The sequence below is a fragment of the Rissa tridactyla genome, chromosome 3, assembly GCF_028500815.1.
Source record: "Rissa tridactyla isolate bRisTri1 chromosome 3, bRisTri1.patW.cur.20221130, whole genome shotgun sequence".
Classification (NCBI taxonomy): Eukaryota; Metazoa; Chordata; class Aves; order Charadriiformes; family Laridae; genus Rissa; species Rissa tridactyla.
The window spans coordinates 109,980,403-110,268,760 of record NC_071468.1 but is presented as its reverse complement, the minus strand read 5'-3'; the positions used below and the strand labels follow the sequence as shown (position 1 = coordinate 110,268,760).

Sequence of the window (288,358 nt, the reverse complement as noted above, 5' to 3'; positions counted from 1 at the left end):
ATTTAGCCCGCGCCATCCTGCGCAGGCACCGCGGCTCATCCTCAGCCAAAACCCAAGGCTGGAAGGAGACTTTCCAGACAGGTGAGCAACCCGTATAAACGGGGTATATTCTTCAAACCAGAAAACGGGCATTTTCCTTTTCCCTGCTCCGAGCAGAAGGCATCCCTGCAAGGAGCCCCATCGCTCCGCTCCCCTCCGGGGCTGCTCAGCCCCGTGCCCACAGGCAGGTCCCCTCCGGTCCCTGCTCTGCTTTTGTAATCAGAAAAGCTCATGTTAATCCGCTTGATTTCTCTCTGCTACGTCCAGGTAGCCTAGTGCCTTCATTAGGTCCTTGTCTGCAGCTGGTTTAAATACGTTAAGGCACTTGGCTGCTCTTTCTGCTGGCTTGGACCCATTGCTGCCTTAATGAGACGTGCAATTTTATGGACCCCCCCAGTGATGCCCGTTAACACTTGAAGAGTAGTAACCGTGCACACACACACTCACACATCTTTTTGGAAAAAAAAAAGAATTCCTGAAAATACGGAATGTACACGTAAAATTGCCATGCCTCCTGAGAAAAAGTGTTTATTTTCACATATTAAATGGGTTTACTAACCAATAACATTTTGCAGAATCTTTTCTTATATTTGAGTTTAGCAAAGTTTTCTACACATTTTCATAGATGTAGAAATATTTTAATGAAGTAGAAATATTTTAATGAACTAGAAATAGTTGTCCAGCTAAGAAGTCGTGCCTTTCTTTTTTCCTAGCTTCTTTGCAACACCCTATTTGCCTTTTTTACACTTCACGCCTAAGGAGGCTCAACTGTGACTTTAGCCAAGGAGGGCCTGGGGTTTTTATCCAAATCAGAGCTGTTGTATGGTGCTGACTTTTCCTTGGAAAGGAAACCTCCCTTCCACCTCAGAGACTTATTTTGTTTTATAGGACTAGAAAAACACTGCAAGATGCTCGGCTGCTCTTGATGCCGCAGGACCTCACACGCCACAGGTCGTGTCCTCCTTGGCACGCTGGCTGGTGTAGAGGGCATCATCTGGGGACATCACTGGAGGGTCCGGGGTTCAGGGCAGCATCCTGCAAATCCACATAGGAGAGCCTACCCACATCCCAGGCTTTTGGGGTGGTACCTGCCATACCAAAAGCTGGCTGGGATGCTCCAGCGAGCTGAGTCTCCTGCCTGCCTACATGTGGGTAAATATAAAAATTAACTGTCAGGAAAGAGAATTGCCCGAGGTGTGTAAAGGAAGCAGCAATAACAGGCAATAAGCTGTCTCTTATTAGGTCTGCCCCCATCCTGGAGTTGTGATTAAGTCATGGATAAGTCAAAACCACCTCCTCATGAGATGTAATATCAGGCTTCATCTGTGGATTCATTTTTCACCTGCACAGGCATTGATCCCCTTGACTGGGGAGGTCCACGTCCAGGCTGGAGAGAGCTGGGGAGAAGTCCCGCAGCGGGGGCTGGTTGGGAACACCATGGGAGGCTTCCAACTCAAAAAAACAGAAATTTCATGGCAGCATCCAGGGTTTGAGCAACCACCCCAGATTATGAGACACTCTTCAAGAAAAGAGCAGCAGCTTTATCATTTCAATGATGACAAAGATATCCCCCACTTTCCTCTTCCCTAAACCCCCATAAATCCCCCCAGCTCTTTTCCACCTGCCCCAAAATACTCACACAGCCATTCGCTCTCTACCCAGCGCCAGTCACAGCCCTGCGGGCACACGTCTGTGATTTCCAGAGCTGAACATTTTTAACGGTCTCCCTAGAGCTTCCCCAGCTTTTCCCTTCCTCTTGGAAATTGTGGAAAAGGAAGCAAAACAAAGAAACTTGCCATTAGCGTTGCTAAAAAAAAAATACCCAAACAAGGATCACCAGCTGGAGAAAGAGATGCTTCCCGCACCAATAGCTGCAGACTGCCGGGGAGTGCAATCTTTCTATCAGTCTTCTCAACGGTACATGATGCCAGTCCTCAGTCGGTGCGGGCCGAGGTGCAGGCTCTCCCTGCCCCGAGACCTGCTGGAGCCTGTGGCCATGGGATGCCCCACAGCCTCTTCTCCCCAAAGGCAGACAGCTGCAAACCCTATCCACCAGATGATAACCACACGAGAAAAAGCAAGGAGAGATCCCTCTTTCAGAAGGTTTGCCCAAAGGGGAAACCACAGGTGAGTGTAGGGAGAGTGTTTCTAACCAGCCTTGGTGTGATCTTTCCTGCGCTGGCAAAAGGCGGGAGAAAAAAAATCTCTTTCTCGCTGTTTCAAGAAGTTCTGCGTTTGGTTACTTTGTGATGGTCCTCCTCCCATCCAGACTCCATCTTTTGCTGAAACAAGGTAGGTATAAATAGCTCTTTCGTAGCTGAGACTTTACAGTGACACTCAGGGATGGTCTAACCTTGCCCAGACTGAGAAAGGCAGATCTGGGCTTGTCTACACGAGGAACCATGCTGCCTTAACCACATCAGTGCTGTGAAAAACATCCATCCTCCAAGCATAGACATGCTTCCCTGAGTGCAAAGGTGCTCGAATATCAGGAGAAGATGCAGAATGGAGAATAACTCTGCTAAAATGAATTATGTCTGTGTTTTATGCCTTGGGTGAGTAGAGGAGCCCTCAGCAGCTGCGATAGCTGGAAAACTTGCCAATGCAAAGTGGAACAGAGACCTGGACCAGCTCACTGTGACATCCCCACCACCTGCATCCCTTAGCTCATCTCTGCTTTTGAGCCATCACCAGTGGTGGGGAATCACAGAATCCCAGAATGGTAGGGGTGGGAAGGGACCTCTGGAGATCATCTTGTCCAACCCCCCTGCCAGAGCAGGGTCACCCAGAGCAGGGGAATGCAGAGCCACTGGGGCTGCGCTCAGGCTGCACCCCGTCCTGGCAAGGGGAGGCTGCGTTTCACATTCGTCTTGCTCTGGTGTCAGCCCTCCTTTGCCTTCATCATCTGGGACCACAGGTAGGGGGGAAGCAGACGACATAGGTCTTCAGGGTCAAGTAAATGACTTAGGAGATGCCGGAGTAGCAGCTGACCAAGGCTGCAAGGTTCAGAGAGCGACCTTGCAAACTAAGGCATGATGATGGGTCAAAATTTCCAGTAAAGAAAGTGCTTCCTAAGTTTGTTTTTTTGGGTTTTTTTGTTTGTTTGTTTGGTTTTTTTTTTTCTGGATGTGTAAATTCTGCCTAAGAAATGTAGAAGGTCTAGGGCAGAGCACTCACACGTTGTCAGCCAAATCACACAATAAAACCTGCCACAGCGCAGCCAGAATAACCATTTATGGAGTGAGCCGATGCTGAAAAAAATTGTTGTTTACAGCTTAGCATCTCCTCTGTCTGCAAATCACACAAAGAGAGAAAGGAACTGGGAGAGGAGTCATTTGGTGATTTAATGTTTAAATAAGAGCGTGAAATGGGTATTTCTGTCTCAAGAGGATTCGGGATTTGATTCCTCCGACTCCCTGCAGCCACTGCTGGGGGATAAGCAGGTGGGCTGCACCGTGCCCTGGGTATCTCCTGAAATGGGTGCCAGCAAATGGGAAAAAGCCCATGGGAATGGGGTGCCGTCACACTTATAGTGGTAGTGGAGAGGGGGAGAGGGAAAACCACACTTTTAATGAGTTATTTTAGCAGGACCATTTTATGAGCGACTAGATAAGGGATGTGAGTCCATCCTGTCAATGGCTTTAGGAGGAATGGGCATTGTGGAAGGAGCAGATCCCGGTTTTCAACTCCATTCCCAGCCCTCTGTAAATCCATGGACTCCTGGTCTGCGGTAGGATGGCAGCAAGGTCGCACCCGTGCAGCCACACAGCTCTGGTGGCACTAACGTGCTGCCAGCCTGGATTTTACCTGTATTTTATAGGTGGCAATTCTGAGCCTCCTCTAATTTAATCCCTGCAAAATGATGAGCTAAATCAATAGTCAAAAAAATCATCTCCTGTTTATTATGGTTAGTTGAAAGAAATTGGTACCTTCTTTCAATTACTAGAGCTAATGATACCTAGCTCCTATGTGAAGAAACATTCCCCATTTCCCAAATAAATTGCACGTTCAGGCTAATTAACCCTCGCATCGCCTTTGCAAGGTAAATAATTATGATCACTGCAGAATAACAGGGAGCACTTAAAGGCAAAAAAAATTATAATTAGGAATCACAGTTGTTGAAATGAAACTGTTGGGGTTCCCTATGCCATCCGCAGCACCGTGCCCTTCACGGAAAAATCCCATATATGTGCCCAACTCTGCTTTACTTGTATCTGACCAAGTGTGAATGCTTGTTCCTCAGCAAACTTTTACCATTTAATGTGCTTGTGTGCATCCCTGAGGTTGCATCTACACCAGGACACCGGCAGCCCCATGGACCGGTGGCCCCAGGAGGAATTAGCGCCGTTGCAAAAGGCATGGAGGACCACGCCATCCCTCAGCGCAGCAGTGCCCTAAAATATTTGGCCATGCTGAGCCCAACGTTTGCCTGTCCCACCACAGTGTAGCAGCCTGCACAATGTAAAATGAAATATCGTTGCTCTGATTAGCATACACTTTCCACTTCTTTTAGACTGATGACAATCTGGCCCTGGATTTATCTGCTTTGCTATTTATTGTGCAGCCTGCTGTGTAACTTCCCTCCCATGCTAGGGTGGCTGGAATATATTATTTCAAAAGTATTTTTCCTTAAAGTGCTATTTTCAATGTCACAGGCAAGAGCAAGAGCAAGCACGGTCTTGGGAACTTTCAGCCACAGCGTCTGCTCTAACACATGGCATGGCTGCTGAAATGCCACCCTCTGACCTGGAAGCATTACAGCCACTCAAGCAATTTCACCTAAGAAATGTGGTAAGGTTGTTATGGACCGAGTACAGCCTGTGTCTACCATCTCCTATTCCCCATATCGATGCCACTAGATGTCTGAGTCCATTTTCCCCATCCTGCTGACTCCTGGCCCGTATGTGGCACATTGCAAAGACTGCTGCTTGCTGAAGGAGATGGCAAAAAGGGGACATAGCACGTCATCAGCCATCACTTTCTGTCCTCCCTGCTGTTCCCCTCCTCGCCCTCCCTTTATGCCTCCAGCACCAGGCTGGAGGATGTACACGGTCCTCGGCACCAGGGCAGGGTTGTTCTGGGCACCTCCTGAGACCATTTTCTACAAAGATCAGCACCAACACCGAAACCTGCCCAACTTTTTCCCATCTTCCTCAGGACAGAGCAGTGTTACTCAAATAAGCTTATTCCAGAAGCCTGCAGAAGGGCAATACTGGCATCACAATACTAGCATTTCTGTGTGGGAAAGTACCAACATAATGATGGAAGCTCTCTGAGATGCCCCACAGGATTCTTCAGTAGGGATTTTTATTTTTTGTTAACTTTCTAAAGACTTTCCTATGGGGGACATCAGCAGGATGTTTTGCTGGATCGTTATGCCAGGACGTAACAAAAATAACGAGAAGCAATCCAACACAACCCACGCAGGGCTGAGTGCAGAACTGGGCATGATCCAGACCTCCGTAATGGGACGGCACGGCTGTCCCATTAGCAGCAGTGGCACCTGGGTGGCATAAGAACATACCTGGGGCAGCACAGATCAGGAAGAGGTTAAACAATGCGTGGGAGGAGATGACCCGAAGACTAGAGGACATGTTTTTGCTCTGGGGCATGGGTAGAAGCACTTCCAACAGAAACCTTTTGATGTGGTACAAGACAGGAGCAGACCTAGGTCTCCTTCCATTTCTGCTGAGGAGAGGTTAAGTTAGTCATCAAACAGAAGAATTTCGGTTAATTAATTCCAAAAAGTTAATTAACACTATGGCTTCCTTGGAGCTTTCTTGGAGCAACAAAGCAGCCACATGCTCCCTGCCATGCCACCGTTTTTCCCTGGCAAGATGACCTTTGCTGGCAGCAGCAGACTTCGCATCCACCAATGGCTTTGTCCTCAGAGATGCTTCCTGAGCTCAGAAAAGCATTGGCTGATGTGGGCTTCAGGAGGGGATCTCCCAGACTACGGATGCTGCATTGAGATGGAGGCACAAGCCTTCCCCATCCAGTCATGGATGGATTCCCAGCGAGCATCCGCAACGTCATCTCTCCTACGAGTGAGATAGACAGTTCTGAGCATGATTGCTTTCAAAAGCCCTGTGCACGTCTGATTGCAAGGACCAGCCTGCTAGCAGCTCTGGAGAGGGTGATTTATGAAACCCCCATAGGGACAGAGAGTATTTGAGAACCAGAAAGCTAATAGCCATTATCAGTAATGCCTTTACTTAGAAGGCAGTTTCCCTTCTTCCGATGCTATTAGCTTGCAGGTAACGCTGGGGGAATGAGACCCCTTTTCACATGGGGTAATTAATCAGAATAACCAAATAAGAATGTGAAAGCACACAAAGCCTGAGAAAATAAAATAACCCCTTGTCCACACGCACCCTTCTTTTCTCCTTGCCCAGGAAGAAATGCCACCTTGGGTCAGAGAGCAGATTAGGTAGTTATATCCAGATGTCTTTTCTTCATGGGTAAACTAATTTTTTTTCTGCCTCTGTTTTTATCTTTCTGGCTTCCTCTGCATTAGCGCAGAAACTACCTTTGCTTGCCTTTTGTTGGCAAGACGTACCATGTGATGTGTAGGAACAGCCTGGAATTGTCTAGTCTGGGGGGGAGGGAGACATAATATTTGACTTAAAATTAATGGAGATGAGTAAGTGACTAAAAGGAGCAGCCGGCGTTGTAGCAGCTGTTAGTGGAGCATTTTGAGCCCTGACTGAGGAGAGAGCAGCATCCTTCTCTTCAGCCTTCGGTCTCCCCAGTGAGTTCACCAGCGGCAAACTTCTCTTAGGACACCCGACCCCAACAAAATGCATGCAGCCAGAGTAAAAGCAGCTTTCCCTCAAAAGACCTAAATGTTTTACTCTGGAGTTTCCACAAGTGTTTTCCTGTGGCTGTATTCACGTGTCCTCTGCCGGGTCCACAGTTCACCCGTGGGGAATTGTTTGCAGTGGCGAGGTGTCCAGGCACGGTTCTGCGCCATCCCTCCCCCAGGGCATGGGGCTTGGACGCAGGTTGTGTCACACATGGCCATGGCCACGGCCACGTCGCACAGGGCCATGCTTTTTGTCCCAGGCAACAAATCCTAAAGCGCAAGTAACCCCTGTGAGACAAATAAAAACTCATTGCAGGAAGATAGATAATTCACTAACCAGAGCGGTGGTGGGTTTACATTAATAAGTAATAGCACATTAGCTGGTGGAGGAACTCTCTTGTACTTTAATGGAATAATATTGGTGCTTTAATAGGTAGAAAGCCCCACTTGCCCAGGGAGGCTGCAGATGGAGGCTCCAGCTCCTTGCTCTCCCTCGGCTCGGAGGTCAGTTATCCCTGAGCTCCTGGGAAGACGCCACAACAGCATGAAAACACCAACACTGCTGAGATTGCACCCAGGAACTTGCACAGCCTTTTGCTGATCCCGTAGCTGTAGTTTATTGAAAGACAGAGTGGCACCATGTTGGGGGTGGGGGTGGGGGTGTCAAGAGGATGCCAGAACCTCACTGGCACACTTTAAGGCTGTAATTGGAAAAGCGTGAGGGAAGTGCAAGCCAGCATCATCTGACACCAGCAGTCCTGGCTAGAAAGCTGGATTTGACACGTAGCCTTGCCAAAGCACTTGCAAGCACCATTTGGCATCCTCAGAAGCAGCACTGAACATTTCTGGGGGATGTCTGGCCAAAATTGTAAATGGAAGGAGTTTTCCACAGCACGTTATCTGGGCTGGACAAAAGCCCCGGGTAGCCCAGTTGTCCACACCACTCTCTGTGGGGTTTGTGTTTCTGCCTACAAGTTTCTGGGCAGTGGCACCCAATGGGACACGTGTGAGGACACACACCAGACACCAACCTCACCATCTCAGCCCACAGAAACCACTAATAAAATAAAATAAATCTTAAATGGCTACCCGAGCCCTAATTTGTAAGAGGAAAAATGCCCCTTTTCAGGCTAAAGGGCTTGGAAAATGAGAGTGGATTTATCAAGGTGATCCTTTTCCGTGAGGCTCTGAGGATAATTATAATGATCTGAATTCTTGATTCATATTTTAATAATCAGTATTTGTTGATCACTGGGAGCAAAAGACTAGCTGAAAATCGTATGAATTGTGGCTGAAAAGTTATGGTACACGGCTGAATAATCTGGTTCTACTGACTTGCACTTTTTCCTGGGAGGGCAGTAAATACTAACATAAAAACCTGGTGGTTTAATTCAATTTTGTGTCTCAGACCAGACGACTAATTTTAATATCTACATTTATAAAGATCGTATCCCCTAAACCAAATGTCTAAAAATAAAGGAAGAGAAGGCTAGTGGAAATTTAGTAAAACCGAAGATTTTAGGGGAAGTTACATTTTTTGAATGCTAAAATGTGTTACTGATGTTTTACCCACTGCTGGAAGAAGCTACGAAGGGGAGGCAGGAGGGAGCTGCTGCTTCCCCAGTTTACCCCTGTGGCGTAACGGGGGTTTGCCAACGGCAGACCTCACTTACACAGACACACTTTTGTAATTCGTATAATGCACAATGGAAAAGGAAAAACGCAGAGCTGCTTCGTAAGCTGAGATTTATGCTCCCCTTTGAACATTTCGCGTAGCTCACAGGTACAGCAGCACTCCTGTGGTTGCTGTGCTGTGCGGTGCAGGGAGGACGGGCAGAGCCTGCAGCGGAGGAATATTATTAAAAATACATCTGACTTGCAATCTCTGCATCCAGAACTGCATCCAAACTCGCCAAAAGTTCAAGGATGCTCAGAGCAAAGGTTTTGGTTCAGGCACGTCCCTGGAGACCTCAGAAACGTGTTTACGCTGCGAAGAGAAAAACAGGAAGCAGAGCCCATGTCAGCCCCCGGGGCCTTTCCTCCAGCTGAGCTGGCATGGTCCGGGAGAGATTATTTTGGTTGCAGGCACAAGCAGTTGGAACTTTCCTCCGCTGTTCAGTTACGGCTTTGTCCGTGGAGTATTAACCCCCTGACGGGAGTCGGCGCCTGTGAGCAGGCTGTTTCCCAGACAAGATGTGGAAACCAAGGGGCTGGATCAATGGAGTCTTGGGCTCATTGGCACTGGGAGGTAGCTTGCTTGGAGCATCCTTTCTGCACTGAGCTCATCACCTGTGCTAAGCAAATGACTGATCAGTTTTTAAGAGGAGAACTGAGTCTTGGTTTGCCCTATCGTTGGCTCTTGTGTCTTGGCTTCCATGTTCCAAAGGTGGCTTTCATGTTCAGGTGGCTGGGGCTTATCAGCAGGAAAACTCACAAAATAGGACAGAAAAATGCTTTTCAAAAACGAATTTGTAAAAACCATACATTTGTCATAATTGCATGTGAAGTCTGGAAACCATAGCACGCAACTTGGGTAGCTAATCAGCAAAGCTGTAATTGCAAACCCTTGCATCAGGCAGCTGAGTCATGAGATAAAGTGGAAGAATTGGGGATGAACAGCAAGAAAATCCACATTCTTGGCTTGGAGAGACGCAGAGCATTTCTGGTTCCCTCCCTGGCTGCTGTCAAGGCTTTGCAAGTAAATAATCAGCGTGAATAATCTATGCATGTCATGAACGCTACTCACGTAGAGTAGTTTTAATGTGGAGAGGGTTTAAGGGATTTTGAGAAAAAACTGCTCAGAGCAGTTTCAAACAATTGCTAGGTATTAATGTCACATTTGCAAGTCCCGGTGTCTCCCTGATTTTAGCAGAACAACGTTTTCTGCTTATTAAGGGTTTATCTTTTTGTTTTAGCTGTAAAAATACCAGGGACAGATGCTAAATTGCAGTTAAATATGCTGCTGTGCTAGGGAATGGCCCTCTACCAGACATAACTGAGGCAAACACTTTGGAAAACCAGGAGGCTAAAACTTTGTCATTCATTCAATCTGCTTAACCAAGGTCGACGAATACAATTAAGGAAAATCAGAGCTGATTCACAGGCTGTACACTGACCACAAGAGAAGTAAATACTTGCTGAATAAATTTTATCATAAGTAGTTCAACCAAGTCTAATTTCAGAATTGTTCACACCGTGGTGGTGTGCTTTTGTTCTTGCTCTGCTTTCAAAATATCAAGCAGGGGATTTAGTTCTTCTTCCACCCTCTCCAGATAATACTCCAGGCAGTTCTCACAATAACACATCTGCTCCATTTCCAGTGTGAACATCCCCACGTATGCAGAGCCCTGCGTGTCTCACAGTTTCACAATATCAGGATTGCATGTTTCCGAGAAGCCTTTTCCAAACGTGCAATTTGAAGTGATGGTTTTAACCATTATTCTGTGTGGCTGAGCTGGTGGCCTGCACTTTCCTGACAAACGGGGAAACAACCTACTCAAAGAAAATGAAAACCTTGGTAGGGAGAGGAAACTAAATCCTCTTTGAAGAGCTTCAGAGAGTGGTTTCCCAGGGTAAGTCCAGAATAACTTCAGGCTGTGATTCGGTAAGCTGTGTAAGAGAAGCACGGATTTAACTCCCACTTGTGTTTTCATTAGCACTACTACGCTGAATCAGTGTAATCAAGGATTGTAGCCCCTCCAAAAGGCTTTTTGTAGATCACCTGGCTTTATGGCAGGAGGTGGAGAGCACCTCTCTCCGATGCTCTCCAGAAACCAGCGAGAGAACAGTCAGGGTTAAATGCAGCAACAAACCACCCCACAACAAGCCAAAATTGCAAGTTTAGAGAAGTTTGGCAAATGGCCTTTGAGACACAGCTTCACAACATCCTTCCACCTTTGTCAATTTGAAAGGTCTCTTCTGTCTTCTGCTAGCAACGCTTGAGTCCGTGATGCTGCTGTGCCGTGAAAGTCAAAGAAAGAAGGTGTTTATCATGACTAAGAGGATCAATGGGCAGCATCAGAAGGAAGCTCAGCCTGCTCTGGCCCTCATCACCTCCAGGTGTCTGCACGCACACTCCCATGTCCCAGGCAAGGGGTGGCATCATGAGCCGTGAGTGCAAAGCAAGCACCGCAGCCACCTCCTGGAGAACAGTAGGGCCCAAAGGGTGTTCCCCACCAAAACCAACCACTGCTGTGATTCTCTGATGTTTCATATGAGAGAAGTCTGCATCATGGCCTCTTCCTCATGGTGGGTATTCACTCCCTTTTAGCTGCATTGTTTTTTTCCAAGGTATCAAATCTAGCAAAAGCATGTCGAACTGGTAGTCACCAGGAAGATCCCAACAGATCACAGCTGTCAGTGCATGATGAGGTTTTAAGGTAGACTACCCCAGATCAGTGGTATCTCCTCTGCAAACCATCCGACCCCAGAATTTTTATCTGGGAATGTGGCCTCACCCCTTTCGGGCTTATATGCCAGGAATTCCCAAGAAAGGGCTGTGTTGCTGCCACATGCCTGGAAAATCCCATACTTGTTCATATTAGGAAATCAATCACTAAAGCATGGAAAACCAAACCCAGGCTAGAAGCGATTTTATAGTACACTTAACAACTTTTATTTGGAGAAGCAGCACAGCAGGCTCTTTACGTGACCCTTCCACCCCGCACCTCAAGAATTTCTGATTATGGAACAGTTCTTTTTTTCATTTTACGGGGGGTTTAAACTGCAAACCTCTTTCATTACTGAATGGACTGTGGTCTCCTGCAGGGCTTGGATCCAAGAACTTTCCAGAGCAATTATGGAGACTTTGCAATAGGCCTGTCAGTAGAATAATAGCCCAGACAAACTTTCCAATACAGACTTTCAGACTGGCTTCCCAGGGAATAGCCCAGGCTAGCTTTTACTGTCACTTTAGAGACAGGTTCTTTCTAATTTTTTCTCATTGCACTTGAATTCTGTGTGAACGGTTCGATTTAACCTCACAGTAAAAGAGCTGTGCATGGTGCCCTCAGCTTCAGCAGATTACTGTGATTTTCACCACAGAAAGATCTGCCTTTGATTGTTGCTGTCCCTGTTTGCCGCCTGAGAAGTGATTTGTCCCTGCCCGTGTGCTCTGACCTACGACTTCAAGGTCCTGAGAGCTTATGGGTGGAGGTTACCTTAATATCCACAGATGTCCAGATAATTTCTGCATGAAGATCCCAGTTCATGTTTGTTCTTAAAAATGCAGCGTGCTAATTTGCTGAAACGTCATGGGTTTAAACCAGTGTAGGTCTATTGAAATCAGTGGTGTTACCTGGATTCACAACATGAGGGCTGGCTCCATCCTTCATTGGTCTATAAAACTACCCAGTTCAAGCAATGGGGCTTCCTCAGTTTTATTGTCTTGGAGCCAAATTTTTTTGGAACAGGTTGCCCAGAGAGGTGGTGGAGGCCCCACCCCTGGAGACATTCAAGGCCAGGCTTGATGAGGCTCTGAGCAATCCGATCTACTTAAAGATGTCCCTGCTTACTGCAGGGGGGTTGGACTAGACGACCTTTCAAGGTCCCTTCCAACCCAACCCATCCTATGTTTCTATGATTCAATATATTAAGGAGTTACCTTAGCATGAAAGGCAGGAGTGAACTAATGACATTACAAACAAAGCAGTGCCTGCCCAACAGAGGGACCGGTTGTCCTACAGGCGTCTAGACTCAAGGAAGAACTCTGGGGAGCTCCGGGGAGGAAAACCTGGCCGATGTGAGGAAACTAAGTTTGATTTAGCCTAGTAAATTGGGGAAGAGTGGCAATGGTAGTGATCTCCGTTAGTGCAGCACACATTAGGGACAAGGATGATCACTAAGCTTGGGGACGGCAGGGCTGGTGTTGGCAGTTGTGCTGCTGCAAGCGCAAATGGGCTGCTCTGCTCTGGAATGGCTTTGGACTGAAAAGGAAAAGGTGATTCTGGACCATTAGAGCAGGGAGGGTCAGGAAAGGCTCCCTGCGGGATCAGAGTGAGGAAAAAACACCTGTGAGTGAAGAAGGGACTGGATTTGACTGTGAGAGGGTGGGAGGGAGAGGGTGAGTGGCAGTGAGGTCCCTGCCCATCCTCTGCACCTCACATGGCCCCTTGCACCCACCTGTCAGGGGCTGCACTGCCCACGGGGCACTCACAGCCCTTTCCACGGGGCATTCAACTCCGACAACAAAAATCCGGTCCATTCTGCTGTTGGTTGGGCATTTAAACACTCACTCACCGGCCACTGGGCTGGACTGAGGAACCGCATGCAGCACAAACTGGTTTCAGACCAGTAGTGTTCAGACCAGAGTGAGCAGCCGTGTCGTGGTGCCAGTGCCCCGCATCATCCAGCTCCCACAAATCCACCTCCTTTTTTGTTAGTGTGGACCTAGGTTGGTATAGTTTTTGCATGAACAACCTCTTTTTTTCCTCTAGGCATACTACCTTTTCATTTACTACTATTAACTAATAAAAAATCCAGAGCTATGTATTAAACAGGTATGCATCTAACTGAGCCAGCAACAACAAATTATTTTTATTTTTTTCTTTCTTTAAATGAGAAAAGCCTCTTGTCAATCCCTCCTAGAGCATAGGGAAGATAAGCTAAATAAAATTTAAATCAATGTCAAGAAAGCAAGCCTACAGATAATGGAGCCCATAAAGGGGTCCTGCAGAGAGAGCAGCACTTATCTCATAGGTCAGGTAGCGCTCGTGTTTCAACATTAAACTCTTAGCTGTATCAAAACCAACCCTTGATTCCACTGAAGTCATCACTAGCTATTCCCAATTGATAAATACCTTATTAAAAGGGGATGCTACTAAAAGTATCTGCAGCAAAGCTCAAAGCACACAGATTTTCACTCAACAAATGCCTGGAAATATTTAGCATGTGTTTTTCTCTGCTTAACTACTTATAAAATTTGGATGTGCTACGAAGCATGTTTACACTTAAAGCGATGACAGTATCATCAGATACACTACTTCTCTAAATGGACATGTGCAATAGACTGGGCAATCACTGTGATGAGACATTAGATGAGCAATAGCAGCTCATAAGCAACTACACGATGTAAATCCATCAGGTTCAGGTTGGGCTGAACCGACTACTGTGGTTTGATGGATAAGGTACCCATGCCGTGTTCTTACTAGCAGTATTACTGAGCATTACATGGCCATGTCAAGGAGGAAAAAGACTTATTTCAACATATATTTTAAGTTCAAAAGCAAGTGGAATTGCTTTAAATTTGGTCTTGATGTAGGAAATCTGGTTTGTAACTGAAAACACGCGAGCACAGAGATGCTGACCAGTACAGCAGTGCTCCTGGTATATCACTCTGACATTATCCAGGATGAGGAGGAGAGTTGACGCAACCTGGAGAAGGCCCTGTTTCCTTCTGAGCCTAATTTTTGGAGTCAGCTGAGACAGGACTTCTTCCTGGCCTCTCATGCCTTCCCTCCCTACAGTACACAGGACCAGACTCCAGCCTGGCCAAAAATGTCATGGCCCCAGCTCATGTCTCCTGCCATTTGTATAAGTTGGACCATGCTGTTGTGGCACAAGAAGCTGTGACTCCCTGGGAGCTCCTCCTGGTCTCTGGGAGGAGGCTGGGAGGAGGCTGGCACATGTCCTGCTCCCTGGGAAGATGCTGGAAGGAGGGTGGCATGGCCAGCAAACCGTCCGGCTCCCTGCAGACCAGCAGCTGCATGAGGGTTCAGGTGACGAGTCTCACAGGCGAGACAGGTGCTGCTTTGCCTGAAGATCTTCTCCTTCCTTCTCCTCTCCCTTCCCGAGACAGACAAAAGTAGGTAAAATCCCTGGGCCTGTTCTCTGCTTGGGGGATCATTTCTGACTCACTTCTGCTTCCAGACTCACGTGTAAGCGACAGTGCTGGGTACTACCATTCATTTCATATAGGGTAATTTGACTGCCAGCTTTTTAATATGAAGATCTTGTTATCCTGATCTACAGAAAAAAGTCTGGATTGTAAAGGGATCCGTTTCTCTACTTAACAACTGCACACAACAGATAAGATTTTGCTTTAAACGTGCTAGGTGTTAATCATTCAGGATAATAGTTCTGTTATGCCCAACACCACTTACAGAGTCACAGAGGATGAGGAAGCCCTTCAGCAGCAATGCCACTGTAAGAAAACTAAAGGACAGATGCTTGTTAGCGGCATAATCCAAAGAGTAACACAGACCAGAATATCCTGAGTTTGGAATAATCAGCCTAAACACAGGAGAGCGATTACTGAGAACTACATGAACCTGAACACAAATGCACGCTAGTCAACCTGCCTTCAAAAAATGTAAGGAAACAGAAATTAACCCTTGGGAATCAGTTCCTTCCTCAGGGTCACTTTGAATTGCCTGTGGACCCAGAGATGAATGTGACCAGGGTATTTTTTCAAAGGCCAGATTAGCATGGGCTCCAAAAATACAAACAGGCCAGGTGGCAGATGAGAAACCTGCTTGATGAATAAAGAGAAGAAAGTCACAGATGAGACCAAACGTCTTCCTCAGGTGGACGATGCTCTCAGCACACAATGATGTGTCCCTGTTTTCTGGCACTGTTATTTTTGGATGCAGCCACCCTTCTCCCCTGGAACTGACTCACCTCTGCAGGAAAGCCTCTTCCCCCCCGTGCGGTTGTCTGCCTTTTCCTTCCACGGCTCTTGATTTCCTTCTAGGGGTTTGCATCAAACCTCTCACACAAACAGTTTTAGAGGATGACCACTGCAACTGTTTTTACAGGGAGAAACCCAAGCCAAAGAAAACAATAAATGCTTGAACTCTGTCCTACTAATCAGATCTCAAAGCATGATTATAATGAATCTCGTAAACCCCAACAAATTAATTTCTCCAATGCTCACTTTGCATGCATGGAAGGTCAAGCATGGACAATTCAAATTATTTTCCCCAAATTCATTCTGTATGGCAGGGCCAGGAACACATTTTAGATCTAGAGATTCGTAGGCAGCCTGAGCTGGAAAAGATGAGTTTTCAATCAACATCAGGTCAGAAGCTGGTCTGAGATGTCCCTTCTCAGGGCCAATGCTTAGATTGTACCAGGAGATAAAGCAGGGCAGGAACACTCTGAGCAGAGAGAAGACACAAACCTTTCAGAAACACCATAGTTACTCCTTCTCTGATTAAAAACTCTTCTTTCATGTAGAAAATGAAACAGGATGATTCAGGAAGCAAGCAGGCACCATGTTGTACAGCCCACTGCGACCCTAAAACAGAGCCCAGTCGGAAGCACGAGAGACCTTTCGCAGAAGATCCTTGTGGTAAATCTTTCCTTCAAATTCCCACAGAAACTGGTCTTAAAAATAACAGGCAACTGAAAAAAGCAAGCATCTTAGTAATCATTTCAAGCCTTTAAAAAATATGGGGAGGGTGAAAGTGTCTCACTAGAGCTCAGCAGTCGGGTGGGCCTGTGGGTGCCCAGGGTGTGGTGGCAAACCCTGCTGGGAACAGGAGATGCGGTTGTGCCCTGTCCTGGATTTTTTGGGGGTGTTTCTTTGTCTCTTTGCCTTCCTGTTGAGTGTCCTCTCAGGTGAACTGATATAATGATGGGATCTTCTTGTCCCTTGCAAAGATTTACAGTGAACTGCCTGTTGATATGTGTTTCATTTTAGCATATCCATCTCCCCCAGCCCTGGGCACGCTGTAGCATCCAAGAGGAAGGCCGAGTGCTCAGCAGCCTTCCTCCCTGAGCGGTACCACCAGGTATCAGCCTACCATGTCCAGAAAAGCCTTCCCTATTTGATCAAAAAACCATAACAGCAATGAAAACTACAATTTCCTGGCTAAAATTCTGGTATGAAATTTGCAGGTAGGCAAGGCCTTACAGGGTCATCTTATGCTCTGGGCTGATCATGTTCCTCTGCCCACTCTTTCTCATCTGAAGTTTTTAATGGCTTAAATATGTAAGTGTTTTGGAGCAGTCACAGTTTGTATCCATGTTTTAGAATAAATAGGAAGTGAGAAGACTTGAGCAGCAGCGAAGTTGCCATAGCAATTGTTTGATGGAGAAGAGAAATTGCAACAAGAAGACCCTGGAGAACATGTCACTGTGCCTCTACCTTTTGCATCACGCCCGTCTGGACTTCAGAGAGGACAGGCTGCATGGGAGAAGGGAGCTGCCTTGGCCTCCCCGCTGCTCTTCAGATGACGTTTCAGGGAACTTGCCTAGGGGCATGGCCAAGGCGGTGAACTCATCCGTTCAGCCTGGAATTTCGCTGAGTGACACACATGGGAACTTCGCACACACGTTAAATCACGCCTGAGTCATCAAGCGATCCCATCATTATATCGGTGCGAGTGCTTACTTATAAATCATAGGTGAATCATAAGGCATTAGTTTGGCCCTTTAAACCATGGAGTATCAATCATATGTTTTGTCTCAGGTTAAAGCCTGCATTCACTTTGAAAACAAGCTGATCTCTGGTGTAGGAAGGTTATCTGCAGGGTGCTCTTGTGCTACTCAGCTGAGCGTTGATGGGCCACTAGCCGGAGAAGCAGCTAAATGGAAAATAAATCCATGTGCAATTTGGGAGATTTACTTTCACTTCCATGAGAATATCTCTGAGAACCAAACACCAGATACATCAGCACAGCAATACTTGTACCGCTGTTATCTGAGCAATGCAATGATAAGTTGACAGCATTTGTAGAGAGTTTTTCACTTGTGGCTTTACATTTGGTGCTTTATGTATTTCATTTGCTTACACCTGGCACCAGCCTTTAATGGCTGACAGGCACTATTATTCTCATCTTACAAAGGGAGGGACATGAACAGAATCTAAATAGGGGCCAAGGTGAGATAGACACAGCAGAGCTGGAAATAGATCTTGTTTCCAGGCTCTGTTTGACACGGACCTTGCCTAATAGTATCAACTCACGGACATTTTGCTGCCATTACAGCAGATGCTGCTGGAACCTCCTAGATGCAAGGGTCACACCACGTCTGAGCGTCAGTGTTTTCAGTGACAACGTTCAGAGTCACCCGCGGGACATTTATAGTCACATGTCAACATCACTGGCCCAGGAAATAATGTTTGCATAAATAGGTTAAAACTGCTGCCTCGAAAATCTTAACCATCATAGGACACCCTTCTCTAAATCCAACAGCAAAGTGACCGCTGTGCCTTAGGAAGAGGTGGCAGCGCATTATCTCGCCGGTCACTGGACCAGCAGCTGGCTGCACTGGGCATCAAAGAGCTCTCGCAGAAGGCCTCTGACCTTTTCACCCACAGGCAGGACATCTCAGACCAGCACGGTGCTTCTAGAGGAAGAAATTAAAAGGTCGCTGCATGACCGTGTCTGTGCTAGGCTATACTGAAGCATGAATGCCTAAGCTGTACTCACAAAATATACATGGGTGATGGCGTATCCAAAACAGGTCTGGTTACTTTATAGAGCATATTTGGCCCCAAATGATCTTTTCTCTTGAAATATTTGCCAGCATTTTGTCAGGCAGAGCTGATGCTGTCTTGGAGCAGAAAGCATCCTGAGATCCCTTCCATCTTGGTATTTCTTGTCGTCCTTGTTCTGAACAAGATCAAATCCGTAGCATCATTTTTGATCCCTGCTTTGAACTATTAGAGTTTATGAAGCAGAACAAACTGCTCTGATACTTCTTCAAAACAGGGAATTGCCAGACACCCAGTTGTGTGAGATGTTCACCAAAAGCTGTGGAAGAACACCAAAACTGCTTTCCTACAACAAACCAATGAGCCGCACAATCTAGAAGCTGGTGTCCAACAGCGGTCAGTTATGCTGAAGTCAGAGGGAGATGCAAAGTAGCACTTGGCATAAATTCATTCCCAGCATATCACACAGTGTTGACCATGAGTTAATAACATTTTACTTTGAGAGAAAAAAAAAAAAAGGCAGCTGTAGGATAATTCACACCCACTTGCCCTGTAGCTTTATGGTGAACGTAGCTTCCTCAGAACTGCCAGGTATTGGTAGCTGCCGAGCAAATTTTTCACACACAAAGATCTTCTTGCTGTTTAAAATAAAAAACAGCTTCTCATAAAGAAATGAAAATCTGGGACCTTTTAGATATTCCCAAGGCAGTTTCCAAGACAGGATATGAAAAGCTAAGGCTGCACTTAAAATCCCGCATTAACTGAATGCTTGCGTTAGTGAAGGTTGGAGAGGGAATAGCCACCTTGCCCTCAGAAAAGACAGGAGAAAGTTTTGAGGTGGGAATTCATTTCATCTGCTTGGACCAGCTCGTGAGAAAGCCTCCCCATCTTGGGGAGGGCTTAGCCCTGGCGCCTTCCCCGAGGCTGCTCCTTGGCACGGTGTCTGTGGCGTTCTCCCCGTAGGGAAAAACAGTCCACCGAAATAAGCCTTCATGGTTGCCAGGTGCACCCAAGAAGTGAAGGTCAGCGCAATAAATCCTACATGTTTGCCACCATTTGGAAACAACACACCTCTCAGTCCGCAGAACGCATTTCTGTGCAGCATTCCTGCTGCAGCTTGAAAACGTTATGTATGCTGCGCGTCTTGCTACCTCGGTACCGTAACAGCATCACCAGACGAAGCTACCTCCCTTGGAACGTGTACTGAATACTGAATACCAAGGAACACAAACCATCCCACATCAGGAGATTTAGTTTGCTTTAAACGAGCTCAGCTACCAAATCCAAATTCTTTTTGCTGTAGACACGTTCGATAAAAAATATTTATATAATGTTATCCTTTGGAGGGTTTGAACTGCAGGTTCGGCTCTTGCTGACTGTGTTTCAACACACAGATGAAAGCTTTTTATTTCTCCGCGTTCCTGCTTTTTAGCTCGGTCAAAGATCACTGCGCTCACCTGACAGCACATCTTCTGAAGCCCAAGTCAGAGCTCATGTTTGCTGACAGAGCTGGCACTGAAGCCCCTGGTTTCAGAGATGTAAATACTGACTCGATATCAACCAAGCACCATTTCTAAAGCAGTTTCCAAATCTTCTGTGCTAAGGAGCTACTACTGTCTTATGAAAAGCTTTACCAAGCAGGGACGGGTCTCCTCACGGGTCAGTTCCCTCCTCTTTGTTTTATTGCAGATATTTACCTGAAAATAAGATGCTTTGTTCATGAAAGATCGTCTATTCCTTGATCCATTCCACCACTAAAATCCAGGTTGGCTCCATACCATATGCAGAATTAGCAGGCTACATTAACAGCATCAGAAAAAAATACTTCATTTTTTGGAAGTCTTTGTTACAGCAAGCCAAGAGTGGGGAGAAGCATAAGTTTATACTGTCTCAGCAGAGCTATTTTCTACTGGAAAGCTTTTAGGTTTGTCAGCAGAAGATTACAAAATTCATTTCATTTCTTAGCATCCCTCTTCAAGGTTATACATCCACTGGGACTCTTAAAAATTACATTTTTTCCCTACCCTTGGCAGAAAGACTACCAGTGACCAAAACAAACTCCTGACCAGCCCCAGCCCTCTCCCAGATAGCAACCAGGCAGCACCAGAGAGAGAAACTAGGACAAAATCTGTGCAACATATGGTCCGTGAGGCGACTTGCTCGGCCCCGCAGCTGCTGAGGGGGAGTGGGAGCCACGCAGCCCCTCCAGAGGCCATGAGGAGCAGCCAAGTGGCCCATCATCCTGCAGGGACCCGAGGTCAGGCTCTTGGCCGGTGACAACGCGCGTACCATTTGGCTGGCCAAGTGGCACATATGTACTACTGGCTAGCAGCCAATCTGTCTCCATTTTGTTTTGCCCATCCCAAGGGGCAAACAAGTGGGAAGCTGGATGTTGTCTTGGCTGGAGAGTGATGGAGGGTGGCTACCACAGTGATGGGGGGTCGGGGACATCGAAGGCTCCAGGGATGCAAATTCAGGGTCAAGTAAAAGATGTGGGAGGTGTTGCATTGTAGAAATCTTAAGGTATTACAGACAGCAGACGTAAGGAACGAGGAAGGACCTGTCATCTTGTGGAGAAGAGGGAGAGGAAACTGGGGGATAAATATTGTGGGTGCAGGGAGTTGTGGCCCAGTAGTGATGTTTGGTGGTCTCTAAAAGACAACACGACCACATGAGCTGGGTTGCTCTGGGCTGTCTCTGCAGGCTTCAGGAAGCCAGCTTCACCTCAGGGAGTACGTTGGCTGTTTGCATTTGTAAACACCAGACCCACTGCACAGCAGGGCGTGGAGCCGCGCAGCCTGCACAGCTCACTTGTATCCTGCTCAGGTCGGGCAGCATTTATGCCTTCCTTTTTTTTTTTTTTTTTTTTTTTCTTTTTTAATGAGTGAGTTTTCTATTCCTCACAGTTGCAGGCAGAATTTTCCAAATTGGGATCAGGTATTACAAGGGCCACACAACTACATAGCCTCCGAGTTCTCATTTCACCACAGAGTGTAATTAAAAGTGAAACCCTTCTCTTCCTTATGAGCGCTCAGTTCTCGTGAGCCACGCTGGGTAGGAGTTTATTTTCCCGAACACATTTGAGCAGGGCTATAGAAGGAAAGTGCTGGTGATGCTGATCTCTGCAGCACCTCCCTTAGCTCTGGCTGTGCTTGGGCTCCAGTTCTGCATTCACAGATCAGGGCTGGAGCAGAAAGCCCCTGACTCCAGCGAGACGCGGCACAGCCCTGCGCACCCACCAGATCAAACTGCCGGAGCAGGGGCTTATTCATTGAGTTGCAGTCTCAGTGAGCTAAGGACAATAACCCAATACTCACCACAGGAACAAAAGTCCTACAGGTCATCACCAAATGAAGCATTTAGTATTCACTGCGCTATTATATTCTTTAAAATAATATTATTATTACAGGAAAATATCATGACCGCTTTCTCTTAGCAATGATTGTTTTATTTCCACATTAGTGCTCGTTAGCAAATTTCTTATATCAGAATGCGATGCTGGCTGGAACATAAAGTCTCGTATAGACAAATAGGATTTCATAAGCAAGTATGATTCATTACCACCGTCAGATAATGGAATTACCTATTCAAAGACCTCTGAACTATTCACAATTCACTGAAGGTGAACTATTATGTTTATTAACAAGAGGTATTTGTATGAGACAGCCTCTCCACATTCTCAAGAGGGCATTAAGGCACTACGGTGTGTGTCAGCCTGTGTAGAGAAAATTAGACGCATCAAAAGAAAATTAAGGGACTTAACCTCTCCAATTTTGGCTCCAAAGGGAAACACAGTGAAAACTTGCTCTTCTCTCTACTGCCACTAGAAAGTCCAGAGGGTAAGGTGCACCAGCACCCAGGCTCCTGGGATGGGAGTCATCCTGGGCGGATGCACGCTCTTCGCTCAGCCCCAAGCAGCCATGGAGAAAAAACCAGGAGCCTTGGCAATAAGCGCTCCTGCGACTGTGAGTTAATGTTGCCTCACATCATTGCTGGCACATCTCAGGAAGGGCATGGGTTCAGGTGGCACCGCCTGTTTCCCTTGCTCTCCTGGAAGCACCTCCAAGGTCCCCACAGTAGACCCGTAACCCAGCACCATCTTCAACCTCTCCTGAGGAAATTTTCCCCTTCTCGTTGCAAAAACTGCGTGCTGTGCAGCACTGCCAGCAGTGGAAACATCCGCGTCCCAGCAATTTCCCAGGCACCTGGCCCTTCGTTGGTCAAATGCACGCTCAGGAATCAGACTGCAAGATTTTAATGTACATTCAAATCTTCTGCCAGGTGTCCTTAGATTAGAACAGTATTTCAAGAATGGGGCCAGAAGAGCCCCAACAAGCAGGCGCAAGCATCTTATGGTTATCCCTTTTTGTTCAAACAGTTAAATGCCAAATCTTTTGAGGTCTCTGGCTTTGTACGCTTTGCTATTTCATCCCATGGTGATGTTCTGCTACAGGAAGCATGGCCTGTGTAAGGCATGAGTAATATCCCATGTAGCTGATCTATTTGTGTTCTCCTGTGGAGAGCAGATAAGGTGCATTTTGTCCCATTCCCACTAACAATCCTCGCTCTCCCTGGGTAAGCCTGCAAGTTAGTTTCCTCATAAACTTCCTGAAAAGGAAGGGCCTTGCATGAGCACATCACCCTTAAAAGACATAAAAACCAAGGTAGGAATAGGCAGGCAGTATTCTCAGAGGTGGATGATTACCAGTGAAGTCCCACAGGGATCTATTCCTGGGCTTAGATCATACGAATCATATGGATCATATGACAACACCTTCATAAAGGATCTGGAAAAGTGAGGAACAGAGATTGCTGGTGATATGAACTGATTCAAAGCAATAAAACAGAAAGCTGACTGCGCAGAGTTGTAGGGCACTCTTGCAATAGTAAGTGGCTGGATGATAAAAAGCCAGGTGAAATGTGATCTTGGTCAATGTGGAATAATGCATACTGGAAAGACAATTGCAACTCCATGTATGCAGTGATGGGATCTGACCTGGTTGTTACCACTCAGGAAAGACATCTTAAATAGGTCTGTTTGTTAAACTGTCTACTTGAAGTTCAGGAGCAGTTGTAAAAGGCTGATTTTAATATTAATGTTAGGAAATGTTAGAAAAGAAATGGAGAACTAACCAGAAAATATTATAATGGTGGTATGCCTGCGTCTTACCATACATCTCTACAGTATATAGCACTGGCATCTCTTTCCAAAGCGACATAGTAGTAGTAGAAAAAGCACAAAGACATGACTCAAGGGTGATCTTCCTATATGGAGAACAATCTGACAGAAGTGAGAAATCTTCAACCCAAGGAAGAAAGGACCATGAGGAATGTATGGTAGGGTTTATAAAATCTTGAGGCTCATAGGGAAGAATAAGAGGGTATAATGACTCAAATTCTCATAATTTAAAAAAAAAAAAAAAAAAAAACTAGGGGATCTCACCTAAAACTTTCTAGTGGCAGATTTGAAAACAAGAGGTGTGCACGGCGTGTTGTTAAACCAGGGAACTCGCTGACACATGACACTGGTGGATGTCACAGCTCTATGTGTTCAAACAGTGAATGGAAAAAAATGATGGAAGAGAGAATAAATATATCAAGGATTATTAATCACAAAGATATCATACTTGACTCAGGAGTTCCTTGGCAAATTCTCCCGCGGAAGTTCTCCTACACCTTTCATACTTCTGTGCCTTTCCCTAAGCATTCACTATCAGTCACCTTATTTTTCCTGTGCTTTAACTTCTTCATGGTTCTAAAGATTGTCCTGTAGTCCTGTGAGAGGTGTGAGGATGCAGCAGTGAAACCTAGTAGAAATATAAGTCAAGCTTACAGGGGACTAAATGACACCGGAGTGTGCTAACCCAGGTCACAGAAGGAACAGGCGCTTCTTAAAACAGAGGATTTCTATGGCGACAGTGAAAAATTATTATCTGCTTGCTTGTCTTGACATCTTTTGATCTGCAGGAACCTATGGCCTGCGCAATTTTTATCCCTCCTTCCAGACATGGGCAGAGACAACCTGCTGACCAACCAACCATCCAGTCGCAGCAGTGCAGAGCTGGTCCTGATGCTTCCCGGCTGGCAGGGACCTCAGTAAAAAAGTTTGTATTGCGTAGTGTCTGTAGTGTGCTTAATGCAATGGGTGATTGAGTGAACAAAATCGTACAAAAAGGAACAGTACAAATTATTAATTGTGAAGATAATAATAACAAGACAAGGTTTGTTTGTTAAGTGTTGGAAAACAAAAAAAAAATGGTGCTTTTTTGGTACTTCAGCTTGTGACTTTGCAGCTTTCTCCTGTACATTCCTTCTCACTCTCAGCCAAATTGCCACATGCCAGCCTCTGTGAGGTTGGAGATAACTGGAAAAATTCCTGCTGAGGGCAACTGTGCAAGCACCTTTTCACAGGATTCCTTTACGTCGTGATGCCCAGACTGGTGCAAAAGTGAGCTACAAGCCACAGTTCAATTCCACTTGCCAGGGTTGGTCTGCGAGGTGCGCAACACACATTTCTACAGAGGAAGGGCAGTCGCTCAGACCTCTCAGGGTCTGGGAAAAGAGACAGGCAGCCTTTACTTTCTGCAAATAAAGCACACACTCCATCCTCACCATGGGCGTGCTGAGCACCCGCTAGCACTGGAAGGCAGTTGGCAGTATAGACACTTCACATAGAAACGAGACATTTCTTATTCTGCATTGTGGAGAAACTGAACTGCTGCTGGCTCATCTGAGGATGGGTGAGCAGGTGTCAGGCGTGATGTTGGAGCGCCTGCAGTGTGCGACTGCAGCTATGCGTTGCGTAAGGTTACTAACTTTAAATGGAAGTGATCAGCTAAGTGTGGACCGGCTCTGAGCAGAAACACGTTGAGTTTGGCTGTTAACCTGGGGGAGCTGTGCTCGGGGGAGTCGTACCTGGATGAACGAGCCAAAACAAGGTTGTACCTTCAACAACTTTGAGAAACATTGACTTGGATGGACCCCAGTGATGGTAAAACCAGTGTGAGCAGGGTCAGGTGTGCTGTGATGGTGTGGGGCTGTGCAGTGTCCCCAAGGACACCATCCTGTCCCATGAGTGCTAGTGCCAACACTGTGTGACTACACGGGCACAGCTGAAATGCCCTTTAAATGTCAGTAAACAGTGTAAGGAAGACATCAATTAGATGTTTCCCCTGCTCTATTTTATGCTTTCTGTGGTACAAAATCCAGTGTTATAAAACATAGGAAATTTATAAAGAAAGCAAAATACCTAGAAGAAAGGTCACAGCTGGCAGGGCAGGTGACAATAAAAAACCAGGATGTCCACTTTGCTGGTGCTAACTGTTGGATAAACCTCAGCTTGCTGAGCAGGTCGTGAAGTCTCGGAGAGGGCTGCTGTTGTAGTAGCAAATTCAAAAATAGCAGGTTAGCACGCCTCAACAACTGAAGGGCACTGAGGTGTGGTCTTAGACAAAAAAATAAAAAAAAGCTGATGAAGGACAAGACTAGAAATATAATTATGGAAGATAAGACCTGCCAAAGAGACGATTTAATTCTTTGAGGAGATTATGTGTTTGATTTATAACTGCAAAGACATAATAGATTTCTGCAAGGTATTTTTTTCTGAGCGCCATATTGGCATTCTGAATAGAAATTATCAATATAGAATATTAATAAAGCATTAAGTGGGTTAAGAAGTGACTAATAAACAGCTCAAAAAGTATTTTGTTCATCAAACAGATTTGTTATCATGGGATTTTAGGAAGATCAGCAGGAGCTTGGTACCTCTCCAAAATTTTTATCTGTTATCCGTAAGACACAAAATCACTGTTGGTAAAATTTCAAATGCAGCACATGTTGGGGAGGGCAGAAAAATCTGGATTATGTAGCCAACTGAGACTTTTCAAAAGCAGGGCATTTAAAGGCAGTCAAATTCAAAGTTGGTCTGATCCAAGCAAGGTAGACCAGCCCTAAGAACTGCATCTTAGACTCTGGAGCAACCAGTGCAATGCACTCAATGTGGTCAAAAAAGGCAAAAGAGGTGTCTAGTGGGCAGAGAGGCAGTAAAAATAATGCACTGTGTTAAGGAAAGCACAGAGAAGCTGAATATGTTTGTCTCAGCCCCTTCTAATGCCTCCAAACCCACAGAAACCATCAGCAGCCCTTGCTCTGTGCTGGGCACTGCGGCTCTTCCCCACACTCCCCCCACCGAAGCCTGCATCCCTCTTACTCGATGCTGCTGCTTTCCTTGGGTTTTAATTTCCTGTTATTTAAAACCAGAGTTTGCCCAATCTCTTGGGAAGCAGCCACCTTGACAGGGATACAAGCAACTCTAGAGAACGTGGGCCTGAAAACAAGGATTCTCCTGGCAGCTGATAAAATCAGAGAGAGGATGGGACCAGCAATGGTCATGCCACCTCCAAGGAAGCACCAGTGGTCGAGGGTGCTTCTGCTGGGGCATGCAAAAGAAACTGCATTGCTTTGTCAAAGGGCTTCATTTCTCAGTGGTTTTGGACTACTTATGCGGTACACATGTCACTTTCTAATTTATTTTTGGCTAATGAAATTTCTGAGAAGCAAATCAGATTGCTATTGACACTGAATCTAATGCAGGTCCTTCTTTGTCACAGTCACTTTCTGAAATGAAGTTATAACAGTGCTGTAAAAAATACTTGATGTGACAGGCCTGGAAGATGAAATGGTTTGTTGATGTCAGTCTGTGGTAATAGAAGCTGAGCCGAATTGCTCAAAAGCAACAAATTATATACATTTAGGGCACAGAACAATTTCAGCTACATCGCCTTAATGTCCTTTTTAATGGAAACAAATTGCCTTGTGCTATGTAAAGTGGTGCCAGTGGGAGCCAGAAAGTTCAAAATGACACAAGGGCATTGGCTGGATCCTCATCCAGTTCAACAGAAGCATTGCAGAGTGAAAAATTAGGAAGGAACTAAGAATTTGGTCCCCAACACATACTCTGGAGCCTTTGTTTAGAACCTGTACTAAGCCAAACATGAACAGATATTCTTGTTTTATTCATAATAATAACTGCTTATCATTTGACTTCATCAAAGTACTCATCAAACTTCATTTAAATTTGCAACAGCTCTGAAGCTTGGCCTAAGTTTCAAAGTGTTTAGTCATTTTAACTACGGTGATATAATTACAGCAGGAAAAAGCTAAAATAAGCAGCCGTACCAAGGAGCTGTTATCTCATTGCAGTTTATTTAAACTGTGCAAAGCAACATAAGCAGTGAGTGATCGTTATTTGTATAGTGTGGCACCTCGTGCTCCCAGCGACACACCCGCATCACCCTGTACTAGGTGCTAGATGAATATACAAATCTTAAGCCAATATTTTTGTACCAGGCTTTCGATATCCCCAATACATTTGCAAAAGATCACATCTTTAATTGACATAGTGCAACCATATCTTCATTTTAAAGAGGAAAACTGAAGTCAGTTGAATTCTTTCTATCACCAAGGTGGAAATGGAGAGATTGCCCAGAGAGGTGGTGGAGGCCCCATCCCTGGAGACATTCAAGGCCAGGCTTGATGAGGCTCTGAGCAACCTGATCTAGTTGAAGATGTCCCTGCTTACTGCAGGGGGGTTGGACTAGATGACCTTTAAAGGTCCCTTCCAACCCAACACATTCTATGATTCTATGACTCTAAATCTACAGATTTCCACAGAAAAGGCTTGTCAGGACACCTTTGCCTGCAAAGATATTGGATTGCTTATTCCAGGTCATATAATGAAGTGGGACTGAGTCCTTTCCTCCTTCCTTACCCTGACCACAGAGAAGCACTATCCTTCTTCTTTTGGAGATGACTACATTTTAGTGCCAGTCTTCTGTACTGTAACACCAATATTTTTCAGGAATAAACCTTCTCCTTTGTACGCATAAGTTCACAAATGCCTTGAGGCTAGTCTTGAAATACAAATAGTCTTACTAGGTACAGATATTATCTATCATCTTCTCTACTGGAAAAAAAATGTTGGAATAAATATTAAAGTCATTATACCTGTACTGTTATAAGGGGCCCCCGAAAAGACTGATTTTGGTCAGGTTGGCCAGCCTGATGGAAGAGGTGTGGTGGTGTTCAACAGACAACACAGCTGTGCTGGGGCTCTGCTGTGCCAGAGCTCTGGGGCTGCCCCAGTAGGACTGAGCTTGGGGTAACCACACAGTCACTGATGCTTTGTTTTGCAGTAAAAGAAAGCTCGTACAGATTTGACAGGTATATAATGCTTAGATCTTATCCCACTTCCACCTTTTGATGCTTAGATGACACACAAAACACTTTGTTCACTTTCAATTAATGTTTCTACAAACTAACTTTTTGCTAACGCATCCATAGGAAAAGCATCATAAATTGCTGCTTTGCCAAACTGAAATGCATGAATGAGTTGGCAGTCGGATGCTCAGAAAGCAAAAATTACATTGTATGAGCGGGGTGACTTTTCCCGCAGCATGAACAATAGATTATCTTGGGGAACATGAGCAAATTCTAGGAGAAAATGTACTTACTCAATCACTGGCCAAATAATTTGAATAGTAAGTATATTTTTAAAAGATCAAAGTCTATTGAAGGATAACTAAAATGGGCTAGTGTGATGAAGGACATGGCCAGAGAAAAAAAAGTCTCTGCTCTATGCTCCATCAAAATTATACAGGTTTCCAAAATGGCCTCCAATTCTTTCACACATTATTAGGGATTTGATTATTTGCATACAGATGTGCAGTCAACAAAACCATGAAGTCTCTATGTGAACCTGCATATCCCACTGCTGCCATTACCCAGATACCTTTCCACTCCCATGGAGAAGTTAAATTTAAGCCTAAAATGGCCTTGCCTGTGAAATAATTTCTTTCAGAAATTACTGCATTGCGTGATGGCTTTTTTATAATTTGGTAGGATGTAGAGCATCTGTGAGGCCAAAAAAATCCCCTACAGGCTGTTACAGAAACTGGAAGCTGAGAGTCTCTCCAGTACAAGGGAGACATGGACATACTGGAGCAAGCCCAGTGATGACCACAAGGGTGATGAAGGGGCTGGAGCACCCACCCTACGAGGGGAGGCTGAGAGACTGTTCAGCCTGGAGAAGGCTCAGTGGGATCCTTCAATATCTTTAAATCCCTGCTGGGGAGGGAGTAAAGACGATGGAGCTGGACACTTCTCTGTGGTGCCCAGTGACACAGGCAATGAGCACAGACTGAAACACAGGAAATTCTGTTTAAACATAAGAAAAAGACTTTTTTTTACTGTAAGGATGTTTGAACACTGGAACAGGTTGCTTAGAGGGCTTGTGGAGTGTCCATCCTTGGAGATACTCAGAACTCAACAGGACAGAGTCCTTGGTGACCCTGCCCAACTATTTGCCCTGCAGAGGTCCCTACCGCTGGTACCACAGCATCCTTGAAGGCCTGGTAGAAATTGTTCTTGCAGTTTGCATTTCATGAATTAGTTTCCTTCTGCCCTTCCATCTCTTTCTTCTCATACCCTTAATTTGTTTCTGATGAGTCTTTCTGACCTTTGAATGGCAGTTTGATGAGCCAGCTGGCTGAGCTTTGCTGTGACTGGACTGTGTCTTCAGTGCCTAATGTTTCTAATTGGGTTAAAAGAATTGGAAACGTTACAGTGGGACTGAGCTGGACAACCCTCACGTTGGAGTCACCCTGTGTCAGGCTGCCAGAGGGAATGCCACCACCCTTGCATCAAACACTTTGGCAAGAACTAACAATTCAGCTTTAAACTAGATCACAGTGACGTGGCTGTATTTAGTCTTACTTTAGGGTAGCTGTTATAACAGCAATAACAGTAAGGACTCCGAGCAGAATTCTTTAGATGATTGATGGGATTGTGGGATTGTCTTGTCTTATGGAATGTCTTGTGGGATGGGAGAGGTAAGACCAGGCTTCGTCTACACAGTCAAGTTGGTAAGGTCCTGACTTTGCTGTCCCTCCCATGTGCCCCACGATGCTTGAGAGCTACTGCCATGGCCAGAGCAGGGGCAGTCTGCAGGGCTGTAAACACCCATGGCACTGGTGAGCCTGGGTATAGGGACTTGGGTCACTGTCCCATCCCCCAGCAGGGCTGCCTTCCTGACCAGTCTCCTGCTGCCACGTGCCTGCAAATAAAGCATGTATGGGCCACAAGTATTGCTAACCATTACTCTTCACAAACAATGACATTAAAAATAAAAAAAACCCTCACACCCTCCTTTTTTAATCAATATTATCATGTGACTTTTAACCCACACTGGTGTTCCAGCTCTCTCCCTGCCACAAAGCACCTACAACAAGGGAGGTAAGTCCTCCCTTTCCAGCAGGGACCACCTTGTCGTGATAAGGGCTATCCTGGTACCAATGACATCTCCTTTATGAGAGCAACTCCTGGTCTTCTGTCTTAAAAAATGAAGGAAGATGAATAATGTGCAAATCTGGCATGCTAAAATCAGTCACCTCAATACAACGAATTTTGAGCCTCACCTCTTAACGTCCTGAGGAAGAAACCTTTTCTCTAAGGCTGTTCCGGAGAAGACAAAAATCAGAAAAATTCTAAAAAAGTAAATTTGAGTGTTGTAGCGTTCCTAGTTTTACATGGATACATACATAGGAGCAGTTTACAGTGCAGTTGTGGTACTAATACCTTGGCTCCCTTTGTGTGACAACAAGGATAGTATATTGAGGTAGGAAATAGAAATGAAGGGGACATTCATAAAGATGTCAGCAAGCACAGTAAATCCTCAGGATCCAGGCAGGACAGGACACTCAGGAACACACCGTTGTCCCTGGCAGCCCTTCGCCAGGGGTCTGTCGCCGATCAGACAGCTCTTGGCCTGGGAGACTATCGCGCCTTCCCTGCGCGCACACGGGATGATAACTGGTTGGCTGGGGTGGGAAAAGAGAGAATTTTCATTAAATCTGCTACCTGGGCAGGCAGCCTGCTGCCTGCTGAAACCTGACATATGCGACTGGCTCAGCCTCACAAGAGGCAGAGATGGAGGAAATCCAGGGTAAGGGATAACTCTTACTACAAACAGACACGAAAAAAAAAAAAGGGAAAAGAAAGAAAAAAGATTACTTAGGTGCAAACTCCTGCTAGGTATAAGACAGATGGTTTCCCAGGGCCAAGAGCCAAGATTTTTTTTAATATTGGCCAGCAATTACATGAAATTTTATTTGTTTATTTAGTTAGTTAGTTAGTCTCCAATTGAAAATACCATAGAAATAAATCTGACAGTATTCAAATTCAGTTTGCTCCAGCCTTATCATTTCATCCACCGGTGGGTTCAATTTCTTTTTGATCTTTGCCTTCAGGATGGCGAAGCACAAAAACTGCTATATCAAATTTTTACGAGGGCTGCTGACATTTCCACTCTGCGTCAGCGCTCCCGAGACTTGCCGGCAGCAAACTCGCTTGGGCGGGTACGGCGCGAGCAAAGCCTCGCTCCTCTTTCCCCTCCACGTCAGTGACTCTCCCGGAAGATGATGTCATGGTGATTGCAATGACATCACCTGCACGCAAGGAGGAAAAAAACAGTCCCGAATATCTCAGACCAGGGCAAATGGAAGGGGAAACCGAAGTCTCTGTGCAAGGCAGGGTGGGTGGCGGCTTCCCACACGGCACCATCACAGCCTGGGAGCCTACCTGCTGCAGAGACTGTGCCCCTCCTCCGCACAGCCACGTCACTCACCTTGGCGGAGGACCAAGCCCTCTGCCAGAACATGCTACATGGAGGTTGCAATTGCGTTTCTGCAACTGCATGGCACCGGACTCTCAGCAGAGGTTCGCAGAATGGTTGAGGCTGGAAGGGGCTCTGGGTGTCATCTGGTCCAAAAGTAGTTGTCTGCACTTGTGCGGTTATTATTTGTGTTATACACTCTCTCCACATATGCAAGGTATGCTGAGACGCTCAAGTCTAGCTTTGCTTACTAGATTCTTAGGAAAAAATGGGGTATGAAATGTACTCATCTCTTTCGGTTACATTTTTTCAAAGCGCTGCCATGTGCATTTTGAAGGAATGATCTGGCACAGCATCATATCCCAGCCAGGTTTTGCTGAAGGTGAGGATTGTCTGGGAGTAAGGTGGTGAGACAAACAAGCTGACAGCAGAATCGTGCTTGGGGCGATAATGCAGAGTATGAGACTGACCTGGTCTGTGGGATGGGGTCTCCTACCTGCAATACAGGCAGCGCTGAGGACTGTTACAGACGGTCTAACCTCACCTGAGATACCGAGGAAAAATATCAAGCAAACACAAGACAGAGAGGAATAACCTACAGGAATGCCAAACTCCGTGATGACAAGACCAAAGGAGAAGATGTCGTGGCCATTGGGCAAGGGGCCAGGAGCAAGGAAGGCACAGAGCTGCCAGGCTTGGAGAACTTCCACCTCTGCCCCTATCAGCCACCGACTACAACAGAACCAGGCGGGGAAGGGGACGGGAAGAACCTCACGGCGCTGATGGGATGTGACAGACGTGGTCTGGGAAAAAACCCAACGCATTAGGTCAGCCTTCATCTCAGGGCTGGCTCTGAGATACCAGCAAACAAGAAGAGTTTGTATCACATAATTACTTTTAAAAACAAATGTGATGTGGTTTTTCTTTTTTTTAAGTAAGAAAGGTCTGGTTATGTGATCCGGCTGGGTTTTTATTTAAAATCCTCTCCCCTGGCTTCATGTCATAACATTTCCTCAAAGCAAACCACCCAAGGACTGAATTAGGATAAGTCAGAGTGTTAAATCTGTTAGTTCACATGGTTTTAATTTTCTGTTTGTTTAATTTAGTGAAAGTTCTTTTATAACACCCTAAAAGTGTTATTTAAGAGAAAAAGGATTTTAGCAGTTAGAAACTGGAGACAAGGTGTTGGGGCTTATGAATCAGATCATAAAGGGCAAAGCAATGAAGCTCTACTGATTTCCACGAAGTTAAAGCCTTTTTTACACCACCTGAGTGTCTGGTCTTTCAGCTTCAACTGGTCTCCACTGCCAAATAACTGTTGTGATAACGTCCTTCAAAGGAGGACATTCATTAAAGAAAAAAAACAACAAAACAACATGATTTTTCTTCCCTTGCTGCTGTTACAAAGATAATTACACCTAGAGAGTCTCAAGAAAGGTTGTCTTTGCTTTCAGTTTTGTAAATGGACGTTATTTTGCAGTGTCAGACACAAGATTTAATCACAGTTTGCACCTCCTTAGATACCAGTGCTAGTCACCCTGGCACACTAACACGGAGGGAATTCAGCCCCTTGAGCACCACCGTGCAGACTCGCATGTGTCCTGCCTTCCTTGGAACTGATGGGGGAAGCTGCAGAGCGAAGGGTTTTGCACCACTGCAGAGGAAAGCATGGCCCTTCAGAAGAGCTGCACAGAGAATTGATGAATGCTTTATGAGTCCTGTCTAGAGGTCAGACCACTTGTAAGGGTCTCTCTGTGGATTTACTCCACCATTTACTCAAAAGATACTCCCAGATTTGCAGCCTGCAAGTGACCCAAACCAGAGTATCTTTGCTCTTGGATGCATTTCACCAGAAGTCCCAGGGTCTGAGCAGAGGCAGGACCCAGCTGTCCCCACGCCTGGCGTTCCTGTGCTGGTTCACAACTACTCGTAAGCCTTTTTCAGAGTCTGCTTGGAGTAGGGTGAAAGCTGGTGATCTAACGCTTGCTTGTAAGTGTGCAGTCTGCAGGACACGACCCATTACGGACTGAATGTGCCATAGGAGAGATCTTCACAACCCGGGGAGCGGAACCTTTTCTTTAGTCTAGACCACAATCAGCTTTAGGCTTAATAAATTTCCTTTTCTAGGTAACAAGCTTCACTTTAGAAAGAGTAACACAGCGCATAGCAAGGACCTGAACATCCCAGCGTGGTGCAAACAAGCCTGAGAACCTGCAGATCAGCCGCTCCGACCCCAGCACATTCAGTTGGCGTTAACAATCTTTCCAGTCCACTGCCTGTGCAATAGACCTGGGTGAGATGAGCCTCTGAGGAGCCCCGCACTCTTTACAAGTAACTCGGCCTCATACTTCAAAGGCAGTGATCCTGCTGGCCAGGGATGAGGCAGGCTGCCAGCAGGGCACAGGGAAGGTTTTTGCTGATCATTCCCTGAAGCAGGAGCAATAACTTCAGTCACCAGGGCTGCCTTTCAGCAGCACAAAATTCATATTGTTTTTAAAGACGGTTTATGGCTCTTAGCAAGTCGGTTGCAAGTAAGCAAATGAGGTTTTTAAAAAATTTGCATGAAAGAACATGCCTTGAAACCACATGAAACTGCACAATGGTCCATTTGTATAGGTCTCAGACCTGCTGTGTGATGCCTGCCAAGGATGCCCACGTCCTTAGGGTGGCATCCCTGGAGTGCTGGCAGGGGTCCTTTGCCTGCCCCAGCCCTCCGCACCATCACACTGCCGATATCCGTCCCTCCGGGGAGAGATGTCCACTGCTATCGCAGATCTCCCAACTCAACCCAGAAGTTCCCAAGTACTGCCTGGAAGTGCAAACGGCAACAGATTCATGGACCTGAGGGTTGGGGTGAGTCCAGAGGGGCGCCACAAAAATTACCAGAGGGCTGGAGCACCTCTCCTATGAAGACAGGCTGAGAGAGTTGGGACTGTTCAGCCTGGAGAAGACAAGACTCTGAGGAGACCTTATAGTGGCCTTCCAGTACCTGAAGGGGGCCTATAAGAAAGCTGGGGAGGGGCTGTTTGCAAGGGCATGTAGCGATAGGACGAGGGGTAATGGCTTCAAACAGGAAGAGATTAGATTTAGATTAGATATCAGGAAGAAATTTTTCACTATGAGGGTGGTGAGGCACTGGAACAGGTTGCCCAGGGGAGCTGTGGATGCCCCATCCCTGGAAGTGTTCAAGGCCAGGCTGGATGGGGCTTTGAGCAGCCTGGTCTAGTGGGAGGTGTCCCTGCCCATGGCAGGGGGGTGGAACTAGATGGTCTTTAAGGTCCCTTCCAACCCGAACCATTCTGTGATTCTATGATCATGATCCCCATCCACAGTGAGAGATCATCAGCAGAACAGTTTGGGGTATCGATCCAGAGGGCAGCTCCAGCACCAAACCAAGCTGTAGGGTCGGGACTGCCTTGCAAAGTGCTGCATTTTGCAGCGAAAAGCCTGGCTCACCCTACACAGAGGAAAAAGCTCTGCATTTCACGGGGTTTGGATTAGATCCCCCACCTTTAATATAAAATCATGTTCTCTTGTTTTATTTTTCTTTCCGTTATTTAAAAACAACTGCAAACACCTGGTAAAAGAACTGTTATTTGAACCTACAAGATAAGTCCCCCCAAATCCTTATCCTCTTGCATTCCAGGACATCTGTGCATATTAAGCAAAAAGAACTATTATCTGCTACAAGGCAGGTGTTTCAGCTGTACTGGGAGTTAAAAATGAGTCTCGCTAAAAACTAATTCGATTCAATGGGAAGTTCTTTAATTTAACACACAAATTGATTTTTTTTGGTTGATCAGTAGTGATAAAAATAGAAAGACATGCTTTGAAATAATTAAAGAAACATTTGACTGGAATAAATTGTAGACTACAAATGCCTTCTGAATGAGTATAATTCTGACTTCTGTTTTCTGAGAAGAGATTTGGAGCTGACAATGATCTAGACCAGTTTTCTAATGTTGGGGTCCCTGGCTGGTTGGTTGGGTTCTCTCCTGTTGTAGACTACTGAAGCCAGGTGCTACATTTAAGCGTAACCATCTGACTTCAGGACATGGCACTTAAACTGGTGCCACCATTTTTCAGCTGCCCCTACTTGCATGTGTTCTTCAAATCCTTTTTCAGCAATTCAATGCTCTAAAAATGAACAATACACGGTAGGAAAAATCATGGCTCTTAGTTTCTGTAGTTCCTTCTCATTTATTCCCTCCCTGAACTTCTCAGAAGCGGTAAACATCCAGATAACTGCAGCAGCATCCCCTTCTAAAAAGTGTTACTTAGTGTTTTGCACTATAATAAAGAAAATGTGACATTATATTCTTCATCTCTGCAAAAAGTAAAGCATGACTTCTTCGTTCAGGACTTCTTGTTCTAAACTGATGGCTAACTTGGGGCAATTAATATGAGATGAAAACTAATAAATTTCCTAAGAAAAACTGGTTTAGGCAACATCCAGAAAGCTAGTATCTGGCCTATCGGGGTGAAAAGTTTGTAGTGAGAATCAAAGCAAAGATGCTGGATGCTTTTGTTTTTAAAAAAAAAAAGTTCATAAGCTCAGCAGACCTGGCGCACTCCTCAACAGGCATTTGCGTCATTTCCACTGGAGAAGTTATCAAAAAATATTAATAAAAATAATTCAATAATATTTGCCAAGAAAAGGCACTAGAAGGTGTTTTTGGTTTATTTTTGCACCCACAAAGACAAACCTGTAAGAGATCCTTATGTTCAAGCAATAGCGTGCAGTGGGCTCTGCTGATGTATACGGACATCCTTCATATAGGTTTGGTCTTGTATTACAGTAGTTTGTGTGATTTTGTACATTGGAATTACATCAAGGACTAGTTTTTTCAATAGTTTGAAAAAGCTGTGCAGAAGAAATAACTTGGACAACGCCCCTGTATTTTTCACGTGTTACAATTCTCAAGGGATATTGTTGTATGGAGTAAATGTCTAAGCAATCACGATTGCAGTGGGAGACCAAGCAATGGAGCTGGTACATGGGCTGAGCATGGGACTGGGAAGCAGGACTGGCCTCCAGGGTTTTCCTCCTCCTTGTGCCACTGACCTGCAGGGTCATATTCTGCCAGATTTTCTGTAATACTCAGCATCCTTGAGGTACTTAACATTTAGGGTGCTTGGCCACCTCTGAAATCGTGCTCCTCAGAGCGTGATGGGTTCAGGAGTGATGAGCACCCTCAGGTTTGGCTGAAGTCAATGAGTGTCAACATACCTTGCAGCACACATATCCGAACAGTTACGTTAAAACGGAAAATCCCTGGGAGGAAAGATCAAGGTCACATTTACTTCTGTGTAGCTGGAGAAGGCCATTCCCACCACCAGCTTCCAGCAGGGATTTCCTTTCATTAACTACCTCAGGGTGGGTACAACCCTGTTTGATCGCCATTAGGATTTTACACACAGGTAGGCAGCTTCAATTCACTGTGCAAAGTAAGACCATTTTCTATTTTTATTATTGGGTAAAGACAGTCTAAAAGTCAGGACATTACACTCGTACTCAGTGTTTGCAAGGTGCCCTACAACCCTGGGATTGCAACCGTACGCTGTGCAAGAGGCAAATATTGTCGTAACCACTGAGAGCAAAGGGTGATGGCTCTTTTTCACACCACCTATATTTTTCTAATTGCGCTCTCTAGTAAATCGTTTATAAATAGAAGCATTGTTCAGTTAATGTAGTCGCTGAATGAAATGTAAGCTCATGCTAGACACCTATACTAAGAAGGGAATAGAAATAACATTGTTGAATCTTCCGATTGAAGAAGAAAAGCTGCAGAAAGATCGCAGACTGTGCCAAGAAAGTCTCTGCCTGTATGAATGCAAGCACTTTAATCTGCATGACAAAGACTTCTCTCCCCTTGGCCAAACTGCTATTTCTTTCTGCTTTGTGAAACCATGAGAAATAACGTGGCGTTCGCTATTCACTTCATGCAGTCTCCATGCTGCACTGTGGAAAAAAGAGGCTGGACCCATGCGGGCAGTGCCATGAGTACGTTTTGGGAGACATAGAACATTAAATTCTCATCAAAATGTGTATTCAATCCCTTGCCCCTGTGCAGGGCAGGACTGCGCTCTGTGTTTCCTTTGGGCAGCAGTCAGTCCCTTCGCTACACCAGAGATTTTTGCAAGCCTGACTCTAAATTACATTGCAGAGGTTCGATTACTCATTCCGATAAAATTCTGCATGGTAATAAGATGTCCCTTAGATGCAACCGCTGTGCTGGGTTTGACACAACAGAAACAGCGCAGAAACAAAGGATGGAGCGTGAATCACCAAAATCCACAGCAAAGCGAGTCTCCAGTCTGAAACGCGGGTTGCCTGATGATACTGACTTTTTGGGGGGACAACCAGCGAGACTCTCCTGAGACCCGCAGGGTAGGGGATCCCATCAGGCCATCTACTGGCTGGTGCCAGCCTCCAGACACAGGAGCCTGCCCGGGGATGGTGGCCGGGGACGGTGGCAGGGCCAGGGCAGGGCAGGTCCCCAGCTGCCCGCTGGGTAAGCACACAGAGCCCTTCGAACCTCCTGCCTCCCCACATGATGCCAGCACTTGGCAGGGACCCTGAACCAGGGGGATTTCTTTAATTAGGTGTCACTTTTAACTCAGGTGTGCTCCTGCTCCCCAGACGCACCAATTCAGCTACTCCGTCTACTTACTGTAAACTTAAACCGGACTGGAAACCCTCGAGTGCTGAGCTGTGCTCTGAGCTGCATGGTGAAAGCTGAATTAACTCCAGTGAAGACAAAGCTTCACACAGAGTAAATAAGCAGACGTTGGCCTTTTTTCCATTTACCACTGACTTCTTGCATTTCGTTCTAGCCAAATCTCTCCCGTGTTTTTGGCAGGATCCTCGCGCTCCGATCAGACAAAGGTCCTGATAAAGACAAGACGGATTTTGGTCAGAGCAGGATCCTGCCAAAGGAGAGAATTGTTCAGATCAGGATTATTATTTTTTTTATTTTGATCAAGTGGCAACTGGTAGAAGAAAACAACAGATTTAAGGACCAATTTTTTTTAAAAAGCATCTATCTGCCCTGCAGATCTGTGCCCAAAAAGATCGTGGGCATACTGATGGTTCAGTAGGTTGGGACTGCAGAAACTTCTTATCACGGGGCACAGAGACGCTGTGCCAGATTCTGATCTCAACTGCACGTGGTGTAATTTACCTTATGTTCAAATTTCACTAGAATAACTGAGATGGAAACGTGCTTCACCCTTCCCATCTTTTGCCTTTGGAGTTGAAGCGAAGGGAAGCTTTCCTTCAAAATGTAGGAACAGTGAAATGATTAACAAAAGCTAAATAGGGCAGTTTCAGGCTGAAAAATGCATGATTCACAGCAACTTGTTCAGACATATTCCTAAGTCATATACATTATGGCAACTTAATTATGTAATAGAAGGGATCATGTACTGTTGCGTGCCCACAGTTCCCACTCATCCGGCTGAATGCAGATGGGCTCGCGCTACACAGAAAGTAACACACAAAAGACAGGGAGAGAGAGAGAGAGAAAAGGGATGCTGGGACTTAAGAGAAAAGCAAGTAGCAAAAAATAATACCCAAATGGCAAGCTTTGCATACCACAAAGTATTCATTTGTTCAACTATAGCAAAAGGCTGGGCAGAAGAAGAGCGTCTCAGCAACAAGCCACGGCAATCCCGGCGTAGGATTAATGCCATTAAGTGGAAGGGAAATGTCACAGCATGCATAAGAAAGTTGAAGACTTCAGACAAGCAAGTACCACTGCTCTCCAGTGAATGTGGGTGTTTCTATTATAAAGCTAGATGTGGAATGTCACAGGCTTTCCAGTACGCTTCTCCACTTAGATCAAGAGGTTTAAAGGCTATCGAGTGTTGCTTCAGCTTCTTTAGCATTCTGATAAAATCTAGCAGGTGATTTCTGAATGGTTTGGGGAGGATGCATGTATTTGTAGACCACTTGCACCCCATGACTGCCTTTTCCATGAGCCCACAACACTATTTATTTCATTCAAAGAGGCACCCTCTTCAAAAAACTCCTGTCTTGTTTATGCGCTGGAAGACTTATGTCTATTGGAATATGCATTTTCACAAATTTGTATCATATCAATCTCTTTTGAAAGTAGTGGTGGCAAACAGCAGCTGAACATGAGGGATGCAATGGTGGCAGTGCTCACAGAGATAAACTGCTGCTCACAGAGATGTAAACTTCTGAAAAACCCGTTCAGCCCCCTGAGGTGCCAAAAGTGACATCCTTCCCTTGGTTGACCTTCATATTGCAGAACAGCGCTGGCACAATCTCCTGCAGCCATCAGACCTGGTGAAGACCATTTCTTCATGAGAACTTGTGTCTGCAGTTATGCGATTTGTCAGCATCAGATTTGTGCAATGAGAGATAAACCGCTGGTGTGTATACAATCTAGATCAGACACCAACACGTAATTACATTTATATAGAATTTGTAGGATCTGATAATGCCGAGTTTATGCTCGCTTTATGCCTGCTTTTGTCAGCTTTGGGAGAGCAGATAAGGACTGATTGTCCATGAGGTCCCCGGTGTGCTCTGCAGTCCCTGGGACAGGGGCATCCCCCCGCAGATCCTGCCGATGGTGACAGAGAGGATTGTGCCCAGCCAGAGGGCAGGAGAGCTGGGAGCAATATGAAATATAAATGTATTTCATAAAATATATAATATAATACAAAATATACATTTAAAAATAAATAACACTTAATGCTTCGGTGGTCTGTCTGAGCACCTGGGCATGCTCCCCAGATGCACGCTCTCCGTGCCAGCTCCAGCAGGGCTGTAAGTACGCTCCTGCGCTGGAGGAAAACCCGCCTGTTCCAGGTGAACGGCGCTTGAGCCAGGGGCAGCGTAATTAAAAAAAAATGTACAGGGGTGCGCAGCACGAACAGCCTCTGAGCAAGCAGAGCGGGCAGAGCCTCCAGCAAGCCTTGTTTCGTCAGATTCGGCTGCTTCCCGGTGGGAGGAGCGGGAGGAGTGAGGGGCTGCTTGCTGGCCCGACACCTCACTCTGGCCACCCAGGTGTGCAGGGGGACACCGAGGGATGCAGAGAGAAGCAGAGGGATGCAGAGGGATAAAGGCAGGAAGAGGCAGGTGCTTGCAGGAAGCAGAGGCAACGTGGGCACCCCTGAGGGAAAAGGGACACCTTGCTGACATGGAGCAATGTGAGACGTGGAGCTGCCACTGGTGAAGGCTTGCTCCTAGTGCCTGGTGGGAACTTACACCCTGCGGAGAAGGCAGGGAGGACCTGTCGCACAGGGGAGATGCTCACACACAGTGTAAGAAGAAAACGTTGATTTATTAATCTGTGCCCCCATTAACCAGCAAGAGCTAGCGCAGCACTTGCCTGCAGGACGTACAGGGAAGAAAAGATAAAGAAACCCTGAAGAAATGGGGTTAATCAACTTAATGAAGAATAGGGAAGTGTAGTAGCCTCCTGCAGGCGTGAGGGACAGCCCCCCGCGGTCAGCCACCCCGTCTCTGGGTCACCACTCCTACCGGGGAGAGCCGCTGCCGCCACCCCAGCAGGCGAGGAAGCCGTGAGCAGCATTGCCTCATCCCGCGGCGGTGACTCAGATCAGCAGTATCACCGCTGCATGCCAAACGCACCAGGTCAATAAAATTATTTAAAAGTATTGAGGAAGCAGGTCTAGTATGTAAGAATCCCTCAAGGGAAAAGGAATGACACAGACTGTAGGGAAAGGCGCGTTATTGCAAATTCCTGTACATCGTCCATCCATGTAGTAACACGCAGAGGTGATCGACATCCGTCAGCTGTGATGCTCTTCTTTCTCTTCAGGAAGAGCGCAGCGTATTCATGCTTCAGGTGTGTACCTTCCCCATCCCTGCTGCGCACTGTTGTCAGTGAAGGCAGGGTCAAAGAAGCTCATCTGAGTTTGGAGCAGAAAGGGACATACTCCTAAGGGCTTGTAGAGCTGGTTGCACAATGGTGAGCCAGTCCCTGAAAAATCGCAGCTAAAGGAAGATCCCATTTACAGATCAGCTCTCGCGCAGCAAGGCCTTTGGGGTCTATCTGCAGAGTTAGGGGGTTTTAAGCTTGCTGGAGGCTGAGGAAGAGGAGCAAGTCTGATCACAGAAACCCTTCTGGTCTGGATGCAAGCTGGAATGGTATCGTCTTGTACGGGACATAAGAAATGTGGAGCTGGGCTTTGAGAGTGATGCAAGGAATATGCTCCAGCTTGCCTCACAGCTTCAAGCGAGAGAAAGCTGTGTCAGGAGAGGGACAAAACCCACCCCTGACCTCGTATGTCAGTGCCCCACTGAGCTCTGATCCATGCGTATGGCACTGTTGCTAAGCTGGAGTCATCCCAGCGCAGGTACCGTGTGTTGTCCTCCACCGAAGAAAGCAGAAGAGGATTTCTGTGCACTTCCTTATGGAGAAAGCAGGATCCAGGTTTTAACACCTTTTACATATAATAAGGCACTGGCCAAAACTGGTTCAGTGACAGTATAATTTAACACACTTTTCCTTAAAAAAAAGTAATACAGCTCTCCTCTTCAATGATGGGCACCATCTTATCTCCGATTTAAACCCACCAGAACCTTAGGATGCAGGAAGCCGATTTCTGACCATAGATTTCAGCTGTTGAACCTTCACATAACCACCTTGGGAGGCAGAAGCTATTTCTTCGTTCATCTTTACTCACAGAGTTTTCAGCGGCTTTAAAAGACATTTTGCACTTCTTTCTAACCTAGGTTTTCAAAGGTTTGCATACCCTAAAGAAAAACCACAGGATTTCTTTTCCTTGACAGAATAAAACCAGGAACATGTATATGTAATAAACACATGAAGAGTACCCATTTTATTTCAGTTTTCCCTTAAACAGAATAAAAAGGCATTGACTCACCCGAAAGGCAAGTGCTACCAACAGCCGACAGCGGGCTTTCGGCACCGCTCTGTCCCCGGGGCAGGTCACCGCCAGTGGCATGGTGTGCCGCGTCCTGCCAGCCAAGGGGGATCTGCTGAAGAACAAACAGCCCTTCTGGCACCGAGACTGCTGACTGTAATATTTGCCAATACGGTATCTTTTTTTGCCAATCAGATTGAGAAATGGCAGGGGGATCATTCTGGTTTCTAAGGTGTAGCAGGTCGTGACAAACAACCGGGAGAAATGGCCCTGGGGCTAAAAATCAGTCCTTATTGCCAGCCCGAGCTCAGCCTTCGTGCAGAGGCTTGAGCAAGTTTCTGTGCATACGGTTACATCCCGTCGGAGCTGATAAAGCTAACCCGTCTCAGGGGGGAAGATTTACTGAATTCACTAATTCTTTTAAAAGAAAACCTTTGCTGGATGGAGTGAGCCCAGGGCTGGGAACTGAGACAAAGGTAATTCCTGGAGAACTGCTCTGTGGTCTCTAGGCAAGAACCTGTCCTGCTCCCATCCTCTCTGATTTCTGCCATTGGCATCAGTGGGGCCAAGATTTCATCTTTTTTGTACCAAGCACAAATAAAAAGGGATGCAAAACTGGGAACAGTAATGTTGACTGGACACTGGCCGCTGCTTTGAGGTCTGAGGGAGATGATTGCACCAGCGACTTCTGTCTTTGCCCAGCTGCGGTGCAGCAGCAGAAAGACCTTCCTGTTAAAATGTCAGAAATAAGGTTCCCTGTTTGAACGGCTCATTAGCAGCAGAATCCCAACAGAAGTTTAAAAAGGCTGTGAGAAGGATTAACACTGCCTTGAACCTGACACTAACCATGGATAAGGGGAATTACACCAGTATAAAGGAAGGTGTGAATTTAATTAATCATGCTGGCAACATAATTCCCCATGTGAGCATTTCTCTTCCAATATGAACCACGGCCATTTTCAACACAATTGATGTTTTTAAGAGGTAGTTTAAACTAAGCTGAAAAAAAGTCACTCTTTATCCTGTAATAAGAGGATCCACATGGGAGATTATACGGCATAACTGCAGCAATATATCTATAATTACAGTGGTTTGGCTTCCCATGCAGATGGTAGAGGTATTGATTTGTGCTGCTGCGTGTGAGAGGGGAACAAGCCCATTGAGTCTGAATTATCCTCTCTGTGTGGCCAAGAAGGAGGACAACAATTCTTGGTAAAGAAGAAAGAACAGAAATTTCCTTTCTCCCCTTTTTGTTTCACAGCTTCCAACAAACAAAACTATTTGATGTCAAACCACTTACTCTGTAGGACTCTAATCCTCCCAAAATACCATTAGATCGATATCTCAAGCAGAATAGAGAAACAGATGTTTTGGGGTTTTTTTTATTTCTCATTTTATCAGTCACTAATGCAGTCGTTTTAGATACTAAATCATGGGAGAAGAGAGAACGTGTCCCCACCTTTTCCCCTGCAGCCAAAGGTGAGAGGAGCTGGCACTGCAGGCTGAGGCTGCTTTCATGACATCTTCTCCAACAGCTCATTTTCACTCCCTAATTCGGCTGTCCCTGCTCACAGGTACATTGCATCAGACCTGCAAGCTCACTGGCAATTTATCAGACTACAAAGAGCATACTGTATTCCTACACGCTGTTCTCTATGTAAATAGCATAACGTAAGTCATATGTAAGTGTCTAAACACAGCCCAAACCACCATTAACTTCCACGTAGACATATCAAATGCAGGCACAATGAAGTCAATGTATCAAACCCAGTTTACCCCAGATGAGAATCTAACCCCAAATGTTTGTGGAGTTCAGCACTGCCTTTGGCAGGGCCAGGTGTCATTCCACATGCAGGGGACAGTCCGTATGGCAACTTTTAATTATTCGCATAAAAATTTGGCCTGGATATTAATATTAATGGCACAACTTTTGCAAAATAGTGCCATGCACAATCTTTAAAGTCTGCAGGCTCTGGTCTTTCATCAGGCCACTGATATAAAAGTCAATTTATGAACTAGTTTCACTACTCTTCTGATCAGGTTCATGGCCAAGTAAATGTAATGACTTGGGCTGGGAGACATTTTGTCTTGGCATAAGAATATCACGTTTTCCCTCAAGCAACACTTTTCACCTAAGCTATCGCATGAAACCAGGAGTGCCTGTTAAAACAATTTCCCTGATGAAATATTTAATACATTTGTTAATTAACAACATACATCCTCCTTATCTTTAAAAATAAAATAAAACATTCTTCTCTGCACAATGAATGAAAATGAGAAAAGGCCAATGGTGAAGGATCTCAGTAATGTTTATGAACGGAAAACACCTCACTCTTAAGATATTTAAGAACAGGGCTTCCACTTTCTGCACGAGGTGGAAATGCCTGGCCAAGGACTGCACCCTGGCAACACAAGGCACTGTCTTTGGAGAAAAATCTTTTCTCCCTGTCCGGCCTTACATATGGGTCACACAGAGCATCCACGGCAAGCAACGGGCAACTGGCAAAACCTGGGCCAGCTGTGTGAATGAATCCTATTTCCACAGGCATCGTACATCTGCCCCACGACATGGACAGAGACCTGAACACTAGACGACCACGACGATGGCCTGCCCTGGAGTAGAAAACACTATTAAGGGGAGGAGAGATCCGAGGGCGAGAGCACAGGAGGACTGAAACTCAACAGCAAAACACTGTTGGAACGAGCAAGAAGAGCCAGGACAACTGGCATGCTGTGTGGATCACCTGGGCCATGTTAGTACACGAAGACACAGGCAAACCCAGGCAGAACTGTGGGAGATGAACGTCAGCAGTGTGACTTACTGAAGAGGGAACTCCACTCCTGCCATGGCAGGGGGCACCCATGAAAAGGAGAATCTTGAGACGTTTCTTTCTCCTTGTTTGATCCCCTCAGGTGTCACCTGGGGAGGGTATTCCTCTCTCTCTTGTTTGAGCGGGGTACATTCCTGAAAGGAAAGGGCGATCTGTACCTGTGATGGTGGTGGGAAGGCGCAGCAGCCCTGCAGGCTCTCCCTGTGCACAGGAGAGCACAGGCTGTGCCCAGAGGTGCCTCGGGTCAGGCGGAGGCACAGACCCCTCGGTGTACTCACTTTGCATGGGCAGTTGTGTCAGTGACACGAACCAGGTCTGCGACGTGAGCCGCTCCACTGCCCTCCAAGGACCTCCCTCCAGGGCCTCCTGCGAGCCAAGGCAGGGATGACTCTGATGTGTTTGTGTGATTTTTGAGCTGCAGACCAACAACAGTAAGCAATAAATGAGAATCTGGTCCTGTTGTGACTGCTGGGCCACAGACAGTGTCCCCCTCCTGCAGTCTCAGCAGGGATGCTCAGTGCGCAGAGGGGCTCGCGTCCCTCCTTTCCTGGGGGGTTTGCCAAGGCTCACACTAAGCTGTGACCAACTACAGCTATTTCAGCTCCCCTAGAAAAAGGTTTTCTTTCTGCCAGTCGATTGCTATGAATCTGCAACTTCCCCCCAAGAAACCCGTTTTATTCATCCCCACCGAAAATCGAAGGGACACATAGGCAAGGTATAACCCCCCAGGCACGCACATGCTTCTCCCAGCATATTCCCTTACCTACAGGTATCCTCTCTGTTCTCAGCCCAGACAAGTCCCGTTTGCTCATCCTCGGGAGTCGCAGGAGCAGCCGGCATCACTCGCAGGCGGCTGCCTCTGTCTCCAGCTTCCCGCCGACACACCCCAGCAGCCCCCGGCTCCCTCCCTTGCTGCCGGGCTCCTACGCTCGCCGTTCGGCTCGCCCGCCTCTCACCAGCCTTCCCAAAGCAGCCCCCCAGCCAGGGGCTAGAGCTCAGGGATCCCTCTTCATCCCTCTCAGCCTGGTTATCCATTTTCTGTCCGGGGTAATGGTTTTTATCCAAGCCATTGTTTTCTCTTTCCTGCCTGGCTTCTTTAGTAACTCCAGTACTGCCTCCTTTAACTCTGCATTTCCAGTTAGCAACACAGAACTGAGCTGGGAAAGCAAGTCATATAAGCGATAATCACTAAAAAAAGAAAAACAACCAAAAAACACTTTGGGTGCTTTTCCCCTGTTCCAAAAAACTATGCAGAAATGGGTGTGCATAAAACGGCAGGGATGTTCTGCGGAGGAGCTGAAGCCCCGCGGGGAGAGCGGGGAGGCTCCAGCACTGAGTGACGCCGGCAGGCAGGGCGCTGGGGACGGCAGCCTGCCCTTGGGTCCAGGCTTTTCTCTGTTTTCCGAATAATCAGACATGTTGAATCCCACAAAGGGGTTAAGTTCAAACCTTAAGTCAGTAGGCTCCGGTGGGAATGAGTTGTGGGGTGTTTCACCATCCCTCTGCTCCTCCCTCCCAGCGAACTGGCAGAGTGTTCCGGTTTTTCCCTGCAAACTGCCAAACCACTATTAAGCCTTAAACTCATGCCGCTGGAGAAAGGAAACTATTTATAGAATAAAAAATTGAATGAGTTTGCTGGACCTAGTTCATATTTGGTGACTTCAACAAGTTATATAAGGGCAGATTTCAAAACCACCACCTTCGGAGAGCCCTTCTCAGGCTTTTCCCAGTTTTTCCTGTTGTTTTGCTTGCCTCTGCTGATTAGAGCTGGGCACCATTCTGCAAGTGATTTCAACTGGAATATTTTTCATGGTTTTTTTAGGTGAGGGTCCTATTGCCGTGGCCTGGCCTGGCCTGAGCACCTCACCCAGAGCCTGCAGGGAGTGGGATGCGGCAGCCTCCAGGAGTCCGGGTGTAGGGTTCCCCCGTAGTCTACTCGTAAGCCTGACAGGGTGGCAATGATGTTGGAAAGGACGGAAGATGTTTCCTTCCTTCAAATTGTTTAGCATTTGTCAAAAGCAAGTTCTGAATAAAATATTAGGTGTAAAAAGCACTGCAACTTAACTTGACCTTTTGTTAACAAAAGAGCTTTATTAAAAAATATTTCATGGCTTGCATAACAAATGCAGGATGAATATTATAGTTAAATTCATAAATTGAAACTCAGAACTGAGCTGCCAGAAGCCCAGGAATCATGGATGTTCATCTGAAATACCAGTCGTCCTCAAAATTGAGATACAGATGCAGATGCAGATGCAGATACAATTATGTTGATAAAATACTGACCTTCTCAGTAACAAAACTTTGAACATGGAGACCAACCTAAAGACAGAATTTATAAAACAGAGGAACAGAGAGACCTGCTGTCCCACTGAAAACTGCTCCTGCCAACTTCTGAGAACCCCTCACAAGATGATATCAGCCCCAGTTGCCACCAAAGCCAAAGTGCTTTAAGGGCTCGTGCAGCATCTCCACGAAGTGGAGATCTAGTTTGCACCTGGTGGGAAACAATACACATTATAAACAGGGCAGCGTATCCATGGCAGCGTGCAGCACCACTTTCAACTCGTCAGGAAGGATTGCTTTTCTTATTTCATGACATTTTATAGCAATACGTGACCTTTGGATCACACAAGGGGCCTGGTGGCATCTTCAAAAGCATTGCGTTGCTTTTTCACATCTCAGTGTCTGGGAGCTCCCATGCATTAAAAAATGCTGCAGTTTTACAAGACAGAGCAGCAGCCTAGGGATGGTTTTGGCGTCTCTGCCTACCTCAGGTCCGTGTGGCACGTTAGAAAGCAGTTTCTCAGGTCACATGGAAGGTGTGTCTTATTTCCTCCGCTTAACAGAGACAGGGAAGTGCCCCCTGGGGACTGTGTTTCAGTTGTAATATTTCCTTTGTTGTAAACAACAAGTTGTGCCCTAGGAAAGGACCTGCTAAAAGGATCTGGAGGGTGAAATGTACTTCGCTTGTGGCTTGGCTTGGCTTGGCTTGCCTTTCCCTCCTGGCATCAGAATCCATCAGCCAGTGCACCTGAGTGCCCGGCTCCTACAGACTTTAATGATGCTTTTGAGGTATTTAACAAGGAATTAAGAGTCTAAACTGCACGACATCTGTTAACACAATCTCCATTTTTTTCATAAACTGAGGCAGTTGTAACATTTAGGAACTTCAGATCTGTGGGTGAAAGCTGAACTTCTGAAGTTCGAAAAGGAGCTGAGCAGTGTTTCAGGCCTAAGGCTCAACCAGTGCTTCAGGGTTCCTACTGATTTCAGCTAAAATGATGTTATAAATCAGTCCTTGGCTTGCAGATTAAATATTTTAAATATCTGTCACATAGCAATCTCAATCATTTAAATATCGTGTGGGCATATGCCAAAAAGACGGGCGAGGCAGTGGACTTTAAACAAAAGCAAGATGCTGCATTAAGTGCAGAAGGAAAGAAGTTAAATGATGTGTTGGAATGTAATGTAGATGTTTAATGTTCAGTTTCAACAAGCTCTCAAGCAGTGCTTGAAGCAGGGGTTAAATTTAATTCGTGAATCAGACAAAGCTTGAAAAACTCCATGAGAGAAATGTGATACTTCGTAGGGCCAGAGGTCATTAGCAGCACATAAGTGACATCCCTGCAGTGGAAGTCGATGAGTGCAGGGGCTGTGTCCAACAGCCTCCTGTATCTGCAGCTACTGGGAGTGAGCAAAGCTTTCCTGCATGCACAAATGCAGCTGTATTGTGCCCCAAACTCTTCTTCATTAGGAAGATCCTAATGTCCTCCACAGCTTCTGTAACTCTGGAAAGGACTGAGGTGGAGGCATGGAAGGGACTACATAAACAAATACAGCAGTAATCGCATACCCACAGGGATACTCCCTCTGATGCGCTGAGTACAGTCACGATGACAAAGTGATAGGAGCTTCCCGAAGATACTGTGGGCAGGGCATCACTGCCTGTTGCACAGCAATGCTTGAAAACACATGACTCCGCCTCACATTATTGCCTTTAAACTGCTTACGGTCTCTTGCCAGCTAACTGACACATCTGGGTGAGGCAGGCAGACTTTCTCCACTGGACTCTGAGTTTTAACGTGGGCTCAGCCTCCCTCATGATGCAGAATGAAGACAGAAGTAAAATCACCAGGGTACTGTGTGGCAAGGGCAGCGCGAATTAGCGTGCAAGTTCTGTTACCAGGATTATAATGCCTTCAACAGGCATGATGCACATCCTTGAAATGCTTTGACAGAGATTAGATTTCAGCTATAAAGTCCGGATTACTTGATGTCCTTCATTTTTCTATTCAATTAAGTTGATACAAAAGGCTGTGAGGCTTCTGTTTCACTTTGCTTTCTTTGAGGGGGATAAAACCATCATTTCCAGCTTTATTTTCCCTAACAGTGGGATGCAGTGTTTTGGCCATATTCCTCCTTTCAGCTCAGAAGCTGTCTTGGAGCAGGTTGCTGTGATTTCTCAAGCTGTCCTTTGCTGGGCATACCAAAGGAAGTGTCTCCTTTGGACAAATGCTTCAAAGGACAAACACCTGGAGAAAGCAAACATAATTCAGAGCAGATCCATCCTGGCAGATGTATACCTGCATTACCATAGGAGCTAAGCTACTCCCAAATATTTGGCAGTGAAAGCTCGCAACCGAAATGGGAGTGAGCCCATTACTGTACATACAAGGCATACTGCCTGCAGTGTACCTTAAAATGTGTGTCACTTCCTCCTGGAAGTGTGCTAGGAAGCTTCTGACCAGATTTGGGGGAACACAAATGGTAAAATTCACATGGGAAGGTAGGCAATATGATGTCCTGAGTTCAGGGACCAAATCTACTGCTGGTCCTGCCTTTTTCACTGGGGAGAGGGAACTTTCCTCTCCCTATCATCGAAAGGGACTATTCCTTTTTGAAGAGAAGATATTTGTCTCTCCTTTGCAGACACAGATCCCTACTCCTTCATTTGTGAGAGGGAGATGCTCCACAAGGCACACTCCCCCTTCTCCTGCAGGTGAATATTCACTAAGGTTCATCCTTGTGCCTCAGGCCAGTGGCTTTGCAGAAGGCTCATGGTCTGGCTGGTTCTCGCTCCACACCCGGCCCTGACTGTAAAAGAATGTAAAGAATGTGGGGAAATGGAACAAAAGAGATCTCCCGGAGCAAGGGATGAGCCAGGAGAAGGCTTTTTGTCTTTCGGTTTCAACACCTAGGTCCAGCTGGATGGATATGAGAGAGATAGGAGTTATCTACAGTGCATTTCACAAGCTTGCTCTGAGTTTACCAGCATTGAGGCAAACACTCGATACACAATAAACAATAATAACCGTGTCCAGCTGGGAATGGCAATTCCTTCTCCAGTGCACTCAGAGCTGCTTAAGCCTAAGGACTGGTGCAACAGTGGAACTACAGCTTAAACACTAATACAGGAATGACAAAGGGCAATACTGCACATTCAGATGTGGCTCAAGACAAGGAGAGACAAGCTTTTCCACCTCCTTCCTTTGGCCTTCTGAACCAAGAGGGAGATCTGCCAGCTACCTGGTTTTGGCTGCAGCCATTACCTGCCTTCTTGCGCTCTGGCAAACAGCCCAGTGCTGGTCGTTGGTAGCCTAGCTAGTGGCAAGCTGATTTACCATTGCAATCCTGTACTGAAGGCTGGAGCTGATGACCCTTTGAGAAGGATGCCTCTTGGCAACATCACTAGCAAGTGCCTAGTGCAGGAAAAAAACAGATGAGGGCTAGTTAGGACCCCCATTGTGATAAAAATAAAGGAAATAAAGTTAGGCTGCAGGAATGGTACCAGGGCATCAAGAAAAGGTAAGATGGCTTACTGCTGCATAGTATTACTGAAGACCTAACTGCTCCGGTTCTCTCCGAATCCCTGCTGGAGCATCACTCTACCTCATAGATTGGGGAAGGGACCACTCCAAAGGATATCGGATGGTACATTACACTGCACATGTTCCGAGGCGATAAAAATACGTCCCTTCAAAATAAATAAGATCCTACACAACAAGAAATCTGCTGCATCCCCCCAGAATGCCCTTCCATGTCCATCACAAAGCTGGTTACCTCCTTCTCCACTGAGCTGCTTGCCCAGATGATAGGGCATTACATCAGTCAAAGAAATCCACAGCTAAAGGAAAACCACATCAGTTGGAAGGAAAAGTTATTCTATTCTAACAGTGCTTAGTGAACAAGGGGGAAAAACTGCTAGAGACATGTTGCCGACTTACAATTTAATTAATGCCCTCAGCTTTGAGCCAGCATAAATTATTATTATGAGGGAAATCGCTGAGCTCAGGCTATGCAGACACTTGCCAAAGTAAAGCAATTCTGACAGTTGCTATAGGGAATTCTCTGCAGCTTTCCTGTCATTTTGCGGTGTACTTCATGCTGACCTGCTGGACTCAAATGAACTTATGCCAAAAGTAGTGCCCTCCCTTAGCGTGGAGCCTTAGCGTGCATCAACACAGGTCTCTGGTGGTGCTCATACTGAGAGGGAGTGTGCTTGTGTCTAGGCTGGGGACAGCATTCTAGAGGAATAGGATGCATTTTTCCTCCTCTGTCCTTACCCTCATTTAATAAAATCTGATTTTGTCTGCTGGCAGCAAGCTTGACAGTAATCTCCTTCAAAGTGAGGACAGCCCTCCAGGTGCCCACTTACTGATTTGCCTCTTGTGCACTTTGCTACCCCATACCAAAAGCAGCCATGGACTCTCCTAACAGATTCACGCACGCCCCCTGAAGCCTCTCTCCAGTTAATAGCCTTCTATGCTCCTGCTCCTTCCCTGGATATCTAAAAATCCATGCTGTGTTTAATAAACTTGTCCCTGCATTACCAGAAAAGCACTGCCTTTATATAACAGGCTCAGGGGACCAGCAAAAATTTGGGAAAATGAAATCCTTGTAACTTCAGATTTGTTTAGGTCTGGAAAGAGTTTGTGAGGATGAAGACCCAAACCTGAGGAAAAGAAAAAGGACATCTGCAGTGGGTTAATGCCTGCAAGTTGGAAACTAACTTCTTGTTCTTCTTTGTATTTCCGCAGAGCTTCAGTATAATAAAGAGAAGACAGACAGAAAAGGGCAGGAAAAGGTCTGATATGCTACAGCACAACCGCTCTTGGGGGTGACAGAGGGGCAGATAACCCTCCTGGAGCCCACAGGTTTTAATACTCTTAACTGCTTTTCGGATGCTTAATAGTGTGGGTTTTTTTGCTCAATGTTTAGCTCTATATACTCCTTGCTATTTATTTAAAAAATCATTGAAATTATCTTCCCATTCCACAGAAAGCGCAATTAAGTCTGTACATAAAATAAGGTAAAAGGTACGCATGAATCATGGTAATAGTATTCCATACACCAGAAGACATGCAATAAGCTTGACTAATGCTTTAAACAAAGACATATCTGTTTTTCACAAGTGGCTGTTTGAGTCACGCCAGGAGCACAATGCATTTCTGACTCTATGCCCCCCGAGAACGTACAGCATTTCTGTGAGGCTCCTTATCTGGCTATTCAGGGCATTCGGCTCATGTATCCACCGCCTCTCCCCACATCTGCACAAGACCCTCTCGCTTTTTTTTTTTTTCCTTACAAAGTTGCTGCAAAATGCACTCAGCAGTAAGACACTAGGATTTCTGTCCTGCCTCTACCTCAACATCAGTGTTATCCATACAACTATGCTTCTTCCAAATCAGATTTCATTGTCCATATAAAGCTGCTCAGGCCATAGAACAAGGGACCGTTTTGCTATCAGTGTGCAGGACAAAAGACTGAAATGAAACAGCATCCTCTGAATAACCAGAATAACTCTACAGAAGTCAGCGGGATTAGGCTGATTTGCTCCCATGAGGATCTGTGCTGTGTCCTTTGTTTATCTACAAAATGTACCCTGCACAACCAATTAAGGCTTCTTCAAGCTTGGGACCTTGGAACTGATCTTATTTAATACTTTCATTAACGACCTTGGCACAAGAAAATGAAAACATGCTAATGAAACCAGAACATATCACAAGATTCAAAGACTGTGTCAGCACAGAGGAAGATTAGGGTATTATACAGGTGGGCTAAGAGTAAAACAGGCAGGATAAAAGTGAAGATCATGGAGTATAAAGTCATGTATTTAGGGATTAACACCAGAGTTTCTGCTATAAACTTAAAAGCCCATAATTTAGCAGCAAAATAGGAGCACCCGTTATTTCTAGCCAAATACAATCTGACAATCCCTTGCTAATGTGATGCAGGGCTGAGAAACCAAAGCGTGATGCCAAGAGGTATAAGGAGATTCATTTTCACCAGTAATAAAGAGAATGTGTTAGCACTGCAAGTCCTACGGGGATCTCGCTTGGATGCTCTAGGACACTGGGCCTTTTAATTTGAACAACAAATAATTCAGGCTCAAGAGGTGCAGCTTTGGTGGATGGAGGGAAGGAGGGAGCTGCAAAGGGGCTAGCATACAGGCAGTATGGGTGAATTGTAAGGTAGGACTGCAGCATTTGAGGCAGAGGCAGCCAACCAGGCACGCTCCTGCCTTGAAACGTGCACAGAATTTGCTCTTGTGCTTCAGTGAACAAGCACAGAGCCTTCCAGCATCCCTCGTATTGCCTCCCCAAAGGTACCCCCAGCATACTTCTACTGCTCATAATTAAAGACAAACCTGAGAGGGGAGACAGGCCTGCAGGAATGACTCCCTCAGAAGCTGCCCTAGCAAACTGTTGAAAAGTAAGTGGATCTTCCTTGCCAAATTGGACTAGACATAACCATCTCATTCCAACTAATGAAACACTTCTTTTTGTTCATATTTCTCAGCTGGGACTCCTATCCTGGTGTTTTGATATCTGATCCTATTTCTCCCCATCTGCTCACACATTCTCTCCCCCCACACCCCGACCCATTCCCTCCGCAAGCTGCCTACATGCGTCTGAGGGGTGAGAAGAACTACAGAAGGGAAAGTCTCACATCGGGCTCTTGTACTTAAACATGGGCATTAAGTAGCTCTTTTGCAATGAAGCAGCATCAATATTTCAGCAGCACGAGAAGAGTGGAAAGCCCATAGCTGACTAGGAGCCAGGCAATCATTTGGGAATGTAAAAGATGCCAGGACTTAGTCATCCTATGTTGAAGTTGTGGGAATATAACATAGCAAAGAGAGCAGAGTTTCCAGGGATTGTGGACTTTCATACTACCCCATGCTTGTTGAACGAGCCGCAGTGATGACAAGCTATGTGCAGAAATACCCCTTTCTAATAATGACTAGAAAGACTGATGGAAGAAAGAGAAAAAAAGGTACAGAGAGCCTTACCCTGATCCCAGTGCAATTGAATCTGCTGTGTACGATCTCCGGTGCACCAGCCAGGCTTATGCATACAGTAGAGAGAAGGACACGCACCCATCACCTTAGCTCTCGCTGCACTTTCCATCCAAGCGGTCAGCTGTCAACCAGTGGCGGTCTGGGGTGGTTAGATTCCAGATAACAAGCACATGTCTCTGTACGCCGCAGCAAACACTCATCCACGGGCTCCACTCCTGCAACTCCAACAGGTTTCTTGGAACCATCCCAAGATTATGATGCCACCACGGCTGCTCACAGCATAATTTTTTATCCAAACTGGTTCAAACTTCAACCGATGCTAAAGTCTACAGGGACAAGATTTTTTTAGCCACTTTCTCAGCTGCCTCAGGTTCTGCTGTTGTCACTGATGCAAGCAAAAAAAGTGGGAATACAGGTTTTACGTTTCACTCAGGCCAAAGATTAACTGCACAGTGCTTAAAGATGCAGGCATGCAGGCTACTGCTCCGTGTCTTGACTAATGATCTGGAAAAGAGAATGAGCAGGGCAAGTTTACAAGTGACACAATGTTATTTGACAGTCAAAACAGTAGCCTGAGATAAGGTTGACAAAAAACTGCATACAGACCTAACAGATGCTGGTTGAATGGACAACAAAACAGAGGAAACTCCACGTTATCGAGTATAGTCTTGAAAGAAACCATTGAAGTATTGATATGGTCAGCAAAATGAGAACATTTGCACAATGTTCAGCATCACTCCAAAAAGCTGACAGAATATGAGGAAGTACTGGACTGAGGAAGCACTGGAGTGAGAAAAGTCCTGAAAGCACTAAACCACTGTCTAAATCAATATAGCCTCACCTTGCAAGCAGTGTTCAGTTCCAAGCCTCCCATCACAAAGATATACAAGAAACAGAAAGTGTCCACAGAGGTATAATAGAAGAATTTCAGAAGCAAGGATGGACTAAATGAGATTGTACAAATCCCACAATGGGCTTACAAGAAAAATCTTCAAGCAATTAATTAAATACAAAAGACACACATTCACAACAGGCAGCATTTTTCTCTGATTTACACCAGACAAAAACATGGCCTTATCCTTTTAATGTGAATCAAAGGGAACTTGTGCTCTGTGAAAGTAAAGCACTAAATGACTCTTAACGACAATCATACTACTTATCAGGCCCTGCAACTACTGTTCGTTCAAACCAATTAAATGGCTGTGTGCCAAGAATAACAATAAAACCGATTGCATCAGCAATACAGAATATTCTTCTCCACCTGAAAAAAATGTATAACTTTGAATTAAAGTATACAAGTATAATATCAAAGAGGGAAATCTAGAGTATTCAGCCCCTTAACAAATAACACTTAACAGTATGAAATTTAGCCCTACGTACAGACCTGATGACTGCTTATGTGCCTCCTGAGTGAACAAAACCTACACATAATTAGTATATAGTCTTTCTATTGGTCCATTAGGAGTAAACTTCAGCCATTATGAATATTCATCAAATTGCTCTCATATTTGTAGACTTTGGCTTATGTTCAACCTATTTCATTTTATTGAGTTGCTTAAGGATCTGGAAAGAGACACCTCCAGAGGCCCAGTGGGATGGGAAGAATTGTCCCCTGGAAATGCTTTTCACAGGCTACAGAGAGATGTGAGGGCTACTGTGCTCAAAAATTCATCAATTTGGAATTAAGCCTACAAGAGAGAAATCTGTGTCTGTCTGTCTGTCTGTGGAGTGTCCTAACGAAGTCTTGGGAAAACGACTTGACATTTCCAGGATACACTCTTCTGTTAATCTATATGGGAGCCCTTATTGTAGCCTTTCAATATGGCTTATAAGATCAAGAAGGACTTTTTACCAGGGGCTGTAGTGACAGGACAAGGGGCAATGGTTTTAAACTGAAAGAGGGTCGATTTACATTTGACATAAGGAAGAAACTTTTTATGATGAGGGTGGTGAGACACCAGAACAGGTTGCCCAGGGAAGTTGTGGACGCCCCATCCCTGGAGGTGTTCAAGGTCAGGTTGGATGGGCCTCTGAGCAACCTGATCTAGTGGAAGGTGTCCCTGCCCATGGCAGGAGGCAGGAGGACCAGGTGATCTTTAAGATCCCTTCCAACCCGACCCATTCTATGGTTGTATGATTCCATAGGAATAAATACATATTCACTAAATAGCCAACGAAATAGTTTTAATTATTCAAATTGTTTCATAAGACTCCAAAAGGGGTTCTTGATTCCCCTGTATACTTATGATAAAGCTGGAGAGCTAATTATTTCTCAAATGATTGCTCGTTGTAGAAAGTCTTTGTTATTTCACATCACTACTATACAGACGATGTTTGTCGCTGCCATACCTAAATCTTACCTGTGCAGCTACCTAGCCAAGAACACATCAGTTACAATACTCTCCAATGGACACAACCTTTTTTGTTTAAGATTCTTCCACCCTCAGTAATGATTACCTGCCAATTCTAAAGAATCTCCAAGCCAAGCACCTTTACCAAAGCACCATTTTCTTACAAACATATTCGGAAGCAAGACAAGATGTTTGAAATGGTAGAACTATATTACAGTTCGAAAACCTCAAAACAACACAGTGCTGGTCTAAAGAGAAAGTTGGCCTATTATGATACCAACTCTGAAGCACAGCGCTTTGTGTGATGTCGCACTAACATCATTTAAAGCAGAAAATTCAGGCTTGAGAGGTATAGCTGATGGCCACTTTCTACCTAAAAAAATTTTAAAAAGAAGAGAGAGAGAAGGGTGGCAGAAATTGACTTTCATGAAACAAGATCTGATGCATTTGACACACTGGACAAAATATATCATATTTGGGGAAACAACGTGCCAAGCCAGAGATTTTGATGGTTCCTAAGAAGGAGGCATTGACTGCTGCTTTCAGAAGGATGGATTTTATTAGTTTGTTCATAGAAAGTTTGCTTCTGATAAGTTCTAGGAAAATGTCTTTCCAGGTTCTCTTCTCATGTAGAATTTTTTATGATTCTGATACAGATTCCAGTATGGGATAGTACAATAGCCACAATAACAGCCACAACATATTTTTTAAATAATGCACGCTAAGAAGGAAAACCTACTTACAATTAATATCAACAGCTTAGCTTTCTGCATCATATTACATAGCCAGATGTTTCTTTGATATTATGCACATTGATTCCATAGTATGGAAAGGATGGAGATTTTATGTATTTATTTTCAGGGGAAATTTTGGACTGAAGGCAGGAAATAACAGCCGGTCCTGGTCCAGAGTTATCTGCCGAAACATGAGGAGGGGCTGCTGGAAAATTAATAGTCAATAAAACCTCACTTTGAAAAGTTTCTTGTGCTGGAGATAAGGAAAAGACAGAAGAGATTACTCTGCATTTAAAATAACCCAATGAAATAAAAAATGGCAAAATGGGAACATGAAAAGAGATCTCGCACACCAGGTGAGTGCTTTCATTCATATTGTAGAAACATGTTTTCTTTTTTTCAAGAGAAAAGCTCTACAACCTTCTTCTGCAGGGTAAGAAGTCTGCGTTTCTGAAGAGTTTGACAGAGTAGGACGTTAATTTCCTACCCAGCTCTGACGACAGTGGCACGGGAACAATAAAACAAACTGGCCAACTGGTAACCCTCCAATATGACACCTAGGAAAGTAAGACAACCTCTCTTCAGGAAAACATTTGAATAAAATAGCTAAGAAAGGTGGTAATCTGAGATGCCAGAAAAACAGATTTATGAAATATTTGATACATTTAACATAACATTTTATATTAAAGCTTCCCGTTTCATTATCTTATGATTTTAATGATCCATGCATAGCTTTTCAGCACAGGCAAAGATTTATAGAAATGTTGTATTTAAATTTACATAAATTAGATCAATCCACAGAATTGGCTGTTCTCAAGAAGGGGAGCAATGCTAACTACTTAACAATAACATTCAACCTTTCAAAAACACTTTACTGAAGCTTATACAAACAAGAATAATTTGAGAAGAACAGGAACCATTTAGCTGCCCTGGGAGGAATCCCATAAACATGCAGAATGAAATAAATACTGGGATTTAATTACAGCTTTTCTGTGTTCTATTTGAAAGTCTCCAGTGTTCAAATACATGGAAATTAGATCTGAAAACTCCTCACAGCACCACTGTTTAACATCTAGCACCTTCAGACCAAACTCCTCATGTACCCACCTGTGGATCGGGACCACATGTGAATCTCTCTATTCAGAAGTATCTCCCACTGCAAAAATGGCATTACAGAGCAACACAGCAAATGGCAGTGTGTTGTTGTGCTCTTTTTTTGGGCTATTTGTTGTAAGCGTAGCTCTTTTACCTTAACAGAAAGCTCTATTCTCTCATTAGCAGCAGATCATGAAAAGAGGGAAAGGGGAGATGTCTCTCATTTATGTTTCCCCATAAGGCAAAACCTCCCATTAGTAAGCTCACCCACTAATGTAGGAGGCAACCCATTGCCTAGATACCTCTTTCACTAGTCTGAAGCTTTTTTTTTTCTTGCTTGTAGCTCCATGGACGCTCATCCTGTGTATCTGAGGCTTCCTACAACATTAACGCAAGTAATTAAATGATACAATTTGCATTAGCACAGGCCATCATTAGGCAGCTTGCTTATAGTAATGGCAGATAAGTACAACAGTGATAAAATATTTCAGTAAAGCAGAGATGCAGTAAATTAACTTCCAAAATGAATTCAGTTACTAAAGATGCATGTATAGTGTCCTGTTCTTGGCTTGTCAAATAGCGTTTCATCCTAAAATATGTATAAATGTATGTATGTATGTATATATGTATGTATATGCATATGCCATCCCCTTCTTCCACAGAAGGGTTATTTCATTCTATATATAAATCATCATTAATGGTGTACCAGGTACGTAATCATAACTAGCTAAAGACCTAACATGCACTTTCCATAGTCCTCAGATTTCTGATCTTTGTACAAGGAAGACAGTACTGAGCCCTAATTAAACGCATAAGCAAGAACCTCGTCATTACAAATTGTAAGGAAAAATTCAATACATACACATCCTACTGCCACGTTCAGCTGACGGAAGAGCAAGAACTCTTCAAAACTGAGCTTGAAAAAATGTTTTACCTAAAAACAAACTTCTGAGGGTTACTGCAAGTTTTATTTTAGCCTATAAAATTCACATGAGAAAGGATAGTTATATCACATCTTCCCACAGGTATCTCTGGTTAGCTGCTTGACTACCTTCTTCCCATCTCTCTTTTTTCTGTCCTCTCCCTTTCCTTGGCTTGTCTACACTGGAAATAATCTGATAATTAAGGTTTGTTGCTATTGCTCCCTTAGCTGGCACTGTATTTCAGAATAAAAGTGTCTTGCGTTCTAGAGTGGAGTTTCCATGTGGGAAATTACCCCAGCTTACCTACAGTGTAGAGGTATAATTATTCAGGATTCCTTTACCAGTCAGTTTCCCCCTACGGACAAACACTTGACCTTCAAATATCCATCAGCCTTGATATTATATGGCACAGAACAAAAAAAAGTCTGCTTAGATTATATAGAGAAACTACATTGGGTGCTTTCAGATCAAATGCTTGTTTATTTTTCCAAATGTAAATTAATCTAGTAAGAGATATTGCCTCTCTGCACCAGCTTCGCCTGCTGACACCCCTAGCCCATCACAGCTACACCAGTTTAGATAACCAAACTAACAAGAGTGGCCTGCAGCGACCTGCCTGCAGGACCTAAGGCTTTCTCACAACCTCGTCATGCTCCTAACCACACCTCCAATGCCCCTTCTCCAGCCCCTGCTGGGTAATCTGCTTGACCGAGGTCTCTTCTTCTGTGTGGATAACATGCTCGTACAGCAGCTGTAGGGGAAGGAGAAGAAGATAGAGATAAAAAGCAACAAGTGCAGAGATCAAAGGCATAACAGACAGAGCTCTCCCTGAATTTACTAAACCACTGATGAAGCCTTTCCAAGTACCAGTGCACATTTACGCCTTTCGATCTTGTTCCCTAGTGCCCCCTTCCTCTCCAATACTTCGAATTCCCTTAAAGACAAAGGTAAATGTGTGCAGGCTTTATGCTCTCTGCCCTCTGCATTTCATTTTCGCCTTGCACATCCATTCCCGCTACCTGCTTTCTCATTTGTCATCACCATTGGCAAAACAGGAGAAGAGCCAAAAATCTATACGTATGTATTGCAATATAGACATTTTCTGAAACCAGCAATCTCATAGAATCACAATAAACTGTTCATGGATGAGTGACTTTAATGGTCCACTCCCATAAATTGGGTAATTTTTCTTGGATAAAAGCAAGCTATATAATTAGAAAAGGGAACTAGTTACTTGTAATGAAAGAATAATCAAATCACCATTAAAAGGAAATTAGCTGCATTTATCTTAATTCTAGGGGCCCTACTGTTGCCTCCTGCTACCATAAGCTTCAGGAGGATAAAATTTACTTGACAATCTCCCTGACTTTTGCCACTCCTGTTTGTTCATGCAAAAGGGGGCCCTTTATCATGTTTTGTCAGAGCAAGTTGCATTTAACTGAACAAAAGCCATTAAAACGCTATTTGTTTTATTTCCATAAAAAAAGACACACCTCAGCTTTCAGGGATGCCATTGAGGTCCAGCTGGCTCCTCTGTCCTCCCACTTGCAAGTCACAATTGCTGCGACGAGCCAGGGAAAACAAGAGAGAGGCCCCAGGGAGATCTGCAAAAGCTTTGTGTCCAACTGGACAGGTGTGGTGCAGGGTATTCCTGGAGAGGTATATCCCATGGGACTCCTCCACTAGTGGCTCTGGGCAGTTGCAGTACAGTGAGGCCCCAGGGCTTTGGAGCCACATGGTTCTGTTTAGCCGGTGTCCTCCCTGCTTCACAGGGTAACAGCCTTTTCCAGTCTTCAGTGACACATGCCACTGAAGGAAAGGATGCCGAGAAACACTGTTACATGCAATAACGTGATACATATTGCACCCCCAGAAAGAAAAGTGGAATTTAACATTGAGTACTGCAGTGGCAGGCAGGAAGAAAAAGTGTCAGACAACGGCTGAGATGTTACTACCAACCATTATCAGTAGCTGCTTCGGTGTATCAGACGATAGCAGCATTTACCCCGCAGCAGATATCAATATTCATCAATATCATTCTTCATCAGCAAAGACCAAAGTACTCCCAGCATGGAGACACACTTGTCCTGCAGCCAGTTTAAACAGACAAATGGTGCTCAGCAGCAAACCTGAGGTTCGGTACCACCCTCCCACACTGACAGTCACCTTCCTAACCCAAATATTCCTTGACTCCTCTTCTCCCAGCAGAAGAAAACGGTTTGCATAAAACAGCACCCACCATTAGCTACACACTCAACAACTTCCTTCAGAGGCTTGTCCTCCCTGAAGTGATTAGTTTATCCTAGTAATGAAAGAGCCATGCAAGCATTTTGAATATTTAAGGAGTCCTGTGGCCTTCCTCACAGCAGAATGCAGATACAATAGAGAATCAGGCTAAATAATGTTTAAAGAGCTTGATCCCACTAGCTTGCATTTATTTGTTACTTACTGGACACTGGTGATGCTTTAGCCTCTACATGGGTCACTTTTTATTTTTAACGCAAGTTTTTATTGAAGAACTCCAACACGTACGACCACCAGTGTGGCTCCTTTAAACAAGTCAAGAGTTGGACAGTTGGAAGTTCAATCTTTTGCTGGTTTCATGGAAAACTACCCAAGCATGGAAAACCTAATGAGAAAACTCAATTTTGGTATGCTTAGTTGACATCTTAAAATTTGCTAGCAGACTTTTCTTCAGACTCCAGCTCACACGTAAGACTGTTAAACGTCCAGTCCTGCTAAACAAGTCCTCTTCTCTGCTCAGAAGTCTTACAAGAAGTTGGAACAAGAAAAGAAGGGCAGAGGGTACAACCACAGAAAGAATGACAGCAAGGAGAACAAGATGGGGAGCATATGGGCAGGAGCTGAGCAGAAGGCAGGAATCAGGAGGGAGGAGATCAGATAGCAATGTAAATTAGGGGTAGATAACAAGGCAAAGAAGATGACGGGAAGAAGCACGGGAGCAAAAGAGAAAAGTCCTTCACCACCAGAACACAGGGCCTTTATAGACATGAAATACATTCTCTTGCCATTAAGCAAACAGACATGAGACTAGTTGTAAAGAATCTTCATCCCACTCAAGGCAGGACACAAAATGAGTAAGTTTTTCTACTACTACCCACGGCAGGGCTATTTCGGATAATACAGGAGTATGCTGCAGATCCAAAGAGCTCAGTCATAATGATGTTCGGCAGCAGCCCGTGTAAATCCCATGACAGAAGTCCACTTTTTGGGGTTCTTCATTTGTGTGTTTACCTTAATTCACTGTGCTATATATTTGCCTTGTGAGATACTACCTTCGCCTGCCATGTACCTGTTGTACAGAGTGCGGAGAAGGAAGCTGCTGTCTGTGTCATCTCTAACTCATTTGCTACAGAGATGAAAAAGCATGTGATGGAGGGGGCTGGTTCTGCTGGGAAAAATAAAGGAGAGTCTTATAGTTATGGCAAATAACTGAGCCTGTAGAAAACTGGATTCTAACTCTTGTAAAGTTCACATGTAAGTCTAAGGAATTTGCATTATATATATTCCTCATTTTTCTCCCACACCCCAACTGAGTAATTTGTGGTGTGAGCTGCTAAGATGCTGAGTGTGAGTAGGTGCATCTGAAGTCAGTGGGAGGTGGACTTTCAGTACATGCCGAGCAGCATAAAGCATTTACCACCCTGGAAATCAAGATCTTTGATTTAGTATTTACCACTCTGGAAATTAAGGTCTTGTATTTCTCCACATAGGTATCCAGAAGTGTTGATATTTTTCATTTCCTGGACATAAGAAAAGATAATGCCAACCATTTCATACTGGTGTGACAAGGGTAAAGTCATTAATGGTTAGTAGGATGATAGCAGTCCTGAAATGCTCTAAAGGCAATTAATTTTTTTTATTATTCAATGAAGGATAGTGCTATGCAGTAAACTGTACGTTAAAGTATCCATGGAGTGAGCAATAAAAGAAACATTAAATAGAAACACAGAATTGGAAAGCTTCTGGAGTTTAGTCTCCTGCTATCTCAAGGAACTACATCACATAAGCACTTTTATAAATTGATCAGGCTCCACTTTCAAAGCAGATGGGCTTCCTGCCTCAGCACAGGGAAGTAGTTCCACAACCTTATTGCTCTGAAAATTCCAAATCTTCTAATTCACAGCCTAAATTCATTAATGTCCATTTTAAACACATTTGTCTTCCATTTAAATTACAATTCTACATCCATGTAGGATGTACTGTCCCTTTGACACATCAAATCTCCTCTTAACCTTTATTTTGCTAAACTAAACACAACAAATTCTTTGAGCCTCCTCTCATAAAAGCTCCCCAAAGAACATCATTCCTACTTAGCAATAGGGTTCCTCTGGGGAAATGAGCTTATGGCTATGTGATTAAAACCCGTATCATAGTGCAGTCTTAAGGCACATGAGCCCGCAGGACCCAAACCTGAAAAGCAACCAGCTGCAGCACACTGTAGGTCTGAAGCCAGACACACAGGCCACACAGCTGCTCTGCATGTATGTATCAGGCTTTACATCACACGTGCAGTTAAGTCTGGATTCATCTCATTTCCCAACTTTTAAGATAGTTCTGCATTTCTTAATGCAACCTCTCAATAGATGGGAGAGAGACATGAACTAAACTGTATGAGGCTAATTCTAATATATTCCACATTTTTGAGGGGAATCAGTGAAGGAGGTAGCCTTGATTAGGTCAGCTGTCCTTCCTCAAATAAAACCCACTCACCCATGCCGCATAGGTGAAATGGTTAATCTCTGATGGAGACATGAAATTAATCAAAAAAGGTTTAGTTGCAAAATTGGTCGGTTTTGGTCTTTACTTCATGCGTAAATGGAGATAATCATTAGGGACTTTGGTGAAAATGAGAGCACATCCTACTGACAATGGAGAATAAAAAGGCAACCTAGAATGGTAGCAAGTTGCCAGGACGGTAGTTTCTGAGGTAGAGTAATACATTTCCATAACGCTTTCTGAAAGAGTTTCATTAACTTTGAAACAGGTATGGTCGATAGGTCCTTTTTTACAACAGAAATGCTTCCCAAACTCAAATGACAAAAAGAGTGCTTGTTTACAGCACAGATCCAATTTCCACGTACATAATCCCAGTTCCAGTCCAAACACAGATGAAGAGCTTTACGAGTTGAGACAATAACATCCTGGGGTTGATTCAGAGAATTCATCATCCCATCTGGATGCTGAAGTTCCTCAGCATGACTATATTTGGTGATGCTGAAACTGAAGGTGAGAAATCTCACCACTTCACGCAGAGACTCGGTACTGCATGAAGACATAGGTGAACCTGACAGGCCGGATGCGTCCGATCCACACCGTGGACTTTGTATGCTGAATGCCGGGACAAACAGCACAAACCCACTGTGTCCTTATCGCATCCTCTGAGACTCAGGAAGCACGAGCGCAGACAAAATCATGCATCCATTCAGACAGCATTTCCGACGTACGTACGGCAATAGGTGCCTCATTTATCATTCATAGCTGGGTAACATTTATTCATATGTCATAGCATGGACCTAAAATTCCAGTCTCTGTCCTTTGTACCTTTGACCTCAAGAATCTGAAATCAGGAAGGGGAAAAAAAGTAATATATTGATTGTTGCTTATGTGAAATTCTCGCCTCCCCCCGCATGGGGCCTCCGGAATAGGAACTCTTCAGCAACACCTTCCTGTCACCCGGCTCCCAGGGGCAGAGCGCAGCCACCCTCACTTGAAAATGGCGTTTGAGGACCTGCCATTGGGAAAAACAAAAAAAAAAAAAACACCAAAAAATACGTGTCAGGAGCAGAGTCTCTATGAAACCCCCGCCGCCCCCACCCTAGGCTGGGGCACGGGCAGGGAGGGGCGGCAAGCCGCGCCGAGCCCCCCTCCTCCCCGGCTGCGGGAAGGCGGACTTTGCCCAGCAGGCCCTCGCCGGCCATACCTGCCCCGCCCGGGCCACCTCAGGGGCAGCCGGGCCGTGCCGGGCCGTGCCCGCTGCCCTGCTCCTGCTGGAGCTCCCGCCCGCCGGCGGCTGAGGGGAGAGGCGGGCCGAGGGCGGCAGCATCACCATGGCGACAGTGACGTCATCTCACCCTGGATCTAATTGGAGGAAACCCCGTGGCCCCAGCCGCAGCCCACGGGCCAACCGAGCTTGCGCCCTGCCCGCGCTCGCCCCCGCGGCGGCGCGCTCTGCTGTGATTGGCCGTTGGGGTGCGGAGGGGCGGGGCCCGGCCGGCAGGCGCGGTTGCGATTGGCCGCGTGGGCGCGGACTGAGCAGCGGGTAGGCTTGCCTGTGCCAACGCCCTTTAGCGCTGGCTCTCGCCGGAGACGGGAGCGGCTCTTTCTCTCCGCCACAGCCCCGAGCCAGGCAGCCGATCGGGTGGCGCCCGCGGCCCGGCCTAGCGCAGCGGACTCAGGTGAGCGCCGTACCGCCGCCCGCTGGGGGTCCCGGGCCCGCGCCCCTTCTCCTGCCTGCACGCCCGCCCGCCCGCCATTTTGTGATCGCGGCGTGGAGCAGCTCGAGCGGCCCCGGGGAGCGGGAGGCGCAGCCAGCCCAGCGCCGCCATTTCGCACCCCGGCGGGGCCGCCGGCTTCCTCTTTCCGTCTTGGCCGCCGCGGGCGGTAGCGGCGGCCGCCCTCCCTCCGTCCCCGCCGACCTCCCACCCCTCACACTCCCCCCTCCGCTCACGCCGCTCTCCCTGGGGACGTCGGGGCCGAGCCCCCACCCGCTGCCGTGCTACCGCGCTCCCTCACCGGCGGTGCGGGGCCGCCATCCTGGGGCCGGAGCCGGGGCCACTCCCGCCCAGGGGGAGGCGGGGAGGCCCGGGCCCCGCCGGGCTCTACCGAGCGCGGCGGGGCCCGGGCCTCCCCGCCTCCCCCCGCCCGCCGCCATGAGGCGAAGCCCGTTGGGGTTTAACCCCTTCCTTGCCTCGTCGTCTCGGTCCTTTATAATTTATTTTTCCCTGGTTTCGGCATCTTCAGCTCTCGCCTGCAGGGTTTGTGGTGCACGGCGGAAGGGGCTTTGGGCCAGGCCCCCCCAGGCTGGCTGGTCTCTTTAGGTATCCTTCTCCAGGCCCCTGTTAGGCGGCGTTATTAATATGCTCGCATGAGGATGGAGAGCGGGGTGAGGACAGAAAGTCAGCTTTGATGGAAAGATAGCAGTTTCCTGAGGCTGCTGTGCCTTGGCCGCTGCTGAGCGCGCCTTCCCCAGTTGGGTTTCTAGGTCGCGGTTTCCCTAGGGATGGACCCTTGAGACGAGTCGTCTCCCCATAGCCCTGTGTGGAAGGACAGGATGCTGCAGTCCATCATCTCCAAGAAGCTCCTGGAGATGGGGATGGGGAGGCGAGGCTCAGCGTGATCCTTGTTTTCTGGTGGGTTGCGAGGGATGGTGTAAGATCGTGCTCTGTAGTGTTTTATCCTAGTGTCATCATTACTGTCTTTTTTCTGGCAGGTTTTGAGGTGCATTCTCGTGTCGATAGCGCAACATCCCCAGCTTCTCCTGCTTTTGCTACTATACTGCTCTTGCCCCACTGCCAGCCACCATGGATAAGACCGAGTTGATCCAGAAAGCCAAGCTGGCTGAACAAGCTGAGCGCTATGATGATATGGCCACCTGCATGAAGGCAGTAACTGAGCAAGGTGCCGAGCTGTCCAACGAGGAGCGCAACCTGCTCTCGGTGGCCTACAAGAACGTAGTGGGGGGGCGGCGCTCTGCCTGGAGGGTCATCTCTAGCATCGAGCAGAAGACAGACACCAGTGACAAGAAGATGCAGCTTATCAAGGACTATCGGGAGAAGGTGGAGTCTGAGCTCAGGTCCATCTGCACCACTGTGCTGGTGAGTGGGGATTTTCTTTTTGCTTCTGTTTTTTTTTTTTTTTTAAGAGAAAGAAATACAGTATTCCTGTATGCCGCTGTACTGGGGAATAAGACTGGGAACTTGTCTGGGGAGTATCATCTGAAGTACTATGCTGGGGTAGGTGAAGTCAGTGCAGTAACTTCTGCAACCGTTATGTGGGTTGCTCTGAGGAAGAAGATCATCTGCACTCTGCTATGGGCCCCGTATATGTAGAGATATTTGAGATACACTCAATTTTGAGTGTATTTGAAGTATGTTTTTGGATGGAGTGATCCATATGCAATATTGCACTAGGTAATTGCAGAGATGCAGAGAATTTAACCTCATGCCTGTTTGTGCTGTGATTAGTAAGCCTATCTATTCATACGATAAACTGAAAAGAAAATGAGAAAACCCCGTTATTTTTTGAGATCAGAGCTTATAGCCTTTTAAAAGCATTTAAAGTAACTGGATGTGCATTTGGTTTACATCTTATGAAGAAAAATACTCTCAAGGGGTCTTTAAGAGACATTTTGAGGATTTTTTTTTTGAAATATAAAATATGATTTTATGAAGTAAGGCATCTATATTGAAGATAGGAAATAAAGATATGTAGAAATTGACTTTGTCAGATTCAAGCTGACTTCTTGGGGGAATCTTTAAGATGAATTTTCATTAATTCTGGCATAACGTGAAACTGAGGTTTGAGGACTGGCATGACACCCTGAGTATGCATCGAAGCCCAGGAATACATTTCTGTACGATAAGCAGAATTCCAGATGCCATCAATAGTGAAACTGTACTGCACTGTAGTGGGAGCTGAAGAGACGCTTGTCAGCAGCATGGAGGCTGCTGGACCCTATTCTCTGTGACCAGGGAGAGGTGGCTGCACGAAGCTGTATGTGGGTAATGCAGTAGTAATTGTGTGGCAGATAATCTTCAGAGGTTTATTTGCTCCTCTTCGTTACGGTTTGGGTTTTTTTTGGTGTCTAGTATTGTGAACATGAGAACAGGAAGAAGCAAGTCTATAGGAAACAAACAATTTTTGAGGTAACTGTATCCTAGGTTGGTTTAGGAGACCTGAGTTTAAAGCTGACTGGTTTGGAAGTAACTGAATTTGCTTCTTGATTAAGTGTTCTGGCTTGTGTACAAGGGAGTACTTCTTTGGGTTGTGCTGACAATATCTATATGCCTCCATGCATGCTGCCACCTAGATTTTTGGGGTGTTTTTTTTTTCTTTTTTTAAATCAGTCAAAATTAGTTGCCTTTGCTTGAAAATCATTTGGAAATTTATTAACTTAACGAATCACTTAATTCCTTAACTCATTTAAGAGTCCATGTCTTCCAAAGAAGCTGTTTTTACAGTTACAGGCGTAGTTAAGTTGTAAAACTTCCACCTTTGTGAAAATATGACTTGTGTAGGGCACCGATTCCTGCTTCCTGTGATGCGAGTTTCACTAGAACCTGGGTGATGGGGTGCCAGCATTGGTGCTGTTGTCACTCCTCTCAGCACCCCACTTCAGAACTAACTTCTTGGGACCTCAACATAAAGCTCACTCTTCAGACTTCTTAATCTCCTTCTGTCCTTCTACCAAACCTAGTTCCTAAGAGAAGGTTATGCATAAAATCGCATAGTGGTTGCTGTGCCATCTTAACAAGGAGCTTGTGCTTCCACAGGGAGATGGAATGTCTTTGACAAAGGTAGTGAGCCATTTCACGCAGTGTCTATACTCAAATTATTCCAGTTGCATCAAATGGTGGACAGCAGGTAGTCTGGTAGCCATGCTAACACAAACCTCTGATGTAGGGAAAGCAAACTCTTCCTGTGCTAGCTGAGTTTCTCCCTGTATTTTAGTCTTTCTCTGTTCTCAGTGATGCTCTGGTTGGCAACTCTTTCCTTTCCTTCTCGCCTGGAAGGCAGCAGGAAGTAGTGAAGACCGAAACCCTTTCCTGTTCTGCCCTGCTGGCAAAGGTGTTCCTTCCTTTGGTAGGGGGAGATGTCAGCAATCTACTGCAAGCCTTCCGATTTTTAGTATTCCTTTGAGGGCCATATGCAGTTATGTTCGGTTCAGCTTCTCCCCCTTTCCTCCTCCATCTACCACTCCTATGATCCATGAGTCAGCATCCGAGAGGTTGGAATTCACAATGTGAAGGCACTACAAAGGACAGGTTTCCTAAAGCTGAGCCACAAAGTGGTTTTGACTCCTCCTCCTTTGAATGATAATTTATTTTTTTTACTAGTACTATAGTAACTGCTTGTAGCTTTTTTTGGATCTCTTAAGTCGAATCTCAGAGGTGCTTTTTTAATTCTGGGGAGGCAGCTAAACTGAAACAACTGCTGGCAAGTAGTATGGAAAGGTTGCTTGTCATCTGGAGTATTTGGATTTAGCAAGGGTGGATGTGTTGGGTGGAGTGTGACTGCTGTTAGTCATACTACTAGCAGTTTTTTCAAAAGGCTTTTTTTTATTATTTCATTCCTGGTATGGCACAGCTTTTCAAAATGAAGTATCTCTGCTGTTGTAGAAACCTTCACTTAGAAATACTTGTACTAGCATTACAAAATACTGCTAAGTTGTTATTAAAAAGGCAGCAACACTGAGTCTGCAATTACTTTTTTTTTTTTTTCCTGTAAAGAGTGCCTCAAGCCAATTAGATGAGGCATTATTTTAGGGCATGGTTTGGTAAGGAACTTAAATTCCATCACCACTAGAATACAAACATCCAAAATTGTGTTGAGATACCTAAATATAGATAGACAATTAGTAAAAGTTTTATTTATATAATTAATTTATAACCACCTACAGTGGTCACGGTAAGATATTCCATCTCATGCCAAGCAGTGAAGACATTGCTTTAACTGTCTATTTTGCAAGTAGGAGTAGATGTGATCTGAACCCTTTTTAACTGTTAATCTTATGACTGGTCTTTCAGGTGAGAGTGGCTCTTTAATGAAGAAATGGCATTACTTTGTCAAACAACTTGCACGAATGTTTTATTTGAAAAGTACACTAGCAGGTTTTATTGAAGTCCCTATATTGATTGACTAATTCTTTGGTTATGTAGAGAATTAATGTTGAATCATCTCTTATGAATCATAGCTGAAACTGCTCTTGAAACTCCTGTCCCTGAAAAAAGAAACAGGTTGGCAACTTTATTTTTTCAAGATAAAGTTGAACTATATTGTTGCATATAGTCTCTGAGCACAAAGTTCACGTTTCTTTATATTCTCTGAGTGATTTCAAGGCAGAGATACTAGATAATGTAGAAGGGATGGGTGCAGCAGCAACTTACACATAGTTAGTGATATAACATGTGAAACTTTGAAGATGGAATGTATGATAAAAGACTAATGCTTTATTGTATATACACCCTGCCATTTAGTGACTTGAGGTTTTCAAAAAGGGTAACTTTTGAACTGGAACTTCTCTGGGGGAGCAGATCAAACCACTGGGTTTGCTGGGAACCTCAGTCCCTTTGCATAGTGATAACCCACGTTGCATTCAAGCTCCTTCGTTCTTTAGAGAGAACTAGTGTAAAGGAAGGAAGGACATCAACCCTTGCCTGCAAGGAGTTCACTCTCCACCTGGAACTTGAGTGTGTTTTTCATGTGTAGTGCTCTGCATGTGTTCAGTTTCTAAGTCCTGATGTTGGAGCTCTTTGCAGAGCGATAGAGATGACATTTGATGACTACTTGCCCACAGTTTAAAACTTGTTGAAGATGCAATGGCTAAAGTCATTAAAGCTTGGAAGCAACTGTATCTTGATGGTTACTTACTCCTCTGTCTCTAGCTGAAACTTAAAAAGTTTATTTTAATATGCTTTTAAATTTTTTTTCATAGAAAAGTTACTTATGAGGCATTTCAGTTGTTTGCAAACATCTATTTTTACGGTGTTCTCTGTAAACAGTTTTACATTGCACTGTGTCAGGTCCATGTTGGCCATTTTGTCTAGAAATCAGCAAGGGCATTGTGAACTTTTAAAAATGGACCAACAGTAACATTACTAGTGCTGTTGATTAGTTTCTGTACCCTGCGGCACTGCCTGCAATGAGACCGTCTTGAGCTGTAAGGTGTAGCTTATTTCAATTTTTACTGTCTTAAGGTTGAGAGGATGCTTGTAAATGTTTGATCTTCTGGGAGATATCAGTGTTAATTGTTGAAAGCATGTATTAGTGTGTTGCTCTTGCCAGCTCCCCTTTCCTTCCTTCCTTCCTCCCTCCCCCCCCTCAAGGTTGCAGTGTTGTTACTAACTTCTGCTTTGTGTAATCAAGAAGCAATAAATGCTAATAAAAACAAGGGTGAAAAATCTATGTCTGCTTCTGATTTTTACCCATTTTGTATATCTAGTTCTAAAGTTAATCACTTAAAAATAAAACAAAAATCCCCATACTAAAAGGTAATGTTCAAAGCAGTTTTTTCAACAACACAAGTTCAGAGCTTCATTGAAAATGAAGTTGGTATTTTCTTGCGGCAGCAAAATGATTTCTCATGTCAGCTAAAATATCTGATGTCAGATGATGAGTAAGCTTTGACCATAACCCTCTTTTTCCACTACTGTTACCTCTGGCCTACAGAAAAGTGAAATCTTCTTATTTTTATTATACGTGCAGAAATCTGATAGATTCAGCAAGTATGAGCTTGATGCTGCTATATAAACAGTTTACTAGAGTTTCATGTCTTGTGATCCTTTTTCTCTGCTTTCCTATTTTCAGTGAACTGGCAGAGTTTATACAGAAATACATAATGTTGTAGAGGTGAAATGCTTGAATCCAAGTAAAAGGATATTATAGTCTTTTGACAATGGGAACTATGTAGGGTGCAGTTTTATTCTGAAGGTTGGGCATACTAATCACTTAATACTACTTTTGAACTTGAATTATCTGTCCCAATAGCTGTTGGAAGAGTATTTCAAGCATTACTTTTTGCCTTTTGTAAATTAAAGCAAATGCTATTGACTCATCCTTTTTAAGTAACTGACTAAAAGGATGAGCTACTTCATGACTCAAAGCCAGACCATAAGTTGGGAATGTTACTTGGCAAATCCAGAATTGTCAAGTGAATGTTTTAATTTGGAATAACAGTCGTCTTTTTTGATGAAAGATCATATGTGGGGAGAGAGTTGATTCTCTCTTGTGTTTGTAGCACAACTTCTAGCAAACACCGGATTTATGATAAGAATTGTGTAGCTTAATGCATTAATCTCTTCTAGTTCAGTATGCTTGAAATTTAAATGTGTGATTTGACCTTGACTTATTCATAGTTATACCTTGTTTTACGTCAGTTTTTGCCCTTCGTTAGAATCTGCTGCTCGAGTACTACACTTTTGTGCAGGGAGAACCGAATCCTTTTCTAAGAAAGGACTGACACTTGCAGAAACAAAGCCTAGAATGCCCTGAGGTTCTTGAAGCAACTGAAAACTGTTAAAACCCAACTAAATACCATTGAAGGAATTCTGATGGTAGCTGAGGCCTCCATCCCTTGCAGTCATTGCTTGCTGACCCCTACCCTTGCCACCAGATACTGAATTTCTAAAACATGCAAGCAAGCTAGTGAAGGATACAAGGTAAATGGCAGCAAGGTATTTTGTCTGAGGTTCTGCAAACTTGTGCCATTATGTTATTTGTGTGTGCACTGCCATTTCCTTTTTCAGAAGCTTCTGGGGTGAGTTTAGATCACTTATTTGATTTGCATGGATATCTTCATCTTGAGGTATGTCTGTTGAAAGTAGAAAAACCTGAAGATCAGTGGCTTGTCTGTTCTTAAAAGTTTAAGAAATGACCCCCAAAGAGTTCCACTTCTGCAAAGTAACAGCTCCTGACAGCCCTGAAAAGCCTGTCCTGAATGTTAACATCCTGTGAGAAGCAGGATGTGGAGTAATTGAAAATAGGAAATAGTAATACTGATGCAGGTGACCAGCTGTTGGGAACGGGGCAGCCAAAGCCTTATCCATCTCCACTGTCAAAATCATTTTTAAATGAGGTTAAGCCATAGATTAACTAGCCTGGTTGTAGTCAGGACTATTAAAGCTTTGTCTATATTATACCTCAGTCCACTTGTACTACTTGTACAGGAGGTCCATGAAGACAATCAGAGGGCTGGAGCACCTCTCCTATGAAGACAGGCTGAGAGGGTTGGGGCTGTTCAGCCTGGAGAAGAGAAGGCTCCAGGGAGACCTTATTGCAGCCTTCCGGTACCTGAAGGGAGCCTACAGAAAAGATGGCGAGGGGCTCTTTATCAGGGAGTGGAGCAGTAGGACAAGGGGTAACAGTTTTAAACTGAGAGAGGGGAGATTTAGATTAGGTATTATGAAGAAATTCTTTACTGTGAGGGTGGTGAGACACTGGAACAGGTTGCCCAGAGAAGTTGTGGATGCCCCATCCCTGGAAATGTTTAAGGCCAGGCTGGATGGGGCTTTGAAAAACCTGGTCTAGTGGGAGGTGTCTCTGCCCGTGGCAGGAGGGTTGATCTTTAAGGTCCCTTCCAACCCAAACCATTCTATGATCTAGAGTTATTAAATTTCCTAGAGGACATTTACTGATTTGGTGACCTTGAGAAGGTAGGATGCACTCACTAGGTAGAACTGGACAACAAAGACAAAAATTCTATATCTCTAATAATGCAGTGAGGCTTTTAGCAGATCTTGTAAATCACTGTCGTACTTACCTGACAGACAGTTGTCTAGTAGGCATTTCTGCTATGTTAGGTACTAATATGATAGATGTCGTTTTGGAGTAAAATGTAGAAGGCTATGTATCAGAGAGACGGAACTTGATGAGGAAAGAACACACTTGAGTTTGAAGGTTGTTAGTGGTTCATTTCTTTATGAAGGTACAAATTGGGGTTGTTTCACACATTATCAAAACAGTAGATTGTACCAATTTCTTTATGGGCACAGAAGCTTGGTATTCTGTTTTCAGTAATATGGGACACCTGGTTTTCAGAGGAAGGTAGTGAGGAAAATGGGTGGGGAGTGCTGGTAAAAGTGCATGGATATACTTCACTTTGTAAGTGAAGGTGTGTCATTAATCAATGTTTTCTTACTTGTGTAGATCTTGGCCCTTTTTTAGTTTTATGTTCTTGGTCTTTGAGAATGATGGTCCTAGTGCCCCTAGATGTTACTTGCTGTTTGTGTTGAAGTGCTTTTGTACTTAACCATAAACTTGAAGCTAATTTTATCACAGACTAACTAGATAAGGTAGGTAAGACTTCTTGAACACGACCTTTGTGGCACTCTACTCCATATAGCTCTACTGAGGTCATTGGCCTGATGTTTACAGGTTCCTTCTCATCGTTTCTGCTTCCCAAGATGCCAGAACCAATATCAGAATGCTCCCGCTGAGCATTACAGCCGACTTGGAGGCTTGTAATGTGCTAGTTCACTCTGTACATCTGAATAACAGCTCATGTGAACTGGGCACTTAAATTCTTTTTACTGCCCACTATGTCTAAGTGATGAGTTTCACATCTTGTGGTTCTCTGGACCCAACAAAACATACAGATGTGAAGACCTATGAACTAGGAAGTCCTGAATTAGCTGTGATTTTTACTTGTGCCTTTCTCTTGTTAAATGAATCAAGTGTTTACCAGTGATTTACCAGTTTCTGACATTGATAAAGGTTTATTCCTTGCTCTAGAAATCTTTATTCTGTCCTTTAATTATACTGAAGGAGTTGGATATAGGAGTCATGTTAGGCTCTGGAAACAGAGAATTTTCCATTTGCTCTGATAATAAATTTTCTAAATACGCTATATACACTCTTATCAGACTGACAGCCTCATATTTCCTGGATAAAACTTCTTCAGGAAGTTCTGTTCTGAAGTTGAATACATTTTGCAAAACTCTTGTAAGCAGAAATTGTTATAAATGGAAGTAGGTAGGCAGGGCCTTAGCAAGAAAGTCAAGGTTCACTTGCTATGAGAAATTGCTGTAACAAGGTTATCTGAAACGTTGGCGTCTAGTTTTTGTGATTTTAAAGGTTAGACTTCATTGGTGTAGGTTGTCTCATTTGGGGAATAACAAATTACTGGCACACTCCTAATACACTGGATGAAATAATACATTGTTGGGTTTTCTTCAAGGTGAAATTGGACAATGCAAAAGGCGCTTCCAGCTGCACTAAACAATAGGAAGAAAGTGCATCTGTTTCATTGTCTTTCTGGATTTCAGTGATCACAAACCTCTGATCTAGGACTTACAAACACAGAGCAGAACTGAGGCAAGTAAAACTTTTAGGCCATCCGGAGTTTATTTATTAGCATGAAAGGCTGACTTTAAAATCAGTTATCTGCACAAGGGCAACATACCTGAAACCCGTGTAACTCCCACATGTTCATTTTGACTATTGTTAGTCTAGATGCATCTCAGTCAATCATTTTGTCATACCTTCAGGGCTTCTGTAGCTGCAGAGCATAGAAATATTTTTAAATGCAAATTTAGGCTTTTATATTTGATTGTATCATATTGTAGAAGATCACAAAGGGGGGATGCTGGAATAAACTTTTAGGTAGTCAGGATTCTGAAAGGAAGATTTTTATGTCAGTAATACGTGTTTACTAAGGGGAAAATAACACTTGAAGTATTTTGAGGAATTAGAAATATGGAAAATGCAATCACAAAAGAATGTTAGAATCAATTTGAGATAAATCTGTCTGATACTAAGCAAATTTTACTGAAAGCTTTTGGCTGTGTTGTATGGCCATTACTTCAGCAAAAATTTATAATTATTGAAAAGGAATGGCATTTTTTTTGAAGACTTATTTCTACATTTGGCAGGGGGAAACTGGAAAAGTTTAGACTCTTCCATAAAAACTGGAATAATTCTTTGACTTTCACTGGATTGTTGGTTTTGTCTGATGAAAATCTGTAGAAAGGAGAACTTGCATTTACACACGCTTCTAGTTCCTGGCTTACGTAGTTCTTTGGAGACTACAGGACTTTCTAACTTCTTGTTTTAGGAGAAATGTAAGCAGTGAATGTAAATTCTAGATGAAATTAATCTCAACCCCAGGTGGGAATAGTGTGGGCAGACATGCTACAGCTCATTCTTCCAGTGCCTCTGTTAAGTGGGATTCCAGATACTTCATTTAGGGCCAATCCTAAATATTGACTGCCAGTTTTAAAAACTATGTAGGCAAAGACTCAGAAACAAGTGGAAAAGACAAATTAGGTCACACTCTCCGTTTCCATGCCAGGTACGTTTGTCATTGCTTTTGACGGTGCTTTGCAGGTCATCTTAAGGCCATGCCATTACTGGAAAGGCATACACATATTTTCCTCAATATATAAACTGAAATACTAACGGTTTTCGGAGGTCTGTATGAAAACTATTTAATGTTCTCCCAAAAGGAGGTGATGCATAGAGCTTGAATCCAGAAGGATGAAGAGCTTACTTATGCTGAATTACACTTTTGAAAGTAAAGTGATCTTACTGTTGCAGCAGGGGACTCTCCCTTTCCTGTCAAGAAAACAACCGCTGAATGTTAAAACACACCTAGGTTGCAGTGAGTCATAGTGTGGACTTTGGAATGACTGATTATACTTGAAATAGTTGAGAAGTCATAATACCAATTTACTAGACGATTAAAACAGGCAGTCATTTGTGAGTACAAGCCTTATTGAAAGGTCTGAGTCTACACCAATCATCTGTGCTGTCAAACACTTTGGAACATTTAATGTGTTTAAATTTGCACTTAACAGTTATATTAGGTGAATATATTGGTCTGAGCTGTCTCACCAACTTCTTAGCTTTTACTTTTTGACTGCAGTTAGAGTGGAAACCATTTCCCTCTGTGCTGCCTGTAGGTGGTTTTCTCATATTGGAGCTGGATGGACCTTCAGAAATACTTGAGACTGAAGAAATTTTCCAACTATTTTGCACACTACAGCCCTGACTGAATTTATGTAGCATCACACACTTCGCATAGTGTGCCTTTTGGATGCAAGCTGCTCATCTTCTAGATGGGACTGTGGTGTTGAATCCATGTTCAGGATGGTGAGTTAACTTGCTAAAAAAAGTGGTGTTGACGTGCACTCTGTGCATGTGCATTATTTTTAACAAACCTTGTCTCAAAATAGGTTTATTTCAAAACAGTTTCTTCGCTTGCATGTAACCATTTGGTTGTGAGGTTTGGCCAGTAAGTATATGCTGGTATAGGCAGGTACAATGTTAAGTAAGCAGTTACCTGCTGTCACCTATGTAGTATCTGTTCTGATGGCTAGCTTCAATACTCCTTTAAAAAAAAAAAAAGGGCACTTAAAATACAGAGGAACATTCAGTGTTGGCTCAGGAAGGGAAGGAACACCTAGGAAACAGCAATAAAACTCAATCTAGTCTCTGTAAGACCTGTGAAAGTTGGTACATTGCAGAATGGCAGCACCTCCTCTGTTGGCAGGTCTGATGAGCGCTGGGACAGCAGAGAGCTGCTGAGCAGTTGATCTGAAGTTCAAGCTGGTCTTTTTTTTTCCATATCATTGAACTTTTCCCATCATGGGGCGAGGAGGGATATAAGGGTTTTTTTTTTTTTTTTATATTATATGCATTGATGTTGATTGGCTTATTCTTCTGTCAAAACCCAGTAATACTATTGAATTTTCTTTTCTATAGATGCTTTTCAAAATGCCGTATGAGTTAAAGCCCAGCAGAGGACTTTGTCTTGAATTACTAAAGTGTGCAAATCCAAATCACTTCCCACAAACAGTTATGAAGTTGGCATTTAAAGAATAGCATTTAAAATCATATACCCAACAGGTGAAGATGGTGTTGGAATAAAGTATTTGAAACAACTTAAAGATATATGGGCCTTTGGCTCAAGAATATTGCTGAAACAGTCTGACTTGAAAATCAAACTTTATATAGACTTTATTCACAAAACTCTATGCCAGCAATTTTGAACATTGGCACAGTCCTTCTTACTGAAGGTTGTGCAGCAAATTAACCACTTTGTATTTATAGGGGTAAACTTTTGGAGACCATTGCTGCTTATGATAGTTGTGTTTACATCGACTTTTTTCCTTGGTGGAGCAAAAGGAATGATATACTGTACTAAGTCAGTAAAAAATGCAAATGGCAATGTAGATCAGGCTTTTAATAGCACAACATTAAATAACTTGGTGCTGGTGATGTGACCCAAACATGTCGTAGGTGTTGACATCTGAGTGATGGTGGCATTGTAAATATTTTGAGTTACTTCAGTTTACCACATTGAGAACTTCTGTCAGTACTTAGGCACATGATACCTTTAGCTTGCTTTGAAAATTGACCTTAAACTACTTGTGATCAGTAGATAATCTCTGGAGCTGACCTGGTTCATGTTCATCCTCTGGTATTGGACAGATAAGTGTGAAGAACATATCTATTAGCTAATGCTATTGGAATATATGCAGAGACTTATGTATTTGCTTTTCTTATTGAAGTCCAATTCTAAATGGTGCAAGTGCTGAAGGCAGCTCAAAGGTCAATTTAGTATTCAAGATTATTATTTTTTTTTAATTCCTCTTTGCTGTCAAGATTCTTTATAGCTGACTATGTGGGAAGAGAGAACAGCGCAGATCAGATAGTGGTGGTATTTTTCTGCCACTTGAACCTGCCACATAGTTAAATTGTACAGAAAGTATTTATTGTACGCTGTGGTTGAACTTGATGTTTCAGTCTTTTTAAAATAGGCTCGGATGGGGGGAGGTTGGTGGGACTTTCTGTTCTGATGCCAGCTTTTAAAAGAAGGGGTTGTCCTGAAAACAGGTAACAGGAAGCATATGTGAGGTGGGACTGGAGCATGAATTGCAGGGGATGTGTGCGTGGTGTATGTAAGGAGAGACTGGCTGTGTGCTTACACAACAAATAATTATGAAGGAGCTGTGTCTTCAGGGAAGCTTCTCCGTCTGTATCAGGCACTTCAAGTAAAAATAAGGCTGGTGTATTCTTTCAGGGCTTGTTTTTTATAAAGCTGAAATAATGGGCAAGTGATGAGCAAGTGAATTAAGCTTAGTATTTCTGGCTCGGGTTAATTGCAGTGGTCCGATAGTACAACTACATGTTCAACCCTTGTTCCTGCTTAAGCAGAGGGGAAAAGAGACTAACAAAGGATGGTTACTCAGCTGGGAAAGAACAAAAGTAGAACTAGAGAAGAATCCGAAAAGGCAATTGAAATGTAACTTTCTCTTGGCATGTAAAGGAGTAATTTTGCCAATGGAGAGAAAAATAAATTTTAGCTTTAAAGGGGGAAGAAGTGTATTGCTGGTGTTGCTGCCAGGCTTCTAGCCTGCTCTCCATGGCTACTGCAGGTTTGTTCCAGGGACCCGTAGCCCTTTGTTGCTGGCATCTTTTTAATAGATAAATAAGTAAGCCTGACTTCTGTAGGAGGGGAAAAGAATATCATATATGACAATATGATGCTATTAGGATGGCAAGAGCATTAGCATGCTGTGAAGGTAGAAAAAAAATTGAGATGGATGAGCATCGCTAATGAGAAATGGCTTGGGAAATCCTGTCACGGTACAGGAGGATAATGCATCAGTGTGGGCGAAGTAGCGGACGTCAGCCACAGGCAGTCACAGCGCAAACCTGTTCTAATGCGACTACACCAGGACATGATGGGTCTGGCTCAAGGACAGAGTTTTGATTCCTGTGTCCTCGTACTGCTCGTGGCTCTGAGAGTTATCCGCCAACAGGGCGGGCTGACGGCTCGAACCTCACATGGCTTTTCTTTGGCGGCGTCTGAGGCATGTTTGACATTGTAGAGCACATAACTGCTGGTTGTTCAGGTCGTGGTTTAGAAGGTGATAAGACCGGTCGCAGTTCTTTACGATGGTGACAACTGTGTTTTGATATATAACTCTCTCTGACTAAAAAAAAAGTGATGGGCATATTTTGTTGTATGTGAACATGGATGGCAGTCGATTGTATTGGCTAACTTCATCACAGAATCATACCTGTGGCAGTGCCTGTCTCTCTTTACCTAAATTTAAAATAAATTTTGAGGTAGGCTGAGGTCTGCTTCGTTGCTTAGGCTGCCTGTATTCATTTTGCTTACTATAAACTGATGTTTAAATTGAGGATTCCTGGCTGACTACTTTCTGATGGAGAGGTAGAAAAGCCCAAGTGGGGAAAGATAAGACAACAGATGTAGGAAATCTTGAGTTTTCCTGGCTATTACTGACTCACAACAGTATAAAGTAAATCATTGAACTTATTGTGCTGTCTGCGTTTACTGCCCCACCAACATTTTATCTGTTAGAGGGAGGGTAAGATGCCTTCCAAGAAATAATGATAATGTCCTGAGATGAATGGCTCACTAAGTGTACCAAATACATTATTGATTTGAAAGATAGCGTCTGGATAGATAGATAAATAATTAGCTATACTCAAAGTCTGTTTGTATTCTGTTCTATCCCACATGATTCATAAATGAGATCTTGTTCCATTTAAAGCTATTAAAAACCCAAAATGGGATATGTGAAGTCCAGAATGAGGATGTACCACTCTAGCTGATAGAGGCATGTATCTCTCACTTACCATGTGCTGTGGTAAGGATTAGGACCTCGAGATACCTTGAGATGAACTGGGAGTGGGAGCTGCTGACTGGGCAGCCCAGCTCTTCCAACAGAGGAGTGCCTAGGAAATAAAGCAGTGTATGTAACCCATTCTGCTGTCTGAAAAACTAGGGTTCACTCCCAGTATCTGCCCTTTTTTTCTTGTTTTTTTTGTTTGTTTTGTTTTTAAAAAATCTGCACAGAACCGCTGGTTTTCAAACCTGCATAGTGGAGGCAGCACATTTAGGATTCACTGACGCGCTGGCTGCTTGTGGTAGGGCTGGGGCCATGGCAAAATCCTTTTGTGCTCCTGGAACAAGGGTGTGGCCTACCCCATCTGAAAAAAAATTAAAGTGGACATTAGTGCTCTAGGGAATGTAGTTTGGAGGATCACCTTAAATTAGACAAGCTAAAGCTCTCCTGTAAACATTATTTAGTGTACACTAGATTCCGGGATGTTAGTAACCAAGCCATGAGAGTTACACACAGTACTCCACTGCTAGAGCTATCTCCAAAGGTGGAATTTTGTAATAAGATCAGTAATATCTTTTATGTGCTAGGTTTGCAAGAGCTACAAGTCTTATGAGGAGCAGCTGAGGGAGCTGGGGTTGTTCGGCCTGGAGAAAAGGAGGCTGAGGGGAGACCTTCTCGCTCTCTACAACTCCCTGAAAGGAGGCTGTAGAGAGGTGGGGGTCGGTCTCTTCTCCCACATAACCAGTAATAGGACAAGAGGAAACAGCCTGAAGTTGCCCCAGGGGAGGTTTAGACTGGATATTAGGAAAATTTTCTTCACCAAAAGGGTTTTCAAGCATTGGAATAGGCTGCCCGGGGAAGTGGTTGAGGCACCATCCCTGGAGTATTTAAAGGATGTGCAGTTGTGGTGCTTAGGGACACAGTTTCGTGGTGGGCTTGGCAGTGCTAGGCTGCTAGGTTAACGATCGGACTTGGTGGTGATCTTAAAGGTCTTTTCCAACCTCTATGATTCTACAAGAAATCATTAGGTTTTGGAAGACATAAAAGAAAAAATGACTGTTTAATCCCTTTTTGTTGTACTTGTAACATCTTGAAAAGTTTTATTTCAGCATTTAAAAGAAAAATAACATATATGGCTTTGTCAAATATCTAGTTTAAAATCCCTTACAACATGCCATTCTTGATTGTCTAGTCAGTGGCACAATTTTTCTTACATCTAATCTGTTAGGAGAACGTGGGTAAATCACATCTCTGCTGCTCAGTGCAGTCCTGACCTGAGAATGGCCTTTAGAGGCTGCTGGTTACTCTTTGATCATGACTGATTTAAGGAACCTTTCTAAGCGTAGGTGTGTTATGTGTCAGCTTTCTTGATTCTGGGCAGTTTCTTGTAAAATCAAACTTCTGTGTTAAATTTGAGGTTATTGCGTTGTTGTCTCCGAGACACTGAAACCGCTTTATGGAGTGTTGTGTTTTTATGGCTGGCGTTGACATCTGTCATAGGAGAAAAGCATCAGGAAAACACAGAACCAAATGTGAAGTTTTTCCTCATTGCAGAAACCTGTAGAGCGGGAATAACTCATTCTAATAGGGGAATGACTCTTGAAAAAAGTAACAGTATTAATATGGGGTTGTATTACCCATCTGCCTACTATGTCTTAACTGTTGTTTTGAAGCATACCTAAGGTTTTGCTGCTTTTTCCGTAACACCAGTGAGGTGTCCTGTTGGAGAAGCTTGCTCAAGCCCTTGCATGCTTCACTGTGTTAAGCTGTTATACAAGTTCCCCACTTGTCCCTATGCTGTACTAGCCCGTGTCTAGTCTTTGTCAGTGGTTTTCTAGCCTTACAGAAAGTCCTAAAAATGTCTGTTTCTGATTTGGTAAGTGGAAGGGTATGTCAGGCTCAGTATCATCTTACCCTCCTGCTGTTTTCTCTGAGGTGTTAATAAGAGCGCTTGTAACTCTTTACTGTTTCTTAATGCCTCGGTAGGGATATCTCCGAAGGGAGCTTGTCTGTGGAGATATACGCAATATTACATCCATGGTAAGCACACTGCAGGGATGCAAAAATGCTTTTTTCACTCAATTGGAAGTACCCTGCTACAAGTGTTGGTTTAAAATAATTGCCAGCACCTCAAGTGGACTTGGAATGAGTAAACGCTTTCAGCTGGATTGCTCTGCTGCCGTTGATTATTAAAGGAAGTAATAATGGTATGGTGGTATGCATAGGGAGTAGGTTTGTGTCTAAAATTAGCTCATTTAATTATAGTGATAGAGTTGTTAATTAAAATGCTAAGGATTTTTGCCCTGGAAGCTTACAGTTCCTCAAACATTTTCTTTGTAGCTGCTTCATGAATTTGGATACATGTTCCTGTAACAAAAATCTTACCTAACTAGCCACAGTTCGCAAGCTTTGTGGAAACTTCCTGATGCCTTTATGACCTGTTAATTTTCCAAGTAACTGAATGCAGATCTTTATTACTTAAATTCTTAGTGTAAAGTTGCTCTGCATATTGTGGAGTTTCCTTGAGTCTATTGGAACTTATTCACATCTTTTTGTCAACTCCAGAGGGGGTGGGTCAGTTGTGGTAATGAGTTGGGTAAAATTGCTGGGGCCCAGGGATGAGGAGGTCAGCCAGAAGCTGCTGCTCTCCTTGGCAGTTCTCTGAGGTACCCCCTTTGGGGGAAAATCCTGTGCCTCTTCTCTCCTTCGCCTTTGCCCTTATCTTGGAAGGGCTAGGAGGCCATGCAGCTTTGGAGAGAGACTTACCTCCTCTTCCTGGAAGCTTGTAAACCTTTCCCTGTCCCTCTGGTTATCAGGTAGGAGAGCTGAGAGCGAGGGGAGCGATGCTAGCAGAGCTCAGGGTGTGCTGGAGAGCACTGTATAGCTCTTCCCGTTCCTGGGAGCGGTGGGGCGGACATGAAGGATGCCTGCTACACTGGAGTGGGTGTTACTTTACAGCCTTGCAAAGAGCTGGTAGGGTTTGGTGAGGCTGGATCCCAACTAGATGGGTTTGAATCCTTGGTGCTCTCTGGTAGGTGGGCTGGAGATTCCTTATCACAAGTTTAATGAATGCAATTTATATAAAAAACAGAAGAGTTGTTTTTTCTAGCTTTTTTTTCCTGTGAAGTGGGGATAAGTTCTTACTTATAAATAGCTTTGAAACTTTCTGCATGGTGTTTCATTTTTCCAGTAAAAGCTTACTCATTTGCAACAACATTTTTGAAATGAGAAGTGTGTATCCTGAAACTACACCTAGTCCTGAAACTATACAGCAGTAAACCTTTTCTTGTTACTTTTCCTGCAGTCTGATCAGATGGCTGACTGATCATCTTAATGTAGTCTCTAGCTTTGTGCCTTTACACAGCTTGTTTAATTAAGTGTGCATTTATCTAAAATGCCCTTAAAACTCCTTTTTTTTTTTTTTTCCTTGTAGCAAACATTTGAGTTCATACAAACTTCTGGAAAGAAGAAAAATAGATTAAACTTCTTTGCAATGATTTGTGTAATATGCCAATGTCTTTTGTTGTTGTTTCAGGAGCTGTTGGACAAATATTTAATAGCTAATGCAACTAATCCAGAGAGCAAGGTATTCTACCTGAAGATGAAGGGAGACTACTTCCGATACCTTGCTGAAGTTGCCTGTGGTGATGACAGAAAACGTAAGTACCTTGTGGTCTTCAGGTCTTTAATAGCTAATGAACTTCAGTTTGGGGCCATAGGGGAGGGAGCAGTAAATGACGTACACGTGCAGAGTATCTTACTCTGTGAGTTTGAGTGGGAACAACTACATTTCAGTTGGAAGTGTCCAGTGTTCATACAGTTGGAAAGTAAAATTCTGAATAGACCTTAAGCATAGTATGCCAGGTAATTTCAGCTGCAGTTCTTGTCACCTACCCTGAATTTCTGGATAGTTGTTCCATAATGCTTATTCGGACCTTCTGGAAAATAATTTAGGTGAAGGTCTGCTAACCTATTTAATGTTGGTTGTTTGTATTTCTTTACTAAAATAAAGTTGGCGAGGAAGAGAAGACAGATCTCTGCAACATTTTTTTTTTTTTTTATTCCATGATGGAGTCCAGGTGATCTCTTAAGTTTTAACCATTTCAGTGTGAAGCAGACTTCATTGTAGTCACCCAAGTTTATAAAGAAGCAACAAAATTACTAGGTCAGTAAGCTATCCAAAGAAGTGTGAGCTGCACTCTGAAATGGTTGATGTTCACGGGGATAATACTGTCCCTGTAATTTTAGTTTGCCCTTTTGAGTCCAGCAGAAAAGGCCTGGAAAACTTCACAGCTGGTACTGTCACTTGATACTGGGCACGCTGAGAATGTAGAACATTCGTAGAAGTTAGAACATGTGCAAAGGTGGTTGTAAGTACCTCAGGAAGCTTTTCAGGGAAGGATTTTAATTCTGTTCAGAGGATGTATTGAAGTAAGTATTAGAACTGTCTTTCAAGGTGCCCAGATACTGTTGTGTTGTTAAAAACTCTTGGTATGGCATAAGCTAGTGATGCACTTCTACATAACAAACTAAAATTAGTCCTGGAGTGATGCCATGACACAGAAAGGAGATGGACAGTTGGAGCGGGCAGAGTGCTGAAGTGACTGTCCCCTTGGGTTGGGTGTGGTAGGCATCTGACAGCGTTGGCTAGTTTAAACCGATTAAATTGTGAAGTGGGAGGACAGAGCTGATGTCACTTAAAAAAGGCTTTGTTAGTCTCCTTGTGTTGTAAGATCGTTTAAGTCGAAAGATGAAAATATGCAAAATGGTGTAAAAGTCCATGAGTTGCATGCAGAAAACTCTTTAACCCTTCACCTGATTCAAATGACAACAGTAGGTCCAAGTGTAGCAGAGACAACTTGTCTCTGGCTTTCACAAAGATAATCTGATATGTATTTTGTCTCAAGCAACAGTTACAAATCTGTGGGCTTGTCTGAGCAGAGAAATACCAGCTTATCTTGGCTAAAAAGACTGCATTTAAAGTGATACGCATGCTGGTATGGGTGCTTACCGTAGAAGAGGGACTGGTTGATAATCTTATTAGCAGATCTTGGTGTTTTACGGTGGGAGGTTACAGCTTATGAGTATCACTGTGCATATATCTTGTGCTTGGCTTCTTGCAAACTTCTAGGGGTTTTACTTGAAGCTTTTTTTGATGTTCCACCTCTAAACACCTGTTTATTTTCTTAGCTTCAAATATATTTTATGTACTTAGAAGATAATCTGTTTCCTGCATTTGCTAGGGTTTTTGCATTTTTCCCCTGTACTCAACAAATTAATAGTCCATTAGCACTCATTACAGTATGAATACTGAAAAACCCAAGTCTGCGTTGTGACTTGAATACATAACAGATTTTACTTACCAAACTTTTTTTTTTTCTTGTCTTCCCACAGCACTTTCTAGAGCAATTATGGTGTTAGCTCCCTCAGAGAGCTGTATTCTGAGCTCTGACAATGGCTCTTCTTTTCCTGCAGTCTCCTTCCATTCTGCAGGCATGTTTAGGGTGGCTGTTGGCCCTTTGGTTGTCTATCGGAAGAGAACCTGGAATAGACCATAGCACTCTTAAAGTACTTGCTCTGGCCTGGTAACCTCCTTTCTCTGTGGTATTTCTCCCAGTTATTTTGGGCGCGACCTTGGTTTTTTTATCTTGACCTGCCTACACCCAGTTTTTGGAGGCAGACTTTAAGTTTTTCAGGAACGTGCAGTACATGCCTTCCAAACTTTCTCAAGAAGTAGGGCTGTGCAGACAGGATCCGCCTTTACTCTGCACACCCGACTGATGCCAGCATGTCCATCCTGAGCAAGGAATGAAGCAGGAGTTCTGTAGGAAAAAGTAATGCACAATTTATTATTTTTTTTTTGTACCTAAAGTATCAAAGGCCATTGAGGTAATAGAGTAATCTTGGATGTTAGTATTTATTAACTTCTGTGTGTTTATCTGTCTTGAATTCCTTTGCTCTGTAGTAGCTTAATTTGTTCCCTGTATTTTGTCAGCGTGGCAGCTGTACTTAAAATGGGTTTAAAATCATTACCTTGATTAAAGTGAATGCAGTGTTTTGCTAAGAGCGGGCTTAAACAGAGGACTGTTCAGTCTCCTACTAATGGAGTACTTTAAATAGTCATGTATTTAAAAAAAAAAAAATGACAACCAACCAAAAAAACCCCTTAATGTTTCTCATTCTTTTAACAGAAACAATAGAAAACTCACAGGGAGCTTATCAGGAGGCATTTGATATCAGCAAGAAGGAGATGCAGCCAACACATCCAATTCGCTTGGGTCTAGCTCTTAACTTCTCTGTATTTTATTATGAGATTCTCAACAATCCTGAGCTTGCCTGCACGCTGGCAAAGACAGTAAGTTACTTTTTTCATCTGTTTGCCTGCAGGGACAGTGGAAGAGAGCTTGTGCTTAAAATAATATGAATGATTATTTCCTGGAGTTTATGCAGGAAATGATCCTATTTAATGTATCTGGTTTCCAAACTCATATTGTTAGTGGGATTAAAGGGCTACAAGCAGGCTGTATTTACAATGTGACTTAAATTTGCAGCAACATGGCAAGCTTTTATTACGCCTTTATTATGCTTCCGTTTCAGATAGAGCCATTAAGGTCATTAACTTCTAATGTTGCCTTTTTTTTAAGCTACTCTTACTGATAGGTTTAGCTTCTGGTTATTTAATGATCAGTTAATAGAAAGACTAAAGGTGGTTTAATTATTCTAGGCGTTTGATGAGGCTATTGCAGAACTTGATACACTGAACGAAGACTCATACAAAGACAGTACTCTCATCATGCAGTTGCTTAGAGACAACCTAACAGTAAGTTGCCATTTTATGTGCTATCTGGTTCTGTAACTGTGTATTTGCTTAGTTAAACTGAATTTCTGATGAACCAAAACCCTTATTTTTGCTCTAGTCCAAAACATAGCACTGATTTGGGCTGTTTACCTAACGATACTTTTTCATAACTTAGTTTGAACATCGTGTAAGTTGATGTCAGCAACTTCATGCTGTGTCATCTAGAATAACAGCTTGGACCGCTCAAATTCTTCATTGTTTGCTGGCCTTTCCAGTGGAGGGGGAGAAGGTGCATTCAGCTGACTTAACATACAAGATAGGGCAAGGAGTCAAAAAATAATAGTTCATGATCTGTCAGGGATTCTTACTCAAACTTTTTGATGACTACCTTGCAAACAAAATGTCCTTCCTGTTGTACATCCAGTGCAGCTTGTATTATTCATTTTCCTGATTTTTCATTTGAAAGAAAAGATTCAGAATTTTCAATGTGTTAAGAATAAAATCAGTTGATGTTTGAGTATGTATTATAATGACTAACTGTTTAAGGAAAGTGCCTAATGGAACGACTAGGTTCTATTAAAATATGTAACTAAGGCAATTTTTTAGGGAGTGTTCTCTCTGGATATTCACTGCATTTAAAATTACAGCAACATTTTATTATTTTGCAATACTCCTTCTTCAGTACAAATGTCTTTTATTACCACTATAAAATTCTTAGCTTCAGTAATCAAAATAGTGATCTTTGTTTCAGGATTCAGAAATTGCTGCTTTTGAAATTGACATTCCTCGTGAAGCTACCGTTCAGACTTGTTGAATGATCTAGGATGGATGACATAGCTTGCTATTAAGCCCAAAAGTCTGGACCTGTTTAGAACGCTGTCTGCTCTGCCTTCAATACCGGAGGTGCAGAGCTGGTTGTGCCCTGTGCATGGGGAGCTATCCCCAATTACCTCTCTCCAAGCAAGTACTGGAAGCCAGGGTTGTAAAGCTCCGGTGCACTGGTACTTTGTAGCCATCCTTAAGTCTAATTTATTATCACTTCTATACAGTCTATAGTTGTCGCTTTTTGGAAGTAAAGCTGCGCTTCCGAAAGCTGAAACTGTTTCTCTTTTCTTTCTAGTTATGGACATCAGACAGCGCAGGAGAAGAATGTGATGCTGCAGAAGGTGCAGAAAACTAAACTGCGTGTGGGGCGTCATTCTCCCTTTCCTTCTCAAGAAACCTTTTTACACGTCTCCATTCCTTATAGCTCCACTTGGATTTCCTATAGCAAAGAAAACCCATCCATGTGTATGGAAATCAATTTATAGTCTTTTCACACTGCAGCTTTGGGAAAACTCCATTCCTTGATTTGTGTTTGTCCTGGCCTTCCTGGTGTGCGGTTACTGCTGTAGAAAAGTATTAATAGCTTCATTTCATATAAACATAAGTAACTTCCAAACACTTATGTAGCGGACTAAAGTGTACCTGGTATTTAAAAACAAATCTGAACCAGTTCCTGCCAGTTGACTGTGTTTTGTATTACAGTAAGATGAAAATGTAGTTAATTGCAACTAAAGAGTGTTCCACATAGCTTTTAATTCTCCACATTCCCTTCTTATTCTGCAGGGTTTCCTTTCCATAATTGACTTTCACATGCTACTGTGTATTCTTTTCAGTAGGAATATGGAAGTATTGGGCCAGATCAAGTTGAGCATTTCTAGTTTGGAAAATGACAAATTGAGTTGCTTCCTGTATCATGTAATACAGAAGCTTGTGTGTCCGAAAACAGGGGCTTCTCTTACTCTTCAGTTGCTGCTGTTTAAGTTGATATCCCTTCCCAATAAAAGTTCACTTACACTCCCGCCTTTGTAGTTCTGGTATTCACTTTACTATGTATTAGAAGCAGCATGTTACTGCCGGAGTACAGGCAGTGCTTTTTGGCAGACTAAAGTGCATGTCATTTCTTAATACACTGGAATGGGAAAACCAATTGAAGTTCACATGTCCAAGTATAAAATTTAGTACTTTTCCATGCAGGTTTGTGCACATGTGAGAAGGTGTCAAGTTTGTCCAGTGATTGTTATTTAGAGAGTTTGGACCACTATTGTGTGTTGCTAATCATTGATTGTAGTCCCAAAAAAGCCTTGTGAAAATGTTATGCCCTCTGTAACAGCAAAGTAACATTAAATAAAATTACATTTTATAAACCACTTACTGTTGACTTGTAACAATTCCATGTAATCGCTTAAGGGCTAACCGTAAATGTAAGTATCTTGTGCTAGAAGTGTCTTTCTCAAATCTAGTGCATACTTCTTAAAAGTCTGCTCTTAAATGAACTCACTTCATATTTGAACAATGTGCATTTTACAAAAATATCTGCATAACTTTTCACGGTTAACCTGACATGTGGACTTCTTAATAACTAAATCTACTTGAGCTAATGGCTTCACCTTAATAATGACCTAAGAAAAAATAGCCAATTTCTTGATATCTTCCACGGCTCGCAAATCTTCTCATCTAAATTATACGGTTTTTTTGTAATCTCTTGAAATTCTCCAGTCTGTCCTCCTGTTGTCTTTTTTTCACTGCTGGTCATCGTTATTATTACAGTATTCCAGTTACACTTTTAGAAATGCAGAGGAATTTGTACTGCGCTAGAACATTAGTTTGTGTGCTGCCACATCATAATCTGCTTTCTGTTGTTCTTAGACTGCTTTTAGTATTACTGTTTCCCCCAGTTTTTTGGGAGCCTTTTGTAGTAATACATTGCTTTGCTTTTCCTTTCCCCCCCTCCCCTTCCCTTCCCCCTAGATCACTTAAGAGTTTTTTCCTAAACCTCTACCTCTTAGTTTCCAACATTGGTGGGTTTTTGAAAAATATTTAACTTCTCTTAGTGTCCTGGCTAGACAGGATATGACATTATGAAAAAGGACACACTACTAGTCCGTGCAGGCTTCTGATGGTACATCTTCCACTTTCCATGTTTTTGTTCATTCTTTGAGTGTGCACAATGAGTGTTCCGACAATAAAACTGTTCAGATTATGTGCTTCAATTGACATGCATTGCTTTTTTAAGAAAAAAAAAATTGTATCAATTCCATTTTCTTCATGCAGTCACTTTGAATTGCTGTCAAAGTATTGTGTGGCAGGATTCTACATAAACTCATATGCTTCTTAATCAGTGTTTTGGTTTCATAATTTCTTCCCCTCCCCCATGCATTTCTTACTGATCCTTTATTTGTTTCGTAAAGGTTTTTAACTTCCAAGTGCTGTCGTTCTCTAGTAAAGATGTTTGGGTACTGGCGTGTTAGCAGTCAGCTTTACCTGCTCGTTGGAGAGCTTGCGTTCTCTGCTGGCTTCTGGAGTACCGTCTTAGCTTGCACTGCATTGTCAGCAAACACTCTTCTCGTTTCCTTCCTTTTGCAACTTGTCGAGAGAGTTGTTAGTTTGCCTTACAGGAATGGTATCTGGGCCTCGTATCTAGAGTATAGCTTAATTTATTAAATGCCCTTTCTGATGTCTGTCAAGCTGGGCAAATTCTCACTGTCTCTTGCCCACTGCATCTACGTTTTGTGCAAACAAATGAGTCTTGAAACTGCAACATCAGCCCTTGAACTTTAATAATAATGAGTGCAGCATCACCTTTCCTGATACTGATACTTCCAGAATTTGGCCAAATAGATGTATTGTTGTGGAGAGGGGAGGGAATGAAAGGTGTAGGGGAATAGGATGGTGGTACAAAAAAGGAATAGACTGTTACTCCCTAAATTATTTTGCCTCGTGTGCCGTCCGTCCATCCCCACATGGGTAAATTCCATTATTAGTACAATACCCAGACTAATTAGGTGTATTCATGTGGTGTTACGGTTTGCAGCTCCAGGAGACAATTTGCCCTTGTGTGCTGCCCCACCTCACGTAAGAGGACCTGCCCCACAGCTTAGGAAACACTGACAGAGCAACACCTCAAATCCTGAACCATCCTTATTCTGTGCAAGCCAGACATACAATGGACAATGCAATCTAAGGCGCCGTAGTGAAACAATAGTGTCTTGTTAGTTTAAGGATGGGATTTTCGTATGCAGAATATGGTTGTCTACAGTAAATCCTGTGGGGCAGAGTTCTTGCCGTAACCTCTACAACGAATTTCACATTAATCACTTCAACTTCTTTCTTACTATTTTCAGAATATTAAGAAAAAAGAGGTCTCACTTTTCTGGCAGAAGGGTGGTATTTCACACTAAGCCACTTTGCTTTTGAGGTATTTGTGTTATAACTCAGTTCAGCAGCAGAACATAGTTTTGTACTTAATTTCTGAGGATCTCTGTTAAAATGAGTAATGTCAACAAACACGCTGTCGTCTTTTCCTCCTCTCGAAGTCTAGTCGCGGTATTCTGGGTGTGACACCAGGCTACCTACAGCAGGAGACAAATTCTTTTATGATTCTGTAAAACAAATAGAGCCCTTGCTACTTTGCACCTGACTTTCTTTAGTGCAGTACAAAGCGGTGTAGGGAGATGAGAGTAAGTTAGGGTTTGTGGGGGTGCTTTGGTTTTTTGTTTGGGGGTGGACGTTTGAAGGGTTTTGACTTAAATACACACAAAAAAAAACCCCAAACCAAACAAAAAACAAAACAAAACAAAACAAAAAAAAAAAACACAAAACCAAAAAGCCAGTAGAAATGTTGATTTGGATAACCGGAATTTACATGAGCATGCAAAATATACTAATGTTTTAAATGTTAGTGTGGTTTTCAAAGTAATAGTAACGCCCTAAGTCTGAGAGGTGGTCTGATGTCACCCAAAATGATCTGGCATATCAAACTAAGAGGGGTAAATTGGGCAATAAATCATCATATGTAAGAGAAGGACAAACTTTGACAGTTATTCCCAACGTTAGCGGAAGACTACAACCTTGACATCCCAATTCTACAACTGCTATCCCAGACTTCTGTAACAAGAACTAACTGCCCTCTTTTGTGCAAGCGTAGCTAGATGACGCGGCTGCTGAAAGCTCCAGCAATTACAGCTTGGCCAGCTTTCAGATGAATAAAATACCAGTGTGGGAAGGGTGAAATGTTAGTACCAGCTTTGGATTACTGCCATGATATTTTCCACTACGCTGCGAAGACTCCAGCTCGCTAGAGGAATGCCTTCGTCGTCTTCTGCCAGAATCCTTAAATCGATAAACAGGCACGAGTACATCTCCGGTTATAAAGCGTAGCCTCGAACTATGTGATCAAGTATTTTAAAATTTAAATTTCTGTATATGCAAACTTGTTTAAGGGAAGTTTGTCTGTAGTGCAGGCTTTGTGAGTTGACATCAGTGTAAGAATCCCTGCGCTGAGATTCTGTAAATGCCATTAGAAGTGGCTCAGAAGCTCTTTTATTGCAAATTATATTCTCGGTTGCCCAATCTCTTTGCTTAGTTAAATCCTCATTCCTGCCGTGGTGATCGATCCTCATAATGGCCAAACCCCTCTACTTCTGGAAACAAAAGGACAGGTTGTAAAACCTGTTTGGGGGGAGAAGGGTGGGGTTTTTTTGGGCCTTGGCTTCAAATGACGTATGGCTGCTGGTCTTGTTACTGCTCAGCAGTGTCCCTGTAAGACAGGGAGGAAAAGGAGAAGGAGAAGAGATGTTTGTTTGTATGCTCTAAATTACTTAAATTGCCCTCTCCAAGGAAAACTCCTGATGCGTTACGGCCAGGGAGTGATAAAGTTTGGTCTCAGCAGTGGCAGCCGTAACAAAGCTGTGCATTAGAACATTCTTCACATACCTCAAGTTTTCCAAAGAGATTTTGTGCGTGTGTTACAGACACGGCAGCCCCCGTCGTACAGGATGCGTGAATCAGCCCAGTTAAGTTTAGATCAGAAAATACTTGAGTTTCTACTCACAGAAAAAAATGATGCCAACGTGAGCTGGGAGGCAGCAGAATGCTTTGGGGCTATTTCATAAAACGGCACAATCGAGGTTTTTTCTGCTCTCTCATCCCTTCTGAAAAATCCGGACTGCCTTAAAAAGCTACCTTTGCTCTGTTAGCGTAATTCCCATTGGTAGTTTAAATTCCATTTATACCGCTAATTTGATCGGAATAAATGGTCTGAACAAGATCTTGCTATCTGATTTAAAAGGTTTCAGTAGTTGGTGAACCTTATTCGTCACTTAATTCACGTTTAATGTTAGAATTAGTCTGTTTAAATACAGTACTTTGAGAATATAACTCAATTTTCATAGATCAGGTCTTCAGGAGGATTTTATGCAAACAGTATTAGCATTAGTTTTAGATGTACCCATGCAAAAATCTATTTTTATTTTGAGGCTTCAAAGTATTTGTTAGTATGTAGCCATGCCAAAATGCATAAAATAAATGTTAGTGCCCAGTAAATACTGGGTCAAGTGGAAACTGTTGCTCTCATGCCGGTTTGTTGCTGCTAAGCTTTGTGCTTGGGAGATGGCTTAGGGTTTTATCAGGGGGAGGAACAGGAGGAACTTCTCAAGCGGTACCTAAGCATCGCTAGAGAAGTTTGTGCGTGCTACTAGTACAGCTGGAGGCAGCTTAATTGACTCCATGTTTTTGCTGTTCCACCTTGTCTCTTCCTGCAATTTTTATCCCATCTGTGACAGCTTCAGTATTACTCAGGGGGAGACAAAATGATGGCTTTTGCTAGGCCCGCTCTTTACTTACTTACCAACTGAGTTCAGAACTACTGCTCCATAAAACTTCTGTTCCTACAAATGTGTTTCTAATGTTCTTGTCACTCTCCTGCTCTGCTCCGCTCCAGCTGTCCTTGGCCTTGCTCTTCATTTCTACCCTGTCCCTCTACGGATCTGGAGTGAGGGCTGGGCACGCTGCATGGCTGGGGAAGAGATGCGGTTCTTGAAGGCACAAATGGTTCTAATATCTTGCACCTTGAAAATACTTACAGGAGGGGATGGTCTCTGCACCCAGATGCAAGGTGTGTAGGACCCTGGAGGGGAGACGATACAGATGGATGATTGCACTGTAAGGCAATAGAATAAAAAAAGGAAGAGAGCCCATAGATCAGCGTAGTACTGAATGTGAACACTACTGTCTACTAGTCTCCACTACCTCTAAAGTGGAAAGAACTCGAAATATCTTGTTGCTTTAAACACACACTGGTGCATGGACGTGCAGAGGCGTGAAGGTCTCTTCCGTGGTCAAGGCTGAAACGATGTTTACAGCCCCGTGTACGTGGTGCTCCGTTCTTCTGCACGCAATGAGACAATACATTTATGTGCTGTCCTGTATCAAGAGTGCACAGATACCTCTGCGGAGGCTGTAGAATGTGGTTCAAAACCAGCAGCTTTGATAAATAACAAAAAATATGATTTTATAGTAATAATAATATAAATGGTTCCTATGGAGAAGAAAGCCTTATGTGTGCCAACGTAACCAATTAGAGAATTTTGCCTCAAAGTGGGACAACGTATGCCATGGTTTATGTACTTAAAATAAGAGTGGAGGAGACCCCCTAGATCATCACATCCCACTCAGTCCCATCACAGTCACCACACAGCATGTTTATCGAGCCTTATATTTAGTTCCTTTTCTTCCTTTGCTACTGGAAGCCTGTTCCAGGTTCTCACCCTGATGATAGCTCGAAAACCAAATAAAAAGCTTACTCTTAGCCAGCTTATACCCACTTGTTTTTGTGTCAGTGCTGCTTGTTGGCTAAAACCCAGCAAGCATTCAGCTGTCAGGAGGGATGCACAGAGAGAAATCTTGAATCAATAGATCCGAGTGCTCCAGGAACGTTTTGGGGTGTGCTGGGATGGTAGGAATTGCAGAGCTTCAATGTAACAGTAACTGGTTTTCAGAGGCAGGTCCTGATGCTGCACACCCTTTTGCTCAAAGTTGTGCTGATTTTTCCTGGGGATTTCATTCATGGAGGGTCTGCAATAGTTAGATTTGTATTTTGTCAATGATTATTTGATAGGCAAGGAGGGCATTTTGTTTTGGGGTGTGTGTGCACAGAATCTAGACTGCAAAGGGAAAAAAAAGCTGAGGAAAGAGGAATCTCTGAATTGTCATTTTGATTGCCTAATAGAACGATCTTTAAAAGCATGAGCATTGACATTCGAAAGAAATAAACATTTTATATTCTATTTCCAAATTGCAGCTCTTTATAAAGGCAGCTCTCTTGTTACTTCGCTGCCATAAGAGATAAAAGTCGTTAGTTATTGACAGGAAATGTTACTTATCTGTCTCTCTCGATCGATGGGTCAAATGCAAATGCTGTCTTTATCCAACTAGAACCAGAGAAGAAAGGGTGGATCGTTCTTGTCAAAGGAGCTTCAATTTTTTAAAAGATGCTAGACCCTTCTAAATGTAACATAGCAAACTTTTTTTCCAGGCAGATGCAAATATAAGATCGATATCAGCATCCTGGAACTTCGTACTTTATTCCTTGACTCTCTAAATGTCACTTGTCAAGACAACGAGACAGGCCTCATTACTGACTAATGAATCACTAGAATTAAACAGTGCAGTAGGAAAAAATAATGGGAAATAAAAGAAGTTGACTGTTCAGTGGGTTTGTAATACTGGAATGGTTTTGGGTTTTCTCTTACAGTGTGAAATTGCTACACCCACAAAAGCATTGCAATTTAGTGTGTTGTCCTGTTAGTAATCACACCTTGCCTCATCGAGTGGAGTCTAGAAACCTCTTGCTTCAAGAAAACCAACAAAATTGATCACATCAGAGTGGATCTAATAATTATTTTTATTACGGTAAAGCTTCACAGCCTTGCCGTGAAGACCATCCAGAAAAGTCATGTCCCAAGGAGCCCATATGTGAAATGCTAACCCCACTTTCATGACTGATGACTTTTTGACAGCCTTTTGCTAATTGACCTTGTGCTTCAAAAGCTACCTGAAAACACGTGGAAAAGCCATAAACCCCTTTTAAATTAACACAAGGTCAAGCATTATTTATGTAAAAGAATGAAACACAGAGTGCTGTCATGCGCTTTAAAAGATAAGTAGCATAAGAATTTGACAATGACTTCTGGGTTTATAGTACAGATGGAATAACCTTGTCATCTGTTTGTAGTCTGGAGTCTAATTTGCTGGAGACAAAAGGAAAAGTTTATGTGGATTAATTTGTAGATTCAATAAGGCAGCTGTAGAGAATAACCTGTTCAATTCCTGAACTCAGAAGCACCTGAGAAGAGACCACTTTTCTTCCTCTGTTGGAGAAGGAAAAAAGGTGTCTGTCTCACTAAGAAAACCTTATGGTTCCTCCAGTGGGACATAACAGCCAACCACATGCACTTGTATTTGAGGTTGCAGTGGTTATGATCTTTTCAGAGAAGTGCTAGAGAAGAAATTACTCATTCTGTCATGATGAGCTTGTTTCTGAACTGCTGGATTTCTATTGAAGTTCCTTAGAATGCTCGTGTCCTCCCCAGTGAAAATGTTGCTGCAGGGTGCAGCGCTAACAAAATTATCCAATAAAGGCTGACGGTCTGAAAACTATAAGAACTGATGCAGATAAGCCTGTGAAGGCAGAGAAGGCTGAGAATTTGGTGGCAAAGCTAAGTTTGGAGAATCCCTGCCTAATTTAGGAAAGTGAAACTTTAAACCAAACAACGTGGTGGCACCTCATGGTAACACCACGCAAACACATCCTTTGGGAAAGGAGATCAACCCATAGGGAAATACTTGGACGGCGACTTACTGATCCAAACCATAGGACTTACTCGATGAGCGCGGTGATGTAGTCAAGGGGTAAAAGATGGGGTTATTCAGATTTGCAGGCAGCGTGGAAGTTAGTCACACGAAAGCTGCTGAAAGAGAAGTAGTTTGCCATTTCCTTACATGTAAGTTCTATCACTGTTTTTTCCATTTGTGTTCGTTCATTTTTTTTCCCCTTAATAAACCGATCTTGCTCTGTACAGTCTGAGTGTTTGCACATGGAGATGTTCTGCTGCAGGAGGGGGATCCAAGCACTTAAAGGAATTTATCAAGGCAACCTCAAATACCTACAGCCAGCTAGCACTAGTGCCGAGTCTCCTGATGAGAGCCTGCTCAGAGCATCACGAGCACGGCCTGCTTCCTAAACTACTTACTGAACTAGCTCTTTGATTCTTTAGCAGGAAAACTATTGTTTAATTTGTAGAACTGAGTCACAGAAACTATTTCCGGTCTGAATAAAAACAGTGTCCCTGATTATCCCAAATATTGCACCATTTCTCTATTAAAAAGTTTTTACTGAGAATCACATTCTGAGATTTGCTTTTTTTCTTTTTTCCCTTTGAAATGTATTTAAAATTGTTAGCTCTGAGTCTCTCATTAAGCATTTTTGTCCAAATAAAAAGTCCTCAAAAGCTCCGGTAGTGATAGCCAAATGGGACCCTGAATTGCTTTTCCATCTTATGAAAGACAGTTGGAAAGATAACTGTGTGGGAAGTGATACACTGCAGGGAACAGTCATGCCCTGGCAGTGAGGATGGACCAGATGACCTAATTTCTCTTTTCCATTAGAGCTGTCTCCGATTCCCCAGCTAGTCATGCGAGCACATGACTGACAATAAGGATAAAAAAATATGGAAAACATATCTCCCAGTGTAACAAAGAAAGCCTGCTGTTCTTGATTCCATCACCTTGCAAGCACTGATCAATTGAACGCCATACAGTCTTCTGTCTTTATGCTGGTCTTTTAGATGAAACCTTCAGAACTGACTTGCCATCTGCTCTGCCTGGAATTCAGAACTGCTTTCTCCGCTGCATGAGACAGCTGCTTGATGCAGCTGATGGGTGAATATAAGCAAGATTCGAGAAGAATAGCTCAAAGAAGTCGCAGGGGTAATACACTCTATGCCTTGATTTAATAATATCCCACACAACTCATCCACAACGTGATTTCGGAAGCGCAGCACTGTGCTGGCCACTCCCACCCTACCATGCCTTGTACACAAACGACACGGGCTCACTGTGCCAACTCACACAAGGTGTGAAGTCACTGCCTGCCCAGTTGGTTAAACTGGTGTTAAGATGGCTTTTTGCTGCTGTTCATAAATTGGCCATGACCTGGCTGTTGTGATCCAAAGGATTTTCTTTCAATTCTTTTTTTTTTTTTTTTTTTGTTGGCAAGTAAAATCTTCCCTGACCATTTGCCAAATTTTCCTTTCCCATCACTTCGTCAGTCAGCTTCTTGCTGACCGACTGCTCTCCCTCAGCCAGGGAGCCTGTGGTCTTGCAGTGTCAGATCTTATCTGGGGCTTTAAGAATTTTGGAATCAGAGTTTAGATAACGCACAACACTATCATTGTACATGTCTTTGAAATATATGTTATTAACATACCCTCATGCTGCAGAGTCTGTACATGAAATTTTATTCCCACCTCATGTATTCCATCCATATCATTCTCCACTAACACTATTCATGTCATACCTACAAACAAAATCACCTACCAAAGGCCAAAGAATCCTGAATGTAGCATTAAGACAATAATGGATTACAAGAATGAATGTAGAAAGAACCTGCATCTTGGTGCAGAGAGGTGAGGATGTACAAGATAAAGAACTTTAAAAAGCAGAATACACTGACAAAACACCATTGTTGTTTTGATGGAAAACTATACAAACCCACTCTGTCATCTGAAAGTGGATGTTTGCCCTTGAGATCCTCACAATCTGATCTGCAAATACTAGATGGATGCTGATTAGGCCAACTGAGACCCAGGAGGAATTTGCCTCTCAGATACATTTTGCTGTGCTGCTGTAAGTTTTATTTCCTTCTCTGTAAGAGATACTGGAGTAGAGTGCATCTTGCTGGAACTTTATATTATATGCTTTCTACGACTGCAGAAACCTAAGGTCTCTGCGGTGCCCAATCTCTCCTGACCTCTTACTGTGGCTTTTTCTTTTTTTTTTTTTTTAATAGTTGTGCCTTTCAGCCTTTTTCTGTAGGTATTTTGTGTTACAGGACGTTGAAAACCTGTTCTGTAGCCCAGATTTATGGACTAAATGCTTTGTGGAGCCTTTTGAAGTAGATGTCTACCACACTCTTACTTGGATGTAAAAAGTTGGCCCAGCCCTGTGGTGTTTCGACACTGGTAATCACCTCTTTGCTCCTCACGTGGGCCAAAGGAAGAGCTCTCTCCACCCTGCCGCCTGTGGAGCCGAAGACAAGGACAAGATACAGGGATGTTGACTGTTTTCCATGCCCCGCATTCCTCTTCCTATTTTCCCGTGTAGAGCAATCCCAATTTCGAACAGAGACAATGAGAAAAAACCCTTCAATATAAATAAATACATGTGGATTATGAAAATCTTACTGGTTAATAACAAAAGTACTCTGATAATGAAGAAAGTTTAACTTTAGCATTTAGAAACAAGGAATGTCTGACTACTGAGGGCCCTTTGTGGAAGAAATTACCAAAAATTCAAAATCCTACATTTAACAGCATATTTCCTGTCTGTCTCTACTTGTTTTTTCCCTTGACTTGTGAAGTTTTTCCATGTTTTCCTTTTCCAAATGCAATAGAGAGATTGTTGCTGTTCAGGGCAACTGCCTGAGAGACCTACCTAATCGAAACGAAAGTAACTAGTAGATGTAGTTTGATGTATTTCTCCTTGGTTTTTTTCCTTGTCACTCAGCTTTCAGATTCACTTTCATCCACCCACTCCCAAAACTGCTAATTGCTATTAGTAATTTGTTTATTTGTTTTCATAGAGTGGTTAGAGTTGGAAGAGATCTTAAGAATCATCTAGTTTCTACCCCCCTGTATTCTCCTCCCAGCCTGTATTTGTGGTTGGGATTGCCCTGGCCCAGGTGCAGGACCTTGCACTTGGTCTGGTTGAACTTCATGAGGTCTGTATGGACCTACCTCTCAGGCCTGTCCAGGTCCCTCTGGATGGCATGCTTTCCCTCCAGCAGGTCGACCTCACCACACAGCTTGGTGTTGTTGCCAAACTTGCTGAGGGTACACTCAACCCTGCTGTCCATGTCGCCAACAAAGATGTTAAACAGCACCGGTCCCAGTTCTGACCCCTGAAGAGTGCCACTCATCACCGATTGCCACTAGGACATCAAGCTGTTGACCACAACTCTTTGAGTGCAGCCATCCAGCCAATTCCTTATCTATGTCATCTATCAAATCCATGTCTCTCCAATTTAGAGGCAAGGATATCGTGTGGGACAGTGCCAAATGCTTTGCACAAGTCCAAGTAGATGATGTCAGTTGCTCTTCATCTATTCACCAACACCACAATGCTGTCGTAGAAGGCCACCAAATTTGTCAGGCACAATTTGCCCTTAGTGAAGCCATGTTGGCTGTCACCAATCACCTCCTTATTTTCTGTGTGCATGGTTTCCAGGAGGATCAGGCTACCCATCCTTGCTTTCAGCCTTCTGTAGGTTTCCTTGTTCTGTTTGAGATTGTCCAGGAGCTCCTTGTTCATCCATGCAGGCCTCCTGGTGTTTTTGCCTGACTTCCTCTTTGTTGGGTTGCATCACTCCTGAGCTCGGAGGAGGTGATCCTTGAATATTAACCAGCTTTCTTGGGCCCCTCTTCCCTCCAGAATTTTATCCCATGGTACTCTACCAAGCAGATCCCTGAAGAGGCCAAAGTCTGCTCTCCTGAAGTCCAGGGTAGTGAGCTTGCTGTGCGACCTCCTCGCTGCGCTAATTATCTTGAACTCCACCATGTCATGGTCACTATAGCCAAGGCTGCCCTTCAGCTTCACACTCCCCACCAGACCCTCCTTGTTGGTGAGAACAAGGTCTAGCATGGCACTTCTCCTCGGCTCCTCTAACACTTGGAGAAGGAAGTTACCATCAACGCATTCCAGGAACCTCCTGGGTTGCTTATACCCTGCTGTGTTGTCCCTCCAACATACATCAGAGTGGTTGAAGTCCCCTGTGAGGAGCAGGGCTTGTGAATGTGAGGCTGCTCCTATTTGTCTGTTTTCTTATTTCAAAGATCCCTGGCTTAAAAACACTATACATTGCTCTTAAACAATGTTGTAGGATGAAATGTATCAGTTTGAGCCTTATAAATCAGAGCAACCCAAAAGCTATGTCAATCTATACTTGCTGCCGATGGTGTCTGAGGACTGTTTCATGAAATGGGAATTGCTGTTGTACAAAGCTCCAGTGGCAGCCTGTCCTCCTGAGCTAGGCCTCCCATGCTAGCAACCAGTTTCTGCACTGGATATATGCTTTGGAGGCTCCCTCTGAGGCCACAGTTATGTGGTCAGTTTAGTCCAACATAAATCCATACTGCCTCTGAAACCTTCTGCTGTCTCATCTCTACTTGTCCCAAGCGTCCCCTTTAGGCTGGCATCAGGCAGCGTGAATTCAAAGCCGAATACGAGGACAGACACCTTTCACTTATCACTTCCCCAACCGTGTGCTGACCCACACACAGCCTGGTTCTGCAGTGAGAAATGCGCGGGAGGAGAGACCAGGAGGACTACCCCTCCCCGTGGCAATGCAAATTATGTTGGACTAACGCAGCTACATAACAAAAACCTGAGTACAAGGACTTCTTGGACACCCTTGTTTGTCAGACTCAAGGCAAGTTTGTCTGATTTGCAGTGAATTCTGGGTCTGGTCTTGTGAGGTTTACGTGGGCCTAAAGTAAGGGATACCAGATTCACAGTCACTAGGGCTGCATGGTAAAAGTCTCTTCAGGAGTAATACTTTCCAGCAGTGAAAGCTCCCAAGACTCAAAAGTAAACTGCACGAAAAGAAGAGTTATATCTAAAAGACAAAAATTATGATGTTCACCAAGGAAGGAACCTTGGCATCCTTAGCAGAACCCTCAATTCCAATGACACCCTAGCAGAACAGTGGCATGGTCAGCAAATGTGTCTCACAACAATTTTCATGTATTCTGTGTGATCCAAATATCTTCCTACCTTTGCAGTTGAGTTTACGGTTAAAAAACGATTTTAAGCATCAAAAGACAAACCTTGTTTTCAGTCTTCCCGTGCTTTACTGTGTGGGAGGCTGTTTCTGTAGTGTTCCAGAATGAAATGTCCTGGTACTGATGCCTGTAATCAAGGAAATGGGAGAATATGGGATTAATACAATAAAAAAGATGATCTGATAATTACCCACAGAAAATTAGTTCACTAAAAATGTTTAACTGATTAAAATGAAACAATCAAGGCCAAGACTCCTATTTATTTCAATTGGGAAGCCAAGAGTATTTGTAATCCCCACTTTAAAATTATAACCTAAAAGACGCACCACATCTGAGGGAAGTAAAAGGGTGGGAAAATAAGAAGTAGAATGCCAACTAGTTTCAGTTGTGCTGGTGTGTGTATACTGAAATATATATTTTATTTATAAATATTATATTGTATATATTTTATATGTATTTGTGTATATATAGTTATTTATTTATGAGACGTGACCATGTCTGCTTGCAGAAGACTGACTCATTTCACTTTGGAAATTAGTTATAATCAGATGGTAACAACTTTTGGTTACTAAGGACCTGGGCTGAACCCATGCCAGTAACTCCACATCCTCAGCTCTAAGTCTGCAGTCCTCCAAGCGACTCATGTCTTTGCATAACTCGGATTTCTGGACTCGAATAGGGACAGAAAACAGTTTTAAAAATGTTAAAAACTTGTTAAAGTTAAAATTTTGCACCAAATATGGTACTTTGATTATGGCATCTTTGGGAAGACTATTTAGAAACCAAATTTGACACAATAATTACCGGTCATGTTATCTGGGAAAACAGAAATAAAAGTATAAATCCTTAAAGACAGAGATAACTCCTATTTTCTGTATGTTCTTGTAGAGTTACATAAGACTAGCCAGTTAAATACCTATTTTTTAATTAAATTCAACTTTTCAAATAGCTCATTTGAACACTGTTTGAGTTATTACAGGAAATACTAGAGGCTTGCACAGTAAAAACAACTATGTAAGTCTAATAAACTCATGCAATATAAAAAACTGCTCAGGTTTACCTACTATCATATATGAAATACCTTTGCATTAATAGGAGCAAGACAAGCAATATACATTTAGACATCTTACAAAAACATCTCATATTTAAACTGTTTCTCTACATTGCACAAATTGCACACGCATTTATAAAATACAGCCACTGGGTTATGTTTTCATACTTTACTGATTAGAACGTTTTATAGCTTAACATCACACCTGCGTTGCTTTTATCACTAGACAATGTTGTCAGCCTCTACCAGGGCAGATATTTTAATAAAAGTAGGCTAGTTTCAATAACGCTTTAGAGTCATAAAACCATTAAGGCTAGAAGGGACCTCTGGAAATCACCTGGTTCAACTCTCCTCTCAGAGTCGGTCCAACTTCAAAGTTAGAGGTTCCTCAGGGCCTTGTCTTTGAAACACAACACTAAATAGCCCTAATAGTCTACAGAGCATTAAAAATATTAACGCAGTCGGTTGTTCTCACTAATCCAATAACAGATACATTAGATTTATCCTGTGTTTAAACTCAGCCACTATACTTATTCTGTCTCACATAAACAGCAACTTAGCTGTTTTTCTCTCAAGATCTTAACTGATTTTATTTTTATGCTATCTTCTTTTTATTTTAGACCCCTTATCGCCGAAAGACGGTAAGTACAAATATGTTTGTATAGTCAGTGGTGGTGTTTCTATTCTGGTGAACTATCGTTGCATTCTGAAGACTGGGGCTCGGTGAATTATGCTTTAGACTGCTATTATTCAGATACTTAGAAAAGCCAATAATCTGTATTCTTAAGGGAAAAATACCTGGATTTGTATCAGCTGTGGTGATATGAGAAAACATGTCCAACAGCAACACACTAACGTTCAACTGGTTTAATTTTGTTCTAATTGCTTTAGTGTTTGTAAAAGGTCCTGAAAAGTGATGTTTTCTTTAATCTCAGTATAATTGCATAAAAAAAAAGCAGCAGCACATCCTTGTTTACACTGGCTCCGTCAACATTTCTCATCAAAAGACATAGAAGAGCTGTCTTTTGGACCAAAAAGATGGTTTAATTTGCGGGGCACAGTCTGCTGATCTTACTAATTCCTCGTGGGAAATGAATCCTACAGCAAGGCCTCTGTAAGTACAGCTGGAAGATGCTGGCTGTACCCCTGATCAGCCTGTAATCCTGCTGGAGATACCCAATAGGGATGACCATCATCACAGGAGCGCAGACACTGCTGCCCAAGGAGTTGTATGGAGAACACACACCAACTCCTATGTAAAAGATAAGCGGAGGCCCATGGTATTCCATCACAAGTGTTACCACCTGTGTCTGATTTTTCTCAGTCAGCTGTCTTTGGGGAGTCTTTGGAGACAACCCAGGAATTGGAACAACTGTAGACCTTGATTCTGCATAACTATTTACACTTTTCCCTGCTTTTCATTACACACATTTGAGAAGAACACAAATAAGTGGGGAAAAAAACAGCCAGCCAATGAAATAAACTATGGATGTACTTAAGAGTTCAATGCAGTTTAATTACAAATACATACAAGGACAAACCATATTCAGCACTGTTTCACTGGTAAAACTGGAACAGTTTTTATGAAGCTCAAAAAGAAAAAAGCAGAGGAGAGGGAGGTATCAAGGGAACAAGTGCAAGAGCAAAAACACTGATGGCAGTACAGATTTTAGGTTTTTTTCTCTTAAACTTTTTCTTGGTCACCTTATTGACCTTCTCATCTTTCATGGCCCTCTTTATGGCCTGTTTCAGGGTCTTTCTTTGCCCTGGTCCCATGGGGTCAGCTTTTCTCAGCGTCCCAGAGGAAGCAGGAACAGTCACCCGCTGCTGATTTCTGACAGCAGAATAAGTTTGATTCAGCTGAAGCCAGGTATACAAGTGGTGTAAGATCAGAATCAGGCCTTCTCTGTTTGTCTTAGAGATACGAACTGTATCCTTTGAACTGCATTCTTGATGATATTTGTCACACACTTCCTCAGCAACTTCAAAAGCGTTTGAGTCCTTTGATTACCGTGCCGTTTACCTAGTATCTTAACTAAGAGGCATTTGCTTGGAACAGACATTCACTCAAACACTCCCTTTATTATCTTTTCCCTGAAGTGCAAAAATACTTTCATTTACCAACAGCCATATTAACATCCCTGGTTAAATATAAAGGAGTATTCTTTTGAGATCAAAAACGTTAGAAGAGTGATAACAGAGTATGAGTTTCTGTCCTAGATTTGCAGTAAACTCCCTGCCTGTGCTTGCTGCTTTAGAGAACCTTAGAAACTTCCTGCCTACCAGTTCTTCAGCATTCAGTATGCGGTCACATGTGACAAACTGGAGCTCTAAGTATCAATCTCGCTTTTCATAAAGAAAATTGTCTCTTGTCTCTAAGATAATCACTTAAAAATGGGTCTAGCGCTGTGCTTATTTTCAGGTTATTTCCCAGTTCTTTTAAACTGGTGCTTTAGGTCAGCAAGTGTGTAATAACTATGACTACTTGGCACTTACATTGCATACTTAATGTATGTCAATATCCATTGGAAAACTAATTCCCACACAGAAAGGTGAAGAGACTTAGCCAAAGGTCTCCCCACTTCTGTAGAAGCACCTTGAGTTACTTACGGCTGAAGGAGTATTTTGGCCAATGGTTTCCTTGCTGTGCCCCATGAGCCACTGGTATGGGCTCTGCAGAACCACATGAAAACACGTTTTCAGGTAGAATTTTAATAACAGGGTACAATAAGTTTTGAGAGTTGACTACACTCCAGTGGTCCAAACCGTTTGGAGGCTGCTGACCTAGTTTTACATTTATGATTACAGAATCACCAAAGTGCTCCCAGGTGCCTTATGACGGCACAGCTGTGTTACCAGGGCAATTTAAGTCACAGCTCAATGAAAAAGCTAGCTCAGTGGCATATTTGCTGAGCTAGAGAGCATACCTCTCCAGGTTTTTTTACTACCACTGCGCAGGGTATACTTCCAACCAAACCTGCTGATGTACAGGTAAGCCAGGAGCAGGATGAGAGCCTGTGCAGGTGTAGCAAGGGAACATGCCTTCTAGCAGCACTCTCCTGAAGCAGAAGTGTCCCCTGGAAGTATCCTTTGTCTTCCTGTTGTGTGTCCCATATCAGATCTAGCTGGTGAGCAAATCACGGAGGAGTGTTATCAGGTAGGGCTGGGGAGTGGCAATTGTATGAGTCACATTTTCAGCACATGGAACTGAAAGGCCTGCAGTGGGGACAGAAATGAGGCACCATGAAAATGAGAGTTCAAAGGCATATAAATACAAAGACATATAAAAATAATGGTTGAAATCTCAGCTGATGGGCAGGTGACTCTTGAATCGCATGTAGGTCTTAAGCAGTTCAAGCGCGGCTCCTGCATCAAAGCTCCATCACGAGGATGGCTAGTTTGGGTAATCTGAACCCCAGCTGCTAGATGAAGTGAGCCAGCTAGCGCTCCCAACATCAGTAGGCTGCCTGCAAGTCAAAGACACACACAGACCCACTTTGCAGTAGTGAACTGGTGTCCCCGATGCAGCCTGCTCACAGAGATTTCCTTTTCTCTTTGGAAATAGATGGCATATGCAGATTCTGGTCACACGAAGACTTTGGTATAGTGTTCATAGACCCAAGGCATTTGGTGAACTTCTTTCCTTTGCAAAGAAGAGAGCCCACCTGGAGTACTGCGTGCAGTTCTGGAGTCCTCAGTACAAGAAGGACGTGGACCTGTTGGAACGGGTTCCAGAGGAGGGCCACAAAGAGCATCAGAGGGCTGGAGCACCTCTCCTTTGAGGACAGGCTGAGGGAGTTGGGGTTGTTCAGCCTGGAGAAGAGAAGGCTCCAGGGAGACCTTATTGCAGCCTTCCAGTACCTAAAGGGGGCCTACAGGAAAAATGGGGAGGGACTCTTTATCAGGGAGTGGAGCGACAGGACGAGGGGTAACGGTTTTAAACTGAAAGAGGGGAGATTTAAATTAGACATTAGGAAGAAATTCTTTACTGTGAGGGTGGTGAGACACTGGAACAGGTTGCCCAGGGAAGCTGTGGATGCCCCGTCCCTGGAAGTGTTCAAGGCCAGGCTGGATGGGGCTTTGAACAGCCTGGTCTAGTGGGAGGTGTCCTTGCCCATGGCAGAGAGGTTGAAACTAGATGGTCTTTAAGGTCCCTTCCAACCCAAACCATTCTATGATTCTATAAATCCTCTTTGTCTTGCTCCCATAGTCAGCAGGACTATTTTGTCTGGGAAAGAACCGAGGAGCTGGATCCAGATTTCCTGCTCAGTGCAGTCACACCTACTCAGAGTGTGAAGTACTTGCTAGCCTGGAGCAGTAATAATTCACACTTACGTTGCTCAGATACCAATGAGTTTACAGGGTCAAAAATAAATGAGGAGAATGAAACCTCTGAACAGGTTGATAGCTTGTTGACACTGAGGGCTCAGCAAAAAGCTGCTTGCATTCCTCCAGTTCTGGGGCAAATGGGTTCATTCAGCCAGTGGTGGAAGTTAGGATAAATCTGCTGCAGCCACCTGCTGCAAGGTCATCATAGGAGATCAGAATTTCTTCTTCCTCCTGTCCTGGTCTTGTCTCTCCATTGAGGCTTTCAAGATGGTACCCAGAGGAGCATTAAGACAGACACACAACTTCTCATTGTACAGGAGGAGAAGCACAGCAGATTTTTTTCAAGGGCACCTGATTCTGCAAGAGGCTCTAGGCTCCTGTTTTCTCCACAGAACCCAAAGAAGATGCATGTTCTTATTTGCTTGGCTGAGGCATTTGACTCTTTTCAAACAACTCTCAGCGATGTCACATTCACAAGTGTGGTCTGCTGCGGCTCTAATGGGGAATACCACACAAAGTTTAACGCTTCTTTCCATGTATTCCATGAATTGCTCTTACTTGAGATCTTGCCAAAAAAACCTAGATGGCATTAATCCATTCCAGCACAGTCTCTCTCTAGCCCACTCTTTTTCTGTTTCTTTATAATGCAGATTGTACTGCATTCAATACATTAAATTTTCATAGCATGTTTAAGTATGCATTTACACTTAAATCCCATATTCCCAATATAGCTTGTGAGAAAAAAAAAAAACAAACCATGCGATCCAGGAGTTCCACCTTGCAACTCTCACTCATGAGAATAAACCTCACTTGTGAAGCCACTGAATACTGATTTCAGAGTTTGCTCAAAAGAGTTTCCCGTACAGTTCTAAGCCTATACAGGGACTGTTCATATGTGTATACAGACATAGATATATATACATACAAACAAATACATGGCCAAAGCAGTCAGCATCAGGTAGATTCCCAGCAGATCTTTCCAAATCCAAATGTGTGCAAATTTAATCAGTTAAAATTTCTACTAATTTTTTTTGCAGTTCAGTAGATGTTCAGTTGTCCAGCTGCCAGGTTTTGCTTGGGTTGCTGCAGTATACTGGCAATCAGTTCCCTCTGTGTCTCATACATCAAAATAGTACAGTTGGAGACTAGCCCACATTTCAGTACTTCCCAAAAGCTCCACATTAGCTGCTTTTACATTAACAATACTTCCTGGAGATATATTAGCGTGATCAAAAATATTGCCCAGAAGGAGTACATTTTATCTTACTCGATACTTATATTCTCTTTTCTTCTATTAGATTTCAAATCGGACAAGGTTTTTCTTAGGAGAGAAAAGAGAAACAACAAAAATATCTGATGTCCTCCGAAAAGCAGGAGATTAGTACCAGAGATGTTAACTTTTACCAGTGTCTGTTACAGCTGTTCTCTGGAGAACATTACAAAACCTATCAGTTTGAAATTTGGTCCAGTTCTTTTTGTTTCGTTTTTTTTTTTTTACTGTACCCATGAGTGTAACCAAACAACTGCACTGGTGAAAAGAAAATCTGGTACCAAACAAAGCTAAAAACTGGATCCTTTGAACTTAAAAGGAAATATGTTGCTCTGTGACATTTACACGTTTATAAATATAACCCCAGTGCTGACAGTAGATTAAAAATTACAAATAAGCTATCACAATGATCAAATAGAATAGCATGTGCCCCTCCATCAGACATTGCAAGGTCTTTTCAGGCCAAATTTTGTGTGCACAGTGGAACCAGGGGCCGCAGGACCTGTTCACATCAGCATTGATGCGAAAAGAATTGCCTGAATTGCTTAAAATTATTTAGGATGAGATTTAAAACGCCTTCCTGCTTCCATTTAAAGCAGTGTCAAAGCTCGGGTTCTCTGAACAGGGCTGGGACGCCTGTGAAAGCACGAACCACCTTGCCAGGGTGCATCCACAGATGTCTGTAAAGGTGAGAAAGGCTGGTGTAGAAACTATGCAGCAAATCATAAAGATGAGTGTTTTATATTCATCGTCCTGTCATGGAGCACTAGAAAACTCTGGAAAACTGAATGGCTTTGTCGTTGGCACATGATGGATCTTAAACATGTATGTCCAGTTCTGAGACAGTAGGAAGCTTTAAATATAGAAAGGTGTTTTCTGTTTCCCTTAAGATCCCTATTAGGACAAAAGTCCACCAGTCATATGGCAGAAGTATCATCGTTATTGACACATGTAATTCTACATAAACACATGCCACCTTTCCTAAGAACTGGAAAGGAATAGATGGAAGACTGGCAGCACCATCTCCTGGCAGATATAAGAAATAGGGACCACTTTTGTGTCAGAAAGTAGGGCCAAGTAATTTCTTTGTGGCTTTTAAGAAGACTGTAGCAGGAAGTAACTTCACAAGAGTGTATTCCCTCCCTGGGAACATTAACTTTGATATGCTTCAGGGAAGAAATGCATTGTGTGTTATTATAATTATGGAGAACACATACTCACAATTATGAAGAACAAATTCAGGTTCCTTCTACCTTTAAAAAATCTCTCTCATGTTGGCCTCCCTACTTCCCTATATATTGTAGTAATAGCAGATTTCAAAATTAGCACAGCAGGTAAGTTAGCCCAGTTGCAGCATATTAGCGTAGTCTTGGAAGACCACAGAAGACCACAGAAGTTCCCCATAGTCAGAAAATAATGGAATATGTAGATTTCAAGAGTTGTAGCCAAGTTTCTGTCTTGCTGAGTAGGTAGGGGAAATAGAGGGAAAAGACTATTAATACTGGAAACTGCTGGATCATTAATGTGGAATGCTATTATACTTATTTAGAAAGTGACAATGGGCCAAAAAGCACTAAGCGAGGGTGAGGCCTTTGGAGTAATGAAAGGCTGTATGGAAAAAAACATCTATGGAAATAAAAGGAGACTAAGTCAGATGAGTTGGTGAAAGACAGCTATGGAAGAGAACAGAGGAGAAAGCAAAAAGAAAAAGGAGAGGAAGAAAGGGATTCTGGAAACGTCTACATTTTTTTTCTTGAACAGTACAGAACTGGTAAGCCACAGGATCTCATTTATCAGAACAGTCTCAATCAGCAACGGGGAGAAGACTTAAGCTCATCGATCAAAATCTAAATATACCAGTCATCTTCTCTGTTAACTCTTGCAGATCTGTTCTTGGTATTAGGTCCCACGTTCCCTGGTATTAAACAAACACAACGCCCTCCTTGTGTTAACACAAGCATGGATGATGGCTTGCTGTTGGGGGTTTTTTTGCATGTTTTGGAGGTTATTTTACTTTGAGAAACTCCCAAGTGCTTTTAAGGAATTTTTTTTGCAGATGATTGTGAAAGTGGAAGAGACTTATGAACTCATTCATTCTATCCTCCTCCCAAAGGAAGAACACTCCTTGTAAGTCACCACGCTTCCCAGGACTTCGCCCAACTTAGACTCAAAAGCCACAAGTAATAGGGGATCCAATGATTCCCATGGGAAAACATGCAGCTTTATGCAGCCTACCATCTCCCACATGGGTGGGGTGGGGCTCTGCTTATCTCTCTAGCTCAGAACCAACATCAGGCCATTTTCCTCGGGGCATCATTTATTATTCATACATTCACAAAAGAAAGGTAATCCTCATCCTCCTCCAGGGCCTGCCACAAAATCTACCTTCCTTTCTAAGTGAATTATTAAACTGTATATTTTAGGAATCACTCTGGTTAGTGGGCTAACCTCTTCTGTCAAATACTTGTTTTAAAGGAGCTCTTCTTCTGAACAGGGTTAGCTGTCTAGTTAGCTGTCTCTGCACTCCTCTAGCTTTTATTATTTACACATTTTACTAGCTATATGTATTCAATCCTTTTGTTTATTTTTTTATTTAATGTGCTGTACTTGTAATATTCCCCACCAAAACACACTACGTGCTATTTCCCATTAATTTGTAATCATATCCTATGTATTTATCATATCCTTGCTTACACCTTAATTACATTAATAAAATGGCTCAAATTCCTTAATGGGGGAAGAGAAGAATGTATTCCTATCAATACTGGGTATCAACACACTCCCCAAGTGTTCTTGTACTGGACACAAGATGATACGTTTGTATGAATAAATAAATAAAAAATCACACCCAGACATGCCATCAAACTAGCCTACTGATACAAAATAAATTATTGTTATTAATGTGGAATAAACAATATTGATAAATCAATTTAACTTTTCCTAATTACTATTTACTGTTTTGCTATTATATTGTCTAAACGCCTTGATCTAACAATTCCATTGTGCTGGGGTCTGTCAAAACACAAATCACAGTCGATAACCCTAAAAATATTTACAAGCACTCAACTTTTATTGTTAAGGTGTCCTTGTGAGATAAGAAGTAAATAGAAGAAACAAACATATTCAGTGGGAAAATTCAAGTGATAACAAAAAAAGAAACCTTTTACCTGGTTTTCTGTATCTTGCTTTGACAAGTTAGAAAACAGTGAGAGATAAGAAAGTCCACCCCTCAATAAAAAAATGATCTCTACTGGATGTCTGCTGTTCAACATATGATCTGAAAATAGGGATAAATAGTTTGCAGATAAAACAAGACTATTCCAAAAAGATCCATCTAAAGTTGATTGTAAGAGTTGCAGAAAGATCCTGCAATATTAAATGAAAATGACATCTGATAAAATGGCAAATGAAAATTAACGTTTATAAATGCCACGTATAACCTTTACCAAATACTCACAATGATGAGCATTTGTTTAGTTGTCGCTACTTTGGAAAGAGATCTTGGGCTGCTGGTGGAGTATCAACTCCCTGAAATCTCAACTCAGTGGAAGTCAAAAAATAGGAAAGTCACTGGAATTAAGACATGAGCAGAGGAAAAGGATATATTAGATACTTCAGAATGGTTGTACTATATCTGAAAAAATATAGAAAGAGATAACTAGAATAAGCACAAATATGGAATAATTACACACAAGGGAAAACTAACTGAAATAAGAATTTTCATTTAGGAAAAATAAACCAACCTCAGAGTGTTACGACAGAACTCATGAATGACATCAAAGGAAAGAGTTATAAAAGGCATAAAACCCAACAATAAATCCTTTTCAAGAGGATTTGAGAGGATTTCAATAATCTTAGTGTACCAAGTGCCAGAAGCTTGCTAAGTTCTAAAAGCCACCAACTGAACTGTGTATAAAAGCAGCATAATTATTACTTGGAGGTAATAAGGCCATAGTGGAAAACCTAAGAGAACTTCCTGTGTCTGTGTTCCTCTGCTGGAACACTTCATCATCAGCCTTCTCTCCGGTCTGTTTCAAACTGAAATGTTAATTTAAAAAAAGGTTCATGAATTAACAATAGGCAAAATGAACAGTAACTGATTCTCAAGACTAGGTGGTGTTCATCAAAGGAACTTGAGGATGCAACAACTGAAATTCTAACTGTGGTGTAAATTCTTGCTTAAAACTTTCTTGGCATCTACGGAGTGGATTGTATCTGTGGCAGTGTGCTCTTCCCTTTTTCCCCCCCCGGCTCCTGCTCAAGCCATGGCCATCAGCGGGAGTTGTTATGAGTTGCACTTGAACTGTGGGAGATGGCTGGCAACATAACCAAAACACTGTCTGGAGTGGGAACCTAGGTATCTTGTTCCCATGAGAATATGACTATAGGTCCATTATCTTACTCCATAAATAGCGGACAGCCCAAGAGCCCTTTGAGCTCTCCTGCACGGCAGCGGGCTGCACGACAGGATCTCCCCTTGAGTGGGGACGCTCACTTAAGGTTCTTCTCCTCGAGGTTGAGAGATTCCTTGCCGCAACAGATTCTCGTAAGTGACTAATAGCATGCTAAACTTTGAAATCTTAGCTAAGGGATCTAAGGATTGATTGCGCATATATAATCCTTTAGACATAAACCGTTGACCAAGTCTGGGACTAGGATTGGATCCAGCCGCACCTAGACTCCTCTCTGAGAAGGAGTTTAGAAAGCAAGGGGGTGCTTTCTGAACCTCGTGACTCAACAGGAGGGTCTCCCTGAGAGCTCGCCTGACCCTGGTCTCTATGCAGTAAATGATCAAGTGTACTCTGGCATCGAATCTCGTAAAACACTGTCGCATTCACTACTAACTTTGTTAAATCACTGTTTTATGTTAATAAACATTTCACTACTCTCTTACAAGTGAAGTTATTCACTCCGCCCGCGACAGTATCAAATGTTCCAATATTTTTTAAAAATGTTTCTAGGTGAAAGCTGGAGAACTACTGACCTCTGCACAGATTAGTAGCAACTAGAATTAACGCGTACATGGACAGATAGGATTTACTAGGGAAAGGTCAATGTCTTTTTTGTCAACATTGCTTTTGCAAAGAGAAGTCTGGCCTTCTAAATTTGTTATGAAATTTTCTGAAGGTGTCAGCAAGCACTTGGATAATGGGATTGGAGAGAGATGAGTTGCTCAGATTTCTGAAAGACTTTCAACACTTTTTTGCCAAAGGCTTTTAAGGAGACTAAGCAACCACGGGATAAGAGAGAAGATCCCTGCATGGATTAAAATGTGGTTAAAAGACAAGAAACAGAAAAAGCGTACATGGTCACTTTTCACAGTGAAAGGGAGTCACTAATGCAACTTCACATGTCTGTGCTTATTCATAAATAATTTGAATAAGGAGGTGAGGAGTGACGAGACAAAGCTTTTTGATATGTTACTCATGGAAGGAAAGAAAAGGCGTGGCTGTGAAGAATTGCGGAAAGACCTTTCAATACTCGGGGCTCAATTCCCCACACTTGTGCTGTACAATATGGGAGACATCTTAATGGTTCTGGCACAGGACCTAATGGAGACCCATGCTCTTCTGAAGCCTGGGTAAGATGCCCTGTGTCATCTGAAATAGAACTAGACACCTACATAAGGGCAACCGAACTGAGCCTTCGGTGACTGGCAGTAAAATGATAGATGGTTGTGAATACAGATAGATGCAAAGTAACGCACGTGGGGAAAACACACTTCTACACTGTGTGTAGGGTAACAGTGTCTGAACTGACCATTACACTTCAAGAGTAAGATCTTGGAAATGTAATGTTATTTCTTTTTCACTATTTCATCAACAGCACATTGAATGTTAGAAACATTGAGGAACAACATTGAGAACAAGACAGGGAATAACGTTATGACACTTTAAAAATACACTGTACGCCCCTATCTTGAACACTGTATGCAGTAACAGTCCCACCACCACAAACTGAAATAGCGGAATTGGTAAAGTTCACAGAATAGCCACAAACACCTTCCATTGAAAGAAGAAATAAATGTCACTTGAACTTGCCAGTCTGCAAGAGAAGCCTTGCCAGACTGGAAGGGGATCTCATGGAGGCTATGAAGTGATGACTAGCATAGAGAAAGCAAAATTGTTTACTGTCCTTTCCAAAGCAAGAAGGAAGGATTATCAAATGGTGTCATGAAATGCCAGGTTGAAAGCAAAGAAAGCGATTCTTCATACATACAATTACACTGTGGAACTCCCTACTGCAGGATGTTATGGATGCCACAAGTTTACAAGCGGTAGAGCGTCAACAGGACAAATGTCTGGAGGAGATACATTGAGAGCTGCCAAGGAAGAAGACATGGCCGCTGATTTAGGGAGTCGGTAATGCAAATTGGAAATTCAAAGCGGGCCCACTGGAAGCTTCATCAGCAGTTTGGCCTCTTATAATCTTCCCATCTTTGGAGACAAGAAACCAGGAGACATACACTCTTGCTTTAAGTCTTATGCCTGTCTTTATGTTCTTACAAAAAAATGAATACAGAATAATTTTATTCATGCTATAGCTATTTAAGTATTTCAGGTTAACTAATGAGCAGTGTGGTAAGAAGCAGGATGGTTGATGGTGCTGTTTTTTCTCCATTTTTGCTGAGTACATCGCTTGCAATCATCTTTGCTAGAGGCATCTGCAAACAGATAAGAGATCAAGCTGATTTCAGAAAACATTAACTGGCACACGGCACGGCTGTAACCCAAGTAGCACCTTCCTACATTTTTATTGCAATAAGGTGTGTTGTTCAGGAACAGCTGACACACGGACCTACCACTCATCATTTGCACCTAATGCCACAATCCTCAGTTGTGCTAAGAAAACTACACAAAACCTAGCAAAGTGTTGTTATGGCTTGAGAAACCCACAACAATTTATCGTAATTTAGACAATTATTCTATCACGCGATGAGCCCTCCCCACCAGGGAGAGGGAACTGGGGAAAAACAAGGAAACACAAGGGCTGAAATATAAATATATTTAATAGGATAAGACTAAATAGTTAACAGTAACACTAAAGAACCAGTACTGATCCTGATACCAATATAACATATACAAGGATTATACTCATCCCATTCCATCAGTGGGAAGCTGTGCACTCCCAGCAGTTGACAGTAAACGTCGGACACTGTGAGCACTACAGCTTTGGGAGGAGGGGAAGGGCCCAGGGGTCCGGCACTGGGGCAAGCAGTTCTCTGGACCGCCGCCATCAAGAGAGAGAGAGAACTACACGGCAAACTTTCTAACTTATATTGAATGTGACATTCCTGGTATGAAATAACCTGGTATGAATAAGTTGGCCAGCCTGGGTCAAATGCCTGGGTCTCACTCCTCCTCATCCCTGCATCTACTGACTCGAAAACACTGAGACCTTGAAACCCACATACCCTATCTGGCTACAAAGTAAGTATTTTCACAAATTCAGATACTAGTCTTCTAAAACTGCAGTTTTCCCAAGCATCACAAAAGAAATTAGTCCTGTTTTGCTCAAACCTGGACAACTGCGACTAAAGTCACTCACATGGACTCAGAGGAAACCACATTCTGCAAATTGCCAACGTAACTGTGTGAGACACCACTGTGCGTCTGCGAAGATGTGACAAGGCTGGAATTCCCCTCAGGGCCGGCCTGCATCCTGAGCTCTCCCCAAAGAGGGGCAGCAGAAAGCCGGAGCCCCCTCCCTTTCCAGGGGAGCAACGGAAGGTCTCTGCTCCCTCCGGGAAACCGGTAAGGGCGCCAGGGCGAGGATGTCCCGAGAGAGCGAGTACACTCGGGGGGAGAAACGCTGCTCCCCGCGCCTCACGCGCTCACACCGCGGCCGTTGCCGGGGAGAGCAGCCGCGGTGGCACCGCCCACGTCGCGCCAAGGGCGGGCTGTCCCCACCACCGCCCCGCAAGAGCCAGGCCCCCGGCCGGGCCTCGCCTCCCCTCAGCGCCCGGCCCCACCGCCTAAGATGGCGGCCCCGCCCGCGCCCACAATGCTCTGCGGCTCAGCCGCCGCGCTTCCGGGTGCGGGCCCAGGAGGGCGGCGGGCCCGGCATAGCGCCAGGGGTCGCGGAGAGCGAAGTTTCCCCGACCGGATGCGAACGAGCGGGCGGACGGAGCAGGAGGGAGCCGCGCCCGGACCATGAGGCTCCGACTGTGGCTGGTCCCTGCCCTGGCGTTGCTGTGGGGGCCGGGCGGGCTGGAGGCGCTGGGGCGCCCGCCGCGCCGGCAGCGCTACGGTGAGGGGCTGGGCGGGACCGCGGCGGGCGCGGGACGAGGGGTGGGTGAGGGAGAGACCACGCCGAGGGCCGGGGTAGGCTCCCCATCTCTGCTCGGGGGGGGCCCCCCGTATCTGCTCGAGGGAGGAGAGTGGGGAGGGGGGTGTGGGGCATGGCCAGCGCTGTGGGGCGCCGTGAGGAGCCAGGGGCCTGTGGCCTGGCTGAGCGCCCGGCTGGAGGGCGGCCCCTGGCCGGGGACGAGGCCGCGGCCTGCCGCCGTGGTTGCCTCCCGGTGGGTGTGCGCCGGGGAGCGCAGGGCGCCCTGGAGACCGGGTAGGCCCCGTCCCCTCCCGCTGTGGCGGTGGTTCCCCCTTCAGCTGAAGGCATGGCTGGTGGTGGGCGGTGTGTTTGGGGGTCGCTGCGCTCTGCAGAGGCGTGGTGAGACCACTCTTCGCACCAAGGTCTGCTGAGGAGTTTTCCTCACGGGAGTTTGCATTACATTAGAGCAGGATGATCATATAAATGGCTTCCCTTCATAGTTCTGGTTGGAGAGTCACCGTTGCAGAGAGAGCCTGAAGCTATTGCAGCTGAATGTGACTTCTAGAAAGCTTAACATGGAGGAGTACCGTTGTTTTATTTAACTTCTGTAAACTTAGTTTTGCATATAAGCTTTTACTTCGGAGTGAAGAAGTTGCAAACTTCTATTGAATAAGGAAAAGCTTATCACCGAAATGGCAGTGAGCTGTTGCGAGAGGCAATAATCAGCTCTTACCCAGTCAGATGTCCTGTCTCCAGTTGGTGCAGCCAGTGGTGACTGCTTCAAGTCCCCTTGTCTTTGCTTAGATCTCTCAGCAGATTTCCCAACAGGTGTCCGGGCTGCACCTCTGTCCCTCTCTCCCACACCTGAGGTGGAGACTTGTGGTTCTGTGGAGACCTCATCAGTTGGTGACTGCAGGGAGCTGGGAAGGAATAGGATTCAGTGGTGGACGCTCCAGGAAGCATAACAGAAGCAGAACAAACACAGCATGTCCTTTCAACATCAGGCAGGTCAGGGAGCTCCTCAAACAGAAGTTGCATCTTGGCCTGTCAGATTTTTATGTCTTCTAAGTACCTATCTGCTTTGAATTTGTGTGATCTTTATTTGATAGTTTTTGTATTCTTGGCCTCCGTACCGTCGTGCCTGGACTATGAGCTCTTCTGTTTTTTTGAAATACTGCATGGAGGAAAAACTCCTTTCTTGTGTTTCTGAACTTTGATCATTTCTGTTGTCAGAAATGGTCAATATGGAAGAATTATTCATTTTCTTCACACCTTTAGTGACTTACAGACCTATGTAATTTGTCTCCTTTGTAATCTGTCTTTTTTATATATATATAAAAAAGTTTATATAATAATCCTTAGTATGGGAAAAAAATCATTACTTTATTGGTCGTTACTTTTGTCTATACACTTTTTATTTGTATTGAATTTTTATTTGAGGTGTATGACCGGACTGCAAGGCAGTATTTGTGATACAAAGGTACCATGGATTTATAGTGATGAATGCTTTTGGCTTTGTTTTCTTCCTGAGTGGGATTTTTGCTTTTTTTTTGTTGTTTAGTAGTCACTCTAAGATCTCTTTTCTTTTTATTTTTTTTTTGAGCGGTAATAACTATGCTGAAATACTTTGCTGCATAGATATAGTGAGAATTTCTTTTCCTTGTGTTATTTTATACACTGAATTTCATCAGACTTTTTGTTCTGTCATTCAGTAATCTAAATATATAAAAGCATTTTGTGAGGCAGCTTGAAAAATCCAGGTGTGCTCCATTGTGTTACATTTACCCACATGCTTCATTCTCTCAGAAGAGCCAATATATACGAGGCACTACTTCCCTAGTATCTTATTTAGCCACAGGTCTAGTAATTCATGCTTTGTTGTTATTATTACTTTTTTGTCAGGTAGGGACATCGAGTGTATTTGTTGATTAGGCTCCTAGATGATACCTGGAGTGGAAACTGGTCCTGCACTTGCCACTTTTCAGGCTGCCTGCGGCAAGCCCGGTAGTATAGTACTTGGATACCATGATTAGTAGTTGACCAGTTTAATTTTTTCAGTGCTTTGTAACTCTTGGGATAATACATTCATGTCCCGTTGACTTCTTGCTTATTTTTTTGTCTTGTTCTGAAGCCTTTTCTTGAGTCTTGGTCATCCTATCAAGACTGGCTTTCGGGCATCTTTTTAGTCTCCTCTGCAGTGAATGCTAAGGTCAATTACTCTCTTACTTTTTGCTACTGGCCTTTAGCATCCATTCTTGGGGTCATCTTTGCAGCTTACTTGTTTTACAAGCCCCTTTGATAATTTAGCTGGGTGGTTTCTTTTGGTATACAAAAGCTATTTCAGGTACTAGCCTTATGCCTTTTACAAGCTGCTCTTCAAATATCTTTGCCTACTTTACTGTGGTTTTATGTTCATCTTTTGCTGGAGTTCTGTTGTCCTCATCTTACGCACAGCTTGGTTTTCTGAAATATCTTCTTTTCCTTCTAATAATTTCAACTGTGCTATTTTGAGAGCTCTCTCTAACCACAGAGCTTGAGTTTTGTGAACTGAAATCAGATTTCTGGCAAGCAGTATCTTTAAGGAAGTTTCAAGGATTACCATTTTGTGATTTCTATTAAGAACTTTCTTGCATGTTTCTCTAAAAGTTCAGTTTTTCAGGAAGGAAAAAAATGATTATACCGCAAAGAACAGAATTTGTCAAAAAATAGAATAAGTAGATATAAAGACATGGGTTATTTCCCAGCATTTTTCAGCTAAAGTAATCTTAGGGTGTGGTGCTCCAGCAGTCTAAACTGATCTAAATTGGGACTGCCACAATCCTGGCCTCAGCTTTCTGATCCCTTCCCCATTCCTGTGAGCACATTCATGGAGCTAAGCTGCCTGGCAGTTAATCACTTTTTTTTTTTGGTAAGGGGTAGGGTGTCTGCATTTAGGTGTTTTCTGTTTGTGGAGTCCACTCCCTGGACTAGTGCACAGCATGACTGTCCAAGTCCCTGCCCTGTGTGTTGGGGGGTGGTAGGGGTTGTGCTCAAGGTGAAGGATGAACGTAGGATGGTATCCACCTTGGTTTGTTGCCTTTAGATGATCTGGAAGCGGTGCTCTTTTTAATAATGTTGACAACAGGGATTAATTTCTGTGAGAAGTGTGACTACTAGTCAATACAATGACTGTCGTTATAGTTTTACCTCTGAAAAATTAATGTTAAGTCTTTTAAAATTTTTCTTTCTGTTGTTGTTTATCTTTGAAGATAACCTTTTATAACTATTAAATATTAATGCTGTTTGTCTTGGAGCTCAGAGATATCTGAATGATAACAAGTCTTAAAGTACTTGAAAAGAGTAGCACTATAAATACCCAGCTTCAGTGCTGTTGAATACATCACTGAATATATCTAAAAAGCTGCTTGAATCTGTTTTACAACACAGTGGTATTAGTAGTGCACTGCCACTAAGCAGCATGTATCCAGGATTGCCCAGAATAGAGTTGATATGTAAAATGTGTCTTACTCTACCGTTATCTGTTTTGGATGAGATCTTTTTATCACAAGCTAAGCAGGGAAATAAAGAAATAAGATAGCTGTTCCTCTCCTGGGCAGATGCTATTCTTTGAGTCACTCACTGGTGGTCTTTTTCTACCTATTATATTGCACTAATAAAATCTGAGGCAGGTAACATGGGCCTGAGTTGTTTTTCACTGCTCAAATACCACGCAGAACTCAAAACAAACTGCATGAGCTAAAGAAATGACACATCATATACGGTTTGGTGCAAACCTACGTAATGTACATCAAAAGACTAGAATTTACAAGTTGTTGTAAGTAAAAAAAACAAATGATAGTAGGGTTGATGAACAAACTGGGGGAGCTGAGTCATACAGAGGGCAGCATAGAATCATTCGCAGTCAGTTTTGAATTCCGTTTCACACTTGGTGTGACAAAGCGCAGGAAGTCTGTAAGGCCAGGAGCGTAACTGGCTGCCAAAGAGTTAAGGGGTGGGAGGTTTAGTTCAGTGTCAAGAGCATGCAGTGAGATAATTAGTGACAAAATCCTTATGCAAGATTAAATTTCATCCTTCTGGACTGAAGCATCTGTAAGAGACTAAGGCAAGACCTAGATAAGGACCAAATGACTAATTTCCCTACCATAGTCTGCCAGTTTTGTTACTGTTTCTTATCCCACTTTAATATCCTTTGAAGCAAGATTTTTTTTTGATCTATTTTGGATTGAGTTGGTTTTGCAGTTTGACTCCTCAAGCCTAACTAAGGTTGCATGTGTATGTTGCCATGCACTATGTGGAGGAGAATCCACGGACATACAAACAAATAGCAGTATATTGCAGTGTGCGATACCTGCCCAGGATGCTGTGGGATTATTTCAAAATCATTGTAGAAATTTGTAGATGCAGTGTTTCCATAGGTGGTATTACAGCCTAAGTGATAACGTTACAGTCTGTCGTATGCTTTGTCTCCATGTAAGCAGCAAATGCTTCATATAGATGTGGTCTTATTGAATGCAAATTATCAATGTGATTTTTTTTGTGTTGTGGATTGGCCACCTATTCTGTGGAGGTACTTAATATCAAGGTTTTAAAGTACTTTTCTCAGGTTTGTTTTCTTTTGTTCATGTGAATCAGTCAATGTTTCCATTTCCAACTAAAAAAAAAAGAAAATGTGATAAAAGCGTAATTCCAAGAGAAGTACTCAAAGTCAAGAAAGTGAAGTATGTCAACACTAGATTAAATTCTAATTATTAAGAATTATTAAGAACATAAGTGCTCAGTGTGAGTTTGGTTTTCAGTGCTGCCGGTTTGGTCTGACCTCTAAGCAGCCAAAAAGGAAAATTCTTGTTTGCATTTAAGATTTGTGGTGGTTTTATTTTCCTTTACCCTCACTGTAAAAATGGAGAACTTCACTGCTGCTGTTTGTTGCTGATAGCAGCAGTGACTCATCTCGGTTTCACGCTTCTGCTACTCTGGAATTTTTTTTGTGTGTGTGCAGAAGCCCCAGTGTGGGTTTCTGCTCTGTGGCTGGAAGAGCCGAGCAAGGAAGCGCAACCAGCCAGCCCTTCAGCACAGGGTTCTCCTGATTGCTCTCTAATGTTACACCAGGATTTAATTATGTGTTTAGTAGTCAGGAGAGATTTATCTTTGAGATAGAAGTTTATATTTAACTTCTGTTATAAATAGGTTGATTTCCCCCCCTGGCTTTTTTATAAACTGCAGGAGTTTGAGTTTGCCTGTTTTCCAGGCTGATCAAGGGAAGTCCTTTGCTGTGTGTAATAAAAGGTTAACCAAGAGCCAGGTTTCTTTAACAAAGAGCAGTACATCCTGCTGTCCTGTTCTACAGATTTCATATGCTATACTCAAACTTGCCTGTTTTGGGGATACCCTGCAACCCTCTCAATGGTTCTGATGGTCTTCCTGGTGTCTTCTGGTCTTGCAGGTTTGTGAGACCGTACCGCTTGCCAGCCTGCAGCTAGTATGCTTTTTATCCCATATTTATGTCACTTGTGCCCTGCATCTCTTCACAATATCCATCCCTGTCTTCTTGTGCTACTCCTAATATGCATTATTTGTACTTTTTTTTCCTCCTTGCTACTTGCATTTTTAACCTGTGTAGGTACATGGACAGGGGGGTGGGATGGGAAGGGGGCTCTGTTAGGCGGGGAGGCACCTATAGCTGCTACCCGCTTGATGCTGATCTGTAATTATGGAGCTGTTGAACAAGAACATGGTATCCCTTGCATTCCCTGGTTTCCTTTCTCACCTTTTCAGATAGTTAATGAAATCCTAAAGCTCTGCCCCTCAGTGCCTGTGACGTAACTTGAAGTTTGGAAGATTGTGTCTGAGTGAGTCCATAGTCATATCCGCAAGGAGAAGAGATGCAGTCAGATGGCGAGAAGGGGTTGGTCTCACATGTGTAGCCCAGACAGTAATTAGTCTCTATCTAGAATTGGTTCCGCTCAAACTTATTTTGTGACAGAGCAGGATTTAGTGGTGTGGTATCTAAGCACATCTAAGTAGTAAGGCTGACAGTTTTTGGAGAGCCAGACAAATGATCTATTTCCAGAGAAGACTACATCCTGTGACTTGGCTGTTCTTGTCTGCAGGATATGTGAAAGCATGTGGTTTTTGGGGTGGTTTTTTTTGAGCATCAAGTCATATGATGCTGTTCTGGTTTAAGATGAGACAGCTGTATTGCCCTGGTTTCACTTTGAATATGAGGATGTTAATTCAGTGGGCTTCCTTATGTTTTTTATAATGTCAATATTTGAGCAGGATATTGCTTTCCCCCTCCAAAAAAAGTGCTTTCTACTTTCACTGATAGCACAGACTGAGTTAATAAATCAAGTAGATCAAACAGAATAAATTTTGTTCCTCACTGGTCCCTATTTAAGATGTGTTTAGTGAAGGAGAAAATTTGCAAGGTTGGAAGTGTGTGAGGTAACATGTAGGAGTCATTGGGTGTATTCGGCTGTACTCAAAACCATCAGAAATAGCAGTTTAAATATCTGTATGACTTCTGCTAAACAGAATTTGCACCCTTAAGGAAGTGTTTGTGCTGTTCAGAAACAGATGTCTGTTTTACTGTAGGGGAAAAAAAACTTCGGAGTAGTATAAGCGTGCAGCTGAACAAGTTTTTTCTAAGACGAGCTAGAGGGTGCTTTGTAGGTTAAGTTTTCGTGGTGCATTTCGCTGGGCATTTCTCAACGTGTGATAAGTACAGAGTAGTTTAGCCTGTGTAACTGCAGGGAAACTGTACTATGGAGTAGCTGGTAGACAGTAAATAGTCAGCCTACCTTTACCTCCCAGTGCGAGGTCTGTGTAACCGTACCCTGAGGCTTTGTCTGTGCTGGTGACTAACTGGATTCGGTCACCTTGTTTTCTCACGTGGCTCAGCAAGTTTGGTGCAGCTGGGATCAAGTCAAAAACATGCCTTTTAAAACATTCAGCAATGCTGATGTGGCTGGCCCTTCTTACTAACAGGTTTGTCTAGAAATGTCTTTAAACAGAGTGTAAACCTTTATCCTGTTATGTTTTATAAGCAGTCTGACGTACATTTAGTTCTTACTTTCAGCCTGTTTCTCACACAACTTCTGTTCACGTATACTTGATGAGCAAAACAGCAGCCACTCTTTGGTGGAAACAAGTAAACACGATTTATCTAAACTGTTAAAAGCATGGGTTGTTTCACATGGGATAAGCATTTCAATTCACTTTGTTTTCCGTCTTTGGCAACGGCTCTGTACCAGATGTACCAGAGAAAGATGTAACAGCACGTGTAATGAGCTGTTACGGAACAGCTTTCCCACAGATGGATCTTCTCAATGCATCCTCTTCATCAACAGTCTCCTAAAAGCAGTGCAAACTGTTACGAGAAGGTACCCATAAACATTTAGGCATGACTGCATCCTGCCTGGTGAAGACCATGTGTGTGCCCAGTTGAGATATGGATATATTGAGGTATGAATACATTGGCCTTCTCCATTAGCATTCCCTGGAATGGTGCTCCAGTCAAACGATCCCTCTGTATTGCAGCCAGTAACCGACTGTTACCACAAACAGCGGGGCAGCTGTTTTGTGTGTGGTGATGGAGACTTGCTTTAGCTCTTATGGTTAAGGTTGGAAAGACTCCAGAATGTGTTCCAAATTCTGACTGAGGCTGTGAATTATATTTGAAGTGGCTGTATTTGGTTACTTTAATTAAAATATTTTTATGTATAAAGAGGGTCATCATCTAAATAATAATAATAAAAAAAAGTAATAGCAATAAAGAATATGGAGCCCTTCAATCATTCAGTCACTCCCCAGCTGAATCAGAAACATTGTTATTAGCCGCTCAGAAGCTTTTGTTAAGCATTTGGTATCCATTGGAAGTCAGCTCAAAATTAGTGCGCAGATGGTAGTCAATGAGTGCAACACAAAATACAGGCTGGAGCCCTTTTTTCAGACTTGGAGGTACCGACGATTTAACAGTCACACAGCAAGCTCCTCCCCAAGCCTGTTTGCTGTGCTTGTTCTAGGGCTGCTCTCTGTAGGCTTGCCCTCCCATCCCAGTGCTTTTTGACAGGAGGTTTGTTTCTGCTTTTATTCCCTTTGGGATGGTTGGAGAAGTAACTGCAATCTTTCCTGCGGACCCCTCTGATGCTCTTGTGGTCATTTTTAAATCTGAAAGTAATATTTTAAAATATATTGGGTTTTGTGTTTTAAGTGGAGACATTTTCTATCATTGGATATTTGTGAAGAGAGTTTTTTAAAATATTAATTATATCTTCTGGATTAAAACTTCATGCTTCTAGATAAGCTTAACCTTTCTATAAATACTGCAGTTCAAAAGAGTGCTTGTGAAATGGCTGACTTGCCACATTTACTTGTTGCTTTCCGGGCAGTAGGCTGGGCGTGAGATCATGGGAATTTACTGTTCTGCTTATGAAAGCTGAGCTGGTTGGAGAAGGATGCCATTGGTATTTCAATTGGTAGCTGAGCACTTGAAGAGAAACCTCCTCTTTTAAAAAATATGCGGTGGGCTCTGACTCAGTGAGCTAAGCAGTTGCCCAGCACATTCTTGAGCTCTTTGCTGCTGGAGCACCCTGCTGCAATGCGTACTGGCCCATAATTTACTTTAAAGATACTTTGCTGTGTCTCCTAAGTTGCAAAGTGTAGTGGCGATTGCCTTTTAGCCTCGAAATGAGGTGGAAGAAAAGGAGGAAACAGTTGGTGAGTTCAAAGCTGGGGACAGAGGTAAAGTTACTGCTGTGGATTTCTTCTTGGGGACTTTGGGGTTATCGTCTGTGTCACCAATGTTCCTTCCCTGTTTCTCTTACAAACCTGAGATGTGTTATGGTCTGGCAAGGTCATGTCCCCCCTCCTCCAGGGATCAAGGCGCAATGAGGTGAAGGCTGGCAGTCGTAAACAAACAAATATTCATGATATCCGGATGAAATTTAGGTCTCCTGCAAAAAGAGAGGAATGCAGAAATCTAGGAGGGGGCAGAAGGGAAGGAACCACAGGAAAGTGGTCTGGGAAGACCTGAGTCAGCTCAGTGCTGTTGAAGCCCCTGGGAAATGGCTGTTGGGCCATAGTGAAGATAATGAGGAAGGAACGCCAAAAAGATTATTAAACTTGAATAAAAAGTAGTCAAGTATATGCCTGCTGTGGCTCCCATCCACAGACTGCTGTACAGTTGGACTCTGTACAGTTCTGTTTGTTTTCTTTTAAATAATGACACTTCATCTTTTATTTTCAGTAAGCCATGACCATGGATTCATTTTCATGGTATGAAAATTTTACAGAAAAAATTTGGTTTGAGTGTGTAACCAGTATATTTTTTTCCACATCCTTCTGATACCTGAATTAGTTCACAGATTTATGTCTAGCAGCAGCATGTCTTCAGCCTTTACTTATGTCGCAAGTAAAATTAAAAGCAAACAAATTTAGGAAGGGTAAGAGGAAATACGAACAAGTGCATTCTTGTTTCAGGGTTACAGGAACTAGGAGTGTCCTGTGCTTCATTTGTTACTTTAACAGAATCATCTTACTCATGTTCATCAACTCTGTAGGTCTTGCTCTTGCTACCTTTCCGGTGTCTCTCTGAGGCATTTCTGGAAGGGCGTTTGTGTGTAGTAAGGTGGAGCAGGGCTTCTGAAGTTCTCCTTGCCTACCAAATAAAAGAACGTAATTTCTTTAGCAGACTTCTCAGGTCTCTTGCCATGAAACTGGGACATTTTGTCTGGCCACGGTGGCAGCTGCATCTTGCTTTTTGGCATGACCCTCCTCCTGGTTCTGGGCGGTATTTTGGAAGCAGAGGTGGAAAGGGGCAGGAGGAGTAGTGTTTTGCAGCTGGAATTGTGCCCCTTGGGCAGACCTTGTGCTTGGCAAGTCCCCATGTCAGCAAGTCCCAGTGTCAGTAAGTCCCCAAACAGCGCAGGAGTGGTACCACACCTCTCTTGATTCATGGCCCACACACTTGCTCTGTATCACAAACCAACACTTGGTATCCCATATATCAAGATTCACTTTAATTGAGGGGTCTGCTCTAGCTGACGGTGTGTTGAAAGACTCTCAAATTTAATTAAAACAATTTAGGACTAGACAGTTTAATGAGGCTTTTTCCAGAATTGATTTTCCCTGCCTGTCCCTACCCTTCTCCCAGGTGGTTCTGGATGAGGGCAGGTGCCAGACCATAAGCAATGAATTTTGATGGGCTTTTTAAAGAAAAGGGATGTTTTGGGGGGTTTTAGGTATTTGGTCACTGTGTGGCTCTAGTGAACCTTCTCTGCAGCGTGTGGCAAGCTACCGATGATGGCACTGCCTGGCATGCAGCAACTGGGCACATAAGGGGAAAAAAACGCAACATGAAGAAGGTGGTGGAAACTTAGCTTTGCATATAACCCGAAACGCATGGTAATCGATTGCAGGTGCTCTCAACCTGTGGGTTGTAAACAGAAATCAGGAAATTGCAACTGCACTGCCCTTCCTGCGTTGCTCAACAGCAGGGGAGTGGCAGCCAGGTGGGAGAAGCCTGGGAGCCGCTGCTCCGTGGCTTCCGCTGCAGAAGGCAGCTGTGTTGCCAGTCTGTCACTTTGCTAGTAGGTCTGGTGAAGGGCCAAGAGGGCTGTGAGGTCATCTTTTCCTTCTGCAGCTCCCTCACTTCCAGTGTACACAAGCACATGAGTACACATACACTGGTGGTGAATTCTCCTCCCCCTCATAAAATAAAAAGGGAGGTGCTTGCCTTGGCCCAAACAGTGTGCCTGTTTTTAAAGGCTTTCTTGGGCTTTAGAGGCATGATGGTACTGAGTGTCAGGTTTTAAAAAAGAAAAAAAAGAACACCAAACTTCAGGAGCTATACCAATCTGCGTTTCAAGTTGGCAATCTTCACTTGTTGCACAAGAGCCAGTAAAACTCAGCTTCCTAGTGATGCTGCTCACTTAAAAGTCCAATAAAATGCATGAGGTTACTTTGCTGGGTGGCTCGCTAGTGACTGGGGGCTCTGAAGAGGTGGAAGGACATCTTTGTTAATAAACCCCCACTTTGGTAGCTGTCATATCTGGTTTAGAAGCATAACTGGAAATGGAGGGGAAAAATGATTTTTTTTTTAATAAAAAATGACTGGATGAGCACTTCTGCCTCTTGTAAAACACAGTTGACTCCACATTTGGTGCAGTGAAAAGCATGAACGCCCCTGTCAGAAGGAAGATGGTGATGTGGGAATACGGGCCTCTAAGGCTGTAAATAGCAAATTAATTGATCAGTGCTGGTGGAAGTGAAGGCTGTTGTCAGGTGTCTCGCTGGGTTGTGGGTGCTCTGGAATGGAAGAGCCTGGGCGGGGGGGGGTGCTCCTGGAGAAGGGCTGCCTTAGAAAGCAGCAAGAGGCTTTATCAGCAAGAGTCAAACACTGTTGGGAACTGTTTAGTGCACTTGTTAACAGAGGAAGCATCTGCAGAATATTGGCCTGAATTTGTAATTTGTGTGCCGCTCCCCATAGGGGTTTGGGCCCTTCATCTCCCTCCTCTGAGCAAGTTTTCACGTTCTGAGTAGGGAAATCAAAGGTGTTCTGCATGATGATAAGGTACTGAGAAACCGGGGTACCTGGAGGTGCCTCATATGAGCTACCTCATTAGTTATTTCTGATTGATTGAGCTGTGCAGCCATCTGTTTTCTGACTACTGTCAGACAGAAAGGTAATAAATGGAGTTTGGTAGAAGTTTCCTTGGTTAAATTATTTTCTTCCTCAGACTCGCGTGGGGACCAGCAGGTGGGGAGGAGAGTGATTCACACCAGAGAAGTGCGGATACCCTCCCCAGTTTCCAGAGGGCAGCCAGGGAGGGCATTGGCTCTCCACAGCTGTGGCAGTAAAAATGATAGCTTGGTTGCTCTAAAATTGCTATGAGAATTGAGCTAAATTCTTTGTTTGCCTTTCTCAGATCGTGTCCTGTCTCACACAATTTCTACTTGCCTGCACAAAATGCACATTTACAACAGTTATCCTAAAATTAGAGCAAACTGTGATCTTGCTGTTGGAATGGGAGGCTCTGTTTTGCTGTTTTGTGTGTGCGTTTGTGAAAGAAAGAGTCTCTTGAAACTAAAACTTCCCTTGTTCTTCCAGACACAGTTGAGTCCATGCTTTCAGACTATGACATCCTTTCTCAGTCTAGCATCCAGCAACACTCACTGAAGAAGAGGGATCTCCAGCCTGAGACTCACGTGGAGAGGCTCTTAAGTTTTTCAGCCTTGCAAAGGTAACTAAATCATCAGCAACAAAACAGTTGCTGATTATTTCAGTTTACATGATGACTAATATGCAGTTCCAAACCCAGAAATAGTTATCTTGTTTTCTGTCATGACTGGCCAGTTCTCATAAATTAGTGATCTGCATGGTTATATGACTTCAGAGAGGCTTGGGGGAAACAGAAAAATGAGTTGCATTGTATCGCTGTGTTTGCTGAAGCGTCAGTGATTTTAAGATTTCTTTTGCTTTGTTCTTAGCTTTAGTTTCATGTAGATTACTTCCACTGATTGGGTTGGATCCCACTACCTCATCTTGGCAACATAGTCATGCTTCTGGACTGTCCTCTGTTTCTGGAAAATCTCTGCCTTCAGTTTGGGGAGTGCATGTGGTCTGTTGCCCAAGAGTTTAATTTTATTTTTTTTTCATGGAGGTTTAATCCTCTTCCTACTGAGTGTAAATTTCCCATTCAATAAAACAGTTTAATGTTTTTGGTTTTTTGTTGGTTTTTTTGTTTTGTTTTGTTTTGTTTTTTTTTTACAAGATGGGAAATAGAAACACAGGTGAAAGGGGAAGCAGAGGTAGAAGAGAGCAAGCACAAAGGTTGTAGGGATGCTGTTCTGAGTGCCAGAAGAGTGCCTGACAGGTATCAGAGTGCTGAAATTGTGAATCTGAAATGGGGGAGTAGGGTGAGAATAACGCTTTGTATTAATTAACAAGTGTAGGTTGATTTTGTTCATCTGACGTCTTTGTCTATGAGTTCTCGTGTGCTTTCCCCATCTGTCATCTACAACTACAACTGTCATGCAAGTTGTGAATATTTTTTAAATCTCTAAATGCTTGGAGTGGGGTAGCAAGTATAAAAGGTTCTTGGGATCAAATGTCTGGCTGTCCCTGTCGTGAACTGCCTCACGCGCCCTGACTTTATGGCGAGGTTGCAATACTGCCAATGATAATTGCAGAGGGGCATACCAAACATCTTTGACCCAAACCCACATAAACCAAGAGCCCATGTGGCTCCTTCCAGAGAAGGTACTCTACTTACTTCTTGGGATAGCCTTTAGTTTTTTTGACACTTTGTCATAAAAATCTACAGAGTTCAGATTTCTTCTTATATTCTTCTGACTATTATTTTGGAAAATAAGAACTTTAAGATAATTTAACTTCAAATAGGTAAACAAATTCCTTGGTCTGATCTTCTATTAATAGGTACTGGTAACTGGTTTTGCTTGACTGCCTATGCAGAAGGTGCATCATGAGCAAACCATGACTGTTTGGGGTGAAGGGTGTGTAGGGTTTTGTTTTTAATTGAACATCTTTGATGCTTTAAAATTTTAACGCTTACAGTTATGACTTACGCAGCATATGTTTTTGTAACCTGCTTATCAGAGTTAATGCTTTTGAACGTCTTTGTTCAGTAAAATGGGGACTGGATGTGTCTGTTTTTTGTAATACTTTGCTTAAAAATAAATGGAAGTAAATTCTTTTACAGGCACTTTAAATTATACTTAACTGCAACTGCTGAACACTTTTCAGAAAAATTTCAAGCATTAATTGTGAATGGTGAAGGCAAGGAAAAGGAGTATCGTGTTCAATGGCAAGACTTTTTCACTGGACATGTCGTTGGTTAGTATGGACTAGACTGTTTCAGTACTGAGAAGGCACAGCTTTGCACAAGTCTCTTGGCCAAAGGAAATGGTATATTGCCCTCATTTTCATCAGATATGATTAGAATGAACAACTAAACTTAATTCTCATGCCGCTTGGGTTTTCTGGGTTTTTTGGTGGGTTTGGGATTTGGGGTTTTTTGAGTTATTGCACCAAGGTTCTAATATTAGGACTCTTTGGTTTGGCAGAACACAAAGGTATAATTTACTCAGGCAGCGGCTTGTGATTTTTTTGAAAATGATGATGGTGGCTTTAATTACAACTGGAATGTAGGACTTAAGCGTTCCTTGTCCTGGAACACAAAGTCCAGGTAGTGATGATGAAGTGTTGCCCAGATTGTTATATTAAAAGTCTTTACGATGGTTCTTTGCAGACTGCTTTTCTGCAAAGAAAGGGTATCTTTCTGATGTTTCTGCTAAGTTGTTTTGATTTTTATGTTGCCTTTGTGATGTGGTGAAAGTCTTTTCCACTGGAATGCAGGCTGACACCGTGAAACTGCTGTCTGATAGTGGTAAGATGCAAGCTGCTTTTGCTGGCAGAAATATTCTGTGTCCCATTACTAATCCCCACAGCCACCTCAACACTTTCTGCAAAATTATCAATTAAATCTAAGTCTTGATGGCTATGATCATGGGGAAGTTAAGGCTGGGGGACAGTGATGGTTCTTTTGTTTTGTTTTCTGTAAACCGGACAATATAGTGTTCTTCGGAGGCTGAGGAAGACAATTTGACTTGAAGTTTAAAGCAAATTAAAAAAAAAAAAAGCATCTGTGCAGGAGTGCATGCGAATAGAGCCAAGTTAATTTATTTTTATCTTGCTTATGTTAAAGGAAAGCATAATTCCAAGGTTGTGGCGCATATTGGGGATGAAGACTTTACAGTAAGAATCAATACTGATGGAGAAGAATACAATATAGAGGTACACGTTACTGTTGAAAGCAACATTCAGACAATCATCTCTTTTCCCTGTTGGTGTTTCTGGTTAATTGCATTGACACCTCTGTAGCTCATAATATACTTGGTGGTGGTGTTTGTTCTGGGGTGAGGAGGGAGAGAAATGTGAAACAACTTTGACTTTCACCAGTGCTGAGTTTTATTAGTGAGTGACATTCTCTAACATTAGCATGTTTTAGATACATCAGGGAGAAGGTATGTTTCAAACAGGAAGGGGTTTTAGAAATAGAAATGGATAACATTAGTAGTTAGTGGTGATCATGTTCTCTAGAATAACAAACTGTGCAGCTTTCTGAAGAGAGCTGAGCTCTGTTGAGCTTTCTAAAATTTTGGCTTTTGTTGCAGTTTGGAATTTTTCCCATTCTTCTGGCTTTATTTGAAAATCTGTTATTTTTCCCTGCTCCCTTGTTTCTGTTTTTCACCACTTTCATTGCTTGTGTTATTTTAGACTATTGGTTTAAAAAAATATTCAACAAATATATAATTAGAGACTATCCTAATGAGTTGTTAAGTGCAGTATATTCCCAGACACAAGCTGTATTAGAATGGCTGAATAACAGTAATTATGACTGAGTGTTATATGGATATTGTAATAGTCTCCAAACCCAAGGATATGCAGAATTATGGGTAAACCTGGGAAATCCAGTCATGTTAAAGTGTAAAAATGTGATTAGAATACCCAAACCAATGTACTTGTGTTTTACATTAAGATCATATAATAGCTCTTTGATTGTGATTTAAAGCATTTTTGTGTTTGTGGTCCAGAGTCATAGTCCAATGCATTTGTGTGTGTTGTACGTGTAAAGCTGTGGAGATTTCATGGTACATACATATAATTTTTTTACTTACATAGACTTAGTCTTTGCATTCACTGTGTTCCTAACTAATTGCATTTTTGTTTGTCTTCTCCCGTCAGCCACTGTGGAGATTTGTAGATAATGTGCAGGATGAAAGACTGCTGGTCTACAGATCTGAAGATATTAAAGATTTCTCAAGATTGCAGTCCCCCAAAGTGTGCGGTTACTTAAAGCTGAACGAAGAAGAACTGTTGCCAAAAGGACTGGAAGACAGGAAACAAAATGAAGGTGAGCGTCCGTGCCTTGGGAGAGCAGTGTCTTCAAAACAAACGCTTGAATTTTGGCTATATCAGTGAGTAAGATCAGAACCTGGGCAATAATCTGCGTTGCTGCTCCTAGTTTAACTATTAGCTCTTTAAATTCATTGATGGGGGGGAAAAAAGCAGCACTCTTCCTCATGCCCATCCCCATCCAAAAAAGCCCAACCACAGAATCACAGAATCTTCATGGTTGGAAAGGACCCTTAAGATCATCGAGTCCAACCAAACAACCTACAATCTCTGCCACTGGAGCATGCCCTGAAGTGCCAAATCTAGACGTTTCTTAAACACCTCTAGGGATGGTGACTCGGCCACCTCCCTGGGCAGGCTGTTCCAGTGCCTGACCACTCTTTCAGTAAAGGAATTCTTCCTAATATCTAATCTAAAGCTCCCCTGCCACAACTTCAGACCATTTCCTCTGGTCCTGTCATTATTCACCTGGGAGAAGAGGCCAACACCCACCTCTCTCCAACCTCCTTTCAGGTAGTTGTAGAGGACAATGAGGTCTCCCCTCAGCCTCCTCTTCTCCAAGCTAAACATGCCCAGCTCCCTCAGCCTCTCCTCAGGTGACCTGGTCTCCAGACCCCTCACCAGCCTGGTAGCTCTGCTCTGGACACGCTCCAGCACTTCAATGTCCCTCTTGTACAGCGAGGCCCAGAACTGAACACAGGACTCGAGGTGAGGCCTCACCAGTGCCAAGTACAGAGGCACCATCACTTCCCTGCTCCTGCTGGCCACGCTATTCCTGATACAAGCCAGAATGCTGTTGGCCCTCTTGGCCACCTGGGCACACTGCTGGCTCATGTTAAGCTGGCCGTCCACCAGCACCCCCAGGTCCTTTTCTGCTGGGCAGCTTTCCAGCCACTCTTCCCCAAGCCAGTAGTGTTGCTTGGGGTTGTTGTGACTGAAATGCAGGACCCGCAACTGATGAAAGGAAGAAACTGTCACTCAAGGCATGTTTCTTCCTGGCTTGTTGAAAGGATGTTTGGCCCTACCAAAGTGTAGGCTAAGGAGAGGAAGTGATTTCATCAGGCCTAAGCGGTGTTTGTTGTGATAGCTGGCAGCAATGTAGGTACACTTTCGAAGGTGAACATTAAAACAACTTAGTACTTCTGTGCCCTGTGCACCTGGTGGTGACTCAAAGAATCCATCTTTTGCTGTGATGGCGTTCTGAGACTTTTTGGTCCCTTTTTCCTCCATCCTTTGCTGTGTCAGCAGAGGTTGGGTTAATGACTAGGAACAAGAGGAGGAGAGGTGTTAAGGCTGAGGCGATGACCATAAAAGCTCTATAGGTAAATCTGTTGAATAACTCAATTTTGCTACTATACTTACGTTTCCTTACAAGAAGTTTGAAGACTCTTATGAAAACAAAATTTAAAAGCAGTTACTAAAAAAACCTTTAAACTAAACATCCCCATTCTGCCCTCAGAAACCCACCCAAACTCACATTCATGTCCTAAATAAGGACACAGCAATGGCAGTTTTACTGAGTGCTTATTTAATTTTATTTAAAATGTTCACATTAGCAAGCATCCATCGGAAAAAAAGAGCTGTTCCAGAGACCTCCAAAAACACGTGCAAGATGCTGGTAGTGGCAGATCATCGTTTTTTCAAGTATATGGGCCGTGGGGAAGAGAGTACCACTATAAACTATTTGGTAAGTTAAATATACTCTGTTACCATTTGCTAGAATAAATTCAGGAAAAAATAGTGATGCAGTAGTTAAAACAATGTACAGCTTATACTACTTCTATACAACATAATGTATTTACTTCTCATGGCTATGTGTGCTTTTTACCTGGGAAGATGCCAAATCATGCTTTAAAAATATTTTATAATGGTGATACTGTAGTTAAACAGTCTTCAAGTTTCACTTATAAACAAATCCCTTACCTTCACATACTTCTCATGGCTGTGCTGATTTCTACCTAAGAAATTTTCTTTTTCTAGTCAGAGCTTTAGAATCTCCTGGATTTTGAAATCCACTGCTAACAATCCAAGCATCTTTATAGTTCAAGCACACTTAAAGCTCATAGGAGAGGCAAACCCAACTTGTATAGATCCCCCTCCCCCTCCAGATTCTTCCAGGATCTGCTGTCTAGAACAATAAAATTAGAAGCAGGCATGGTAAACAATTTCATTGTACATAGGTGTTGTGGGTTAACCCTAGCAGGCAGCTCAGCTCCTCCCAGCCGCTCGCTTACTCCTCCCTGGTGGAACGGGGAGAGAATCGGAAGAGTAAAGGTGTGAGACAACTTGTGGGTTGAGATAAAAACAATTTAATAGGTAAAGCAAAAGCTGCATACACAAACAAAGCAAAATAAGGAATTAATTTGCTGCTTCCCATAGCAGGCAGGTGTTTATCCATCCTCAGGAAAGCAAGGCTCCATCACGTGTACAGCTTACCAAGTAACTCAGCCAAAACCAGTACAATTGAATTGTCTACCTGACAACTTTTTGTGAAATAGAACACCTGCCCACAGCCTTTCAGCAGAAGTGGAGAGTATGGGTTTGGGGACTGGAGACAAAAACACATGAAACTACTTCTGGAGGTCTGTTGTTTGTCAAGAGTCTCTTTCTGCTCCTGAATCTTTGAAATGCTAATCACTCTGTTCCACCTTTGCTGGCTTTTTGACCTTTCTGTCCCAGAAATGTTTACATTCCCTAGGTAACGGAGCCTCAATTTGTGTGTTTGCAGAGATGTTATTATCTCAGCATCTGACATATGTTGAGACTAGCTTACTCTTGTGTTTCCTGGGTAGATGCGTACTGTTAACAACGCAGTGATTGGAAAACTCAAGCATAAGCTGTTATCGAGTGTCTCTGAACGTCCCTTCTCATTCTGAGCAAGTTTGATGGCTTATATTTAGTAGAAGGTGTTTTTTAGGAAGATGAGAACAGCTTGAAAAGAGAGGTATTGATAGTGAGCACTGATGAGAGACTTTCTGGAACCTTGTGCCTGAACCATAATGAGGAAAATAACAGGTTTTTGGCTGGGAGAGGGAAGCAAGCCTCAGGGGTCAGTTAAACTAGTTAAGCATCGTGCTAAAACAAAGCAGTAAAAACAACTCCCTCCTCTGCCCTTCCCCTCAAAGAAACATGGAAATCTCATATATGAACAAAGGGTTTCCCAAGATGTTCTTAATATTGTTGCTCTTCCACTACACAAATGAAAGCGATAAATGGGAAAGTTTGTACTGCTTTTTTATGATGGAAAATTTTCAAGGGTATTTGATAATAGTCTCTGGATCCAAGTGCTGTTGTTTTTGGATTGGTGAGTATGTCTGTTATGTTATATGAGGTTCAGTCTTAATTTGAAGTGGGTGTTTCTAGAAAAGTATGTTGCAGCTTCTCTGAGTGTCTTAAACTTTATTACATGAAAGCTCAGAACTAAATAACTTGTTTTTCTTTTCTATGTAGATTGAATTGATAGACAGAGTAGATGACATCTACCGAAATACTTCCTGGGACAATGGAGCCTTCAATGGGTACGGCATACAGATAGAGCAGGTATTGACTGAACTATGCAAAGGGTTTCCAATTTAAAGGATAAGAATATGGTTTAGATATCAGGGTTTCTGATTATTTTATCTGGATTAGAGCTAAAATAATCAAATCCTACATTATTAACTCCAGCCAGGAGCGCTCTGAAAGATCATCTTGCCAGAGGTGATGTTTAATGATCTGACGCAGCATGCCCGTGTTCCTTGCAGTATTTGAGATGGGAGTTTTTAGGGAGTATCTTTCCATAGTTAATCTCAATTCAAAGGTGCTGGGTTTTTTTGGTCCTGAATATAAGCGATTCTTGTTTCTGCCAGATGTACTCTTATGCATGTATTTAATGCTTGTGTTTAAGTGCTTAGCTTACAAAACCTGAGTGGGCCTTGAACACAGATGAAAAAACACAAATCCTGACTGAAGAGCTTTTATGACTCGCTTAGATACCATGATAGTTTAGATACCGGTATGGGGTGGACACGGGGGATACAGTGACTTCAATTTGTATGATGGCTGCTGAAAGTTAGTGAACAGAAATCTGGAAAAGGACATTAAAAAGAAGAGGAATCTATCAGCTCAGAGTACTGGAAGATCTGTCACACGGAACACAGAGAGTTGTGGTACAAGCTAGATGCCCCTTTGCTGGGAAAAGGTCTGCAGGAACAAGGAACAAGAGTTAATTGGGTGGGGAGGGGGAAAGAACATGTTGCCCTAATTTTAGGTTACTGGGAAAGTAGCAATACATTAAAATACATTTTGGTTAGATAGAACTCTGAAATGGTTTGGGGTTATTTATGTTAGATGTAAATCATGGTTGTATTTGGTTTCTTTGATAGAGTAACATGTATATGAAAGCAGAATGCTACAGTGAAAACTGTTGATGTTACCCTATAAAAGGGCTGGTGTAGTTACTTATGATGTAGTTGGTGTATCTTAACTAGCAGAGGCTGAAAAGTTAACATTAGAAGCATGCTGAGTGTGAATTTTTCTCTTTGCAGATCTATTGAGACATTTAAGATTACATAGAAAGCTTTTCTGTAGCTATAAAATTGACCAAAATTCCTCTGCATTATTATTGCCCTTCTTGAAATGTAGATTATCATCCACAATGAGCCAAATCTTGTAAAACCCGGAGGAAAGCATTACAATATGGCAAAAAGTTACCCAGATGATAAGAAAGATGCCTGGGATGTGAAAATGCTGCTAGAGGTAGGTTTACTGTAACCCTTGAAAAATGGTGCCCCTTCCAGAGAATTACTCATTCATACAGCTGCTCTGTAGTAACAGATGAAACTCCTCTACTTCCTTCCCAGGACGTGCAGATGCTACACAAAGTCTAACTAGCTGATGTGCCCTGTAGCCCATGGGAAAGGGCTCCGTTGCATAATTATAGAGCACAGACCAATTAGAATTATTAGTATGTGGCCTGAGTCAGAAAGGCAGTGCTGATACGTCTGGCCCTGAGACTGGCTGCCTTGTGACCTTCATCAAATTATGGTGCTTGGGTTTCCCCTTTCTGTGAAAAGGGGAAATGAATAGACAAGTTATGTAAATGAATGTGTACAATGTACTTGGGTATTAATTTAATTTTCTACAGCTCTGTAGGACAGCTAAACAGCTGCTTTTTTCAGAGTTAACCAGATCTAGAAGGTGCTTGTCTGGCTCATTAGGTAAATGTTCTTATCTATAACTTCTAATATACACCATAAAGTGTCTTATAAAGATTTGACTACTTTTTTTTTTTTCCTTAAAGCAATTTAGCTTTGATATTGCTGAGAAAGCAGCTCATGTGTGCCTTGCTCATCTCTTCACGTATCAAGATTTTGACATGGGAACGCTTGGATTGGCTTACGTTGGCTCTCCCAGACCTAACAGCCATGGTGGCATTTGTCCTAAAGGCAAGGCTTCTTTTTCTTCCATCCCAGTCGTGGGTTGAAAGCTAGTTTTTGTTATTTGTGTTTAATCCTCTTCTCCAACTTTCACAAAGCATGATGTGTTATTTGCCTAGGCTCTAATCATTGCCTTTTGGATAGAATAGATGTTGTTTTCTTGGCTGGAGCTGGAAAATGAAGGGAGGGAAGGATGAAAGTCGCTAAGCTATCTGGTGTGAACAAGATGGATAGAACAAACCGTAGGCCAAATGCTGCTTTGTGTGTGTGCATCTTGCAGCAGTTCTGGAATGGCAGATGCTGTTGTTTTGGAAATTTCTTATTTTTTCCCCTTTACTGCAATACATGAGGTGTTTGTGCTGTGCTTGAAAGATTCCTCATTCCAAAAACTGGCAAGAGGCAGGGTCTCACTGGTGAGCCTGGGAGAACAATAAAGCTGTTAATTTCCCCAAACAAGGATCCCTCTCTCCCCCCAAAAGCCCGAAACCTAAGAACAATGTTTGTCAATTTTTATTTCTTTGTTTCTCACTTCTATAGCTTATTATAGTCAAATTGCAAAGAAGGACATCTATCTGAACAGCGGCTTAACCAGCACCAAGAACTATGGGAAGACCATCCTCACAAAGGTGAGAGAGTATCCTCCTCTGCAGAGCGTAAATGTTCGGTGTGTTGGTGATGTGTGCCATGGGGTTGTGACAAGCTTCCGTGCGCTCACAAACAAGCTGCTGGCTTTCTGATTGAGTCAGATCCCTGGAGACAAGGATATAGATCACAAAACCAAAATCACCATTTTTGTTCTTGCTGACAAGGGGAGTTGGGACTGAATGGAATTGAAGATTGAATTCACTGCGGAACAGGAATGAGGAAAAATAGCTAGTGTCTAATAGGAGCCGTAGGTGTCCAGATATAAACAGGATTTTGCGCTCTAAAAATGAATTTAAATGTCTTTTGCTTAAAAACAAACAAAAAACAACAACAAAAAACCAACAAACACACCCTCAAACAGAACAAGCAGTATTATACAGTAGCCTTACAGTAAGAATAAAATTATCCTGCTGATTCAAGTATGAAAAAACTTTTGTGTTTGCTATTACATACACCTACAACATGCAGGTGGATGATTGCGGACGCTTGGTCTGTTCCATTTGCAAGGAAAAGCAGTGAAAGTAGCGCAGGCAAAGTAGGAGTTTTAGTTTGGGCCTTTTAATGAAATTCCTCTACCGGATTTTTTTGTGTGTCCTGAATAAGTAGAACAGAGAACAGTATAACAGACACGGCTTGTTAGTGCTAATACCAAGCCTAATGTAAATTGATGCTGTCTGAATTTATTTTTTTTTTTTTCATACTTGATGAGATAGTTGAATACATAAAAGCCTGAATATGAGCTTTGTCTCACTTGTAAAGACACCGGAGTAGTGCCTGTGTTTGCATCTACCAAGTGTTTGCAGTTGGGCATTTTTCTCTTTTGCTGACTTCTGCTGACTTCTCAGCTGTGCTTTTCTGTAGCTTGATTATAAAGGGAATTCATAATTGATGTGTGGGCTAAAACTTGGCACAGAAGCTGTCAAGAAGCTAGGGGAAAAAAAAGACAGTGAAGCTTTGTGTTAGAGGGATGTTGACAAAGAGCTCTAGCTGTTGCTGTGCTATTTGCATTTGTTGTTCAGTCTCCATGCTGGAGTTCGGCCTTGGATTACAAAGGAAATTAAGTTTGTTGTCTTCCCAGTAGCAGGCACAAAGCTTGGGATGAGGCAGCAGGAGCATTAGGTATTGGTTTCACAGGGAGAGTGCTGCATGGTGTCCAATTGGGTTTAAAAAAAACCAACACACCACTTGCTTAAAACCCTTCCCCAAAGTAAACACAATGAAGCACAGGAGTGTTCCCTGGGTCTCTGGCTCTCGCATTAGCTATGCCTGGGCTGGGTACTGGTGCTGCTCATTGCAGTGCTTGGTCCTTCCTGTGCCTGCACAGCAGCAGAAATGACGGTTAGCTCTTCAAACTTGCTTCTTTCTCTCGTGAACTGCTCGGTCTCCTTGTGGTTAACTTTTATTTCTATGCTAGCTTTATTTGTGGTTGTCACCTTGTGAGCTTGACACCATCTGCTGGTCAAGGCACTGCAGGGAGGCGCGCAGTGCAGCGAGGCAGAGCCAGTTTGGGATCCCCAGCAGAGGGAGTCCTGTCTTGCATAAATGGCGTTGGAAGTCCATCCCTGTCGGGCCACATTTGCAGATGTCTTGCCTAGTAGTCGTGTAGTAGAAGAGCTTATTCACACTCCTAATGTCATCATCCATTTAGAATAAGTAATTCTAATGGCAAGAGAAGTTAAACAGGAGATCAACTAATTGTACTAGATGGTGTTTGTTTGGATTGTTTTCTGTTTAACTTTTTATGACTTCCAGCTATTTAAAAGCAAATTTTGATACTTGAAGCATCTGCATTGCATTGAAAATAAGATCCAGTCGGTATTGTAGGACAGCATTTTGCCTTTAACAGTGGTTTAGTATTCAAACACAGTCCTGGAACTTGCCTTTGGAAATGGACCATAATTTTACTTGCCTTCAGTTCCCCACTTCTAAAACAAACAAATAAAATGTTCATAGGTAAATCCCTGTCCATCTCAGTATATCTTAGAATTGAGGGTGGCCTGGAAGTAGCTGGGATCTTCTGTCCTGTCCTGCTTGGACTGATTTTTTTTCTTCAGCATTGCTTTTTTTCATGTTCAAAAAAGGAGGCTGACCTGGTTACGACGCATGAACTTGGACATAACTTTGGAGCAGAGCACGATCCTGATAGTCTGCCAGAATGTGCCCCCACTGAAGACCAAGGAGGGAAATATGTTATGTATCCAATTGCCGTCAGTGGAGATCATGAAAACAACAAGGTACAGTTGCATGGTTTTGCTTCCACGTACGAGTTTCTGCTGTGGTCAATGACCCTTTGCATGGAAACTCTATTTAGTTAATGATTCCTGTAGCTTCAAACCGTCAGGAATGTAATGGATTAGCTATAAGAAGAAAACATACTTGCATGCTGTTGGGTTCTCTGCAAGACAAGTTCATCTTTGGATTCTGAGTTTCACTGGAGTTTGTAGCGGTCAGGTGCTTTTTTAATTAGTTGTTTGTAATTAGCTGTGGATGCATCTTCCTAAAAGGAAGTACCGAATAGCATTTGGGTGGTCCATAGCTCTTCTCGTTGCAGAGAGGCTGCCAGACACTGTAGCCATGGTGCTCTCCGGTCTCCGAAGCTTGCACTGGCAGTGTGGACTTGACATTATGCCGGTTCTGCAGATGAGAAACCGAGACTATCGAGGGAATGATTAGCCTGCAGTCTAGTCTGGCTTGTTGTGGTTCATGCCTAGCCCTGCTGCCGAGAGACAGTACAGTCTCTCCCTATTGCTACAACTTCGCAGCCCTTGCTGGGGATAGTTGCTAGTGCTCCTCAAGCTGTTTGGAGAGCTGGAGTTGGTTCTGTGACCCTGAGCCAGACTGCGTGTGGGTGTCCCTGCATTGTAACGTAGCAGTGTCCTTTATGGACCCAACCATTACTTTCCCATCTTAAAATTTTTCCAAGGTATCAAGCTGGTAGTACAGAGGGAGTAACTGCTTTCTGAGACACCAGAATTTGGAGGCATAAGGAGGCTGAGGCTGTCTTAGATGCCAGGTGTTGATAGAAAGGTACGCTCCTCAGTGCTGCTCTTTCCCCTCGTGACTCTCTAGATGTTCTCAAGCTGCAGCAAAAAATCCATCCATAGGACCATAGAGATCAAGGCCCAGGAGTGCTTCAAAGAGCGCAACAATAAAGTGTGTGGGAACTCCAGGGTGGATGAAGGCGAGGAGTGCGATCCTGGCCTCTTGTACCAACAGGCTGATCCCTGCTGCTCTGCAGACTGTAAACTGAAAGAAGGCGCCAAATGCAGGTAAGGGGAAATAAGTTGCAACTTCTCTTACATAGGAGAGAACGGTGAGCTGGGCCGAAAGTTCCTAAAGCCACCTGCAGTGTCACAGACCTGTTTCCTGGCTTTAAGGCTAAATGTGGGAGCTGAACACAGTAAAGGATTTCAGGAAAGGCTGCTGTGTGCATGCGCTGTTTGCATACATTTAATTTTTATGGCATTCTGTTACTTCTGAAAAGTGCCAAGAGCTACAGGCTTAGAGGTGATTGTTGTTATATTTAAGAACAAAAATCAGGCATTCAAAAATTAATATTAAACATTTCCTGTGCAAACTTCCTGTGCAAATACAGTTTTTGCTTGTATTGCAAGGCAGCTTCAAACTGGGGTCACATACTGGTATTTTCAAGACTGCTGCAAAATGTGCTTGAGCAGACAATGCAGGGACTGCGCTGAATGAGTCCTCTTTCTGGTCTTGCTCTTTGGGTGTCGTGGCCCTGTTGCAGTGCAGTGTCCAGCCTCGTTTTTCGGAGGTCAGCTCTGCACCTCGTAACAGTAGAGGGGTCATGCAACTCACAAGAAATTCCCTCAGCTTTAATGGCCTGCTGTTGTGTGTGTTTGTAATAAGGGCCTTCTTGCATTAGATGCAGAATGAAGAGAATAAAGAGAGCGCAGAATAAAGAGTGGTAAACCTTCAGGACAAGTGGGGGGAAAAACGTGTGGGGAAGAAAACAGTGGAAGATTGTGTCCAAAGTTGCACAACAAGTGATAAGAGCATCCAGGTGCCTTGAATAAATATAAGGATCCCCGTGTTGCCTCTCAGTGTGTACTTTCTACGTGCTTTCACCTTCGGTAAATGAAGAGTGAGTGGGGGAGTAGAAAGGTGGTCGTGGGAGGGAGCAGAGAGGGCAAGAGTTTTGAGTCACTGAATTAATCTCCAGGAAGTAGCTTTTTTTTTTTTTCCTGAAACATCCTTTTCCCCGGCCTTGTCATGCTTGTACTTGTTTTTTTTAAAAAATTGCTGAATATTTCTGCCTTTCCTTTTGATCTTTCCACAGTGATCGGAACAGTCCCTGCTGTAAAGGCTGCCAGTTTGAAAGTGCACAGAAGAAATGCCAGGAAGCCATAAATGCCACTTGTAAAGGAGAGTCTTTTTGCACTGGTAGGACGTGTTTCTGTCCCCTTTACGTCAGCTAGCCAAGCGCTTCAGGCTCAGTGTCCTGTTCGATCCGCTTTCAAACTAATGCCCTTTATTCATCCGGTACATGTAATTTTAGAGACCAGTTAAGCATCACAAAACTGCCCTATAATGAGTTTCATTGTAGTTCAAGAATCACTTGGTGATTTACTGCCCAGAACATGAAAAATGTTGATTATTTTTTTCCTTCTTTTTTTCCTTCTTTCTTTCCCTTAAAAAAAGAAAAAGCAAAACAGGGTGTGTCACTGGAAAGTGGACAAGAATGAGCTGAATCTTGCCATAGAAATTGTGGAATTACTGCAACTCTGCTTCACTTCCCCACTTGTTTACTTCCCTCTCATAATCTTTCCTGGAGGCAAGGAGTCAAGTCAGAGCTCCTGCTTTGCTGATGGCGCCTCCAGGGTCTGCTACCTACTGCTTGGTCACTGGAGTGCCACAATGCCTGAGTTGTTGAAAGCCTCCAAAGCTTTTGCTGCCTCTCGGAGGAGCTGGCAGGTAGCCTGCAGATGAAAGCCAAGAACAAGCTATTGGGGGACCCCCTGGGATGAGTTTGGATTTCCTTTATTGTCCTTTTTTCTTCTGCACGGCTTAGGTGCTCTGCCCTTTACTCTAACACAGTCCTCCCACCCTGTTGACCCCCATCTGTAGGGAACAGCAGCGAGTGCCCCCCTCCAGGGAATGCTCCAGATGACACGGTCTGTGTGGACATGGGGAAGTGCAAGGATGGGGAGTGTGTCCCTTTCTGTGAGAGGGAGAAGAACCTGCGGTCCTGTGCGTGCAACGGTGGGTGACGTGGGACTGAACTGAAATGTGTGCTTCAGCTCTGCTCCTTGGAGAGTGCCGGCCTCACTGTGGGCTTGCCTGTTGGAGGGCTGAGTTTATGGTTTCTGAAAAAGTCTAAACTGTTAGTTTTTTCGGTTTGGGAAAGGAACGTGGATGTCCTCTTGTCCTGTGGTGGTCTGGGTTTGAAGACATTAAGATGAGGCTCACAGTCTGGCCACCCCAGTTAAAGGAGAGGGTGCTCTCCCACCCTCCATCTCCTCTGCCACAGGCGGACGGGAGGGAAAATCTGTTCTCTGGTTGTAAAGAGATCACAATCAGCCTCTGGACCAGGCACCTGGCAGAGGAGAGGGGGCCTCCAACAAGTCACTAAAGAACAATTTCAAAGAGGTTAAAGTGCCTTGAGAACACAGGATCCCCGAGTCCAGTCCTCTGGTACTGCAAACCTGCCTGTCTTATACTTCTGTCAGTAAGCTTTGCTGTTCTCTTGCTCTTCATCTCGGCTCTCAAAACTGGTAAAGCAGCTGCGAGCAGGAGAAAGGCTTCACAAGGGCAGTGCAGGGAAGTGCTGTGAGCCCCGCTGTTTGAGATGGAGGGTGTAGCCAAGGAGAAGGGTGCCTAGAGGAGCCAAGTCCAAGAAATATTTAAATCTGTGTCTTGGACATGTTTAGAACCTCTTCATGTGCCTGTTGATTCCTGCAGTGTTGGAGTATCAGCTTGGAGAGCTTGGTCACACTGTGTGCCCTAATATGTTGTACAGGGCATCTGGCTGAGTTTCAGGCTTGGTCATCAGAGTGCCCAAAATTGGGTGATTTGCACAGCCCTGCCTTCCCTGCGGGGAAGCTGGGCAGGAATGCAGTCAGCCGGGGACACGTGGGGTTATGCATCTGCGTGGTTATGGATTGCAGGTGACTCCTGGTGCTGCTGAGGAATGAGTTTGTTGCTTTATTACAGAAACGGATAATTCATGCAAAGTGTGCTGTCGGGACGAGCAGGATAGGTGCATACCCTACGTCGATGCTAACGATCAGTTCCTGTTCCTGCGCAAGGGGAAGCCTTGCACTGTGGGCTTCTGCGATACAAATGTAAGTTTTCCAGATGTCAGTGCACTGCATGCTCTGCATCTCTGGCTGGGTGTTTGAGAGTCCTCTGTGGTGAGGACTCTGCTGGCAAAGAGAAGCCAAAGCGTGGCATACCGCTGAGCAGGGTTGTCCTGGTTTAAGTTAAAACAGAACCAACTTTCTGTTCAGTAATTTTACTTTTTCGCTAAGCCTCTTCTGTGTACTGTGTAAGTATGTCTCCACTGACTAAATATTAAAGGGTGCCTGAGGCTGTAGATGGAAGTTAGTTCTGCTAAACTCCTGTGGACAGTGAAGCTGTTACCTTCTGCCATGGCTTATTACCCCCTTCTCCCGCTCCCCACCGCTCAGCCAGCCGGCAGTTTGTGCGAAGGAGGTGAATGAGTGCTGCCGTAAGCTCGTCTGGCTTTGCAGTGCTTGCTGTTTCAGCTCTTCACGTTAACTCAATTAATTTTGACTAAAATAATTTGGGTCAGGGAGCAATCCCATGAAAATGTAGCTGGCGGTATCTGAAAGGGGCAGTGAGCCCGTGGCAGGGAGCCTGGTGGGCTGCTGGCGCTCGGTGACTGTTTCCACGGTACAGCTGCACACACAGTCGTGTCACCTGCAGACGCCAACGGTTGAAGCTAAACTGGGTGTTGGCAGAAGTGAATTTGGGAGGGCATGCCCCAGCCCTTCTGCTGGCAGAACTGAAAGACCCATGATGTGCTGTGTTAAACCAACACAGCCAGATCTAGGAGTCTGTCTGTAACCTTGGGCTCCCGAGAGCTGCACCCTTCTCGGCAGGTAATGGGAACCAAGACTTCCAGTGCTTAAACCTCTCCAGAAACCTCAGTTTTATATCCCCTAACGTGGGGTGAGGGTGGGGTGGTTTTTGCATGTTTCAAACATTAAAACTTCTTCTGTTTCAGATGGCAATAGAATCGAAACTATTTTGCCAAAAATAAAGGCAATAAAAATGACTGCTGGTACTGGGCATGAGTGTAAACCTGTATTCAGAATGTGGGTCGAGTGCTGCTGTGTAGATTTAATTTCATTACTGTCTTTGTATCTTCTTCCCTCCCCAAGACGGCAGTAGTTCATGCTTAGATAGCATAAGATTATTTTGTAAATAAGTGTTTACTTTCGCAGGGCAAATGCGAGAAGCAAGTACAGGATGTGATTGAACGATTTTGGGATTTCATAGACCAACTCAGCATCAATACTTTTGGTAAGATATGTAACCATATCCTTTGGGGTTTTTTTGTTCAGGACGTGAACCTTTAAAGCCTCGGAGGGAGTTGGCTCACTGTTTTCATTCACCTGCCTGCAAGGGTGGCTAGTAGCTGTGTTTCTGATATATATAAATACATTTTTGCAAGTTTTGCAATACATTTTACAAATTTGATAATACTGATCTTGCCTTTTAAAGCTGAAAGGATAGGGGATCATTTTGCATTTTCCCACTGTTATTTTCTAGGCATCTTCCAAACTTGTAAAGGAGACGATAGCTTCTTGTCTGAATACCAAGAAGTAGGTCAATTAGAGAAAAGGAAATAACAGACAGTCTTTTTAGAGGTCAGCTAGATTCAATGTAGTATAAAGTGGGCCTCTTGGTGGGGTTTAAATGTCAACCCACTGGGAGAGGAAAACTTCATTTCTCTCTTATTTAAGAGAACCACTGAGGTCACGCACCTCAAGCTGTGTGCCCGTGCTGAGTCACTGGCTGGCGATTGTCAACGGCCCTCCTTGGTCTTGATCCCCAGCACGCCACCCAGGCAGGTGGCCCCCCAGTGTAACCCCCCAGCGTCTCACTCTGTTACTGGAAATGTGTAAAACCTTTTAATAAGCTGGTGCTGCCTAATGACTGGGTAACTCCATATGCTCACAGTAATGCTGTGCCTACGCAGTGTAATTATCTGTGTTTGGAGCTTGCAATCTTCAGTTCTAGGGTAACAAAATTGCTTCTTAGGTAATTGTTAAAGCTATTCAGCTTGCTCAGGTAGAGGAATTTGTATATCTTTGATGTTCAGATATTTATTTGTGGAGGCAGGTAGCTACCGCATGACTGTGAAATCAGACTTTGGTAACAGACTCACAGTGTGTCATAGAATCACAGAATGGTTTGGGTTGGAAGGGACCTTAAAGATCACCTAGTTCCAACCCCCCTGCCATGGGCAGGGACACCTCCCACTAGATCAGGCTGCTCAGAGCCCCATCCAGCCTGGCCTTGAACACTTCCAGGGATGGGGCATCCACAGCTTCCCTGGGCAACCTGCTCCGGTGTCTCACTGCCCTCACAGTAAAAAATTTCTTCCTAATATCTAATCTGAATCTCCCCTGTTTCAGTTTAAAACCATTACCCCTTGTCCTGTCGCTCCACTCCCTGATAAAGAGCCCCTCCCCAGCTTTCCTGTAGGCCACCTCCAGGTACTGGAAGGGGCTATAAGGTCTCCCTGGAGCCTTCTCTTCTCCAGGCTGAACAGCCCCAACTCTCAGCCTGTCCTCATAGCAGCCGTGCTCCAGCCCTCTGATCGTCTTTGTGTCTTGTATAATTGAGAGGGCGACGTGGTTAACTCATTATAGCCTGTTCCCAGTCAACTCATATTCAGTGTTACAGCCTATCAGCATTTCTCGTCAGAGAACAGAGGAAAAAACCTGTTATTGTTAACATATTGGATACAGTTTTCTAAAACTTTATCATTTCTTTTCTCTTTGCCTAGTCCTGCAGCCTCTGCTTCTCTGAGCAATTCCGTGGCTTGGCTTGCATGAGCAGTGGCTGCAGAACGGGGATAGATGTGTAGGTTCTTGAAACAGTATTTGGTAGGTAACTAACAGAATTGAACTGATTTCACAGGGAAGTTCCTAGCGGATAATATAGTGGGCTCTGTGCTTGTTTTCTCCTTGCTTTTTTGGATTCCTCTCAGCATCCTTGTGCACTGCGTGGTGAGTAAGCTGTCTTTGAGCTGACTGCTCTGTTGGATTGAGCTGTAAGAGAACACCTTTCATATGTGAAATGGCAGATGTCTGTGGGAGAAGGTGATGGGAAGCTTTTAGCAGACCCCAGGGGGGGAATCCAGCGTATGTAGGACTTAACTGCTCCTTCAATCGGCAAAACTCCTGCTGAACTCTGCTGGGCTCTGACAGACCCAGTGCTCCCATGACTGTTCATTCCCTGGAGCCCTTCCCATCGTTTTCTAGGCAGATTTTCTTCCTCTGCCTCCTGAATTCTACCCAAGTTTAATTTTGGTAACTTCCATTAGAGTCAAAATTTTCTAAAGCCCTGCTAAGGAATAAGACACCCACATTTTGTGGAGAGACCCAGAGCGGGAAGTGGTCTTGGTTGAGCTTGGGTGGATGGAGAAAGAGAGAGAGCTCACGGCAGCTGGGAGCGTGGGCGTGTGGTGGGACGCTGACAGCAGCGTGGGGTTAGAGCAGAGGGTTGCCGCGCCCCCAAGTGCTCCTGGGATGGATGGGGAGGGGGCAGGGGAAGGGAAAAGAGCCCCATGTCCTGCTCTGTCCCTGCAGGGAAACGGCGACACAATTGCCTTGCAATTGTGAAACTTAACTTTCTTATTTTGTAATGTGTGGTTTGCTTTTGTTTGTTTTCCAATAGGACAAGAAATTGGACAAGCAGTACGAGGAGAACACAAAGTCCCTGTTTTGCCCCAGTGTAAGTTGCTGTCTGAGTGTGAATTGGCAGAAAGCTGTCCAGTGTGTGTTAGGAAATCTGAACCCAAGGTGTGTGCAGAGTAGTTATTAAAGAAGCGACAGCAGACAGAACATGCCTCACGCTGCAGATGGATGAATCAATTTGAGGAGAAACTGCTTCTTGAACAAGCCCGTGTTCGATGTATCAAGCGCTGCAGCTTGGCGGGGTCTGATTCTTCCTTCCTGTAAGAGCTGGGCCTTGACCCTGTTGACAAAGCAGCTCTCGCAGCAGCCGCAGCGGCCGGGGCAGGAAGCCGCTCTGCTCTGTGAAGCACCGCTCCACGCAGCGGGTGCCTGTGTATGGGGTCCCCTCAGCATGGGTCATTCGGCAGCTTCAACCACAGACCGCTTGTTCCCAGCCAGGTGGTATCAGCAAAAGCGGGAGGCTCAGCGGGGCGATGCTGCAGAAAAATCTCTGCAAAATGTGGGGTCTTTGCTGCAGAACGGCTGTTTGCAGGAGTCGGCTTCTAGTGGCCAAGTGTGCTAAAGCCTTCCAGTGGCTTATGGAAGAGCTGGCCTCGGGGTGCAGGGACCTGCCAGGGATACTTATCTCCTGGTAGATACTGAGTTGGGAGAGGGGAAGAGCAAAAAGTGCCTAGGTAAATTTTAATTACAGTCCATCACAGGGCACCTTCTGACAGAGATTTTTTTGGGGGGCGCGGCGGAGGGTGTCCTACCCAGTGCTTTGACAACCCAATTCATATTAATAGCCGAAACATTCAATTAGAGAAATGTCATTTTGTAATGGGAGGGGGGAAAAAAGCCTTGCAGAGCTCTTTCTTGTACAGCCCCTGGGGGAAGCATGCTGAAGTCAAAGACTGCTGAGGCAGATTCTCTCTCATCTACTCTGATGTAACTGAAGGCGATCTTAATTCAAGTAGCCTATAGCTGGTCTTGAATGCCATAAGAAAAGTCACCTTGGAGCTCTACACCCAAATTCAACAAGACAATCCCAGAAGGAGTTGTAGCAACAGAGCACGGGGTAGTTCACGGGCTCCTTGCACCGGCAACAGTTTAACAAACAAATCTTGTGCATTTTGGATCCGGTGAGGATTGAGCAGTTGGGAAATGCAGTACTGGTAGCAGGTAAAATTCTCATCCCATCCCCTAAGGTTTGTGGGTGGGTTTTTTTATGCCCAGAAATCTCTGGATATTTTCCAAACCATGCTCAAATAGAAGCAGAAATCAATGGGATTTAACTTAATCTGGGTTGCAAAATTTGGGCGTGAGCACAGTGGCCCCCCACTGGTCTTTGACCCTACGTTCAGAGCAGCTTCTCGCACATGAAACGGGGAACCCTCAGGTTGGAAGAGTGGAATAAGCTGTACTTTGGACTGTTTCCCTGCGTGGAGCTCTGGGTGTCGTCTGGCTTGACCCTGCATTTCCAGCCCTCGGTTTTGCGGTGTTGGGCCCCAGGGGTGATGGGGCTGAGCCGTCAGCTCTGTCCCGGTGAGGCTGTCACCCGTGGCGCTTTATATGGAGGAGGAACCAGCAGAGATAAAAGGGCCTTTCTGTCTTTAGTGCTTAGTGTAGCTGGATTTCTTGAGAAAAAAACAACGCAACAAATTAACTTCTGTTGGATGTTCCCTTGCTCTTAAGTAAGCATAAGTCTAAAATCCAAAATCTAACTCCTTTTCCAATGCGGTGCAGGGGGTTCAGCCCAGCTAGCGCAGAGTAACCTGGGGCAGCGCAAGGACAGTCAGAGCATCTCCTGGCAGTGGAGGGGAGGACGTGGTAGCCTTTAAACTGCTCTAACAAGTGGGGGTGCTCCTCAGAAGGTGCTTGTTCCCCTTGAAAATCGTGCAAAAACTGAACTCCGGGCTAGATCCTGATTGCTTTTCCCAGTGACGTGGCTGTTTGTGTCTTGCAGAACGTGGAGATGCTCAGCAGCCTGGACTCAGCCTCCGTTCGCATCATCAAGCCCTTCCCTGCGGCGCAGACGACCAGCCGCCACCAGCCGCTCCAGCCCATCACAGCCGTGCCCCCCGTCGCCGCGGCACCCAAACAGGACCACCAAAGAATGGACACGATTCAGGAGGACCCAAGCACAGACTCGCACATCGACGAGGACGCGTTTGAGAAGGACCCTTTCCCAAATAGCAGCTCGGCTGCCAAATCTTTTGAGGACTTGACAGAGCATCCTGTCACTAGGAGCGAGAAAGCTTCGTCCTTCAAACTGCAGCGCCAGAACCGGGTGGACAGCAAAGAAACAGAATGCTAGTGTCTTGCTGCCTTCTAAACGTACGACTTGTGTCTGCAAAATAAGGATCTAAAACCATTTCATTTATATAAATATAAATATATGTATATATATTTTTGTGAGGGAGTGGGAGAAATAAGGAAGTGACCTACTGCAGATGCTGGTCATGTGTATGACCTTCCTTAAATTACATTTATTAGAGCATTCTATCTTTTAAAAAGGAAAATCCAAACTAAAACTGGCTTGTTTTTGAAGCTTTTTGGATTTGTTTTTCTATTTCCTTGACCTTTAACATTTCCTTCATCCTGTGGTGCAAAACCGAATATCCTGATGGATATTGGATTGTGTATATCGGCCTTTTTTATAATTTAATATTTTTTTAGTCTGACAGCACTGAGACAAAATTAAGGGGCTTTTAAAAAGAAAATGAAAACGCTGCAGCATGTTCCATATAGAGTTAGATCATTTAGCGATTTTAAGGTACATGAAAGCAAAAGCCTAAACAGATGCCTTGAGAACAGAATGAGAGTAATGAAACAGATTAAAAAAATATAGCCTCACAGCACCGAATGAAGATGCATAATTGCAACCAAGAAGCTTAAGATATACAGCTTCGCAATAAATAAAAACAAAAGGGTCATGCAGAGGCTGTTAAACCTCATACGGTGCATGGAAACGCTCCTCCAGCACAAAACTCTTGCCTTTAGCGTCAAGTTGTCTTGTCTCTGTGGCAGAGAAAGGCTTCCCTTGGGAGTTTCCCCCTCGGCACCAAGAAGTTTGTGTGTCGCGGGTGTCTGGTAGGAGAAAGACGTGTGAGGGGAGAAAGCATTGATTCGGATGAGGGCCGTTTTAACCAGCTGTTTACAGCAGTTGTTTTGGTGCAGAAATGTTTCTCTGCATGTTACTTTGAACATCTCAACAACGGCCCTTCCTATTTCAAAGAGCTGAGCCTCAGTTTGCAGGGTCTGTGCGGGCTGTGGAAGCTCCTACTGCATAAATAAATGGGGAAAAAACTCACTCCATTGCAGGGGAGGCATTTGTTTAAAAACAACAGTGAATTTAATCGAAAAAAAAATTGACCTTTGTTAAACTTCCAGGGCAAGTATAAGGAGGAGACTTCATGAATTCAAATTCCCACACAGGTAGTACAATGTGGTGTTCGAAGTTCATAATTTAATGGTGTCCTCTGATATACCTGGAGCTCTGTAAGGTGACTGGGAACAGCACGCGCGCTGGTTCAGTTCCGCAGCAGCAGAGTGACACGGTGCGGTCACAGAGCAACGGTCCCCATGGCAAAGCCGCATCTCCATTCTGTGTTTTCTCCTGTAATGACCTATTGATAAAACTGACATAAGAGGTGACCAAGGGTAGAACTGTTCTAACTGTTACAGGCCTGCGCTCAGCCACAGGGGAAACCGCAGCTGCGGGGGAAGCCTTTGTGTTTTTAAACGGGAGGGAAAGGACCCCAACCTGTGCTGCGAGGATCCTGCGCGTGCCCCCCTCTCCTCCCCACCCACGGATACTTGTTACACTAATACTTGAACGTGTGCCTTATGGTATTCCTGGCTGACTAGCTATTGTGTTTTATAGACTGGTTTTGGACTTTGGGGTTGTTTTGTTTTGGTTTTTTTTTTTGTTTGATTCAGTGCAAAGTATGTGACGTGTGTGAGGAGTTAATTTAATTCCCAATACAATAAAAAGTTTTTATATATAAAAACAAAAAAACACATCAGTTACACAAGAGCTGTTTCTGTGCAGTCCTTTTAGAAAAGATGTGAATTCTTCAGTTGTCAACCTGCCAGACTCGAGCCAGTTCTTTCTCACTGCTCCCCTCTGAAACTCAGCTGAGCCTCCATGGGGCTGCGCTGCTTCCTACTGGGAACGGTGTTGGTCTGTGCCCTGTGGACTGGGGTCAGTTCTGATGGTGACATTCGTATCTAAGGTACAGGTGTGTATTCAAATGCTTTTCCAGGTAGCAAATGTGCAAGTACCTCTTCTCAGCACTAAGGTCTTTACTTCCCTGATGAAAACCAGGCAGTGGCGTGTGCTTGGGAGCATGAAAATAGAGGTTTGGAGCAGGAAATCACAGAATCCACTCCCAAATCCAAGCAGCATTCCAGAAATTGTGAAATGGGTACTTGCACAGTTTCTTCGTAACTGATCCACACCTTCCACAGGGAGCCCCTTCCGCTGTTCAGCCAGTTTCTACTGTAAGCATTTATTACAGAAAGAACAGTCCAGTTTAATATTCATAAACATTTATAAATCAAACCAGCTTCTGGTCTTAGCTCCAGGCACATGAAAAATAACTACTTAACTCCAATTTATAATGCTATTCCGTAGTCATGACAGGTCTTGGCCAACTTGCCTTAGTTATTTAGCGAGGTAAAGGCAGCCCCATGGCACTAACGAAGCAGGACCTTGTGATGCTCTTTCCTCAGTCTCTGCCTCACCCAATGCATAATAAATACGTCACCCCCGGCCTCACTCGTGGCCTCGTGCCTCGTGCTTTGTGCCAATGTAATGCTTAATACAGCCCAGAATTCCATGGGGTTTTTAGTTGCAGTGAGACCCTGTTTCTCTTTAATCCATGCTCCAGCAGTAGTCTCATTTCTTCTGCTCTCTGGCTGGCTAGCCAATTATTTCCCAAACCACCTGTATTTTTTTCTTTCTTTTCTGTTCTTTGCTTGTTGAATTTCATCTAGTCTTCAGGCCATTTTTTAAAGTTTGTAAATGTAGTTTTGTACTTTGATTGTGTTCTCTTGGCCAAAAACTATATGCAGTATGCAGCACGTGTCTGTTACATCAGTTGTTAAATTATGGATGAAGGCCAAAGCTCACTTGAAATGTCTCCTTCGCTTGGTGGCATATTACCTATGACTCACGTTGTCAGCAGAGCTGCAGACCCTTTCTAGTAGCTTCTTGAAGATGCGAGCTGCTCCAAATGAGTTTAATGCTGCCCAAAACCACGCAATGTTTTGAAATCTGTGTATATGCAAGAGGCTGCTGCCAAAGTAAGTTAAACTTTAAAACCCCTACAATAAATCACTATCAAAAGCCTCGCTAAAGCTCAGACAACAGCTTTTACTGCTATGTTACAGCCAAATAAATTAATCGGGACTGACATTAATGGCTCTTGACAAACTCCACACTGCTGCCTCTTACCAGCTCCTGGGTGTTTAAAGCTAGTAGATGGTATTAATCAAAGTGTAGTCCCCAAAGGAACTCCTCAGGGCAGCCGAGACTCTCATTTTCTTCCAAGTCTTCCAAGGAAGGAGGTGCCCACTCCCTCAGATGTTCAAACTACCAGCACAAGCAGGGTGCAGATAAACCACCCCACAACACACCTCCAGTGGCCTCATCTTTATTCTGCCAGAGACCAAGGGAAGGGGACAGGGACACGCACGGACAGAGGACTCCTCCCTACCCCGTTCCCTAGGTTGGCGGTGTTGGCAGTGTGCTGCTGGACACCAGCTGGTTGTAACTGGACTGGCTGGGTCCGGCTCGGCCGCTTCGGCTCCTTCCCGCAGGGATCTCACAGAAGACTGGCCTCGGGGTTCGTATGGTCCACGTCACGCCAGTAAGGAAGCAGCCAAGGAAGAGCAGACAGTTTTTTGTCCAGGCGTGACCAAAGTTGTGCTGCCAGAAAGCTGTTGCCTTTTGTTGATAAATGGAGCCCATCTGACAAATAGGAAGAGAAATCCTACGGGGGAGGTTAAAATCATGTATGAGCGTATTTTGCTAGTTGCAACTAGGTCTTGAATAATTTTTAAATAAGTTTTTCAAAACCAGATGGTAGATCGACTGGTTTTATCTTTCACCCTTTGCAGTAATATCAAGAAAAGGTTCTGATGGCCAAAGTCCCTGCTATTCATCGGGAAACGCTCGTGGGATTAAGTGATGCAACCAAAACATGGATTCTACTGCACTACTGCATGCTGCACTATTGAACAGTCTAGTGCAGGAGAGAGGAAAGATTCAGTGTCCAAACTGGATTTATCTGCTTACAGAAAGCCTGCAACCTCTGTCACACAGATGAGTTTGGGCATTTGGTCCGAAGCCTCAGCAGGATACCCGTGCAACCCGACCTGACTGTGACGTTAGCCCAGCGCTGTGCAGCGGGCTGGACTAGGTGCCTTCCAGAGGCTCCTTCCAACCTAAACCATGATTCAAAGTCCAAGCAAAAGGTTATTTACATGTAAAGCACCCAGGGGACATCTGCTAACCAAACAGAATGATCAGGCTGTATTAAGCTTTATTTCTTCTACCCCAGTATGAAGCAGTATGGATTAATTCTTTTTTCCCTCTCCCAAAAATGTGATTTGGATATATTTTGTATCATTTCAGTGATAATGCAGCACTACTAAGTTCCTCCACACTAAATGACACATTTCACAGTTCACAACAGTTTCAAAGTCTTTCTCGTGACATCATACCTGATTTTTTTGCATCAGTGTCCAGAGGTCGAGTACATCCGTTCCACAGTCCCTCGCTACCTGGACACAGGCCTGGGCGTATTCCCCGGTGGTGGCATTGCGGCGATTTAATTTGTCACCTATCAGTCCGAAACAAAACAATTAGCAGTCGTGACACGTACAGCTTGATTTCAGTCTTCTCTGGTGCCCGTGATGCGTATCAGCGTGTTAAACCAGCAGACGTAACCAACTACAAACAGAAGTCCCCCCTCGGCACTCTCATTTGGAAGCTGAGTTTCTCTCTGCACCTCTTTTTACACCTGGGTGAATGTTCCTGTGAACATCATCATCCTCATGTTTCACAGGTCTCCTTTGCTCTGGTATTTATCTGACAAAACTAGAAATAAGCAGACTGTTTCTCCTGGGTACTGGCTGAGGGCAGATGATCTGATATTGCTGCCTACTGTGCCCACAGTACCTTATTTGCAGCCCACGGTCTGAGATCACCCTGTCTTTTTTTCCATCCCAAGACAGCAATCTCTCTTTTGGACAGACGCTGGCAGATTCAACACCGTAAATGCCAAGTTTCCTCCCTCCCTGCCCCATAAAAAGGATAACTTTACGACGAAAATGAATTAACAACATATTAAAACAGTTACTTGATGGCTAGGAGCCAGATAAGCAGCATTTGTGGTGTGCTCCCCTCAAAGATCTTCAAAAGCACAATACGGGTCTATGTTCTGCAAACTACGGCCAAAGCAGTTTTCGCGGGAGCGGGACGCACACCGGGAAAGGCTCCGCACCTGGCCTGTCCCTCACGCCCTACCCAAGGATGTGCTCTCACATATACAGTACTGGCCATGCCTGGTGTCTGACCTCACCTGCTACAGCTGCTGCTGCCTGACACAATTTGTGAGCATCACTCTAGGAATTTCTCTACCTTTTCCAAATTAAACATAAAAACTACCCTGCTGGATAAGGCTGAAAGTCCCTGGAGTCCAAAATCTGTTTTGCACAGTGATCACTGCCACACACCAAAGCTCCCTCAGGTGAAGTCACGCAATAACATAGTCTAATTTAATGCTGTTTAAACATGACGTCATCTTCAAAACGTTACCACTTTGAGTACACAACTCAGGACACGCAATAGCACCTAAATTAGAGAAAATCCTGCAAAAACTCAGGTGACAGCTCTGTATTTACCTGAATCTAACTCAAAAGTCTTTTAAAAATGTGCAAGAGCTGGACAAGCTGTCCAAAAGGAAAAGAGGACAGGCTCTCAGGAGGGACAAACCGTCACTGGGATTATGGCAATTTCCACCAGCTGAGAAACATGAAGTAAGCAGTGCTGTTGTGCCTCCATTTTTAGAATTAGCTCGAACAACATAATGAGAAATCATTTAATCACATTTTGCTTCTTTTTCAGGTGTTTTTATTAGCGTCCTTACATATGATATTCTCTGTGTGTTTTTTTAAATTTAAAATAAACCTGGCTGGAATATTACTGCTTATCCAAATAGATGTGAAATATGCTGCGACTATTATAAAAAATTTTCTAAGGCACACGATGCCAAAATTTCTTCCATTATTCATGTTATTTTGGAAGCTGCTAGGCCATGACATAGTCTGCCTAGGACATCCCGACAAAACCTATGTTCTCAATGGGCGGCCACTTCTCTCCGTTTCACACACGAACAACACATCAATCCACGCTCTCAAAAGGATGTTATTAATTAGCGGGTAGTTACTCCACGAGCTTATCCAAAAGCTATTTAGCAAAACAGCTGGCAGTCCTTTTCCATCAACTCAAAGCACAGGACTGCAGTCTGGCCCAAGCACGAAGCTAACCACCTATCAGTCCGGGATCTGCAACTTACACTCTGCCCGTAAAATGCAGAAATTCTGCCCATCCACACCATCCTCTTACCTTTGGCAAGACACTCCTTTTCCCAAGCTGATTCCTGAAGAGGTGGCGGCGTTATCAAAATAATCCTGTCTTCGGTAATGTCTACTGACTTCAGATACTGTATCATGCTCTTTAAGTTTGCAGCATATTCCTCCAAAGGAACGTGTTGCTTAGGGTTCAGATCTGCTAGGGGACGGAGCACAGGTGTGAGCCGCATCACACTGCTTACAGATTCATTACACAACGTGCTTTTTACACAGCGTGTGAACGTGGGCACTCCTTTTCAGTAAGCAGTTCACCTCAGACATTGATTCAAGGAGGCGTCATGGGAAAAATGCCATTCCTCAAATACCCAAAAGCAGACAAAGCAAGAGTTTAAACACAGCGCTTCCAACTAACACAAATGAGGGACAGAGGGGGAAAAAATCACTTTTTTTTTTTCCCAAAGATGCTTTGTTGTGCAACTCTGTATCTCAATGTTAGATCACATAATCACCTCAAACTTCACCGGAAACAAAAGCTAAGATTTTTTCCTCTGTTGGATGCAGAGAAAAATTTCAAAATTCCCATGGATGTACAGACAGTCCTTTGCGCACTGAGGTTATAATTTTGATTAGATTAGCTCTGGGTGCCGCCGTGCTTACCTTAAAGAGAACGCAAATGCCACCTGCCCTGATTTCGTTAACTCATTTGCCAAGAACTCATCAGACTGCTTTAAAGGCAGAAAGATCATCTAGATGCCCAACTCCAATTTTAGGTGACGGATATATGACTAATTCTTGAGCACCTTGAAATTTACTTTTAATATTAACATTTGGTAATTGGGAGAGAAATAGAAGGCACTGCATGGTTTAAACACAAATAAAACGATTGAAAGCGACCTACTGTAAAAACGAAAAAAGGGCAGCTGCTTTATAGAGAAGTGGCAGGAAAAGTCTGTGTAATGTTCTGCCTTTTCTGATAAACTGTTTTACAGTTTTAGTCTTAAGAGAACAGATCACAGAAAAAAGAAAAACAAAAAGAAAGGTACCGTACCTTTCAAAGCACTGTCATTGGCTCCAAAGAAAATAGTAACCGCAACAGTACTCTCTGCACCGGCACTTTTACTGATCAGTTGTGGAAGGATGAGTTTAGCCCACCTGGTGTTGTAGCCCGAGAGCCCGCGGTTCACAACATCACATTTTCTGAAACAGAAACGCATATCAAAAATACCATCTCTCCTCTGCCCGCCAGAACAAAATCTGGGAAGTTTTGAACCATTCTGTCAGGGTACCTGCCTCCGTCCCTCTCAGAAACAATGAGAAGTCAGAGGAGTTTTCAGTGGGATTACAACTTTATGTTTTGAAAGTGCATGCACAAATTGCACGTGTAGTACTTACCTGTCACTTAGACTATGAAACCAGAGCTACAATCTTGAAAATCACTAAGGACTTTTTTCTTTCCACTCAAGCTTTGAGTGGAAAGAAACACCCAACGAGTGTTTCCACCAGTACTGGGCAGGTTACTACTGAGGCAGTTACACTTTAATAAATATACAAATGTTAATAAATAAATATGCATTAAATATTAACTTGTGTTGGCTTGCTTTGAGAAAAGCTGCATGGCTACTTGCATGCTAGAAATTACTTTTGAAATTTAAGCTCATACCTGACCAGTCTCTCAGCAAGGAATGCCCCCCAGCCGTTTTCCTGGAAGGAGAACTGAAAGCAAGGAACATGGTCAGACCCTCCCTGGAAGAACCCGCTTCCCACCACCGGCACCTTCCCTCCTCAAACGGTTTCTGTGCGTGGCCTCTGGCACTGCTGCGCCACGCTTCCTCCCTCCTGGCCTGCCCTGTCCCCGCAGAGGTCCACCAGCCCTGGTCTCACCTAAAGACACGACTGGCATCAGAGACAACATGGGACCATCCCTACAGAGAGAGGGACCCTGTGGTCCCTTTGTAATCAAAACTGGCGGCTGTCAGGCTGCAGTTGCATTTTGGCCAGTGAAGCTTTTTTTTTTTTTTTTCGTTTTTCTACTTCCTTTCTACTACTACTTTTCTACTTTCTACTTCCGATGCCAACTTCTTCTAGCAGTGGAAAAATGAACCCCTTCTCCTCATTCCCACTGCCACGCCGTCCTCCCCCTTACAGCATTCTGCCTGCTTACAGAGCTGCACCGTGAGTGGGTTTAGACAACTGATCTCCATTAAAGATAACCTTTGTCTTCGGCCAAATCCTTACTCATCAGACGGGCTCTGTGACCCACTCCACCATGCAGCAGAAGGCAGTGACCCAACATGAACACTACAAAGCTGGTACTGCCTCTAAAAAGATGTTCAGCAAGCCATGGCGTGGTCAGGTTGACGCAGAACAGTGTCTGTGGGTTGGGGGAACTCACTGCAGGGAACTGCACAAAAGGGACACACCAGGAACCAGGACAGGGAGGAGCATGGGGGCCAAGACAGACAACAGGCTGTCCTCCCGGTCTGGGAAACAGGACAAGAGGAAACGGCCTCAAGTTGCAACAGTGGAGGTTTAGATTGGATATTAGGAAAAATTTCTTCACCGAAAGGGTTATCAAACATCGTAACAGGCTGCCCAGGGAAATGGTGGAATCACCATCCCTGGAGTTATCTAAAAGACGTGTAGACATGGTGCTGAGGGACATGGTTTATGGTGGATTTGGCAGTGCTGGGTTGACAGCTGGCCTCCACGGTCTTAAAGGTCCCTTCCAACCTGGACACTTTCATACGGTTCTATGAAAATGCCACTGCCAGCAAAATACCAGAAGCTACACTTTTACCAGATCGCACTTCTAACATAGGAACTCCGTGAATTTCTGCAAAAAAAAGGCTCTAAATCTCATAAAAGCCCATCAGGCGTTGAAAGCTCCTGGAACACTCTTGGCAGGAGACCCAATGGACACAACCACGCTGGGCCGCGCTCCCGCCTCACTGGTCTCCTTCCCGCCCCACGGAGCCAGGCCGATCCCTGCGGATCCTCCACCAAAGCGGGCTTTCAGAAGGGCCCCGAGGGTCGGCGTCCCCTGAGGAGAGCGGCTCGGGGCGGGGGTCAGCCGCCATGCTCCCGCCGGACCGGCTCCTCCTGCACCCGCCCGGGCGGCGGCCGGCCGGGAGGGGCCCCAGGCGGCTGGGACACACACAGCCACTCCCGCCGCAGCCGCCGGCTCCTCCTTTTTTCCTTAAAAAATTAATAATAAGTAAAGCCCCGTGCATGGCACAGTCTAACGCCGGGCCCCTGCCGGCGCGGCCTTCAGGGAGAACCGGGGCGCAGAGGGCGGGCTGCCGCTGCCGGTACGAGGAACCGGGGACGCTCGCGGGGCTCCGGGCGGGACCCGAGGGAGCCCCGCGGCGGCCTGTGGGGGAGGACGCGGGTGTCCTGAGGGGCCGCCGCAGGGCCGCTACCTCAGTGATGGAGTCTCCGAAGAGGACGACACGGGGCCAGAGCAGCAGCCGCCCGCGGGCGCCCGCCTCCGCCAGCGCCATGGCCGCCGCCGGACATCCGCCGGCACCGGGGGGGAGGAGGGGGAGGAGGAAGGGAAGGGGGAGGGGGAGGAAGCCGCACCGTTCCCTCTGCGGCGGGAAACGGGACGGCTGTGGGTCGAGGGAGGCCCCGCTTTAGATCCACAGCGGGCCCGGCGAGGGGAGAGAGCCGGGCCCAGCGCGGGGAGGCGGGTCCGGCGGGGCGGGGAGAGCTGGGCCCGGCGGGAGGGAAGGACAATGGTGGGGAACCTGACCCCCCCCGACAGATGTAACACCTCCTCCTTCCCCCTTACAATGGCTGAAAGCACATTTAAAAAAAACAAAACCCCGCATCATTTAAAAAATAAGATTAGCTGTTCCGAAGACAGGCGTCCTTCTTAAGAAAATGCGATTTTCTTCTCAAAAAGAGCTCATGCTCCTATTTATTTAGCTAATGACGTACAATTCGGGGAGGAAAGTCGTCCCTAATTCTGCTAATACTAATAATACACTAATTCTACTAATACACTAATGCTGCTATAAAGGTTATCAGGTGCCAATTTAACCAGCTGAGAAAAGGTGGGGCAGGGGAAAAAGTGTGTACAAGAGAAAGATTAATGTTCTTTTGTAGAAAACTCACTTTCTGTGGACATTTTTCAGCGTGATTTACTGTTTGGCATCAACCCCAGCTAACTCGCAGTATCACATTTGTATCTGAAATTCTTCTCTAGGTTCTGCTGTCTCCGATAGCCAGTTTCTTTGCCCGGGAAGCCGGTGTGGCTGGCACGGAGCGGGAGCAGAGCGTGGTGGGGCTGTCACAGGAACAGGGACAGCAGCCACCGACTCCCACGTGAGGCCGTTACACGTCATAAGCACCGACTTCGCTTGAAGCTGATTTGGTTCATCTATCCCAATTAACAGCACTGCCTGCCTACATAAATTTTACAGCTCCAATTAACCCCATGCACTCCATTTTAAATGTGTTCAAGCCCCCTTTGACTTCAGGCAGATAATTGCTTCCCTGACATATATACAAGCTTGATTCTGAGCATACGCAAACCCAAACCATCCAATTTATCCTCCAGCTATTCATCAAAAATATTATCTCAATTTAATTTTTGTAAGTCTACATTTAGATAGGTTAAGATTTTTTTTCTTATTTCTTGTACGTGCACACAAGAAAGAAGAACATATGCATACTTTGCCTGATTTTATTACAAACTATATGCACAAAATATAGTTGTTATAAGGTTGTCATCCATCATTTGAAGTAACTTGGCAGTTTCACAGTCACAGAATTGATACATTTGACTTACTGAAGAAAAAATTTTTATTTACTCTTAAAAAATAGTCCAAATAAATTGAACATTTACAAGATTTTTCTGATGCGTCCTAGGTATCTACAGAGGTCAGCACACTGGGCTGAGGGCATCATAAAGCCTCTGTGCAGCCAGTTCCACCATTTCACGAAGGGATTCGTCATCTTCACTTCCTGGCTCACAGTCCACTGTCTGGGGATAAAAAAAAGAAGCATGTTAGAACTAGCACTTCATAGCCCTTTTCCGCATGTGAAGAATGCTCACAAGGGGAAAGGAAAAAGTAGTCATTAAAATTGAAAATAAAGTTATCATCAGGAACAGTACTGTATGTTTTTAAACGGTCTGCCAACATGTAGAAGAGTTCAGAGAAGACTTACGCAAGTCCTGCTAAGGAACAACAAGCCTTATCTCGAGTTTTACGTTTGATTAATAACTTGTTTCAAAACTACTATGTAAGATGCATTAAGTTCTACAGATCACAATTAATTCAAAATCAAATAAACACACACAAGGTTCAGTCCTCAGAGATTTCATTTTATGTGTGAATTCACCTGCATTGTACCAGGTTAATATTGTAAAACATGTGCATTCATGACAGAGGTACAGGCTCCTGTACTCGGCGAGTCTCCACAATGATCTTCCCATGCCCATAAGATAACATTTACATCAAAATAAAACCCCAAAGAGATTCATTTATCACTTAAACAATTTAAAATGTCTTCCTAGAGAAAGATGCCCATCCCAAACATGCTAGTTCATCAACATTCAAAACCCAGTCCCCTGACTGCTCTATCTCAAAAACAAAGGGCAGCATTTGCATAGTCATACTGTTCATGATCCGGTGGACTTTCTTAGCTCCAAGATTGTACCTTCTCTAATCCAGTATTACCTTGTTACTCTTCTGAACAAGTAGCTCCTTTCAACCATAAAGGTTTTTGCGGAAAAAAATGCATTTGAAGCAGCAAACATGCATTTAACGTTATCTAACAATGCTGGTAAAAGCATGCTAACTGCAAGAGCACTGTGTTAAGAGTTAACGTGGCAAAAATAAATCCATCTCCCACCATATCGTCAGATCTATACTAAACTGTTTTTTATTTAAAAGCTATTAAAGTTTTATAAGAAGATACATATGCACACAAAGAAGGACAGATCTTTCTTGCAAAACTTGGTTCACAATGGGACAAGCTTGCCACTGCCAACACAGTATGTAAAATAAGTACTACAAAGATACACAGTGTTGCAGTTGAGTTGCCATTAGAGTTTCTGTCAGTGCACAAGTCTTTTAACAATACTGACGTATATCAGTACAATATTATATGAAAACGAAACCTAACTTCTCGAGTAAGCAGTATGCGTTTTTTTCCAGTCTCGTTACTTTTTTCTCTATCGCAAGAGCTCTCTTCATCAGTCCTGTATTTTTTCTGTACTCTGTATACACTGAAATGTAGCATACGTTTATTAAAAAAATAAAAAAAGTTCACAGAGCGAGCTTTGTGTTTTAACCACAAAACTGTAACTCCCTATCCTCTGAAGATAATTAACATTCACTCGCTTTGTTTCAACAGGTAACAAGTTTTGGGCAGAGACCAACCTTTTCTTCTGGGTTTGTAGAAAACATTAACTTAAAACATTAATTGTAGTCTCTAAGGACAGCACCTGAGAGCTGCTCCAGTGGAATATGTTACTACTGTGGATAGTGGTAATACGTTATCTATTTTTAATACATTATTAATAATGACAGAAAGTCAACACATTAAAATGCTTAAGGAAATTAAGGACATGAAGGACATGGTTTTATTTATTCGATCGGTTCCACATTGTTCGAATAACTAGGTGTGACAGCTTACTAAAGCAGCCTTCTGACATACATGACATCCAATTCTGAACCTAGCTAGTAAATTAATAAAGTATTTATTTTTGTGAGTATTTCAGGCTTTCAATTTAGCTACAAAAGGATCAAGATGACAAAAAAAAAAATTATTAGCATCATTCCTTCTCTGTGATTGTTCAATTATTAAGACCAGAGCCTAAGTTTTAAAAGCATTTAAAAAAAATTAGTGGGTTAAATCAGTTTCTCCTCTACAATCTTTTTTTATTAATTTTTAAGTAGAGAGCTTCTGAAAAATACTGGGTAGTCTTCCAAATTTACATTTGGATTTGTTACATAAACATTGCTAGCATTTTTTTTTAATTCAGAAAACTCTAGGAAATGCCTCTGTAACAAACTCGGTGAACTCAGCTTGCAGCTGGATCAGTATTTCTCTCAGAAAGGCTGGGTACTGATCAGCTGGTGAAACTGTCAATGAAATGAATGAAAAGTGAATCGGCTTAAGGTGTTTCGATACCAAATACAAAACCACCGCCTCACCAAATGGGTACGTGATATTCTAGGCAGCACTGTGTACTAGACAGGAGACTTGCCTCTGCTAAACAGAGCGCACGCAAAAGCAAGTGCTTTGCTGTACATACCCGAGTGTCCAGTGAAATGTTTGCGGTCTTTCCATCAACCGTGACGCACAGGACAGAGCCCTCTTTTGAACTCACACAGTCTTCTCCAAACATATCCCTAAAACAAAGACCTATGTGTGTAAGACGTGGCCAAACCGCAAACTTACATTTTTCCTTCTATTAACCTTAGGGTTCCAAAGGCATTTTGTCAGCAGAGCATCTCCTTTCAGCAACTATTATTTAAGCCACTCAGATGTAATTAACAAACACCAATCTATATTATTATAAGAGTGGGTGTCACCTACCAGTAAGTATTTTACCAAAATAAATCTTATCATAAATGAAGGGAAGGAATTCTTTCATTTCAAAAGAGGCAAGATTTCTATGTAAATAACAGAACATACATCAGAATAAGTTTTAAAAGAGACGTGATCCGAAAAGGTATTCTCATAACCGTTTGTAGCATAATTTTGGGAGACAAGTTAAAAATCCGTTTCTGGAAGAAATACTGGGCCCTGTATTCAAAATTTTAATGATGCTGAGAACTTTTTACTGTACCTCTTTCTTTACTTAATTCCTGGCCTTCAGAGAAATTAGAATTTGCATAAAGTATTTTTAAGTAACTGTATCTTTAAACTGTATTATCCTAAAATTATTGTATTTACACAATTAGGAGTGATCGTTTTCCTTTAGAAAAATATATGCCAACTTACTGAAGCATGATCTCCATTCTCTTCCTATACACATCCATATCTACTTTTTTGGAAATTTTATGTACTGCAGCTGAAAAGAAAAAGTCATTTTACTTTCACAGACATTTGCTGGGAGGAAAAATTGGCTAATTGGTACATCCTGGTTCCTAACTGACTTTCATGAAAAATAATCCAAAAGCTATATAAGATATATACGTTTAAACAATTTATAATGAAAATGTATTAAAAAAAGATGGAAAAGTCAAGGAAGTACGTACATTTTAAATGTATGTTCCCTGTACTTATCACATTTTAAAATAGAAAACTTTGCAAGCCCAATTCTCACTTTTTGATTCTCCTTTTTATTGTTAACGCTCATTATTTCTCACATTTCCTTTACTTATTTAAAGTAAGGTCACATTTTCCACAGGCAGCTACCAGTTGCCATGTATGGGACATTTTCAACAAATGAACGTGTCAAAAATAATGAAGACCAAGTTGTAATTCTGTTTTCAAGTAGCAAATCTTACTCCCTGGAAAGTTTCATAAGGAGAGGAAGTACAATAGGGGCATTGCAATCTATTGCAAGGCATTATATCCCTCTAAGCTTGATACAGAAAAATTAAGAAATGCCTCAGTTAAATAAGCATACACTAAACTTACTACCTTTCTGTATTTTGGGATTTGACTGAACTTCCAGTATCACTGTTGTCACGGTGTCTGCATACATATCGTTAGCAGGATTTGCCACCCACTGGAAGATAAAAAAGAAATAAATTCATAATTTGAGCCCATTATGTTGAGTGAGTAATGCAACATAAAACCAATATAACATTCACCGCATTCTCCTATTTGCTTTTCTCTGAATTCTAGCTTTGGATGACTGTCACACATTTTACACCAAATTATTAACTACCTTTAACTTGTTGTATCCCAGTAACTTCCCATGAAAAATTCAAGCCGTTTAATGTTTCTGAACACATTTATGAAATAGTTATTAATTACCACAGCTGTTTGCGGTGGGGGTGGGAGGAAGGAGGGAACACCATTAGACATTATTTCCAATTACTATTTCCCAAATAAAAAAAGGGCAGTGAATCTGCCATTACACTCTTGACCCACGGCAAAAAAAGAAAATAGCAGTGGCCAAAAGAAACAACAGGCATCAACACAGGACCATAGCTCAAGGGGAACTTTGTTCTAGCTTTCACTCTACTTGTCTTCCGACAGAAAACTACTTAAAACATGTAATTCTGCATGGCATCTATATGATATTGTTTTGCAGAAACTGGAGAACAAAATACTTCTTTCTCCCTCACCAATGCCCACCTCAAGGACCACCATGCCTGGTTCCTGGATCACAGTAATATTTTTGAAAACCTTCAGCGCCGGTTTTTGTTGGATTTCTATTTCTTCTACATCACCTAAGAAGTGACAACAAACGGTTAGCAAGAATAAAATTATACGGAAAGCAAGACTGACTTTATCTGCATAAGAAAACAGGTCATTTTAAGAATAAGAGGACTGTCTGTTATAATCACAACTGCTCAGAACAGCTCACAAAATGGAAGCACATACTCTCTTCCCTTACCTGACAATACTATTTTCTTTGTTCTGGAGCGTTTGGGTTTTTTTAGTATGTAATATTGGCCATTTTAGTTGTTTTGAATTCTCATATTTGACTGGCTTAGTACACTGGTGTGCATACACCAATGAAAAAGAAAAGAAAAGAGACATTTAGTGCTCCACTTGCAGAACTAACCAGCTCCTCTTATACCCTTAAAGGATAACCCCATTGCTTCCTTAAGCACAGAGCTTAAAACTAAAGCATTTGTGTGCCGGGCCGCACTCAGGTTATGAGACCTGAACATCAACTTAAATACAGGTTTTCTTTTCACTAGTGATATGAGTTAGATTCTGTCACTAGAGAAGAAAAATTCCTGAGCTTTAAATCTGGGAAGGGATCCTGCAAAGCGCGTGTGCCTTTAACGAACTAGGACAGGAGTTGCCCCTAACCTTTAAGCTAGATGGAAGCACAGAGGATCACACTAGTGGCAGATTTAAATGGCTTCTCACTCAGAAAAAGTCCAGAAGGTTAGATTCTTGCCTTCTGGGGAGGGAGGCTGGCTGTCACAAAGGACAGAACTTTTGATTTATTGGATGGCATAACCCATTCTATTTTGGGTCTGGAGAGAAAAGTTCAATTAATAAATTTTGCATCACAGTGGCTATGGCACTCACTTTGGGGGCTGATAAGAGATAAAAATCAGCCTAGGTTCTATATTGCCATATGTTTATGATTTTCTAGTACAACTACAGTAGAATCTGCCAAAAAAGCACATGCCGTACTCATGAACTGGATCTGGCAGAAGCTGCATAATCTGATAAAAGTTGTCAAATATGAAATAAACTGTGGCCCTTCAGTTACTGGCAAAGAAGTTTCCACTCAGAAGACTTCTGAAGACTGGAAGTTGTTTTAAAAGTTGACCAATATAAATCACAAACATGTCTTTCCAAATACGCACCGGTAAGTTTTTGTAGCTGATAATAAAGCAGATTAAAAGGGCCCGTATATGGAATGGCTTGTGTCTGTGTTACAGTGCTCATCGCCAAGTCTGTATAATCTGAAAGAATTTTAAAAAGTATTAGAAATTATCCCTTTGACTTACTTAAATAAAATTGCCACTATAGATAAGCAATGATACATTTAGAGAAAGAGGGCTGAAAAGGACAATTTGTAAAGAGGAGGGTGGAACATCTATTGTAAGACAAATAATATATATGTGGTTAAGAAAGCAGCAAGAGCTCGTTATTTTATCATACCCATCAGAGGCAAACAACGAACCAGGACAGCAGAATTGCTTTTCCCCAAGCTCTTCTGACCTTACATTTAATTATTCTTCTGTTTTGAGAATAGATCAATCCCTTTAGTAATAAACAGCACAGGAGCAATACACAAATATTTTCACTGTACTGTAGCTTTTTACACTAAAAATTAATGACATTTTAGAAACTGGCAGGACAATTGATCGAGGTGCTCTTCTGTTCTCACTCTGATGTTTTATGCATATTCACGCAGAGGAAGAAGTTTTACGTAATCAAAAGGGAAATGGAATTTTGCTTCTTGTCTTTTACAGAACAAATAGAAAAGATCTTAAACTTCAGAGGACAATGAACTGAATGCCTTTCTTCTCACTACGACAGTTCAGAACTTTAGGCAAAACTAAACCAACGTAAAAACCAAGATGTTCACTAACTGCTTATCAAGCACAAAATTACAGGAAAAAACCCCACAGTATTGTACATGTTTTAATGACTAAAGAAGGACACTGTAAGTTTCAATTACCTACTGAGCACATCACTGTCTTTACTTACTGGAGAGGTCACATGGAGAAAGGATGTGATAGTTAAAATTTCTTTTAACTAGGATTCCAGAAATTCTCTGTCCTTGCTCTGGTTTCTTATCTGCCAAAGATCCCATCACCTGGAAAGAAAAGCACATACAGTGCAATGAGGCAATCTGAAGTATTCATAGCTTAAAGGTAATTATAGAGATGAAATACAGTTTTCTCAGAAAAAAATCAAACGGTATAAAATTAACTCCGAAAATAAAAGAAAGTCAGAGTAACCAATAAACTTTCTGAGATGTAACAAAAGAAAAGGCTGTAAGAGTGAAAAGCCAAAAATACCCAACAAAACCCCACCAAAAAAAACCCCAAACCAAAGCCCGAATACAACATTAAATACAAAGCATTCACGTAAAGTATGTGAGTCCCTGGAAAACATACACAATCTAATACCAATTTAAAATAGAAGCTTGGAAGAAAATATATAGTTTTTATCCCAGAGAAAAATACTGTTGTACAGATAAAAAAATACTGATTTTATACCTTGGCAAGTTTTTCTCCTCTGAAGTTTAATGTCACAGCTTCAGTATTCCTAGGATTATGAACTTCTATATGAACTTCATCGTTATCCTCATATTCCCGTATCAGTGCTGCTTTCAATCTGGCCATTTCATTCTGCTCACCATGAACTAAAATCTATAGGAAAGACAGTTTTCCTTTTAGCAAAGTTACTTGCCCAGACAGACATGTCTAGCTAACAAATTATCCAAGATAACTGCCAACTTGTACCTCATCTATATAAAAATGTAATTTCATGAGGTCACAATATATGAAACATTAGCTCAATCATACTACACAGAGTTCTATGTATGTCTTTGAATTCTATGCATTATTCAAAGGCATTTCACGACCCTGAGTATTAGTAGAAAAATACATGCAAATAAGCAGAATGCATTACAGAGATTCCATTTAACTTTTCATACACAACCACATTGTTATATTACGAAAGGGAAATATTAAGTTCAATGACAAAAGTTAGTTAGCTTTACATTTTTGTGTCTGCATGCGGATAAACACATACATAATAAACATGCAATTCAGAGAGGATGCTTATTAAGTTCACAATTTTCTTTGACAAGTTAAATCCTCTTTTCTTCCGCTATGATTTGTTTTATTTCTTATCTGGCCTTGCACACTGGTTCTCCCCCAATCTCAGCAAGTTTCAGATCCTAGTTCTCATTTTCATATTCTTGTCCTTCACACCTCCTGCTCCCTGGGATTTGCTCATGCTTTTCCCCACAAGTGCTGCCTACTACATACCTTCTTACAGACTGGCCTACTCTTTTTCAGTCAATGTTTTTCTATTTTATTTTGGGGCAAATTCCAGTGAATTATTCCAATACCAGTGTCCCCAACTTAATGTTGTCCTATACTGTACCTTACTTGTGCAAAATGCTGCTGAAACCAGTTACGGACCATACCACTTGAAAGTCATTCCCAGATATCCCACACGCAGAGTGTTGAGAGCAAGTTCATCTTTACTTTGCTAAGGTAACATGGCGAAAAATGGTTAAATCTCCACCTTTTAATATTCAAAGCATGGGGATGCTGGCTACTGCTAGACACCAGTACCTGCCTTGATGACTCAAGGCTGTGAACTGTTTTGATGAATCCCCCTCTGGAGAAATGGGCAGCATGAATACTAACCACATGTGGAGGTTTCAGGGCCCGGATAAATTCACTAGTTTGTTGATAATCTGTGTGAGCAGAGAAAGAAATGTAATCCACGGACATCTTCAGTGGGAGTTTTTGCCCTGACATAGTTGTGATCTCTTCGGGTTCAGACATGATGTGCTAAAAAAAAAAAAAGAGTACTTTAAATAAAAAATTGAAACTGTTCTACAGACACCATGTAACTAATGCTTTACATTTCAAAAATCAATGAAATAATATTGGCAGCCAAGTTAAACGTGAAGAACTGAAGAAAATCTTCAAAGTTCACAAAATACACACTCACAAATGAAAAAAAGCATGCACAACGCACACCATTTCATCTTTTGCATCCCCAGCAGATCTGGGTGTTCATTCTTCTTCCAGACACATCTCATATTTGCATTGAAATTATAACAGTTGTGTGATTCCCATCTCTAAAGGCAAAACTAGACGCCCTGGTTGCCCTTAGCTGCTGGAATTCGTAAGGAAGGATTAAATTCTCTACAACTGGACAGTGGCACAACGTGCACAAGGCAGTGTGATCTCTGACACTGAAGATTTAGATTTAAAATCTAAATCAGTTAGATTTAATATTGACTCCTCGAGAATTGGGGTTAGGGCTCCCCTCTCAAAAAGTGAAACGGTGGAGGGTTCTAAACATGGAGAAAAGTATCAATTATTCTTTCTCATGACAAGATAACTGCTCATAGAAAAGATTATTCTGTATAGCATCACTGGAAATGGCCATATGCAAATTTTCTATACTTTTCATTAGTATGAACCAAAAGCAATTAGCTTTGACTACATAACTGTGCATACCTGACAACAATCTTCTCAGTAAATACAAATAAAGAGACTTGCTATTGGCCAATTCTTTTTAAACATAGCATGAATACTGCTTCAAATTAAGAAGTCACGATGCATTAGCAACTCACCTTAGCAAGAGTTCCTTCAACACAGTACCCTGCTATAATGACTCCATTTCTCTTGTCTGTGCACCAGCTCTCAAACAACTCTCTGGATAAGCCACTCTGCATCATACCTGGGGACGCCATCACAACACTTGGGCCAATATCATCAAAATGATCCATACTCTAAATGGACAAACAGTGAGAATATCAGTTACCATAACTCACTTAAATGAAGGATAGCTTAGCTGCACCCTTGAACAATGTACAAATAGAGCCCTATATTCACAGATTATATCCCATCCAAAGTGCCCTTTGCAGGGAAGTTCCTCCTACTGATGCCCATAAGGAACAAACTATAAGCAGGGATCTATAGTGGAAGAAAAGTTCACAGAATCACACAGAATCACAGAATGGTTCCAGTTGGAAGGGACCTTAAAGATCATCTAGTTCCAATCCCCCTGCCATGGGCAGGGACACCTCCCACTAGACCAGGCTGCTCAAAGCCCCATCCAGCCTGGCCTTGAATGTCTCCAGGGATGGAGCATTGACAGCTCCCCTGGGCAACCTGTTCCAGTGCCTCACCACCCTCACAGTAAAGAATTTTTTCCTGATATCCAATCTAAATCTACCCTCTTTCAGTTTGAGGCCATTACCCCATGTCCTATCATTACACTCCCTGATGAAGAGTCCTGCCCCATCCTTCCGGTAGGGCCCCTTTAGGTACTGGAAGGCTGCTGTAAGGTCTCCCTGGAGTCTTCTCTTCTCCAGGCTGAACAACCCCAACAATCTCAGCCTGTCCTGATAGCAGAGGTGCTCCAGCCCTCTGATCCTCTTTGTGGCCCTCCTTGGACCCATTCCAACAGGTCCATGTCCTTCTTGTGTTGAGAACTCCAGAGCTGGACGTAGTACTCCAGGTGGGGTCTCACCAGAGCAGTGTAGAGGGGCAGAATCACCTCCCTCGACCTGCTGGCCACGCTTCTCCTGATGCAGCCCAGGATGTGGTTGGTTTTCTGGGCTGCAAGTGCGCATTGCCTGCTCATGTTGAGCTTCTTGTCTACCAGCACCCCCAAGTCCTTCTCCTCAGCGCTGCTCTCAAGCCATTCTCTGCCCAACCTGTATTTGTGCCTGGGATTGCCCCGACCCACATGCAGGTCCTTACACTTGGCCTAGTTGAACTTCCTGAGGTTCATACAGGCCCACCTCTCAAGCCTGTCAAGGTCCCTCTGGATGGCATCCCTTCCCTCCAGTTGGGGCGTAAGTTCCCCTCAACCAGCCCTCTAAACACTGGGATGGCAGATAACTCAGATATAAACCTGTACCTAACCCATCTATTAGGATAGTAAACATGCAAACTATTCAGCAAATATGAACTCTTCTGTCACCCTGCCTCTTTTGTAAGACAACAAGCTTACCTTCAGATTACTAATATGCTTGAAGACAAAGGGATTGTTGATGTTAATTTGCTTGCGGATTTTGTCATTCATGGCATTGACATATGTCTGATAAACTGCCATACACTTCTTGGCCAAAGAGGAGGCATAGTATATAGGGATATCGTGGAGTTCAGGATGATTCTGCCAGTATTCATCTAAAAAAGCAAAAACAATGAAAAAGAAGAAAAAACCACCAACAACCAAAACCCCACACAACCCCATCCACAGCATTATCTCCAAAATATATGCTTCTCAGAAATGTTAATACTTCTTGTAACAGATTTAGCAGTGGGTTTTTTTCAGTTTTATTAGAGAAAATCACAAACTTTTTTTTTTTACCTGCTGTACTGAAGAAGAAAAAGCAATCACCAACTAAAAATGTATACAACTAGTACAAACAAACAGGCAAACAAACAAGAAAAAGATGAATTTCAGATATTTTTGGCAGGTCAAATTCCTATCAGTCACCAACTTTGGCTACAAGGGATAAAGTATATGTGATATTACATAGCAATAAATCTACATTTACAACAATGCAAGTTGTACCACACCACTGCAATAATGCTAAAACGACACTGTCAAATATTAATTCTACATCTAGGAACTAGGGACATCTGCATATAGAGATATGTTGGTGAGAATTCACTGTATCATTCTGGAAAACAAACCCATGGAGTTCAAGGTGTGAAGCGAACACCCAGTTATTAAGCCTGGCTTCCTGTATATCACCAACAATTGTATTTTACAAGCTTAACTGAAACAAAACCAGGCAAAAAGCCTCCACGAACCACAGCCGTGGTTATCACTGATGGCAGTAGCCATGACCTTTACTAAACACAAAGAAAAGATCTGAATGCAGCTGTACAAACCTAACATTAATTTTCCCACTTGCATGCAGTTCTGCTAGTCTAAAACATATTTATATTATGTAGCTGGGGAACAATTATCCAAAAAGAGTGGTAGGCTCTTTTGGCTGTATTTGTACATTTAAAATGATATGGCTTTAACCTAAAAGCTTTCATCTGCAGACAAATCTTTTCAGAACATGTCAGAGAGGCTCAAGGACATCAATATCTTAAGCTCAGGTGTGAGGTGGAAACAGCCAGTAAAAGATAACTAATAGCAGGACCTACATTAAACATTAAAAGACTGCACCCATCATCATAATTTTCTGTACCCCACTGCAATATTTTATTTTTTGTCAGACACTTATGGAAAGAAGAAAAACAAACACAGAAGCCTGCGGGCTCAATTGTGTAGGCACGTGAGATGCAACTGCATTTTCTACCTAATTAAGCATCCAATTACATGTCTAGCTTTACTAGATGTATTTTCAAGCTTATCTTCAGAAACTCACTTTCACATCTACACACAGCAAGGAGAGGTGAACAAATGACAAGCTAATGGCTACACAAGATGTAAAATGTTCAGTTTTTGTCTCCTCTATAAAATAAAAAAAACTTAATCAATCACAAGTAGTAAATAATCCTACAACACAGAGTACTACCCCATGAATAGATCCAAATTTCTTATTAACATTTGAATGGACCAGTAACACGTTTTGAAAACAAACTAGTTTCTAATGTTGAGTTAAACTGAAATGGGAAGAGAGAAGAATTTCAGGTAACACTTTAGAGTCAATGTCCCTAAAAATAAGTATTTTGAAATAGTTATCTTTTGATCTTGCAACATTTACATGAGCAACAAGACTGGTGAAAAATCACACACATAATACAAATTACACGTGCTATAAGGAAGCAAAGATGCCTGGAAATAATTTATTTAAAAATTTGGTTTTTTTTCTGAAGTACCTTGTACTAACTACCTTTATATTTTATGTGAAATGCTTGTTATGATCATGTATAATTCTCTCCTTTCCCCCATTTTTGCTCTTCTTAACAAAGGCTAATTTGCTTTCCCATTATCATTATGATTTAGAAATGCTAGAAGCTTCTTTTATGGTCTTCTCAGCTTTTCCCATGAAGAATTCTTCATACAGGTTTGTGAATTAAAGGGCAAAGATAGTGAAACTTTGGAACAAAATGTATCCCTGTTTCAGCAGGACAGTTTAACTAGAAGAGTTGTTACGATTGCTTCCTTTTCAATCTGTAATAATGGTCCCCATTTGCTGAAATGCTGGTTCAACAAGATTCAAAAGTCAAGCACATATTACATATTACCACGCCATTACCCTTTCCTTTCTAGGTCTCCGTCCTACCTCACAAAGCCGAAATGCCTCAGTTGGTTTATTGGATGTTTTGCATTTGAACAAACACACATTATATATTCTAAGGTAATTAACATGCTGGAAAATGGCTGAAGAGTTGTTTAAAAAATTATTATATCTGAAAGACTGCACATGAAAACATTCTCATTTAACTTTATATGCCTTTTATTAAGAGGAACTGTGAAGGTACATACCTAAAATTAAAAGTAGTTCTTGAGCTCGACCCAGGGCAAACACAGGAATAAGACCTCTACCTCCTCTGTTTACAATGTCGTGGACGGTATTACAGAATCTTGCCTCTCGCTCTTCCCTTTTTTCATGAATATGAGTACCATACGTGGATTCCTACATATAGAAAAACCGAATATTAAAAGTGCTGACACAGAGGCTAATTCTTGACCTTCTCCTTTGAATCACACAAGAATTGGAGGGGAGAGGGGGAGGGTTGAGGTGAAGGGAAAAATCAAAACCACCCTCAAATTCCCATAACCATCTCCACCAAGATAAATAACTAAAATTTCCCCTCCCCAAAACCTCTCCCAGCAATTTGGAAAGACAGATCCTGTTAGTAAATAAAAAAAAAATTTAAAAAAAAGTTAGAACTATTATTTTTGATGCTTCTTTTAAAAGGTTTCAAATGTAACATACTGATTTTCCTAACTGCAAATGCTGCCACTGCTTTGATGAAGGGGTTTTCACGTTACCGTGGCTCACTAGTGGTATGTGTGCCACAGTTTAGAAACACCTACCCTAAAAGATAGGAATTACACAAAATACAAGATTTTGATGTGACTTAAAATGAAACTGTCAGTTACAGAAAGCAGTCAGAAGGGACACAATACATTAAATGATTTTCAGCATTACTCTGAAAGATCCCACTGCTCATTTCCAGATAAAACTGTTACTTTTAAAGTTTCCCCTAAGCCTCTGATTTCCCAAACATGGCTTCAGAATAAAACCATTTTGCTCAGAAAACAAAACAAAAATATGGAATAGCACTCAGGGTACCTCTACCCAGGACAAATTCTCAACAAACATAGTTGGAAGTAGCTTAGGTTCTACTGAAGAAAGGTATCTGGCTAAACTGGGTTGGTACAATACACCTAGCATACACAAGTCGAAACCTAATAAACCTCCCATCTTGAAAAGGTTTGTCTAGAGGCTTAAGGAACTTAATCAGAAGGATTATAAAATGAAAATTAGACTTTTTAACACAGTGAAAAGAAATACTGGAGTGTTCTGAATGCCCAAGCGTTTGGATATTTAACACAAATCACGTACTACCATTAAATCACCGCTGTCTTTCTCATTCCACTTCAGCTTTAATTAAGTAATACCCCTATACATATTTGATTACTAACAGAGAAATAATTTTGTAAAACTTACAATTATAAGAATATCAGGTTTAATATTGGGAATCTCAGCTGCCATCAGATGTCTGTCTTCCTGTCTTGAGAAGTCACCTGTATATAAAAGCTAGTGGAGACAAAGAGAAGCAGTTATTCTGATTACAGGTTCTACCAGGTCAGCAGTCTTTAAAAGACTGTTCTATAGGAATGATATTTCTTAAGCAAATATGGTTTTAAAGAATTTATGATAAAAAGGTCCCTTGTACTTTAACTAAAAACTCTTCTGATGTGGACAGTGCTTACAATATTAGGCCAATAGTCCTACAATACTAATATTTTAACCACAATAAGTAACAGTATTTCGAGCAGTACCATAATTCCGACAGAACTAAGTAAACAATTATTAAAATTTTATTTTTCATTTGGGATTTAAAGGTGCCATCTCCAGCCCTTTGCATACATGCACTGACTATTAAGAAGTAAAAATTGACATAACAAAAAATACAGCAGGTCCTAAATGGAAGTAAAGAGTAAATAAAACTGCATTTATATATCAGACTGCAAATGTAATTAATAATCCAATAAAATTACTTATTAAAAAGTCTAAGATTTGCTGATACTAAAAAAAAGCCTCTAATCTAGCAGATTTTCCAAACAGAATGATCACATTCCCCATTACACCAAGAAGTAATTTGTAACTGTTTGTAATTTTCCATTGATGAAAATGTGAACAATAACAAAATACATACTCAGCAACAGCAGATAACTACTCTATAGGTAACCTACTATCACGTTCCTCATTTGCTTCATAGGAAATTAAAAAAACTAATGAATATTAAAGCCCAATTCATTTGAGTCATGCAGAGTCAGAGGGAAATCTTTCTCCATCATGCCTTAATGAGAAAATGAAAACCAAAAAAGGCAGTAAGATATCTACATTTTATTGTAGTCATTGTAAATTCAGTTCTATTTTTATACTTTTTTTACACTTTAAAAAATTCTTAATCATTATAAATCATGAACAAAGTCCTACTAGACGGCACGCCTGAGGACCCCCATCTCTCTTCCCTCTTCAAGGCTGTATGAAACTTTTCTTGGGCCACGATTATCCTACTAAACTCCAATTAATGAGATTAGTTTCAAGTATCTGGTTTTGACACAGCACTGCCTGTGATTATATGATCGATTTATTTAATCTGTGTTTAAAATTAATAATAATCCTATTTCTTTAGGTACTTTCACATAAGAGCATTATGAGAAAAATATAACTCGCATACTTTGACAAATGCCATTTAAGCACTCAGACAGGCAGACGTGGTAAATCAGAATTACAAAACCAAACATCTGTTTATAGATTTTACTAATATGCAGCTTCCACAAGACTGCCTCAGCTACCAGCAACCTCTGCGTGGACCAGCAAGGAAAACTACATATTTTCTGCCCAGCAGAAAAGGACCTGGGGGTGCTGGTGGACGACCAGCTTAACATGAGCCAGCAGTGTGCCCAGGTGGCCAAGAAGGCCAACAGCATCCTGGCTTGTATCAGGAATAGCGTGGCCAGCAGGAGCAGGGAAGTGATGGTGCCTCTGTAGTCGGCACTGGTGAGGCCTCACCTCAAGTACTGTGTTCAGTTCTGGGCCCCGCTGTACAAGAGGGACATTGAAGTGCTGGAGCGTGTCCAGAGCAGAGCTACCAGGCTGGTGAGGGGTCTGGAGACCAGGTCACATGAGGAGCGGCTGAGGGAGCTGGGCATGTTTAGCTTGGAGAAGAGGAGGCTGAGGGGAGACCTCATTGCCCTCTACAACTACCTGAAAGGAGGTTGGAGAGAGGTGGGTGTTGGCCTCTTCTCCCAAGTGAATAATGACAGGACCAGAGGAAATGGTCTGAAGTTGCGGCAGGGGAGGTTTAGATTAGATATTAGGAAGAACTACTTTACTGAACGAGTGGTCAGGCACTGGAACAGCCTGCCCAGGGAGGTGGTTGAGTCACCATCCCTAGAGGTGTTTAAGAAACGTCTAGATGCGGCACTTCAGGGCATGCTCTAGCGGCAAAGATTGTAGGTTGGTTGGTTGGTGGGTTCTTTTGTTTGGTTGGGTTTTTTTGGTTGGGTTTTTTTTTTTGTGTGTGTATGGTTGGACTCGATGATCTCAAAGGTCCTTTCCAACCATGAAGATTCTATGATTCTATATTTAATGGTTCCAAGCCTGAGTCATAACTCACTGCTATAAAATCCAAACATCCTACCTGGTTCAATATATGTGTCACTTGCTAGTTCTAATTAATCAGAAAATATATGCTTTAAGTCAAGGCCTCCCACCTTGACTTGACTCCAAGTCTATTTGACAGATCCAGCCACAGTGGTGGGGCTTAATGAACAATAATAAATAATTAATGACTAAGTTAGGATTCAGGCTTGCTTTCAACTTTATAATAAAAAGAAAATACCTTCACACCAGCTATTTCAATCATAAACATGGCTGCTCCCAGAACGTGGCCTGCGTGGTAACACCAGAATTTGATTCCTGCCACCTCTTTCACTTCATGGAAGTTGATGGTCTCAATCTTGTCCATGCTTTCTTCAAGGTCTGTTTCTGTATATAGCATGTCATCCGCTGATATATTACTGGATATAAGTGAAATGGCTAAATATCAGCTCATCTTAACATCTTAGATCATATTACAGTTGGAAAAAACTCTTTCTGGATTTTTCCCCGCTGACAGTAAAATTCCACTCAGTAATGCTACGTCTCCTATGTTAGAAATCAAGCCCAGGTACTCTAATGCAGTTGACCTAAGCAGAGCTAGAGCATCTTTCTTTTGAAAGGTCGTGCTAGAATAGTTTTTTTCATTTCAGGAGCTGCTCTGTATTTGTCTAAAAGTACCAGTAGATTCCTAGCCCTGGACAGAGATCTGCCACTTAGCTCGTAACAGCCCTCAAAAACCAAACTAAACCACACTTTTCCCATCAGCCCAGAACAAACAAGTTAAAAGAAGACTGTTTATCAGGTTTCTGCCCCAAGCTAGAACCTGCTGAGTTGAGATATGCTCAAGACCACTGCATTCACATAGAAAAGATGTGTCAAGGCATGTAACAGAAGGAAAAAAAAAAAGGAGGAAAAAAAAATAAAAAAAGAGAAAAATCCCAACAACATGTAAGTAACAGAGCGCTCTTTGTATATTTAATATCTGATACAACCTTGTCCTGAAAATTGATTTGTATATTTAGGGGCTTAAAATTCATTACTTACATGAAGCTTAAGAGAAAATAGACATTAAAAAGCATGAGAACAAAAGAGTGTCTTAAGAGAAACAGATGGGGAGGAAAAAGAAGGATACTAGTACAGGTCCAAATAAGGAAAATGAAAAGAATGAAAAGAAAGAAGGAAAGATTTGTTTGTTTGTTTTATTGATAGGAAATTATTTGAGACATATTATCCATGAGGCAGTAAGATGACTCATTACTTCTAACCTGGTTATAATGTTGCTACTTGTAGCAACATCCAGGTTCTTCCAGCCACCTTTGTTGGCTTCATTTTCAATTTCCTATTGGATATGTAGGTGAAATAATTCAGGAGTTGAAGAGAAAAACCATAGGTCGGCTTACCTGACTTTGACATAGTCTGAAAGAAGCCATCTGTAAATAGCTTTTGTGGCATGAGTCATGAACGTCCTTCCTTTAAAACTTGTTTTCTGCAAAAACCATGGCAAAGCCCCACAGTGATCTAAATGGAAACTTAAAACAGACACACAAATCCAATTAATACATTAACATTACACAACACTAATATACAATATATATCATATAATTCACTGGATTAACATAGATAGCACCATGAAAATCCAGAAATAGAATTTGCAACCTCCTTGTTAACTACGTTGGTCTATATTCTGGTCTAGTCTAGTGACTACAAACGCAACCAAGAAAAGATAAGAGTAATACAGGAAACTTTCCAATTATCGCAAAGGTTTTGCCCGTATAATTTCAGAATTAACGTTCTTGTCATTTACATATACCTTTAGAGGGAGAAGAATAACAGTAACCAGGAACACAATAAATGTCAAGGATACAAGAAAGTTATCAAATGTGATCCTAAGTTTGCACTTTGGACACCATGGGTTAAAACACGAACTACCAAAATAAAATTATTTGGCCATATTTCTACTTTGACCTATCTGAAGGAAGTACTTTTGAAATATAGGTAGAACAAAGACATAACACAAAAACTCAGGATTTCATACAGACTGTTTAAATAATTTAGAAATGGCTCTCCTCGCCTCTCAGTCACTAAGCAATATTTAAACCACATTCAAAGATTGTGTAAGTCTCTGAGAACATTTTCATTCAAAGCCAATAGAGCAAAAACCACAAGCAATACTTTTCAGCAGTCTTTATGCAGAAAACTCATTCTAGAAGCTGTCAAAACAGTGTTAAAGCAGGCCAGGTTATAAAAAAGACATCACAGCAAGCTCAGAGGAGAGTTGTCATGTCAACAGTGACTGAACATCCTTAATTTAAAGAAAGCTGGAAACTAAAATTTTGCTACGCCACTACATCAATGGAACATCCATTTTCAGCCTCTCTTAATAACGTACAAGTGAACACAGCTCAGACCATGACCTCAGTATATTTGTTCTTTTAGGTGCAACTTACTGACTAATTAGAAGGAGATCAATCTCAGCAGGATCTATCAAATCAATGTAAGGAAGAGCATCCATTCCTTCCAGTCCAGGATGGATTCCACAATCAAGCTGAAAAATGAAGTTAAAGCTTCTAACAGAACACATAAAAACACCTCTTCCATTTTGGTCTAAAACGTAGTTACTAGTGACTGATAACTTTTAGCATCATGCAAAAAAAAAGTATTTTTTCCTTAAACACTGCTTTTTAGCATTGGATTTCACATCTTGGGCTTCTGTCCAGATGACTTATCTCCACTGGAAAACTGACCACCTTTCAAAAGATCACAGTCTTTGTTTATAATTTTGTATCTTTGCAAGCCTTCATTCACACTTCAACAATACCTGAATATACATAACCAGTGTATGCAAGTTATTTCAGCTACCACCTGAGAAGACAGCTGGAAAAGGGAAAGAGAACATGTATGTGTTTACACGTGACTGTTTACACGTAACTGTAGGTAAACATTAGCCTTAGGTTCCACTGAAACCTACTAAGTGTAAATTTTAGAATCTACACTTAAAACACATATATTCTGTTTGGGGATATGGATTTATTTTACAGGACAGCATCTGTAATGCCTACTGTCATATATGCAATATTGTTCCAGAAAGCTACAAAACGTGCCTTATCTAGCACAGTGGCTGACTTCAGTGTGGAGGCTGAAGTTAACTTATAACATCTTTTTGTAATCTGAAGTACCATAATGAGAGGGCGTACATATATATTTATGCAATAATTACCATTATTTTTCTTCCTTTAAACTCCAGAATAATGCATGACCTTCCTACTTCTTGACCAGCACCTCTGTAAAGGATAGCAAAGTCACCAAAATTACAACAATGCACATTGTAGAGATGTAACTGTTCATTGGATGCCATTAGTGGGATTCTTTTTCTATGTAGAAATAACAACTGCACAGTCCTTTTAAGCTCAGATATTTAAAGTAACTGAACAGTTCTATTTATCTCGATGGAAATGACCCTATTTAATGCAGCAGAAATAAAAAGAATATTTGGGGAAATTATTTTGGTCTCTTATGATTTTTATAGCATGCCTGCACACTGGGCTCTCAAAGTATTGAGATGTATAATGAATGGAAAGTTCACTTAAATAACAAATTACCTTGGTCTGAATAAGCTTTGCAGTAGCATCCTCAAGTTGTCCAGAAGACAACTCTTGTGATGCTACCAGAAACACCTCCAAATTGCATTGACATCTTTACCAGAGAAAAAAAAAAAAAAAACAAAACCAAAACAACAAACCACAACTTAAAACACTACAAAACCCACGATGCTGTCGAAATGCAAAAGGGCAAAAAATGAGGTTTTTAGCTCGGACAGCACTGCAACATCGCATAAGGAAAGGAGGCAGACCTTCCAGCCGCGCATGACAGCTCTCCCGGCGACTGCAGCCTGCCCGCAACGAAAAACCAGGAGCGGGGGGAAAGCGGCATCCCGGGATTTCACCGCCCGGGACAACGTTCCACCCGGGGAACGATCCCGCCTCGCCTGTCGCGATGGCGATACACACCCACCACAGCCCCGCGGGACGGGCCTCCGAACCGCGGCCCGGCCCGGCTGCCCTGGCCCCGGCGCCGGCGCCTCCCCGATACACCCCCCCAGGCCCGAAACCCCCTCGGGCCCGACAACCCCCCTCGGGCCCAGCGCCCGGCTCCCCCCGTCGCGCCCGCCCCGGCCGCTCACAGGGGGCGGATGAGCAGCTGATCGCTCTCCTCCGCCGGGATCAGGGCCTCGGCTTTCCGCTTGGCCGACATGGTAGGGGTGAGTCCCGGCGGCCACCGGCACCGCCGTCCTCCCCCCGGCCCCGCTCGCCCGCCTTCCCCCTTCCGCTTCCGGGTGGCTCCGCATGCGCGACGGAAGCGGAAGGGAGCGTGCGGGCAGCGGGCTGAGGTGAGGCGGGGGGCCGGCCGGCGGCGGGGAGTGGGGTTTGGGGTTCTCGTCCGGCTGCGGGGATCCCGGCAGCGGGCCCGTGGGGAAGGGGCTGAGGGGAAGCGACCCTGGGGCGGGGGGGGGTGGGGGGCTGTAGAGGAGCCCTCAGCGCCAAAACGCCGCTCGGCGCTGCCTGCCGTGACAGGGGCCGCGGCCCTGCCGTCTCCCGGCGGCGGGCACCAGGCAGCCTGCCTCTCACCTCTCAGTGGGAAGCGGGTTTAGTGTTTTTTTCCTTTATCAGGTTGTCGTTTGGGGCTAGAAGGGAAGAACAGGTAGGCGCGGGTGCAGTGCTGCCCTGCCCGGCTCCTCCCCGCCGCAGAGCCTGGAGTCGGGCAGGGCTCGGTCGTTCCCGCATCCCTAGTGGAAAAGATGTACCGCAGAAAACGCAGTGTGCTAAGCAAGGAGCTGCTAAGAGCTCCTTAATCATCTAATGTATTAAAAAATTTTGTAAAGTAGCGTAAGCTGTCCCTTCCTCAGAGACTACCGGCAGAACCGGGAATTTTGCCTGTCTTCTAGCCGCTGCTCTGAAGGAGGGGCGGCCAGGTCCATGCTAGTGGCTGGCAGGAGCCCCGGGCAGGTGGGTGTGCTGGGTACCGCCATGCCTCGCTGCACCTCTTGTCGCTGAAGGTGGTTTTTGGTCTGCCGGGGACCAAGCATTCGCTTAATGTCAAACACAGCAGCAGCCTGGGGACTGTAATCCAGCACTGCATCACAGATCTGAGCTCTTTCTTGTGCATCTTCCAGGATTTGCTGCAGAGTGAGCTGTCTTAAATAGGCTGCCTTCCTCCTTTGTCCTATTTCTTCCACCTGCTCAAAACTTCTGAACCTTTGTAATTAAAATATTCTTCTCTGAAGCTGGGAAGCACGGTTTGAGCACCCCCTGACTGGGAGCCATCTCTTCTTGACACTGTCTGGCTGAATGCTAGGTGAAGCAATTGCAGTAGTAGGGCAGATACAGGAAAAATGCTTCTGGAATACTCTCAGAACTCCCAGTAACTCAGCTCTGAGGCAGTAAATGTAACGTGCTTCTTGCTTTAATTTTCAGGAACATATTAAGTAATAATGGCTGCTCCAAGAAGTATTACAATCGGTAGTTCTTTAGAAGTAGGTTTTTTGTTTTTAATGGGAGCATAATCTTTGGAGCAGGATTTGCATTGGATGCACTGTTGTAGGGCACTTAGATTGTAGTTACAAATAAAAAAAATCTCATGCTTTTAAGTGGGAATAAAAATTTTAAAATTTTGTCTTGTTTCTAAATCTATATCATTATATGCATTAGAAATTGGCCTTTGCAATAGTCTGTAAACTAGGTAGGAACATTTTTTTTTATGAATCAGAAGAAGGAAGTTTTAGCAGAGAGCTTGAGGGACTTTCCCCAGTCACATATGAAGAGCACCAGAGGAACATTTCTGCTTCCATTCTCCGATTCAGTAGCTTACTATTTTCCAGTTTTTGTCCATTTTGGATACAGTCATTGTGGTGTTTGCTAGAAACGTCAATTCCCTTGATGATATGACAACTACCGTTTTTATTTTTCCTACCCAGAAGATTTTCCTTGATCCAATTATGACAAAATGTTTAGAAAAGGGAAAAAGCGACACAGCAGCAGCAGCTCACAAAGCAGTGAAATCAGTACTAAAAGCAAGGTAAGCTGAATTTGGTATATTCTTTGTGGAAGCACTTTCATTTGTTACAAGTTGAGCGTTAAGCGGTTTTCTTGCACTGATGGTAGGATGTGATTTCCATAAAATGCCATGTTCCACAAGGAGAACTTCCTACTTCTATTCCTCAGATTATGTTACGAGAGTTAAAAAAACCCCTATCCACTATAAAGCCCTTGTATTCTGAGATGAATGCTCGATTGCTTCCATAGTGAAGCGCACAAACGCAAGAGCTCCTGGCAGCACAATACTATGGTTTGGAGGAAAGAGTAATACGTTTGTTCTGTAGTGACAAGTATTGTCTTTAAGAAGGTGCCTAGTGCCAGGTACCAAGAATGAGTTTATTCTTCAGTACTAGTTGGTTACTCAGTATCTCTGAAAAGTATTCTTCATTTTGAATAATGTGTCCATTTTGTCTGATAGGTTTTGGAATGATCAGTTGAATGTTCTGGATTTTCCAAGGTGCCATTTCACTTCCCTTGCACTGCTATGTTATTTCAAGCATTGGTGACAAGCATGTAGTTGTCAATTTCTTCAAGTTAAGATGCAGTACCAGAAAAGTCTGGACATAACTTTAAGGTTCATTTTCTCTTTTTCTTTTATTTCCTCCTCCTTTCAAAAGATTTGTGGACTTCTCAAGGGTTGCTGCAGAATGTATGTCAGTCTAATCTACATTGAGGCAGAAAGATAACTTCAGGAAAGAAATAGGTGTTGGGTTTTTTTTTCCACATTTTTTTGCAGTGCTGCTTAAGTAATTAGAATGTAAACACTAGTTTATTTAAAAAAAAAAAAAAGGGTTGAAGCAGGGCATCTCAAAATGAATTGTTAATATGTTATCAGTAACTTTCTGATGATACTATTTTTTTTTTCTTAGTCTGTAGACTCCAGTCTTGGAGGACTTTCCAGGTCTAGTACTGTGGCTAGTCTAGATACAGACTCCACGAAAAGTTCAGGTACGTAATCAGAGTTCGAGGAGGTATGTATAGAGCAGGGTTAACTTTATGTGTGTCTGTATAAAAAAGCAGAAAATGTAAAAGGTTAAAATATGTATTTTTAATAATTGTGGGTGAATCTGTTAGCTTGTTGACTAATGCATGCATAGCTCTAGGCCTCTAAAGTATTATTAAGGATTCATCTAGGATTCAGTCACAGTTTTCAAAGTAAAGTGTCTAATTAAGAAAAACTTATTTGTGTTACCAGTCTGTTACACAGCATAAATCTTGTATAACTTTTTGGAAGCTATATTTCCTGCTTTTAGAAGTTTACATTTGCACTGAAATAATAGAAATAAGATTTGATTTTACTTGGTTTTGCTCACCATATCACAGCGCATCACTGTTAGACCAAGCAGTTCATTTAAAAAAAAAAATATACATATATAAAAGTAGAACCAGCTTTTCTGTGTTTTCTGATTTAAGGTTGTAAATTCCAAATTTGAATTTGTATAAACAATGCTGTATCATGGATTCATGTGAAACTCTTGACTTCACCAAGGGCTGTTCTGAATCAACCCAGGACAGTTCATTAAAGAGAGGAGTTAATATACTGTGGTACAGTTAAGTGTTTAATGAAGGTCTGCAAAAATTATGGAATTTAGTAAGTTAGCCCCATTGACACCAATTAGAATAGCATTACTGTTCTGGAATTCTTCAGAAATGCTTTGTTTTATTCTGTTGCAGGACAAAGCAATAGTAATTCTGATACGTGTGCAGAATTCAGAGTTAAATATGTTGGTGCCATTGAAAAACTGAAGTATAATGAGAGCAAAAACCTTGAAGGGCCATTGGACTTGATAAATTACATAGATGTTGCACAGGTAAGTGGGTTACAAAAGACAATACCAACAACATCAGAAGATTTTAAGTTTAGGTGTATTTATTTCATATTATCACATGATCTGACATCTTTCTCTGTAAATTTTAGACTTCCTAGAATAAAGCAGCTTACTTTAAAAAATACTTCGGTATGAATCTTAAAAGCTGTCACACTCAATTCCATCTTACCGAGTAACTGGAGAAGATGCACTGAAAAGGCCGTTCTGAAGAAACAGACTCAGAGCAAAGGCCCTTTTAGTGAGTCATTACTGACCGAGTATCCCAACTGAAAGTTGTTATATTGTCTTCATCACTGTTAGCATTAGTATCTGTGAAAGAATATCTCCTCCAGGTTTCCTCAGTAGCGTAGAAGTTTTCCTATAGAGGAAAAAGTCAAGTTTCTGCTTACAGTCACTTACGAACCTGTGACCAAAGAACCTGAATAATATTTGGCTCATCCTTGCCAAACTGTGGTTGCTTCTACTTATTTTTGTACTAAAAGCTGTAACTGGTGGTTCTCATTAGGTAGCTGATCGTTTGTATCTTTAAAAGCACAGAATGTGTTTATCTTACAGCAACTCGACACTTCAAGTATCTGAATGTATGCTAAAACTATTTTTACAGCCAAATAACAAAATTGCTGCCAGTGTGGACCATCGATCATCCAGGGTCAGCGCAGCATGACAGGGCATGCATTGTTTTTCAGCCCATCTGATCTGACCACTCCCCCCTGAGATGATAAATTCCTTTCTGGAATCATGTAGTGAATAGAATAAAAAAGAAATATTTCCGTTGGAAGGGACAACAGCAATCATCTAGTCCAAATGCCTGACCACTTCAGGGTTGACCAGAAGTTAGTGTGTGTTATTAAGGGCATTGTCCAAATGCCTCTCAAAAACTGACAGGCTTGGGGCATCGACCACCTCTCTAGGAGGTCTGTTCCAGTGTTTGACCACCCTCTTGGTAAAGAAATGCTTCCTAATGTCCAGCCTAAACCTCCCCTGAACATATTTCACATCAAGTTAAGGGACTGGATGAGTGCAAGAGCGGCCGGCAGGCTCCACAGATATGAGCAGGGTTAGTGATATTGCTGATCCAGTGGACTGAAGTACACATTAACACATTTTCTAGTATGTATCTCAGTTGTTCATGTTCTTCTGTCTGCACTAAAGGCTTTTGTTTGTTTCCCTCCAAAGCAAGATGGAAAGTTACCTTTTGTTCCAGGTGAAGAGGAGTTTATTATGGGAGTTTCCAAATACGGCATTAAAGTTTCAACATCTGATCAGTATGTAAGTGATTCACAAGTAACTCTCTTTTTGGTGAGAGTTGAAAAGTGCTTTCATTTGTTTCTCTGATAGATGATCTGTGTCACCAAAATGTCACTTCTGGCTTTAAGCAAAACAAACAAAAAACTAAAAAAAGCTCTCTGGTTGGATTTATGACAAAAATCCATTCCTTTTGAGACAGAGCACCAGACAAAAGGCAAGCAAGCCTTTATGCTCTTTGGGCATATCTTCCTTTCCACGTGGCTGTCCTGCCATCTTCTCACGTGGAAAAGTAGCATGACTCTGGTGGTCAAGACCATAGGTTCCTCAGCCTGAGTTAGTAGTGCAATTCCTGTTTATGTTATTGTGGAGAGGAAAAAAAAAAGGATGTGTTTTTCAAGAGTACCCGAGTTGTCTTCCTCTTTGAAGTTCCAGCTTTGCACTCCTAATCTAGGAGTGTGAGTTCACTCCAGCATTAAAGCCTCATGATTTCACTTTATTGATCAAGCCTATTTTTTGTTTGCATCATTTCCTACGTGTAGTTTATTTTCCTTTAGCGCACTTAAAGTAGCTTTTTTGCTAAAAATAAAAATCCGGTCTCTTCCCTAGGGCCCTCCAGTTGCCTTTGTATAGCTTTGTATTGCAGCCATGTGGTTTCCTTCTGGTTGCCCTCAGAGCCCCAGATACCATAAATACTTGGCCTTATGAAGTCGTGACCCGTCAACAACCCCGCAATGCCTGTTCATAAAAGCCTCAAGTATGAGGACGGTGAATAGCGTTGCTCAATAGCTGAATACTCTGAAGAGAGCCAAAAAGTTTCCTTTGGTCCCTTCAGTAAATAAAACACTTGTTTCTAATGCCTGGGAAGAAGTGTAGTAGTTGATACTCAAACTTTGAATTGTTTTGGGTTCTGGTTTTTCTGTCCTCCTAAATTCTTAGTTCTCATTAAGAACATAGGTTATGCTATTATTTAAATTATTTTGTACTTTGATAAAGATCAAATAGGTAATTTTAAGACTTTTATCCATCATTCTTCTGGCTTCAAGCTGAAAGCAAAAGCACGCACAAGCTGATAAAGCCTTCTGTGATTAAGCTGGCTTGCACTGGCGTTTTATTGCATTGCATTCCGTTTCCCGGATTCTGGCTTTTTGCATCTGTGTCACTGTTGACATGTAATTTGTCCTTTAGTGTGTTAGCCCACCTAACTCTTTCATAGAGTTCCAAAATAGAAAGGTTTTCTCTGCATTCATACAAAGAATTCAGTCTTTTAAGACTTCAGGGGAGAAGTGAGAGTTCTGTGATTTGTAGGTACCTTCGCAGGTAATAGGCAAGTATTTATTTCAGATACCAAAAAAAAAAATTGACTGAAGGTCAAAATAGAAAATTTTTCCTCATGGATTTCAGCCAACATTTGAGAAATTATTTAATTAGTGGCTGAAATATTTGCAGATACGTAATTCACTGACATATTTCCATTGTTTGTGGATGCAACCACTAGAAACTGAAGGTGAAGTATTTATAGAAGTCACACTGAGGCTTTGGCCTTCTTCACGTTCCATTTGAGTCTGTTTGTACATTATATATACGTACATACAGGTATGGCACAGTTTGTCCATCTGCCATCTCATTTCTCTCTCAACCGCAGAATCCCCTCATAGCCAAATACTGGAAGGAGGGGAGGAAATGAATTTACAGGGGGACTGTGAACTTTATTCTGTCCTCCCTCTTTTAGTGATAATCCACATGCACATTAGTGCTGTAGCAAGTTGCAAGCAAGTAAGTCTAAGAAGTTGCAAGTAATTTGGAGGTGAATCTTGGCATCTTTCATACAGAGACTGGAGGGCTGATCCAGTAGGTTCCCTGTTGGCTCCAGCTGTGTTCAGTACGGTATGAATAATTGTGAGTGATTGCTGAGGCAATGTCAGGGATGGAGACGTTTTTCAGCAAGGTGATTTTAGGAGCTTTGCTAGAGGCGCTCTCTCAACGGTTTCATAGCAGGCATCAAGCTCACTGTCCATTTTTACAGCTTCTGTATCGAAGTGGATGTTTCTTTAGACCCTTCAGCTACTGACAGGGACAAGGTGTTTAATGCCATGAACACAGAAGAAGAGCTGTCCTGAAGTCATAAGACCCTAGAGGTGGTATGACTGGAAAAAAGCAGGTGTATATTGCCAGTTGGGGAGGATCGCTTGAGAAGAAAGGCTCTGTGTAGGGTAGGTCTGCAGATACCTGGTACTGGACAACATCAACCAATCCCTTTTTGAAATGGCTAAGGTCAGAACTGTTGGGTCGATGGTGGAAGCCTGCAACTGTGGTGGAGAGTAGATGTCTCCCAGACTAGACCTCTGCAAGAGTCAGGACCCATGCTGTGGCTCAGGCCGCAAGTGGCCTGGCTATATCCACATGGCTACCCTCCGCCCTGAAGCAACTAACCTTGCCCATACCCTCTTCTGTGAACAGTTTGTGGTGTTCACCCTTCCCGGAACGGAGGCAGGGCCTTGTCTGGAAAAATACTGGAAAACTAAAAAGTCGTTTTAAGTTACCCCTGTGCCAGAGGGACAGAGTGTATCACCTATCATACTCACAGCAGGCGAGTGAGGATAGGTGGGAAATGAATGTGCGCTTCCATAGGATGGACAGGAATACATATAGTCCACATATGAATGCAATTCTAAAGTAGAAGCAAAAATTAAAGCAAAAATTGTGTTAAACCTCCACTTACTTTTTTTTTTTAATCTTGACTAAACTGTCAATTAAAAAAATTATAATTTTACCAAGGAATACACTTCTGTAAATAAATCTGAAGTATTCTTTAGTAAAAGAAAGGATCAAAACAGGTGGAAAACTGAAATGGCTGTTACGCTGTTCCAGAGTAACTTTTATTTGCCACATGGTTTCAGGATGTGTTACATAGGCATGCTCTCTATTTAATTGTACGGATGGTCTGCTATGATGATGGTCTGGGAGCAGGAAAAAGTTTACTGGCTTTGAAGACAACAGATGCAGCCTCTGAAGAATGCAGCCTCTGGGTATATCAGTGCAATAGTTTGGTAAGAGTTTATGTTTACAGTATTTAATTTAGGTATCAGTATTTCAAGTGTAAAGGGAGATTCTAAAACCCAAAGCCCTTGTGAAGACTTTTTGGCAGAAGGGAGATTGCTCAATTAAAAGAAGAGTATAAATATGCCCTGGCTGAGGGGGGGAGAAAAGCCCTGCTGACTGCATTTGATCAGCTTTGAGGAGAAATACCTACATTCCCTAAAATTGCCAATGAATGTACACGCCTGAGAAAACTCTGCAATCTGAAGAGTGCTGTCGTAGCTGCTAAGGACAATCCTCTGTATTTTCAAAGACAAAAATCTCTTTAAAATCAGACAGAGCAGGGAGGGATTGAGTAACGAGTCTGATAATAGAGCATGCATTCACATTTATAAGCAAGGGAAGTGATCTCCTCTTAAGATACTATGATACGACACACACCCTTAGCAGCGCTGGGGGAACACATGAACTGACTTTCTGAATGCTAGTGTCCTGCTATGATGAAAGCTAACAACTCTGACTTGTTTCAAAAGAGCTTATTTAAAACAGCTTCCCACACGTCATTGCAGACCACAGAAATCAAATTAAATCTCACTTGTGCTACTCCATTTTGCATGTCTCTGCCAAAAGAATGATAAAGGTCACATTTTGCTTTAAATGAGTTTTGAGACGTTTAGGAGTTCTTCAGAAAGTTAACGTGTGTGCTTGGGTTTGTTTTTTTTTTTTAGGAACAAGCACAAGCTATTTGCAAAGTGTTATCTACAGCCTTTGATTCAGTTTTAATGTCAGAGAAGTCCTGATTTTCCTTCAGCAGCATGTGGTGATGTAGTACAAGCGGCCTTTGTGTATGAGGAGGAAATGGGGCTCCTTTGTGACACCACGGACTGGCTGTGTAGCTACCCACAAACCTAGGAAAGACTGGCTGGACAAAGAGGAGCCACGCGGCCTTGCACATGGTACTTTGTCATTCCCCAAACATGACTTGAAGAAATTATTCCATCTTCAGTTTCCAGGACAATACAGAATTTTATATTTAACATGATTTTTTTTTTCCTAAATCGTGTTTTCTATGTTAATGTCAATATTGTAGAAATGTAAAATAAAACTGACACTTCCTTCTATCTTCGTCTGAAAAACAATTTGTTAATATAGACTTCGGTTCTGCTTAATACAGATATTAGAACAAAACAAGAGCAAAGTGATAATAGGTAGTCATTTGGTGCGTTACACCTCTAATTTAATCTTAGGTGTGCTGTCTACACCGTTTCTACGTTCAACTAAAAATCCAAAAGATGTACCTTTTTTTGCTCAAGTGCTACTTGTTTGTATTTCTCATTTAACACACTGAAAAGAAGAATATTGCCTAAGCAATGCAGAGTAACAGAAGAGAAGTAGCCAAAGTGATTTTAAAAGTAGTTTTATTTTTTCCAGACATTTGACTGGTTAACAAGAGTAAAATTTATTAATCATGCTCTAATTATAAATCACTGCATCCAGGACATTGAAAATAAGAGCTGATTTTAGGTTATACAATATATACAGTTGCTCTGCAACTAAACAAAATAAAAACAACTGAATTGAATATTATACATCTCATAGCATTCTAAGCTGCATTTTTAAGTGTCACTTGCTCCTTTTTAAACAGTTAACACAGCAACCTAATAGTCTGTCTATTAACAGGTTCTTTTGAATCATTACTTTAATCAGATTTGAAAAGTTGTATGAAATATGCCAAAATTTTGGACTTAAAATTCTTAATTTTATATTATAAATAGATATCTACAGGCTCTAGAATTTCTTTTTCCTCTAGCAGAGGAGCAAACTTTGAGAAACATGGAAAATCTAGGGATAAATTTTGCTTAGCTGCTCTTCATTGGTCCTCGAGATTGTGTCTGTCTGCACTGTTAGTGCTATTGAGTTGTATTCTACAAGTTTCCTAGTTTTTAAGTAACCAGTGAACGAGGTTGTGACATTTTGAAGCGTATTCCTCTTCTAGCAGAACTCGAGGAAAGTTTGCATCATTGTTTAACTTTACGAGTTGTTACATACACTATAAGATTCTGTGTTAAAAATACTGTACATTAGGAGATCTGTGCAAAATAATATGCCCATTTACTCTCTAGACTCTATCAGGGATAGAAACATACAAAATAGTGTCGCAAACTGAACATATCAGTAAGTGAATAAAACTGTAGTGCTAAACTATTACTCTATTAGCTTTACTGGGAACTTCGAAAATACAGACTAATTTGCTTCAACTTGCAACAAAAATATCTTGAAACATTCCAGTTTGTTCCCCATTTTTACTGCAGCAACAGCATCTAGGAAATGAAAGTTAGGCGTATTCTTGGCTGTACCCACCCACTGGAGAGGCTGTCGACCCACTGTACCATTGAGGAAAGGCGATACAAGGTAAGATCAGTGTTGCTCTTCCAGCACTAACGCAATGTGATTTTTCTCCAAATAAGCGTACATGGTGGTGGCCTATTTTCCATTCCATTCAGTATGAAACGGCCAATTCAAACACCATTTGTCAGAAATTCAAAGTTCTCTTGATAAATCTAGAGATACAATATTCACAAAACGTGATCAAAGCCAATGTGACCTAGACATTGATTTTTCTTATCCTATGCCATCAGTTGTTCTCCTGTAGCATAAGCAAAAACTGGTACAATTTCACAATATACAAACATCGAAACGACGTCAGATGTCATATTGGTGTTTTGTATTCCATCAACCAACTGGGAACCATCCATGGCCTAGCCTTTGTTCACAAATTAGGAAAACAAATTTAACAACAGTGTAGCTACCATATATGTGGGTATATTATATAAATACAGAGTGAGTTAGCAAACTTACCATTGTTTGCAAGGTAGTGGCACACAGATTGTATAAACCAGAACATAACGTAGTGTACTTGTGAGGTGTCAGATACCTTATTGACCAAGGATAATTATCTAAGTGTTCCACCAAATATGTTCTCTCTGTGAACACATTGCTGGATGATTTAAGAAAGTTCAAGAATTTAAAAATAAAGTCTAAACACTATCATGAGACAAGCGTAAGAAATGCTCTGCAATCCATCATCATAGTTAAGTACATTTCAGGAAGTGCAGTTTTCATATCCTTGAGTTAATCTAGTAACTCGTTAATATTGCCATAGTTTCGTTAACCAGCAGTAGTCACATTAAATGACCAAAATGGATGTAACATACATAAAGAACATTCAAAAAACAGGTTCTACACACGTGCAGCATAGAAAAATGAAACAGTCTCAAGCTCACAAAATTAGAACTAGGAAGTTCAACAGCTAACACAGATTTCAGATAACTTTAAGCAAATATCTACATCCATTCTGAAAGAAAGAAGTTTCTTCTGTGGTAAACTGAAATACTTTTTCCACTTTTACCTGGCCAAAGACACCCGATTAAAATTGTTCCTTTTGTAATAGTTGACATCCTGGATGACAGCCAGTATGGCAAGATGCTGAACGAGCCCAATTTAGAACTACGCAGCAGCTTGCGTGTTTTGGTTCCAACACTTCAAATGGTATCAAGAATTGAATAAATTCACTGCCCTGTCAGATGCACACAATTTCTTTGACTGGGGAAGCAACACTGAACCGTGGTATTGCCACGTTACAAAAGGGAGAATGAAATTACAGTGAATTGATTGAAAAGAACGTTCATAATGTTGTGATGTTCACACACTTATATGGATTTTGATCGTTAAAGCTTTTCAGTTCACCTTGAAAAATACGTGAAGAGTTGTGTTTTTTTTAAAAAAGTGTAAACTGCTCATGAGAAGTTTGCACATAGAAAAAAGGTTTTAAAAGTCCCCAAATCAGAACAATGGCAATAAAAAAGTAAGCTACAGTACCTAGGACTCGGGCAGTGCTCTGGCAAGGTGTCTGCAGATGAAATGAAATAAAGCAAAACTGATTTCTGTGACCGCTGGAAATGAGAAATGTCTCCACTTATCAGTAGCAATTTAATCAACAATAAAGTGCACAAATGATACAGGGAAAGCTCCTTTCCGACTGGGATCTCCATCAATATGGCCAATCTGAAAGAGTCCAGATATTTGTCAAGTTAATCTCAAAAGGGCATTTCAGAATCACCAAAATGAACACCAGGGACCTTCCTGCCTGTAGGAGCACAAGCCCCTCCCTACATCTTTTCTGCAGTGGTGGTCTTTCTCTTTTGCGAACGGGAAACATTATCAGATAATTCAGTCCTACGAGGTATTTTGTTTGTAAGGTTTGTTATTCAGCTACAGACATTTTTGGTCAAATTCTATTTTATCCAGTTCTTTGAAAGTAACACCTCTTGATGCAGCGCCACTGCTACATCATTTCCGTGCGTTCTGCAATGCCTGGCAGCCCATATTCTGCCTCTGTTAAGTTGCTTCTGCTTCCGCCTCTTAACAACCACTGAAAAGTACAAGGATGGATCAAGTTTCAACAGTTCTGGGTTTTACGTGAATCTGTTTGTGTTTATACAGCACCATTGTCAATTTAGATGCAATCTGATGTTCTATTCTTCTCTAGCTACCAGAGTAAGGCAAGTGTTTTAATGCAGAACAATTTCCCAAGACTTTGCTTTGGCTGATGAGGGTCCGGGGTGTAAATAGTTGAGATGGTTTCCCAGCTCAAACAGATCATTTCTTAATCTAAGTCAGCTGAAGAATTAGGACAACACAAAGCTGTCTTCTGAAGCCCACCACACAGCATCTTCAAGGAAGATGAAACAGTAGCAGATTCTTAAACTGCTGACATCTCCCAAGAATTTCCTCAATCACACAAACCGTGTCCCCTGTACACTGTGAACCCTACTAATAAGATTTTATTTTTTTTTTAATGAGAACACCCAAAAATTTATCTGAAGTTTGGCTTTTGAACAAAAGAAATTTCTGGAATCATGTTTCCATGAGATGAAACTTTTCCTGTTATTTGGAAACCCAACAGGGGATCTTCTGAAGTCAGTTGTCAGCCTCTAGATTTCATTTATTTCTTTCAAAGTGTGTTGATGGAAAATGCAAAATACTCACCCACCACTCCTGATCTTCTTCACCATCAACTACAATAATATCTCCCTCTGAAAAAGTTAGCTCATCTGGGTTATCTGCTACACAGTTGTAGATTGCTTTTACTCTCTTGGGTTTAGTTTTTGACTGAAATATAAAAATAAGTGAATGTTAATAATACAGCGTGGAAAAGACAGAATAGACTTGGATTTGATCTAAATAAAGCTTCAGAACCGCTTCCAACTGTTATTTTTCATAGGTTAGAGTTCAGCTGCATCATTTATGCTGGGTGCTCATGCTTCCAGCTGAATTTACCAGCATCCAAAGCCTTTCACAACCGCTGTGCCACCAATGTGGGCCAGGTTTCCCTTAGCAATCTTCCATTTTGGCTCATCCAGACTTGTCTTTGGAGCTCTACAATGTTGCAGCAATTATGATTTTATTCAGAAGATGGGGTGATCAAGATCAAGTGCTACGCAGCAAGTGTAACAGCAGCAGCAGCATTATCGGAAAGAGGCCCGAGCCACCTGCCAAAACACCCCGTCTTAATCTGCTGAACCCATTTCAGCGGTGTACAAACGCTCTGAAACCTCCTCTGCCTCTCCGTAGTGCTTTGAGGACTGCAAGCCACAGGAGTGGCATATCAACTCCTACAATAGGAAAGTTTAGCAAGGAGTTGCAATATTCCGATGTTGCAGTGGGACTCCAATCCTACTTGAGTTCTATTTGAAGTGATGCCAGAATTGTTTTGCTCTGGTATCGCAGTATTCACCATTCTAATCTCACACCTCTCCCAGTGCAACCCCACCTGCTGCTGTATTTATTTTCAGCTTCCTCACTCTCTGTTGCAGACCATCAATAATGCTACCTACATAGTGTTTCCACGCAAGGAGTGGAGAGGCACAGGACCTGGAGGCAGAGCATAAGCTTTCTACCTTGAGTTCACCCTTCTCCCCAGTTTGCCCAGCCATAGCCAGCAAAAATCTCTCCTTTCTACTCTAAGATGCCAGAGCAGAGCTGTAAGTGCCACTTAGATCAAGAGATGTCTGTTAATGCAGTGGGTGTTTGGGACAGAGGCTCCAGATGGGATAAGGAAAAGAAGGTCTCATCATCATTCTGGAGTCCCCCAGGGACTGATCCCACTCTCTAGTTAGGTCAGCTGTGGAAGAGGAAGCTTGTAAGGAGAGAAGAGACTCCATTCACAAGTCTACTTCTCTCCACCAGCAAAACGCTCTTCTCTGCTGCCCAAAAGCCTCTTCGTGTGCCATTTTGTTAGGGCTGAGCACCATGCAGAAAAAGGGGGATGTGGGTGGGGAAGGAGGGAGACAGCACGATCGTTATGCTCCTCTGTAAGCATCCATTTGCATTTTAGTACAAAACCCCGACCTGCCCAGAGCAGGCATACCCTTAGGCTCTGTCTGCGGGGCACACCCCTGTGAGCGGGCAGCCTTGCACCGCTTCACACCAATTTTGCCAGATGCTCAGTCAAGTTACAGTTAGAACCACAACTACCTTTAAGGTCAAGAAGGAAAAGCTTCACAATTACTAACTTCAAAATGCAGTAATTACAGGTGTTTCTCGTTCTTTAGAAGGCAAAGAAATTAAAAGAGGTCCCATTCCCAGAAGACTAAAATCTTCCAGGAAAGTTTCCCACGTATCTACAATATGGTTTCAAAAATCTAAAATATACATTGGGGGGGAAAGAAAAAAAAAAAAGGCATCAGGAATTTTCATCTGAAAAATAGGCTATTGGGCAAATGCGATGTATAGGAGACAAGTCACTGGCTATGTGTGCATGTACAACTAGACCGCTTTTTTTTTTTTTTTTTTTTCCCTTTACTCAACAAGCACTTCTGCAATCATTTCCTAAATCTGTGCTGGCCTCTGGATTCTCTAGCAGGGTAAAGACTTAGCAAAAAAAGGCTGGAGTATAAATGCAGCGATTTAGTCAAAGTTCTTTAGCTAGATTGATCTAGCTAAAGCTCTTTAACTGAGGGGCCCTTGACTAAATCTCAGCTAAGATGCTTTAGCTAGATTGATTTAGCTAAAGCACCTTAACTAGCACACACTCCCTGAGCCAGGTTTCCCTTACTTCTCTGTCCTATGACAGAAGAAAATCATCCAGCTGATTTTCTCAGTCTCACAAAATTCACCCTACTGAAGCCCTGGAGACATCTGGAGAGTCAGATTTGTTCTTCATAAGATGTGCAATTAATATTAAACAGTGGAGACACTGACTGATCCTAGAAACTAGCCGGGACATCCCACTCACTCATGACTAAAGCAATTTGTCCCATAAAACAAAAAAGAACAAGATAGAGAACTACTATGACTTTAATTTATCCAGAAAGCTTGGTAAGGAGCTGTTTCCGAGCCAACGGATGTGTTAAAAGGATGCAGCCAGCGTTCACACCTGAATCCCAGAACACACAACAGAAATTGTGGTCAGGGTCCAACAGCTTCACAAAGTAAATATGGCAAGTCCCTTGGTGCACATAAGCAAAAGGGATAGATATTACATTTTACATTAATCAGACCATTTAATTTTATTGTGGCTTAAAACATGAATGTTATTTTGATGTAAGACAGACAGTAAATTGGTTGAACAAGAGTGGGGGAGGCAAGAAAACAGATTTTATACTCCCAACTAACGCAGATGAACTCCAGATGTCTCTGTGGCTTTTCAGCATTATCAGATGAGAAACAGCTAATAGGAACTCTAACAGCTCAAGACAAATGTGCAAGGCTACACACACAAACACGCGGCCGTCTGTCCTGGAGACTTACTATTTCAGCAGACAAGGGTAAGGAAAAACGGATGAAGGGAGAGAGACAGAGGGATGAAGAAGGCAGGCCTTTTCGCTACAGCCCATCAATAAGACAATTGCAGAGCCAGGAACAGCACAACTCCTGCCTCTCAGTTTATTATTTACCTACTGAACCACGCTCATACACAGAACGTATGTGACTAGCCCAGTCACATACAGCATCTTGGAAAGTATAGACTCTCTATATTGTGATTTGCTTACTGCAGAGAAATACCGTCATGCTCACACATATGGATGTTTTATGTCTATCGCACAAGAGAGCAACATGAAATTGGACCAAGGACCAAAGACCTAGCTGAACTACGCATAATGTAACAGCTCAACTGACACCTGGAAATACATCCCTTTACCTCCACCAGTATAAGAATACAGGCATTGACACTAATACTTGTGTTACCATTCACTGTTCCTAGATTATAAATAATAAGTAGGAGTATTAAATGGCCACACAATCAGATCAAGAGTCCATCTTGAGTCTAAAGTCCGTCTAAATCCAGTATCTGTAAGGCTGGGGGAGGGTGGAGAAGAAGAATATACAATACTTCCAGCCTTCCCTTTCACCCACCTTCTGGCTGGGGATGTCTCGAGTCAGATGTTTTCTGTGTTACCAAGAGACTCCTCTCCTGTCAACCAGTGAAAGCATGACAAAGAGATGCAAAGAGAACCAGCTGCACAAAGAACCAATTTCTTTTGTTTTGAGCTTGACTCCTACTAGTCTTGTCTGAAGCCATTTGATCTACCTATGTGAACAAGTATGAATATATCTACTTCCATTATAAAAGAAAGCCCAAAAGCTCCCTTACTGCGTACTTCATTGAAGTTTAAGAATGAAGTTACATATGATCTACAAGTGACTCACTCACCAAGCTCACCTACAAGTGACTCACTTATGAAGCTTACCTACCTTCAATAAGTCAAACCACACATCCTACATCAGTCACATTTGGACACAAGCAAAGAATTCATGCTTCTTTTCTTTGGTTTCTCTTTGGTTTTTCTTGTTTGTTTGTTTTTTTTTAAATTTAAAATCACATACTATCATATAGGAAATGCAAGAAAAGCAAAGTTTTCATAAATAATTAGTACAAGTCATACACGTATTTAACACAGGATACAAGCTTTGTATTTTTCAAAATTCTCACACTTTCTCCGTAACAGGATACACTATTCATGTCAACAAGTGTGTTTGATAGAAAACGGAAGATTTAATAAAATCAAAACCCAGATTGTCTACTTACTATTTGTGATTTCCTTGGCATTGGTGCTGGTGGCTGGATCTGTGCCAAAGTATTTGCTGTAGAACCAGTTTGTGTTACTGGAATTTCACATACAGAAGACGACTCTCCTGCTGTTAAGGTAAGTAAAACAAGTAAATTTTAGGCATGCTTTAAAAAAAAACTAAGAGTGATGATACAAATTGAAACCAAATTAATTATTCTTTAAAGGATACAGATAATTTTATATCCCAGGAGTATTTCATTTTTAATGGTTCTTTCTAAATAACTGAACAGAATTTTTTCTATCTTTTTCCTTACAAAAAAAAAAAAAAAAAGGCCTCTTTTCCCAAACCTAAGACCTTTAATATGCTAAAAGAGAAAAAAGCCTATAAAATAGATGAGAGCGGAACCAAATATCCCATTTCCCCATTTGTTCACTACAGACTGTATGCTTTCAGAACCCTTTTTTCCTAGTAAAGACCATCATTATCAAGATGCTGTATCCTTCACAGGAGACTCCTGACACAGATGGCAGATAGCCATTAGCAAATTCCCCTTGGGTATGTCAAGGAGAAATAAAAAAGAATCACAGTAAGAACCAATGAATATAATATACACAGTGGAAGGGGAAACTGGGTAGGAGAAATTGCACTACAACCAACACAGAATCCACACAAACTTTATTTTGGACATTTTATTGAGACAACATTATTGTAATGTCCCAAAGTAGTAGTTACTTTGAACAATTAAAAGAGCAGAATCAATAATGAACTCTGAATAATGAACTCTGTTCATTAGCATGAAAAGAGCAATATCAATTTGAAATTTAATTAAAAGTGACACAATATATGTTTTAGATTTTCAAACTAGAAACACATTTTTCTACTCTAAAATGTGTAATGTGTTAACGTTGTTTATGACACATGCAAACAAGAGAGAAAACTAACTAAAGTTTTCATAATGCATCCTTTGAGTGGGGTTTAGGTGAGGTCAGGAAAGCTAAAGCTCAACTGGAATGGAATCTGGCAAGGGATGCCAAAGACAATAAGAAGAGCTTGTGTAAATACAGAGGTAACAAAAAGAAAATTAGGGAAAACATGGGCCCATTGCTCAATGAGATGGGGGATCTGGTTACACAGGGCATGGAAAAGGCTAAGGTACCGAATGCCTTCTTTGTGTCAGCCTTTGCTAGCAAGACCCATCTTCAGGAATCCCAGGTCACAGAGACCAGGGGAAAATCTGGAGCAAGGAAGTGCAAAGTCCTGCACCCGGACACAAACAAGCCCATGCACCAACATATGCCGGTGGCCACCCATCTGGAAAGCAGAACCAGAGGCAACGGGCACAAACTGTAACACAAGAGGTGCCACATGAACATCAGGAAACACTTTGTTACTCTGTGGGTGGACCAAGCACTGGCACAGGTTGCCCAGGGAGGCTGTGGAGTCTCCATCCTTGGAGATACTCAAAAGCCATCTGGAAACCATCCTGGGCAGTTGGCCCTGTTTAGCAGAGAGGTTGGGCCAGATGACCTGTGGAGGTCCCCCTCAACCTCAACCATTCTGTGACTCTATTTCTTATTACATGGTCCTGTTATTTACATTAATTGGCCCATAACTCTGTTCATGCTGAAAAGCTTGAGGCATCAAGGCCTACACAACCAAGAAGAGAAACAAGAAGAATGCTGGTAATGACTGTATTTAAATGTGCAAGGTAAATAAATAAAAGAACCCAACACTTTCCGTAGGCTGTTATAATGATAGCTTAATTACAATAAATTAAATCTCTAAAGCACAATTACCAGTTTGCTGTAGAGACCCAAGTCCTCTGGACTGCCCTTTGTTAGTTAAGCCAGATGACTTCTCAGTCCTGTGCAGAAAGTTAGAAATTCATCCATTTAAGAAACAAACAAGAACTTGAATCTCAACAACACAGAGTATTTTCCAAACTATAAAATTCTTTTCATGTCTTCCATGTATTCCAGTGACACCTATTTTGCTTTTAAAATACTACTTTGCTTCTGTATTTTTGATTACACCGATCATAAGTTGCACTTAATTTAAAAATATTAGGCAGAATAATAATAATATAGGATCAATTACTGCAATTTAGACCAGTGTAGAGCAGATTTTCTTTTCCTAAGTTCTGAAGTTCCTTTCACTGATATTTTAAAATTCTTCATTAAAATTATGTATCCATATTAGCCTGTACATTATAGCAAGCTTCAGCAATTGTTTCCCCCTTTTATTTTGTAGGGTACATGCAATCAGGGGACTAGAAAGGGAGCTCAAAGATCAAAGGTTGTTTACCTCTTCCATTCACAAAAGATCAACCATGTATATTACTTATTTCACATACACACATACATGTCCCTGTATCTTGTAACTACCTAAGTTTGCACAGGCTGTACTCTGCCAAATTTTCAGCGTCAGAGAATCCAAAAACTTCCCAGACAAGTTACTACGGTGTATCCCTATGCTTACTTTTGGGAGGCTTTCCCTAGTGTCTAATTAAATTATTCTTGCAACAACTTAAACAAAAGTCTTCTTTTTTAGAGCCATCATGAGATGTATAAAGGAATGGCATAATCCAACACTGTACAGATTTGCAGACGTGTACTCATACTACAATTTCTTTTTTAAAAAAAATATAAGAGAATCTTATTTCTTCCAAACTTTTCTCATATTTTCTACACTTCTCATTACCTTATTGATCTCCCCGAGTTTCTGCCTCACTATTTTCTATCTTTATTTTACTGCAATATCCAAGACTGAACACAGTAGTCCAGAGCTGAGGCATTACTGATGTTGAGTCAATTGGAAAGATTAATTCATATAATTTGCAGGCTATAATCAAACAATACTATTTCTCTTTGACTTTTCCACAACAACATGAGTCGTCTGACTTACTTTCATGTATGATTCACTATGTCCTTGCAGAATCTTCTCTTAAGGACTTTTGTTTAACCATACTCTGCTGTTCTCCATGATTCATTTTTGTAGTTAGTTGTCCTTAAGTACTACGTGTTGCTTACTGAAAGACACCCCTCTTCTCCCTTGACTACCACTCCAGTTTCTTAAGGCTGCTTTGGATATAATCCTGTTTTCCAGTACACTTGTACACTCCTAACTTTGTTTCCTGCAAATTTAAAGATTATACTTTCTGTTCCAGGTCTCTCTAACTCCTGCCAGGAATGAAAATACTGAATGGAACTGAACATACGCAAAGCATGTGAGCAAAAAATGGCACAATCACACATAAGATCCCATTATCTCTTTTTTGTTATTATATGAGAATTAGAAGTGGATTATCCCACTTGGGTGGTGAGACACTGGAACAGGTTGCCCAGAGAGGTGGTGGAGGCCCCATCCCTGGAGACATTCAAGGCCAGGCTGGATGAGGCTCTGAGCAATCTCATCTAGTTAAAGAAGTCCCTGCTTACTGCAGGGGGGTTGGACTAGATGACCTTTAAAGGTCCCTTCCAACCCAACACATTCTATGATTTTATGATTCTTTGTGTCTTCTTTTTTCCATCACCATTAAGCATTCTGTAAATATTCTGCAAGTCAAGTCATACAATCTTAAATCACTAAGTTATCTTGTTTTTACTGTGGGAAACGTTGTAATCTGCTCTTTAGTGTCTGTCTTCTGTTCATTCACATACTCTAGAATACATCATTGGCAAAAGTATGCATGCTTTATAGATGACTTGCATGTTATATACCATAAAATCAAAAAGTTACTAATAATTATGAAGTATATTAAATACCAAAATTACGTTAGTTACCCAGGGATAGGTTTTCTTTGAGAGATTCTACTAGGAGGTTGTGGGGGCAGTGGTGGTGGGGTTGGCTTAGTTTGTGGAGGAGCTGGTTGCTGTTTAGATTGCTGGTTCAAAGCTTCTATAATGCTGGCTGTCTTTGCCACTGGAGGCGGTGGTGCTGGAGAAAGCACATCTATAGAAGAAAGTTAAACAGTGAAGTGGAATTAAATTTCTATGTACCGTTTTGATTCTTGCGTTCTCATCCACAGGTTTTCCTGTTACAGGATTTACCCCCATGCAAGAAAAATGTAATCAACAATTTAAACAGAAAGCAATCCTTCCATTGGACAGAGGACTTCTTTGGAAAGAGGTTTACCTTTTGTTTCACCTAGTCCAGGTCAGAGACCTCTCAATTCATTCAAGCATTAAAGTACAAGCGAAGAAAATTCTTACCAAAGTCAGTCATATTCTTGAAAATAGTAGATCATACTATATTTAATAAAGTGTTTGCTCAACCGAGGCCTTCAGTTTATGTTCTATGGAAAGTAACTGAGTGAATAATAACTGAGAAATTTTATTTAGAGAAATGCCTTTTCTTAAAAATCCTGTTACAATTAACATCTAACTTCACATTAGGTTTAGCAATTAATTAAAATTTCTATTGAATTCTTGAAACCACCATAATAGCAGCTGGCAATGCATTAAAACGTCTTTTTGCATTCCTACAGTCTGCAAGAATCAAGCACAATGTGGAGTCATAGCCCCAGGCCTACATGTAACACTCATCTTCACAACTAGTGAGAAATGCGTCATTGAAACTATATATTAAAGTGAAAAGCTCGCTCTTTAGCTCTAGTAATAGATAGTATTTCCTGTTGACCCTGCACTACACCGTACAGTCCTCACTGGAACATCAGAGAAGACAGTTCATACGAAGTTACTGGATGGGAACGATAGGCCGAAGCTACAGTCACCAAAAGAAGAAGTATGAGTTGTGGAAATGGAAAAATAAGCCAACTATGATTAGATACAGCAGAAGGGAAAACAGGGGAAAGTGGAAACATACTTGTAGATGTTACACGCAATGGCGGCACAGGGGGATGAATAGCTGGTGGATCTGATGAAGACCTCTGCCTGCTTATACTTTCCACTCCTAAAGAATTTGTCTTCCACATTGCATTAGATGAAGAAATTGTCTGAATACCACTGCCAAGAACTGAAGGCTGAACTAAAAAGAGAGGAAAATACTGTATTATTATTATTGCTTACCCTAAGGACAAAGTGTTAATATTTGCACCTGTGCTTTTAAAAATGGTGCACTGTACTCAGCAACAGGAACCACTGCCATCCTGCTGGAATGCCAGAGCAGAAACCAGAGTCTAGTGTAAAAAATTACATGGAAGTTTCTGGGTAAAGTCTTACTAACACTTTACCCAAGTAAAATTTGTCTCCAGTCATTACTTTAAAATACGTCAACAATTGAAAAAGCAGAAATTTCTCAACAAGACGACAAAAGGCAAGTCTTGCTACCTTCTTTAATCCCTGTCTGATAGATGTAATCTTCTCAGGTACTGCAAAAAGAAGACCTCACTCTTGTATGAGCATTATCAGACATGGCTCACTCAAACTGAAACATCAGTTTTGACTTTGAATTGACACAAAACTGTAATTATGAATTCAACCCAAACAAGAAGCTATAGTGACTAGTCATGAAACAGTTACAAAGTACGACTTCTTTGGGGCCTCCTAAACAACTCCATTCTTAGGCTGAGGAGCTGCCTCCCCACTTCACAAAAACACACTACAGGTTTTCTTCATAAAGCCAATATTTTGTACATACCATGCCACTTCTCCATACTCAGCACATGAGCATCATATTAAGAAAAGATGAAATAGAGTAAGGTATGAATAAATACTAGTTTGCAGGGAAAAGCATAAAAGGCTCAGAAGACTTGGAGAACAGCCTAAAGCTAAGAGGATAAAGGAGTAATAAAACACCATAAGCATAACATCAACAACATCAGCAACCAACAAGAAGCTATGATCGATGATACTATTATAGCTTTTAACTAATAAAATAAAATAATCAGCTAATACGTTACTAGACTAAAGAATAGGAACTAATAATCTAATCCAGGCAGCGTGCTTTCTTGGCATGAGTTGCACTGTACCTGTGCCAAGAAGTCTGGGGTTGGGAATGAAATTAAAATGACACTCTTTGAAAAGTATCATTTAATCAAGGGCAAACAGTGGGTAAAATAGTATGGCTGGCATGGTTAAAATAATACCAAAGTGTAAAATAGTCTTTTTAACTATCTAACTGTATTACTAATTCAGAGATAGAATCTAACAGTTAAACAGACTGCACAAGCTCCTTGGGTGAATTTTCCTGTTTGGTGGGGGAAACATTCCTTTCCATCAAGTCTAGATATTAAGCTTAGACTTCATGCAAAAATGTTAGATGAAAGGAATTCCACCTTGGTTAAATTTTACATGCTGCTAAACTTTCCCCAGCCTCATTCTACCTTTTTTGAAGTAACCCAATACCATGCTGTTCTATTGTTCTCAGTTTTTCTGCCCCCAAAAGAACATATTTAAATGTGACTTTTATGCTGCAGTGATTCTTGTGAGACCAATAACTGACTTTTCATGTTACGCAGATGTTCAATTTGCCACCTCAGACACAATCACTGGGGTATGGAGTCTTGCATTCTGACCTCTGCACAGCGCTCCCAAAGGCAAAGCCACTCAAATATGCCTAGAACATTCCCCACTCGCATCTTCTCTTACAGAGTCTGAATTACAGCACCATAGAAAAGCATGTGTTTACACAGTCATTTGTCTTGAATTGAACTTTACATAAATTTAGCGCCCAGGAAAGCTGCTGGATTAATAAAGGTATTCAAACAATGAAACACACCGAACATGTACCGTACAAAGAGGACCTATACAGATTTCTCTACACTTCTTTAATATGATCCAAACAGATTATATATGAAGATAAGAATGAAGTTCACAGCATCAGCTGTAACGGTAGATTTTGCAAGCACACAACCCTTCTGAACCAGGATGACACATGTACATTTCACATTGTTGTGCTGATCGGGGTATAACCACTAACTGGCAATTACATTTTCAGTCAGCAACCAGTTCTCTAAATTATCCAGTTCTCCACGTCATGACACTTAGACTTTTATTTCAACAACCTTGAAGCCTCTATTTATTAAGAAAAGACTTTGCAAGGTTAAAATCTCTCATGTTCTGCATATACTCGCCATTCTCTCAGATCTTAAACAATTTTCTGCAGCAGCCAAATGCTGTTGAAATTGTATGTTTAAATTGAACTCTGACAATGACATCTTCAGGAAACAGAAGTATGAAAAGATGGAGTATAACAAGAAAAAAAAAATGCTGAACTAAATTGACTGCAGCCCCCCTTTTAACAAATTGTTTAAGTGTATTGAGGCTTACTTCAAGTATATAAAATGAAGTCATCAATACACTGTTCCAATACTTACCTTTGCAAAATAACTGTAAAACCTAAAACTGTGATAATAAATGATGTATGATCCCATTCGTCTAACATACAATGATATTTCCCGATGTCAGTACCTTTGCCAATATTCCTTGGAGGTAGAGGAGGTGCACTACTCGTAACAGGTACTGCAGGCTGAATGGGAGGTGGGCTGCCACTGAGTATTGCTCCATATGTTTCATTCTGTAATATACTTGGCATAAATCCTCTTTGCTTATCCTTAGCAATGTTCGCTGCATCTCTTGCCAAGGATGCTACATTAGGCTGTAGTTGGTTTGATCCAAGTTGATAGAAGCTGACAGGCCTGTCCTCTCTCCGATTGGGACTGGGTTGCTTAAACACAATAACAAAAGTGCTCACTGATACCACATTAGTTGTACTAATTTTATTTATGAGTTGATAGAAAGTTATTAGTTTCTAGAAAGAAAAAATGGCTTCTAAAATGCATTTTTGTTGCTTTTAATATGTAATCTAAAACCTACGTTCTGCCCTCTTCAAGACAAAGTAACTGTGGACGTTAACAAAAAAAAAAAAAGATTAAATGTGAATTGCATTTCAAAACGATTATCATTTTCTCATTTTATCCTCTAGTGTACTCCTATAGGATAATTCTGTATTGTTACATACACAGGACTATACTTCTCTAGGTAGTCAATATAGATATTCAGAGTGGGTCAAGTAAAGTTTCCCTGCATCAAAGTAACAGGCAATATTTTCAAAAGAAAATAAATAGAAGATCCTAAGCCTTGTCCAAGGTTCAGCAGTGTTAGATGCCAAATAGACGATCACGATCTCAAAAACCAGACACAACTGCATCCAAGTACTCTACCTGTAGCTCAGCCTACAACAAATTAGGAGCCAAAACTTGTCATGAACTCTTTCTAGCTCACTAATATTGCTGGACAAGTTTGGGAGATTATTTCAATTGGCAGCCGGGATGGAACACTGCTCATCCCATGCACATTTTTAAACGAGATCTAATTAGTTGTCTTTGAGATTTGCAGCAAGTCATCTGCTTGCTATGCACACTTAGCATTATTTTTCCTGTTTCAACAGCAAGCATTGTAATTATTGTTATCAAATGATAATTAAAATATCTGGAGTTATAAATTCATGTGGCTAGTACAGGAATGGGTTGTAACAATCCACAGCTCAGAGAGCATAAATATGGCTTTAGAAATAGTGTTAGATAAACATGTTGCTGACGTACCGTCTATGAAATTACAATAAACCATTTATAGTAATAGCGTTTAGACAGAATAAAGATTTACACCAACAGTATCACAAATAAGCAATTGATTTTCCTCTGGAGATACTCAGTGCTTAGTCTGGATTGATCATGTAGGGCCTTTAGATACGTTGTGGCACAGCATTATAATTCAAAGATTTGTAAGAATGATGTATGTGACAGCCAGACACATTAATCTCTACCTTTACTTTGGCTTAACAGCCTCACTCCTCGCTGGCTGATGCCCTTCATTTCCTGACCTCTCCACTGTCCTGGTTCTGGTGTTTGTTTCAGCCCACACTTGCTTCTGCTTTCTAAACCAGCAGAAAACTCTTTTTTGTTTTGTTGATTTAGCTTTTCACTTGTTTACCAAACTGAAACAGCTCAATACAGGGACAAACATGTGCCAGAATGAAGGCAAAAGATGAGGTTGGACCAGGCAGACGGCGTGTGGAACAGCAGTAGATACCAGTTGGATCATCTTAGTCTTCTTTTTCGTTAGACTCTCTTTTATATGAAAAATTCTGGGCTAAAAGAACTTCAGTTTCAGACATGACCTATTCTGACAAAGATTACAAAACCTATTCAATTGCTTTACCAGAGAGACAAGCCCAATAGCTTGACACCTACAAACAGAGCTCTGATGTGATCCTAAGCAACAGCAGTACTCACCACTGCATTCAGTGTAGTCACAGACACTAGTCTGTGATTAATAGTCCTTAATCTCCTTTCAAAAGTCCCTGTAGTATAAGCCTATTAATAGTGGGCGGTTTCATTGCTTTAGCATCATTGCTGAGAAGCAAATAGCTTCCTTTACGAGGTGGAGCTCAGGGACCAGCCAAAAAGAGAACGCTCAACTGCAGAAGGCAACTGGCAACAATGAAGGAAGTGAGGGGAAAAAACACATCAAAAAATACAAATTGAGAGCATCCCTGAAAGGGATTTCCTAGATATCTAGTTGTAAATACCCAAACAGTTTTACAGCTTGAAAAAATTAAATCTCTAAAACATAACAGAAAGTTTCAAGCTGCTTTATCAAAAAGGTCGTTACTGCTGTTATTATCTGGATGGTGATATAGGAATACATAAATACTGGGATATAATATAAAAGACCACCCGGAAGAACTGGAATTAGAAGCTCAGGGATTCCAGATTCTTGCGCAGATACCAAAATTGTCAAGAAAAATCTTGAGAAAATTCTCAGAAGGTAGCAATTGAGCTTTGAAAGGGATGGCTTGTGACATGTTATTTGCTCTTCTTTGCTAACTCTAGTTCAAGTCAAGCACCAGAGGTAAGAGCTACCTGGGACTAAAGAGATAGGACATGGGGAAAATAATCCTATACAGACAATATCTTGCAAAAATGGTACTTTGCAACAGAGAAAACTTATTGATCTCAAAATTGGTCTCCAAAACATTAAGTCAATTCAATGGTCTGACGACCTAGCATTTTTTAAAGCCATTCTGTGAAGATAAGGAAAATGAACCTATGACTGTCAGGTTTTAATATTTCTGAAAACAAAAAAAACCCCAACGCATAAGATTTGGTTTTACATTATTAATTATTAGCAACTCATGCCCTAGCTGAGGTGGGGGATTTACAAGAGAAGTATTAAAATGCTAAAACTTGTAGAAAGAAAAAAGTCAAATTTCATTATCCAGAGCAGAAGAGGGTTTTTGTTAGCTACTTTCAAGAGAAAAAAGGTTGTGCTAACATCTGAAAATCAAATAATATAGAACCTATTGTGTATTCTTTGCACTTTATAAAGGAAGCAGAAAAGGCATAAGCAATTTTAACACTGAACACACAAAAAGAACAAAAACATGTGTCCAATATTTATATGGAATACTTCAAATTATGAAAGTTTCAGAATGTCATTAGTATTTAGGACCCTATACGTGATTTCAAATTACTTGTCCCCTAGAAATCCAAGCCATGCAGCACTACAGGCTTGCGGAAGAGTGGCTGGAAAGCTGCCTGGTGAAAAAGGATCTGGGGCTGTTGGTCGACAGCCAGCTGAATATGAGCCAGCAGTGTGCCCAGGTGGCCAAGAAGGCCAACAGCATCCTGGCCTGTATCAGGAACAGTGTGGTGAGTAGGACTAGGGAAAGGATCGTCCCCCTGTACTCGGCACTGGTGAGGCCTCACCTCGAGTCCTGTGTCCGGTTTTGGGCCCCTCACCACAAAAAAGACATTGAGGTGCTGGAGCAGTTCCAGAGAAGGACAACAAAGCTGGTGAGGGGTCTGGAAAACAAGTCAAATGAGGAGCAGCTGAGGGAGCTGGGGTTGTTTAGCCTGGAGAAAAGGAGGCTGAGGTGAGACCTTATTGCTTTCTGCAACTACCTGAAAGGAGGGTGTAGAGAGGTGGGGGTCGGTCTCTTCTCCCAAGTAACAGGCGACAGGACAAGAGGAAACGGCCTCAAGTTGCACCAGGGGAGGTTTAGACTGGATATTAGGAAAAAATTTTACACTGAAAACTTCATTAAACATTGGAACAGGCTGCCCAGGGAAGTGGTTGAGTCAACATCCCTGGAGGTATTTAAAAGATGGGTAGACATAGGGCTTAGAGATATGGTTTAGTGATGGTTTTTGTCAGAGTTAGGTTGATGGTTGGATCTGAAAGGTCCCTTCCAACCTAGGCAATTCTCTGATTCTATGAAGTGTTGTTCAGGTATTAACACACGGTAGTTTGTTCCCTATCTGTATGTTTAGGTGCTTAAATACTTTTTGAAGTTGGTCCCCAAATTGGGAAATTAAATTTTGAAAACGCAATGAAGTTCCTACGCTACTGGAATACTTTGTAATACTTGTAATATGACCATCCTTTGAGATATTCAAAAGCAATCGGACATGGTCCTAGGCAACTGGCTCTAGGTGACCCTGCTTTAGCAGGGGGGTTGGAACAGATGACCTCCAGAGGTCCCTTCCAACCTCAAGCATTCTGTGACTCTGGACCCAGTAGCACCACAACACCACCAGAAGTTTCAGGTATGAAAAGGGAGAAAAACAAAAATATTTTTACATGAAGATTCAGAATAAAGACCCTACTCTGCTATTAAAGGATGTGGCTTATTTAATGCAGAATTTTAGTTCCACTGAAGACAAGCCAATGCATAAACTCTTCCAAAATTAAAGGCATCGACTGGAGCTGTTTAACAAACATGAGGTACCTCTCTTTGTAAAGGCAATTTTCCTATCTCATGTCAGTTCTGCTTCATGATCAGCAGATCTAAATATTCCTGATGTATTGAAACAAACTATTGGCTCCTTTGAGAAAAAGATATGACATCTGGCTAATTGTAATTTGATCATCACCACACAGTCATACATTTTATACCTTATATTAAAGAGCAAAAAGAAGACAAACTAGAAAGTAAGGAACTAAAATTTAAGCTACTACATTTTACTACAGAACTTTATTTCACAGTGTCTTCATACCTATAGTAAATGTAGTGTTATTGAGATCACTATGAACATCATGCTTACACAGATACGTGTACAGAAAAATAATAGCGTATTGATACAAACCTGCAGCTTTTCATCCACATCATCATCACTTTCATCCAGATCTTCATGGAGTAACCGCCATTCATATTCTACATGAACATGTGAATTAAATCTTCCAGACAGTGCTTGAGTAAGCTAAGGGAAAAAAGATCACTGTTGATACGTATGTTATGTGCAGTACTTATTTTAAAACAACGTATTTCAAAACAAACAAAAATCACATATAGAAGGAACCTTGGTTTCTAAGTACAAATATTACTTCTATCTTAAAAACAGTTTTCAGTAATCCCGAAAGTCACTGCACTGAGGCAAGTTTAAAGAATTAAGCTCTGTGACCAAACACAACACAAATATATCAAAAGCAAATAGGCTTTTCATTAACAATTGTAGGTCCATTCTCCATTTTCTGATAATAAGCACCACATCCTATTTCGCTTGATTTAGAAATTCCAAGTCAAAGACGTTAACTGCAATGGCAGGTGGTTTTTTAAATCAGACTCACTTATCAAGAAGCTGTGACCCCACTAATCCATTTTTCTTGCTTACCAAATGCAGCGCTGGTAGCCACCTTCTCTTCATAGAATCACAGAATGGTTTGGGTTGGAAGGGATCTTTAAGACCACCCAGTCCATCCCCCCTGCCATGGGCAGCAACATCCACGGCTTCTCTGGGCGACAAGAATATGGCCTTCATTCATGGCCTTAACCCATAAAAAGTACTTTAATGACCAGATTTCAACAGGATGTCCGACACTGGTGGATCTGGGACTAATAGCTCGAACAGAATCATCCCCTGGCCCCAAGAAGTTTAGCATTTCCAAAGCATCTAAAAAGTTATATAACTTTCTTCTTAAAAGCACATAACTATTCCTAAGCATGCAACTCTTTCATCTGGAATATATTCATTGAATATTCAACTGTAAACTGTTAAATATCCAGATGTGACTCCGCTTATAAATGCACAAACAAACAGAAAGATGCAACACTTACCAACTCTTCACAGTGAGTGTGTTTTAAGCGTTTAGCTATATCTAGTGGCGTCTCTCCTGATTCATTAGCTATATTACAGCAAGAAAAGAAAATTATGATGACAGGCGTCACTATTAACATACCCATTACTAAAGATAAAGACAAACTTCCATGTACAAAGTGAAACACACTTTGTGTGTGTTGACCAACACACTCTAAAATTCATCTCTTTCCTTCATATGTAGGTCCACCTCATACCAAGCCTCCGACCATGACAAGCAGCAGCAACTCAACATGCCATCTATATGGAATGATAGCCATGAAATGGCAGTATGTAACTCAGCAATAAGGTATCAGTTGAAAATCTTGGTACTTATCTAGATGTGTTCAAAAAGCATGTATAATATATAAGTCAATTTTAAACTTGAAATAAACAGTGAATATTGATTTTTTTCATAATGAAGATTATATTCACAGTATTATGATAAACAAATTAGGAGAAAACGCACTTATTCCACCTTCACTGTTTCTTATCTGAAGCAGTGACAAATATGAAATTGAAGTACACATTACCCTTTTACCTATTTCAATAGAAGCCTTCCCTCTTAGCAGCAGTTTGAGGCACTCAACGTTGTCCGTCAGGCAGCAGTAATGCAGGGCTGTGCTACCTTTACATGTTTGCTTATCTAGATTGCCACTATTGGAGTACAAGAAAGAAGAAAAAAATCTCATTAAACTTAGTTCCTACCCTGTATTAATAAACTTTTCTTATTACAGAATTTTTAAAGAACTAAATTACATTTGCAAATACTAGAATTAGTTTTAGTATTTGTATACTTGACATAAAAGCAGTATCAGTTACATTTTAGTACCTTTCCATACACTTACCTGTTCTGCACTAAAAAGTCAACTATATGAAGGGATGTTCGATCAACTGACCTAACAGCAAGGTGAAGTGCTGTTTCATCTTGCTCCTAAGAACAAAATAAAAGAACGCTTTTGATTCTTCTGATCTACAGAGATGCAGAAATTTTATTAAGACCTAGATCAATTAAAACTATTTAAATTTTAAAATATTCAGACATGCTACCATTAAAAAAAATCTCTTGTGAAGACATTTATTGCTCCCCTTTTGTTCCTTTAAAGTAAACAAACAATTGGGTTGAAAACAAATGGATTATCAAACATTTAATGTAATGTTTGATGTTTAATACATTTAAAATATGGTAGTATTCGAAAACAATTTTAGATTCAACTATTTAATATCCTCTTTTGTTATTGTTAAATTACATAATCAAAAGGACAAATGTTCAGAACAGTGTTTCAAATAAGACAAAATAGTCCTTTTTAATTAAAGAAAACATATTGCACTTATTACAATTTGTCCAATAAAATTTACAACACTTACATGGCCATTGGCCAGTGGAATTTTTTCTGTGAGATCCACACCGTCAGCATATACTTGGACTAATCCAAGAATGTCTCTTGATTTGACCGCTTCACAAAGAGCATGCAATTTAGCTGCATTGTCAGCGTGCTTTTTCCTTGCATATTTTCTCTCAATATACTTGGCAGTAATATAATCTTTTCTTGCATTCCTGAAATTGAATATAATTTACTTCTATAACTGTTAGCAGAAGATACACATTAGAATTTCCATAAATACATGCAAGTCATTTGAAATAAAATATGGGAAAGACTATTTCTCATTCATTATGATAATTTTTCTTTTCAATATGCATGTAAGACATGCAGTCTCGTATTTCCAGTATGAAATGTAGCTACAGAAGATGTACCAAATATCCAATACGAAGACAGAGCGTGAATTTTCCCCTCTGAACTCTGGTGTGAAGTTGAGATCAAGATTACCCATCTCCACGTACAGAAGATAGATCAAAGCTGTTGATAGCCAACTACCAAATGACTGCTCCTCTTCCCATCAGAGCAAGACAGGAGCTTGAATATCTCCCAAAGGCATAACTCCTCACCAGCTCTTGAGATGCACACAACATTACACAGAAGACATTTAGCAAAGCCATACTTTATCATCTAGATACTATATAATGGGCAAAAAGAAAAAAAATAGAAATAATAAATTGAATCAACAGATAGCTCTTATTCCTAACAGCATATGACAGTATTCCTTCAAAGTTTTTAAAAAGTGTTTGTCTTCAGGTTCTCATTCCATTAAAAAAACCCTGAAGTTTGATATGTAGATGTATCAAACTAAATGATTTTTTAAAATGTCATTTTTTAGAAGTCTTCCTATACTATAGATTTAGCATTCAGTAAAATTATTAATTTTTATTGTTGATATTCTGTATTATGGATAGTGGGAGTAAAAAAAAATATTTAAACTGTGTGGTTTAACATTGGTTCTGTCAGAATGGTGAAAGTTCAGATAATGTAAAATGAGCTTCATCCAAAGCCAGTTCTTCTGGGTTTGTTTCTACATCGTTTACTAGCTCTTTTACGGTGGAGTAGTATCCAGCCAAGTAGGCAGCTGGCCTTGCTGCGTCTCTGCCATTACGGTTCAGTGTTTTCAAGGAATTCAATTAAATGTTCTGTCTTTATTCCACATAGTTACGGACTTAAGTCCTAGATGTACTTTCTAAACACTAGGTGTTCAGTATCTTTTAGGTAAAATGTGTACCTTATTCCAATTTCTAAGTTGTGTTTAAATAGCACAAAATTAATAGCTTTGTTTTTAATCCCTACCCTTGTGTGTCTTTAAAATTCCCAACAAGTCATGTTTAATTTGTTTCCGTCCCACAAATCATGATTCAGAGACTTGGTAAAATAATCCTTTCTATTAGGGAAGGTACAATCAGCTAATCTAAGTTCAATAAAACAGGCATGAAGAGCATCAGAAAAAAAGGTTTACTCCTTGGCTATAAGGCTATATATAAGACATTATACCTCTTCCATGGCCTGTCGGTGCAAACCGTAATGGCACAACCCATTAAACAATATTAATTTAAATGCCTGCCTTTTTCACAAGTAGTGGCTTTTACTTACATATCACTGCTTGGATTAGGTTTGACCGTCTCATCAACTGGCAGACAGAATTCCATAATCTCATTAAACCCAGCATTCCCAATATTCTTTGCAAGCTGTTAGAAAAACAAAGTAATCCACAACTCAATAAACACGTTCAGTTATTGGCCACACAAATTCTAGTGGAAGGACAAGGGAAAACGGGAGTTGGGACTTTTTGTTTCTGATTCCTAATTCTGCTACTATGTCAATGATCATGAACAAATTAGGTACCTTTTTGGATGTCAGTTTTCAGCTATGATTTAATACACAAATAAGTAACTGCAGAATAATCTATCAAGACACTAGTTCCCACAACAAATGCAAAAATACTTTGTGCTGGGTAAGAACATGCATGTGAACTGTCACAGAGCAGCTAATACCTGGTAACCTCTTTGTGTAGCAAAGCTGGATACATTTTCATCCTTTGAGGATTAAAGTTCTCTTCTAAAACAATGCTAAATAATTAATGGAATAAGTATTTGTGAAGTCCTTCAATTTTTAATCTGAGGCACATTAATATGTCGAACAGCTGTGTTCTTTTAAAAAGCAACCAAGGATAAAAAGACTTGGAAACACACACACAAAAAAGAAGCCTCTACTAATTTGAATTCTAAGATCAGGCAAAGTTTACAGTAAGAAACTAAATTCCAGGAGGTTCCCTCACACTTGACGAATTAAGCTTTCTTAAATTATATTTATCCAGAGATTGGATAAATCTCTGTTTCAAGATTGGAACAACATATCATTAAAGTGACAGAAGTATACTTGTGTTGGAAGTATTTTATAGTACTATTTTTAAGTTAATTAAAGCAATTTGATTACCAAAAGTTCAGATGTTCCCAGCACATCTAATGTAAGTGATTGCATTCTGGAATAGTGAACACCAAGTTCTCTATGGATTCCTGAGCATTCAATGCAAGTTAGAATTCCCAAATTTGTTGAAAGCCAGGTAGGATCTGAAACAGAAAGTACCCACAGAATTAAAATTTATTCAGGTAATTATTTCCTTCTGGAAAATGTAGTATACAGAAAGGAAATTCAGTAAAATAAGATTCCTGTACATGAATTATCCATTCTTTGATTTACATAGTTACATTTACTCTATTGGGAAACACAAACCAGGATCTTTTAGTGGCAAAAGTAGTGAATTTTTTTTAAATTTTTTTTATTTTTGTAAAGGACATTGCTCTCCAGGGGAGCTGTTCAAACAGTCCAGTTTGTCATTCTTCACACGGCTTTTCAGGAACTGCATTTTCCCACCACCAATATAATGGTGTCACGTTCTCAACTGAGGGTATTGGTGCAGTTCAACCTGAAATAACAATGCCTACAGGTTTCTTTTTTTTAATTTTATTTCAAGTATAGACTCTAGACTAAGTGAAGCAGCAGTGATTCTGAAGTATACATACAGCACCACACTACAATGAATTCTCACTCAGCTATTTCAAAGATACTAAGGCTCATCCCTCTCCTCTTGTTACCCTAGCTTGTCTTTTCTCCTGGTATTTTGCATTCTTGGTATAACATTCCCTCAACTTCCAGACAAATAATTAATTTCTGAAGATACAGACATTCATTTACTTGATAAAGGTTTGGTAGTAGCTATTTAGAATGTTCTCCTTTAAAGACAGCAGGATTGACTCTTCCCATAGTTTTATACAGTATCTATTGCTGGAAGTATTGCTGGAAGGGCTACAAAGCTGGTGAGGGGTCTGAAGGACAAACCTTATGAGGAACGACTGAGAGAGCTGGGGTTGTTTAGCCTGGAGAAAAGGAAGCTGAGGGGAGACCTTATCATCCTCTACAACTACCTGAAAGGAGGTTGTAGAGAGATGGGGGCTGACCTCCCTGGTGACAAGTGATAGGATGAGAGGGAACGGGTTCAAGTTACATCAGGGGAGGTTTAGATTGGATATTAGGAAACATTTTTTCACTGAAAGGGTTATTAAACATTGGAATAGGCTGCCCAGGGAGGTGGTGGATTCACCATCCCTGGAGGTGTTTAAAAAAAGGGTAGATGGGGCACTTAGGGACATGGTTTAGAAGTGGCTCTTGTCAGGGTAGGTTAATGGTTGGACTTGATGATCTTAAAGGTCCCTTCCAACCTCAGCAATTCTATGATTCTATGATTCTAAGCTACTATTGATTTATAAAGTGCACACAGTTTCAGACCTGAAGTTTTCAGCTACAGTTTCAGATAAAAAACCCCTAAGTCCTGCAGTGCCTCTGTAACATAAAAGAACACAGGAAACAGCAGGATTTAAAAAATAATTTGAAGAGGATTAAAGTACAAAATCATCGATCAACAAAACCAACACTGCAAACCGCAGTCAGCAGGTGCATTCTTTTCCAAATGAGCACAGTCTTAGACATATTCCCTGGCTCACATTCAAAGTCAAACATAAAAAGTCGGGGGGGGGAAGAGAGAAATGTATTAGGAAAATGCTTGAAGTATTTTACTGCTGTCCAGTCTTACCTAAATATGGGCTAATAAGTTCAATTGATTTATATAAGCAAAAGTTACAATTAGCAAAATACATGGGAGAAAAATCAGCTTCTTAGTAACTTTTCTCCCCACTGACAATATGCATATAGCAAATTAATGTTACTAAAATAGTTCAATTAAATTCTTAGCATATTCTATTATGTGTATATAATCTTTTGTGAGATAAGGAGTAAAAGTGAAAGCATAAAACATCAGCTTAAATACTCTCATGAGACACAGAATTTTTACCAATTAGAAATATGCTTAATTGAGTCACCTTGTGCTCCGCAGTCACAACACACATCATTTCCAGTCATCCTCTGGACTTCAGATATAATTTCTTTTGTCAGTTCCTGGACAATATTATTTTCTCCTGTGTTATCATCTCCTTTGAATGCATTATTTAAAGCTTCCTCTTTGCTGTTTTGTAGCACAGATGTCCATCTAAAATGGCAGTAATATTTTGCTATTAAATGTTTCGGCACTTCTAAAGTTCAAGGTAACGTCACAGTAGAACACCCGTATCAAAACTAAAATTAGCAAAGTAACTCACATTTGACATTCCTGTTCATCCTCTGCTTGAAAGTGGTACGTTCTGTCATCTGCGCAATAAATAATTCACATACCGATTAAAAAAAAAAATATATTGAAAAACTGATTTTGCAAAAATCTCTCAGGAAAATTTAAAATTAATTGACGTGTGACTCCTGAGCTTTCCAGTGTCATCACTGGAGTGTTGACAGGCAAAAAGTCTATCACTCTTACTACCTACGGTTCATCTATGTTTACACCCGTGTTTACAAAAGGTGGCTTGTTGCTCTTTAAACAGAAACTCCTTTCTTCAGTGCTGTGCTTCTATCGCACAAGCAAGAGCATAGTCATTTTTCCATGTTCTAGATATAACCTCAGTAATCACAAGTCTGAAGTTCTGCTGGGGGAGGAGGTGTTTACGAGTAAAATATAGAGTCCATATTTGAGTTTGTCGTGTATGTAAGAAAGATTTGAGCTCTTAAAACCACAGTAATCAAAAATGGCAAAACAAATTTGCCACACCCAAAGTCCAAATTACAATCAGAATAAGCTTTTTTAATTAAATCAAGACTAAAAATTTCAATTTACTACTACTTTCATAGTTCTAAGCATTGTTATCATAGTGTATTATTAAAAAAAAAAGCACAACGCATTTTAAGTTTATGAAACAAATGAGATATGAGATATGAGAGTGGTGATTGAGCCGGAGTGAGAATAATTGATGAGAAGGACAGAGGGAAAGCTACTGGCAAAAAGGTATTCTAGGCTGAAAATTCCTAAAGTTTGAAAAATATTCAGGCAAAAAGGCATTAAAAGATACTTTCAAACATGGAAAATGTTAAGAGAGTGAGGATACATGAAAGGACAGAAAGGAAAGTGCTAGATAAAGAATAAGAGATTTCTATCTTGCCATGACACAGAAATTTGCAGTTTTTAAAAAACAAGGAATGTTTTAAAACTATAGTAAAACAAAGTAGAAAAAGTGATCTGGAGAAGGCTGAGAGGTAGGTTATGCCTTGTCATATGTATGAATGGACAAATGATAATGCTGTGACAAGCTGATATTGGGCAAAATGTGATGTGGTAATCAACAAAGAAAGTGCAAAGCAAACAGGAGAGACCACTTGCTCGTGCAGAAATGGAAAATCCATATACTGCATACATCAGTACTAGTCTATTAACATAAGTAGCATATCTTTAATTTATAAACAGAGAAGAAATTTATGCTCTGGCAAAGGAACAAATGAGGAACAGATTTATATTCTTCTCCCCAAATAATTTGAGATATATATTTTAATAATGTATTTTTATTGAATGTCCCAGTCAGGAAAAAAAGGAAATATTCTACTATACAATTTTGTATCACCCCGTTCAGTTCCCAAAATTATTCAGTTTTGGTGCTTTTAATAGGTGGACTCTTTATCTCACCTTTGTTATGAGATGATAAAACTAAAAATGTTTTCAGTATTTTCTTCAGTTACATAGCAACCACTATGCTTAAATTTTAAGAAGTTTTGTCATGGTTTAAAAGCTTCTTTCGATCTTGTACAAAAGTCATAACTTTCCAAGATAATCAGCTATGACATTTTCAATATAAAGAGTGATGTCACAGGAAAAAATATTATTACTCTGCTGTAGAGCAGCACAAAATGATACAGAATGAAGGAGCAAAGAAAGCTTTAAAAACAAGTGGTTTTCCTAAGAAATAGGTTCAGTTAGTTGCATTATGCTAAAATAAGTTAAATGGTAAATTGTCATAGGAAGGGCATTTTATAAAGGGAAGCATTCTACAACTGCGAAAATGTTGAAGTGGATTATTGAGACATCTACAGAACTAACGCAAAACCCTCTGATATTAGCTGCAAGTAAAAAGACCTAAACAACAAACCTACGTGATATGAGGTCAAAACATTTTTTCTCCTCTGGGTTTGTTTTCACTTGGCAGGTTAACAGATTGAGCTTTGCTGGAGGTCGGTTAGCCTATTTGAAGACAAAGCATACATGTTTTAGTATATTGATACTAACTGAGCCCTGCAGTCCAAAAACATAGGATAACATCCCACTGGCCAAAAACACTTGACAAACGGCTGTTACTTTTATTTTTAAGATACCCAGGTTTTGATTTATGTTTTCTTCTGCATCATGGTTTGTAAACTACGTTTTCCTATATTTAGATATTTTGTCCAATGATAACTGGATAGATGCTAGAATTTTGAAAGGGGAGAGGGGTAAAAATCACTTTCATCACCACTGCTTCCTTTAACCTGCCTGTCCTACAGACCTGAGACAGCACCTAGAAAGATGTTATGTTTGCAACCTTGACTTGAGGAATGGCTTGCACTTGCGACAATGGATCACTAGTTTCACTCTTTTAGAATAATTAAATCAGAAAGCAGACTTAACTAGAGAGATGTAACTAGAAAGGCAATAACTCTAGACACTAATATCTGAAAAATAATTTGTTTAAATCATTAGGAAAGTACTATAATAAAGATAGTGATACACAAACACATTACCACACTTACTGTTGCATTCTAACAATTTTAATCAAATTGCTAAAACAAGACTTAATCATCTAAAGAACTATTATGAAGCTGAACTACCACATAATGTAATTAACTTGCAATGAGTTATAAGAAACATAGATCTTCTCAGTCACTTCTAAATTTATTGATGAAAACATTTAGTTCAAAAAAGAAGGGAGAACAAGTCTGAAGAGTACAGATTTCCTTGAAACAACCTGATAAAACCATGTAGCTGGCCAAAAAAAGAACAACATCATCATTATATGTGAAGACCAGTAAAAAAAACCCAAAACCCTGGAGAAACAGAAGGAGGGAAACAATTACTTTTTTTTTTTTCCTGTTTAAAGAGGAGCATGGTGCCCTTGAAAAACAGCATGCTCAGGCTTTGCCCAACATCAGCAGCAGACATAACAAAGTCATGCATGCTTTGAAACAAGAAACCTGAAGGTCACTTGCTGGGCAATGTAAAATAAATTGTACCCAAGAGAGGTTTTGGAGGCAGCAAGATGACAATTAATTGACAACCACATTGTATTCTCTGCCTAGTAAATAGCTTTTCAAATTCCAGACATTGCTTTTAGCAGTAAAAGTGTATACAGTTTTCATTATTTAAGCCTATCAGCAAGAGTTCTTTGTAACTAGAAGCATACAAGAAAACATCTGAAAACGCCAGCTTGGGCCCATTTTCTTGGTTATATTTAAATATACCTAATATCCATAGCACTAAAGTTTCCAGCGTTTATATTTTTAATGTAATTGTTTGTCCAAGAAGTGTCCAGAAGCTGCCTAAAACGGAAATATAAAACAAAGCAAACAAAAATCAAAATGTAAGTATTTGATAAGCAAGCCACTGGGCAACTCGTACACACCTTTCTCACAGGCTCTATTTAAAAATGCAAGTAAATTCAAGTTAAGAAAGAATCCACTTGCCCCGGGACTTTGGATCTGAAGCACATTCAGGACCTACCTAATTTTCTATAACTTATGAAATATCAAGCTGTAAATGGATCCACTAAAAAGCTTCAAAGAGGTCTGAAGGACCAATATACAAAGAACTCATCTCTCTGGACAGGAGAATGAAGCATAGAACTCTGTATCGGGATCCAAGAACCTAAAGAAATGGCTGCGATGACCTAAAACACATCCTAGGCCAACGTGCTGATCTTGGAATCCAAACATATTCCAAAGCTTTTAACTGAGGATCTCACAACCTGAAGTCAGCATTAACAAGGGTATTAAAATACCCTGACATCTTTGCATGTGGCTGATACCACCACATTCACACTTCTATCCTGTAGCCAAGTAACAGCCTCTCCCCACCCACCTCCTCAATTATTGCCCGTTCCTTGGTGGACAACACGCTTCCATCACATGGTGGATGCTGCCTGGGGAGAAGTTAGAGCCACAACACAAAGGGAGAAAAGGCTGCATAAATTCCTTAGCCACACTAGGCTGCAGGTGGATCCAGACATTTGGCAGGATTAGGAGACACTAGAAGTAGAAAACGGTAACAAATGTGTAGCTGCTATCATACATTTTGTTTGAAACCTCTAAGCTTCATTTTCCTGCTCAAGTCTCTGACTAGACAATTAAATTTCAGATGACTGCTGAAATTTTGGACATCCAAGTTAACACACCAATATCCTGAAAAGATGTGCTGCCACCCTTCATGCCATACACGCAGACTTCAGCATCAACTTGTTCCTTCCTGCACAAACAGTAACCCTCCATCCACCAAAACTGACTTATAATCTGTTCCGGGAACAAACAGCAAGTGCAGGAATCAAAAGGTTACGTCCCTAAAACAATACCGAAAAGTGCTACGATACAGAGCTGATTTTTACAAAAGGCATGAGCAAATGCATCCACTTACTTAACAGACCAGTTGGCTGATTTCATCCTGCATTTTTTTCTGGATATCACAGTGATATACTTAAGAATCAAAAGATTAAATCTGAGTCTTTTGCCTCTAGATTGTCCTGTTAATCATAATGGTAGATTAAAGTTTCCAACAGTAAAGAAAGAACAACTAAAAACACGTTTCCTTGATAATGAGTCTCTCATATTCCTTTTATGCAGACAACCAGCAAATTCCGTTTAAGCTCTTTAAACACAAATCAACGTTGAGGAATCTGGAGGTTCCTCAAGTGTAAGTTTTTCCCTTGTGACTTCTTGATCCAGAAACCACTTGGGAATTCCTATTTACATGGTTCAATCTGCTTCTATCATTGTTTTTTTCATCCACGTGTGTTAAACTGCAGTCAGGCAGATGTCAGAAAATTTCCAACTGCTAACAATTACACAAAGGAGCAGTGTCTGGTTTTCCATCAACCATGACCTTGCACGTTGCTCTACGAATGTTAATTTCTTTGAAGCTTTTAGTTGTCTAAAAGTATAACTTCTGCACATATGCTAATGCAGACACATGTATTCAGCGTTACAGCTGGATGACTGACAGAGAACCAACCATATTCTCCCCGTCCATACCAGGAGAACACTTGGCAGGCAAGTTTAAGTCAGAATACAGCATCTGCAAGTGCCTGAAGATAGCTGTTCCAGAAACTAACTGAAAAAATAGTCCCTCACAAAGACAGGCTACATATGACCAAAGAACAAAAATCCATGAAGAATACTTAGTCTTTAAAGGGAAAGCATTTACAAATTTGTATTCGATAAAGCAAACAAAACTAACAACTAAATTTCTGAGAGATGGTTCGTTTTGATGAACAGCTGGGAAGAGAGAACAACACATTGTATTTCAGAGACCAGGAGATATCAACCCCGAGAAAGCTTGGAAATCAATGTTGTTGCTTCATAAGTCTCAGAAGACATTCAGAGCAGTCCAGAAAATTCTTAACAAACAGAAATTGCTTCTACCCATTTCAATGTCTATGAAACAAGCATTAATTTTTTTTATTATTTTTTTTTTTTTTAAACACAAAACGGCCATCAGTACATAACGGGAAAGCGTGCAAGTAAGTAAAAATACTTTTTAGGACTGTATGTTAAAACACAAAGGTACTCTTTTAATTCTATAATATGAAAAATCAAGACCAAACCTGTGAAACCCACGTATCTAAACTCACATTTAAGTATCTACCTTAGTAACTGAACTCCAGCTACAGCTCCACTGATTTCAGTGGGAACTTACTGCTTCTAAAAATGTTAGACCATCTGGTAGACAGCTTATAAAAAGAGAAGAACAACAGTATCTCGATAGACTCAGTAACTGTGCTTGCATGTGAAAGTTTTAAAATTCTGCTCCACGAGTGGATTTTGTAGCCTCTGCCAGCTCTGAGCTGCCCTAGCTACACTCCTGCTGGTGCCCCCGCAGCATGTCCAATGCCAAGTGCATTTACAGCACACGGAGACACCAGTATAGAAACAGTAATAGACTTTTCTCCGTCAAAGACACACTCATACGCACTCAAATGAGAACAGGGATAAACTGGTGGACAACTGCAAAGCCGTAGTAACGACTCTACTTTGCAGGCCTGGTTTTGTACTCTTCCTTAACTCCTGGTTGTCAATTCAGAAGGCAACGGCTCATGGTCAGATGCACAAATGAGAGATTGATTCGTTTTTGCTGCCAGGGTCAACTTGTAGTCATAGCAACAGGCATAACAGGATGAAGAACAGAACGGTTCATAACAGGATCAAGAAATAGGACTGTTTATTAGACCAAGAATGGGAAATACCATCACTGAATTGATTTTTGCCTTAAGAAACTTCCTTAAAAGTTTTGATAAAGAAATATAAAAAGAGAAGAGTTATGAGAAAGCAAAACCAGCTGAGTTCAAAGCCAAGTGTAAAAGGTCCAAAGTATGAAAGTATAAAGTTTTAAAACTTTAAGAATAAATATTAAAAGTTTATGTGTTTAAAATATTGGTAGGAAAGAGGGACTTCTAACTCTCTATCTCTTGTCCTTCTGGTAGAAGTTGCCTTCAGAGTTGATTTTTCCCAACAGCTGCTCCACAGAAAAGCTACCTTCATTAACAGACTATCACATAACAGCCAATGTGGGGGGAGAAAAGAGACTCAGTTTATCTTGTAAATATAATTTGTTGTTTAACCCATATCTAAAAGATGGCTTAACGCCCAACCATATCTTTCCAAAAAAATGAAGTTAGAATTTGTATTTTTAGATAATCTGGTAAAATATGAACAGTTTACATGAACTAAATGAGTCATTAAAAAAAGCCAATTTTTTCCCATTAACAGTCACGAGCATTCAAACAGTTGTATTTTTAGATACTGTTTATGTCTTGATATATTTCTGAAAGACTGCCTTAAAAAAAAAAAGTATCCATCATATTCAAAACACTGCATCAAGCTAATTCCAAATTATAAATATAGACCAGCATAGCTTGCCTTTTTGTATTAGCAACCATGTACATAAAATACTGTAAACAAATACTTACTGTACCATGGGAAATTGTAAGAAAACCATTTTTAACTGAGCACTTCCTTTTCTGCCACACTTTTCTGATTCTGGTTTAAAGTGGGGGGAAGAAAAAAAAAAGTGACTCAGTTTTTAATATATTTAATATTACATTGCTTCAGCTCTTAGGACCTAACCTTTTTTCTTCAGTAGTATCCAGCAGTACTTACCCATCGCTTTTCTTGTAGAGACTACCATTTCGTTCAGTGCCATGTTCCTTGTTTCCCTGAGGCTGATGTAAACTGTAAGTTGTACTCTGACGAATCTGAGAATCCTGAAATATACAGAACAGGAATTCGTAATGCATTCCACGCTTTCAACCAAAACATCCCACCTAGTAATGAGTTTCAGAGCCTTTCCTTCCTGCTCTAATCCTACAAGCTAAATGAAGCACATTTTTCCTCCTCAATGAAAGAGAACAAGATCCATTTCTTTTTTCAGAGGGCACAAAACCCACTTGAGAAGTAGCGATTATCAGCACCTGCCAAAATCCTCTTACTAGTTTTTATTTAGCTTTACTATTGGCCTTAATATGTGGTCGTTTTAACCCCCAAATTAATTAAGCAGTGGTCTTTCCAACTCATGCAAACACTGCAGTGCATAAACATTAAAGATGATTATTACCTGCAATTCCTAGTGTACCCTTCCATTGTAAAAAAAAAAAATTACATACATAAATTTGAAGAAGTGGTTTTCCTTGTGGAAATTGAGTCAAGTTATTCTCTGAAAAGCAGAAGAGACCTCCTGGAAACACACTTCAGGAGGCACACAGGAAAACTGCTGCACACATACAGTTATTTCCGTAAGAAGAATAATTTAAACCAAAATATTTTGAACAAAGTAGAATTGTGGGACAGGAAGTGACAAGGATTAACTAAACCCTTCTCACTGCTCTCAGAACTACCCACAGGCAGGACCCACTGCTGCAAGACTCCAACTTCTTAAAAAATAAGAACATGATAATGAGGAATCCGATATGTCATGCTGCACTAGGAGCATTAACATGATGGAATGGACTTTTCAATGCACACAGTAACAATGACCAGTACTTATAATATTTATTGTTTTCTTTTTTATTATCTTTGCTCTAGGGACATAATACAGCTCTGTTATATATAGCAGATAATACAAGTATAGCAAGGAAAAAACCCACAAAGCAAGCAGTTCACCTAAACGGCTATCTATCTGAGCTATTCTAAGCAAAAGCTTACAAGCTGTTAAGAAATAAACTTCTAATTTGATTAAAAAAAACTCTTTTGCTAAAAAGATGAGAGCCCGTGTCCCAGATATACTAGGAGTACAATCACGAGATACATCATTTGGGGTTTTCAGAGTGTACACATGATAAAATAAAATACATGGTGTGATCTAAAAAGTATAAATTAAGTAGATAGTTTCTCTCTAATTACAATTAGCTTCACACACTTTATTAGCCTAAGTTTAAGACATCTCTGGATATAGGTAGGGGAAAAAGACCAACTAAAACCAAGAACACACTTGGACTGTGCTTTTCCCCAGAGAATGCCAGCTCAGATGGAGCGCTGCTCCTTTACAAGCTCCAGCAGCACATTCTGCTACCAAAGTTGCTAATGCAGCCAAAGTTGTTCAGGATCCTCCTCAACTGCAGTGGCAATACCTGACAGGTTGAAAATATGATGGCAGGGACGGAGCTGTCACCTACACCCCTACTCAATACACTTGGGACACCACACCTCCAAGCTCAGGATTTCAGGCTCACCCCAAACACAGTGCTGGAGCTCAGAGGTCCTGAGAACCACGAGATGAGCTCAAGGCTACAGCACTCCTTGGTGCTCCTTTTCAGCAGAAGCAACCTGTGCCCACTTCCCTGTCTCTTGGCTAGCAATCTAGGAAGCTGTATCAGGTAGCTGCAACATTTATCTGAGGCTTCTAAAGGCACTACAAAACCACCACTTAAATGTCTGTGCCTGTCAAAGCATCCCTTCAGATTTAAACCAGTCTGTTTATTGTTCCTCTCCAGCCTATTTACACAGAATTATTTGGTTTTGCACTCTGGCTGCCCAACATAGAAACAGCACGACATTTAAAAAGAATTCTCATCACTGATTAAGAACCACTGCATGCATACATTTACTGACTTCTGAGGAAAATCTGATCTGACACTGCCTATTGTGTCCTACTGATGCCTTCGTCTCTGCCTCCCATTAGTCAGTAAAGGAACTCCATTCCCAAGAAGATTAGAGGCCTTACAGGAAATTAATTTCAGTTCTCCACATCCTCAATTATGTAAAGATTCCAGATGACCTCCAACACCTGCCTGTAGCTCTGTTCCCATTACTTAAGACTGTGCTGCTACTTCTTGTGGAATATTTTCTGCTGCATTTTGGCTACCTCCTCTCCCAAGCTGTTGTTTACGCTCAGCTGCTGTGTTTGGCCAAACTGGCAAGCCAATAATACAAGTTTCCTGCCTTATTTCAACCAGAAAGGAAGCTGCTGTAGCTGACGTGTATTTCCACACATTCATTATTATGAACAGTATCTTTAAAAAATGTAATACTATTTCATGAAAGGGAGTTAAGGACAAGACAAGGAGATTTTCAACTTTAAATCCCCGTTTCAGGCCATGCCCAAATCAACAACGTTCAAAGTGATTGCCAGATGATGGTTTTCCACACCTCTCTGACAAGCGAGTTCACGATTTTGATCTAGCTCCTAACAGACGGGATGCAAAACCACAAATCGCCATCACAATTAACATCCTTCCGGGCAATTTCAGCATGCCTTTTCCATATGCAGCCTCCCCAAAGGATCTTCCCTTATTTCTGGTTTGCATATTGCACATAACAAGGGTACAAATCACAGAAAACGGGGTCAGACCCAATGGCCTTATCGGAGAAGCAAGAACAACGTATGTTACCTATGGGAGGAAATGGATCACCGCAGGCTATAGGACATACCTAGCATAGAGTACTGTCATCTGAAATATCTCTTGAACATAACAAGATCAAAACAGACTGAAGTACACAAGCCTAAGAAACTGAACTTTGTCTGATTTATCAGCTTTGAAATCCAGATAGGCATACACAAAAAAAAGGTGAGTCATTCGATTGCAGCATGTTTATAGTGAATCACTTCACTGACCATGAAATGATTTCTTTTAAAGACTGACTGACTTCTAAATCAAGCTGAATAGCATAGCTAAAAATGAAAGAAATGTGAAAAGAGTATTCTGTAAAGATGGTCTGTGACTGGTGATAAGAGAGATTCTAAAAACCTATTTATCAGCCCCACTATTTAAACACAACGGAAGTTTCCATACAAGGTGTTTTAACTTACACGCAGCAAATTTTGGCTAGCCATTCCACAGCTCCCATGGAGCAGGATTTTAGACTGTCCGGATCATCCCTATGCATAAAGCTGCCAAAAAGCCCTTACAGCTCTCCATGAGCCTGATCTTCTCTTGCATTTGCAGGATCATTGCCAAGAGGACGTTTCAGAGATCCATCCCCTTATCTGTTAGAGCCCCACAGAGCCTCCAACCGATATATCTGCCAAAACCTCCTGCAGGCAGCCTCCCCTATAGCACAGCTACCATAATTTTTGCCAAGAAACACAAAATTTATCCTATTTTGCAGTGGCCTAAATAGATTATAGATTCTAACAAACAAGAAGCAGAAGCAAATCTAAACATTAGAGTGAGGCTACCTTCAGAGAGGACATGGGAAAGGGAGAAATGAAGGCACTATGACCCTAAGGTTGACCCTGAAATTTGTAGGAGCTCTACAGTTAAAAAAAATAAACATTTAAAAATTAAAAATTACAGAGGTGTACACGCAATGAGGTTTCGAAAAGAAGTTTCAATACAAACCAGGTTAGAGGAAGTTCTGTGCAGGAGGAAACTATGTATACAGGCACAACAAAAAAGGTTCACTATAAGTGTTTATGTCTTTTTTTTTTTTAAAGACAACAAAGACAATATTTGTCAATGTTCTATTACTCCATACATGAAGTTCATTTTAATTAAAAAAACATATATCTTCAAAGTCTTGCAAGAACATCAAATCAAGCAACTGGATTTAATTCCCAAAAGAGAGTGAAAAGGAAATCACCAATTTGTTTTACAGAAATTTTCTTTCCCAAGAACAAACTTTTTTATTTTTTTATTTTTTTGGTAATATAACAAACAGAAGAGGAGGAAAAAAGAACCAGTCTTTTCATACCAACAGAAAAAAGCTCAGAGCAAAAATCCAGTTTCTTGAAATCTGAATGGAAATCATGCCAACTATTTTCATTAAAACATAGTAACACTTACTCTCCTAGACTTCGGTCACAAAATGTAAATGCATTTCAGGAAGAAAAAAGAAATCAGTTATAGTAAAGGAAATTACAGTGCAACAAGAATAATATTAGTGGGTTGTACAGTAAATTATATCAGGATTGTTTGGCATCCCACTGATTAATTGACGTCTTCAAAAAAACTTTAAAAATCATTATAGTCCTTCATATGCTCTGCAGGTAAGCATCTATATCTAAATTTGTGAATTAATAAATAATGAATTTTTAAAAAGCCCCACTTTTTACACTTGTACTTTTAAATGCAACAAAACCAGTACAAGTAATAAATTTATGTGTATTATTACATTTTTCAGTCTGTGAAAAGATGTGTGCTCACCACATCTTCCATATACATTTAATATCAGTGTCACTGGTAAACAGGTGAATTTAAAGAAGCAACATTCCCAGCAACCATGAAACCCAACTGCTGCTATTATCTCTCTTGAACAAAGAACTGAATAAAATAGGAAGCCTGCTAACACACCCTGAACAGCAAAGGCTCCTTGTTGAGAGTGGGCAATCAATGGTGAATCCAAAGTAGTTACCGTTTCCACTAGGATCGCTGGTCTTTCACTCCACAGAGCTCAAATTTGGAAGTTTTTAGCAAATGCACTCCCTCAGGGAGTCCTAAATGCCAGGCAGAACCTAAGAAAGTGCCCGTAAACTGTATGGGACTTTGTACACATTGGTCATTATCACAAACTTCACATGGTAACAAACAGCACCTCAAAGTGAAGAGTGTTTAAGACTGTTCGAATGCCTATCAGCAAGTCATAGAATAACAGAATGCTCTGGGCTGGAAGGGACCTTTAAAGATCATCTAGTCCAACCCCCAAGCCATGGGTAGGAACATCTTTCACTGGATTATGTTGCTCAACAACCACTATCTGGCCATCAATAAGAGCTAGGAGTCACCATAACCTCTATGGGAAGATGAAAGCAAGACCAGAAAAGATCAAGGAAGTCCGAGCTCTACAGACTAAACTATTTCATTGTGATGCCTCTCGGAAAGAGAATCTGAAAAGGGGGGAGGAGGTTCATTCATCACTTACTCATGGCCCAGCAGCCACACAAAGGAAGCTGGCTGGCATTTATTTATATGAAGAGGAAACACTAGCAATATGAAACAAAAGTAGACCCAATATTTAGGATTAGATTATACAAAAGATGCTTACTTCCAGATCAGAGTTTGCCAAACAAAGCTACTCCAGAATTCTTTAAATGTAATGGCAATCATTACAGAAATTCAAAAAATACTTATTTGTTAGATTGCCAAACTGATCCAGCTCTTGCATGTTTGAAAACTGGCATCTCGCGGCAGAGTAGCAAATTTAATTGTCATTTTTGCAGATGAGGACAAGAGGTGTTGTGGGATTTAGAAGTTCAGTTTTACATAATCTTTATACAGTTTGGAATATTATTGTGACATAAGATTGTACTAATGGGGTCTCCTTGCTACTGCCAAAGTTCTTTCATTCTCAGTTTGAGCAACACAGACACCATTGTCTGTTAGTTCACACAGTGCACCATCTTAAGTATTTTGCAATATTGGTAACAAAAAGAAATTATTTTGCAGTAAGTCTCATATATTTTTAGTGAGAATAAATTCTAAAAAACCCCGCCTTTGTCAGAAACATTCAATATCAGCATCAGAACAAAGATGAATAAACAAAAGAAATTAGATGGCTGATAAAAGTTAAAATAACTCTATTTCAAATACTAACATTACATTAGAAGTAATTAAAATGGGTATTCCAAAGTTAAACCACCTTATATGCTCACCTCTTTCTGATCAACCTGGAGTGCTGATTTTAAAATATCTCTAAGCTGTGTTAATTGTCTTCTTTCCTCATCTTGTGCTTGTTTAATCTTGAATGAAGAAAAACACAGGTTAAAAATAACATTATTGTTTCAACGCAGTTCTTCCAAACTAGCTACTTAATTGGTTCATTTTTCTGAGAAACGTTCAAAAAGAATGAAAACATAAAGAGAAAAGATAACATGATGAAATTATTTTCCTTTATATCTTCAGAAAACTTGATAATGACTAGGATGTTGCTGGATTAAGACTTTGATATTGCCTCACACTGTTCTTGCTTCCTTGTGTTCCATTTGAAACCATATGTTATTTTCCACTTAGTTAGTAAACATTTTAGAGCAGAGGCTGTTCTCCTAACATTTTACACAGTGGGGTCCTGAACTGAAACTAAGGCTTCTGCATATGACATTAAAACAAAATTTTCTCAAAAATCTACTCAGTCTTAAAATGCTGACTATTAAAAGTCAGCCAACCTGAACCAAAATGATCACAGTTTTACTGTAAAAAACTAATTTTACAACACAAACATGAAAGGTTGCTACTCACTGTATAAAGATCTGTTGAGAGTGTCTCAATTGAAGGCTTGAGACTTTCAACTGCTTTTAACCCATCCTGAAAGAAACTTAAAAAGAAAAACAAAAAGCAAACTGTTATTAAACTTTACTTTGTATTTTCTGTTTAAAAAGTTGCCAAAGGAAGACGTGCATATTATTATGCCATCATAAACTTCAAAACATTAAAAATTTATTTTTTATGCATCTTTGACTGATCCACCTCTTTATTTCCATCATAGCTTATTCTAACATGCAAAATCCCCAATTAGATTCAGAACTGCCACAATCCACTGCCATGTAAGTTTTCCTCCTTCTCATCTCAAATGCAGGTTCTCATCCCACTTTTTGAAGGCCCAGAACAAGCAAGACTCATTTGTAGAACAGCAAAAGATCTAGTAGATGTAAAATAATTGTGACTTCTTGAAGCCAAATAATTTAACACCTGATGCAATCTTCCTACTAAAGCAAAACACCTTTGTTTCCCAAGCATTAATTATGACCTATATGCAAACTAAGTTTGTTAGTTTGTTACATCTTACTGTATCATAGGTATTTTTGTATTGGCACAGGAATGTTATCAACGCCAAGTATTCCAGCTCGTGGGGAAAAAAAAAAAAAAAAAGCGAGACTTAAAAAATAAATTTAAAGAAACCACAACTACATGCACTTTTGATTAAAAATTGCTCCATCATTTGCAACAGAAAACACTTTCACTCTGGGAAGCCGACATGAAAGCAACAACACAACATTTATGTTGTTAAAATCTTATTAAACGGACAGAGCAGATGAATGACATAGTACAAGTGAAATTGATTTTAAAAGCAACACAGCTATATAGGGAAAAAACCTACATAGATGCAGACTGGTCTTTTAAGAAGAAAAGAAAACTTACTGATTTGAACAGGTTAACAGCAGCTTTTTCAAGTTTATAGCTATGACTTTATTGCTGTATTATTGATCTGTAAAACTACCATAAAAAAGTACATCATTCTAATGAGAGCTTTGTGTTTTATTCCCAAGTCCTCTAATTAATTAGAAAAAGAGTGATTCTTTCAATATAGTTTTATCCCACTGCTTATGCAATTTATTTTTCTTAAGCACAGAATTAATTCAGATCATTGCTAGATGCGCTCAAAAAAGCCTGTCAAAACTAATGGACCAATAAGTAATAGATCAAACTAATAGCTCTGTTTCAAGAGTAGCTTATGAAATATGCCAAATCACTGTGCATCACTCCTTTGGAACAGACAATTATATTCTATGGGACTAGCTCAACCTCATTAGATGTTTCAGAATACAGTAACAAGAGCAATGACTAATCTATGACCACCGTAATTTGTCAAAAACTTCAGCAAGAATAGTTTAATTTTAGATTTATTTTGAAAAATCTAGAAAAGTGTTATGATGACGTCAGAAGTTTAAAACAAAACATTGGTCCAGTTATTGTGTAGATATAAAGAAAACTAAAACATACTTGCACTGAGCATGAAAATACTTGATCAAGTTCTGAAGCAAGTCCACTCCTTTTTTAATCTTGATTTCATTGACTTTCAGCAGGTACTGTTGAAACAGTAATTCACAAAAGAAATTAATTATCACTGCTACAGTATTTTTTTTAATATTTTAGTTATATTTCAACAAGCTTTAACAGTTGCAGGTTTAGAAGACTTAAAAGAGAATGCATCAAACAGTGTCTTCAAGGGTTAACTACACAAAAGCAATTGTTGTCACTGATGATTTTTGATACTCTGTGGGACTTCACTATGATTAGTTCAAATTGTTAAAACATCCTTCATGGCTCCTAGTGGAAGCCTGCATTAAAGGAAGCATAAAAGGGTTTGTGTAGTAAATTTAGGAAGCCATTCTTAACCCTAGCAGCCCACCTAGGTATCTAGCTCACTAGTTCTTAAATTCATTGCTAAATAGATGTCATTATGGAAATAAGCTGTTTACTCAAAAAAAGTGAGGCATTATTTTAACTATATTTTAAACCTGCCTTCTGATTTTATCTTTTTCTCTATCAATTCCTTATACACGGTAATTACAGCAAATTAGTTTAGCAAGAGATTTTAAAAATCTACTGCCAAGTAAAAAAGAAAAAGTGTAATTAGTGTCCTCTTGCATTAGACACAATCAAAGTCCATATTAAGTGACAGCTCCTCCCCTGAATGCCACAGCACAAAGGATGTCAGCCATTCAAGCAGAAGTGAGATTGACCAAATATTTACAGGAGTCCTTAACTGTCCATTAAATGATGACAATTTTTAACCCCTGCTTAGACAGTGATCTCCAAGCAAAGGAGTGAAATATCTTCTTACCAATGCTCTAATGCATCTGGTTTTCCCTTACCTGCAGTACACCCTAAATGTTTTAAGTCCACTAAAATAAAGCAGTATCCAAGTGCCAGCTTTCAACGTTGCAGTTTTTTATGCTGGTTCAGGTGAACAGATGAATAGCCTAAATGTAGACACGTGCACTGGATAGTATTTAGTTAGAAGAATCACACCTCTAGCTCCTGTTAATTTAAAATGGAGCTCTAGGCATCTGGCATTCAGTTCACTTTCACAATTTATAGAGAACTAGCCTGTACTTATGATACAACTTCAATATGTCACACTTCTGATTTACTAACAAAACCAAAACAAAGTCCCCTTTTATGACTATTGGCTGGCAACATCCATATGTTTATTGGGTACTCAAATCCCTTCATCAGTTTTGAATACTTTAGTCTGACTCCACATAAGAACATGAAGCCTTTCTACCCGGTATCAGTGCATGCAGTTACTAAAAGGGGTATTCAGGACAACTGCTGTTAAGCTATGTTGGCAAATGAGAAAATTAACTATGCTGATTAGCATAGTAAAAACAGAAGAAAGATCCGGGGTATATTTTTTGAGTGAATGCATAGGAAGAACGAACACAGCAACTTGAATTCCCAGCCACGGAATCTGACATGTCCTTAAACGAATCAATCCAAAAATACTCACATCAGATTTAACATACTTCAAAATCACAAAGATTTCAAAGTAGAAACATTCTGAAACATCTTGAAAGACAACTGGATTCCATCCTTAGCACTTTTGTTCCAGCACCAGCCTAACAGTGTGCTAGACTGGAGTCTCTCCTCATAACACAACAGCTGTCACCATACAGAACAATTTAGAGAATGATCTAGCACTTTAAATAACTTATAGTGAGGTAGTAGTGTAAAGCCTTATTTATTATCATCTTCTCTTAGTGTTTAATTGAGCTTTGCATTATTTATTCTACAATTCACTTAAGTGAAATGAGAAGAGATCTAAATTCCCTGCAAAGTTAGCACATCAGGATTAAAAATAAAAAAGCGTTTTAGCAAATGAAGTCCACTAATAACTTGGTATTTCCCTTTAACATCACAGTTGCCATTAAACAATTGTGTCTTTCAAAATTAATCCTGAAAATATTAGCAGAAAAATATCAGTTTCACATTGAATCTTACCTCACACATTTGTAACTGGAAGAACCTTCTTTCTTTCTCCATCTCTTCTGCAATCTCAGCTCCACTTATTTCTGTACGGATCATCCCATGCAGCTTAGCATGCTCTTTTTTCTCCTTCTCTATTTTTGTGCTATAAGGCAAAGAATCAGTCAATGAAGTGAGAAATCCACAGCTTCTCAGGAAAACTGATTATTCGCAAAGTCGACTGACAGATGCAGACTCAAACTCTTGTAGCTTTGCATATGACTTACTTCCAGACGACATTTCATTTGAAATTTGACAATGACTAAAGATCAGCAATGACATAGAGTAGCTGAAATCTAAGTCAATCATCTGTTAAAATAATGTCCTGACAGATATTCCAAAAGAAGATACTAAATGAGAGGAAGATACTAAGTTCTTACATTGAAGGAAAAAAAAAATACCCAGAAGCAAAATAATGAATTTTAACTTAAATGTAGGGAGATCTTCAATCCCAACCGACCAAACACTGGTTAGCAGAGTTCAATTATGTCATCAGCTTTACTGAGTCTTGCCTGTCATCAAGTCATCTTCTATATATACAGGGTTCCCGAAGCCAAAATCACAGTTGCCATCTCTACTTGCTACTGAGCCAGTTGGCACTGGGAATGCCAGCCAGCCGGCTGTGTTGCAGACTCCAAAGTCTGCTAGACCAGCTGTCCTAATTCCCTAAAAGTTTCCACGAACGTTTTCCAAGAGCTCTGAATAAAACAGGTTCTCCTGCAGAATGTAAATGAATAACCAATGTTTGCCATACAGTATAACTCCCCTAAACACACTTGTGTGTTTGTTACAGCCCTTCTCCATATTATTTCCAAAGGCGGTAGCATAATTATACTACCAAGTTAGACAAGCCTGCTATGAAAAAAGACATTAATAAAAGAAAATACATGAGGGTGTTTACTTTTTGGCAAAAGACTTTTAGTATGCCACTTGTACTGTTTAGAAGCTGAAAATTCTGGAAAGAGCTTCCTGGGGAAATGCTATACTGCTTTTGAAGAGGAAGCATTACACAGGAATACAGGAAGCAGATGAGAGGAACAAATAACACGGGCACTGTCATACCTCCTCTTGGGCAGTCAAGTGTCTCTCAGCTCTCTCTCTGAAAGGATGACATGTCTCAAGTGCTCTCTTAACCTGATGTTAACATTACCCTAACAGCTTATGGGAAAACATCCTAGATGGTCTAAGGACTTCCAGTCAACAATATATTCTGTATTTACAGTTCTCAAGAACAAGGAACTGCCTCCTCTTACACCTCAAGCAGCAAGGGAAAACTAGAATTAATCCCATTAATCCCATCCCATAACATTCCCACAGGGAAATGTTTTGAACAGCAATTCAGAAAGCTCCACTGCGCTCCCGGTACTGGCAGGCACAGCAGAGCCAGCTCCGAGCAGTATCCCAGCAGGCAGAACATCCAGCCAGCTCTGCGCTCCTCCTCACCCCATTGCATCCCGCCAGAAGCAGGCAGGCTAAATATTCTGAAAAAACTTCGCTCGCCTGCAGAAAACTTCGGTTACAGAATGTTCTGTTTTCATCAAAAATAAGTCTGTACTCTTACCCACTTATTGCCAATTATGCCATTTTGTAGACACAGAATACAGAGTCCAAACACAAGAATTAACCAGATGTTAACTGTGAATAAGGAAGAGAAACCATTACAAAGATTCACAGAAAATTACACATATGCATCTCCTTTCTAGCACGCACTCTAGGAGAGTTTAGACTATATCATACTTCATAGTTCTAAGAAAGTCAAACCTCAGAGCAAAGATCCAGGACAGTTTTAATTCTCTCAATTTCCACATTAATCTAATTCATGAGACCAGAGAATTCACTTGAAACGTGAGTCAAATCTAACAATACAATAGAAATTGATAGTTATATTTTCATCGTTTACAGAGAACAAGAGTCGAACATAGGATGACATAACCACTTCTAAAATCTTAAGAGCTTATTAATATGTTATAAGGTGTCCCTAGATGTTAGGTAAACCAAAAGACAATACTGCCAAAGAGTCAAACATTATGCACAATATTACAGCATACGTCGTTTTAAGAAATTCAATTCCTTCTAAAGAAAGAGCTAGATTTCGGTGAAAGAGTCCTTTCTACTCTTTAAAGGATAAATCATACTCCACAGGCAAAAAGTAGTTAAACCAAGACTAAAGTGTAACGACATCTACCAAGTAATTCAGAGAAATAAGACACCCTTGAAGCCAGCTGCTGGAGCTTCAGGCTCCACGGCTTCAAAAATTTCAGAGATCCTTTACAAAAAAACCCAACCATCTCTTGTTGACAAGCACCAGAGATACACGATGGTGCATTTCACATTTGCATTTCCTTATTATTGGTGCTTTTAGTCTCTATGTACATTTTCAGCTTTGTAATCCTGAATTTAACCTGTTGTTTTTCTACAGTAATATGCTACCTCCAATCTGACTGATACTACAGAGCACTTTGTTTCTAGGGAAACAAAGAAACTGTGTACAGCAGTGTTGCAGGCAAATCTTTGGAGTGCTAAAGGTTGGCTGTGTTTCCTATCCACATGCAAGGGTCAACTCAGCTTCAAGTGTCACTCTACAGTGACATTAACCAAATCCTGCTGGCAAAGACAGTTCTACGAGGTACCATTGTGGGATTTCCAAATTTTGCAGGGTATTCAGGTTTTCCAGGCAGATCAATTACATAAAATTAATAAGAAAATTAGGAAAACTAGAAAAATCCTCTAGAAGCAATAAGAAAGATGCAAATGTTTTGTAAAGCTGATGTTCTTGAAGCTCATGCAGCACTTGTCACGTATATAGACTTTGCTGACTAAGATTAAAATCGGAGCACACTTCAGTCCATTTACAACGCAGCTGCACATGGCTAATATACAGTGAGCTCAGATTTGTGTAACAGACAAGTAAAGCTGAAACACAGGATGAAGAATTACAACAGAAAAGTCGATCAGATACAAAATAAATGGTCCTGCCCATTCAGTTTCTACTATATGACTATTTTTACAGCTCCAATGTGAAAACCAACTGTTTTTTCAGTATAAATTTTAATTTGTATTTCAAAGAAATCAATTTTGTCATACATATGATAGCATAAATAAACATCAAAGTAGGCTTTTTTTTTTTAAACTTTAAAAAGGACAGGACCTATTTTACTCTTTAACATGCCAAAGACAGGTGTTTATTTTCAGACAATGAACAAGGGTAAACAACTAGAACACCCTGCGTACATGCAGCAGTAGTGAACTGGCTGGCTGGGCAGCCATTCTGTCCTTCTTCCTCTCCTTCCCCATACAGCAGTAACCCAGGCTGAGTCTGGGTACGTACATGAGAAGGAGCAGAGATTGGGAATAGCACCTGGGAGGCACAGACTTAAATGGGGAGCACTCTGGAAAATGAAGTGCTTCCAAGGGCTATTTTGTCTGACACAATAATATTACGCATTGTAATTTCAAATGTCCTTTCTTTGTCTAGACTTCCTTTTCAGCCCGAGAGTCCAACCTCAGCTCTGGCACCCTAGCCTTTCAGTGGAAGAGCTACATTTTACCCTACTACCTGCCAAGGTTGATAGTAAAGCACAACTCTCTTATCACCCAAGTCTTGAATGAAGAAGTTATCTTTTCCCTTTGAAAATGCTGGAAAGCTTTTCCCCTTCGGTCATCCTGCACTAGAGGATGGGGGAGAAGAGGGCAGAGCCGGCAAAACACGTCCAAATCATTTCAGTGTTTCATCCATAATATCTGCAGACCCATTCAAAGCTTTTTCCATTTAATTTGCAGGTAATCTCTTTCAAAACAAAAACACTTAGTATGAAATCTCAGGCTCAAAGCAGCATATTGTGGATGTTGTTTACCTGGACTTTAGCAAAGCCTTAGACGCCATTTTCCCCAGCATTCTACTGGAGAAACTGGGTGCTCATGGCTTGGATGGGTGTACTCTTCGCTGGCTAAAAGACTAGCTGTATGTCTGGGTCCAAAGAGTGGTGGTGAATGGAGTTAAATCCAGTTGGTGGCCGGTCACGAGTGGCGGTCCCCAGGGATCACTACCGGGGCCAGTTCTCTTCAATATCTTTATCAGTGATCTGGATGAGAGATCAAGTGCACCCTCAGTAAGTTTGCAGATGACACCAAGTTGGGCGGGAATGTTGATCTGCTTGAGGGTAGGAAGGCTTTGCAGAGAGATCTGGACAGGTCGGATCGATGGGCCGAGGCCAACTGTATGAGGTGCAACAAGGCCAAGTGCCGGGTCCTGCACTTGGGTCACAACAACCCCATGCAGCGCTACAGGCTTGGGGAAGAGTGGCTGGAAAGCTGCCTGGTGGAAAAGGATCTGGGGCTATTGGTTGACAGCCAGCTGAATATGAGCCAGCAGTGTGCCCAGGTAGCCAAGAAGGCCAACAGCATCCTAGTCTGTATCAGGAACAGCGTGGTGAGTAGGACTAGGGAAAGGATCGTCCCCCTGTACTCGGCACTGGTTAGGCCCCACCTCAAGTCCTGTGTTCAGTTTTGGTCCCCTCACTACAAGAAAGACATTGAGGTGCTGGAGCAGTTCCAGAGAAGGACAACAAAGCTGGTGAGGGGTCTGGAGTCTATGAGAAGTGGCTGAGGGAGCTGGGGTTGTTTAGCCTGGAGACAAGGAGGCTGAGGGGAGACCTTATCGCTTTCTGCAACTACCTGAAAGGAGGCTGTAGCCAAGTGGGGGTTGGTCTCTTCTCCCAAGTAACAGGCAATAGGGCAAGAAAAAATGGCCTCAAGTTGTATCAGGGGAGATTTAGATTGGATATTAGGAAAAATTTCTTCACTGAAAAAGCTATTAAGCATTGGAACCAGCTGCCCAGGGAAGTGGTTGAGTCCCCATCCCTGGAGGTACGTGTAGACGTGGCACTTAGGGACTTGGTTTAGTGGTGAACTTGGCAGTGTTAGGTTTACGGTTGGACTTGATGATCTTAAAAGTCTTTTCCAACCTAAATGATTATATTATTCTATTCTATGACTCTATATTAAAGCTACCTCATTTAGCACTTTCATTCTATGCCACTATTTTCAAGATGCGACCTCCGCTTTGTCTTATGTACATGCTTTAAAAGGAAATGAGGCAGAAATACCTACAGTCTATGAATATCAATGATCTACTGAGTCAAGTTAGAGCTCTGAAGAAGTAATTTGAGAAAATTTGCATATTTTTCAGGTAAGTTTTTTATATATTATTTAAAAAATTATTTTACCAAACTGGAAATATCATCACTTAATCAAATTGTTATGCAGACGTCTTTACAGAAGCCTGCAGAATTTGTTCATTCTTCCATTGGCTTCACATGGTTCAGAAACAAATCATTAATGATAGTTATATCCAGATACAAGTGCTTGCATTTCCACACTGTAACGTAATGCACCCCAGCCTACTGCCTTGATCTCATAATCTCATAAGCACATTCAAACAACTTGTTCTCTTCACTCACTTGTGCATAACAGACCTCATGCCCGGCTTTTCCAAGGAGAACGGCGAAGAAGGAGAGGGAGCCAGCCTTCCCAGGAAAAGCTTGTTAGTTTTCATTAAGCATTTACGTTTCATAGCATTAGCACAACACTTACTAGCTAAGGACTTCTGAAGATAATATATATTTACAGGCCTAAAAGTAAGACACCTTTATTAAAAAAATTAACATTTCTTTCTTTTCAGGAAAGACAGGTTTATGTCTGGAATACAGACACTACTATTCAGCTAAAAAATGAGTAAATAATATGCTTCAGTAAGTTAATGCTTGTATTTCCTGTGAAAAATTAATACAATGTCTTTACCTCAAAATCTACCACAACAGAACGGATTAAACTGAAGAATGTGGGTGAAATCTGGCTTGCCGCCTTGTTGATTATGGTCTGCCTGCTGGGAGAATGAGCAGTTTTTATGACATGTGTACTCCTTCCCCATATGCTCCCCCGGCGTGTCTGCCGTTAGTGTTTAAGTACGTGGGGGAAAGCAACTGCCTCAAAACAAAAAGAGCCCAGTCTGCACCAATTCTACCCAAAGGACACAGACAGACTAATCCCGCTGCGGTGCCGTGGTGGCAGTTCTTATATGGGAAACAAAGGCTGTAACTGAGGTCCTAAGAGAAATGCACTGCTTTTAACTACTTTAAAGCTTTAAAAACATTTTAAAATCTTTATGGCTTCAACTGAAGCATGTTAATGACTGATGGTGAGAAAAGATGAATTATTCATGAATGTCACCTCAGGATGTTCCCAGCTTTTTGATGGAGGTAGGCTGGCATAAAGCTCCGGGGTTATTTGCTCCTCTTACTCCCTTATTCGAAAACAGTCCCAAGGTATTAAGAAAAATGTATCCACCCTCCCTCAGTTACTTCGGCTCAGGTGATGTTCAGGAAAATACCCCGAGAAGTTAGGCAGCTACAGAGTGAAGAAGTTGCATAATAATCAACACTGATGGACGGTGATCCATGAGTTTAAGAATGGATCTGAACATCACTCTCCCAAACAAAACTAGATACATAGTAATTTTTAAGCACACTTAATTACATACAGAGCTTGAAGTAGCATCTCAGAAATTGCTATGGGGAAAAAGCAAGACAAACGCCATTTTTGAATTAACTGAATTTCTTTTCAAATAGGTCACACCTGGGTATATTAGCACCAGATATGTCATCACAAAGGTGCAAGTAAGAGAGATGAGATATTGAGGCAAATAAGCTCCAATTCTTCCTGATAAAGACAGCCTACCGAGACAGAAATCAGGATGAAGATACTGTCACTTCTACACAGACTACAAAAATACCACTTTGATATCTGACGCTTAGCTTCACAGGTCTGTACTTGTGACTAGGAAATGCAGATGAACGGTATGATTTTAAGCATATGATACAGAGGGATATGCAGATAAAGAGCAGCCAAGCAGCCTTTACAGTTTTGTCAACCTAAAGGGAAGATAAAAAGAAAGGAAAAAAACAAAGAACTAAAAGGCACAGTCCAAAAAAGGAGTCATCGAAGGTAAGAGACTGAAGAAGGCTGAGCAAACCTCTGGCTATCAACACCTACCATCCACCATCCCACTCTGGCAGCACAAGCTGTAGGTGAGACTGAGGTCAGCTCTCCCAGTCCCTTTGCCCTTTTTGTCAAGGCAGAGACTGTGAAGCTATTACCACAAAGAAATTCAATTCACGATCAAGAATTCTTGAGATGACTCAGTGTCTACCCACTGCTACAGATGACCAAAATGCACAGCTATAAGGAAGTTCAGATCCATTTCGGACAGCCACAGAATCAAAACAGTTATTATCTCAAGAAGCCTCAGTGGCATATATAATAGCAACCCAGAAAAACCTCGCTGTTTTCCTATGTCCAAAATTCAGTAGATGATAAAGCAGACTGGAACAGATTCAGGCTCGAATTAAAATTCTCACCTTCAAAATCACATCATTAAACTTCCCGTCTCTGATTCATAAAGATCAACGCCTAATAATGACAGCTGGCAACTTCTCAATTTTTCTGGGAACTGATCTTATGTGCAAGAGGATCTGACAAATCCCACAGTCCTGCTGCAGGGGCAGGGGTCTTGAGGAAGTTCCAGTCTGAATTTAACTCAACAGAACTATGGAAAATTGGTTTGCTCCTTGGGTAGAATTGAGGCAGCTTGCACTGAAAAACAATATTCCCCAACTGCCAAACTTAAGCCACAATAAGTAACTTCTGCTGTTGTAAAACAATCAGACACACACACAAAAAAAGCCCCTTGTTTTAAAGAATTCTCCTGTACATAGAATTCCCAGGCTCCCTATCCCAAGCCTCAAGCAGATGATCCTTTGGTCTTGATCAAAGTGAAGGAGTTCAACAGGCTAGACTAAGAGCTTTAAACTCTAGAATATTGATGTGGAACTTTCATCTAACCACTTAAAAAAACTAGAGCACAAATAAATTGTACCAGCCCACCACCAGGAAATATCACGGAAAATGGTAATGGATCTGAAAGAATTTCCTGATGAACACATGCTACCTTCTGTTTTTGCATGTTGAATAACCTGACACATAAATAGCTTAGAAATAAGCATTGTCAAGGAGGTGTGCTTCATTTGTTAAAAAAAACTTGCAGAAACTAGAGGTAACATGTAAAGAGGTATCTCCTTCCAGCGGAAAAAGGAACCTGTTTCAGATCAAAACCCAAGTGTCTAATTTGAAAGCAAAGTCATAGAGTAGGCTTTCTAAAGGACTGTTGGTTAAAAGGAAAAAAAAAAACAAACCACAACCAAACCTCACGATATCATACAAGCAGCATTGGATTCAATCCCACAGACAGAAAATAAACATGTCAACATCACATTTTCAGATCCTGAACAAAATAACATACACAACAATGTTTCCAAGTATCTACTGTCCTTAAACTCAAATGAGAATCCCCAAATATGCAGATTCAAATACATTTTCTATGGCATTTTTACTTCTCAAGTACTTAACTAGGTTAAAAAAGCAAGTAAAAATATTTCTGGAACACCTGACTCTGAAAGACTCTGAAACAGACCACCTGCTCTGACCAAACTGAGGATCTAAGTATAAATCTTTACATTGCTGCAACATACTCATCCTGGTGAATATTCTATCAGAAATTCTAAAAGCATCAGAGATCTCGGTCCAGTAGTAACAGCGTTCTTGGTATGTGTCCCAGCAGCGTGCAAATGTATTTTAAATTCTGCACATAAATTTTGTGGGATGTCACTATGAAGGAGTTACACGTAAGTAAACAAGCGTTCAGATCCAGCAATCAAGCACAGGTAGACAATAGCAGACTAAATTACAGGACTGTTCTTTATGGCCCATCCTCAGAGATCAACTACTGCTATGGGCAATGGTTAGAAATCTTAATTACTTCAACAGCCGATAGCTGGCACGGCACCAAATTCACTGATATTAAGAACACGAAACACTGGAGCCATCACAGTGTTCCAAGGATTCAGACTGGAGGTTTATCTCAACATTTCAGAATGTCTTGTTATGAAAATCCAGCTGTAGCGAGGCAGTTTCAAAAACCAAAAGCCACTCAGGTCTTCTTCACAACTGAGCCTAGAAAGCAGTAATTAGACCATTCTTATTCACAAAAGGAATGAAATTTAACTAACTTGCTAAACTTGTTGCTTTTTTAAGTAAACCACCTACAGGAATAATTTCTGAAGTCTGTTTGCACACAACAGTGGGTACCAACCAGATAATCATTATAACTTTGTGCAATTAAAAAAAAAATTAAAAAATAGTGCTAGATTCTCAGCCAATCTAGGTGGCTGGGGATCTGCAAGCTATTTATGTTAAACAGTGTCATCATATATGATTCTTCTGGACCTGTACCATTAGAAATGGCCTGACACATGCAGCACCATTTCAGAAGATCAAAGATGATGGATGTGTGACATGAAATTTAGCCAATAGCCACAATCCAGGTAACACTAGAACAAGCAATAAAACCCACTATAAGATTCTGTTTCAGAGATTATTAGCTGTGCTGATACAATTGACTTGGTCAAGCCAGGAAACAACTGTTCTGATGTAGGGCACTAAACCACTTGAAGATTTACAAGATACCAAAATTAATTATGTTTGATTTTAGTTGCTCAGCTTTGTTGACTCATTTGATTAATTTAGCTGGATATAAAATTCTGCTATGAAAACTAATTTTATAGCTATTTATAATGTGCATCGGGCACCTTCAAAAAAGTGTCTTATAGTAAACTGGGCTGAACGCTCGGCATGAGACATAGTTGACAAGACTCACATAGGTATTCATCCACTTCCAGTGCACAAGACACTTGCTAAGAGCATCCAACCTTGGCACGAAATGCAGAAAATACCTATATCTTTAAATAAACTGCACTAATTAAATGTGGTTTCCCAAGGTTACTGGATCAATCTGGAATCATGGGCAGTTTTGGATTGGTAGCAGCAAAAAAATTCATGCCCCCACCAGCCTTACCACCTCGTTGGTAAGTGCCAAAGGCTCAGCGTCAAATAACGTCTTCCTGGAGACCTCAAGCATAGGGCATGGTCTCATGAGACACACTAGAGCCAAAGATATTAAAGACTCATTATGAGAGTTTTAGGCTAACAAATCCAGTACTAAATCTCGACTTGCATAATCTTGACATTTTTTGTTAAGACATTTGAAAACACTCAGGCACAAAGTATATAATTTCTTCTGTGCTCTTCTGACTAAAGAAACTTGCTAATTATAGTGAATTAGTCACTGATGAGGAGAAGAAAAAAAACCAGCAACAACAAATGCTTAAAAGGACATCAAGTACAATTATGTTGCTGCACTTTTGGTAGTTAAAGATGAAAACACAGGGTAGCTAACTTTTCCTTTTATATAATACTGCCCTCCAAAAGTAGAGGAGGACAGAAAAGGAAGTAGATTTTCTCATTTAGTAGATTACAGGTAGTAATATGGACACTATTAAAAATGAAAAAAAAAAATTTCCCAATTAAAGCAAAACTTTCTCAATTGAAGTGTAAGAATTTGCAGTGGAAGAACATACACTGAGACGTTATGCTCATTACTTGGAACTTCATTAAGCAAAGAGGTCTACCACAGACACGAACTGTCACACACTAACACATACACACACACAAAAGACAATTTTGTCTTGAAATAAGTTGCATATTACAGAATTTGAAATGATTGTGTCTATGCACTTGTATTTTCACACAGTTCCAGGTTTTAAGAAAAAAAAAAAAAAAAAAAGGAAGAAAAAAAAAAAAAAGCTCAGCTTCCCAGCTAGGACTTTGGGCTGGGACCTTAACATTAAATAATGACCTTTATAGATTTCAGTTATACTTCCCTTTTAAATAAAAGTTTAAAAGATACATACACTTTTGTTTCATAGTCCTTCCAAGCTTTATCAAAGGGTTTTTTCAAGTCCTGTCATGAAAAAGAAAAAAATACAGTTAGTTATTTACATGAAAAATATGGTGGATCTAATGATGAAGACACACCTTGGCCATTTGCAGAGCCAACTAGAATAAGGGACTCCACCCTTTCTTGAATAGCTCGCCTAAGGATTGTGTAAAAGCAATCTCACACGTAGGAAAAACAATCTTGTACACAGAATTAATACACTCATGTTTTTAAAAGCATCTCTAGGATGCTTTTTACTATGCTTTTTACAGCTCCATTTTACTCCTTAAAAGGTATAACCACATGTCATCCCAAGAGCACACTATGCAATTAATCCAATCTATTTTCTCATCATTCCATCTCTGGCTCCACTGGAAAGAGGCACCTGTCCTGAGGCTGTGGCATAGCCTTGGCTGAGGACTTGATTCATCCCACTGAAGATAAAGAAATCAATTTCCCACTGACTTAATGGGAACAGTATAGGCCATACGGCTCGACATAACTAATTCTGTTAAAATTTTGAAACACTTATGTTCCAAATCCCTTTATTTTTTCCCTCCGAAGAAGCCAATTTGGATAAAATGATCATAACAGGTTTTAAAATTATTTCACTTATATCTAAAAATGCAGCAGTTGAAATTCTGCTGGAGTTCAACAGATTAGCAACTACAAAAAAAAAAAAAAAAAAAAAAAATCGCTGTTAACTGTCAGGCACTGGAAAAACTTTGCAACTACAGGTTAGGAACTAATTCTTACATGTCAGCTAGTTATTTCAACAGTTTTGAAATTAATCAAAGTGGCATTTGATTATTTTTTTAAGTCGGGAACATGGGGCAAACATTGCATTGTAATAAATGTATTTATTGGACATAGAAAAAGAGAAGAACAAGAGGAGTGAAATGTGGTAAGCAAGCAACACAAAGATGATAAACCTATCTTACTAAATAATCTTTTTATCCTCCAGTAATTTATGGAGGCCATTTTTAGTCTATGTACATTTTTCTTCTTCCTTCGATGTCCAAGAACAATAGCTGCCAGTGGCTTCCTGTTTGCTCAGTAGTAAATGAAGCATAAGCCAAATAAGTTTGTTGGCCATAGGCTTTAAAATTTATTATAAACATATTATCCTTTGAGTCCTAAGTTATTATTATTTGAAATACGAAATACCTGCAGGGCACAAACAGATCCCAGCTTTGTTAAGAAAATTCCTATGCTCATGCAGTCTAATGTGTCTTTCTTCATAATCTCTATAGTTCCAGGTAAGTTTAGAATGCTAAATAAATATATTAATAATAATCCTTTCAAATAAAGTACTACCCCTTCCACAATTAAGTAAATATCTAAATTCTTACACCTCTTTCTCTGCTGCCCTCAGGGCTGTTTTTAAAGCTTCTCAAATGTTGTTTTGTATACATAGTCAAGAGCATGCTGTATGTGAAACCACAAACAGAAGGGATGATTCAATTCACCAAAAAAAAAATTAAAAATTTCTTTTGTTTATTAAGCTAATACATTACTTTATTATCCCACGCTTTCCATCAAATAAGATTAATATGCTAGCTCAATTTATTTATGTACCAACAATGATATATATAAATATTAAGAACAAAAACATACCCCTTTTACTCCTTTCAGATCTCCCTTCAGCAAACTGTCTAATGGAAAAGTGATTATGTTGTTCATATTCTGAATCTGTAACAAGAAAATTACATCAAAATATTTAACATATTTTAACACAGAACATACTTTTTGAAATGTGTGAATTGAGACAGTGTTCCACAAGGAAATCTTAGATATTATTTTCCTAACCCTGCTTTATGAAGATGTTTATCAGTACAGCCAGTAACCAAAGATGGAGGCAATGTGAGTTAATTAAACTTACTCTGGAAACACTGTAACCCAAGCCAGCAGGAAATCTGCAGAATTACTGCTGATGATAAATATTTCATCCAACACTGACTGCAAAGTAAGACCACTAATTTTTTCATTGCTTGAATTCACTGTTTAAATGATACAAAAACAATCATGCAATTTTTCAGCCCTTACATATTTCAAGTTCATCTGTATATTTTAAATTAATCTTGTTTATTTTCCATTCTCTTCAGACCTATTTCATAAAACATATCTGCTATTCTCACAATACATGGCATCTTATTCTGACAGAAGTTATAAAGACAAAAAATGCTGGCCTGTAAAAAAGCCAATATTCAAATATTTTCTATGTATTTTTAAAAAGTAATACATCTGCCTTGTTTATCTCATACAAACTTTGAAACAAGGATTTTATGAGGTCTTGAGTATGCAAGTAATTCAAGAGTAAACAAGTAATTCAAGATGAAAAAAATTTCAAATGAAGACAACAGTAAAATAATTACGGTTTTAGATAAGTATCTGCAAGATAGTGTTTTGATAAGGAAAAAGACTGAAGAAAGACAGTAGGAATAAGAGAGTAACTAATATACACTAGTATACACAGTAGAAAAAGAAAGACTTTATGTCTAATCTTCTATGATTCAAGGTATGGGCCATGATGTCTATGCACAGTCTAAACTATAACAATTCAAATGGATTGCACTGAAGAGTAAAAATCAGTATGGAAAAAAACTCAGAATAACTTTTACAGCTGTTTTGTGAAGGTTGCCTTTGGATGCATTTCTTTTTTTGGTGTTATTGTTAGCTGTTCTTTTAAAATGCAATTTTTTCAAGAAGCACTGAAATGCATATGGATTTCAAAGGTTCAAAGTACAGAAAGAACTTTGCACCATGTAGGAACAGATGTTTCTGTTTCTTCAGGAACATCAAAGTCCCTTCTAGAGTAACTCATCCAGAGAAGAAAGGACACTAACAGGAACTTCAAGAAAAAAGTATTTTCAGTTATGATGCTTCAGCCTCCCCAGAATGGAAAAATACAGAACATTATCACCCTATAGTTACTTGGTGGCCTCACTAGAACAGACTCAGAGGTCCCATCCCCAGTGGTACTCAACAGCTGCTATTAAAATAAAGCTCCCAAACCCCAACCCTTCCTCTTCAAAGATACTACCTTACTATATTTGCTTGAAATTTTAGCCCAGCAATCACAGAGAAAGTGAACATCCATCAATTTTTGAGCTTAAACAGATTGCCTCTTCGTGGGAAGGTTGAAGAAATATAGAAAATATGGTTTTCTAAGACAGAGGGAACACACACACCTATGGGCATGTACATCCAGAATGGCTATCCAGGTAGAGAAGCAGAAGAGGTCTCCTCTAAGATCTCATCCTTTGCACAGTTTTCTACTTCGTTATTCTACTGTATTAGTATGTTACAGTCAAATGTCTAATCTAAGGATCAATACTTTCACTGCCTCCAGTTAATTATTCTTCAAATCCAGACAATTCAGCACAAAGCAAGAGTAAAGCATTTCTCAACAGCAGACTCAAGACAAGTAGTTTCTCCTTAAGTCAGAAAGAAAGAATGTCAGGCCCCCAAATATTAACCCAGCAGTTCTGGATGTTCCTGAAATTTCAAATCATGGGGCCTAAAGTCCAAAGTGACTTTAAAAGAATTGGAGAAAAAACTCAACATGCTTTTTAAAAGTTTGCAGAAAGTTTGCCCATTCAAATTAATTCCTTCTATGTGCTATCACCTGTGTATTACTACCAGTCTATTGTATTCCCTGTGCTCCTATTTTACTTGCAACAAATGTAAACATACATAATGCATGAAGTTGTCATTATTAACCCAGTTAGATGAATCATACTTGCTCATATTTCTAAATCAGCAAGCAGGATACAGAAGAAAGATCTTACATGTTTTTCCCCTCTTTCTTGAGAGGTTTGAGCTGAACTATCTAAAAATATAGACCCATTTTTGGCATGCAGAGAAGCATTAATATGCTGCAGCTCCTATTTTGTGTGTATACGGGGAGCTAAAATGTACACAACAGCCTCTACATTTGGACTATTTTATATTTTAAAATATTCTTTAAAAAAGAGACATGCACAAAGGTGCAGGAAAGCTTCACAGAAATTAAAGTCATCCAGTGTCAGAGGAACACTAGTAAGTTTCATGTGTTTTTAAAAAAAAGAAAGAAAATAAAATAGTTGACCTGGTTTCCACTTCCAGCACTGCTGCTTTGGCAGACTAGCGGTTTTCCTCTGACAGTTTCCAGTAAGATAAGATGACAGAGACAGGGTAATAAATTAAAACTTCTTAAGTTGGAGAAGGCTCAGAGGAGGAGAAGGAGAAATGGCAGGAGGGAGAATGTAAAAATAAACAAACATGTAGCTGCCAGAAGCAATGGTGGAGGCAACATGCAAGCCAACATTTGCGAAGGGGAATGAAGATTTTCAAGTAGTGTAAGGGCCAATGGCTAAACACTGAAGTTTTTCATTTGCCAGCCCTCCTGTTCATTTTAATGAGTCTTTTTCAGAACAGCTTCAGATAGTGAAGTACTACAGTACTTCAACAGGTTTTGTTGTTTTCTAAATCTAAAGGAGAAAAAGTTAAAAACTTTTCTTAACACGCAGATAAACAGAGTGGACATTAAAACATTTTTAATTTAAACTAAAATTCAGGCAGTCAAACAGCATATGATATGACTCCTATTGCCATTACTAAATTGTAGATGTAGTCCATGTACATGGCTGTGGGCTTCTCAAGCACCAATGAAGTTGGGTGTGCACAAGTGACAGTAGTACTGCCTGCTGACAAATCACTGTTTAAGCTATTTTCATTTTTTTATGGCAACTACTATCGGGTTGAATACTTTTCCAAGTTTTCCCAGTGGTGTGAGCTTTAGTAGGACAATGTCAATCAACACAGCAGGGTGCAAATGGAAATCAGAACATCCGCTATAGATGAGAAACAGTTTGTTTGTCTGAACTTTGAGCTTTTAGCATCTAACCCCAAGACTTCAGAAATTCATGTAACATACAGACTTGTAGTGCAAACTTTCATCTTCGCACCACGCCTCCTTCCCACGCAGAAGGCCAGAACGCTGCCCTTCTGCTGTCCTCAGCCCCTGCCACACCTGCAGCGCGGTGGTGCGTCCCACAGCACAAACGGTATCCCACCAGGCTGGTGGATGAGGTGGGACATCACCCACCACCCGTGGGGGCCATAGGAAAAATGACTCCAGCAAAGCAGCAGCTGAACACGACTAAGTGCCCATGTGGAGCTGCTGGCTCACCTGCCTAGAAAAATGCCCTCACACAAGATATCGAGTGTTGCCACCATTTGGGAACAGTCCCTGTACCACCAGACACAGGCTGGCAACTCTTCTATTAGAAAGTGCAAATGCAAAATGACAGGAAACACCTTTTTAAAGGTATTCTTAAAAGCATAAGGTGAAGAATTTTAAAAGCAAAGGAAGAAAGAGACTTGAGGTTATTCCAGCCCATCTTCCTTGCCAACGGAGAATTCCCAACTGCACAGTTTCTAACCTAGGTTAAAACACCTAAGTGGTAGGCTTCCACCACTTTCTCTGGGACACTTCATCTAATATTTTTACAGTGAGATCCCATTTATATGCAATTTCTTATTTTCCTCTTCCACGATCACAGTTATTTGTGAGGCAAACCATACATTTCCAATTCTTCTAAGCTTTCTTCATAAATCAACCTATTCAAGCCCTTATCATTTTTTTGTTACTGTCCTCTGAATTTCTTCCAGTTGGATCAATATCTTTTTGGCAAAGAAATAAAAATAAGATTCCAGGTGGAGCTGAACCCATGCCACTACAGAGAAATTATTACGTCTTGGTTTATATCTTTACAAGTGTAAATCAAACAGTACTCTTATTTTTTTTCCTCTCACCATTAAGCCAATCTTTCCTTGGGTGTACCAGTGAAAAACAGGAACAACACAACTTAAATCATTAAGTTTAACATATAATACTCCAACCTCAAATATATACATCTGTAGCTTTTTATATACACTTAACTGAGTCCTTCTAAACATAACGTGGTTGTGAAGGTTCAGCCACTAAACATATTTTTAAAACCTTAGTCTGACCTATTATCCCAGAAAGAAAATTGTGAGCATAAATTTCTTAAGTTCATCATACAATACAGAAAATATATTTCCTTCAGTTTTGTCATTTGTTACCTTTTATATTTAAGCAAATCTCCTTTCTTCTTACATTTAAAAACTGAAGTAAACCAGGAGCATATGGTCAGAAAAATATGATAGTTTTCTTCCATTTTTCCTGGCTAAAAATCCAAGGATTATTAATAGAAAAACTTCTCACATGGAATCTTTTTCTCCCAGTTACCTTCCACAGAGTGGAAATTTCAGATTCCAGTCCTCTCAATCCATCATGTTCTTTAAAATTAAAGAAATGAAAAAGAAAGGATAGTACCATGTAGAACAACAACAGATACAGAAAATGGAATTTGTTAAATAACTACTTCATCTTCACAGATCAAATCCCTTTTGAAGGAGTGCTGACAAAGATGACAGGCAACTACAGATTGTATTTCCTCTCGGTGAAGCAATCTAATAGGATTTAAAGGAAAAAATATTTAAAGTGCAAACACATTGCAATGAGCCTTTCCTTATCGTAACATTTTTCATATTAAGACTCACACCTTTATCACTTGGCACTAAATTTATTAGGAAGACAGAGTAATTAATACTATAAGCAAGTGCCATTACAGACCTAAACTACACGGGAACTGTGAGTGCTACCGTTCCATTGGGAATTAGCACTAAGGTTACCATCAAGAATCACAGAATCACAGAATGGTTTGGGTTGGAAGGGACCTTAAAGATCACCTAGTTCCAACCCCCCTGCGATGGACACCTCCCACTAGACCAGGCTGCTCAAAGCCCCATCCAGCCTGGCCTTGAACACTGTACAAGAAGAGATACTGTACACGCCACAAAAAGTACTGTGTTTCCTCTGAAAATGCCTTTAGTAGTTTCTGATAGTTCACTACCAAAAAAGATATATTGATTGATTGGTCTTCTTAAAAACATTTCTAATGCAGAAAAAGTTGAAGAAACATTTGTAGCTTGATATTTGAGCAATAGCAAGATGAAAAAAAAAATGCACAGTAATGATAAACCCATCCAAACAATGCAAAAAATGTGTTAGAAAGGCTAAAATGAGTAGTTACAAGGACTTGATATGTAGTAAATGTAATTTTATTTCTTCTCTTAAAGATATGTTTTATAAATCACTTCAAATGTGAAGAACCAATGTTCTTCAAAGGTTTTTTTTTAGTTTTATGCACTCTTAAAAGTGCACACATAAAAGAAGTGTAGCAAAACACATGTAAAAACCCAAGACCTGAACTTTAACTTGAATAGTTCACAGTTGAATAACTGGATTCCAAGGAAAAAAAAAATTCAGGTGTTAATATTTTGAAACACTGATGCCTTGATAAGTCCACAAAAACATCAGTCTCTTTTGGGAAAGCTTGAAAAACAATAGAGAAAACAAGAACCTAAAATCCCTGTTAATGCGGAAGAACTTTATAACTGCTTTCCTTTAGCTTGCTAAAGACAAGTTTAAGGAAAATCTTTTCACGGAAGCACTTCAGAGCTACAGCTCTAAATGCCACCCAGGCCAGAGCTGACAGAACACATCAGCTTCTAGAAACAAAAGCAAAATATACAACAAAGCAAAACTTGACAATAGCCCTAAAGCTTTGCCAGTGTTAATAGCTCTGGCATCTGCTCCAGTCTGAACACGTCCTCTCACTTCCTTGCACATTCCCCACTCATTTCAGCTAACATCTGTGGAAATTCAGTGCCCTATGAAACTCCAGGGAAAGATCTATTTAAAAAGGTATATTTCAGAATGTTTTTTTAACAGCAGCAGGTTGTATGGCTCTGGCTATGTTTTTGATGAAACTATTTACAACCAAAATATGTCAGGTGCTACAAGGAAACACCAGAGGAAAGGGATGTTTTTGCTGCCAACATGCTTAAAACATTCCGAGTTGGATGCTTCACCACACTGCGAGAATGCATGGGGCTTGTTTCATATATGTCTATGCCTATAAAAAAATAGGACGCCAAATTATTTCCAATTACTGTATAGGACTTTTTACACTAGTCAATACCCTTGTAATCTCTTAGAGCACTAGACCTTCATCAGTGAACTTATGAACAGATTTTCAACGTGATCAATTACCAACAAGTTATTCTAGTGGTATTAACTTCTAATAGGCAAAGTTACATAAAACTATAATTTTGTTTTATAATTCTTTTATAATTTTAGAATCCTTGTTTACAAATATGGTATTTTCAAGCAATAATGAAGTTTACATGTTTTTTTCATATGTATTTCTTTCTGGAGGAAACTATTTTCTTAGACAGCAAATTCAAGGGCCATTAGGTTCCTCTATTTCTTCAGTTTTCCTTAGCTAAGCAGGAGAAAACAAAAAACTTCAAACCTCAACAATATGATGCATACAAGGAAAGAGCAGAACCTTACAGAGACCTGTCCTTCACCGCACAGTATTAAAGAAGAGAGCAGGTGCCTATGCTTTTGCAATGTAAAAAAAAACCCCAAAATTACATTCACGTCCGTGCAAAATTATTTGCTTCAAAACCAGAGAAAATTAGAACTACAAACTGAGAAAAACTAAAGACTTAGCTATTCTCTCATGACTTATCCTCTTCTTATAAAAACTGAAGCAAAAATAACATAGTTGCTAGTGATAAAGCGGTACACACAAAAAAAATTTTGAAATAGTCCTTGGAGAAGACACACAAAACGCTTATGTGGCTAAGAAAACAATAAAAACACGCATCCCGCTTCCTATAGATATTTATTTTGTTTTTATTTTCCTTTACAGTTTGTGGAAGAAAAGTTATTCTTGTCAGAAATATTTTGCAAAGACAGTAATCACTGTTTTTAAGAGAACAAATAGTTAAGATTTTTGGTAAAATGGCAACATTTTTTAGCTTTTCAAAGTCTCCTTGAAATATAATACATTAAAAGGTTTTTCTGGGGAGGGGGTGCAGCTTTTAGTAGATTGCTTTTTAAAACCACCTAAACATCCCATTTCCCAGACCCATTTGCCTAATGAAGTCACCATATTGCAATTAATACATGATAGAGAGGGTTTTTTAGTCAACAGAAGGCATCATTTAGAAGACCGATTCTATTTCCCCTTCCATCTGAGCAGTCTACCTCTGTATGGGAGACTCAGGATAACCGACTGACTCACACTCAACAAGGATGCCTCTTCTGATACATTATCTCAGATAATCTTGGTACATCCAGAGATATTCAAATCAATATGACCAATATGAAATACATTTCACTGTTCATAAATACATTTGGGGCTAGATTCTCTCTCCTCAATATCATGACTGGTAAAAAGAGGGGACATCATCAGGGAGTGAATGAGGCTGCCCTAAATCCCATCAGCTGGAAACATTCCCCAAAGAACTGACTGTGACCAGCTGGCTGCAAACTACAGACATTTGGTCTAGACTCACAAAAGCATTTGATGTGTCTCCGTCCCGTTGATTTCAGCAGGCACAGACTTTTAAGTGTTTGTAGGAATCTGGGTCATCTCCCCTTCCTAGCCCCTGGTTTAAAGTTCTGCGGTCTCAAGTAAATTTGGGACTTACTCAGACATGGGAAAGCTTTAGCTGGTAGGATGGAGTCAAAATCTGCTCTTTCTGTGCCTTCTGCTTAATGTGAAATTGAGGCTGAAAATTCTCCATTCGTAATTAAAACTCCCATTCTTCCATTTGGCTCCATCCCATTTGTCTCACTGAAGTGGGCTTTTAAGCCTTACTGGCTTCAGTTGGAGGATTGGTCCCCAGTGGACACTACTGTCATTATAGCATTATGTTTGATTTTGTTTTCCAGACTCCCTTCCCTGAGAAGCAAGAGACTCTCTCTTACAGGGACACTAAAATTTCCCTTTATAAATACAAATGAAAAGTGTGAAAAAGTAAAGTAAAAGCAATGTGAACACAGAGTAAACCAAGTTGGGTTCTGCTGGTTTCACAATTTTAAAGCAAAGTTTTATATACGTAGCTACTTTATTGTGGGAAGCTTTTATACATGAGAATTGTTGGAAGAGGGGGTCTTGTTGGGTTTGTTTGGGGTTTTTTTGGTTTTTGTTTAGGTTTGGGGTTTTTTGGGTTTTTTTGAGTTTTGAATTTTGCAAGAGGAAAGGCCAGGACATGAGACATTTTCCTAAGCCAAAAATTTTTTAAGAACAGTGGTTGCTAAAACACAAGTTGTTTTCAACATGAAGAGCTGTTATAGTTCAGAAATACAGCATTTGTAATGGCCTTAAAATTTCAACATGTTTTTCTTAGGTAATTCTTACCAAATTTTTGAAGAGTGCAGTTAATTCCTTTGTAAACACAGAAAATTTTAAAAACGCTGTTCCCAAATCTGGGTCATCCCTGCAAACACAGTTGCCTCCGAATTTCTCCAGTGCTTGTGTATACTGTTCTTCATTTTCCACATGAGCTTCAAAAAGAGAAAAACACAAAAATATCATCAGTAGATAAAGGTTATTGAAATTACAATCCCCCTTTTATAAAAAAAAAAAAACAACACAAACTTTTCAGATTTCTTGCTAAAAATGTTTACTTGATACAATGAACATTTATTATTTATATTTTAACACTGATATGACAGAAGTATGACGTATCTTAGTAATTTTAGTTTATGAGTATCTCTTCACATGCTGTACAAAGAACAATATGCCATAAAGACAAGACAATCATCTGACACATATCCACACTAGAAAGGCCCACAATATTTCTGCACCATACCAGACACGGCATATCAATTCTCAACTCCTATAATGAACTTTTAGAGTCTTCTATTAGCACTCTTTAATTTTAACTGTATGCTGTTATGTTTAATTGTCTGCTGAACAAAGAAACAGAGGAGATCAAGTGTGTTGGCAAAGTCCTGAATCTCTACAATAGATGGCAAGAGACCAAATAAGACTCTCAGGTCATCTTAAGAAAGAAATGGGACTACAAACTACATTACAGATGAGGACAAAACCTGTATCTACGTTAGCTCTCTGATTCAGAGCAGCAATGGGGATCTGAAGCAAATCTTAGCAACCCGCATTTACCACAGGCCAGTTCAGTTCTCAAAGCAGTTTTGGTTCATGACAACTGGGTTCCTTTCTGGAACAAGGAAACCAGAAGCTCTGCCCCAGAAGTGGTCCAGTGCTTACCTGAGACAGCAGGTTCTGAATCAGTGTGGGCTGCACCGATGCAAGTCATCCAACACACATCTAATGCTTCTGCCCTTCAGAAAGCTTTGAGATGCATGTGTTGGGGGATTATTCAGCCCAGGGAATGTGATGAAATCTAGGCCTAAAGCAAGGTCCCCTGATTTAAACATAAAGGAAATCTGAGGGGCCTCAGTCTTAACTACTTCGACCTACTGATTAACTGCTAGGACACCAGATTATTTGCTTGTGTAGACAGGCATAAAAAGTCCCTGTCAATTTGATCTGTGGAACAAAATGGAAAGTCTTTCTGAACCCACGCTTAGAGACTGTGTTAAGCTTGAGCACAAGGACAAAGCACACCAAGCTGGCACCTCAAAAAATTAATGTTGCCTATTTCTTATTCTAGCTGTAGCCAACTTCTAATGCTTCAAAGGAAGTCAGGAAAAAACCCCACACCCTAGAAAACAAATTATGCATTAATAAGAACAAAGACCCTTTTTTGGTCATTGAACGCATGAGACCAGCATAAACCCTGAATATTACTTAGAGAGGATTAATCTGTTCAAACAGGCAATGATCCAGTTTCATTTCAAGCCCGTTTGTATACATCAACACATTTAATATCCAAAGGATTCTTCACGCAATGTCCTTTCTCCAAATTTCTATGAATTAATTATACAACCTGTTCAATAAACCTAGCACGCTCCAACTTAAAAACAAGCCTGTCCACATTCCTGTTTGGACAGCCATTCAAGAACTTTATTTCTCAAGTAGCTACAAATTTTCTTTAATTTTCAATATAAGAAACTAAATCCATGTAAAGTAGTGGTATATTATAATGTAATTAAAGACTGTCACAATGTACATGCAGAATTGAAGTTACACAAACGGCATTAATTCTACAAGTTTCTACCATAAGCGCTTGAATTTGCAGCCTGTAAAAGATAGGCTGCTTATAGTCATTCAATTTAAAAACTAAGTCCTAGCACTGAACTGTACTTCTTTTTCCTCAGCATCAACAGCAGGGGCTGGGTGCTTACTAAACTTGCTGCTACTTGAGCTGTAGGATGAAGTAAGGATGTCCAACTAACACAATTGTGTGACGTGCATACACCTGAACAAGCTTTGAACAAACTGGCCCTGACAGCAAAAGCCAGGATGCAGAAGGTCACAACTCCTCTAGTTCACGCAGCTACCCAGTAAGCTGAATTATTTCCATATTACTTTCTGCATTCATACTGCTTCCTGCATCCAGCTCAGCATATTTGAACCCTGGTGAAGGTGGAGGTCAGGGCACAATTCATACAGCAAAAAAGAGAAGGCTGCCACGGCATGAAAACAAGGTGAAAAGGTTCCTACCATTAATTGTTGTAGTTAGACGTACAATTAGCAGCTGAATCATGCTGACTTTTTACCTTAGGAAACAAGAGCTTCCTATTCCATACGTCACCCCCAAGAGTTTTCTATTCCCCAGCATCCTAGCGACTGTTCTTTTGGGTCTATGTATCAGATTAAACAAAACCAGCAGCTCACCAGCAGTTCTGAGATGTTCCCCAGAATGCTGATGGTAGTTATTGCAGCAATACTATTAGCTGAGTTGGTACTCTGCAAGTGCTTCTGAAGAACACAAAATTATGTTTTTTCATGGAAACATCCAAAATACTCTCCCTGCCCTATGGTTTCTTCCTGATGGATTTTAAAAGTTTCTGAACAAACAAAAGGTTTGGAATCTCTCAAAGAAAGAAATCTGAGCCAGGTTTGTTTGAGGGTTTAAAACATTTTTAAGTAAGAAACTACATTGTGTACCAATTGGAGTCACTATCTAAGCCTCCATAATGGTTTCTAAATTCACACATTAAAAAAAGAAAGCAAACCCACCTCCACTCAGTACTCAGGGAACCTATATTAAATAACTGTGCTCTTATGAGTGCAGGGCCATAGTTTTTGTTTTGTCAAAAGACACCCCAAGGGCTGGCCAAGTGGCTGGGTTAGCGATATTTCTGCTGGTGGAAGAGAAATGCCTCCAAAGTTTTATTGTCAAGATTGGGTAGTATGAATTTAAAATTAGGCAAGGTACTGATTTTATGCAAAAACTGCAGTGATTTACTACAATGCTCTAACAAGTACACTGATTATGAGGCACAGTCAAGCACTCAAAAAATCAAAAAAAAAAATATAAAAATAAGCCCATCAAAAGCCCAGAAGAAAGGGTGCCAAATAAATATGTATGGCACAGATGACACAGCTCCAGATGAATCTTAAACTGGACCCTCCACAATCCAAAGATAACAGATTCATTATGTTAGGAAAGAAAGAACTTTCTTTCAATGAGCTGATAAGAATTATACCACAACAGCAGTTCTTGTAATAACCATATATCTGAACACCAACATACCCACAAGTTGTCAGATATTGGTGGCTCTCCAATGTCGCCAGGCCTATCTATTTTGCATATAATATAGGTTTTGTTAGCTCCAATTGCTATGAACTGAAAAGTGAGAACAAAAGCCAAAAAATGCTGTTTCTTGTCCACAAAAACAAATGCTGTTTCTTATTCACAAAATGCTGCTGATCCACAAAAACAAAAGCTTCAGTTATTTTTTCAAAGATAAACACACAAAACTCCATGAGATTGGCACACACATAAAAATGCACACAGCAATAGTTCTTTGTGTTTTTATCAGCATTGTAGGAGAAATATCTGACTTTGTGCATCATGACAATAAAAAAATCACAGCTCATCAGCTCTCTTGTCATGAAGTTCTCAACATACATAACTGTAAGCCACCAGGAAGGGTGAGGTTTCACAAAGCAGTAGAGCCAACGTAGCTTCTTACTGCTGCCAAAGAGAGTAATTTCACCCCTCCCATGCCCTCAGCTCTCAATAACACATATATGCCTTATCATTTCAGGTGCCAGTTAATCCCAGTTAAGTTGATTTCACTGCATATGCAGCTTTATATGAGCTAAAAATCTCATCTAGGGATCTGCCAAACACCAGGGGTGGCAGAAGGAGCAGGTAGCCCAGATGAGGTGGAAAGAGGAGAGCACGTCTTTCCCACTTGGTAGCAGTATGCCAGCTAGATGGGTTCAGCAACCTCACAAAATTTCATCCTTACTGAGCTCATGATCAAGCAGCTAGTTCAAGACTCCTATTTAAAATGTACATTTTTCCCTTCTCAGAGTTACCCATATAACTCTTTCCAATTCAGTAAGACGACTGACTGTTTAAAACCTCCAATTTCACCAATATAAACTACCAGGAATTATTATGTACTTACCCAAACCAGATATGTTTATGGCTTTGACAGATTTCTTCATTTTATAGAGAACAGTTCGGTCAACATCCAGAGCCTAAAAAAAAAAGAGGAAAATTAAATGTGAAATGCTGGATTGTCCTCTGGTAAACTTGTGCCCTGGAAACCTTCTGTAATTATAACACTATTATGCTAGTTAACCTTATTTCTGTAATTAATAAATTACTTGCCAGTTGCTCCCACGTCCATCCATACAACCTATTCTGTCCTCTTGTCCATGAAAATACATCTTTTCTCTTTTGCTGGTGACCAACATCACATATACCCAGCACCGTCTAAAATGAAACTCTTTACACAATATCTTCTTCCTATGTTAAATTATTAAAAAAGCTTAAAACAGTTTCAACCCATCGTGTGTTCTGGCACTGCTGAAGAAACAAGCAATATCACTTCCCTAGGCAGGATATTAAAAATGGAATTTAATTTCAGTTTTCCTGGATAATTTAGTTAATTAATTGCACTCCCAACCATATGAACTTTCTTACTGCTATGCTGAACAAAATAAATTGCATATCTCTCAACTGTATTTCACATATTTTATCACTAGGCAAAGCTTTCACCAACACAACATAAAATTCAAGTTTAAATCCTGTCCAGAATACTCAAGCACTTATAACCAATTTGTTTCAAAGAAAGAAGTGGAAGTAGACAACCATTTTCTTACTGAAACAAAGACGGGCAGACCCAAAACCATACAATTGTTCTGGAATGGAGAAGTAGAATTATGATTATACAAATGATTAAAAAAAAGAATAGAAAAAACCTTTGTGAAACACCAAGAACATTTAAGTATGAGTTCCAGAGATGGTGATGTCTTTTAGGCTTCACTGAAGAACAATACCAAACACTACAAATTATATTATGCCAAGAGCTGTTTAGCATGATACATGCTAAAAAAGCAAACAAAAAGGACCAAATTAATTCCAGTTTCCATTCAGAAGTTTTCAGTGAATCGCAGCAGCTACACGTCTGACCTACCATTGTTTTATTGTTAATAATTTGTGTAAGAGAAATGATGTGGAAAAATCAGTTCCTAGGACCCTATCCAATTATTTTAACATACTGAATGCAAAAAGAAATATTATCCCTCATATTTATGGGAGTATTCTTAAACTGAATCCATTCAGACCACACATAGCTGGGCAAAATCTTTGCAGCATTCCGCGGAAACCAACAGATTTAGATGTTGCCTTAATGTTATAGTGCCACAGTATGGCTATATCCATTGGAACTTTTACCTCCAGCATCTTTATAGTTCACACCTGAAACATATTAGCAGGAGAAGTGCAGAGGCCTTTTCACCTGGAACTCTGAAGTACAGAGGAAGAAAACTTCTAAGAAAGCCCATAAAAGTCACACACCGCTCTATTCACTCTCTTCAGCCATTTGAAGCGCATCCACTATAACAACCCTGTATACAGTGCGATCTCAAAGGTTAGATTAGTCACCTGTCTGGATGGGAGTACCCGAAGTAAACTCCCTCATTGTGCGTTCAGTGATTTCTAAAAATAACCTCAGAAAAGCACCATCCGATCAGCTGACTACAGAGGAATGATAATTTCATCAACGACTGCATCAAAGGGCAATTACCCTCTTGGAGACGAAGCGAAAGGAATATCTCCAGCTACAAGTATTACAAATAACAGTCTGAAGAGAAGGCTGATGCCCAGAGACTTAAAAGTTATATATTCAGTTCCCAGCTAAGTCTCAGATTCATGTGTGCAGTTGATAAATTATTTAATCTCTGCATCTTTAGTTTGGGGGAGGGGGAGAAGAAAAAAAAAAAAAAAGCTGACAGTACTTCTTAAAAAGAAAAGAAGTGTTGGAAGGATAAACGCATTGGATGAATTATGAACTACTTGAATTACTGTGGTCAGGGACCCAGATAGACCTATGGATTCAGAAAAATATTCTAGCCCATCACTGCCTCAGAAAGCATAGACTCTCAGTAAGGGAAAATCTTCAAGTCCTCTTCCTCAACCAAAATAATCATTTTGGTGCGCAACTTCTCTCAAGCAACTCCCGATTTCACTGGGATTAGGCACTAGAAGAGCAAAGCCGTAGGGCACAGCATAGCCAGGGTCCAACAGAAACGCCAGCTAATGCCCTAACACACCAGTCATGACAATTCAAACACCCAGCTATCTCAGCCAGCCAGTCCACATAAAAATTCAAAACAAGGGTGACAGGAAAAAAAACCAAAACACAACCACAGACAGCACTGACGGCAACAGAACAAGCAAAACCTAAAACCCTAAGGTGGTGAAAATGTACAGGACTGCAGGCCAGGCTTCCTTGGGTCCTTCCTCCTTCTCCTGCCTGCCTTCTCAGCTGTGCCAGTGCAAGTGGTTGCAGGTATGTGTCATAAATCACTGGAGAGAAGCAATCCATGTTTAAAATGATGCAAGGAGGGAGGAAAAAAAAGTTATTTTCCAGTTGGGTAAATTTTCCAATTCCAGCTATCAGGCAGCCCCTTGATATAACACAACCCAACGGAAAAGACAATGGGAAAAACAGGAATGAGTAGGAGGACCAACATCCCCAGGTGTTCCTGATGAAGAATCCTCTAGGGACATTTCTGAACAAGAATTCAGAAGCTGCATGAGTGTAGCGAGTACTTTTACTATGCTGTTATCTCTACCAGTTACATTTATTTTTAACTCTTATTATTACATTAGTCTCAACATTTCTTCATATATTCATTCACCACAATAGAACAGGCTTTGTAAGTTCAGTTTGTCTGGAAACTGCTACCACATTTTTATGGTGATAGCAGACACTGAGCCTGTAGAATGGTGCTGAAACATCCAGGGATCCAATATGACTGAAGCAGAAAAACTATCCTGGTAGCAATGCATCCTACCCTCATATCAAGGCAACATGGACTCAGCTTGTTATTTCTTCCCTCTCTCAGTCAAAAAAGAAAAATACAAATTTGTGACAGTCAATACTCCATGCAATTTTATTTGCATATAAAACCTAAAAGAATATCATAATTATCAAAAAGAACAAACTGTCGCAGAAATAAACTATGTTTCTTTCTTCAAAAACATGTTGATTCAATTCATTGATGTGATTAATGAAAATGGGAAGAAATTCAGTAGTGAAGACTGCGAAGTTGTGTATTCAAGGGAAAATACATATATAAATTGACGGAAGTCAGAAAAAATTAAGGAGAATAAAGGGGTTTGGCTTACCAGATGATTGCAGAATCACCACAGGGTGCCAAAGTGATAACGCCGTGAGAAACAAAAACATTAAGATACAAGAGATCTCCTTCCACCAAAGGCAAGGAAACAAACAAAAAAATCACTGAATACTACATACTCTTTGGAATGCAAAAAAGGTGCAGGTCCAAAACGTTGGTCTAGACATGTCTTACATGTCTCTCTGAACCACTGGGTTTTTGACTCTGATAAACATGAAAAAATTACCCACACAAAATTGGAGGCAATGTAGGTGGTGTTCTCATCCACCAGTATGTGAAGCATGGAATGGAATGGAATGAAAAGTCTTTCTTGAACTGCTCTAGTTTTGTAATTAGATTACTGGGAATAAACTGTAGGAAACTTAAAATTGGCTAGCTTGAGCAGATAGCTAGAGGGAATTGGAATGTGCCCATTACCCAAATATAAATAAATAAAAAGCACAAAATGCTTAAATAAATAATTTTTATAAATTTAAAAGCACAAAATGTAGGAAGAACAGGCTGCCTTCCTGAAATGAACTCCAGTCACCCAAGGATGTTTGGGCTGTTATCTAGGCAACTAACGATCAATATGACTGTGTTTGGATAATATGGCACTGATTGCCCAAACTTTGTGCTTGTTCAGTTCCCCTGACGGACAGGCTCTAGGTAGCCTTCTCTCTCCTGAATGGAAAGGGTCCTACCTAAATTCCTTACTGGTGGTAACAAAGAGGAAAAAGGGATAAACCCCAAGAAATAGTTAAGCAAAAAAATAATGTTAGCATAAATAAAAATAGCATAATAAAATAGCATAATAAAAATAATGTTAGCTAAAAAATAATGTTAGCATAACACAAGAAGTTCCGTCTCAACATGAGGAAAAACATCTTTGCTTTGAGGGTGACAGAGCACTGGAACAGGCTGCCCAGAAAGGTTGTAGAGTCTCCTTTTCCGGAGATATTCAGAACCTGCCTGGATGTGTTTCTATCCAGCCTGCTCTAGTTGAACCTGCTTTGGCAGAGGGGTTGGACTAGATGATCTCCGAAGGTCCCTTCCAACACCTACCATTTTGTGATTCTGTGATAAGAACAGCTGAGTAAAAGCTGTACCTGAAGTATCTGCAACTAGGAATTGGGAAAAATAAATCCAATTCTGGAAAGCTTTCCAAACAGGAGATCAAGGGTGACAGATATCTAGACATTTTAAGAGGCACCTGAATAAATTTATGGAATATTATTATGCTTTTTCCTATTGTGGTAAGAAACTAGACTTGCTCCTCTAGGAGGTTTTTTCTTGTCCTCCATTCCTTTGTGAAATCTTTTGATAATGCTGCATTTAAGAGTGGCTAAGTAGCCTACAGACTACTGGATAAAATACTGAAAAATTTTGCATCTTTAATACTGTATTTTAATCTTGTTTATAGACCAAAAAATGGGGGGGGGACTTTGCCTTTGTTTAATTGTAAGATATTGGTGCTTATTCACAACTAGTGTTTCAAAGGAGTCACTTCAGCATAAAACTTGAAAATGTTGGCTCTTTGTCTTTAGTACATGTTTCCTCATCCTTTTCTTTGTCCAAATCTTAGCACTTAGAGATCAATTTAAATACCACTGTAGCTTTATTATACTTTGAATTTCTAATCCTATATTTGTTTCATAAATATACACACACTACACCGATGCACACACACACACACCATAACGCTACCCTACCCGAATTCAACTGCTTTGTGCACTTTCAGTACAGTGTCAGAAGCAGTGAAATTTAAAATGGCTTCTGACGTTGCACATTCTAGCATTACTTTTTCCTTTACCTAAAATGCCCGGTAAACTTCTGAACCAGAAGAAAAGTGACCATGTAATTCATATGGTGGGATCATTTTGTCCTCTCATGTAATCCTTCCAGTTTTGACTCAAGAAACTCTATCACAAGACTGTTTATTTTGGCATCTGTTTATTTCAGCCCAGTGTAGTCAAAGAGGCTGTATAAATCATTTTCATAGTCCCAACTCAGTTTCTACTGATGAGTGCTCAGACTTCCCTCTTGTTAAAAAAAGTAAATACACATTTGATTTATGGGAAAAAAACACCACACCCCGAATTCTATACAGTACATTAGAAAAGGAGTTACATTATTGTATGCAGTGTGAATTGAAACATAAACTCCAAAGTGACCTTCTTGAGCGTGGCCTGGTCAGTAGAATATTTTTCCGAAGACAGTATTTGTCTTCTGTTCATTTACTTTTCTGTGACTCCTAATGTTAATCTTGTGAAACCATTTTTAAGGTAAATTACATTTTAAATCAGAATCTATGTGGTGTTGCTGTAGAACATCTAGACATCACAGAGATCACTTGTTTGACAAGTTTAGAACAAATATGCTATGATCAGCTTGGTACTGATCTTGTTATCTCTCCATGAATTTCAAGGCTTCTAAAAAAAATGGCAATATTGGATTAAAATACATGAATGTTAGGAAATTTATTATCAAACCTGGTGCTCATATCAGTATTCTTCTTCAAAATGCATAGCTAGTCTCTCTTAAAATGGCATAGAAACATGATTTAGTTTGAAAACTGTTTTACCTTACAACATAAGACTACACAGTGAAAACGATAACAAAAGATGTCTATTTGCTACACTTGAAAAATCTGTGGTTTTTTCATTTTTCATGTTGTATCTTCAATTAGTTTATCTCTCTGTGCAGTTACCACACATGATCCTACACACCACAAAAAAACCCAACCCTAAAGTTACCTGCAATATATGATTATTTTTTATTAAATTGTAATTCATGTTGTTTTTTTCCTAGCAAGTTAAGGCTAACATTCTGGCACCCATCACAAATAAGCTTCGGACACACTGATAATGTATTTTTCACAAGGTATCCAGTAATAAAAGCATTAAGTATTTGGGGTGGCACAGGCTGAAAATTTCAAAATGACAATAATGAAGTAAATGTATTTCTGGGGCCCATAAAGCGTGTAGAAGCAACGATTCAAATAATTACACAAAATATTTTAAAGTCCTATATGCCTGAAGAGAATTTAACAACAAACATGTCTGCAATAGATATATTAGGGAGGGGGATAAACATATCAAAACAAACAGAAGAAAAAAACCCAGCTTTTAAAATAAGCACTAGAGAGAAGACTCAACTACCAGTGAAAGCTTTTTTCCTCATGTAGGAACAAGGTCCAGTTTCACTTGCCAAAGGCCAATTTCCATTTCAACTGCTTCAAAGCTTTCTACTCTGAACAATAAAATGTGCCAACTAATTAGAACCAACACATCTTACCAGGAAGAAATCAGTCTGAGGTTACTGAAACTTCCTGAAATGTTATTCTACATCCTACTTCATATGCCACAATCTGCCCTGACACTTTAAAAGATTTAAGCCCACTGGGAAATACAATGTTCAAACATTTCATTGCTGCTTCCCTAAAAAAAAAAAAAAAAAAAAAAAACAAAAAAAAAACACCTCAAAACTAGCATCAACCCAAAAATCTATATAATCTATATTGTTTAAATAGATCTGTGCAATATACACACTTCTTTCTTCTGGAAAGGGTATTGGCTCAAATTAATAAATATAGGTAATACATTTCAGGCTGGCGCAAAAAATTAATGCATTATTTGCTCTTTTCAGTGGAGTGGGGGGAAAACAAATTGTTCTATTTTTGTCATATTTAATTGGGGGAAGAAAAAAAGCAGGAAGGCAGAAACTGAGTAATTGAACATCCCAAAGATGATTTTGGCACCTTTTGCAGAACCAGAGGGTATGGGGAAAAAACAGGGCAGTAGCAGCATAAATGGAAAGTCCCCAGGCTCTAGTGGTTAGATGTTCATTAAACATCTTTTATGCCAAACTTGCAGCAGAAGTCTGGGTCTTTATCTTATGAAAGTGTCCTTACACCAGTGCCTTATTTCTTTGTGGCCCAGAAAATAATTGTTTATCTGTAGTAGAACAGAAAAATAGCCATACTGGGTCACATCAACACTCCATTTAATCCAATACCCTATATCGGTAGTGGCCAACAGCAGATGTTTAGGGCAGCAAGCAAAGCAAAGCAGATACACATCCTTCCCCGGGATAATCTCCCAGTTTCCAGCAATCAGTTTAAAAACAAAGGACTGACACACTCTCAACCAGAAACACTAGATAGCCCATCAGGCTATTCTGAAGAGAAACAAAGAAGCACGTTTGCTAAATCCAGTAAAGGGAAAGAAAAAAACTAAACTCGACTTCTCACAGCTCGATAGGAATACTTTCATGACCGCACAACAGCCTACTGTGGAAAGTAGTGAGGGAGGAAGGGGAAGCAGGAGGCCATCATCTTTGCTCTATTTTTTTTTTTATTTAAAACAGTTGAAAGTCCCTTAATACATTCCTTTCTTCTTACCCACTGCAGTTTCATTTTAGAAAGGCTAAAATTAACTATTTCACATTTTTGGTCATTTGGATGGGGTTTTTGCTGAAAATATTCAAAGAACTGGATCTGAATTTGTGAGAAGTCTCAAGGCAACCAATTTTTTTCCCTTTTTTCCCCCCTCCTTTTTTTAAAAGAAATAAAGAGTCAATTGGAACAACAACAACAAAAAATGCTTGAAAGTAGTGCTAAAGCAGTAAGAAATGCTTGGAAGTACTGCTAAAGCAGTAACAAAATTTTGGGAAATAAATCTTCAAGCCATCTGAAAAATAATCCTGCAGACAGGAACCTACGTGTTCTTCCCCATCCTGCACATCTAACTGACAAAGACACTGGCAAATAAACTATTAATAAACTAAACTAACCAACAAATAAAATATTAACATATTGACTTTAGATCCAATATAAACAATTATCTTAACCATTATATCTTTAAAACAAAATCTAATCTCACTCTCAGTTTTAGTAATTGTCATTAAAATATCAGGCTACTCAATAGCCATAAATCCTCCTGTACTTCACCCATTCCAGTATTACAGAATAAGTAATAATGCCAGAGGCTGCTGCAGACTCTGAACACAAATAGGAACATCCTTCCAAAAACAAAAGACGCAGGAACAAACTTGGTCAGTTAGTAAGGAAAAGTGAAGTGATTGAATAATTACTATAGAAACAGCAGAGCAAAAAATCAGCTCTTGTGCCTTACTGGACTGGTCTTGTTTAAAGAGTAACTACAGCAAGTTCTGAATACCCAGAAAGAACAGACGTTGGCTTTTCTGCTGTATCTTTACAGGCAATCTGATACTTGCTGTAATTAATCCTCTCCGACTCAAAAGATCAGAGATATCCACAGACATTCTATCTCAGTTGTTATTTTTCTATTAGAAATGAAAAACTGCCTACACTGCTGGTCTCAATCCACTTCCCTGTTACAGAAGGTGGTAAAAAACTTCCTAAATTATCTTATCCCCCTCCAAAATCCTCTTTCCATTCTCCTACTGTTATGTCATTTCCTCCCTCCATATATTAGTTTCTTTTCCTCCCTCCATGTATTAGTTTCTTTTCTAAATCCTCTCCAGTTTCTTTACACTGATCAGCTGGCACATTCAGGGAGGGACTGATAAAAAGAGTGGGGAAAAAACCTCATAGGCATAGTCTAAGGCAAGGCATTCTAGCCTCTGAACATATTCTAGAAGAATAATAATTTTAAAAACTTTAATTTAGGGTAATTACTTTATTTGGAGTGTGCATGTGAAGAAATGTTCCAGAACATTATATCCTACAGCAGCTATGACAATTCATTTGTCTAAATAAGGTCTTAGGTGTGAGACCTGTCTACTTAAGAGACTATGAAAGTACAGAGACAGACATGCAATAAAAAAGACAGGGTTTATGGCAGAATTGTCTCTGCAAAGTCCCTTTCCACAAAAGCATAATTTCTCCAGCATCTGGGTATGTGGTTCTTGTGGGCCCAATGCCAAGGCAGTCTGTTTGAATGAGCACTGGTCTATCTGGCAGAAAAATGTAGTAAACATTTCAGCTCTAAACTATTGCACATATAGCTAAGGGTATGCATGGTGGAAAGAAGTAATAGCACTGCATTGGGAAATTAATACTTGTAAGTAAAAGGTAATTCTGTTGCAAAGGTAAAAGATGGGAAAATTTGACACTACTGTATGTTGTATATAAAAACACACTTGAGCATAATGACTTTGTACAATGATATTATTTTTTATTAACACAAAGAAGTGATGCCTAAAAATCAGAATTCTCTAACAAACCACTTCTATCAGTAACGAGAAATCCCAATCAGAGGTTCACAGCCTACAAAATGTTACATCGTTAATACAAGTCACTACATGATACGGTTGCACACTAAACAAAAAAGGTGCTGTATCTGTGTATTAATCATTCCACTTCCACATGCTTTCCTTGCTACGTAAAATTGGAAATGCAACAGATACTTAAGCAGGGGGCAGACACCAAGCATTTTTGTTTAATAAAACCTCTTGCTTAAGAGAAAAGGATGGAAGCTGCCCATGCCAACTATTTCTCCAGAACACATCCACCTCCTGCATTACCCAATTTTTATACTGAGAAATAAATTTACTTCTCTTTTCATAATTTCACTACCAACATTGCAGCTATCTGCTTTCAAAGGCAAGACAACTAGACTTTAAATACAGATCTCATAAGCAATGTAATAGACTTGACACACTTACTCTTTACAGTGGCTCATTTTTAAACAAAGGGTGTGTAAATAAAACTCCCTTATTTATTATTTAATTGTTGTTTAATTTTCCAGTTGCACTAGCCAGTTCCTGATATCCTTAGCCATGTGTTTAGTATTACATGCTTCAACATCCTAAGGTATATCATTATGTAAAACAAAGTAACATAGATAACAAGATAAAGTTCCAGTGACGACTGTCCTGAACAGACAAGTAAACTTTACCATCCTTTTACCCATGTCAAAATTCGCTGGTCGTCAGCCTGCAAGAGACTTTCTCTAGCTTCATGTTTTTGCATTTCTGTCTGCTGTCAGCATCCATCAAAGCCCTTCATGGTTCAGAGCCCAGCTGTCGGAAGAGGCTGATCCTCACCCTGTATCGCTCAACAGCATTTACGATGAGCTAGGCTGATGGGATTTTCGTTCTGCAGATTTCTCAATTCAGTACTCTTTTCCCTAGTATTAAATCCTTTTATACACCATCAGAGCCAACAAGAATTAATCTTTGTGGAACATAATGCCCTTTTATTCTGCATATGACAAGCTTTTTGAATAGAGAATTTTTAGTTATTTATGGGAGTAATCAACAAATGAAACACTTTCCAGCTACTCAAGAGTTCCCATATCAATGGTCTAATTTGGTTTTAGTAGTCTTCAAACCCTCTACTTGAACCATGCAGACATCCTAGTTGCAATATCTACAAAAGTATGGAAAACTAAGCTTTCCCTATATATGATAACCCTTATTGTATGCACAGAGATCAACTGGATGCCATAAAATGACCTATCCCTCCCCATCCAGCACTCCTTTGACTTTTTCTTCATTTATCTTCTTTATTTATCCAATAATTCAAGGGATCAGAAATTAACCAAGAAAAGAAGAGTCTACAACAACATAGCACAATCAAATTTCAGTCTTAACAGGCCTCTGAGAACTTTTTAACAGAAATAAACAGTAAAATCTGTAATACAAACATCTTTGGCAGACAAACATATGAGGTAGCCATTCTGAAAGGGAATAAAAGGCACACAAACTTTATCTAGTTCATGATACACCTGGAACTTTTAGGACACCACACTCCCACAACAAAGAATGGCAGGTAACTAGAGGGGACTCCAGAAGAGACAAAGACAAATCACCTCAAATGTACCAAGTATTCCTAGGGAAACACTGAACCAGCCGCCAAAATTAAGATAAGCAGAGGTAAATCAAAACATCAGTCATCACCTACTATAAGGGTAGAAATTTATGAAAGGCATCTAGCTATAATACTGGTAGCATATGAATTACTACAGTTTAGTTTTCTTCAGTGAAGAGTTATTTCCTCTTACAATTTAATGCATTTTGTATGTTAACCTTTCCACTCCATTGGCCAATTCTCACATGAAAGCCCAGTGTCAAATGATAAAACTCATTTTCTCTTCAAACACCGTAAAGTTTTTTCTATTCTATAGTCAGTTCCAGACTTCAGCCTGTGATTTTCACTCCAACCTCTCTATAATTCAGTATACCACCTTTGAAAATCTCTGCATGGTCTCTCTGTATTAACACATTTTTTTCCCCATTAAAAAGTAACTAGACTTAGTAATTAACTAGTAGTTAACTAGTTAAAGTAATTAACAGCCGCTAATGCAAATATAAGATTAGCCAACTTATGGAAATCAGATATTTGATGTCAGTATCTTCCTGTTTTGGTTAAATGGGAAAAAGAAATTGCACTAATTTCATTTTGTTGATGCTTTATCACACTGTAGCTATCAGTAAAAAGCATGAGTTCTTGTTGTATAAATGCATAAACATAATATTGTATAAATTTCCTTTTGGGAATTTGTTTTTAAATGAAAGAATGCATCGAAACTGTCATATACTGTCAATCATTTTAGGTGCCCAAATAGAGAAATCTCAAGACACCACTACAGTCTTGAAAACAATGATCTTAAATTCTGCTGGAATTTCAACAGCTTTAAGTATAACTAAAATTAATAGTTCAGGCACTCGTGTCATGAAGTACAGCTTCCTAAAAGTGTAAGTGCATCTTAAATCACACAGTTATTAGTGTACCAAACAGTAGATATAAAACATCCATTTATATCATATTTGATGTAAAACTAAAAGTTTTCCTCACAGGGTGACCTTTGACAAAATAATTAGGGAGTTCATGTACGTAGAAGATATCTATATAATTGAGTAAACAGTACTTCTCTATACCACTGAGCATTAGGAAGATAAATTCATACACAGCCACTACCTAAGACAAAATACTGAACAAATTATGCTTTTAAAATTGAAGCAGTTTAGAACAGAGAAGCAGGTCCAGGCCTATCAGCACTTTTGTTATGTTCTTAAAAGAAACAGGAAACAGCTATTGAATCAACTGACTGAAACTGAAGAGACAAATGCCTGAACCTATATGTAACCAAGCACCATCACCACATCCATATGCCTTGGGGGCGGGGAAGGCAGTGGCAAACACTACCACTCCATCCCTAGCACAGAGAAGACTGACTGAAACTACCTACATGAAAAGCTTGTCATCCACAACCAGAGCAGTTAAGCAACAGAAGAGAATGAACTAAGCAAAAGAATGAATGAAACCAAACAAAAGGCAGCTTAGAAAAGATTTACTACTTCATTCTTCAATGCTACTCTCTTCAGCACAGCTAGCATCTAGGCTACATGGAGCTCAAAGTGTAGGAGGACTCTGCTGGTGTTTTTTCTGTTGTTGTGAAACATACACCTACAGTTCTGGAAAAAAAACCCTCGAATGATTAAAAACATGTGCTTTGCAAAACTCTATCCTGCATGTTTTGCATGTGACAACAGAGCAGGGGCTCTATGCTTGCAAGTGCTGAGGAAATTTCCACTCCTATTGCTGTAGCCAAACAGTAATCCTGTTTGATTGAAGGGGCTTAAAATGATTAGTAAATGCATTTGTTTCTAAGTTGACTTCCCTAGAATACAGTCTAAGTTTCCTTGAAATTGCATCTCCTAGGAAAGAAATCTTTCACTGACAAAGAACAGAAACCATAAAGCATGAGAAAATAATCCGTATGAATGTTCACGTCACTTCACTACTTTTTTTTCCCTTCCTATATGCCTTCTAAATGTAGAACAAAGCTTTCAGGAATGTAAAAGTAATTTGTTCAGCTCTAATCACTTCAGCTGTTTTGATGTATCTACAGGCATATTTAGCATAATGCCTAGACAGAATTATAGATTTCAGACTAGAACTACATTGATAATCTGATCTTTAATCAGGGATAGCTGAAGGGTCCACAAACAGCAGATGGTTCTATACACCATACTGCTCCAAGACAATGAGGAGCAGTTCAGCCTTTGCTCTCAATTCTCTATTTCTTTCCAGTTTAATGAGTCAGACGCTAGAATTTATACTATCAGTTCTTTCATGTTAACTTTTACAGCCACCTCTTAAAGAATATACTCCAAAGAAATACACTTCACTGCATAATGTCACTTCCATAGTAAATATTTTTGTGAAATGGAGTTCACATATAGAAAGAAGCAAATTTTTGAAATTCTGTCCAACACCTACTCACTTGAAAACAAAGCCTGCTACTGTAGATGAAAAGTACTGAAACACACTACCCAAGCTTATATCCTGCAAAGCAGCATTGCTCATAAGAAAAAAGCTATTCAGTTACAGCTCTGTATCTCAGTTCCTCCATCAATAAATTCTCCCCCATAAGGCAAATTATTTTCTCTTTCCAAATAAAATTGAAACATACACAGCAGCTAGAAAAGTCTGCATAATACTTAGTACTATGTCCCATTTTCTGGATATATAACATGCAGAACTCTTCTTCCACTCTTCTAAAATACAGGACAGGATGTAGCTGTGATATCACCCTCATCCACTTTCCTCTGTCACTATCCCTTCCCCATATCCCTGCCTACCTCCTTACTATACTGATCCTTTTATATTAGCCCTCCCTCCACACTCTCTGCGTTTTCATCCTACTTCCTGCATAAACACTGCCGCACTCCCCCTTCCTTTGCAGTTCCTGTAAATTATGATTCCTCTGAACTTCCTTAGACTTTTGATACATTTCCTTTTCCCCTCCTTAATGGTTCTGCCTATATGCCAGTTCCTGAGCTTCCATTCCTCACAGGCCATCACAGTACTTCTGCCTCTGGATGACTCTCTTGACTCCCAGTTTGTCTCGAATTCAGATTCCATTTCCTTGCTCTTCCCTTTTGACTGATCCTCATATTACCTCTTAGACATTTCAGCTATTACTTTCTGAGTCTTAGTTTTTCTTGTGTTCCCATTTTTTGTTGTTTCCTATCCAAATTTACTCCTCCACTTAATTCCTACAGTGATATAAACTTAATGAAAGAAGTCTGGAGTTAGTCCAAATAGAAGAAACTGGTGGTCATCTTGATCACAGAAAAATCTCATATCTAATACCAAAAGTCTTCCAGCTTATCTGTCTGCACCGAGAACAACTACACACATAAGCATTTTGCATACAGAAGAGCTTGAGTTTGGTGCTAACACAAGTGAGATGGTTTTGGGGAAAAGGCTAGGAAAAAAAGAGAGAAACAATCTAACCATCAGCTTGCAACAAAATCAAGTTATGAACACCAAACTTCTGTTTGTCACATAACTTGATCTACATTTTCCAAATGGATTTAAGGGAAAAAAAAAAAATAATCGGTCTCAGTTAAAATGGACCAAAGCAGAGATTTCAACTTTGCACAAAAGCTGAGTTTAATCACCCTTTAAAGCTTTACAAGTATGATATTCAGTAATTCTGGTTTTCCATAAGAAACTGACAGCACCAATGCAAGAGGAAACAAGGAGCCACACAATTTCTCCTGATGTGAAGTTCTTGCACATCTGACTAATGCTACAACTCAAAAAATGAAAGCAAACATGAAAGTACTGTCTTCTTGCATACAGTGGCAGCTGCTGTAAATACTTGTTTACAGTATTTTTCAAGCACTTATGGAAGCAGGAAAGGGAACCGGTTACTTTGCTAGCCTGCCACTCATCCAGGGACACTTGCAATCTTTGAGTATGAGCATCTCTCCTCCTCAATTTAACAGTCATGGTCTGCAGTTCTGCATCCACTACAATCATTTTTACTAGCTGTAAATACTTCTCCTCTTCTCTCCATCCCTGTTTTTTTAACCCCTGTGCTTAAATTGGATATCATCCTAGTCTTCAGAGGTTTTGTTAGGAGCATTTGCCAGTTACCATCCTATTTTTTCAGAATCCTGGAAAACATGTTAACCAGCCCCAACAAACTGCCTGCTTTAAGCCCACAGTTTTGTTTATCACTTTGCTTACTTGTATCTCTATTACTGCTATCCATTCTACCTTCTCCCACACTTTGAGCTCAAAAACTGCAGCAGAGCACTCATTTAGATTTGTCAATACCTAAATTATCTTTAATACTACAACATTCTAACTGTGTATTATCCTTTTTCTCCTCGCAACTCTATGTGCTTCAAGAGTGTTTTTGTTTTCTTTACTGCCTGCCATCATTCCTAAAGAAAACTGACTTTTGAAAATTTGTGGTTTATCTTTACACATACTCTTTAATGCAAAACTTTCCTCTGACTATCTGGCTTTTTCTTCCCATTTCTGGCAGGTTCTGGCAGGCATTTGTGACATTCTTCTTGGGGTGTTTCAAATCTATAGTTTTTCCCATCATTTTCCCCCTTCTTGGGATACTTCATTAACATTCTTCATACTTTAGTACATACACTCTTCAGTTCTGCTGACCTCACTAGCTCTCAGCTTAATGACTTTTTCCCTAAATATAATTCTTTTGTTTGTTTTGCCTTGCTTTTGTTTTTAGTTTCTTTATTTTGCTTTTAGTACACAGTGAATTGAGCCCCAACCATTCAACAAACACTTCACTTTTTTCCAGTCTCATCCGCAACATGCACTTGATTCCTGCCTTTAAATCAGTTCTCAATTAGCTCCTCCTGCTTCTGTTTCCTTCTGTAGAAGCCAGTATCTTGGCTTGTCACAGATGCCTGACCATAACCTGGCTGAAATACAGCTCTTATTTATTCCTCTTGCACTCTTCCCCCATACTTGCAGTGTTAACCAACAGCTGGCTTTACCAGACCATAACTAACAGGTTCTCTTAAACTGAAACCTGTCTACCATCAATGACCCTTCTGCATAGTATCTCTAAAATACAGTCTTTCACTCTAAGCTAAAGGTTTTTATCCACAATCTCATAATTTAATTTTCATTATTGCAACATCCTGGCCTTGACAAATACAGTCTTCTTCAGTCACATCCGCTCATGATACTAAACCTTTTGGTTTGTCTTCTATGCAATGAATCCCTTTCCATACTTGTAACAGCACTCTCCTTTGTATCAAATGTAAGACAGTGGTCTTTGATTCTAATACTTATTAGTAGGCAACATCAATGATCTCTCTTTATATTCATGATTCCTTCTCACTCTGATCAGACTAACTCCAGCCACAAACACCCATTTGGGTTTTTTTTAGAATCACACCTTCATGTTTTCCTACCAGTGCTTAGTTGGGACTTTTCTTACCAACACTTACATTTTATAGCATCTACAAACTCACTGAACATAGAATGGGAAGGGGAGTGAGGATGGAAGATACCTCCACAGCTGGAGAAGCTGCAGAAAGATTTCATTCAGAGAATGTCTCTTCTTCCCTCTCTAGGAACTTCATGAAGAATATAACATTTATCTAGAGCCAGTGAGGACTGAGGGCAAGTGAAGACTCTTGCCACTAGCCCATCCATGAGAGACACCCCAGCCTAGCATGAAGTCCATCTGAGCCCCAGCTATGGCTTAGTACCATGGACAGGGCTGGGCCAAGGCTGCTGCAAAGGGGGTAAGGCCAGGGAGCTCCATGGAGGTAGGGCAATGCACTGATAACCTCTGCAGCAAGGGATTTTCAAGAAATTAGGAGATGTAAGGAGACTGCAAACATCAAGAATGTATAGAGAAGCTTGATACCCAAGACAAGAGAGGGAAGAGCTAACCTAAATACGGCTAGGCCAAACTTTTCTGGAGCTTCAGGTCCAAAAGTTGTTTCTGGAGAAATGGGGCAAACAGATCACGTTGGTTGTTAAGAGTGAGGCTCAGAAGCTGGGGTGGAGAAGTTTAGATAGGGAATGGTTGTATGCAATATATATATACACATATATACACACACATATGTAAGGTGCAAATTATCAAAAAAGAAAATATTTAAGAGTTGAACTAAAATGTTTGAGAACCACTACTTGAATGCATATGAATAAAAAGAAACCACTTCACAGTGGTTCAGCTACACACACAGTACACTAGTCAAGTGCACCAAGTTTGGGTTTTTTTTTTTTGATTCCTCCACCTATATTCATCAGCCATGTTCACTTTACATGTGAACTATAAGTGCTTTGGAGCAGGGATTAAGTTTTTGTCCTGTGACTTTGCAATACCTTTCAGAACAAAGGCCTCACCTTTACCTAGCGTTGCTGTATATTATGGCACACGAGAATGACATGAAGATGAGAAAAGGAAGTGAAGGTGGGTTAAACCTAAGCAGAACCAGTTACTTTCCACGTCTACTCTCTTAGCATCAGCATGAAGTACACTAAATACAGATATGATGATTCTGAGAAATGCAGCGGCACTAGGGCAAAAAAAAATAAAAATCAGAAAACAAAACCCACAGTTAGTAAAATACTTCAGAAATTTACATATTTTCCACTGATCCTCCTATGGGGAATGAGGGCATTTGATAACAGTAACCAGATGTATCATCGAACGCGCCAAAGTAAGGTGCACAGCAATCTACTTACATGAGCCGAAATTGTTTTAACTGACTGCACATTGTCTGTATTTTAAAGGTGTAAGGTTTTTTAAATTTTTAAATTAAGGTATTTTAAAATATGCACAAAGCTCCAGGTGAAGACCTACAGTTTAGCTCCTGTATTTCTGCAATTGACATCCTCTGTATTTCTCACAAAAAGAAAAAAATTCCCACACTCCTTTTGAAATCATCCTCCCGTTTGTGTCATAATGACTTTTCCAGAAACCTCTTTGGATGCTGATGACAGAGAATTACGATTCCAAAAAGGAAGAAGTGAAACAAGAAAAAGTTTTAAACTTCATGTATTTATGCAACTGTATTTAGTAATGAAGTAAGAAAAGTGTGCAAATAAGTTCTACCAAAGAGCACATCATAGTAGGCATGAAGGTATATTTTATTAAAAGGAAATATATAAATAATAGGAGTAAATTTCGCAAAAAGCACTACAATATACGACATTTCCTACTGCTTCTAAAATTATACAAAACCACCTTCTTCACATAGCTTTCAAAAGCAAGTCACGATCACATAGTATAGGAAGACAGAACTCCAGTCCTAAAGACTTAACAAGCAAAATATACATGATGGGGAAAGTATAAATTTTAAAAACACACATGTGCATGCATGTATCCAGTCTCATATTTGCCGACCCTACCAAGCTGTTATCACCTCTTGTCTTGGTTAGCTTTGCAGAACCAAAATGGAGCAGAGAGAATTACAGAATTTTAACATACAAGAGGGAACAAAATTTAATAAGCATTGATCCCTTACACCTCTCCAAGCCAGCTGAAAACTGCAGGACTGCCTTAGGTGGCAGGAAGTTGCTACCATTTCTGATACAAAGACTTGTGTTATAAGTGACAGTGAGGAAGAAAAGGACTTGATAACAAAATGACATGCTGCATTCCTAGGAGTGGAAATTACACACACACACACACACACACACACACAAATCTTTTAAATTGTAAACTAACAGAAACATTGAGGTGCAATAATCATGGAACAGGACCTGTAGAACAATGGCAATCAGAGACCTGAAATTACAAGTTATGGCTTTAACATTAATTTTACAGAAGTTCCTGGAAAGCGGCTTTTAAATAGATCCCAAACAATAAAATCTATTTCTATCCGGGCAACTAAGACCAACTTTGGTACCACTGTACTGTTTCTTTTTGTTGTATATTTTACATCTTTCCACCACACATTTGTCCTGTGCACTTCCTACAACACATTCATCCCAATAGCAAAGTGCTACTTTGCTGGGGAGGGTGTTACAGTAACCTATTAAACTTGTCTCAATGTTTCCTTTCTCCTCTCTTTATAGGGAAATCTGAGCATACAGTGAAGGTTAAGTAGGCAGGGTAAACTTCGCACCTAAAGTCCTGACTTAGATGGAAATGTCTTCAGCACATGAACTGTCTGCTACTCTCTGTTAACATAGTAGCCTGCACAATAGCCCCCGACCCTTCTTTCTTGGTCCAGAAGCGCTGGACCACGATAAACAGGTAGAATAAAAATAAGTAGGTAGGATATTTAGGGGCTTCAGTTCCAACCTTTATTGTAAAAAAAAAAAAAAAAAAAAAAAAAAAGTGGCACACTTGGACTCTATTCATTAAATCACTCTATGAAATAATTTCTAAAAATCTGTAACGATCACAGCTATTAGGACCACTCTGCAGGCTCCATTACAGTTTAGGGACTATTTTATTTAACTTATAGGACGTAAAAGAGAACTGTATGTTCTAAGTAATAGCAGTACTAAAATCAGATTTTTAAGCATTCATAGCTTAATAATGGCACCACACATTTTAGAACCTGGGACCTTTAATAGAAAAAGTCAACTAAAAAGACTGCATTTGTCAGACTGGATTACTGATTTCAGGCAACCCCTCCCCCAATCATGTGACTATGCTCTGCACCCTATCAATTAAAACTTGTTTAATCTTAGTGACTATCATACATGCAAAGATTAAACAGTAACCTGCAAGGGCACCTGTGGCATATACTGCTCACTTGTAATTTTGTTTTAGCAGAAGCTAAAGATTCCCAACATTTTGCTAAGCAACATCCTAATCTGAGAACAATGCAGAAATTATATGATTCCTTTTCCTTTGAAATCACGTTGTGTTCCACAAGCATGCCTTTCCTAATCCCTTTTTCAATACCGAGAGCAAAGGATGAGATTTTCTCTCCAAGTGTTTGAACAGGCACCAGTTCCCAAACTGCAATGCAGGCGCTTCTGGTGGTCTCAAAGGCTATGATCCGAGGTCTGTAATCAGTGCATGCAACCACATAAAACAGTAAAACTCAAAAGTATTTTCCACTGATACTAAAAATCAATCATATTCTGCAACTGACAGAGGTCAGTTAATCCAAGTTCAAAAAACACCAATTTAAGGCAATACCATTGCCCACAGAGACATATCGGCAAATTATACACTTATAATTGTCCAACATCTTATTGATTTCCTCACTTAACAAGCCTTTTCCACTCCATCAGCGAAAGCAAGGCCTCATTAACTAAACTTTTAAGACACTATTAGATACCTGCTAATTTACCAAGACAGAATTACAAAACTGGTAGCCAGCAGTGGTAATGATAAGCACAAAAGACTTCCCATTGGGATCTGGAAACAGATATCTGTGTTTGTGCAGAGCTGAGCTCAGGCTATCAAGTCCCAGTAGCCCCCACCTCCTCTGCTTTTGCAGTGCCTCCCCCTGTGCCTCTGCTTCCAAGGGAGGCTTGGGAGACTCAAGCTGGCTTCACGCAGGCAGTTGCATAGTCCACTCCAGAACCAGATTTGCTGGGAAAAGCAGTTAAGAGACATCCTCAAATATCAGTATTAACCAGCTAATTTGATTTAATACATGTATACAACATCCTGGAAAATGATAACTTAACTGTCTTCAGTTAATAAACTAGCACTTACAGTCACTTGTTCAAATCAATGCATATACAATGCCAGCAGTCAGCAGGGTTTCAACTTACCTATTAACTGTTTTGAGTAACACATTCCCTAAACCATACACAACCAGACTTCCTAGTTTTCAGAACCGTACTGTTTACTGCAACGCAGCAGCGCACACTGGAAAGGGATGCTTCACAGTACTGGTGATACTGGAAATGGAAACAGGTTCTATTACCTGTACATTTTTAGACTTTACTAAGTCTTAGTTCATAACAAGCTGATGAACTAATTTTTGCCTAGCCTTTTAGAAAAAGGTGCTGAACACTGACTTCTCTATTACACAACATATAGACCGCTTTTTATCAAAGGATCACATTTAACCTGAAAAACCAGGCAGACGTCATGCTAAAGGACCTGCATATTTCCAAACCAAAGAAGTTTAAGTCTGAAAAAAGATTTCACAGTTTTGAAACCATGAAAATTTATATGGTGCTCTTGCTAAAGCATAAAGAAAAAAATTCAGGAGTAATTTCAACACGTGCTTTAGGACAGCATCACAGAGACAGCAACTGCTGATATTTTGCCAAAAGTGCTAGATAGATCAATACTATTAAGAACAGTTACAGCCAGTGCAATCTTTCATCTCCTGCCTTGCAAACTTTACTTAGCTCTGTAAGACACTACGTACATTCTTTATCATCATTATCACAAAAGATCATTTTTGTACCTAAGCTAGCAGACAGTACCTAATATCTGAAATATGCAAAGACACAAAGACAGATTTAACATACTGATTGAGTTTCTTTAAAATCCAAACAGTAGTGTATCAGAGATATGCCACAAAAACAAATGCCATGCAGACAGATTAAATAAGAAAGGAATCCACCATATTAAAATTTTTAAACGAATATCATTCTCTTAACATAAAAGAAAGGTTTTCAAGATGCAGCTTACTGAGTTGAATCTTTAAAAGACCTTAAGATATATGTTCCAAATTTCATGCCATCATATCTAAATTTTGTATCATCAGATGTGAAAATGAAAAACAAAAAAATTTTTGCATGTTTTTTCTGAGAAATGACATGACATTTTTGCAACCATACTGCTTTAGAAATCGAGGCTCAGAGAATAACCAATTTTTGTGAGACTTACAATAAAAAAAATCTCTAAATTTAGCAAAACTGCTTTTGACCCAAACGCTTACACTAACTTCAGTTTTGTGTTGATCAATTATTAGGCAGGTCTACCTTACAACTAAAATGATTCACTATTATAAATATTCTTTAAGAAAAAGTGTCTTTGATACAGAATTGTTGATCTTAAGACTATCAGGTTAGTAAGGTATAATTAAATCCAGGCATTTAAGTGCAAGCTTGCAGGGAGGAAAATTACCTCAGGAACAAAACAGTAATTCCTTCTGTGCAGATTATTTTGAATTCAACTCCTTGCTTTAGTGGTTTTGGGAACTGGCAAAACAGGAAAATCTTGAAAAGGGTGTTTAAACACCTAACCTGGGTTTTGTTCACTTAAGACACGTTAATAATCCATTGCTAGTGGCAGTTCTTTTGTAAGAAGGGACATCAACTACTGACAAGATTCTTTTTGCTGAAGAGGCTCTTTTTAAAATATGTGCTTAGTGCAAAGCAAATCAACTAAACACACACTGTAAGAACTGATGTAACAGGTAGATGGAGCAAATTAATCTGCATCACAAGTAAGATTCCCCCCCCCTCCCTCCCACAAGTTACTTCAGAGAAGCTGCTAGAGGAATCAAGATACACAGACGCTTCTCATTTCATTGTGCGTATATGACTGGGATGTGGAATGTGCTCTCACTGTGTTCAGACCTGTCCCAGATTTCCCTCTGATTTGAAACAGGAGGGAAAAAGAGTCTCTCTCTCCCCAGCGCTGGCAGCCACCCTCTGAGGTAGGGAGGGCTCTGACCATCGGGTTCAACGGCACGTTTCGAGTATCTTTAAAGACAGAAAACCAAACAGCGCTCTTGGCGAGACAAAAGCGGCTCACATCAAGTATCCGCAGCCCGGGCTGCCCAAGGGGAGGCAAAAAAGCGGGGGCTCCGTCTCCCGCACCCCCCGGGGACGGGCCGGCATCGCCTCAGCGCCCCGAAGGAGCGGCTCCCGAGGGAAGGCTACCCTAAAACATATGCCCGGGGGTGGTGGGGGGGAAGGCGTTCAAATTTCTACGTGCGGGGACTGGAAAGGAGATTAAATCCCACCTGTGCCGGGAGGCTGACATACACACAGACGGTGGAAAGGACATTCCAGCCCCCCGTGCCGCCGGGGCCCAAGCCCCACAGGGCAGCTGGCGGGGCGGGAAGGAGGGGCCGCGGCGCTTCAGGTGTGATTGTGAAGGAAGGGGGAGGCTGGAGAGCACCGGTCCCCCCCCAGGTAGCAGGGCAGACGGGCGGAACCCATCGGCTCGGAGCTGCTCGGGCGCCGGGAGAGAGAAAGGAGGGCTCGGGCTCCGCTGCCCCCCGGGCTGAGAGGAGCGGGGGGCGACTGGCGCCCTGCCCCGCCGAGCGGGAAGGCGGAGCAGGATCCCCGCGGACCGGGGGGCAGTAGCTACTCAGCCCTTCCCCCCCAGCTTCTTTCCCCTCTCCAGCCGGGCGAGCCCCATTTCCTCTCAGCGGCAGCCGAGGGCGCTCCTTGGGGCTGGGCGGGGAGAGGGAGCGGCAGGAGCCAGCGCCGGTAGCGCCTTGTTCTCTGCTGCCGCCGCGGCGGCGGGCAGCCAGGCCGGAGGGGGCCGCGCCTCCCCTCCCCTCCCGGGGCTCACCTCTTCGATGGCCGCCACCGTGTTCCTGCACTGGGCCATCCGGGTGGTGAAGTTGGAGGCGGTAGGTGACTTGTAATCCTCATTGGTCTCGGACACGAATTCCGACACGGAGATCTGGTCCGGCATGGCGGGGCGGGGATGGGAGGGGAGAGGGGAAGGGGTGGGGGGGGGGAAGCAGGCGGCTCCGGGGGGAGGGGAGGGCCCAGGGGGGGCTCCCCCCTCACATCGCTCGGCAACCGGCGGCGGCGGCGGCAGCGCCCTCCTCACAGCCCCGCCGTCTGGAGCGGTGTTGTTCCTCCGTCGCCACACAAGGAAATTCCCCGCACCCACACTACTCCTCCTCCTCCCCGCCCGGTCACGCAGCACCGGGGGCCGGGCACACGCCCAGCGGCGAGCGGGGGGGGCGGCGGCGGCGGCGGGAGCTGCCTCCACACCCCGCCCTCCCTCTCGCTTTCTCCCTCCCTCACACACACAGGGCGGAGGCGGGCCGAGGCGCGGCCGCATGGACACCCCCCTTCACTCTCTCCGCACGCACGGAGAAGACCTGCAGCCACGGCACTCGCCCCCCGCCCTGAGAAGATGGCGGCCCCCTCCTTCCCGCCCTCCCGGCGGGGAGAGAGGAGAGGGCAGACACGAGGAGGCGGGGGGACGACAACAGCGCGGGTCCAACGGCAGGCACCGGATGGGTAATCCCAGGGACAGGCAGGACAAATCCAGCCGTGTTAATTAAGATCGTGTTCAACAACAAGAACCCAAGGGCAGGGGAAGGTGAGGTGCGATGCCAACCTGATGCGAGAAGGGACGGGTGGGGGCTCACAGGTCTCCGTGCCTTCCCCGCCGTGGCTGCCCGACAGTGACAGGGACAGCCTCTTCCCTCACAGTGCACAATCTATATTTCAACAGCCTAATCTCTTTTTATGAGTTCGCTGCCTAGTTTCGAGGTACCAGAAGTTAAGAAATGCAGTCGTTTCCCAAGAGGTCTGTGCAAAAATACTGTTAGGCTAAGTAACATTTATATCTGAATTCTTAGAAAGCTTTTTCTGTACTCGAAGAGGAAGCATGGTTATCAGAGGAGGAGACACTTTGTCCCTTGATATAAAGCCAAAAGGATTAATCGAGGCAGAAAGTGCAAACCTTGGCCCCAGCAGTGGCGTTGGTGACTCGCAGCAGAAGGGAGATTGGCGAGGTGTCACCGAGCAGGCACGGTGCTTACTTGCCTTGGGAATACAGGGATGCGATGCCTAGCAGTGGTTTCCCTTGGCCTCAAAGCCCTTAGGACTTCCAACCTGTTAGTGCAGAAAGCTTTGGAAGTCTTGTATTTTGGCCCAGAAACTCTCCCGTGGCTCTTTCACTCCCCTCTGGTGATACAGTTACTAGCTTTCTGTAAGTGATTCTTTATTACTGTGATTTAAAACTCTCTAGGGAATTCAGATGAGTAAGCAGGTACTCTTTTGCTGCACTTTGTAAAATGTCCAGATAAATAACTGTAGGCCTACCCAGATGTTACTGCCCTTTGCAATCCTTGTTACGGTTATACAAAGTTCTCCCTTAACATAAATGATGAAGCTTGTCAAGCATATTTAATTTACTGTTGTAGCAAAGCAGATTAATAAGCAATGACTATTTGCATGTCTTATTCTTAGTAGTTTTTCCATTCTAATTGTTATTTTCTCTTATAAAAATCACCACCATTATTTTGCTTTTTACTTCTGTCTCCATAATTTTGTGTTATAAACCCTTCTCCTCCTTAAGACTTGTGCATGTTCCAGACAATGGGGCATGTACAGGTATAAATTGTTCCAGTGCTAATGCATTAAACTTCTTGTCTGTGTTTGTATGTCACATAATAAATGAGTATATTTGTGACCAGGTTGAGTATAAATATTCATTCTTGCTAAAAATGCGTGTGATGTTTCGTCTTTGGTTTAGTATCAGCTGATGGTTACACCTTTAGAGCAATACTTAGCACACTCTTACCCAAAATAGCATTCTTAAACTATCTGTCATATCTTCCAATGTGGCGTATTTATTTAGAAATTTTGAAGGGGATGAAAAACTTGGGGTCCAAAAGGCAAATAATACCAGATTTTTACTTTTTGCAACAGCTCTTCTATCAGGTGTAGTCCAAATCTGCACCATATCAATGTAGTATCTAGTGGTTGCATCTTCAGTTTGATATTGGAGTATATACAAGACAGTATCATCATGCAGTAAATTTTTAAATTCTATAGACCATGTTCACACATCAGGTTAGGTTAGATGATTGCAATGATATCTTCTGATCCGTAACTTAATAAATTCAAAAATTTGCCATCCTAATGAAATGGCTAGGCCTTTTTGCTTGACAGACTGCACGTTTCACTCAGCTGTCCTTTTACTGAAGCTAAAGACTTTTGCTTGGGTGAACTTTCTGGAAGACATCTAGTCTTTTTATATAAAGACTCAACTGTTTGGAGAATCGACTGCTTCTGTTAGTGTTTTATTATAATGGCTAGTCGCAATTACTGTGTCTTCCACCTATTGCTTGTTGTTACAATTTTTTTTCAGTAGGTTAAGGAGCTATTCAGTACTC

The 288,358-nt window shown here is 41.4% G+C and overlaps 6 protein-coding genes and 1 long non-coding RNA gene across 20 annotated transcripts; 3 read left to right on the top strand and 4 right to left on the bottom strand.

Moving 5' to 3' along the window:
- The first annotated feature begins 66,277 nt into the window (after nt 1-66,277).
- On the top strand, nt 66,278-91,312 carry YWHAQ (tyrosine 3-monooxygenase/tryptophan 5-monooxygenase activation protein theta). The gene is made up of 6 exons (XM_054195365.1): nt 66,278-66,434; nt 67,469-67,853; nt 84,889-85,012; nt 87,545-87,708; nt 88,078-88,173; nt 89,273-91,312. The coding sequence occupies exons 2-6, from the start codon at nt 67,560-67,562 to the stop codon at nt 89,330-89,332; spliced, it is 738 nt and encodes a 245-aa protein (XP_054051340.1). The 5' UTR covers nt 66,278-66,434; nt 67,469-67,559; the 3' UTR covers nt 89,333-91,312.
- A 24,843-nt stretch (nt 91,313-116,155) lies between these two features.
- On the bottom strand, nt 116,156-117,591 carry LOC128906740 (uncharacterized). Its single transcript, XR_008465305.1, has 2 exons — nt 117,230-117,591; nt 116,156-116,345 (listed from the first exon to the last, which is right to left on the bottom strand). It is a non-coding gene; the product is annotated as an uncharacterized LOC128906740 (long non-coding RNA).
- A 72-nt stretch (nt 117,592-117,663) lies between these two features.
- ADAM17 (ADAM metallopeptidase domain 17) lies at nt 117,664-153,875 on the top strand. Of its 3 annotated transcripts, XM_054194547.1 has the most exons (19): nt 117,664-117,931; nt 130,056-130,188; nt 131,668-131,801; nt 132,673-132,761; nt 133,713-133,881; nt 135,440-135,570; nt 137,334-137,423; nt 138,507-138,620; nt 139,165-139,309; nt 139,838-139,926; nt 142,027-142,179; nt 143,015-143,214; nt 144,246-144,349; nt 145,034-145,168; nt 146,120-146,250; nt 147,376-147,454; nt 149,081-149,169; nt 149,840-149,896; nt 151,805-153,875. In XM_054194547.1, the coding sequence occupies exons 1-19, from the start codon at nt 117,835-117,837 to the stop codon at nt 152,153-152,155; spliced, it is 2,490 nt and encodes an 829-aa protein (XP_054050522.1). In that variant the 5' UTR covers nt 117,664-117,834; the 3' UTR covers nt 152,156-153,875. The 3 variants fall into 3 exon arrangements, with proteins under 3 accessions (XP_054050522.1, XP_054050523.1, XP_054050524.1); XM_054194548.1 differs by lacking the exon at nt 145,034-145,168; XM_054194549.1 differs by lacking the exon at nt 149,081-149,169 and having other exon boundaries at nt 151,805-151,944.
- IAH1 (isoamyl acetate hydrolyzing esterase 1 (putative)) lies at nt 153,797-161,962 on the bottom strand. Of its 2 annotated transcripts, none has more exons than XM_054194550.1 (6): nt 161,862-161,962; nt 160,103-160,155; nt 159,491-159,639; nt 158,477-158,641; nt 156,571-156,689; nt 153,797-155,837 (listed from the first exon to the last, which is right to left on the bottom strand). In XM_054194550.1, exons 1-6 carry the CDS (start codon nt 161,940-161,942, stop codon nt 155,670-155,672), a joined length of 735 nt encoding a protein of 244 aa, XP_054050525.1. In that variant the 5' UTR covers nt 161,943-161,962; the 3' UTR covers nt 153,797-155,669. The 2 variants fall into 2 exon arrangements, with proteins under 2 accessions (XP_054050525.1, XP_054050526.1); XM_054194551.1 differs by having other exon boundaries at nt 158,477-158,638.
- A 1,151-nt stretch (nt 161,963-163,113) lies between these two features.
- CPSF3 (cleavage and polyadenylation specific factor 3) lies at nt 163,114-183,900 on the bottom strand. 2 transcript variants are annotated; one of them, XM_054193952.1, is made up of 18 exons: nt 183,744-183,900; nt 182,781-182,844; nt 182,011-182,108; nt 180,964-181,092; nt 179,805-179,982; nt 177,398-177,487; nt 176,206-176,356; nt 173,764-173,939; nt 172,376-172,534; nt 171,435-171,581; nt 170,271-170,423; nt 169,756-169,864; nt 168,906-169,004; nt 167,710-167,804; nt 167,047-167,134; nt 166,402-166,471; nt 165,710-165,806; nt 163,114-163,429 (listed from the first exon to the last, which is right to left on the bottom strand). In XM_054193952.1, the coding sequence occupies exons 1-18, from the start codon at nt 183,812-183,814 to the stop codon at nt 163,328-163,330; spliced, it is 2,076 nt and encodes a 691-aa protein (XP_054049927.1). In that variant the 5' UTR covers nt 183,815-183,900; the 3' UTR covers nt 163,114-163,327. The 2 variants fall into 2 exon arrangements, with proteins under 2 accessions (XP_054049927.1, XP_054049928.1); XM_054193953.1 differs by lacking the exons at nt 182,781-182,844; nt 183,744-183,900 and having other exon boundaries at nt 179,805-179,950.
- ITGB1BP1 (integrin subunit beta 1 binding protein 1) lies at nt 183,901-192,889 on the top strand. Of its 9 annotated transcripts, none has more exons than XM_054193956.1 (7): nt 183,901-183,950; nt 185,535-185,635; nt 186,525-186,603; nt 187,330-187,466; nt 188,661-188,753; nt 191,630-191,779; nt 192,497-192,889. In XM_054193956.1, the coding sequence occupies exons 2-7, from the start codon at nt 185,564-185,566 to the stop codon at nt 192,566-192,568; spliced, it is 603 nt and encodes a 200-aa protein (XP_054049931.1). In that variant the 5' UTR covers nt 183,901-183,950; nt 185,535-185,563; the 3' UTR covers nt 192,569-192,889. The 9 variants fall into 9 exon arrangements, with proteins under 9 accessions (XP_054049931.1, XP_054049929.1, XP_054049933.1 ...); XM_054193954.1 differs by having other exon boundaries at nt 188,637-188,753; XM_054193955.1 differs by lacking the exon at nt 183,901-183,950 and adding an exon at nt 184,112-184,566 and having other exon boundaries at nt 188,637-188,753.
- A 2,511-nt stretch (nt 192,890-195,400) lies between these two features.
- Nucleotides 195,401-285,935, bottom strand: ASAP2 (ArfGAP with SH3 domain, ankyrin repeat and PH domain 2). Of its 2 annotated transcripts, XM_054193950.1 has the most exons (28): nt 285,787-285,935; nt 262,381-262,453; nt 258,227-258,372; nt 249,555-249,629; nt 247,912-247,961; nt 237,026-237,155; nt 235,022-235,107; nt 233,540-233,615; nt 232,957-233,043; nt 227,031-227,134; nt 226,841-226,910; nt 221,787-221,874; nt 219,917-219,965; nt 219,641-219,807; nt 217,701-217,834; nt 216,858-216,952; nt 215,248-215,437; nt 214,728-214,813; nt 214,421-214,536; nt 213,861-213,928; nt 212,893-213,006; nt 208,214-208,469; nt 205,668-205,829; nt 204,626-204,794; nt 202,640-202,707; nt 200,860-200,969; nt 196,818-196,940; nt 195,401-195,833 (listed from the first exon to the last, which is right to left on the bottom strand). In XM_054193950.1, exons 1-28 carry the CDS (start codon nt 285,910-285,912, stop codon nt 195,759-195,761), a joined length of 3,093 nt encoding a protein of 1,030 aa, XP_054049925.1. In that variant the 5' UTR covers nt 285,913-285,935; the 3' UTR covers nt 195,401-195,758. The 2 variants fall into 2 exon arrangements, with proteins under 2 accessions (XP_054049925.1, XP_054049926.1); XM_054193951.1 differs by lacking the exon at nt 205,668-205,829.
- Nucleotides 285,936-288,358: the final 2,423 nt, after the last annotated feature.

Excerpts from the sequence above, each read along its gene's own strand:
- YWHAQ (XM_054195365.1), top strand. The coding sequence starts at position 67,560 with ATGGATAAGACCGAGTTGATCCAGAAAGCCAAGCTGGCTGAACAAGCT. Across the intron at positions 67,854-84,888 it reads CCATCTGCACCACTGTGCTG|GAGCTGTTGGACAAATATTT; the intron begins GTGAGTGGGGAT and ends TTGTTGTTTCAG. Across the intron at positions 88,174-89,272 it reads TGCTTAGAGACAACCTAACA|TTATGGACATCAGACAGCGC; the intron begins GTAAGTTGCCAT and ends TTTTCTTTCTAG.
- ITGB1BP1 (XM_054193954.1), top strand. The coding sequence starts at position 185,564 with ATGTTTAGAAAAGGGAAAAAGCGACACAGCAGCAGCAGCTCACAAAGC. Across the intron at positions 185,636-186,524 it reads AAATCAGTACTAAAAGCAAG|TCTGTAGACTCCAGTCTTGG; the intron begins GTAAGCTGAATT and ends TTTTTTTCTTAG. Across the intron at positions 191,780-192,496 it reads TATATCAGTGCAATAGTTTG|GAACAAGCACAAGCTATTTG; the intron begins GTAAGAGTTTAT and ends TTTTTTTTTTAG.
- ASAP2 (XM_054193950.1), bottom strand. The coding sequence starts at position 285,912 with ATGCCGGACCAGATCTCCGTGTCGGAATTCGTGTCCGAGACCAATGAG. Across the intron at positions 233,044-233,539 it reads TCTCAACAGATCTTTATACA|ATTAAACAAGCACAAGATGA; the intron begins GTGAGTAGCAAC and ends TCTTCATTCAAG. Across the intron at positions 214,814-215,247 it reads TTCCACTGGCCAATGGCCAT|GAGCAAGATGAAACAGCACT; the intron begins GTAAGTGTTGTA and ends TTTTGTTCTTAG.
- ADAM17 (XM_054194547.1), top strand. The coding sequence starts at position 117,835 with ATGAGGCTCCGACTGTGGCTGGTCCCTGCCCTGGCGTTGCTGTGGGGG. Across the intron at positions 135,571-137,333 it reads GTACCACTATAAACTATTTG|ATTGAATTGATAGACAGAGT; the intron begins GTAAGTTAAATA and ends TTTTCTATGTAG. Across the intron at positions 147,455-149,080 it reads ACTCAGCATCAATACTTTTG|GGAAGTTCCTAGCGGATAAT; the intron begins GTAAGATATGTA and ends CTGATTTCACAG.
- IAH1 (XM_054194550.1), bottom strand. The coding sequence starts at position 161,942 with ATGGCGCTGGCGGAGGCGGGCGCCCGCGGGCGGCTGCTGCTCTGGCCC. Across the intron at positions 160,156-161,861 it reads TCGGAGACTCCATCACTGAG|TTCTCCTTCCAGGAAAACGG; the intron begins GTAGCGGCCCTG and ends CCTTGCTTTCAG. Across the intron at positions 155,838-156,570 it reads CACTGATGCAAAAAAATCAG|GATTTCTCTTCCTATTTGTC; the intron begins GTATGATGTCAC and ends CCTCCCCCGTAG.
- CPSF3 (XM_054193952.1), bottom strand. The coding sequence starts at position 183,814 with ATGTCGGCCAAGCGGAAAGCCGAGGCCCTGATCCCGGCGGAGGAGAGC. Across the intron at positions 169,865-170,270 it reads GAGGAGAAAAACTTGCCAAG|GTGATGGGATCTTTGGCAGA; the intron begins GTATAAAATCAG and ends TTTTCTTTCCAG. Across the intron at positions 169,005-169,755 it reads TTCTCCATGTGACCTCTCCA|ATTATACAGACTTGGCGATG; the intron begins GTAAGTAAAGAC and ends AAATTCTTTCAG.